This window comes from Lissotriton helveticus, chromosome 3_2 (genome assembly GCF_964261635.1).
Source record: "Lissotriton helveticus chromosome 3_2, aLisHel1.1, whole genome shotgun sequence".
Classification (NCBI taxonomy): Eukaryota; Metazoa; Chordata; class Amphibia; order Caudata; family Salamandridae; genus Lissotriton; species Lissotriton helveticus.
In genome coordinates, this window is record NC_136062.1 from 209,065,073 (window position 1) to 209,353,430 (window position 288,358).

A 288,358-nucleotide genomic window follows, 5' to 3' on the forward strand; every position below is an offset into this window, starting at 1 on the left:
TCAGCACCCGCAGTTATTTTCAGGGGGCCTCAAAATGGGTCTCTATCGAACTCTATTTTCGGACCTCGCAAAGGTAGTGAGTTTTCTTTTTTTTTTATTATTGAACTGCAGTGAGAGCATGCACATTGATGTGCATATGCTTATTTTGCTCACTACTGAGAAGTGAAGACATCATGCTAGTTGAGCCACGTTGTAGGAGAAAGAAAAATCCTTTAAAGAGTGTGTTTTCCGAAGGTAGGATAATTGGAGGGGATTTTCCTAAGCACACAATGCTAGTTATCTTGATAGCCCACACCCCTTTAAGAGGTTTGACCCGCACCTTTTAAAGCACCCTCAGTTTTCTTACTCCCACTTAAAGCCCTGACTACACCATAGTAACAAAGAAATGGTCAAAGCTTCCATTTAAATCTACGATAGCACCAAGTTTCATAATTTTCCCATCAATGCTGGCAGCCTTATACCACAGTGCAAGAGTGTGTATCAGCACGAAGATTTGTTACCCACAGAAATGTTCTGTGATTTGCGTAGCTGTCTGCTGGAACACTCATCACCAAAAGGTATTAAAACATGCAAATTTGTGAGTAAAACATATACCATACCATAAAGAGGTTTATAAATGGGCCCACTGTCACTACACCACCCTCATTGCCATCCTTGCTTAACCTTACGAAATAAAAGAAAAAGAGCCCCATCAAACCAGGTAGAGAAACTATAGCAATACAGGGACTTAATTTCAACAAGTGTCTGCCGTAACGCTCAGCAACAAAAGGTATTAACACATGCAATTTTCCGGATAAAACATATACCACGCCATAGAGCGCTTTATAAAAGGGGCCCAGTGGCACTACAACACCTTTACTAGCTACACATGTCCACGTTAAAAATGTCTGTGTTATAATCAGCAACATACCCACCTCCTCCACCCCTGCTTAACCTTACGAAATCAAACAACGAGCCCCAGCTATTCCGTTCGCGCCACTATAGCCATACATAGACTTAATTTCAACAGGTGTCTGCGGAACGCTCATCAGCAACAGGTATTAAAACCTGCAATTTTGCAAGGAAAACATACACCATACCATAAGGCGGATTATAAATAGTCCCATTACACCACCTCCACACCGGCCCTTGCTTAACTTTATGCAATAAAAGAAAGAGCCCCAGCAAACCTGGAAGCGCCACTATAGCCATACAGAGGCTTAATTTCAACGGATGTCTCCCAAAACGCTCATCAGCGAAACGTATTAAAACATGCAAATTTATGGGTAAAACATATACCATGACATATTGCACTTTATAAATGGTCCCAGTGGTACTACATCACCTTTAGTAGCTAGACATCTGCATGTTACTAAAGTCTGTGTTTTAATCACCAAGATACCCACCTCCCCCACCCCCACCCCCGCCCTTGCTTAACCGTACAAAATCAAGCAGAAACCCCCACCATTCCTAGTACCGCCACTATACCCATACACAAGGCTCATTTTATCAGGTGTCTGCCAGAACGCTTATCACCAAAATGTATTCCAGCATGTAAATTGGCGGGTAAAACATAAACCATCCCATGGCACTGCACCACCTTTGCTAGCTAGACATCTGTATGTTACTAAAGTCGTTTAAACACTCTGTAGAGTGTATAGCAGGGGATGGGGAGAGTAAACAAAGTTGTAATTCCCAAACTTTTGATATACCGTCCCTTTACTCTATGTAAATTAGGGACTTTAAATGGAATGAAAAAAGTGACGAGTGTCTCAAAAGGGATTGTGAAGCTGAGCACCGGTAAAACCCGGATCACTTAAACACCTACGTATATTCAGCACAGGGACACATCCTGATAATTAGTAGCACTTATAATCACATGTAGTTTACTAATGTAAAAAAAAGTCATACAGAAAATATACCGACCATTTTAATTTCTTTTTGACCTCTCATACATTTATAAAACATCTCTTCTACACAAAAACTCCCCAACCACTTCTATTTCATAAGAACAGACAATCATTAATACGTTTAATACCATATATTTAAGTATATCTACCTTTTTATTATTCACTAGTCAAAAGCTACTAAAACTATTAACTATACCCAAATGCAAACCAGAAACCATGTTCATATTATATCTCAACCTATGATCAAATGATTCAAACTATGCTTACATATAAAAGGAACGTATCACTTTTACTATCTCCATCTCCTCTCCATGTAATCTCCAAACACTGTAGACGGCCTCACAGTACAGCAACCTTTCCTCAACTTATATTCAAATGTACCTCTCAGTGTTAAAAAATGAGACCACAACCTGTCCACATAACATTTCTGGGTTTGGTTTTATCGCTTTTAACTTAATAACACATACATCTCCTACCACCCCTTCCTCACTATTTCCACCAAAAGTCTAATTTGCAAACATGGGACATTTTGTTTATCTCGCCTGAATACATTAGCAAACCCAAATTAACGCTGTACCTTATTTTCAAAACCATACAGTCTTTTAAAGATGACTAACTGCACTTCCTATTGTGAAAAATTTGTATACATATATAAAGTACTCATTTAACAACAGTTCAAACTTTATGTATATTCTATAACCAATATGAAACACCACATTTTAGTAACAGTATATTATTTTGAAATTAAAAAAAAATACTTTCAAAATTTAAAATATCACCTCAAATACTTAATCACTACGACAGAACACATAACACACCTTGTTCATTTCTACCTCACCTTTGTAGTTGGTATGCAGATTGCAAATGTCACACACGCAGGCAATTCTTTCTTTGTCACACAGCACATGTAATGCGCCGCTTTCACCAAGAATGGAACCAGTAATGGCACAATTTCTCTGTCGCTCCACATACAAATACATGTAAAGAACAAATCAGAATACTTAATTCCTTCAACGACATTCCAAAACTCATTTCCATTGGTTATTTTTTAATTTTCCATATGAAAAGCTACTTAATATTCCGTGCCACATACAGGTCAGAAGTTCAACCTATTTTATCACCACACTTTCTGGAACATTCTACGACACCTGCCGGTTAAAAGGGCATATTTTTTTAAATGTAACTTTTTTTTTTCAGCACATTCTCGAACATTTAATAGCACCTGCGGGTTAAAAGTTCACCATTGTTTTAAGTAACAAATGTACCTTCCAAATGCAAGTAGCACGTGTGGTTGAGCTGAGCACATTTTATCCTATCGTATGTACTCCACGTTTAGACTGCTGTTTATTAACCAAACACACACATGCTTTTTCATGCAACTAATATGCACCCTAGTTTTTAGTACCCAAAGCTTCTTATCTTCCATTCAATTATCGTTTTTTGTGGAAAAAATATATATATCCCCGTCTTTAAACATATCTCTTATTCTACGAAGGAACTGCATGAGCTACAGACATCTTTCCATACCTTCCAGCCATACCTTCAAAATGCTAGTGTAGATTGTAGGGCATAGCTATATTTTCTGGTGCAGGAGGTATGCAGAACAGAGATGTATTTACTTAGACCTAGGTTTTTCAAAATGTGGAAACTAAATTGTTTGCACAGAGAGGATTGAAGTGGCACCAATTATTGCCTTTGGTTTAAACCTCTTTGCATCTCCAACACCCTGACCTCATGATTGTGCAATGTGGTGGAAATGACCTAGGCACATTGACTGGGGTAGGTTTGGAAATGCTTATGAAGGACACCTTTGGACAATTGATGTTGCTTTTGCCACAAACTGTCATTGTCTATTCCAATATATGCCAAAGACAGAAGTGGAAATAGTCCAAACATGTTTGTCCTCAGAAAGTCAACAAAGCTGTGTCTGCATACGTCGGAGACCACAAAATAGGGTCCATCTACAACAAAAACATACGTTTTGATATGGCTGATATCTACAGAAGTGATGGAGTACAGTTCATAGATCAGGGAAATCAAGTTTTCCTGAATAACTTGAAGCTGTGTATCCACACTTATATGTAGCTCCAACAAATGAACACAAGGGCTCTTTTTTAGAACCATTTTATAACTGACCACTTAGGCCTGCTATTTTAGGGCCAGGTGAAGGCAACTCACAGACCCTCCCTAAAATGTATACTCCACAAAGCTGTGGCGCAGCGGCCAGACCATCTGACTTTGCAGCACAGAGTTCTCGCTTTGATGACCAGCTCTACTCACCCATAGGGGTGAGTAGTTTGCGCTTTACAAATACCGTATTGATTTACCTTTGAACTCCCTATTTAACACCACCTAAGCAAGTTGGACAGGTGTGGCACATTGCCCAGAGCGCATGACTTCACAGCATAGGACACACAGTGTGGACTCATGGTTTCATCCCCGAGTCCAGCAGCAGCTCAATTTAGCAGCATGACACTCTAGGCAATACCTCACTTATTTTCCGTACCCAGTACTTTCAGACCGGTAGGGGACAGGAGTTTAGCGGCTTTACCCCGAGTTCCTTAGCAGCTCGGCTTACGCCATCAGACCCATAGGAGAGAGTATTTTGCACTTTAGAAATATTGAATTGATTTGATACGCGTAAATTTACATTCGCACTCCCTGTATAACACCCCCTAAGCACCATACACAAGTTACAATGTTCAAAACAAAAGTTCCTCCGAGTAGCTATAAACACATGCTGACACTACTTCCACAGGTGTAGTGCAGCGGCAACGGCACATTACGTCACAGCATAAGACACACAATTTGGGCTCACGCTTTAATCACCGAGTCCTGCACCAGCTCATCTTAGCAGCATCAGACTCTAGACAATACCTCACTAAATTTCTGCAGCCCAGCACTTTCACACCGATAGGGGTGAATACTTTGCTTCACACCCCCTCTATAGCGCACCCTAAACACCCCACACAGATTACAGTGCTCCTACCCTCTTCTTTCCCACTTTTCTTGCCCTTCTTTCCCCTTACTTGTTTCAACGGAATCACAAAATGGCGGCCAAAACTTCCTAGATGAACCCGCTCGCAGTGCTCACAACCAATAAGCATTTACAACAAGGGGTGGTGAGGGACAGAGTCTCTGAATTAAGCAGAATACTCTCACCCAGTCAAAAGATCAGGGCTAGATCCAAAACCGTTTTTTAGCTCATTGCACCATCCCAGTTTCAGAACCTGGCTGTATGCAAATTAGTCTGTTCCTGTCCCAGTGCATGATGGGAACAGGGCAAACCAAACTACAAAAGCCAATTCTTACACTGGGAAGGAAACAAGCTTCCGGGGACCGGTTTCTGGCATTACAGCCATCTTCGGCCCGGCTTGTTTGAATCCTGATGGTGCAATGAGCAAGGGACTCATGTCTGAGTATACCCTTCCACGCTTAGGGTGGACAAAAATATTTACAACAAGGGGTGGTGAGGGACAGAGTCTCTGAATTAAGCAGAATACTCTCACCCAGTCAAAAGATCAGGGCTAGATCCAACACCGTTTTTTAGCTCATTGCACCATCCCAGTTTCAGAACCTGGCTGTATGCAAATTAGTCTGTTCCTGTCCCAGTGCATGATGGGAACAGGGCAAACCAAACTACAAAAGCCAATTCTTACACTGGGAAGGAAACAAGCTTCCGGGGACCGGTTTCTGGCATTACAGCCGTCTTCGGCCCGGCTTGCTTGAATCCTGATGGTGCAATGAGCAAGGGACTCATGTCTGAGTATACCCTTCCACGCTTAGGGTGGACAAAAATATTTACAACAAGGGGTGGTGAGGGACAGAGTCTCTGAATTAAGCAGAATACTCTCACCCAGTCAAAAGATCAGGGCTAGATCCAACACCGTTTTTTAGCTCATTGCACCATCCCAGTTTCAGAACCTGGCTGTATGCAAATTAGTCTGTTCCTGTCCAGGTGCATGATGGGAACAGGGCAAACCAAACTACAAGAGCCAATTCTTACACTGGGAAGGAAACAAGCTTCCGGGGACCGGTTTCTGGCATTACAGCCGTCTTCGGCCCGGCTTGCTTGAATCCTGATGGTGCAATGAGCAAGGGACTCATGTCTGAGTATACCCTTCCACGCTTAGGGTGGACAAAAATATTTACAACAAGGGGTGGTGAGGGACAGAGTCTCTGAATTAAGCAGAATACTCTCACCCAGTCAAAAGATCAGGGCTAGATCCATCACAGTTTTTTAGCTCATTGCACCATCCCAGTTTCAGGACCTGGCTGTATGCAAATTAGTCTGTTCCTGTGCCAGTGCATGATGGGAACAGGGCAAACCAAACTACAAAAGCCAATTCTTACATTGGGAAGGAAACAAGCTTCCGGGGACCGGTTTCTGGCATTACAGCCGTCTTCGGCCCGGCTTGCTAGAATCCTGATGGTGCAATGAGCAAGGGACTCATGTCTGAGTATACCCTTCCACGCTTAGGGTGGACAAAAATATTTACAACAAGGGGTGGTGAGGGACAGAGTCTCTGAATTAAGCAGAATACTCTCACCCAGTCAAAAGATCAGGGCTAGATCCAACACCGTTTTTTAGCTCATTGCACCATCCCAGTTTCAGAACCTGGCTGTATGCAAATTAGTCTGTTCCTGTCCCAGTACATGATGGGAACAGGGCAAACCCAACTACAAAAGACAATTCTTACACTGGGAAGGAAACAAGCTTCCGGGGACCGGTTTCTGTCATTACAGCCGTCTTCGGCCCGGCTTGCTTGAATCCTGATGGTGCAATGAGCAAGGGACTCATGTCTGAGTATACCCTTCCACGCTTAGGGTGGACAAAAATATTTACAACAAGGGGTGGTGAGGGACAGAGTCTCTGAATTAAGCAGAATACTCTCACCCAGTCAAAAGATCAGGGCTAGATCCAACACCGTTTTTTAGCTCATTGCACCATCCCAGTTTCAGAACCTGGCTGTATGCAAATTAGTCTGTTCCTGTCCCAGTGCATGATGGGAACAGGACAAACCAAACTACAAAAGCCAATTCTTACACTGGGAAGGAAACAAGCTTCCGTGGACCGGTTTCTGGCATTACAGCCGTCTTCGGCCCGGCTTGCTTGAATCCTGATGGTGCAATGAGCAAGGGACTCATGTCTGAGTATACCCTTCCACGCTTAGGGTGGACAAAAATATTTACAACAAGGGGTGGTGAGGGACAGAGTCTCTGAATTAAGCAGAATACTCTCACCCAGTCAAAAGATCAGGGCTAGATCCAACACCGTTTTTTAGCTCATTGCACCATCCCAGTTTCAGAACCTGGCTGTATGCAAATTAGTCTGTTCCTGTCCCAGTGCATGATGGGAACAGGGCAAACCAAACTACAAAAGCCAATTCTTACACTGGGAAGGAAACAAGCTTCCGGGGACCGGTTTCTGGCATTACAGCCATCTTCGGCCCGGCTTGCTTGAATCCTGATGGTGCAATGAGCAAGGGACTCATGTCTGAGTATACCCTTCCACGCTTAGGGTGGACAAAAATATTTACAACAAGGGGTGGTGAGGGACAGAGTCTCTGAATTAAGCAGAATACTCTCACCCAGTCAAAAGATCAGGGCTAGATCCAACACCATTTTTTAGCTCATTGCACCATCCCAGTTTCAGAACCTGGCTGTATGCAAATTAGTCTGTTCCTGTCCCAGTGCATGATGGGAACAGGGCAAACCAAACTACAAAAGCCAATTCTTACACTGGGAAGGAAACAAGCTTCCGGTGACCGGTTTCTGGCATTACAGCCGTCTTTGGCCCGGCTTGCTTGAATCCTGATGGTGCAATGAGCAAGGGACTCATGTCTGAGTATACCCTTCCACGCTTAGGGTGGACAAAAATATTTACAACAAGGGGTGGTGAGGGACAGAGTCTCTGAATTAAGCAGAATACTCTCACCCAGTCAAAAGATCAGGGCTAGATCCAACACCGTTTTTTAGCTCATTGCACCAGCCCAGTTTCAGAACCTGGCTGTATGCAAATTAGTCTGTTCCTGTCCCAGTGCATGATGGGAACAGGGCAAACCAAACTACAAAAGCCAATACAGCCAGGTTCTGAAACTGGGATGGTGCAATGAGCTAAAAAACGGTGTTGGATCTAGCCCTGATCTCTTGACTGGGTGAGAATACTCTGCTTAATTCAGAGACTCTGTCCATCACCACCCCTTGTTGTAAATAATTTTGTCCACCCTAAGCGTGGAAGGGTATACTCAGATGTGAGTCCCTTGCTCATTGCACCATGAGGATTCAAGCAAGCCGGGCCGAAGACGGCTGAAATGCCAGAAACCGGTCCCCGGAAGCTTGTTTCCTTCCCAGTGTAAGAATTGGCTTTTGTAGTCTGGTCTGCCCTGTACCCATGATGCACTGGGCCAGGGACAGACGAATTTGCATACAGCCAGGTTCTGAAACTGGGATGGTGCAATGAGCTAAAAAACGGTGTTGGATCTAGCCCTGATCTCTTGACTGGGTGAGAGTACTCTGCTTAATTCAGAAACTTTGTCCATCACCACCCCTTGTTGTAAATAATTTTGTCCACCCTAAGCGTGGAAGGGTATACTCAGATGTGAGTCCCTTGCTCATTGCACCATCAGGATTCAAGCAAGCCGGGCCGAAGACGGCTGAAATGCCAGAAACCGGTCCCCGGAAGCTTGTTTCCTTCCCAGTGTAAGAATTGGCTTTTGTAGTCTGGTCTGCCCTGTTCACATGATGCACTGGGCCAGGGACAGACTAATTTGCATACAGCCAGGTTCTGAAACTGGGATGGTGCAATGAGCTAAAAAACGGTGTTGGATCTAGCCCTGATCTCTTGACTGGGTGAGAGTACTCTGCTTAATTCAGAGACTCTGTCCATCACCACCCCTTGTTGTAAATAATTTTGTCCACCCCAAGCGTGGAAGGGTATACTCAGATGTGAGTCCCTTGCTCATTGCACCATCAGGATTCAAGCAAGCCGGGCCGAAGACGGCTGAAATGCCAGAAACCGGTCCCCGGAAGCTTGTTTCCTTCCCAGTGTAAGAATTGGCTTTTGTAGTCTGGTCTGCCCTGTTCCCATGATGCACTGGGCCAGGGACAGACTAATTTGCATACAGCCAGGTTCTGAAACTGGGATGGTGCAATGAGCTAAAAAACGGTGTTGGATCTAACCCTGATCTCTTGACTTTGTGAGAGTACTCTGCTTAATTCAGAGACTCTGTCCATCACCACCCCTTGTTGTAAATAATTTTGTCCACCCTAAGCGTGGAAGTGTATACTCAGATGTGAGTCCCTTGCTCATTGCACCATCAGGATTCAAGCAAGCCGGGCCGAAGACGACTGAAATGCCAGAAACCGGTCCCCGGAAGCTTGTTTCCTTCCCAGTGTAAGAATTGGCTTTTGTAGTCTGGTCTGCCCTGTTTCCATGATGCACTGGGCCAGGGACAGACTAATTTGCATACAGCCAGGTTCTGAAACTGGGATGGTGCAATGAGCTAAAAAACGGTGTTGGATCTAGCCCTGATCTCTTGACTGGGTGAGAGTACTCTGCCTAATTCAGAGACTCTGTCCATCACCACCCCTTGTTGTAAATAATTTTGTCCACCCTAAGCGTGGAAGGGTATACTCAGATGTGAGTCCCTTGCTCATTGCACCATCAGGATTCAAGCAAGCCGGGCCGAAGACGGCTGAAATGCCAGAAACCGGTCCCCGGAAGCTTGTTTCCTTCCCAGTGTAAGAATTGGCTTTTGTAGTCTGGTCTGCCCTGTTCCCATGATGCACTGGGCCAGGGACACACTAATTTGCATACAGCCAGGTTCTGAAACTGGGATGGTGCAATGAGCTAAAAAACGGTGTTGGATCTAGCCCTGATCTCTTGACTGGGTGAGAGTACTCTGCTTAATTCAGAGACTCTGTCCATCACCACCCCTTGTTGTAAATAATTTTGTGCACCCTAAGCGTGGAAGGGTATACTCAGATGTGAGTCCCTTGCTCATTGCACCATGAGGATTCAAGCAAGCCGGGCCGAAGACGGCTGAAATGCCAGAAACCGGTCCCCGGAAGCTTGTTTCCTTCCCAGTGTAAGAATTGGCTTTTGTAGTCTTGTCTGCCCTGTTCCCATGATGCACTGGGCCAGGGACAGACTAATTTGCATACAGCCAGGTTCTGAAACTGGGATGGTGCAATGAGCTAAAAAACGGTGTTGGATCTAGCCCTGATCTCTTGACTGGGTGAGAGTACTCTGCTTAATTCAGAGACTCTGTCCATTACCACCCCTTGTTGTACACAACCAATAAGCAGCAAGATTGTGCTTGTAACGCCTCAGCCAATCAAATGGCAGAATTCCCAAATATTGATATCTGTAAATTTCGATATTTCTCAAATACTACTGAACGGATTTACACCAAATAACAAAAGCGTTTTTTCTAGACCAAGATCCTTCTCCCTGCCAAATCTGGGGTAATTCCGTTCACCCGCTCGACTTGTGGCCTTGTCTAAAGTTTCCAATGGAATTTAACACGGAGAAAACACGTTTTGGGCACCCCCTCTTTTTACAGCCCCCCCTCGACGAATCAAGCCCAAACTTTCAACATAGGAGCTGATATGAACAAAGAATTAGTTTGAAAAATTTGATGAAGATTCATCAAACGACGCCATAGTAATCAGCAGAAAAAAAATGCTCTTCCTTTTGAAACTTGGTCCTAACCATAACTACCTACGGGCGACCGCCAGTAGGTAATATATATATATATATAAATAAAATAAAATAAAATAAAATATATATATATATATATATATATATATATATATATTTTATATATATATATTTTATTTTATTTTATTTATTCCCGCAGTGGTAGACCAGAAACGGCATTTACTCAGTGTACTACTTCCTAGTACCTAAACAGGATCCAAGGCCAATATTTGATCTCTGTTAGCTTTACAAATTCATATGAGCACAGCACTTCAAAATGACAACTCTGCAAGGCATAATCCCACTCCTGAGGAAAGGAGACTACATGGCCACCATGGTCTTTAAAGGATGCTTACCTGCACATGCCAATGAACCAGAGGAACAAAATATACATCCCTTTGGATCAGTCTCTAAACTGTCTTGATGGAGACCTTGTTCCTGGATTTGTACTTACATGTGCACAAACAGATGTTTACTAACTCCCTGCACTCTGTGGCATACCGCGAATCATTATCTCCTGCAGTTGCCAGTTCAGCTTATTAATGGACATTAAGTGCATTTACAGAAAACTAGATGCCTCAATAGATTCCACTAACTGTCAACAAGATTAAAAAATGCAATTGAGGACCAGCATTAAGACACGAGTGATATACATCCGAATTCAAGAAAGTCTACGCCCACAGGAATTATGCAGCAGTGGGCATAGACTTATAAATTATAAGCTAAGAAAAGGCAAATTGTGGGCTGTAATGCAGTACATTTTGAAGTAGTATTTACCTTTTTTTTTTTTTTTTTACAAATGAACACTGTACAAGCAAGGGTTTCACCTCATTAATAAAAGTTTAATACCTATATAGCTATCAGCAACTGAAATGTGATATTCCACCACGCAACAAAAGTCCTGCCCCTGCTTGGCAACATGTGGTAGCGTTTTTAGTTACCTATGAGCCATTTGAGATAGTAACTATTTTTGTAATTATGTATAAAACTCTACGCTACAGAATCACATCATTCCAGCGGCTCGGAGTAAGTTGGCCACCTTGTATGTGTGTACACGGTGTTTGTGTAGTGCAAATCGAGCTAAAAGGGAGTTGAGCAATGTACAGGGTCAAAGACGAGCTAAAAGTCAACACTTGACAGGAGAGAGGTAGATAGTTTGGATTATTAATACATTACGGTGTAGTGCACTTTAAAGAGGTATGTCTTGAATAAATTATTAATGCACTGAATCCAGTCAATCAACAGGTTTACATTGTGGTTCTCGTTAGTCTAAATTGATTAAATATTTAGATAGTCATCACAAATTAGCTTTGTAGGCTGGTTAGTTGGTTTTTAGGTCAGTCTGCCCTCTTTCTCCCGCCCATTGAATTGAAATGTGTGGACTTTAGACCATTGCTTAAGTCATCCTCTATCCAGATCAGTTTCCCAGCCATATCTTAGTTGCATTTTTTTACTTAAATAAGCTGAAACAGTAGACCTCTATAACTCTACAGAGCAATATATTATTTTTGCTGTACAATGTTTAGGCTCTACAAATGGAAACGTCTCTAGCCATAACCTTTGTCAACTTTCCCTTGCTTTAACTTTTTTTTATGCGTACTATATGAATAGCATTTAACGTAACTGTCTGCCACTCTTAGTTCTTGCTCATATTCACACACAAAGACTTTCGTTTTGAGCACCTGCTGTACCTTCCTTTTTTCTCTTTTTGAGTATTTAAAGGGAACATTAGGCGTTCTCTTTCCAGTAGTGAGCGTTGTAGAAGGGGAAGGAACTCTCCCAGCTCTATCTCTTTAAAGTAAAGATAATTGTAATCCTGTATATTTGGTCCCTAGTCTTGCTTTTCTCCACTGTCTTCCATGTGCCAAAATACTGTCCCAAACAATGATCCAACACTTATGTGCTACATTTTAGATGTGGCCAACTTTCTTCGCTCTGGCTCAGGTTGACCCAGGGAACACTTCTACTTGTTGGGCCTTTGACTTTTGTTAAACCCCAAACATACAACTTGTCAGCCATTTTGAAAGTATACAAAATACTATTCCAAGACGGCTGACTGCAGGTATTTGCTTTGCCAATACTTGTTACTTTAGCAAATCCAATGCTGACAACTAACCAGCACTGGCAAATTGAGACCAATTGCATTGCTGGGGCGCTGTTTTTGATGGGTCATTATGTTGTGTACTGTCTATATATGGCGGCAATACACCAGTTTTTGTGCCTGTTGGCCATTTTAATACCCGACGTTGAATAATGTGAGCTATGGAGTGCCGCTGCGGAATGCCCTGTTCAGAAGGTTAAAGTAATAAGTGAGTTGTGTCTCTAGATTTTGAGACTAAACTACAAGGTTATCTGGTTTTATAGCGTGCAAAGTTTGGTTCATTACATGCCTTGTTGTGTCCGTTACTCCTTCACAATTTGGTTAGAGGCCTAGTCTTCCATGTTTTAAGCCATCTCAGCCTGTGATTCTCCGTTATCATTCACACTGGCAGAATTGTATTGTGTATTTACAAATGTTTAATTTAGTCGTCTTGCTCTATTTCATATTTAGATCGCAGAAGTTAAAGTTAAGCTTAATGAAGCAAAACAGGAGTTGGAGGAATGCATTGCTTCGCAGGAATTTGGCCGTGCGTCTGAATTAAAGGAAAAAGTAGCAGATCTCGAAAAGATAAAAGCACAACTTTTGAAGGAAGAAGAAGAGCCTGAAATTAAAGAAGTACGCGTAGAAAAGGTTTGTGTGCTCTCACTACTCACCTCATTGCAATCACTTAAAATTAATGTTGACCCCTCAGGATCTTGCCTGGTATAGAAGAGGTTTGTCATTTAGCTTTATAATTACTATAGACTTGTGTTTACTTATTCAAGTCGCTTTTTAGACGTACTTTTTTTTTTTTTTTTTTTGTAAGATGTTTATTACACTTTTCGCATAATTAATATACAAATTTGCGCCTACAACCTTATTAGGCCGGCCACAGAATTGTGCAAGTCATGTAATACTTTGAATTTTGTACACAGCCCATCAGCCGACATCGTAAGGACCGGCGGCGTTTCGTGAGAAAGCAGTTGTAGCAGCTAACTGCACTGAATACATTTCAAAACATGTGCGTGTCCTTACATTTTAGTTTAGTAATTTCACCTTAAACCTGTAATAACAACCAACATGTAATACTTTAACTTCAAACACTGTGTCACAACATTCTTCCTCTCCTGTGGTGAATCTGTATCACTCATCAGTACGTATTTCTTCGCATGTCAGGTTTGTTCACTGTATGCGGTTCATTCTGGCGCATGCGTTAGTAGATAGTCACGCAAATACATACAGTAGTCCCTGGGGCGGGATCTAAGCGGCAGTTCCTCCTCATATGTGGCCAGTGTGTCACAACAATATGTCAAATCTTCCAGCCAACTTTTCATCTTAGGCCCTGTCCTACTATTCCAATGCAAGGAAACCCTCCTTTTTGCCATCAATAGCGCTACCACACAAAACCTGCGCCTCGTCGCACGTAAGTGCGGGACAATACCCAACAAGCATATCTTGGCCTCGCATTCTAGTGATACCCCTATCATGTCACTTAAGGCCTTAGTCACCTGTTCCCAGTAGTTTGCTACAGAGCCACATTCCCATGCTAGATGCATAAAGTCTGCATTGTCCTGCCCACATCGTACACATTTGGAATCGTCTCTCAACCCGTATCTGTGTAGCCTGTGAGGCGTGTAGTACATTTGGTGTATATATTTGTAATGGATGATCCGCAGGTTTCCATTCGCTGGTAGCATGCCTATTAGCAGACATGTGGTCTCCCAATCTTTGTCTGACAATGTACCTTCTAGGAGATCGTTCCATTTACCTCTCATCTTTTCCGTGTTTCCCCCAATGTCATTTTGTATGCTTGTGTAGAGTTTGGACACTATATGTGAGGCAGTAGGCGTAGTGAGCAGCAGTTGTAAGGGAGTCAGGGTCTGGGGTTCCTCCAGGAACGTGGGATAGTGCTCCTTGATCGCTCTCTGTAACCTATAGTAGTTAAAGTTAAACAATAGGGTTGGATTTCTAATGTAGTCCAGTCTATCTAGGGTTTGATAGGTCCCTTCTCTATACAGATCCCCCATCTTATCTATACCCGCTCTACGCAGTAAATCCATCCCAATCTGTTCCTGAGTAACTGATAGCGCCGGATGATGTGCCAGGGGTAAAGCAGGCGCATAAAGCGGGAGGCGTTTAGCCACCTTCCCCATCAGTGTCCATGCGTCTGTGGTGGTATTCACCGGGTTTATGTCACGTCCATGCAATCTGTCCCGTTTGTGTGTAAGTATGCTAGTTAGTGGTATTGGGTCTGCATCCCCCGCCTCCACCGCCACATGTGTCAGGAAAGGAATCTCATGATACCAGTAATGTGCAAATTGCGCTTGCGCGCATAAGTAATATAGATATAGATCTGGTACTTTGAAGCCCCCCTTAGCATACAGTAACGTCATTGTGTGCAGATCCAATCTCGCTTGTTTCCCTGTACAAACTAGCTTTAGTATCAGTTTTGTGATATTTCGGAACACCTCTGCAGGAGGCTTAATTGGGATGTTATTAAATAAATATAGTAACTTTGGGAGTATTACCATTTTCACAATTGCAACCCTGTCTGCCAGCGATAGTGGCAGCTTATTCCACCTGGTCACCTTGTCGTCTAATGTGGAAATCGCTCTCCCATAATTGGTCCTGATAACAATTTCGGGGTCCCTGTGAAACCATACTCCTAAGTATTTGGTCGGCTCTGCCTGCCATTCTAGTGGGTAATCCACGGCCGTTGGATCCGTGCCATCAGTTAGCGCCAGTATTAGGGACTTAGTCCAGTTGATCTGGAGTCCTGAATGTTGTCCGAATTTAATGTATTCGCGCAGTAGTGGGTTAAGGTGCTGTTCTGGGTTCTTAACGTAAAGCACCATGTCATCCGCGTATAGCGAGATGTGTAGTGGGCGTGACGGTAGTTGAATGGCCGAGTAGTGGTGGTGTTGTCGTATTTTGCATGCTAAGGGCTCTAGCATGAGAGCGAAAAGCATAGGGGAGAGTGGACACCCCTGCCTAGTGCCACGACATATAGCGATAGGTTCCGTGATGTGTTTGTTCACTCTAATGCGTGCTGTCAGATTTGTGTAAAGCATCGTGATCCATCCTATGAAAATCGGAAGAAATCCCATACGTATCAAAACTTCTTTTAAGAAAGGCCAGTCTATCGTGTCGAATGCTTTGGCCGCATCTAATAGTACAGCCACCGCTTTTACTTCGGGTGCCAGATAGTGTGCTCGCGCAAACAGGGTGCGCGTGTTGTGTGTTGTTGACCTGTCCGGTATGAAGCCAGATTGGTCGGGCCGTATTAAGAGCGGCATGAGTGGTTTAAGTCTGTCGGCTAGGAGGCTGGCTATAATTTCGGTATCTACGTTTATGAGGGATAACGGGCGGTAGGAGTCACAATGTTCTTCGTCTTTCCCCGGTTTTAGTAATGCAATCAGTAATGCCTCTCTCATTGACTCCGGGAGTGTCTGTGCTTCGTGGGCCTCCCCGAATAGTTTCACCAAGTATGGGGCTAGTAGGTCCACATACGTTTTATAGAACTCTGTCGTGAAGCCGTCTGGCCCTGGTGCTTTGCCATTCGGCAGACGTTTGATGGTGTCCACTACATCTTCGACCGTGATAGGGCGAGCCAGGTATTCTCTCTGGCCGTTGGACAACCATACCAATTCTATATCTGCCATGTAAGACAGTAATTCCTCTTGTGGTAATGGTGGGCGAGCTTCATACAGTTTACCATATGTGTCCATAAATTCTCCCATTATCCCTTGTATGTCATGTGTCATGTTTCCCGCTCGGGTCCTGATAGTAGCAATGTGTTGCGGTGCTCGTCCGGTACATATCTTCTCAGCTAGAGCTCTGCCCGGCCGACCCCCCTCCCCATATCGCCTAGCTGTTTTGCGTTTGTATATATATTTAGGCTCATCTGTAGCAAATTGTCGATGCTCTGCTAAGAGGACTTGTATTTCCGCCAGTACTGTCGTGTCCCTCGTCTGTGTATATCTTTGTTCTAGCTTGTGTATGGCGCTTTCACGCGAGTTCAATTGTTGTCTAATGTCTCTCAGGATGCCCGTGGTCGTGCTAATACACACCCCCCTCAATGTAGCTTTGAAAGCCTCCCACAGGAGGCATGAGTCTTCCGTCGATTGGCCGTTCAAGTCAAAATAGTCTAGGATTGCTTTATGTATGGTATCAGCATACACTTGGTCGCGTAAGGCTGCTGCATTGAATCTCCATGTAAACGGTGGAGGCGCATAGCGCGGTATTTCTACCACCAATAACACTGGGCTGTGATCAGAAAGCGTCCGTGGGAGATGTTTTTTGTGCAGTGCCCATAACGTTACCTCCTGCGTTACTAACCAGTAGTCTAATCTAGACCAGCTATTATGTGCTGCATTTATGTGTGTCGCCACCATTTCCCCAGGGTGCTGAACCCTCCATACGTCTACCATCTTTAAGTCTTCCATGGCCTCCTGCAGTGTCGCCCTTGCCTTTACATGCGGTTCTATTGTGTTCGGGGATCTGTCAAGCCCCTCCCTCAGTGCTACGTTGAAGTCGCCTCCCCACAGTATGTTTTCAACCTGGATATCTGCTAACTCATCCCATATTTTCTTGTAGAAACCTGGGTCGTCTATATTCGGCCCGTAGATGTTCACCAGTGCCACTGTGTGCTGTCTCACCGTGCCCACCACTATTACACTTCTCCCTTTAGCGTCTTTTTGTATGTTTGAGATCTTAAAGTTCACCCCCTTCTTTATTAATATGCTAACCCCTCAAGAGTATGACGAGTAATTAGAGTTGGTCACTGACTCCGCCCATTTGGTTCCCACTTTGGAATTGTCGCCTGCTGCTATGTGTGTTTCCTGTAGGAAGACCACATCAACATGTAACCTGTCGAAATATGCAAACATCCTTCGAATTTTTATAGGATCTCCCAATCCCCTTATATTCCACGTGATACATTGCAGCGTGGCGGAGTGTGTCATCTTACCAAAGGTAGTTTGCATCGGATCTTGTTAGCGCCCTCCACCCCACCTTTTAGGGCCATCTGGCAGACTGTCCCGCATTCAAGTGTACTTATTGTCCCAATGAGTTCATCATCTAGTACAGTGCATGTCGTACCTGTAGAGGTCGCAATGTTTCTCAGACACAGTGATTTTCTTTGAACAGTTCCCAATTTACCTCCCTCCTCCCCCCTCCCACTTCAGCACCCCAACATTGCCAAAGCCATCCCCATGAGTTAACAAAACTAGTAGCAAAACTGTAATTGGGGCGCACCCGCATGGGGGTGTCGCCAGGTGCACACATCTCCATCCACTTGGTGGATGTGGACGGGTGCGCATGACATTTCTATATTCCGCTGTATCCTTCCCACCTCTTTTTCCCCACCATAATCAGGCAAGCAACAAGGACACTATAACCGCCATGGGATTGAGTTCCATTCAATAGTAGGGTCTCTTAGGCCAGTCGTGGTATAATAGTTTATTCCTTTTTGTTCCCTCCCTGTGTAATTCGTAGTAATGCTCACCTTCATCGTCGCTCATGTGAGGGCCAGTGTTCACCAGCTCCCAAGTTCGGTAACATAGCTTGCCACCCATGGAATGGTTCCGCTCTCACCTGTTCTAGCAGCGGGTTCCCTTGCATAACCCATACCTGGCACGCAGTGTCCACAGGCGCAGTGCCCACTTCCATGTATGCGCGTGCTTCTGTGATGTCGCCTGTCCACGTGTCTACCGTCGCATCACAATGTCAGCTGTATCAAACTTTTGCACATGCCTGTAAAGGTCCAAGCCCCTCAGCGTTGGCCACGTCCCGTTTGGATTATTTGTAGGTCGAGGGGTGACTCGTTCCACACGTTTTCGTACCAAGTTCCGTGGCATAATCCCTCCCAGCGTCTCAGTCATTGTCGCTTGTTCGCGCTTCTCGTTCCTGTTCCCTGCGATGCTTTCCCAGCTTCTTGACGTATTCCTGCGCCGCCTGTACTGACGGTAGTATCACTGGCTTACCCGCGTTCGTGATCCTGAGCTTCGCGGGATATAGCATTGCATATTCAACTCCCAGTTCTCGCAGTTTCTTTTTAACCGGTGCAAATTCCTTTCGCGCCGTCTGTACCGCCATCGTGTGATCAGGGTAGAATTCCAGAGTATTGCCTTGATATGCGACAGTGCCCTTTTCTCTGGCCAGTCTGAGGATAGCATCCCTGTCCCTATAGTTGAGTAGGCGGGCTATTATCATTCGTGGCGCGGCACCTGGTTTTGGTATGGGTGCCAGGGAGCGATGTGCCCGCTCGACAAGAAACACTGAGGAGAGATTGTCCGCCCCAAATATTTCCGTCAACAGCCTCTCGATGTAGCTCTCCATTTTACCCGTGTTTGTTGATTCTGGCAGTCCCGATATGCGGACGTTTTTCCGTCTCGATCTCGCTTCCTGGTCCTCCACCCTAGCTCTTAGGACTTCTATCGTTTTTTCCATTCCGCCACAAGCCTTCGTTGTGATTCTGGATTCGTCCTCCACTTTGGAGATCCTTTGTTCCGCTTCCACAATCCGCTCGTCGTGTTTTTCTATTTTCGCTGCCATATGGTCCACACGCTGCACCACATTGTCTAGTTTGTTATTCATTTCCTGTAGACTTTGTTGTATTGCCCTCAGCACAGCCTCCATTCCGGACCCTTCCGTTGCGTCTTGCTCCCCTTCAGCATCCGAAGCTGTGGCGTTGTTTTTCGTTTGCTTTCGCGTTTCAAAGGGCAGCATAGTTTGCTGCTTGTCTGGTTTCCCCATGGCAGCAGTGCACTGGAAAGGGCTTCGCCGTGTCTTGTTCGGGCTTACCGTTGATGCGCCTTTCGGTATGGATAGGGTCCGTCTCTGGGGTGTTGTCGCCGAGCGCAGCGATATAGAATTATGCATCTGCCGCCCTTGATATCTGCATGGTCTCCTATAGTGCGTGGTACACCAGCGCTGAGGTTGATATTGGCTAGTAGGAGTTTTTACGTTGCTTCTTTGCGCTCTGCTGATCACAGCGCCGTAGTGTTCCCGGCGCCAATTGACTGCCGCCCAGCCTCGTGTACTCCTTGGTTATAATTTGTGTGTCGTAAACAACAATTGTACAGAGTTCCCCTGAAGAGGAGGGAGAAAGGGGGGGGAAAAAAGAAGAAAAGAAGTAGCCACTCTCAAGAGTGTGCAACAGGGAGTAGAGTAATCCCTTTTCGGAATTAGGATGCCTCACACAATTAGAGGATTAGACAACAATAGCCGTCCATCCGAGTAATTGTATCGTGTCATCATTGGCCTCCTGCTCCAAACGACAAGCTGGCGGTGCAATGCCTGCCGGGCAACACGTAGTGTTACTCTTTTAGTGGAGTTCTTTTATTCCTGGCCAGTGGGTGCATGCGTGTGAGGGACCTAAGAGGTGCGATTGTGAGCGTGAGTGAAATTTAAAAGTAAGTCAGTGGAGTCCATTAGAACATTTTAATGAGGTGGCTCACTGCTTAATTAAAATTGATAAAGGGAGGGGTAGCGGAGCACAACAATAAGGGTGGTGTGGCTTCGTTCGACCCTCGCCTATGGTGTGGTCAACATGTTTCACGCCAGTTATGGCGATTCTTCAGGACCTATGGTTGCTCATCAAATAATGTGAAGTCTCCCCCAAATCGAAGAAACCTCTATATACAACCTGTATATCACGGCAGCAAGCGCTGCTGCAGTGGTCCTTGCCCTAGAAAATGGGAAGAAACAAACAAAATCACAGCTGCTTATTTTCAGGCTCTGGTGTGTAGCTGCAGATTCCCAACATACTATTGTAGTTCACCCCAGTGAGATACGGGGAAGGGGAAGGCTATTTGTGAAAAGGGAAACTCGGGAATAGGTGAATCACGCAGAGCAAGTGCTACGGATAACGTGGTTAAATGTATACCAATTCTTACTAGTAATAATAATTATTATTATTATTATTAATATTATTATACTCAGGTTGTGGCATCCATTCGTGCTGGTACAACTTAGTGGTAGTATAAGGGGTGTCTTTTGAAAATTTCTGCAAGTACATAGTAAACAGAGTCCCACATGTGTTCAATCTCGCCAAGGTGGCGTGTTCGCCAAACTAAACAAAACAACACAGAACCGAACTAAACATGCTTGTGATGTCTTACCTAAACCCATGAAGGTAAGGCCCCACCGGCTGTCCCTGGGAAGGCCTGAGCGGCGGGGTGTCCCCTGCGTGGGGAGGTGAAGATAAAGAATTGTTTAATTTAATTTAATTTTCATTTCTAGCATGTTAATGCGTGTGGTCGCCAACTACGTTTTATTACAGTGTAGGGCCAAAGTTTATAGTGTTATTGCTGTTGGTAGTCAAGTGTGATTACAAGGGTCATAAACATCACACTTCTAACATAACTCCTATTGGTGGCAGAAGGCTGTAATTAACGCGGATCGGACAGAGGTAAAAAGGGTGTTGATTTACCCTTACAGTTGTTATTCATAGTAGCGCGTAAATGTAAAAGATTGCGCAGTAGTGAGAATCAACTGATTACTTGTATGGTGGTTTTCGGATGGTCATGACCGATAATAGAACCCCAGACGCGCTGTGATCTAGCGCAGCACCCTGTAATGCGTCTCGATCATGTTAGCCCAAGATCCATCTACCTTACCTTGATGCTCGAGGCGGAGGAGGGTCAGAACCTACCCATCCCACGGCGGCGTTAGCACAGAACAGCCGGTAGACCGCTGTGCGCTCCGTGTCCCATTTAGAGCCGGTAACCGCGAGGGTAGCGGGGGGCGTGGCCTAGGCGTTGCCAGGGAACGTAGCCATGCATCAAGTGGACAGAGAAGAGGGGGCAAGCAGAGAGGTACTGCCTCAGGGGAGCTGAGTTTGCGCGCCATCTTGGAGTGGTGTGACTAACCCAGCGCAAGGGGTTTATACGTTAATGGTCCTGGGGTTTGGCACAAGGGGAATCTATCTAAACCTGATGAAGACACAACCCCTAGTGACCGGATGGTCTGGAAAATCATTTTTGACAAAATTGATGACCAAAAAATTAATGACCAAAACTTAATGACCAAAAATTAATGCGGGGACAAGCGCTATTTGGGCATGTGTAATTCATGAATTGAATTGTAAGTTGGATTAGGATAACCAATAGGGTTTTATCTGGCAAGCGCATTCCAGGGGATAAAATCATTAAGCCCGTGTGCGTCAGTCTGAAGGCGATGCACCCAACGCTGCTCCATCTTATATAGTCCCTGTTGGGTAATTGCGGGGTGACATTCCAGGATAGTCCATTTGACATCCGCGGGCAGGTGGTTAGATTGGTTGCAATGTTCGTACAGCTTGATATGCGTCTTTTTGCAACGGATGTTGCTGTAATGTTCCATGATGCGCAGTTTAACAGTGCGCATCGTCATCCCAATGTAAATTAAGTTACAGGGGCAAATAAGCATATAGATACATTTCGTGCTGTTGCAATTCGTATGCTTATTGAGATGCCAGGTGAAGTCATTAGGCAGAGCCAGGGATTTACCCTGGATGGTCTGGGGGCAGATCACGCAGGAGCCGCATCGGTGGTGTCCCACAACAGGAGGTAAGTCCCATAGGGTTTTCAAGGGGCGTGTACTGGACTTCTTGGGACGGGTGTGGATGAGCGTGTCCCTGAGATTGGCCGTCCTCTTGAAGGCAAACCGGGGTCGGGGTAGGTCGAGGCCTGCTGTGTTCAGGATGCCCCAATGTGAGATCACAGTCTTCTTAATGAATGAAGAATTTCTGGTAAAAGACGTAACGCATGTGATTGCGTCGTCCTTTTCTTTGGTGTGGGTTTCAAGGAGTGAGTCTCTGTTATTGTTCAGGGCTCTTTTCATTGAGTTCTTTAAGAGGTGTGTGGGATAACCTCTGTCCAATAGTTTGCGTTGTAGATTGCTTGCCTCTTGCTTATAGTCTGAAACTGAGGTACAGTTCCTGCGTAGTCGTAGGAACTGCCCAAATGGCAGGTTGTCTTTTAAGGATCTGGTATGATGGCTCTTATAAAGGAGAAGGCTGTTACGGTCGGTCTCTTTTTTGAAAAGGGTGGTAGTTATTTCTGTGGGTTCCAACCTAATCGTTAGGTCCAAGAAGGGGACCGATTGTTCAGAGATTGTGCCTGAGAACTTCAGGAAGGGGTCCTGCAGGTTGATCCATGCACAGAAGTCCTCACAGGTTGCTCGATCTCCTTTCCAGAATATTAAAATGTCGTCGATGTAGCGACGCCACATAGTTAAATTTGTCCGGAATGGATTTTGTTTGGGTGGATAAATATGATTTTTCTCAAATGATGCCATATAAATACAGGCCAGACTGGGCGCAAAGGTAGAACCCATTGATGTCCCGCTCACCTGGTGGTAGAGCTGTGACTCATACCTAAAAAAGTTCTCTGTGAGGGCTATATGTGCTAGCTCCATTATGAAAGTGATCGGGGTGGGGGAAGACCATTCCTCCAGCCGTAACGTAGTCTCCACAGCCTCCAAAGTGGCCTGTTGGGGGATGTTGGTGAATAGTGCCTCCACATCCAGGGTTAGGAGCAGGTCCACGTCCTCCCTGCCGTCCACTTCGTCGATGAGGCGTAGGACATCCCTGGTGTCCTGAAGGTAAGATGGAATTTGCTTTACCACGGGCTGTAGAAAAGCGTCACAAAATTGTGACAAAGGCTCTAGAAGAGAACCTATCCCAGACACAATGGGTCTTCCTGGTACTGGGGTGGTGCCTTTGTGGATTTTGGGGAGGGTATAGAAATACGGCGTGATCGGTTCCGTGGTGGTAAGGAAATCCGCCTCTTTCTTTGAAATCCATTCGTTGGTTTCTCCCTCAATAATGAGGCTCATAATAGTCGTAGTTAGTCGTTTGGTAGGGTCCTCTGTGAGTGGTCGGTAGTGGTTAGTATTAGACAGTTGTCGTCTGCACTCACGGTCGTAATCCTGGTAGTCTTGGAGAACCGTAGCTCCCCCCTTGTCTGCCTGTTTGATGACAATCGACTGGTCCTGACCCAGAGTGATCGAAGCTTGTCGTTCTTTGGACGTAAGGTTTTGAAACTGTTTGGTAATCGGTTTATTTTCCAAACTGGTCAGCACCGCACGCTCAAAGGTTAGGATCTCGGGAGGGACCATCCCATCAGTAGGAGTAAAGGTAGAAGGTTTCCTTAGTCCGGTGTCGTCATTGCTGACTTCTGGTGCTTTATCAAAGAAAGCCCGGAGGCGTACTTTCCTAAAGAGTTGTTGGATCTCGATCATCTCCTGGAAGTTGTCCGGGGTAGGTGTCGGAACGAAACCGAGACCCTTCTCCAACACGCTAGTCTCTACAGGTGAAAGTACTTTGTTTGAAAGGTTGACAATTAGGGTCTTCTCCCTCTCGATGTGATGCTCCTGGTTTCCATCGAGGTTGACGGAGTCGCTTGGTCCTGCCACTGCACTCCTTTCTGCCCTCCTCGCTTGCGCCCTCTTCCTCTGCCCCAACCTCTGCCTTGAAAAGGTGGCGGATTAGGAGGGTAATATTGTGGGGGGCCTTGCTGGAAGAACGGATATTGCCATGGCGGTGTCATATGAGACGGGGGGGGAGGACCCATAAAGGTCGGACCCGGTTGGTATCCTTGCTGCCAGTTAGGGCGTTGGTGGAAACGACTGTTCCTGCCTTGTTGGCCACCACTGGAGTCACTGCTGGTCGAGCCTCGTCTGCTGGTGTTACTATCAGAATTCTCATCCGAGGAATAACTGGTTTTCTTTCCTTTGAAGCCATCCTTAAGGTAGGGGTAGACTTTTTCTTTTTCAAATTTGGAAATGTCTTTCTGTAGTTTGGTCGTTTTTTGGTTTAGCAGAAAGTCATGGTGGTCTGACATTTCCTGATTTATTTCGGCTAGCTTGGTTGTAAAGGCCGTCTTATTATTCTTGCCGATGGCACTTTTCATGGTAGCTTCTATAGCTGAGATTTTATCTGCTAGAGCGTTGGCAAGGCGTTTCGCAGTTTGCGAAATCAGGAATAGGAGGTCTTTGGTACATTTCCAGGATACCTGGCACCAATCAACTTTGAAGGGTTTGTCCTCCAAAAAGAGTCTAGGGATGATGTTCACAATTAAGCCTTGTGGGGCTATATTGCTCCTTAGATATTCCGTCATCATCCTGCCATGCAGTGTGATTCTGATGAGTTCTTTTTTCATCACTGTTAATGTAGACCAATCGTCGTTGGACGCACCAGAGGTTGGGGCGGTCGGCTCAGTAAGCAAAGGTGGAGCAGCTCTAAGGGCCTCAGCTATGGCATCTTCATCAAAACTGAGGCCGGGTACATCTTCCATGATGTAAAGGAAGGGAGCACCAGTGTGATGAATGCGCTTGCCAGAGAAACACGGGGACTCTGTTTCTATGGTACTCAGAATGGGAATGGTGGGGTGGGCCAGCCAGTGGCAAGAATTTCCACTGTTGGTAACCTGTAAGTCCCGTGGGCAGAGACCACGTAAAGAATAATATACAAAGAGGGGGACAATGGAGGACGATATTTACCGGGGTCCAATGTACGTGTCCAATGAGTAGTAAACAACAATTGTACAGAGTTCCCCTGAAGAGGAGGGAGAAAGGGGGGGGAAAAAAGAAGAAAAGAAGTAGCCACTCTCAAGAGTGTGCAACAGGGAGTAGAGTAATCCCTTTTCGGAATTAGGTAAATATCGTCCTCCATTGTCCCCCTCTTTGTATATTATAATTTGTGTGTCGCCAACTGCGTCAGGATGCGACAGCCTTCCGCTAGGCTCACTCAGGCTTTCTTCGCTGCAGTCGTGTTCATTGTAGTGGCAGCCAGTGGGTGATCATAGTCTTTTGCGTCACTCAGTATTGTGGGTCGGGCGCCATTATGTACATAGTGTTTCGCAATCGGCGCTTCTGGGCTGCGTTTCTGTTAAAAAATACCAACGTTCAGGGGTTTTGTGTGTTCTTGTGAGGGCCCTTCCCCTATGAACATTTCTGCCGCTCCATTTGCCCGCCCGTTGTCAGTTACCAAGCCGTTCCGCGGTCCCTCGCTGGCTCCCGACCGCCACTCAGTTCTTGCGTGTCACCGCAGCCGCCATCTTAGGCTCCGTGGAACGCATCCTTCTAATGTGCGTTCCCGACCTTCCCCCGAGCGTGTAAGCATTCTGCTGTGTGCGCTCGTTACCGCAGCAGGTTCAGGACGGGTTCAAAGCAGGTTGTGCCTACCGTCCGCTTGTGGTGGCCGGCTTATGACCAGGGGAGCCGGGCGTCGGGGGCAGCCATCTTGTCGCTCGCTGCACTTACATTCCGTCTTTTCTCCTGTTCGCCGATCCCGAGCTCCCTGGAGAGGTTTCCTCACTTTCGTCGCATGGGCAGCCTTGTCCGATATCTTTTAGTGCCGTTTCCGTTTTCTCTGCGGCTATTTCAGAGGTGTAGTTTTGCTGTCATCACACCCGTCCGGCGGAGCTGACTATTCAGCCAACCATCCCGCAGTGCGCCCTCTAGCGCCCCCCTATATATATATATATATATATATTCCAACACAAACAGCCTTTTATCGGCTGAAACAGGAGAGCACACAAGTATCCTTACGAAAGTTCTTTATTGTAGACCCCTCACGCCCCCGACAGATGCGTTTCGCCTTGCGGCTTCGTCAATATATGTTATGTTGTTATGTTATGTTATGTTATGTGCTTTTATTAGGCGCACAGCTGCTCCAGCGAAGGAGCGTCCTGGCGCCGCGACAAGGTAGCAGCACAACACAACGAAATAAAACACAGTGGAATGAGGCTAAGGGAACAGGAAAGTTTTCACCGCTCGATATATATATATATATATTACCTACTGGCGGTTGCCAGTAGGTAGTTATAGTTAGGACCTAGTTTCCATAGGAAATCCGTAACATTCTATTGGGAATAACTTTGGCCCTGGTGGACGAATGTTTGCGAATTTCTCAAAGAAGATGGCTCGGTCCGCTGCGCTCATTCTGTGAAAGTTTTGGGGGGACTGGTGAAGTGGGGGCTGAGATAAAAGGGGGGTCCCAAAACGTGTTTTTCCCATGTTATTTTCCATAGGACGTTTAGACACGGCTACAGCTCGAACGGCTGAATGGATTTATAAGAAATTTGGTAGAAAGGTAGAGTGTGGGTCGCAGATCACGCTTTTGTTTAAATAGTGTAAATCCGTTCAGTAGTTGCTGAGAAAATTGAAGTTGAAATCAGTTATATATCTGTAAGCGCGCACCTATGCGGGTGTGCGCGAGCGGCATTGTGATTTGCTGTTTAACGTCTGTCAACATTCGATTCGGAGGAAATCAGGAAGTGTTGTCCTCCATTTTGTTAATGCGAGTGAATATATTGTACAGAACAAAGGGTTAGTATATGGAAAGGGGAGAAGGTAGAGATTGTCTGGCTGAGTAGGTTTTCTAAGGGGGTGCAGTATGGACCCTGAACGCGAAAAGACCATTTTTTTTGGGAGAAAAAAGTTGCGGGGTGCACGCACTCGGTCGCGCACCCCTATTTACAAGACTGTGAAATACTATAGTGGTGAGAATAGAAAGGGAGCAGGGTGGAGAGTGTTTGATTTCGTAGGTTTCTTGAGGGGTTTATTAAGGATGACAAAAGTCTAAAAGTAGCTTTTTTTTGCAAATAAGTTACGTGGTGCGCGCACCCGGTCGCGCACGGCGATCAAAAAACATAAAGAAAGATGGAGATAAATTACAAGTTTGAGTGTTTAGATCTAAGGTGGCTCTTAAAAGAGCCCTTGTGTTAATTGAGTTTTTTCTGCACTTATAAGTAAGTTCCGATGCAGAGTCTCATGTTACAGAGGAAAATTCTATTTCCCTCATCCGTGAAATGAACACCATCTCTCCGATAGATGCCTTCCATGTTGAAACGCAGGTTGTTGTTGTATATAGAACCCATGTTATATTCTCTGAGGAAAGCAGAAACAGATTTATTTACATGTTTCCTTGCTTTCTCAATTTGTGGACAACGTTGATTGGACCAATTCCATTTTTGTCTTTGGCATATATTTGAAAACACCAAGACAGTTTGAGGAAAAAGTGACATCAATTGACGAAAGGTGTCTTTTAGAAGCATTTCCAGACCTACCCCTGTTAATGTGCCTAGATCATTCCCACCACAGTGCACAATTATCAGGTTAGGTTCAGGGAGATGCATAAAAGATTTCACCAATGGTATCAATTGGTGACATCTTAATCCTCTTTGGCCAATCCACGTAATTTGCACATTTGGTAAGTCAAGGTTAGAAATTCGTCGGTTTGCAGCATATTTTTCACTCCAGTGAATATAACTGTGTCCTACAAGCCAAACCTTCATTTTCAAGGCAAATGCAGTAGTACTCCGATGGGTTCTGGAAGTGGAATGGCAAGTAGATGGTGAAAGACACCATAAAAAAGTGTATGAGGTGTCGTGTTGATGAAAAACTGAAAATGATTGGTTGATTGTTATACTTCACGATTTAAGACTACATTGTATGTTACTGTTTTTTTAAAACGAAATGTTCTATTGGTTGTGGAAAAAAAGAAATGTAAAAAAACAGTGGATAGGCAGGTGTGTATGCATGGAATTGCGCCTTTTTGCTTTGATTTAGAACGTTGAGATATGAACTTTTGACCTGTGCCTTCAGCGAGGTGCAGAATGAGCTGTTACCATGGTAACAGGCAGAAAAGGCAGAGGGTGAAGGGTGACCGTTATGTGACTTTGAAAATATTGAAAGGATAACCAAATGAAATGTTAATTTGATTATGAAATTGTGCGGGAACAAATATGATTGGTTGGAGAGACATATATGAGTGTGTATTGACAGGAAATCTATGCCATTATTCTTTGGTTGCAGTGATAGAAGTATTATTGAGAGCTCCGTCAAACGGCTATCGTTTTGCTACTATCATTGTTCTACATCTGTTAAAGCATTGGTAAAGGTGAGTGTATAAATGTTTGTTTTATGATGTACCGTTAAATGTGGTTTGATCACTATATTAGATTATTTGACTTACAGTGTCTAAGCAAACACATTTTTGACTTTGTTACGGTTTTATATGTTTTCAACTACTGTTCCATTTTATTACATCACTGTTTTTAAACATTGTATCTATGTTATTATTAGTTTAAAATTACGATTAATAAATTTGATTATGGTTAGTGGACTTCAGTCATGTTCTTATGCTATCAACTACTGTTAGGTCTATGAATTAAATGTAAGTTAGAGACGGATCTGCAATGAATTTTGGGGGGGACGAAAAAAAATTATTTTTTGTAGGGGGACATGAACGTGTAATCAGTAGGTAGAGTAAAGCTGGAGGGGCTCTTAGAATGGGTAGAACAAGTGCAAGGCCTAATTAATATTGAAATGGTTCTTTATACAGATGTGAAACATTCAGGTCCGGCTCTGTGTGTATCTGGGATGCATGTTATCTTGGGCTTCCACAGCAGACGTGAGGGGGGGGAGGGGGCTGAATTTCTGTGAAGTTAATGGGGGTTGTGCGCCGTTTTTTCACTTTCTTTCAAGTGTGAATTATAGTTTTGAATGTATTTATGGTATACTGATTAAACGGAATATAAAATGTAATAAAATAGACAGAAATAAATTGAGATTTGGGAGCGTTTGCACATAATTTGTAAAGTTGGTTACAGATCAAAAAATAAGAAATTAGCAGAGACACTGATAATGCAGGTAGAGAGAAAAATAGTAGATTATATGTGATATCGTCGACAAAAAGTGGGAATGCTTTAGGTATTTTAAACTTTAAGTTTGAGGAAAAAATTACAGTGTGGTTTGCGGCTGAGGGATGCAGTGGTGGGGGTGGGGTGAGAAGGAGAGGTGTCCCAGTACAATCAAATGAAAAATTGTGACCATGAGGTTGTACACAGGTTCGTGGAGTATATGCCTTCATAAATTGATGTAGAAGACCAAATATATATAGAGGTTTGTGTGTTCCGCCGTGTGACTGTATTTTCATCTCACTCCTGCTTTCCGTATCAGTTGCTTTGTGTTATCTTAGTGTGTGTATGTGTGTGTGTGCGTTCAGTCTGGGCTGAGGAAGTTTGTTCTGCAGGCAGACACAGATAGTCACATCAAAGTACTTGGCAGGTTTTGAAAATATTATTTATATAATTGAGATGGCTTTTGGAAGCGTTAGTCAGTGTATGTCGAGTTTCAGAATTACCGCTCAATGGGCTCCAGAGAGCTGAGGATTTGTTGTGTTTCTCTTCTTAGGCCGTTTGGTTTCTCACTTTGTTCTCTGATGGCTGGCAAAGAAGTGTTTGTTATAGTGGAGATGAAAGGGTGATAAGTACTGAAATACGAGCTAGCGTGTGCTCTGTGGAAGCGGGGGAGCAGTGATTAACAGTCTGAGTGAACCACAACTGTGGCGGTGCTTGGTTACAGTAATAAATTATTTTTTTGCCAGAGGTACGATTGATGCTATGGTTCACAACCCGCAAAGAAAGGCTTGAGTGACCGTCGCAGGCCAGCGGGTTGAACTATGAATAATTCAGGTTGACAAAAGAAAACATGAATTGAGTACAGCTGAGATTACGTCAAACACATGTATATAGTTTTAGTATACATTATTTCAGTTGTGAATATTGGATAAAAGAGGGAACGTATATATTTCAAATTTTTATTCACTGAGGCAGTACTTTGAAGCGAAGTTTTTGATGTAATACAAGTAAACATATTATAAAGAAAGTAGTGGGCATAGTTACTAGTCCATACAACACAAATGATGGAAATGTAGTATGAAGCAAAATGAATAACGTTTAAAAAACATATTGTACAGCCCCTGCAATCAAATATATTAAATTATATTGCATGCAAGAAGGTGTCTTTTGATTTTAAGTTCAGTAATCATATATGAAAATGCTAGTGGTTAAACATCACCTCATTAACAATTAGTTTTCTGCATACGAAGCAGTAACAAGCTTGTTCTATGGTATTGTGAAAGGAAATGAAAAACGCGCCAAAAGCAAAAACTTGGCTGGAGGTGTATGTATGTTATCTGCCGGTACGTTTGAAAATTAGTACTCAGAACAACTACTGTATTGAGATAATTTTTTGAAAGGTTTCAGTACTCTATGTAACATACAGGTTGATAAGCATGGGTAACATCAGTGTAATCATATACTTTTCAGTTATGAATCAAAAATCTTTCAATAGGCATAAAACAAAAACAGCACATATGTGTGTAAGGCGAAAATTGGAGTAGAAAGAGAAAATGGTGATAAACGATCTAAAAAGTCATTGTAACTATACACATTTATCAGGGCACATTTAACCATATTTTACGCAGCCTTGCTTCGAGAATATTTCAAATCAGATAAGATAACATAAGGTAGTGATTTGTTGAAATTAGAGCATCATGAAATGTTTTGAAGAAAATCGAGTAGGTGTGGAAAAAAAAATTAACTCCACAAAAAATAAAAAAATCTCACCAGCAGGAAATTGCAATGTCCAATGTCAGTAAAGCCAATAGGTCTGTTTATATAAAATATAAAAATAAAAAAATAATAAGAAAAATTAGGAAGGGAAAAAACAGTCAAGATATCAATGGCTTGCATAACAGTTATCCTTCCATTGAATAGGCAAAGTAAGTGGCAACCGCTTCTAAAAGAAAGTCATTGTTATCATCCGAAAACAAGTCAGCCATCCAATTGAAAAGAGGAAATGAACATACATGGTCATTAATTACCGGAGCCTCTAGTAGCATCAGAGGAGAACTCGGTGAATTTTCAATGTAGCTGTGTGCCAAGAAATCGTGCGCCGCTGCGAAAATATTCCAATGACCCAGAATTCCATGTATCGCTGCAAAGGCCATAATCCCTCCGTCGGAACAAAGCTGTTCATGATCAAGTAACAGATTCATGAGATGATTGTAATTCACTTCAGGAGGTACGAAGTTGCAGAGACATAAGTCCAGGGCCCACATGAAATCAGAGCTCAGGCAATGAAATACAGGCTGCACACAGTTGAAATAGGAAAATCGAAACGATAATCCATATGATGCACTCAAAGTCGCGAGTGGCAGAATGCCATACTGGTCAAGCATCCTGTGGCGAAAAAGTTCTAAGTGTTCCAGCTCGTTTGCGAAGGCAGGACGGACAGCCATTTTGTAATAACGAAAATAGGAATACAAAAGTTGCAGCTGCTGGTAGTAGATGAGGAAGTTCAGAGACATAGATCTGAGAGTATGGAGTGAGAGGAGCAGAATGCCTTTAAATGATTTGGTGCAAAAAAATCACCAAACCATTGGTTAGTAGTTGCAAAAAAAATAGTGCAGCTGGGAAGTGGAGGAGCGTTAAAGATTATGAGAGTCACCTCAGAAAATTGTAAAGGAAGGTCACTATTTAATAAGGTATGCAGTTTTCTGCGAGTGTTAGCTAAGTGAATGAGATTTGTTTGTGAACAGATGCTTGGGTAGCTTCATTTAGGGACAATAAGGCTGTTGTTCAAGTCTTGGGATGGAACTGTGAGTTCAAGGCCGTATTTTGCGGTCAGATGGAAACATCAAGGTTCCCGTGCGTGGGTGGATGAAGTTTATTTTTACAGAGAGGAATATGCAGAGTGACTATTACAGACTAAAGCTTGTCGTTTAAAAAGTCATAATAATTGACATTGTTTGAAAATAAATAATTACTGCTGAGTGTTAAGGTAAAATTCGGCATTATAGGAGATACCGATGTACCTTTGAAAACACATGCAACATTATAGCGCTTCCTGTTAATTAAGTCATGCAATTGGTAGTGCCTGGATGTGAACGATTATGTGCAGCATTGATATTTTTGACACTGTGTACTTATGAGTAGTGGAGAAGTGACGCAATGAAATGATGTTAGGTGAATGTAGTGTGGTTACGGAACGGAAAACCTTTAAAGAGAGTTACATTTAGTATGGAATACTTTTTATTTTTTAACAAACTTAGGTATGAGAATATTGCTATAGTGTCAGCGGGACTGTAAGTTGAAGTTTGATAAACATTAGTGAGATAAGTAAATTAAGGTTTATTTAACATGTGCAGCTAATAATCTGTGAGAAAAGGCAATAGTCTACAGTCTTGTAAATAGGGGTGCGCGACCCAGTGCGCGCACCCCGTAACTTTTTACGGCGAAAAAACATGTTTCTTTCGCGTTCAGGGTCTATACTGGACCCCCTGAGAAAACCTACTCGGTTAGATAATCTGTACCTTCTCTCCTTTCAATGTTCTAACCCTTTGTTCAGTAGAATACATTCACTCGCAGTTACAAAATGGTGGGCAACACTTTCTGATTTCCTCCGATTCTAATGTTGACAGACGTTAAACAGCAAATCAGAATTCTGTAAACTATATTTTTGCAATTTTAAACAATAGGCAAAATAACTAAACTTAAAGTTCTGAAACTATCCTCAAGTGTCGTCTGCCTTTGCACCATTAAATTTTATTTTTAAACCACGTGAATCACAGTCTTGTAAATAGGGATGTGCGACCGAGTGCGCGCATCCCGTAACTTTTTCAGAAAAAAAAATGTTGTTTTCGCGTACAGGGTCTATACTGCACCCCCTGAGAAAACGTACTCGGTTAAATAATCTGTACCTTTTTCTCTTTCCATGTTCTCACCGTTTGTTCGGTAGAATATATGCACTCGCACTAACAAAATGGCGGACAACACTTCCTCATTTCCTCCGAATCGAATGTTGACAGACGTTGAGCAGCAAATTATAATTCCGCTAACTGTAAATTTTTGCAAATTTGGAAAAGAAGGCAAAATTATAAAACTTTAAGACCTAAAACTATCTTCATGTCTCCTCTCCTTTTGCACCATTACATTTTAATTATAAACCACGTTTCCTTTTCATTACACAGGATTGTTTCTCGGTTTTGCACATTCAATGCATAGACACTTTTTTTTCCTTTTTAGTCAGTTATGCAGGTGTGCATGAATGGCATTGTGATTTGCTGTTTAACGTCAGTAAAGATAGCAATTCGGGGGAATTCAGAAAGTGTTGACCGCCAAAAACACCCAGCACATAATCTATGTATTTAGGAAATAAATATAGAAAGTAAGATTGTGTAGCAGTGCATATCAAAAATATTGCATGTAGTATCCTCGTAATGTATGGTAGATTATATTGTAAATGATGATTGATTTTAAAAAAATGTGGGTGAAAAATTTGGTAAATAAATGTGGTTCACAAAGAAATCTCAAACTTAGGCTTTACGATATATATTGGATAGAAAATTAGGAAATGTATCTGTTAGGCATGATATTTGGTAGAATAGGTGTATGTTGTCTAATACATATGTCTGTATTATGTTAAGTAAAATTCAGTTGTTTATTTTTTTTAAAGAGTGTTTGGTGCTGAAAAGCAACAACCTGAGGTGAACGTGAGAGTATACAAACAGAAAATCCTTTTTTACAGGTGAGTTGATAATTTTTAAATGATAATTTAATTTTTGAGCAGATTACCATAATATGCATGTTTTTAAAGAACATTTACACTGCTTCTCTTTTGCAGGAGGATTTTAATTTCTATTATAAACATGTCTGTACATGCTTGTAGTAGATATGTATTTTGAAATATGGTTCCATTGTTTATTGCTACAACCTTTTTATGGGTGGGGTCCATGTGTTATTTTCTATGCAGTTTTGGTTCATCTATTCTTTGACTGTAAGAGTTTGCTGTTTACGTGGATTTATTCTTGCTAAGTCATCATTATGTCTCTAACTTATGCTGTATCATTTGTGTACAGTCATTTTTCTGAAATTATAGAGGTGTATTATGACATGGCTGTTGGCGTGATGGGCATTTCGGATGCATTTTTGTGACTGTACTATCTATTTGCACTGTATTACATGCATTTGCACAGGTGTATTATGATGAGGTCAGTCGGACGCCATGGAGGGACTTACGGTGGGGCAGGGAGGGAGGGAGGGGGAGGTGTAGGGTGGAGAGATCTAAAATGTGGCCTATAGATAAATTCAATAAAGTATACAATTCAATTAATAGAATCAATTTTTTAGTGTACACAGCATCGCATTTTGGAATGCAGTGCACACTGCAAAATTCATTTAAATAATTAAATGATGTACTTACTACAAATTATCTATATCCTGGTTTTTAGGTCCCTCCACCGTAGACCTCCCCCTCCTCGTCTGCCTGCCCCACCATAATTCCTTCCACGAGTTGCGGTTGAATATGGTTTCATATGGTTATGATGAAATGTTTTCCATTAGATGAAATTTACATGTTGAGTATGCTGTTAAAGGTAAAAGCAACTGCCTCTGTGGGAAGTAGCAATCTGTTCAGTGAATGTTTAATTGGTATATTGTGAGTCACTTCTTCAGTTTGCATATAGTTTGAATCACAGTTTGTAGTGGTGAAGTTAGAAAATAGATCTCTACAATTAAATTAGAAAGTGTATACATAGTTCTACAGCACAGAAATGCAGAAAACAAATTTCACTTTGAAATGTGTTTTTACAGTATAATTTCAATTAAAGAAATTAAAAGGGATAGTGTTAATGTGTAGGATCATAGTATCAGTTTCTTTCTAAAATAAAGAGGTAGGTCCTATATTAATCAATGTAGTTAATGTCTTAAAAAGTATGAAAATGTATGTAGTTCAAAGATTAGTTAAGGTAATTTTTGGTTAACTAATCATAAAAAAGATATAATTTAGTCTTTATATTTTTTTAAAAGGACACAGAAGATAGAAAATAAAAAATAAAATGGAAGATTACTCAGAAAATATGAATGTCCTGTTTGAAATGGCAACTGAACTGATTGAAGAATTAATAGAAGGAGTATTTGAAGAGGAAAATGCAACAGAAAATGAGGAGTTTTTGGACTGCACTTTTGATAGTGCATATTTAGAAATGGTGGAAGAAGAAGAGAATTTGGAAGAGGAAAACAATAATGAAGTATCTGATGAAATGATGCTACATGTGCTTCTGGAATATGAATTATTAAATAAATAAAATTAATTTTGTTTAAAAAAAAAAACCTTCAAGACATTATTGTTGTACTATTAATCGGTATTCTCTTTTTTGAGAATGACAGTAAAAGTTGTGATGAGGTGCATAAAAGATTAAAGTTATAGAAATAAAAAGCATTAGGAACAACTACAATGCTTGAAAGTTAGAATAGTACTTATATGCCTGAAATATTACATTCATTTAATACATGTGTAATGATAACACAGATATGGAGTGTCATAAATTTAGAAACAATATTCACTATAGGATCTTCTACTCTGACCAGAGACTGTTTCTTTGTCTTTATTCAAGTTATAAAATCAAGCAGTGGTTATAATTTGTATGTTATATGATAGTAGGGGTCTATAATATGTTTTTACTTTTTTTCAAACAGATTGTCATTTATATCACAAACATCAATCACTATGCCAACGAGAAATGAAAAAAGAAAGCTGTATAAAAAGACATACCATTTGAAGAGAAAAGAGGCACAAGATTTACCTAATCAACAAAGGACGGAGAAAAACAAGAGTGCTCCTGGTAAGAGCAGCAAGCATTTTTTTTTAAAATCGTGTCAAAGGAAAAGTCAATTGAATAATGTTGAAAAGGAAAAACAGTTTTCAGTATCTACAAGGAGAAATGGAAGAAAAAAGAAAACGGTGTCTGAAAACAGTGGTGAGGAAAGTATGTACAGTAAAAGACGTACGAATCAGTTTGCGGAAATAAGGAAACGTATGTTTCATAAGAGAGTTGTTATAAATTTATTACAAAAGGAAAAAGTTTCTAAAAGGAAATCTGCTTTTTATAAGAAAAAGAAATATATAGAGGAAGTTGTGGATGATGCGTTCGAGACCAAAAAAAAAATTGTTTATTTTAGTGCTTAAAAGAATAAATACACTAAATAAGGCAATCAGAGTTTTAAAAGCTAAGAGTAAATGGAAGAGACACATAAATAGAACTAATTTTTGTAAAAAAATGTTCTGGTAAATGGATGCATACTTCAAATTCTGAGCCATTTTTTAATGAAGAGAGTTACTTTCAAAGTAACGATTTGTTGCATGCAGTTGACACCAGTGGTCGAGCGTATGAAGTGAAGGATGGCTGTCCTATTGAGAAAGAGAAAATTGAGGTCAGAAATACAGAAGAGGAAATAGGTGGAGACGTTTTACAGGGACGTGTTCATGCTCCTGTTTATAGTTGGAATTGTAGCAGTATTTGCAGTGTACGACAGGATTCAATTGATTTCTTTCGCAATTTCTTACGTACGTACAGTAAGGAAAGTCTAAAAAAAAATTGTAATGTTGCAAGAATTAGATCGTTGCAGAGTGAGAGAAAAAACTGGTTTGCAAGGCCATTCTCTGGCTTGTCTGTCAAAAAAAATATGCCAGAGTGTTTTTCATCACTTTAGGATGTTAGCAGTGCATCATACCAAAATGAGAAAATTAGTCAGAAATATGTATTATGCAAAAAGTCCAGCACTTAAACTTAAAGAGTTAAATAGTGCTCTTTTGCATGGATGTGCATTAGATGTGAAAAATATTTGTGCAGAAATTGAGGTAAGTTATTTTGGTTGAAATGAAGAGAATATAGAAACTGATATAGTTATAGAAGGAAATGTGTTAGAAAATGTTGGACATTTTAATACTGAAGAATTTGAACAGGAAATAACAAAATTTAAGGTGATTGCAGGTGAAAAACCAAATTTAACTTGTGTGTGTTGTCGACGCATTCATTACAAAAGTCAAACTAGGTTAGTTGATTTATATTTAAAAAGTGAAGATGAAGATAATACTCAGTGGAGAGAGTTTGCAACTTATTTGCTGGTAGAAAAGTATTTTGATTTGGGTTTTGAGCAACGTATTTGTAAATATTGTTATAATAAATTAAATGAAAATAAAATGCCTGCTAGAGCTGTTCATAATAATCTTGAGTTGATAAATATTCCATCGGAACTGAAGGATTTAAATACTTATGAGACTATTTTGATTCAATGTGTACATCCTTTTCAGGCTATTGTTCGTATGGAGCCTAAGACTGGGAAATTAAATCCTACAGATTTACAAAGAGGATTAAAGGGTAGAGTTGTATATTTGCCACTTGATTTAAAAAAAAATATGGAGACAATTGGTATTGAAAATGTAGAAGAGGAACCTCTTGTTATTCTAGTTAATGGTATACCTACAAATAGTAAGAAAATCTGGCAAGATTTAGTGGATGTTAGGAAAGTGAAAAAGGCAACGTTGTATTTAGTCAAAAATAATGAATACTATAAAAATGTGTATGTAGAAGAAGAAGATGTAAGTGATGAAGAGGATAATGATTTGTCTATTGGACAAATTGAAAAAGTCGATATGTCCAGAACTGAAGAAATTTATGAACATTACAGTGTTCATCCACTGCATTCCAAAGAAGCAATAGGGAATGCTATTGAATTATTTCAGATGAAAAAAGCAGAAGGAAGTCCTATTAGTGTGTGGGAGGAAAGTTTGGAAGGTCATTGTTTCCCACAGTTATTCCCAACAGGTGAAGGTGCACGATATGATGATCGACCTATGCAGATTCCTGCATCTGAGTACCGGACTACAAGATTATATGCAGAAGATCCCAGATTTCGTCAATGTATTCCATATTTGTTTCATCTTCTGTTTGAGAGTGACTTATCTGGTCTTTCTTATGCAGTAAACCATATCTTAAAAAGTGGAGTGCATCTGCAAAATGTTTCAGCAAAGGATTTTATGGATAAAGTGCAACAGAAAGATAGTGTTTTGGATTCTCACCTAATTAATTTAATGGCATGTCAGCGTGGTACTAATGAATATTGGTACCATCGTCATGGAGATTTAAAATGCATGCTAAGAAACTTGGGAGCACCAACATGGTTTTTAACTCTAAGCTGTGCAGAGTATGCCTGGGAAGATTTACTTGAATATCTTCGAGAGGCGAATGTAAATATTGAAAATATAAACTACAAGACACCAGGAGAATTGTGTTCGTTGGATCCGGTTAATGTTTGCAGATATTTTAATCATAGATTTGAAGCAATGATGTCGTTTATTACAAACAAGAAGAATCCACCGCTTGGTGAAGTTTTGGATTTCTTCTGGAGAAAAGAGTACCAAGCAAAAGGTGCTCCTCATATTCATATGTTACTATGGATCAAGGATGCTCCCAAACTTGGAAAAGACTCTGATGACACTGTACTGTCTTTTATTGAACAATATGCCACTTGTGACATACCTAACAGTACAACTGATAAAGACTTAAGAGGAAAAGTGTTACGGTTTCAAAGACATCGTTGTGGAAAATATTGTCTGCGAAAATTCAAATCAAAGGATAAGTTCTATACAAAATGTCGTTTTGGATTTGCACGACCGGTGCTTTCAAAAGGAAGAGTCAACAATTTGATGTCATCTTTGCGACATAATATCACAAGAAGATCACCCAAAAATACATACAATTTAAGAAGAGGAGAAGAGTCCAAATATATAAATGACTACAACCCTGTCATTTTGACCATGTGGAATGCTAAAATGGATATACAATATGTTGCGGACAACTCTATTGCTGTGGCTCGATATGTAACGTCTTACATCACGAAATCTGACGGAACTGAAGGAGATGTGAGAAGATATTTCTCATGAAAAGAGCCTAAGCAAGAAATTGTATACATACAGTTTGAAGATGTTATCACATCGAGAAATTGGAGCATATGAATGTTGTGATCGATTATCATCAGCAAGTCTTTATGCGAAATCTCGAAGTATCCTGTGGGTGAGTTTAGGTCTAGCAGGAACACGAAACCGTGTTTTGAAAACTGTGCAAGAAATTGAATATTTAGCACAGAAAGAACCAGATAGTACAGACATTCTGAAAACAAATATGTTGGATACATACTATCCAAATAGAAGTACTCTGCTTGAAAATATTTGTCTGTATGAAGTACTTGAAAAATACACTTTTAAAAGGAATATTAGAGAGAATGTTGAGAAAGGTATATACGCTGTAATTGGACAGGAAGGATGTCTGGTGAAACAAACAAAAGGACATTTGATTAATCACCGAAAACTGAGTTGCGAAAATCCAGACAAAAGAGAATTTTACTATTTAGCACTTTTGCAACTCTTTAAACCATGGCGTACTGAAGAGGAACTACTTGGAGACTTTGTTAGTTATGAAGATTCCTTTAACGCATCTAAAAGTAGTATAGAATGTCCTGTTTTTAGTAATTATCTTAAAATGTTGAACGACGAAATAGAGCAAGAAGCAACAATTGCAGCAGAGATTGCTAGAGAAAGTTCACAAGACACTCAAAGTTCAGCATCGTTGAGTCAGGATCCACTGGGAGAACCAATTATCCGAAATGAAGCAGCCACTGCCATGGATGAGGTGGAAAGAGCAATGCAGCAAGCTCAAGAGGATATAATAAATTTAGAAGAATTGGAGAATGAATTTAATCTTGAGCAAAGACAGATATATGACGAAGTGACAGAGCATATTGAGCATGGTTTTCGTCATGACAAAAAAGAATGCGCATGTATGTCATTTGAACCTATTCGACTATATGTAAGTGGAGAAGCTGGAAATGGGAAAAGTTTTCTTATAAAAGGAATTAGTACATATCTACAGAAAAGAACTCAGTCACCATTGTCTTGTGTTGTAACAGCGCCAACTGGATTGGCAGCACATAATATTAAAGGTATTACTTTACATCGTTTACTGATGCTGCCAGTTGGACATGAAAATATATTACAATATCGCAAGCTATCTGGAGACGCTTGTTATGAAGTTTCTAGAGTTCTTAAAGAAATGAAACTTCTTATTATTGATGAAGTAAGCATGGTATCCAATTTAATGCTTGCTTTTGTACATTTAAGAATGCAGCAGATACTTAAAACTGACTATGATGTTTTATTTGGAGGGAAACATGTCATAGTTTTTGGAGATCTACTGCAACTAACTCCTGTGAAAGGACAATCTGTATTTGAAACTGTTACACATGAAGACACCAGAAAGTGCCTTGGCAGTATTGGAAATGTTAATATATGGTCACATTTCAAATATACTGAACTGATACAAAATATGCGACAGGCAAAGGATACTAAATATGGAAATATTCTTCCAGATATAAGGATTGGAAGACTAACTGAAGATGCAAAAGAAACTCTACAAACTCGATTACTTTGTAAGTTGTTTCCCAATGAAGATAATGTACCTGAGAAAATATATACTAAAGAGGTAAAAGATAAGTCAGTCATATGCTTGATGCCAACTCTAAAAGAATGCTCAGTTTTCAATGAGAAAATGTTGAAGTTGGAAAATGAAGAAATTAAGAAACTGGAAGCAAAAGATAAAATAGAGTATGAAGGAAGTACTATTGTTTTGTCTGATAAATTAAAGTTAAAATTGGATAGTCTACAGAAATCTATATCTAAAACTGCTGGTTTAGAGAAGAATCTGTATGTATGTTTAAATTGTCGGATTATTTTACGCAGAAATTTACTTGTAGAAAGAGGTCTGGTGAATGGAGCAATGGGTAATGTTGTTGGTTTTGTAAATTACCCAAATAGAGATGAGATTGAATTTTTACGAATAAAATTTGATGGAATTGAGGAAGTTCAACCAATCAGTCGCTGCTCAAGTAGTTTTTTACTTGTGAAAGACTTGTATGTCCGTCGGAAACAATTTCCAATTTGTTTGGCATATGCAGTGACTATTCACAAATCACAAGGTTTAAGTGTAGATTGTGCTTTGGTCAATATTGGAAATAGTGTATTCAAAGAGGGTATGGGATATGTTGCTTTATCACGAGTTAGAACTTTATCTGGCCTTTATCTAATTGATTTTGATGAGACAAAGATCAGTGCAGATTTAAAATGTGTGAAGGAGTATAATAGGTTAAGAAGAGAATATGCTCCAAGTTTACCTCAATATCCTTTAATTAAAAAGAGTATAGTTGGTCAGAAAAGGAGAAATGAGGAACAATGTACTGAAGTAGTAGAGAAACGAAGAAAAAAAGATGAGACTGTCATTGGTAGGAGTAAGAAAAAGGTTAGTACTACAGAGATTGTTGGATTTAAATTTGAAAATAGGTCTGGTGTCAACTGCTATGCAAATGTAGTGGTTAATGTGGTTTTTTTTCTAAAAAGTTTACAGCAACAGATTAGAGAAAATCAGGAGCAAACATTTTGTTGTTCTTTAAATTCTGTGTTTGAAAAATGTACCAGTGGTAATAGTGAAGTAGGAAGTGTTTCAGAAGTAAGGAATGTTTTAGACATATGTGCAGGACTAAATCAATTTTCTCAGAATATTCAGCAAGATTGTCAGGAATTTATTATGTATATGCTTACAGTTTTGGAAGAAGAAGGTGTAGGTATTGATAGTCCTTTTGGCCTTTCTTATAAATGGGAACATATTTGCGATAATTGCTCATTTACAAGTAGTACTGACATACACACAGAAAGATTTATATATTTAACATTACCTGATTGTAAAACAGTGTCCTTTAATAAACTAGTTAAAGATGCGTATCAGAACATGGTTTGTTCTCAATGTAATTCAGAAATGTTATCAACCTTATTTATCCATAGATATGGACAGTATGTAATTTTAATGCTTCAACGATGCAGAGCTGATGGAAGTAAATTGTCAACTTTAATTAAAAACTATGTGGCTTCTCAAATATCTATTTCTAGAAGAACATTTGTAACTGTAGCAATTATTTTTCATGAAGGGCCATCAATATCATCAGGACATTACATAGCTTATTTGAAGTGTCCAACTGGTTGGACGCTCTGCAATGATAGTCAATTAAGTTTTCAGAATCGTTTGCCTTCTGAGTTAAGAAATTCTTATCTGATATTTTTGCAACCAAAATTTCAGTGAAATTACTTGGTCTAGTCAGAGTAATACTGTAAAGATATGAAAATGTGTTGTTTAGAAATATCATGTGTTTAAGGGTGTTCAAATATAGAAATGAAACTTTTATGTGCCAAAGAGATAGCATAAGGTAAGGTTTCCTTAATGTTGATGGTACAGGACATGTTGGAATTAACTTATACTATTTGGCCACGCGGAAAACAATGAGATATGAAAATGTGGACTTAAGATAAATGTTTTTAGAGTATACTTACTTGGAAGCTTGTTGAGAGGTACTCAAAAGAAACGAATTAGATCATACTATTTGGCCATGCGGAAAAGTATGAGATATCTAAATCTGGATTTGAGATAAATGTTTCTAGAACATACTTACTCGCAAGTTTGTTGAGAGGTACTCAAAAAATAACGACTTTACTCATAGTATTTGGCCATGCTGAAAAAAATGAGATATCAAAATGTTGACTTGAGATAAATGTTTTAAGAACATAGTTGCATGGTTATTTGTGGAGAGGTATTTAAAAGTAACTGGTATACTTTAATTAGTTTGTAATTGTTGAGTATGTGCTGTGCTTACTCAAGAAATTACGATTTAGAGAAAAACATTTAAGACATGTTTTTTTCTAGGTATTTATGGTATGTATAGAGATCTTGTACGGGTTTTTTTAAATACAATCATTTTGATTGTGGTTTTTTTTTTCCGCTGTCACATGATGATTACTATTGAAATCACTGTTTATAGTGAAAATCAATTTATCTGAGGACAGCAAAAATAAACCAGTAAATATGTTGTCTAAGTTATTTTGTTACATAGGATTTAGAAATATGTATTATAACAGATTTCTTTATTGTCTTCCACAGATATTACATTTTTAAGGTAAGAACAACTAATCATATCTGAGAGTTTTGTGTACCTCTCTCTTATCCTTATTTTTTTCATCCTCTTCCTTTGTTAGTGGTGTTTACATTTGGTTATTCCCTTTAACTCATGCTTTTTATCTTACATCTTTTCTATTAGTATTCTATTCAGTCTTTCTTACTCTTCAGTTTGTTACTTATGTTGCTTTAAAGAGAGTCACCTTTATTGATCCTTTATCACCTTTGTTTCCTGAATTTTAACTTCTTTGTCTTACTGTACCTTACAATTTGTTCCCTTACTCTGCTTTCTTTAATTATACTCAATTTCTAAGCTAAAATCTATAGTTTAGTTCTCTCACCCTACTTCTTTTCTCTTTATCTGTCTCTCTTACACTCTATGTCTGTTTGTATTCCATTCATCTTCTGTTACTCAACCTTTTTCACTCTTTTTCTGTTAGTGTTTTTTCTTTATTTTATCTATGTCTTTGAGACATTTAGGTACTCTTAGTCTGTGTAGTTCACAGACTGTTTGTTTCGTGTATTATCAGTGATCATACTCTCATTTTGTCTCTCACTTTCCTTTCCTTTAGACAGTCATTCTTTGAGTGCTATTATTTCTTTCAAATTATTCTGTCTCGGTCTTTTTTGTCACTTTCTGTTTCATACACTTCTACTTTGTTTTGTTTTATAAAATAGCACTATAACCATATTTTTACTTTCCTTCCACAGATACCATGTTTTTTAAAGATTTTAAGTTTTTCTTTATTACTATTTCTTAGGTAAGTATAAATAATAAAAATACTTTTTCAACACTGTGTCATTTCTTTGAGTATCCTGGTCATACTAGTGTTGTGTTTTATGTGAGCACTTCCATGGAGGATTGGCTGCACGGTCACAAGGAGCCTCTTAAAAATGAATTTAAGAAATCAGCAACATTTCAGTGAGTTAGTTCACAAATGCGGATGTGTCAAAACATTACAGGTAAATGATATGTGTTAAAAAACTTTACAGCATATTATCAATGAGGTTTTATTCTGCAATTTTGAATTTAAAAGCCAAGATAGCAGAGATAAAATTATCTCCCTATTACCTAGCTGTCGCTAACACCAGTTAGCGACAGCTAGTAGGAGATAGCGACCATCTTGGGCCCCACTTTGCATGTCAGTGATATTTATCACTAATGAAATGCAAAGTGGGCGTGCCAAGATGTTAGCGACTGGAAACAGTCGCTATCATCGCTAACTCCTTTTACCAACTTTTGGAGATATTCGCGCTAAGCGCGAATATTTCCAAAAGCTAACACCTGCCCTGAGCAGTTCTTAGCCATGTTATCCAATGGGAGGTGGATAACATGGCTAAGAGCATTAGCTCGGTAATGCATGAATATCGCTGACCTTCCAGCGATATTCATGCATTGCGGCCGTTTTTTATCGCATTTGCTATAAACCTTGGTAATACCAATGTTTATCTGCGATAAAAATCGCCGCAGGTCTGCGGTAAAATTTTGTCTCTAACCACGCAATAGCGATAATTATCGCTTTTGTTTGGTAATATGCCTTAGTGTTTCCTAATATGGCATGCTGGTGGTTTTACTTTTTTTTATCTAAGGCAATGCCTTCTGTTCGTTGAGGCAGGAAGCTCCTTTGAGAATTCCAATGTGCGGGAGGGGTGCTTCTTGTGCAGTAAAATCCAAGGCCGTTCTAGCATGGGCTGTGAGCCTTATCACAGGGGAGGAGTGCACAGCTCTCTGAGATGGATACAGTTACACATAACAGGGTAGTGACGTCTGTGGAATTTACGGACGGTTGGTCACCCTAGTGTGCGCCGTGCCCTTGGCACCTCATTACGGCGGACTGTGGAGCCGCGGTGCACAGTTTGGGAATCAGTAGTTTTAGAAATAAAGTTTGATAATTTTAACACTCCTAAGCGTTAAAAATCGCCGTTGGTTGGCGAAAAATTATTGGAAGTAAGCCAACATAGTGATAATTATTGCTAGTTGTTTACGGTAAGTAGATTTCTAAACGCAAAAAACGGGACATTAAATAAAAATAGACTATGACTATGATTTTACTTCTAGTGATGATAGTGCATGTTAACATTACCGCGTGAAAACAAGCGTTGTTTTTATGCACTAATGTGTGCTTTGTAATTAGGAGAGGGGGTTGATTTAGTTTTATTTTCCACACCTCCATGTTAACGCTGCCAAATGCTTTATCAAAGCAGCCCGTGCAACTCGTACGATAAACAAGTTTATTTAAACTGTTTTCCTAACAATAGCCGTGTATGTGATAGTATTTTCGCCTTCAAAGAGATTTTGCTTGTAGTTTAACATACGCCTACTATGCATGTCAATAACTGTCTGTGCTGCACACATGCAAAGTGCTTTTACCGCAGGCGGTGTTATGACGTTCTAACAAAGGTGTTCAGGAACATTTACAAGGATACGGAAGACTTTATCGCTGCTTTGAACGGCAGGAAGTTCCCGATATAGGAGCGAAAACGGCGTCCATAATATGCTTCATAAATTGCAGTCGAACGTTATGTTAGATATAAAGGCTTATAACATACGTTTCAATTTGAATTTTTTAGAACATAGGGGCATATTATCAATTATTATTCGCCGCTTTTATGGACAGGAAATTGCCGATAAAGCGGCGATAATGGGTTTGATAATATGCCGTATGGAAATCTTATCGAAGCCCATGTGAGATGTGAAAACATCTAATATGGGCTTCGATAGGAATTCCATACAGCATATTATCAAGTCCATTATCGCCGTTTTATCGGTAGTTTCCTGCCGATAGAAGCGGCGATATTGTATCGTCCGTCCTTGATAATATGGCTCATATTATGAAGGCGATTATCGGCGCTTTTGTTACTGCGTTCTGCCGATAAAAGCGACGATAAATTATCACGTCTTCTTCATAATATGCCCCAAGTATTGCTGCATTCTTTAATTATTGTTCTGAAAATGCGGCGATACTTTAGCTTATGAATAGAGCTATTTTTGGTATAATGAGGTAGTTCTGAAAAGAACTGTTTTTTTATTTATTTATTTTTTCAAAAAGTTTTTTATTCTTTATAATTTGTAAAACTGGAACCACATTTTTGAACTGTAAAACAGGAACATAGGAAGTTGTTGAAAAATTAGGTGCATTCGAATCTTACATGGTCATTATATCTTCTTTCAACAAGAATGAAGCGCTGCTCCCCGTACACAATCAATCCTTTACACTTGTTGCATTTTATATGCACTTTCGACAAAAATGGTTTCAACTCCATGTCTGCAGTCGATGGAGATGTAGGTCGTCTGGTCGATGAAGTACAGGCCTCAGCTGGTGGTAGTTCTGTTGCCAGAGCTCTTGTCGCTGCCTGTGCATATTGCACAGGGTGGACTTGGCTCATATGTCTTTTCATGGTATGAATTGAAAAGGAATATTTTTTGGAAGGATTTCCTCTTGAAAGTACTGAGCTACAAATTGTGCAAGTTACTTTCGGAGCATTTACTTTTTTTTGGTCCGGAGGAAAGGTAAAGAATTGCCAAATGAAAGATTCCTTCTTTTTTTTTAAAGGAAGATGAACATTTTCTTCAGATTCCGAAGAACAATTGCGTGCGGCAGCCATTTTAGCGAAGTCTCAGGAAAGATGATAAAGGTTGTTTCTCTATTCAGCGCCAAATAGATAGTGAGGGAAGTTGGTGGTTTCTGGAAAATTGCAGAATAGAAACTACTATGAACCAATAGGAAGTGTTCTTTACAAGTCACATGATTTGACATGCGCGTATTAGGACGTATACGCGGTGACGTATTCCGGACACCTACGTCAATTAGAAGTATTGGTCTAATTTAATGAAGTTTTAAAATGTGAAAAGGAGGAAAGGTATACATTCTCAAATGTTAAATACCTTCATATGGGGTCACAAGAACAATGCCGATAAAGTTTCAAACCTTTTTTATTCTTTCAAAATACCGGGGTGCGCGCACTCGGTCACGCACCTCAGTACGTTTTTCAACATTTAGTGACAAGTCTGAAAACGGTAAAATGAAGGTAAGGTAAAGATTTTGTAAACCTTTTGAGACTTACAAGGAGTCCCCAAGCAATTCTGACAGTGAAGAAAAGTTTGTAATACTATGAAAAAATTTCTCAAAAATCTATGATAAAACTATAGAACACATTAAAAAAATATTTTATATTTCGCAATTAAAAAAACTAATGAAATATAATGAAAAAAAATAAGTTATAAACAGCTTATACTTAGGAAGTAGCCTTTAAAAAACCTATGAAATTCACTGAAAAAACCATAGGTTTTACACACGTTATAGTTAGGAAGTAGCAATTAAAAAACCTATGAAATTCACTGAAAAAACCATAAGTTTTACACACGTTATAGTTAGGAAGTAGCATTTAAAAAACCTATGAAATTCACTGAAAAAACCATAGGTTTCACATCAGTTATAGTTAGCTTAAATTTTACACGCATAAAACCATTGAAATTCCCACGTTATAGTTAGTTGGACTCACTATAACTTGCGCGTGCAATGCACTGCTGATGACGTCATATATTTCATCACTCATGACATGGTCAGTGACATCACTCATGACATCACTGATGACACCATCCAGTGAATGTGTGTCTTTCTGAAAAATAAATATTAGTGAGTAATGTTTAAATATTTAAATATATGTATTAATGTAACACTTTGTGTATAAGTGGCTGCATGGGTTGGTGTGTAGCTACATGTGTAGGTATATGGGTTATTAGATGTTTTTCTTAGTATCAGTATAAGTGTTTGTATGGTTTTGTTGGGGGTATTACTTAGCACATAGATGCATAAATGACTGACTTTCTGTTTGTATGTGTTTTGAATACTGCACATGTGCAGGACTGTATGGGTGGATGACTGTGTATATGTGTGTGTTAGTGAGTGAATGACTGTCTCACTAGTGTCTTTATCAGTAACTACATATGATTTAATCTAGTATATGTGAATATTGATGTATATAAGTGAGTATATGTGAGAGTGAGGGATTCTAAGAGTTCCTATTTAAATTACTATGTGTATCTATAAGTGATTGTTTAAGAGAGTAAGTATGTGTAAGTTTCCTTAGAAGTAAAGTGGTAGTGTGTATATAGCTATATATGCAAATGAATAGATGTTCAATAGTTTATTTGCGTGTGTGAGTAACTTTTGGATGCCTGTCAGTGTGTAACAGGATGTATAGGTGTATCACTACATATGATGAGTGAGTATATGTATGAGTGACTATATAGAACTGTTGGTGAATGAATGGATGTATATATAGATGGTGGAATTATTGAATTGGTTGTTGTAACTGGTATGGGTATCTCCATTTTGTTTGAAAATTTTAGTTTCTATTTTTGAATATGTGTTTCAAGGGTTACATTACAGTGAAAGGAGGTCTGTCACTCTGTCACAATGATGGTGTCATCAGTGATGTCATGAGTGATGTCACTGACCATGTCATGAGTGATGTAATATATGACGTCATCAGCAGTGCATTGCACGCGCAAGTTATAGTGAGTCCAACTAACTATAACGTGGGAATTTCAATGGTTTTATGCGTGTAAAATTTAGAGCTAACTATAACTGGTGTGAAACCTATGGTTTTTTTCAGTGAATATATATATATATATATTCACTCCAAAACTCCTCCTGAACGAAGAAGCAGAAGCCACACGGGGATACTTGTGGAAGCTGATTTATTCATGGAATGTGGCATGATGCATTTCGGCTTCAGTGGCCTTCGTCAGATGCATCCATATTGTGAAATGCTGGCCCCACCTCGTTTAAATCCGTCCTGCAGCCATCACATTGGTGGGAATTCGCCCAACCACAAAGCATGTGTCCGTGTACTCCTTGCTGGTCTCAAATACTACAAGTCCCAGAGTTCTCTTTTTTTGGTAAGTACTGCGTGGGGGATTAGTTTGATGAAAGGTGTCCTGTGGACTGGCTGGGAGCAGAACATCACGGGGTGAGGCGAGAAGTCAATCTCCTGATGGTCTGTGCAATCCACAAAGCTTCCTCAGGTCCCCAAACGTTCAAGCCCCCATGATTGCAGATGCGCTGGGCAGGGGCAAGAGTGACAATGCATCTCACCCTTCGTGCAGTCACGAACTGCGTGACAGCCGCCCTTGCTGTGTCTGAACCGGGAGGCAGGCCTGGGCCAAGCCAATACCTTGGGGAACAAGAAAATCTGCCGGAGCAGGAACCAGTAGCGTCCGGGCCAACTTGTTGAACGGGGCTTCTGTTGCGTGTCTCTGGCTGACACGGACAATATTCACTCCAAAACTCCTCCTGAACGAAGAAGCAGAAGCCTCACGGGGATACTTCTGGAAGCTGATTTATTCATGGAATGTGGCATGATGCATTTCGGCTTCAATGGCCTTCGGCAGATGCCTCCATATTTTGAAATACTGGCCCCACCTCATTTAAATTCGTCATGCAGCCATCCCATTGGTGGGAATTTGCTTTGGGGGCCAGTTGTTGGCCCCCAGGGTGAAGGGGGGTGAGGGGGTGCACATGGGGGGTACCTATGGTATCCCCCTGCGTTTCACACCGCGCAGTCCCTGTCATGTTGTGCTGTGAAATGCACAACATGAGTTTTTTAACATTGCCGCAGACGGTGCTTTCAGCACCGTCGGCCGCAATGTTAAAAATGCGGGATGCACCCACCACTGTGGCGGGTGCATCCTATTTCGGGGCACGGTACCTCCGCCCTTGTGGCGGACGGTCCCTGCCCCGGACAGGATGGCGGACGGACTTTGGCCGTCCGCCATCCTAATCGACCCCATTGTTTTTTATAATATTGAGTTTAGTATTATCGACAGTCATAATATCGTTATTAAAAATATCAATTTTCTTTTTAGTGTTTTAAGTGTTAGTATATGTGTTAAAAATATACATTGGAATTTTTTTAGAGTAACAAATTTTATTTTTAATTATTTATGCGTATTTTAGATCCGTAGCGGGTTGTGGTTTTATATGGGAATAGGGTGGGAAGTAATTTAATTATAATATATTAATTAAGACATTTTCGAAATAATTAATTATATGTTAATGAATTTGTGCGTAATTTTATTCCATAGTGGGTTGTGGGTGTATAGGGGAATAGGGTGGGAAGTAATTTAATTTAAATTTATTAATTACCAAATGAATTAATTGATGGTTTTATGTGTAATCATTTATATTGTTAATAGTGTTCATTAATTAATTGATATATTGGTAATTATGTTAATTGTGTTAGAAATGTTATTAATTAGTTATTAATTTGATATTAATTATTAATAATTCATTTGCTAATATGTTGATGGTGTACTTTTTTTAGGAGTGGGTTGAGGGTTGATAGGGGAGTAGGGTGAGAAGTAATTTAATTTTTGTTACTTTGTATATTTTTTATATAATATTTATTTAAAGTTATTTTATAGCGTTAATTGTGACAATTCATTGATATTTGATGGTATAATGTTATTGTTAATTATTATTAGTTAATTAATTAATTGCTAATTAATTATGTTAATATATTAGGATTTTGAAATATTGGTGGTGGAATGTATAACGTTACAATGCATACGTTTACAATGCATGCCTTTACAACGCAGTTTTTACATCACAACATCCTTTACAAAGCATACATTTACATTACATGCCATTACAATACAATTTTTTTTAATACATTTACAACGCATTCCATTATATTGCATTATACCTTTACAACGCATACCATTACAACGCATACCATTACATTGCATTTAAGGTAAGTGTTGGATAGTGTAGGGGAAAAATGACTATTCTAACTCCATGGGTTCGCACAGTAGGGTAAGTGTTGGATAGTGTAGGGGTAAACATTACTCTTCTAACTCCAGGCGGTGCAACAGTAGGGTAAGTGTTGGATAGTGTAGGGGTACTATGCGTTGTAATGGTATACATTGCAATGACATGCAATGTAATGCCTGCATTGTAGTGACATGCGTTGTAGTGTCATGCATTGTAGTGACATGCAATGTAATTGTGTGTTGTAGTGACGTGTTGTAAAGGATGTTGCGATGTAATGACTGATTTGTAAGTGTAGTGCGATGTAATGACTGTGTTGTATAGGTTGTTACCCCTTGGTGGTGATGTTTATAGGGGAATATGGTGGGAGGTAAAAATAAGAAAATTAATTCATTCATTGTTAATTAATGTTAATTATATTGCAGGAGTGGGAATACTAAATTAATCCCCTACGCTATCCAACACTTTTCCTACTGTTATACTTGGTGGAGTGAGAATAGTAAAGTATTTCCACCCGCTATCCAACACTTTCCCTACTATTGCACAGGCTGGAGTGGGAATAGTAATTTTTACCCACCTGCTATCCTACACTTTCCCTACTGTTGCACTAGGTGGAGTGGGAATAGTAATTTTTACCCTCCCACTATCAAACAGTTTCCCTACTGTTCCACTTGGTGGAGTGGTAATAGTAAATTATTCCCACCCGCTATCCAACACTTTCCCTACTGTAGCACTGGCAGGAGTGGGAATAGTAATTTTTACCTACCCGCTATCCAACACTTTCCCTACTGTTGCACCTGGTGGAGTGGGAATAGTAATTTTTACCCACTTGCTATCCAACACTTTCCCTACTGTAACACTTGGTGGAGTGGGAATTGGAAATTATTCCCACCCACTATCCAACACTTTTCCTACTGTTGCACTCGCTGGAGTGGGAATAATAATTTTTACCCACCCCCTATTCCAACACTCTCCCTACTTTTGCACTCGGTGAGTGGGAATAGTAATTTTTACCCTCCCGCTATCCAACACTTTCCCTACTGTTACACTTGTTGGAGTGGGAGTAGTAGTGTTATCCCCCACGGTATGCAATGTTTTCCATACTGTTAAAATCAATGTATTGTGAAATATATTTTTTTTAATTAAAATTTTAATTATTGCATTTTTTATATATAAAACTAATTTTTATATTTATATTACAGGTTCATTTAGATATATATCTACAATTATCATTTAAATTAGGTTTTTAACATTTTAAAATTAAATGTAATAATTATTTATTAATATTATTAAGTTAATATATATAATAACAATTGTGCATGTTTAATATTTTTTTACATTACATTCTTCCTTTAAATATATTAATAATTGAATTAATTTTATATTAATTTTAAGATATTGAAAAAAATTGATATTTTTAACAACAATATTTTGGTACCAATATTTTGGTACTTACCTGTATGGAGATAGGAAGTCAATATTTTGTCCATCGATATTTTGACCACTATATTCTGGTACCTCGATATTCTGACTGATGCTATTATGTCAGTGATCCACTGCCAATAATTTAAATCAGGAAGTGTTTGTAGCCATATTGAGTCCAACAAAAAAGGTAAAAAAAGAGAAGGGGACAGGGTAGGAATACCCTGACCACTTAGGCCTCTGATGGGGGGATCTAAGAGGGATCCCACCAGGGCAAAAAATGTTTTTTATAAACCTACGGTGGAAGCCACTCTGGAACCGCAGCTCATGCCAAAAAATACTTCTCCTATGTTTCCTTTCTGATAGGGTCTCAGGTAGGCCAAGTCCAAGGGGCATGCAGGGTTAAATGAAAATGAAGGAGGGAGGCTCACGGGGCCGGCCTCTTTGTGCCTCAGAGATACCACCACGCTAATAGAAAAGAAATGGGGGTCCTCGTTGACCCCCTTTTGCCCTAGGTAATACCATTTCCTGGGCCCAAATGCCTTTTTAAAATAGGAGGGGGGCCAGGCGCCCACCCTTCCGAGCCGTTCTCGGCCCCGGGGACGGTCAACTCCCTGATGCAGGCTCTAGTGAGTGAAAGCATGGGGGCAACATGGCCCCCCTCCTGGAGCCATAGATGGCCCTGGGGACCGCCACCTCTCAGGGCTGCCTCTTGGCATGTCCTTGCTGCCTATTCCTGGGCCATAGCTGTTTGCTCTGACTAGGCGGGAGCTTTTACCACTCCCCCCAAGCCACAGCAAATGCTCCACTTCCAGCAACCAAGTGCGGTGAAAATGCTCTAGCTTGCTGAATGCAGAGCATTCGTCTGTTTCTCTACCCTCTGAAGCGAGCAGGGAAACAGAGGAATTGCTTTCACACACAAGGGGCTAAATTTCCAGTAGCTACTGTGTGTGAAAGCAAAGCTGGGTCCCTCAGGATGCAGGGTTTCGCGCAGCGACCGTGGGAGCCTTGAAGCTTCCCCCGCCATCCCAGTGCTAACTGGATGTCCTGGGGGCAATGATTGAAGCAGGGACGGGCTCCATGGAATGGGGTCCCTGGTACCGAAATCAGCCCAGGGACCAGTGTTGTGCGGCCCCCTCCCCCATTTCTGAATGGCCCTGGAGGAGGGGGTCCCACTCCCCAAATAATGATTAAAAATGTAAAGGTCTACCCCTGGAGGATGGGGTGCCTAGGGCCAAAATTGGCCCTGGAAGGGAGGCCGCGAGGCCCCCCACTTCTGGTAAATATAAAAAATGTTAAAGGCTTGGCCCAAGGTAATGGACTGGATTGGCCTGTCATCTGCTGCTGGGAATAGTAATGGTGTTCTAAATGTTTACAAGCAAGCCATTTGTGAACGTTTCTACAAACATTAGCTGTATGCAGCATCTTCATTCCTTTTTCCCAGGATAATGGACAACTAACTAAAAGAACCACCTCCCCCAGTGCATTTCCTGCCCATTTTGGAGATGCGTTACTCATGCCTAGAAATGCGATTGCAACTGCACCAAACAAAGAAGCACTTACTTCTGCACAGTACAATTATCCAAGTGTGTTTTCCCTGCAGTCCCACAATTGTAAAGATATCTGGGGAAGATACTCAAGAAACAATTACATTGTTAAAGATACAGACACGCAAGGTCACTGGAGACATTTTCTCACCTTCCTTTGCGCAATTTTAGTGTAGGAGATGTACTGTACATTTACCCAACCAGGGAGAACTCACTGATTAGCCTGTGGAAAGTACTCCACTTGAGAAGAGGTATTGCCCAAAATGGTGAGCAGTTTTGGATAAATACGCAGGGCAGGATTGATTCTGCATGATGCTCATTCCACAGAAACAAAACCTCAATGGGAAGTACTTACAGATATAAACAAAGCAGGTTCCTGAGTTGAAGTGCCCCTTTTGCAAAGTACTAATCATCCTAACTTTGTGTGCAGGGCCAAGGCAAAGCAAGTGCATTTTCTCTGCATTTCAACCGTGAAAAGTTATCTGTAATAAGTGGTGGAGATGTTTGCATCCTTTCAATTTTCAATTGCAAAATCTCATGTTGTGACTGTGACACAGGGTTTCTTTTTTGTCATCTTCTGTGCTGCTGAGAGCAGAGTCCATGGTACTCCCTTTTAAATTTCTTAAGTAATGCCCAAAATCCATAGCAGCACTCACACACAGACTCACACCCCACTCACAGACATATAGACACTCACAAACCCACTCACAGACTCATACCACCACTCACAGACCCATTCACAGACACACACAACACAACCAATCACAGACTCACACAGGCACTTACACACCACTCATACACCCACTCACAGACTCATTTAATGCACTCATAGACCCACTCTCAGACCCTCTCAGACACTCATGCACCCGCTTACAGATCACTGATGACATCTCAAATGTTAGTAGCATTCAAAAATACCAATAAAAGGCCAAAGTGGCACCTAGATGCCTGCCAGTTACCTACTAGCTACGATGTAAGTTCCATTGCAGATATTATTACAATCTCACATGTTTGTGGCACATGGGCGGAGCTAAAGAGCCCAACTGTTTTCAATACCGCAATGCCCCGGTAAATTTATTCACACTATATGGTATAGCCCAGTGGTGCAAAAATACAGGCAACAGATCATAGCTACTTTGAGTGAAGTTATTGGTTGGAAACTGCAAATGGTCCCCAAATTGATCCTACTTGGGTTGATGGATGGGATGGGGTCTCGAGGTGCAATCAAATTTGGTATGGGTCTGCTAATTGCAAAGAGATTTGGCACGCTGCTTTCGTCAGGGCACCAGCCCTTTCTTGAATGAGTGGACTAGAGGCATAGATTTTTGTGCTAAATCTGAAGAAAGAGTCTACAAAGTAAAAGGTGCTCATAAAAAAACACCAAAAGATATGGGCCCAGTGATGGAAAAATTCACACAATGCACTCTTGAAACTCCTTCCTGCTCTATCTTGAGTTTTGTTTATTGCCTTCGCTAATTATTTAATTAAAGCCATGTGACGTCATAGGATGCTATGTGTTAGGGAGCTCTGCCTGTAGAAGTACCTGTTTCCTATCTGTTATGTTTCACGAACAAAATTAAATAAAATATTTTAAAAAACAAAAAGAGCAGTAAAATGTTTACAACTTTACTATTATAAATCATTTTTTTTAAACAATTTGAAGGAGAACCCTGTTTTCATCCATTGCCCCTCTTTTGTATTATTGTTTCTGAAGGGGCCAGGCCTCCCAAAAAATATACTTCGGCGATGGTCCTATTTGACAATCCTTCTATGCAGTCTATCGTACTCAGAAAGCGTCTCAGTATGACATTTTTTGGTAATTTCCATCCCAAAGTCTTAAAGGCAGGGAGATGAGTTTGGCATCTTATTTGATAGAAAACAAGAAAATGTCCCCCTCCTATGAGGGTCTAGTAAAAGAAGGTGCTGTCATCATCGACAAGGGTTGGGTCTTCAACAGTGCTGTCATCCAACTCCAAAAATATCAGATGCTTCCACTCCTGAGCCTCCTTCCTGAAAGTGCCTGGTGGAGCACTTTTTGCTAAATCACCCCCAGACGCATTTCCTACTTAAGTTTTCATAAGTAACTACAATCATCTGCAACTTCTGAGAGAAAGATTTGCATGGGGACCAAATGCATAAATCAAAGACAACTCTGGAACTTGCTCCCGGCTCACATTGGAGCTATTCCTAATCTTTTGGCGTTCCGTAAAACCATAAAAACCTGGTTGTTTCCATTATCCGATGTTTAATCATTAGGTAGGTCTATCAGGTTCTTGTCTTTGGTTTCTGGTTGCGCTGGGATGCCTCGTTGCTGAGGCACAACATCAACCTGAAGAAAAGAGTTAAACTAATTCTTCAGAACAATCCATTCATTTGAATAAATCCATTTATTTCAAATCAGGAGTCAAAAATCACATTTTTTTATTTTTGTCAACAAGTAACATTAAGTCCACAGGAAAGAGAAGGGGAAAGGGTGGAGGATCCCTTGCCTCAATGAGATTTGTATTTTCTAAAATGGCACACTCTTACAAACATTCATTCATTTTTACATGCATACTCATATATACAATCAAGAATGTGGTGTTTGGGAACGGAAAGAAAGAGAGGGGTGGGGAAAAAATCTGAACAAAATCAACAAACAATGACAAACAAGTCTGATTTTGAAAACTAATATAAAAAAGGGGGGGAAACATTTAGAATTCGATATGTAAATTTGATGTTAAAAATTGTATATATGAGTATGCATGTAAAAATGAATGAATGTTTGTAAGAGTGTGCCATTTTAGAAAATACAAATCTCATTGAGGCAAGGGATCCTCCACACTTAGTTTAACTCTTTTCTTCAGGTTGATGTTGTGCTAAACAATTTTGCAGTACTGGCAAACGGTTGTTGTTTTATAATTCTATGGCTTGGCCTTACTGCATATGAGCCAAACCCTTGATTGGTTTACGCTCGTTGCTGAGGAAGCCATGCGCATTACAAATCTTAAAATAATAAATAAATAAATAAAATTATGAGCATATAGCACACATGCAAGTTCACTCGTATGTGATTGAAATGTGCTTCTTAATATTACGCTCTATCTCAGATTTTGAAAATATTTAAGGAATCTAGCTCAACCTGTATTCCTTTCTCGGATGTATGTCATTACAACGCATGCTTTCACAACGCATGCCTTTACCACGCAAGTTTTACAACACACTATTCCAACTCCAGTCCCCGTGGATAGTAGGGAAGGTGTTGGATAGTAAATTAAACTATTCCCTATCCTATTCCCTATCCTAGAGCGCTCCCCAGCGCAAGCCGTTGTAATGACTTGCGTTGTAATAGTTGCGTGGTAATGGTATGTCGTTTAATAGTTGCGTTGTAATGGTTGTTCACCCTCCCATTTAACCATGCAAGCTCAGGCGATTTGGAATCAATTCTGCTCCAGAGCTTATTAAATAACCAAAGGCTCCTGACCAGCAGAGCTAGACCATTCCACTAAAAATAACAGCAGATGACTAATGCTCCCTTTTCTTGGCCACATACCCAACATATAACGTATTCTATCAAACCAACCACGTTTTCCAACTTTCACAGCCTACTGATGTCTAAATCCATTCTACAACTGGAAGTATAAAAATAAAAATCTTTTTTTCATGGGCAACAATCCATCTTTCTGATTCCCTACTTGGTGGCCAAAGGAACTAGGAGCTCTAACCTCACGGGTTTCCAAAGCTAAAAACATGAGTATTATTTTAGATGACAAACTCATTTGATAAAAATCAGCAACGCAGTGAATTCCTCATCTTTTTTGTTCTCAAAATTTTGAGGAAGATTTTTCTATTCATTCCGCAAGATATGCAAAAACTGGTGGTTACCGCACATGTGCTTTCTAAACTTGATTACTGTAATGCACTATATGTCAATCTACAATAGAGATGGTTAAACAAATTACAAGTCCTGCAGAATGCTGTGGCGTGCATGATACTCAGGATCCCTAAGCATCTTTCCTTCACTCAAGCCTTGGCTCAGCTCCATTGGCTATCTGTCAAGACCCCCACATGCACGCGGCAGTGCTTGTTTGAGAGGAACTTTCCAGAAACGCTGCATGAAGAAATACCTACATTGGAGATGGCTGAGTCCCGTTTGGAAGGCTGCTTTGTGCTCCATTTTAAGGACGATGCAAGCTCTGTGTGGCCATTGTAATAGGAGATTGTAGTGCATTTCCTGCCAGGGTCTTCAGTCTAGTTGATGTGGCTCAAGACCTTCCGGTGGGAACAATGCGCCTTCGCGAGCTAAGTGCAGCGCACTTAAACTGCTTTTTCTGTCAGGATCAGCTGCGTTATTAGAGAACTCCGTTACAGATTCCTTTGCGGCTTTTAGCCGATTTTCTTGTTTTTTTTTTTCCTTGAGTTTGTTGAGTGCAGAGCTTTCCGCGACGCACCTTGAGATTTCTGAGGATTTTTATGTAAATTGTGAACTTTGTTCTCTCCTCTAAGCATTCAATACTCGTCTCCCTCGTAGAGAGCAAAGTCAACATTAAAGTTTCCTGCTTCGTGGAATCCCGGGTTGAAGCAAGCATGAGCTTCAGTGAAGAGAAGCTGCTCGAATTCCAAGTAAGATGGAACAGACTGTATTACTGTGCGCGTTTGTCAGCTGCTATTGTGCCTAGTGTGAGCAAAGCTTTTAGAGACTGGTGGCGGTGCCTCTAAACTTTTAATAATCGAGAGGTACATTTTGACTTCATGTTTGAAATTGACTTCAGAGACAGTTCTCCAGCACAAGGGCTATTCAGTGGCTGCCAGGAAATAAACTATTTAACCAAGTAAAGACTATCAGTCTAAGCTCAATTACTGGAGACAGTTCTGTAGCGTGATTCCTTATTTTGCTACCTGTGTCATCACAATTCACCAATCCTGAGTCTCTGAAAATTCAGGATATAATGTGATAAAGCGCTTTGAACCAATTTCAGAACAGCATAGTGCTAAGTGTGAGTTACCAGTAGTTCTTGCAATCAATCAATCAATATTATACAACTCACTAAGAGAGGGGCTACTCCTCAGGTGATAAAAGGTAATAAGGAATAGAGAGTAGTATTTAATAGTCTCTAGAGGTAGTTAGGGACAACAGTAATTGTTTGTGTTCTCTTGCAGGCTCAAATGACGAAATACTGAAGGAGGGCCATACCTTGAGGCAGTCTCTCTTGTTTGTCTTCCCATCCCCTTTTCCTCCGGACTGGGGTCAGTAGCAGTAATTTCATAAGACTATTGCTGGCGACAGTTAGGAGGAATTGCGGAACTATCATCTGCTTCTGAGGAGATCGCACGTTCGGAGATCTGACACTACCTATTCGCAAGCAAGTTGATTACAATGCACTTTGCATCACTTTTAAAGCTTTGAATGGCCTTGGCCATGAATATCTGGAACGGAAATTAATTTGGTACTGCCCATCCAGAATCTTGCAGTCCTCCTCAGCCCTCAATATGCTGGTCCCCAATGCCAAGAGAACTCTTTAGAGTGGTAGGAGTTTCAGGAGTAGGGGTAGGAGGTCTGCCCTGTTCCCATGATGCACTGGGCCAGGGACAGACTAATTTGCATATAGCCAGGTTCTGAACTGGGATGGTGCAGTGAGCTAAAAAACGGTGATGGATCAAGCCCTGATCTGTTGACTGGGTAGGAGTGTTCTGATTCACTCAGATACTCTGTCCATCACCACCCCCTTTTTGTAATTATTTTGGCCACCATAGTGTGGAAGGGTATGCTCAGACATGAGTCCCTTGCTCATTGCACCATCAGGATTCAAGCAAGCCGGGCCGAAGAAGGCTGTAATGCCAGAAACCGGTCCCCGGAAGCTTGTTTCCTTTCCAGTGAAGAATTGGCTTGGTAGTTTGGTCTGCCCTGTTCCCATAATGCACTGGGCCAGGGACAGACTAATTTGCATGTAGCCAGGTTCTGAACTGGGATGGTGCAGTGAGCTAAAAAACGGTGATGGATCAAGCCCTGATCTTTTGACTGGGTACGAGTGTTCTGCTTAATTCAGATACTCTGTCCTTCACCACCCCCTTTTTGTAATTATTTTGGCCACCATGAGTGTGGAAGGGTATGCTCAGACATGAGTCCCTTGCTCATTGCACCATCAGGATTCAAGCAAGCCGGGCCGAAGACGGCTGTAATGCCAGAAACCGGTCCCCGGAAGCTTGTTTCCTTTCCAGTGAAGAATTGGCTTGGTAGTTTGGTCTGCCCTGTTCCCATGATGCACTGGGCCAGGGACAGACTAATTTGCATATAGCCAGGTTCTGAACTGGGATGGTGCAGTGAGCTAAAAAAACGGTGATGGATCAAGTCCTGATCTGTGGACTGGGTAGGAGTGTTCTGATTAACTCAGATACTCTGTCCATCACCACCCCCTTTTTGTAATTATTTTGGCCACCATGAGTGTGGAAGGGTATGCTCAGACATGAGTCCCTTGCTCATTGCACCATCAGGATTCAAGCAAGCCGGGCCGAAGACGGCTGTAATGCCAGAAACCGGTCCCCGGAAGCTTGTTTCCTTTCCAGTGAAGAATTGGCTTGGTAGTTTGGTTTGCCCTGTTCCCATGATGCACTGGGCCAGGGACAGACTAATTTGCATATAGCCAGGTTCTGAACTGGGATGGTGCAGTGAGCTAAAAAACGGTGATGGATCAAGCCCTGATCTGTTGACTGGGTAGGAGTGTTCTGATTAACTCAGATACTCTGTCCATCACCACCCCCTTTTTGCAATTACTTTGGCCACCATGAGTGTGGAAGGGTATGCTCAGACATGAGTCACTTGCTCATTGCACCATCAGGATTCAAGCAAACCGGGCCGAAGACGGCTGTAATGCCGGAAACCGGTCCCCGGAAGCTTGTTTCCTTTCCAGTGAAGAATTGGCTTGGTAGTTTGGTCTGCCCTGTTCCCATGATGCACTGGGCCAGGGACAGACTAAATTGCATATAGCCAGGTTCTGAACTGGGATGGTGCAGTGAGCTAAAAAACGGTGATGGATCAAGCCCTGATCTGTTGACTGGGTAGGAGTGTTCTGATTAACTCAGATACTCTGTCCATCACCACCCCCTGTTTGTAATTATCTTTTCCTTCCGCAGCACAAAGCGCCTAGATGGATCCGGGCAGTAGTGTGTAATATAAAAAAAAATGTCAATACATGTTTTCTGAACTGCGCTGACACTGTGGCATGCTTGTTGACTCTATAATGGGATTACTCCACTTGATCCCTTGTACTACTCCCTGTCTATGGATGTGATGTAACATGTTAATGTCAGTTACTTCACCGATCTCCATCTGCTGGGGTTTACGGGGAGGGTGGCGAGGTAGTGGGTGGTGGGGGGCCGGAACAGGTAAGCAAAGAAATAAATGAACAAGAAAATAGTGAAGTTCACAGGATATGTTCACAGCGGAGCAGGAAACGCAGGGACAGGTTTTGGAGGGGTGACAATGGGAAATGTAAGCTTAAGATAGTAGAAGAAAAGGTGCAAGGCCAACCAAGGTGGAATCAAAAATGCTGAATATATAAATGGTTACGTCTAATCTTAATGGACTACTTAATCAGCAGAAAAGCGCTGCTTTTTAAAATTGGATAACTTCCCTCTCTCCCGAAATGATATTTTGCCAAGAAACACATCTCAGGTCTGACACCCCTGATACCACTTCCCAAGAAATATGGGAAGGCGTATTTTTCATCCGCTAACTTAGTGATTAGAGGGGTAGGGATTTTATTGTCTAATACACTGGATTAGCAGGTTAAGGATGTCTGGCAAGATGGTAAAGGTAGATGGCTTTGGGTAAAAGTAAAGCTTGAGAAAATAATGCTGAATCTGGTTAATCATTATCCCCCTATAGAGTACGATACTGCAGCACTCAAGCAAATTTATCAGTTGGCTGTATGAATGGAAGGCATACTAATTTTGGGTGGTGATTTTAATTTTATTCCGAATCTGCCACTAGATACATCAAATAAGGCAAAACAACAGCTAAAGCCCAAAACCGCAAAATTAATAAGCAGTCTGTCAAAAGATTTCTCCTTACTAGATCCCTGGAGACCAGGGCATTCAGGCTTCTTGCAATTTACCCGCTACTCTGCAAGATTCAGATCGGCATCGCAATTGTATTTTTATTTTTGTGGATAAGTTGTTTGCCAACGGCCCAGCAGAAATACTGGCCAACTCATTTTCGGACCACTCTCTAGTTTCATTTACATCAAGGTTAGGAATCACTCCAAAAAGAAGCCAAGATGGCAGTTTGACGAATCTCTATTACAAGATACTACCTGGGTGACAAAAACCAGGGTGTTTATCAAGGAATTTTTCAGCTTAATGTAAATACTGCCCCAATGTTTATAGTTTGGGAGGCATTCAAAGCTACTTTTAGAGGCCAAATGATATCATATAAGTCGAGAATAAGTAATTTATGAAAACAAAAGATTCTGGAACATCCGACTGCTGTGGAGAGGGCTAGACAAAATGGCAACCCTAACAAATATAGCGGAGCCCATCATAAGAGCACAACAGCAAAAATTAGCTAAAGCTAAGAAGCAACTGAAGGATTTTTTTGGGTACAGGAAATTACAGGAAGCAAGGCCTACTAACAAAAGCTCTATGAGGAAAGCCAACAGATTTTCAGATTCCTGGCTTGGTCTACGAAAAGTCAGAAAGCAGCTCAATTAATCAGCCAGGTTAAAAATGAATCTACGGGCATGTTAGTACATGACAAACAGGCAATTTCTGAGGTGTTTTTTGCACATTTTAATAATATATATGCAGAAACACAGGCGGTAAATGAAGAAGAATTGACAGATTATTTTGAGTGACTGGAGCTACCACAGGTATCACAGCAGCTCTCTGAGACATTGAATGGCCCAATAGGAATCTCAGAAACTCTATGAGTATTAAAAAGTATGCCTCATGCTAATGCTAGTGGTGTAGACAGAATCCTGGCGGAAGTTTACAAGGTATTTCATGAATAACTACTTCCCTTTCTGGCAAAACTGTTCAATCAAATAAAGGAGGTTATAGACATTCCCAAAAGTTTTAAAGAATCTGTGCTAGGAGTCTTCCTTAAAAAGGTTAAAGATCCCTGGGACCCCAACTCTGATCACCCTATTAGTTTGTTAAATACGGACTGCAAATTGCTTATGAAAATCTGAGCAAGAAGGATAGCCCCATATGCCCAAAGGTTGTTCATACTGACCAAAATGGTTTTATTCCAGGACGGTTGATGGCATCTAACAGGTATTTTCTAATACAAGCCATTGATTATTTCTCCACTTATAAGATTAACCTCTTGGATGCTATGGGAATTCCCCTGCTGTGCTGGGATTTCGTGATCCTCATTGGTTTATGACGAGCTGGGCTCGTCATGAGCGTGCGAGGAGGCTACTGCATGACGAGCCCAGGTCGTCACGAGCGTGGAAGGGGTTAATGCAGTGATTATGATGATGGATGCCGAGAAGGCATTTGATTCAGTAGACTGGAGTGCTTTATTTTTTATTCTGGATAAGTTTGGTTTTCCGTTACAATTTCTACAGATGCTAATTCATTATATAGCTACGCGGAATCCAAAATTACCATCAATGGATCAGAAGCTGGTAAGGCAACTATTAAGAGCGGAACACAGCAAGCATGTCCGTTATCCCCCCTGCTGTTTTTTTTTGTTTATTGAACTCCTAGCTGTTAAAATTCAGAAGAGCCTAATAATTTTGCCTCCCATTGAGGGGATGGCAAAAATCAAGCTTTATGGGGACGATAATATTTTATATCCCAAGGCGGGGGTGTAATGTACAGAATGCACTTGATAAAATCCAGAAATTTATACAGGTTGGGAGATATAAAGTGTATCAAGAGAAAACTGAAATACTTGCATTTAACTCAATCCCTTCGGATATTCCGGCTTACATTCAGCTAAGGCCATCGCATCCAGTTAGATATTTGGGCATAAATGTTACAAACAATTTGGGGAAATTATTCTCCTTGAATTATAATAGCATGCTCATGAAAGTTAAAAAATTATTAGATAAATGGTCTCTACTTCACTTATCATTAAAAGGATGGATTTCTATGGTTAAAATGTTGGTGCTCCCTTTGTTCCTGTTTCTTATTAGCAACCTCCCCTTGAAAATCAGCTACATTACAATTGGATGTAGCATCGGGAGGATTAGCACTTCCACATTTTCTAACTTATTATCAGGCTTCTCTAGCTAACTTACTTTCACAATTGGGTGAGGACAATTCAGTTTTTGACAACTTCCTCCTAGTACATACACTGAAGGTAAGTGCAATAAGACTTCCCTTTTTTTTTATGTCTGGCCAAACTTCCTAAAATGACCAGATATAAGGTGATACTGGCATTAGCTTGGAGAACTCAGCTCTTTTTTAAATCACAAGATATTCCAGCATTTCATGCTTATACCCCTATTCAGGACTGTGCAGTAGGAGGTCTTATATTTCCTAGAGGGCTTTATCAAGCAAGGCAAGAACTAGGTTTCTGTCAGCTTGGGGATTTTTCTAATCATGAGACATTGATTACTTGGGAAACGGTACGATTACAAGTTAGCACATAAAGTACCACCATCCCTTTGAGTTTTCTTCAGCTAGTTAATTTTCTCAAAAATAATTATTCAATGATGGGTGAGGCTGCACATCAAATCGCAAGGCAGATGGCAAATAAAATGGTGGGGGTAGGATGCTGGTATCGGCTAATATACATCAAAAGGCTGATTAGGAAGAGAGTTTGACAAATGAGCTCAAGAAAAGTCACCTAGAGATGGGCTGTAAGTTTAATGTGAGAGAAAGGCAACAGCTTAGTGAGCTAGCGAAAAAGCATTCAAAGGCGCTAATTTTAAGAGAATTAATTTCTTATTTAGATGGTTGGCATATTACATACGCCAGAGATTGCATAAAATGTTTCGAACAAACCTGAACCAATGTTTTAGATGTAACCAATAGGGGAGGGAAGATGGGTGCACATATTTTATGAATGGTAATTACTTACAACAATTCTGGGAAGAGGTCTTTGCCAAGATCTTTCTATTTACGTCTTTGACAATCGATCCATCAGCTATGCTGGGTTTATTTGGTTCCTGGAGGAGGTGAAATGGTTACCAAAATATCAGCAGTATTTTATACTAATCTCCATAGCAGTTGCTAGGTCACTTGTCCTGCAAAATTGGAGAACCAATAAGCAATCCATGACAGAGCACTGACTTAATAAAATGCGCAGGACTTTTAGATTTGAGGAGGCCTATGCAAAACATGTAGGAGCGACTATAAGATTTATAGCTACCTGGCAGAATTTCTCTACCTATGGTGTTGCTGAGGAACGGAGACTATAAGAGTTGAGTGCTCTATAGTTTGTGACCTTCTCTGTCTGTTAGGACACCGACACAATGCACTTTCTATAGGTCTTGAGGTATATCTGCTGCTAGTCTTAAATGCACTTTAAATAGAATGTACGTCAGTTTGATGTAGATATTCTAGGTTGTAGTTGTCATTAACACTTAGGTACGGGCATATGTATTTGTGGGAAATCACTGGGAGTACGTTTGAGCATCGACCGCAGTTTAATGTAGGTTACTGAGAACTATGTTATATACTCTTTATAATATATTTTCTATGGAATGTTTTTATAGTTATCATTAATTCAGATTTATCAATTTATCTTCATGGAACTTGGTGGTGTTATTAATTGGACAACTTTTACTTCCGCCTCTTTTTATTTACTCTGCGATGTCATGTAGTATGTCTGTTTGCTCTCATCTGTTTGTTTTCTTGTTCTAATAACAAAATAAAAACAGTTACTTCACCGATGGTCTTTATGTGGGAAATTCACTGCCAATTCAATTCAATTCAAGAAAACTTTATTCGGATTGCAAGAAATCCATAAAAGTCACATATTACATAAAAACACATGTTTAAAAGTAATTCTCACAATTTCCATGAATAGTTAAAAACTGCAATTAGTTTTCAAGTATTAAAATAAACAATCGAAGTCAAATTATTAAAATGCATTCCAATGTGCATTCCAATTAGCTAAAGTGCTAGTGCAAGAGAGGCATTTTGGGCACGTAAACATTTCAAGGAGATTCCATAGATTTTCGTGCATGAAAGATAACTTTCAGAAATGAACTAGCGCGGAAAATCAGTTCATCATTTTCTAATTTTAAAAACATAAGATATGATTGAATTAGGGAAACTGGTCTTTGTTTTTTAAAATATGGGGCTAAAAACCATTTAATATATTTCATAAAAAATTTACAGTGAAAGAAGAAGTGCAAGTCATTTTGTCTACTGTGTCCGTCGCAGGGGCAAGGGCCAACCTCATGTCCAAAATTCATCGAGCTATGGCCCATGGGAAAGGAAAGTGAGTATTTTATGGATCCAGCTCTTAGGCGAAATAAAAGTGACCTTTCCCAGTTGGTCATAGGGAGTCTTAGGTATAGGGGTATTTGTTGTGGAGATAGGTCATTGTTTATGTTAGTCACATATGATTTGACAGTTTGTTTTTGTAATTCTATCTCCAACCTCTTCTCCCTAAAAAGGGCATAAAGTTCGATTTGTGTGTCCTTTTTGTCCGTGTTCTTAATCTGGGAAGGGTCATTAAAAAGATGAATTTTGCCAATGCTATCTAAGCTTTCCTTTGTTGCCCGAAGCCACGGGATGCTCATACCTTTGTCACAGTTTAAACAATCGGACACAATTTCCTGTGTTAAAGTAGCACGTTCATTGGCCCAGATGGACAACCAAAATATTGCAGGTCGCGTAGCGATGAAATCGGTTATGTAGGGCAGGTTGAGCTCAGCATGGCAGATATATCCAGAAGAGGATATTGGAGCTCCCAAAATTTTTCTACATAGCCGGTTTTCTTCTATCTGCAGGCTGGATTGGCTCGTTATCCCCCAAATTTCCGCGCCATAGGTTGCAACCGGGACACATTGCAATTTATAAATTTTCACAATTGCCTCAGTTGATTCTGACCTTTTTGGCCGCGGCAAGGCAAGGATTGAATTTATGGCCTTTGAGAACTTGCCTGTGGCGTGGGCAAGATGCCCACTCCACAGGCCGTTCGCAGCAAAGACCATGCCTAAGTAGGGGAATGATTTAGTGGAGTGTAACTTCTCTTGTCCAATCGAAATGGAGTTAAGTTGTCTGGCCCCCGGCCCACATGTCACAATAAATGATTTTTTAAAATTCACCTTCAGGTCCAGATTCCCCATAAAATATGCAAAACTCTTGACCAGGGCGCGGAGAGCATTCGGTGTTAAGCCCATAATCACCGCATCATCTGCGTAGAGGAGTGCGGGTAGCAGGTTCCCTTGGATTTTTGGGACATCCGTTGTTATTTTTTTCAAGGCATCACTTAGTCCGTTTATATAGATGATGAACAACAGGGGTGCTAAGACGCACCCCTGTCGGACGCCTCTTTCTACCTTGATTGCCCCCGAGATTTCACCTTCCATTCCAATTCGTACCTGGGCTTTAGTGTCCGTATGTAGGTAGGCTAGGAAGTGTACCAAAGGTTCATCAAGGCCATAGGAAAGGAGTGTCGCCCACAACTTCGACCTATTCACTAGGTCGAATGCGGACGACAAGTCCATAAAGGCTAGATAGATAGGAGAGGCCTTGGCTATAGTATATTTGCCTATTATAAGATTGAGATTCAGGCACTGTTCTGTTGTCCCAACCCTACTTCTGAAGCCCATCTGACATCTGTCCAGCACCCCTGTTTCTTCGGCCCAATCATTCACTCTGTTGTACAGCACCCGGCCCAAGATTTTCAGGGTGTTGTCTAAGAGTGAGATGGGCCTATAGTTTGCAGGGTCAGATCTTTCACCTTTTTTGTGAATAGGCACTATTATGCTTGTTGACCAGGTGGCAGGGATGACTCCCGTCGATACGCTGTTAAAAACATTCACCAGAATAGGCCCCCAGAATTCTGGTTTATGTTTAATTAAATCAATTGGGAAGCCATCTGGCCCTGGTGCCTTGTTCCCCAGGCTTTGGTTGATGGCCAGAATGACCTCCCCCAGGGTTATATCCAGTGTGCTCAGTTTGTCATAGTTGTGTTCTTCTATGGGAGGAGCAGAATTAGCATATATTTTAGAAAAATGTTGCTCCCAATTCTGACTTGAGATAGTGCAGCTGATTGGTGACAAATGTTTCCCCATGTCCCGCATCTACCTTACAGCGGGCCAAAAAGTTGCACTGTTTCCCACAGCAGCGGAGACTGAGAGTTCATTCCAGTGTTCCTCTATCATGGTGGCCTTCCTTATCCCTATGGCTATTTTATAGGCTTGCCTGGCGGACCGTACATCTACTTGGTTCCTTGGTTTGGAGTTTAATGCTTTGCGAAGAGCCTTATTTGCCGCTGAACAACTGCTGTCAAACCACCTAGGTTCGCCGTTATTATTCCTATGGGGGACTGTCAATAGAGTTTTAATGACATGGCACAGATTTGCAAAGTCTTTAATTATCCTATGGTGATTCCCATCAGACAATGAACAGGAGGCAGCTGTTAGTTGATGATTGTTCAAAATAATGTCCATAATTGCTCAGCAATTCACCCCTTTCCACTTTAGCCTGAGGGTATCTGTTGATATCATGATATCCCTTGCTCCCAAGGTGCGGGTGGGTGCTTGAATCGGGCCCATTCTTAAGCTGAGTTCTAATGCATTATGGTCTCCAAAAGCTGTTTTAACCACTCCTGCTTCGATGACTTTATCTAGTAGTTCCACAGATGTGAAGATGTAATCTACTGTGCTCGAGAAATCTCTCCCTCTAAAGGTTGGAATATAGGCGGCGTCGCTATTTTTAAATATATCCATTATATTTGATAGGGTGTGGGTATTAATATAGTTTTTCAATTCATTCCCACGTTTAGTAGCCCTATCTAGTTGATTTATGCCTGCTTTGGTTTTCGATAATTTTGCATTAAAGTCACCAGCTAGGATGATCCCATTGTTTGCACAATTGATAGCTGATTCGGTTATTTTTGTAATGTTATCAAATAACTCTATATAGTTCTTATTAGGGGTCGAGTGGAAATCGTTATTATAAAAGTTTATCAAATGTAGCGGTGATCTACATGTGAACTCGATGATTTGAATATTTGGGCTCTTAGTTGATATTGGCTTAATAGCCCCCCCTAGAGTTGTTCTGAACCCAATCAGCAAGCCTCCCATTGGGCGTCCAAAAACTGGCTTTTGGGCACAGATGCTATAACATTCAAAACCCTCTATGGCTATTTCAGAGGTGGCCCATGTCTCTTGCAACATTATAATGTCTTTGTTAGATATAAATTTTAGCCATTCCGGGTCCGACACCCGTTGTTGGAGTCCGGCTACATTCCAGCTGATAATTGTTAGCACACTATTGAGGTTTTTATGAATATGTGGATCTGGGGGGTTGGATGTTTTACATCCTATAGTGTTGTCCATTGCTTGGTCTTTCCTTACTAATGGCAGCCTATGATCGTTTTGGGCCAGTTGGGTGCTTGATTTCTCCTCATCGGGCATCTCTAGCGTTTTAACTAACTCATCGGGGCGGCCCAGTTTTGTTCCCTCCAGTTCAATGTTCAGCTGCCCGGGTGGTGAAGGGAGTCAATCAACCATCTCAAGGCTGCTGAATCTATTAAAAACTGGTATGCCCCAGTAGGCATCTCGATTTAGTGTATTCCTATGGGGATGCCTATGATTATCTAACCCCCACTCACCCCAGTTATCTTCTTTCCCCACCTGGCACCAATTTCTTTTGAAGGTATGATCGTACTGATTGGATCTCCTAGATGGATAGAAAAATGAGAGGTGCCTTGTTTCTATACCTTCACTATACCCCTCACTTCTCCATGAGCAGATGTGTTCTACCGCGCGTAGGTCGTCAAAGTTAACAATCACACAGTCACCATGTGTTTTCTGTGTTTCGTTGCCCACCCACGGTACTCGTCTGACTGTTAAGATGTTACTCCTGCAGTATGGGGGTAGGGGTCTGTTATTATTTAACCAGAAACTGACTTTATTTAAAAGAGACCAGGTAGGCTCTTCTATATTGTCCGGTATCTCGGGGACTCCCGTCAATACCACTACGTATGGACTAGATCCAGGGGGCAGGTTGGCATGAAATTTTCCATGATTTCCTTTATTCTTATCCCTATTATTACTGGTGGTATTCCCCTTTGATTGTGTTGGGTTAGGTTGTTTCCCCCGTGGGGTTGTGTTTAAGGTGGGTGGGTTGGATTTTTTCGGAGCTTCCTTCAGAGGTGGGGTTGACTTATGTGTGTTACTAAGGTCTGTAGCTGATTTCTTCACGACTTGCCCCGAGGGAGGTTGGACATGTAATTTTGCTGCCGCTGTGACTGGTGTATCTTTGATTAATGGACTTTTAACTAGGGCACTTAGTTCGTTAAGTTGTTTTTCCATATTTCCTAGCCTTTTTTCGATAGTAACAAGATGGGCAGAGATAATTTCCCCAACCTTTGTTATAAGTTTGTTTGTTGAGGAGCAGTCTTCACATGACCCCTCCTTAGGGGATGGGCCTCCTTTGTGACCTGACCCTACATTAGATTTTTTACTAGCCTTTTTTTGATTATTTTTCCCTTGTTTACTCTGGGGAAGAGGGCTTCCAATGAATGTATTTGAGGCTTGGGGCTGTTTCTGTTTCTGTATGGCTCCTTCCCTTAACCCTCGCAATGCTCTTGAAATAGGGGTCGAATCCACGAGAGTGTGTGTGGTGACCACATCTCGAGAAGGAGAGAAATTATTAGCCATCGGATCAAGATCTGTAGACAAGATTGGGTCTGTGACTTGGTCACATGTAGTGTCTGTTGGTAAGATAGGAGGTAGTTGGGATTCTACAATAGATATTATGCCCGAGCTCTCAAGAAAGTTCGTTACTGGAATAGAGTTAGTGACGAGGTCCAATTGTGTGTTGAAGTTATCAGTAACATCTGAATTAGGCGATTTCTCCTGACTCCGTAATGAGTCTGAGAGAAGTTGCGTAACTGATAGGTCCACGGTGTTTGGCATAGTGTGGATCTCTGCACTGGTACTGATTGCGAAGATGCCATCAGCAGGGTTATTTCTATTGGGTGTTTTTGCTGTGGCAAGGAGACCCAAGGAAGAACGTTTAGCTTGTGCCAGTTCCAGGGAGACTCTTCGCTCCAATAAAGAAATCCCTTGATCGATAGCTTCATTGGCCCTGGAGATGAAGTTGTCAATTGGCCCAGTGACTTTCCCAGTTCCTGCAGCAGTCTTGCTGCGACTGCCCCTTGTAGACATTGCAAGGAGAATAGCAATTTAATCACCAATTGGAGCACTACTTACGGGATGGTCGGAATTGGTAGAAGTAAGCGGGGTGGCCCGTCCAGTCCTCCGTCGTCCTCGGACGGCCTCAGACGGCCCGCCCTTTGCCCGGGCTTAGCCCCGGGCGTCCCGCACGCGTCCCGCGACGCTGAGGGCTTCCTGTATTATACTGCCCCTCCCGGCGCGTTTACCGCGTCGGGGAACGCGCCACCGCTGAGCCTGATGGGATTTGTAGTCCCTTGGCGGCGGCGCGGCTGGTGGCGGGAAGTTCGAGTCCTTTGGTCCGCTGGTGGTAAGTTCCCTGTGCGCTCTCCCAAGCTGGCGCTGTCAGGTAAGGGTGATGCTCGCTATCTGTGTCTCAAGGATTCAAGGATTGCCTCCCCCCGCTCCACCGAGGGCTTCCTGTATTATACTGCCCCTCCCGGCGCGTTTACCGCGTCGGGGAACGCGCCGCCGCTGAGCCTGATGGGATTTGTAGTCCCGTGGCGGCGGCGCGGCTGGTGGCGGGAAGTTCGAGTCCTTTGGTCCGCTGGTGGTAAGTTCCCTGTGCGCTCTCCCAAGCTGGCGCTGTCAGGTAAGGGTGATGCTCGCTATCTGTGTCTCAAGGATTCAAGGATTGCCTCCCCCCGCTCCACCGAGGGCTTCCTGTATTATACTGCCCCTCCCGGCGCGTTTACCGCGTCGGGGAACGCGCCGCCGCTGAGCCTGATGGGATTTGTAGTCCCGTGGCGGCGGCGCGGCTGGTGGCGGGAAGTTCGAGTCCTTTGGTCCGCTGGTGGTAAGTTCCCTGTGCGCTCTCCCAAGCTGGCGCTGTCAGGTAAGGGTGATGCTCGCTATCTGTGTCTCAAGGATTCAAGGATTGCCTCCCCCCGCTCCACCGAGGGCTTCCTGTATTATACTGCCCCTCCCGGCGCGTTTACCGCGTCGGGGAACGCGCCGCCGCTGAGCCTGATGGGATTTGTAGTCCCGTGGCGGCGGCGCGGCTGGTGGCGGGAAGTTCGAGTCCTTTGGTCCGCTGGTGGTAAGTTCCCTGTGCGCTCTCCCAAGCTGGCGCTGTCAGGTAAGGGTGATGCTCGCTATCTGTGTCTCAAGGATTCAAGGATTGCCTCCCCCCGCTCCACCGAGGGCTTCCTGTATTATACTGCCCCTCCCGGCGCGTTTACCGCGTCGGGGAACGCGCCGCCGCTGAGCCTGATGGGATTTGTAGTCCCGTGGCGGCGGCGCGGCTGGTGGCGGGAAGTTCGAGTCCTTTGGTCCGCTGGTGGTAAGTTCCCTGTGCGCTCTCCCAAGCTGGCGCTGTCAGGTAAGGGTGATGCTCGCTATCTGTGTCTCAAGGATTCAAGGATTGCCTCCCCCCGCTCCACCGAGGGCTTCCTGTATTATACTGCCCCTCCCGGCGCGTTTACCGCGTCGGGGAACGCGCCGCCGCTGAGCCTGATGGGATTTGTAGTCCCGTGGCGGCGGCGCGGCTGGTGGCGGGAAGTTCGAGTCCTTTGGTCCGCTGGTGGTAAGTTCCCTGTGCGCTCTCCCAAGCTGGCGCTGTCAGGTAAGGGTGATGCTCGCTATCTGTGTCTCAAGGATTCAAGGATTGTGTTAAATAATCACAGGAACTGGTGGGGAATTAGGTTGGTTTATTAAGCAGCACAGCAACATGAACAGCAGTCTCTTGGTCCACAGGAACAGTGCAACTGACCTGTAGGCAAGAACACAGTAGTGTTCTAAGAACACTTAAAGAAAAACATTCAGGATTTAAAGGTACAGGAAAATGCAATGAGGATAAAATGTAACACATCTCCCTTTTGTAAAAAAGAAAGATAAAAGGTTAAGAAGTATAATCATGAAATTTCACAGGAAGTGATCTAGGACGGTTAGATAGTTTTATCCTTGAAGCAATGGAACTGCTGGTAGGCTTGGGAACTGCGGAAATGGAAGTTTGTTGCACAGTGGGACACTTTGCAACCCGCTTAAGGTTCCATAACCTGCCATCCTGGGTAATGACACTATTACTAAAAACTTTTACTAGTTTCATTGGCTTGCCAAACTTATCAGAACATTTTGAAAGAATACCAGGTCTCTTGATCCTTACTATATCTCCCACAGAAAATTCAGGAGACTTAACGTTCCACTTTTTGTCATACCACAATTTACTTTTTGATTGTTTGTTCTCAACTTTCTGAGATGCTTGTTCAACCAAGTCTTGTGAAAAAGACTTGTTGAAACATTTATCCCTGAACCACCAAGGACAAATGGTAGAAGCAGGATCACGTCCTTTAAGCAAACGAAAAGGGCTGACTTCAGTGGTTGAATGAGGGGTAATTCTGTAACACCACAACTTTTCTCTTAAAGAAGTCTTCCAATCTGACCCAGACTTACAGACCTCAGATATAAAACCTTTTAAAACTCTATTAAAACGCTCCACCAAACCATTTTCATGTGGTTCATAAAAGGAAACAGTGTTGTGTTTGATGGAATGTAATTTGAGGAAAGTCTCCATTTCTAGAGAGGTAAGTTGCACGCCATTATCCGTGACCAACATGGATGGACAACCCTCTCTAGAAAAAACTTCTTTGAAAAATTCTATGACAACATTGGTGGAAGTAGAAGAAACAAATTTAACTTCTGGCCATTTTGAGTGGTAATCCATTAGCACAAGAGCATATCGGGAATCAGAGGGAAGACACATAAAAGGGCCAGAAATGTCAAAGGCAAGTTTTTTCCAAGGCAAAGTGGGCCAAGGGGTCGTCTTCAATGGGGGAACATTAACTTTCAACATTTTGTCATTTCCTACACATACAGAACACTCTCTGACCTTGTGTTCAACCAAACGATCCAACGATGGCCACCAGAAATAATTCCTAATCATTCTTTTCATGGCCGACATACCTGGATGTGTTTTATGTGCAAGATCTAGAATCAGGTTCTGTATATCAAAAGGTGGAACACATTTACCAGATTTAAAAACCAAATCATTTTCCAACTCAAGCTCAGTTGAAATATTATAAAATGGCATAAAATTTTCCTTTAACAATTTTTTATCAGGCCAACCTTCTAGAATGAATTTTTTAATATTTTGTAAAGTGAGATCTTGTTCATCGGCAGTTTTCCATAAGTCTTCAGAAATCTCATTGAAAGCGGTAGATAGAACATCCTGCAAACAAGTGACCACATCAGTGTCATTCAAACTCTTGCACTCAGAAACTGGTGATGGATGACGAGACAAGAAGTCTGCTACTACATTTCTTTTCCCCGGGACATATTCTGGAGTGAAAGAATATTCTTGGAGTCGTGAGGTAAGTCTGGAAATGCGGGCCGTGGCATTCCAACCTCCACCTGGGGACAAAATGTTAACTAATGGTTTGTGATCAGTTCTCAGCACAAACTTATTTCCCCAAATGAAATTCCTAAAGTGCTCAATAGCCCATACACAAGCTAAAAGTTCTTTTTCAATGACCGCATATCTACGTTCCGTATCATTGAGGGTACGGGACGCAAAACACACATTCCACTCATCTTTGCCAGCCTTTTGAGACAGAACAGACCCAAGACCGTACATACTGGCATCTACTGTGATGACACACAACTTATTTAAACAGAAAGGTCTAAGTGTTGGAGCATGCAAAATATCAGACTTGATGCGTTCAAAAGCTACCTGTTGTTCCTCTTCCCAAACATACGAATTACCATGTCTCAAAAGCTTCCTCAGAGGCTCCATTTTGGTGGCAAAATTATTTACAAATTTACTATAGTATTCACACATTCCTGCAAAGGATAACAACTGGTCTTTATTAGTTGGCGGTGGGGCATTACTAATACCATCAACATTTGATCTTTTCGGCACTACACCATCACCTGATAATGTGTGTCCTAAATATTCAACTGAAGATTGAAATAATTTGCACTTGTTAGCCTTTAAGGTTAAACCACTATTCCTTAGTTTTTCACACACAGATCGTAAATGACCAATATGGTCCTCCACAGAACCAGAAAAAATTAAGATGTCATCTTGAAAACATTTTACAAAATGATCCACATCCCTAAAAATGTTGTACATGACCCTTTGGAAAACTGAGGCAGCTGAGGCTAAGCCAAACGGCATTCTGTTATACTGAAAAAGACCATGAGGAGTAATAAAAGCTGTTAGACACTTGGATTCATCAGTAAGTGTGATCTGGTGATAGGCCGATCTTAGATCCAGGGTAGAGAACACCTTGGCACCTTCCAACATGGAAACCACCTCATTTATATTTGGAAGGGGATGACAGTCCACAATAATGGCCAAATTAAGTGCCCTGAGGTCCACACACATTCTCAAAGATTTGTCTGATTTCCTGACTAAAACAATCGGGGAAACCCATTCTGCAGAATCAATGGGTTCAATGATATTCTCAGCTACTAAATCATCTAACAATTTTCTCAGATCTTCCCTCACATTAATGGGTACCCCTCTCAGCTTTTGCCTAACCGGAACAACACCAGATTTCAGTTTTATTTTGTGAGAAAAATTTTTAAGCATACCTAATTTGTCAGAGAAAACATCCTTAAATTCACCTTTAATTATATCGGTCCCTCCATCAATTGAAATGGCTGAAATATTATTATCTTCAAAAATTTCACCTAAGATGACAGGATCTTTTGCGCGAGGATTTAAAATAATGCCAAATTTCCACAAATCTTTCCATCCAACGACATTCACGCCTTTGACTGCAATATACAATTTAATATCAACAGTCCTGGATTTGAAAGTAATTCTGACTTGAAAAAGACCTAACATTGCTACCATAGTACCATTGAAACTAATTGCCCTAATTTCAGAAGGAAGGATGTCTTTTAAATTCAGAACTTGTTTTAACCGTTCTTCAAAGTAATCCTTGGTAATAATGGTCCAAGGTGAACCGGAGTCAGCCATCAAGTTAAGGCTGACACTCAAAACAAACATCTCACAAATGGGTTTTTTAATAAGCTGATCATTGTCATTGATCAAAGAAATCTCTCCAGCCAAATAAACTACAAACCCTTTATTAGGTGAATCACAATGCTCTAAACTACTACAGGCACAACTGCAAGTTTTTGAAGGACCTTCTGTAACAACTGCAACTTTATCTTTGGGACCTTGCACAGACATCTTTGAATCTCTACAAACAGTGGAGAAATGTCCTAACCTTCCACACTTTCTGCACTCTTTGTTAATAGCAGGGCATCCAGCATATGAAGCAACATGCATTTTACTACCACATTTATAACAAATCATAGCTTTCCCATATCTCTTAAAATTACTTGTGTTGTTGAATCTATTGGTATTGGGAAATGCTTGTTGACTTTCATTGATTTGTCCTTCTTTATGTTTAACAAGACAAACTTCATCATGGGAATCAGGCTTATTGGTAACATGTTTTTGAACAGTGAGCATCCATTTCTCAGACTGTTCTAAAGACTTTGCAATAGCAATTGCTTCAGATAATTTTGGGTCACCTAATTCCCATAAGCGTTCTTGCGTTTTCTTGTTTTTCACATGGACTATAATTTGATCTCTCAACATCTCATCACAAATGGTACCAAAATTACAATGAATAGACAAAGATCTCAATGCAGTCATAAATTCATCAAATGATTCACATTCTTGTTGTGCCCGAGTGTAAAATTTATACCTATTTAGTGCTATATTTGAAACTGGTTTAAAACGTTTTTCAATTCTAAGAAGAGCCTCCTTATATACATTAGTACCTTCTCCTTCACCTAACTCAGGCGGAATAGGGGGTAAAGCTCTAAATACCATTTGCCCCTCAGAACCCAGACAGTGTAAGAGAATACTTTTCTTCCTTTCAGAACCCATGCGTTCTCCATCTATTGCCTTCATGTAGTTAAAGAATTCTTCTTTCCAACGAGTCCAAGGAATGGGTGGATCACCCTTATTCTGCAAAAAATTTTCAGGTGGGTCAAACTGCATGCTTTCTATTTCAGTGCTTTTTCTTTTTTAAAATAATGAAACTAAAATAATAATAACCAATTTGTCAGATAAACAATTAAAAACAACTGTAAATAGTTTCTGAACCAACACAATAGCAAGTAAGTAAAAACACAAGAGTAAATATTATGTATGGTTTCTTTAAGTTGCTGATGTGAGACTTGTCCCATGCGTTTTCTTTCAGAGTAAGAACCCAAAACAAAATTTTGATTAATGAAACCAAAATATGTAATACCAGAAAATTGAAGATATCCTTGTCTCTCTGTTGTTTCTTTCTGAAGATGTCCTCGTTTCTTGGATAAAGGCTTAAATTAAACGCGAGTGGAAAAAAAAAAACGGAGACAAACGGTGATCAGTTGCTATGGAAACGCGACCTGAATCAATCCCAATCCAAAATGGCCGCCGCGCTTAAGATTGATGCGTGATTACGTCACCACGCGCTGATCCGCCTTTGTGCCAATGTCTTTACGTCTTGTAGCGCGAGGACTCTTCAGCTGAACAGCTGGCTGGGATGACAAACTTCGTGCACCACAACGAGATAATGTAATCTCGAGCAGAATCTCGAGCGCCGATGAGCTCGTGTCATGCAATAGCTGATGCGGACTCGCGCTGATGCAGTCTCGCGTCTGTCACACGTACAAATACCGATCCACCATCCAGAGTCAGATAATTCAAAGGTAAACAATCAGAATTACCTTAAAATGTAGTTAAATCATCAAATTTGCGTTGGTAGGAGTTCTTGGAATCGGATTTTCTTCTTATTATGAATAAAATTCTTGTCAATCTTCCTAGATGCTTCTTGAAGGAAGGAAGTTCTTGATTGTAGGTTTTCTTTTTTTAAACAAAAAATTCGATGAACTCCACCTCTGTGCTGCTCTTCAACCAGTTTAAGGTCACCCTCGTCGCCAATTTTGTTAAATAATCACAGGAACTGGTGGGGAATTAGGTTGGTTTATTAAGCAGCACAGCAACATGAACAGCAGTCTCTTGGTCCACAGGAACAGTGCAACTGACCTGTAGGCAAGAACACAGTAGTGTTCTAAGAACACTTAAAGAAAAACATTCAGGATTTAAAGGTACAGGAAAATGCAATGAGGATAAAATGTAACAGATTGCCTCCCCCCGCTCCACCGAGGGCTTCCTGTATTATACTGCCCCTCCCGGCGCGTTTACCGCGTCGGGGAACGCGCCGCCGCTGAGCCTGATGGGATTTGTAGTCCCGTGGCGGCGGCGCGGCTGGTGGCGGGAAGTTCGAGTCCTTTGGTCCGCTGGTGGTAAGTTCCCTGTGCGCTCTCCCAAGCTGGCGCTGTCAGGTAAGGGTGATGCTCGCTATCTGTGTCTCAAGGATTCAAGGATTGCCTCCCCATACTCACTCTCAGCTCTATTCATATCTCAGAGAGCATGCACAGGGGGTCATTTAGACCATGGCAGTCAGCCCACCATCCCGGCAAGTCGGCAGAGGCTCTGGCCTCCACTCCGTGGTGGAGGCCCACCCACATATTTACAGATCTGCACCTGCCTAGAATCGTTCATTGTGATGAAAGTGCAAGGACCGCTGCACTCTATGCACTTTCATCACTATTGTATGCTGAGAGGGCGCCATGTTTATTTCACCAGCTCAGCATTCATTTTTGCTTCGGAAATAATCCTTCAAAGAGGGAATTTATTTCTGAAAGACAAAAAAAACAATGGCCATGATGCGCAAGAGTTGTCTCACTGTACATGGGGGTACCACTGATTGCTTTTCTTGCCCTGCTCTACCATGTATTTCATGAAAGATGTTTACAGGGAAAACCAGTAAGGAATTAAATATTGGGGTGTAACTGTCATTGCGATCTGGTGCCCCTCCCCCACGTGTAAATGGGGAAAGCAGCTTTCTGAGGGGTTCCTGTGAAAGTGAACCTGTTCTCTATTTTACTTTTGTCTATTTCTCTATCTCAACCTTTATCATGTGATTACATTTTTATTCGCAATTTGACAATTAATACATTCACCCCCCTCCCTCCCCCGAAGACCTGGTTCATAAAACAAATTGGTTAAACCACCTGAAATAGACACACAAACGAAGCAGATTTCCAAAGCAAATTTTGTTTCCTATTATAGGGCTTGATTTATCAGATAATGTGTGAGAAAATTCAAGTTATTCCAAAAAGGGGCTTCGAAAATATTTTTTGCCAGGGGCCCCTAAGATTATTCACACAATACTCGAAAGGAGAACTGTGTGGTTGTTGAATAGGTTATATGCCATTTTTCAGTGGATACGTCACATATGCCATCATCTAAATGACCGATTTGTATAACAGAAACTTTCAAAATGATCTACAACAAAGAGTGCAGGGGCAACTTTAGCGCTGGTGGCACCCGGTACGACCGGTTTTCTTTTTTGGCACCCTCGTTATGACCTTCTTCTCCATGAATTCCCCCACTACCAATCTCCAACAGTGCACCTTATCTGTCCATAGCCTCTCTCTGATGTACATTTAATTTTTTTATAGCGCTACTCATAGTTCACTCACACTCTGCATAGTACATGTTTTTTGCAACAAGCACATTAACCCTCAACGCATCTTTATGATGCGACAAACTGCCACTAGACTCAAATCCGATCTCTCGCCAATAGGAACATTAACCACCAAAGTTAGCTTGACATTTTTATTGTTGCCTGAAAACTGCTGGACGCACAAGGAAGTTCACATGCTTCTACACCAATAGTTATTTTTAAACTCCTCCCACAGGTCGCACAGCCCTAAAGCCGGCCCTAAAAGAGGGCATTCTTCGCCATCAGATACAAGGTCCCTCTTAAACAAGAGTTCAATCTCTCCAGAGAGCCAGAGTACTGGCGTCGCCTATTTGTGTTCCTCTCAGCAATATTCTGGACACGTTTTGTTTTCCTTTGATGGCTGAAAGAAGCAGCAGAGGAGTTTGCCTGTGGTGTATTCCAGCACTGGCCGTGTTTCTAGGCCAACACTCTGAGAACTAAGTGCAACGGATGTTGTGTTAATGGGAGGCATGTAAGAGCAAGGAGAGCCGAGCTAACAGCCCCACTCTCCATGTGATGCATGATGAACATCATGAATGTGGACAGGCTCATTTGTCCTTTGCTTCGACCAGCAGTACAGTGTCTCTTTAAACTGCGGCTGATCTTACATCAGCTCCACTCGTTTGACAGCCAGTCTCTTTTATAAAAAGAAAGCATGAGATTTACTTTTGATCGACTGGAAAACAATGTGCACAAACAGTTATTACATTTTTTGACAAAAAGTATAGGCAGGCCAAAGTACAGAAAAGTGCTACCTACCAGAGCATGAAGTATGGGTCACTAAACGATTGCTCCAGCCCAGCTGGTTTAGATGGGCGCGGCCCTCAGGCGAAAGGCCCCGTTTAGCCAGCAGGATGCCCCCACTCATGCATCTGATGGTTCCTGGTAAAGGTCAGACTGCTTGGAATGTCGTGTACTCCAAGACTATTGCTAAGACCCTTGCTTATTAGTTTTGTGCCTACCAACCAACCAGGACTGGCCACCCAACCTGCATGCGTTGATCCAAGAAAGTAGGAAACAAGTCACTTGAACGGTGATGTGGACTTGTAGCTGAAACTGCCACTTTGAACAAGGGCTTCAGTCCAACATTCTGTGATTCTGTGCAAATCACTTAAAAACCCTGGGGCATATTACCAAGCAATAGCGATAATTATCGCTATTGCTTGGTTAGAGACAAAATTTTACCGCTGAGCTGCGGCGATTTTTACCGCAGATAAACCTTGGTATTACCAAGGTTTATCACAAATGCGATAAAAAACGGCCGCAATGCATGAATATCGCTGAAAAGTCAGCGATATTCATGCATTACCGAGCTAATGCTCTTAGCCATGTTATCCACCTCCCATTGGATAACATGGCTAAGAACTGCTCAGGGCAGGTGTTAGCTTTTGGAGATATTCGCGCTTAGCGCGAATATCTCCAAAAGTTCGTAATAGGAGATAGCGATGTTAGCGACTGTTTCCAGTCGCTAACATCTTGGCACGCCCACTTTGCATGTCATTGGTGATAAATATCACTGACATGCAAAGTGGGACCCAAGATGGTCACTATCTCCTACTAGCTGTCGCTAACTGGTGTTAGCGACAGCTAGGTAATAGGGAGATAATTTTATCTCCGCTTTCTTTGCTTTTAAAGCCAAAAAAGCGGAGATAAACCCCCTTGATAATATGCCCCCCTGTGCCTAAAAAAAAAAAAAAATGTGCAACGTAGCCTGGCTCTGTTGTAAACCGCTGTAGTGCACTTGGACCAGGTTTTCTCTATAAAAGAACATTGCAAAAAATTCCTACAAAAAATAAGGGAAACTCTCATTTAGATGGACAATTAATGTCGCTTCATCACTTGAAGGTCTGGTGCATTCATGTCACACCCTCCTTACGTTTTTCGCGTTCATGTTCACCTACCTGCCTGTCGTTGCAAGTAAATGTTTGAATTAATACATAAGCATGCATTTAAAAGAACAATGCATGCTTTTGTAACTATTCAACAGTGCCTGGCAGGCAATAAAACACAAAGGAATGCATTGAACATTTTAGGAATCTTCCATCAATGGAACTCAACAAGTCAAGATCAGTGACGACACATAATGACAAATGCGTATTTGAATTTGAATTTGAATTTAAAAACATTTCTATAGCGCACTTTTACCACGCGGTTTCTTGGCGCTTTTTGGATTGCAGGGAGGCCAACAGGAGCAGAAGGGGTCTAGGCATTATAAGCTCGGGAGAATAGCAGAGTTTTTAAACCCTCCCGGAACTCAGTGTAGGAGGGTGTCCCACGGAGTTCCGTCGGGAGAGAGTTCCAGAACGCAGGAGCGAGAACTGCGAATTTTGTTCCGCCTGCCTTTTTCTTTCTGAAACGGGGGGTAGTTAGCAAGGCCTGATGAGAGGAGCGGAGCTCTCTGCCCGGCATGTAGGGCTTGATGGCGGAGCAGATGAACTCCGGAGCGGTGCCCATTTTGGCCTGAAAGGTGGTGCAGCCAAGCTTGAACAAGGCTCGTTCTTTCACCGGCAGCCAGTGCAGGGCCTGCAACAAAGGAGTAACGCGGTGGAATTTAGGCAGGCCATGAATCAGGCGGGCGGCCTGGTTCTGCACTAGCTGCAGACGGTGAATGGCATAGGCTGGGGCGCCGTTATAGATGATGTTGCCGTAATCAAGGCGCGAGAGCACCATAGCCATCACTATAATTTTGAGAGCGGGTAGGGAAAAGAAGCGAGAGATCTTCCTAATGGTTCTGAGGGAAAAAAAACTGGAGGAAACAACTGAATTAACCTGTGAATGGACGGAAAGTGAGGAATTCAGAAAAATGCCTAGGGTTTTGACCTTAGGGACGGGGATTGGAGGAACACCAAGTGAGGGAGGCCAGTGGGAGGGGGACCAGGGACTGCAACCACCTCCGGTCAGGACTAGTTCCGTCTTGTCCGGATTGAGTTTGAGGTGGTTGCAGTTCATCCAATCTTGGATGACCAGCATGACGGATTGGACGTTCAGCGATGAGGAGGGAGAATGGGAAAGGTTAAAAATTAGCTGGAGGTCATCGGCGTAATTAAACACCGTGACCTCAAGCTGCTGTAACAAAAAAATAAGGGGGTAGATGTATAAATTAAACAAAAGGGGAGAAAGTGAGGAACCTTGGGGGACTCCACATACGACCCTACGAGGGGCAGCCGTGAAACCAGCTAGGTGGACCGCCTGAGCCCTATCACTCAGGAAGGACTCAAGCCAGGCGAGGGCCAGGCCCTCTATGCCCGCCGCCCTGACACGGGTAAGGAGGATGGAGTGGTCCACCGTGTCAAAAGCGGCGGACAGATCTAAAAGGATGAGGGCCTGTGGAAGGTTGGTATCAATGCCCTCGCGTAGGCAGTCCATCACTGAGGTCACCACCTTCTCCGTAGAGTGGAGGGGGCGAAAACCCGCCTGCCGGGGGGAGAGGCAGTGGTTGGCTTCCACGTAGGTGCTCAGGGTGCTGGTAACATGGGTTTCTAGAACCTTGCCCAAGTAGGGCAGAAGGGAGATAGGACGGTAGTTAGAGGGGGATGAAGGGTCGGCACCGGGCTTTTTAAGGATGGGAATAACGGCCGCAAATTTGTGAGCAGTGGGGACCACTCCATTGCTGAGTGAATCATTCAGGAGAGTGAGGGGGGGGGGGGTAGGACAGTTTAGGAAGATTTCTCTCAAAATATGAGCTGGGGCAAAGTCTAGGGGGGAGCCTGACTTTATCTTGTGAAGTAAGGGAAGAAGCGTGACCTCAGTGAGGGGAGGAATGGAAGTGAGTTTGGAAATGACAGCAGGTGGGGAAGGATTAGTGAAGGTAGGGGAAGGGAGGGGGATATTAGCCTTAATCTTTGCGACCTTGTCAACGAAAAACTCGTTGAGTGAGTCGCAAAGCGATTGGGAAGGGGGAATCGAGGCCGTAACTCTATTAGATGAGGCGAGCTCGTGTACCGTGGCAAAGATCTCTTTGGTTTGAGATTCTGCTGCCAGTATCCTGTTAGAATAAAACAGGGTCTTGGCGTCAAGGATGCCTTGCTTGTATGCCTTGAGCACGGAGAGATAGGTGATTTTTTTGACGGGACAATAATCTCTTCTCCAAGCACGCTCTGCTCTGCGTGCGGCAAGTTTCTTCTCCTTAAGCTCAGAGGTGAACCAACGGTTAGCAGCATGGGCTCGCTTGACCGTGATCCGCCTCAGAGGAGCGAAGTCATCGCCTGCCTGGGTCAGCCAGCTGTCGATAGTGGCCATTTGGACCGGGGCGGCGAGGCCAGAAAGGTCGGGGCAAGAATTAAGTAGGGATGAGCAGAAAGATGGCAAGTCTGCCTTGCCCCATTTCCTAACCCAGGTGTTCTTGGGAAGGGGGGGTTTGGTCGCTGGAGCTAAAGTAAGGGAGAAGGAAATTAAAAAATGGTCCGACCAGGAACAGGGGGAGATGGTGGGGGGGGTAGTGGGGATGTTCAGGGTCCAAATCTGGTCGAGTAGATGGCCATGCACGTGGGTAGGGCTGTGAACATGGGGAATAAAATTAAGGCTGGTCATAAGATCAGTAAATTCTTTGGATAAAGGGCTTTCGGCCGGATCGTTGGGCCAGAAATTAAAGTCGCCCAACACCAAAACTGATGAGTTGTTAATGACCAGTGTTGAAAGAATCTCCTGGAGGCTGGAAACAAAAGTGGGAGTGGGTTGAGGGGGGCGATAGATAAGGACAGCAGTGAGGGGGGCCGAGTAAGAGCTGGAGCGGATTATCAAGCAGTCCACTTCAGAGATGGGGGAAAAAGGAAGAATCTGAAGGTGAGAGTCGGTATGAGCTATCAAGGCCACTCCACCGCCTCTTCGGCCCTCCGGTCGGTCCGCTCGAATGATGGAATATGAGGGAGGGAGTGCGGCTAAGACGTTAGGTGTGGAGTCGGCCTTAAGCCAGGTCTCTGTTAGAAACAAGAGATCCGGGTTATGAGTATCAAGATAGTCAAATAGCTCATACTGATGACTGACTGCTGATCTGGTGTTAAGGAGCGCAGCAGTAGTGTTAAAGATCGGCGTGTGGGGGACAAGAGGGGAGGGGAGAGTGGGGGCGATAACACGGGGGAGGAGGGAAGAGGCAAGTGTGGCAGCAGGTGGGGTGGCCGAGGGTCTCGAAAGGAGACTTAGGTTTTGCAACCGATTGCGCACATGCAAACTAATGGTACCTGGGATCCAATGGGATATGAGGGCGAGGGATGAGTATGACAGCGGCGGGGCATGAGGAGACGCCCCTAGCCCCGGCCTGCCGCGGACGGGCGCAGACGGGCTGGACTCTGGCGTGACTCCGGCGAGCCTACGGCGCGCCCGCTGCGCTCGTCCGCTGCGCTGACACATAGGTGACGTTTAAATGGAGGAGCAGCGTGGGGGGAGTGACGTGGGTGGGGTTGGACGAACCAGCCCGGTCCAAGATGGCGGCCACTAGCGCTGGGAGCCTCGGATGTTATGAGCTGCCAGCCAGCCCCGCTGAGCCCCTACAAGATTATGTAGGAAGTTAGGAGGTACCTGTGAATTTTCAGTGCAGGTTAGGCAAATAAAATCACAAAATCACAATTTAAAAATTAATGCGTGTCGCCGCTTTTCAGTCAGTGTGACAACGCGCTAAAACTATAATGCTCCGACGCAGCCCTCAGCTCCTGTAAGCAAGCCCACTTTATTTATTTATTTAATTGCTTATATCGCGCTAGAATCGACCCATGAGGTATCTCCGCGCTTTGCTCGCAAAAGTTTTAAAGTATATTGTCTCTGCGGAAAACCACAGGAAGGGTTATGCTATCTGAAACAGAAGAGTTTTTAAGGCCTTCCTAAAACATAGATGGTTATCGTTGTGTCTTAGGTCAGATGGAAGTTTATTCCACATGGTTGGGCCTATAAATGATAGGGCACGTCCACCTTGTCTGACTTTTTTTACAGTGGGGATTTCCAGTAGACATTGGTTGCTAGAACGTAATAAGCGTTCAGGTTTGTATATCTGAAATTTTTGTGCCAGATATCTGGGGCCTTGCCCATAAAGACATTTGTGCACTAGGCAGCAAATTTTAAATGTGACACGTTGTCGTATGGGCAACCAATGAAGGTGACTTAACAAAGGTTTGGACGGAGTCCTTGCGGGAGCATTTAGAATTAATCTGGCTGCCGTATTTTGGACCACCTGCAAACGATTTAACGCCTCCTCGTTTGCTGATATGAGGAGGCCGTTGCAGTAGTCTAGGCGACTTATCACCAGTGCCTGTACAAGGGTCTTCTTGTGATTGTCAGGCAGCATAGGGAAAATTCGCCTAAACTGGCCAATTGTTCTAAAACAGGCTCCTGTAACATAATTAGCATGTTCCTTTAAACTCAAGTTCTGATCTAGTTTTACCCCCAAGTTCTTAACAATTGGCTTTGGGCATGGGACGGGGCCAAGATCTAAAGGCCACCAGTCGGGAGACCAGAGCATGCTAGCTTTCCCAAATAGCATTACCTCGGTCTTCCCGACGTTACACTGGAGGCAGTTGGTAGCCATCCAGTGGGACACTGCTCTCATGCCCTCGGCAAATTTGTTCTTCACATCGGGCGTAAGAGAATTGAAAGGGAAGAGCAGCTGGGTGTCATCAGCGTATGACACTGGTGTGAACCCAAGCCTTCTCACAATCGCTGCAAGGGGGGCCACATACACATTACTGATCCAGCCATTTTAAAAAATAGTGGAGAATTCTGGAGGATTGTCAACCAACCTTTATTCACAGGGGAGGACAACTCCCCCTTAGAAACTAATATTCCTGATGAGGGTTGGATTAAGCACTTTAGAGACATCTATTCAGCTCACAATAACGCTGTTACCAGGGAACAGGAAGTTAATACTATTCCATTAGGGAACTATTTGCACTTTGAAGTCTGTGAAGTATTATCTGCAATAGACTGTACCTTAAAAAAAAAGGCACCAGGACCAGATGGTGTTCCTGCTGATGCCTTTAAATGCTTCCCTAACTTCTGGTCAAGATTGCTCTGCAGGGTCTTTAATGCCTTAAACCGTGATAACATTCCCAAGTCATGGAAAACATCAATAATTATTCCTGTTTTTAAAAAAGGAAATAGGCAGGATCCTGCATGTTACAGACCAATTTCACTGATTGATTCTTCAGTTAAAATTCTCGGGAGAGTCATATTAGTGAAATTGAATGAATGGGCCACCGAGAACAACATCTTGAGTAATGTGCAATATGGGTTCAGACCTAAAAGAAGTACCCTGGATCAGTGCCTTAATCTCCACCTCTTGATCGAGAAATACACCAGGGCCAAGGACGGGTCCATGTACCTTGGGTTCATGGACCTCTCCTCGGCGTTTGATATGGTCAATAGATCCAAGCTCTGGCTAAAGTTACTCGATATGGGTCTGGATAGATCCATAGTTAATTTACTAGCTGATTTACACACTGGCCTTACTGCTAAAATTAGAGTATCAACGAATGGAAGGTGTACAGATGTCTTTGCGTCTGAAAAAGGAGTAAGACAGGGATGCATTCTGGCACCATTGTTATTTTCGCTTTATGTGAACACGCTGGAGCCAGCCCTTAGGGGCGTCACTAGCGACATCCCACGAGCAGGAGAGCAGGGGATACCAGTCCTCCTTTATGCGGATGACGCTGTTCTTCTTGCGCGCACCGGGGTGGGGCTTCAACGACTCCTGGATGCCTTTGAATCTTTTATGGGCTCACTTGACCTGAAAATAAATGCAAAAAAATCACAGGTTATGCTTATGGGCAGGGCCTCTAGGAGACCCTTCCATAAAACTTTTCTTTGTGGGCAGGAAAAGCTCGCACGTGTCTCCTCCTTCCCCTACCTAGGGCTCACCTTTGATGACAAAGGTAGCTGGGGCCCTCATGTTACAAGTAGAGCATCCATGCTGGCCAGGACATCTGCTGCCCTCCATGGGTTTTCAAAAAAACTGGGGGGTAGGCCATTTGCAGCTATCAGCAAAATATACAAGGCTAAATGTATCTCAGTTGCATCATATGGTGGCTCAGTGTGGGGTAATAGGGGTATGGAACCCATACAGACAATGGAAAACAAATTTTTTAGATCTGTCTTGGGCGTCCCCCAGTCAACCCCGACCTATACAGTTCACATGGAATTGGGGGAAGGCTACATTTCAGACCTGATTAGAATAGCACCTTTAGTTGCTTGGCTGAGGATGTGGCTGAACACAGAAATTCCTCTTAATCACACCATAATGAGGGACTGCTTGAAACTAGATAATGTACATAGGATTAGGTGGTTGATGTACATTAAGGAAAATTTTCTGAAGCTGGGGAGGCCTGAACTTTATACTGCTACTGATTCTCTAACGTCAAAAGATATAGTTTACATTAAAGCTGGAATGAAGGAGCTCCTAACCTTGGAGAGGGAAGAAACTGAGTTGAAGAAACCCTGTGTCAGGGCCAGTATACTGTTGGCTATACCCAACGGTCCTGACAGTTATCTTAACGTGGTGACCCATCCCTACCACAGGTTCATTTTAACTCGTTTTCGATTTAATTTGATACATTTTAGCTTGGGGTTTTATCCCGTTTGGAGTAGCCCTGAAAAGGCACCACCATGTTCTTGCGACCATTTTTCCGAGCAAAGTACCATGCACTTTATAATGTTTTGTAGCCACTATAATGAAGCCCGGAAATTGTTTCTTGTACCTATACTCAAGGAAGCAGGATTTATTTTAGTTAGACCTGCTCTTATTTATTTACAAATGCTACAAACTCCCAGGATCATGTTTTATGTGGCTAGTTTCCTGGTGAGAGCTATTAGAAGCAGGAATATCAGACTTAAAAATGTGCCTACTTGCCTTTGTAGTATAGATCAACATTCTAGCTAGTATGTTGACCTTCTGGGTCAGCATTCTTAGAAGCAAAGTAACATGGTTAGTAGTTGCCTGTCCTAATTATTTTTCTAGGGACCCCCTTAGCATACTTTTTAACATTTCTTAGTTTTTATTGCACTTTAGCACTTTTGCACTTTAGCACTATGCACTTTGTACCAGCTAGGCTGATGTTAAAATGTAATATTGTGTATGTTGGTCTTATTAATTCGTTGCTGGTCTTTTTAAACCTGTTATTTTTAAACTGTTTCTTAAACGTTTTTAATGTATGTGTTGTTTCTGTCTCATATATTTGCCATTGTCTTTGTATGATATTAAGTTATCGCAATAAAGTATTTGACTGACTGACTGACTGACATTAAATAATGTGGGGCTTAGACATGAGCCCTGTGGCACCCCCTTAGTGAGTACCCTCGAGGTGGAACGATAGGGTCCCATGCTAACAGATTGTGAGCGGCCGGAGAGAAAGCTCTCCAACCAGGACAGTGCCAATCCTCCAATACCCACTCTCTGCAATCGACCGAGAAGAATCTCATGAGACACAGTATCAAAGGCTGCCGACAGGTCTAACAGCACCAGAATCATTGATCCTCCTCTATCCTGTGACATCTTGATGTTATCAGTCACGGAGAGGAGCGCTGATTCTGTGCTGTAGTTGGGCCTGAACCCAGATTGTGATGGGTCCAGGCCCCCTGTCGCCTCTATGAACCTGGAAACATGGATGTTTACATGCTTCTCGGCCAATTTACCTAAAAAAGGTAAGAGAGAGATGGGACGGAGGTTGGAGAGTTCTGTCCATGGTAAGGTCGTGTTCTTCCGTATTGGGTTCACAACTGCCTCCTTCCACTGCCGAGGGAGCTGGCCTTCTTTAAAAGAAAGGTTTAGAATCTTTTGAATTGTGGGGCAAAGAATTTTATTCAAGGTGACAGTTAGTTTAGCTGGTATCAAATCAAGAGGGGATCCTGTTTTCATATTGTTTATTAGTGTTTGGGTGTCACTATAACTAATGTCAGGGAAGGTGAGAAGAACACCTCTAGATGTGTCAGGATGATGATGATTTATACTGGAATGCTCCGGATCACTAGGGTATTGGGCAGTGATAATTTTTTTATAAATTATCTCAATTTTGTCCTCAAAAAATTGGGAGGTGTTATTGCACAAAAGTTGTGTGAATTCGTCTGGACTTTCACATACTGCCACCGGGCTGCTCACAATCGCTGGGGAAACGTCAGGGTCACTCCTAAATAGAGGAGCAGCGTGGGGGGAGTGGCGTGGGTGGGGTTGGACGAACCAACCCGGTCCAAGATGGCGACCACTAGCGCTGGGAGCCTCGGATGTTATGAGCTGCCAGCCAGCCCCGCTGAGCCCCTACAAGATTATGTAGGAAGTTAGGAGGTACCTGTGAATTTTCAGTGCAGGTTAGGCAAATAAAATCACAAAATCACAATTTAAAAATTAATGCGTGTCGCCGCTTTTCAGTCAGTGTGACAACGCGCTAAAACTATAATGCTCCGACGCAGCCCTCAGCTCCTGTAAGCAAGCCCACTGCCACCGGGCTGCTCACAATCGCTGGGGAAACGTCAGGGTCACTCCTAAATAGAGGAGCAGCGTGGGGGGAGTGGCGTGGGTGGGGTTGGACGAACCAGCCCGGTCCAAGATGGCGGCCACTAGCGCTGGGAGCCTCGGATGTTATGAGCTGCCAGCCAGCCCCGCTGAGCCCCTACAAGATTATGTAGGAAGTTAGGAGGTACCTGTGAATTTTCAGTGCAGGTTAGGCAAATAAAATCACAAAATCACAATTTAAAATTAATGCGTGTCGCCGCTTTTCAGTCAGTGTGACAACGCGCTAAAACTATAATGCTCCGACGCAGCCCTCAGCTCCTGTAAGCAAGCCCACTGCCACCGGGCTGCTCATATTTATATGATACATCAAGAAAAGGGTGCCATCGAACACGAGGGCAGCTTAACATATGCAGAGGTGGGTATCAGTTATGTTTTTATTAGTGCCTCGAAGAGGCCTCTGCACTCAGCCAGTGCAGTACAAAAGCAACTGTTACAAACAGAAATGTGAAAGTGAAGTTTGGAATGTATTTTAAGTTTTGTATATTACACATACATTATCCTTCTATTAAAGGGTATTTCCCCATTAACTGACTCAAAAAAAAAATATTGTAAAACCAAGTGAAGGTAAATTAGATTGTTGTATTGAAAAGAGGCTGTTTCTAATTTGAAGAAACACATTTTCTGCAATTAATGTAGTAAAGATGCTGTGTACAGTGAGAGGTGGCCGAGAATTGCAGCTTTTGAGTGTCCCTTACTGCTAGCTGCAGCCTTTGAATAGGCTACACACGCTACCCCACCTTTCCTACCTGCCAGTGCAATGCTAATTAGCAGTACTGATTACAGTTCAAGCTCTGGAGTGAGCATAAAGAGAGAACAAATGTTTGTAAGGACGCTTAAATTTGCAACAGAGCATAAAAATAACACCACTAAGAATAATAAGCATGTTCGTAATCATAAGGGTTTTGTTTTTTTCTGTTATCTAAATAAACAACACTTGTTTTTGTGACTCTCAGAAGGATCAAAGGCTGACGCTGCCTTATTACAGCTGAAACCAGCTAATTGCAAGTTATAAACAGATCTCAAAAGCAAGAGTTTAACTCAGCAAGCTGTTACTGTGTGAGTAAACTAATTCTCTACGGTGGGGGATTGGGGTAGAGAGAAAACAATTATAATTTTTACTGAAATGTAGCCTTTAATGCTGGCTTTTAAAATACATTTTAATGTTGAATTCCCAATATACTTTATTTCCTCGTTAAATGATTTAGTGATTTACGCTTGCAACTGAGAAGCAGAAATACCACTAATTTGGCAAAGTATATGAGTAAGACTTTACATGCAAGTTTCCCTAAATGCATTATGACATTTTCCCACTTGAGGACGACACTTTACGCAGGGATAAATGCACTTATAAATGACGAATGTAGCCAGGGGATCTTGTGACGTACTTGATGTTAATGGTTAGGATCTAATCAATAGCACATAAATTGTGTGTAGGGAGTGAATGAATATTGTGTACTAGGCATGAGCTGATTCTGTTGTGGATTTTTTGGTGAAAGGCCAGTCATTCAATGTGACTCGCAGATTGCAGTAAAGACCTTCCGGGGGCGTGTATGGTGCAGCTGAGAGCCTGTGGTCCTTCTAGGCCCACCTCCATAAACCCTGCTGGTGATGACACTGCCGCTCAGCAACCGGATCTGGTTCCCTTCCTGATGTATCCTGCCTCCTTGTCTCCAGCTAAGTTTACATTCTGGTGTCCTTCTATGTGACCTCAGAGCACAGCCCAGTTTCTTTCTCTTGACCTGACTTCAAGACTCCTTAGCATTTTAGTGACTTATTTAGAGTTTGCCAGATGGGGTACTCCAACAAAAAAAACTCATATATGATCCACCATATTACAAGTGCTTGTAGTACAGAGGATGGGTTTTTCTGTGAGGAACTCTCTGTGAAATTGATTGCCTTTTAACCTCTGGTGCTCCCATAACTCATTGTCACAGTGTCTGGATGTGGCATGCCATGTTCCACCTTCCTGGATGGGTCATCATGCAGCTCCTATTCGTCAACTACCTTGTTCTTTCTTGCCTTCCCTTGTTGCCAAATAATGCAACTCACAATATCCTAAAGTCTCAGAGACCGACACACATCTGTAAACCTCCCTGCAACAAGCCAAGGAATTTCCTGAACACTCTGAGCGATGACTGCCTACACACATGAGACTCAGGTGGTCCTTGGACATATATCAGGGACCTTTCCTCAGAGTGTTACCCTAAGTGAGATTCCCTTTGGTAGGTACTTTGCTTTTAATTTGTCAGAGCATTCTGCAGCTGGGACAAACACATAAACTAGCAGGGAGAAAGTCTTATGAACTGCTTAAAAGAATGAATACTTTCTGTCTATTGGGTGTTTAACCCTCCACACATTTAGGAGGCCTAGTGCATGTGCAACTTGTGCCAGAAGTGATCAGTTTTGGGTTTTGATCGTACCTAGTGAAGACCTGTTGAACGTCTTATCCATTACATCATTGAATTCCATACCTATTCTGTGGATGTTGGCTTTTGACTTTCAAAGCATGGGCTCCATTGCGCCCAGTACTGGTTGCCTGAGCTGGGTGGTGCATGCACCACCAGTATTGAGTTTTGAAGCGCCAGAACCCCGCAAATCTACCCAGAGGGCCCAATCAGGTTCTGTCAATCTAGAATTGAATTTATGTTGTAAGGATCGCAATCACCAGTATGAATCAAGGTCACATACTGAACTCGAATATGGCAAGCACAGCGTGTAGCCCACCAAGTGTTTTTCTTGCAGTAGTACCAGGTCTGACACCTGCTTTCTAATATATTATGTGATCACAGCCTTTTGAGGTTACTAATCAGGCCATTGACAGTCCATGACAGGATTGTGGAACTAAAAGCATGATGTTTGTGATGGCCATGGATAAGGTCTACTTGCATGTCATGCCAACCATAAGGTTCCCTCACTTGAGGAGATTGGTCAACACCGAGTTCAGTTGACCATGATCCCCCAATTCTACACTGTACCACAGGACAGCATTTGACTCTCTCTCCTTGCCTATCATGGCGAGTCCTATCCCGCTGCTCTACTCTCTACATCCTGGGGAGAACCAGGTGACTGTTCAATTGATGGTATAAGTGGAATCAAAACTCAAAACTTCCCATAGTGAGGGGCGTACAAGCACCCCCCCACACCCCACATCTCTAAAAAGGACGTATCGTTCACCCTGAAACTCAAAACATGTCTCAAAGCAGCTTGGCACCTCACCACCCTCCTCCTGCACCCCAACTACATATTTAAAGTGTTACACGATCACTGTGTGTCAAGCAGAGTCTGGATAGGACAGCATCACCGTGGAACTGATCCCAAGCCAACCCCAGCGCTCCTCCCCCACGGGCGGTACAACAGTTTCCACGTCTGTTGAGGTCTGTGAACTGATCAAGATGCCCAGAAATTCACTCTATTTATGTCTGTGGCGATGCCCCTGCTGTCTCAGAGGCACCCCACTGGAAAACAAAGCAGAATTTGTGGCATTTGCATACTTGTCTTTGTTGAGTGAAGATTCCTGGTCAGTCTCAGCACCCTATCTGTTGAGCCCCGATTTGGCCCGTCCTTAACATCTGTGGTATTGAGGCCTGGCCGGAGGGACCAGCCTCCAGTAGTCCACTTTTCGTGCTAGCTGGTCACTGCCAGTCACATTCAGTAGTGGTGTCTCTCCTCCCACCTCCAGGATTCCTCTGTGTTGTCAAAAAAGTGTGTTTCCACCTCGTTAGATTATCTTGACTCTTGCCAGGTAGGGGCACGTATATTTGATCTGCTCGAAATTTGGCTTTCACTTCTGCAAATATTCATCTCTTTTTCTGACCTCATTCCATGTAATCTGGGAAGATCATGACAATGACTGAGTCCAGCAACACTATTTGACTGCGTCCAGCAAAACTGTTTTCAGGGCTCGGGCTGTCTTAAGAAAAGGTGTCTCTATCTAAATTGATGTACCTGGATCTGTCCTCCGCATCTTCTGCTCTTCTTTCAATTTGCAGCGCAAACTCTTAAAGCAGTGTTGTGAAATCTGCTTTTAAAGAGCTCAGTTTGTCTCATGGCAAAGAATCCTGGGTCTCCACCTCCGTCTTGTGGTCTGCCACCTTTCATAGACCATGGTGCAGGAGGAGCACCTCCACACCCACTCCATCGAGTCTTCCTTCTAGGGCCTCTTGCGAGTCACGCATGGCCTCTTGTATGGTTGCTGAAGGTGTCAGGCCTCCCCGTGCGAGCAGGTCTTTGGAAGCTACTTCAGTCGAGGATACCACTGCACAAGCCCCAGGCCTGGTGAATTTGTGTATTGTCCGGTGCAGGACCTTGGCCTCCCATTCCCCATCATCATCTTAATTGACCTATGTGTTGGACCGATCACTGGGTGCTGTATCACACCACACTTCACAGCATCACGTGCGGCAACCCAAGCATGATCTAACAACACATGAATGTTTTGGGGTGCCAGGCCATCAGTATGGGGGATGAGGGAGTAGGGAAGGCTCTCACCTACCAACTTGCTTCAGTACATGGCGAAATATCAGGGTTTATTGCTCCATCACTTCAGGGCCTAATAATTTCCAGCAAGTCTGACATCCCCCTCCTAAAGTTACAGTGCCTCTTGTACACCCAACAGGCCTTACCAGTAAAACCCTCCAATGTTGTATGCGAGCCTTCACTCTCCTCAGGACCAACAAGTTGGGCACATCCGAAATGGCATCCCATGGCACAGATGTTGCAGGGAGTCATCACGACTTGCTTGCAAGGGACGGTGGGCAATCAGTGCATCTGAATCTCCCCTAGTTCCTAGGGGAGACGTCTCCCCAGGTCCACCTGGGTGAATTGTGGCACTTAGGTGGGCCTCAGTATCATCTCCTGTGTCCCTCCTGCCTCCTTGTTACCAATCACTCCAGTCTCCATGGGTCTCTCTATGCCCGGTCACTGCCATGTCTGCCACTGCCACCTCACCATACCATGTTTGTGGCCTGGCTCCAGCCATCTGGCACACAGTGCACTAGATGAGATTGCTTCTCCACTGTGTATGTGAGCCCTTTTGTCTGGTATTCCAGTGCCGCTATGCACCTGTGTCCACGACTTGACCTGCCTTTCCTCACCATGTCCAGGAGGGGCATGAGCCAAGGGAGAAAGATGATGAGCATTTCAGTACAAGTAGTCAATCTTATCTCATTATATTTTAGTTTCAGGAAGGTCAGCTTCATCCCAGGAACATATAATTTGTTACACAGATATATCTTTAAGGTATATTCTCTCACTGGAGTAAGCATCTATTCCAATGATGACTACACTTTAGAAGGCAAAAATGTTTACAAACACTGACTCCTGGAGAGAAGATTATAAAGATTAGCCTCACTCAAAAAAGACAGTCCATGTAGTGATGCAAAAGGCCGAGCAAGCCATTGACGTGGTTCGGATAAGACTGCGTACAAATAACTGTTTCCTAGACTTTCACCATTGGCACTGCCACAACACTTCCTGTTACAGAGCTGTCTGCAATTGAGGAGTCAGATTCCCCATGGACAAGCTTACATTCCAAACTTGCAATGTTGAATGTTTCGTTAGAAAAATATCATACCTGAAAATGTGAGCCTTTTGAGGTGATGAGAAGTTTCCCGACACGTATCGCGCTGCTCTAGGGCCCTTATGTATCTTCGGCAAAAGCATGGCAGACTTTAAAGTCGCTCTTCAAAGAGACCGGATTAGTTGTTCATTCAGGAGAAAGCAGCGGGAAACAACGAGCTTCTTAAGAATTGCTTGGGTAAGCAGTGCCGCTTGCTTCCCTCGGTTGTAACAATGCAAGCAGTTTAATGAACCTTTATTTCACCTCCTTGGTGAAAATGGGGAAGCCTTGTTAGAGATAGAAGTAACTTAAATGTATATTTTAAATTCAATGGGATTTCTAAAGCGCACTGCTCTCCCAGAAACTTAATAGTTCTTGATATGTTGATACATTTGTATAATTGTTTTCCTATCTTTAAAAACGAATTACTTACGAGTCATGTTTTTAGTACTTTTCAGAGACTCATAGTTCAAGTTCATGCATTTATAAAGCGCACTACTCACCCAGAGGGTCTCAAGGCGCTGGGGGGAGTGGTTTACTGTTTATCGAATAGCCATGTTTTCAGTTCTTTTCTGAAGGAGATGTGATTCTGAGTAAGGCGGAGGTGGGTGGGGAGTGAGTTCCAGGTCTTGGCAGCCAGGAAGGAGAAGGATCTGCCACCCATGGTGGTTTTTCGGATGCGCGGGACTGCGGCGAGGGCTTGATTGGATGATCTTAGTTGGCGGGTGGGATAGTAGAAGGATAGTCGTGTGTTGAGGCATTCGGGTCCTAGATTATAAAGGGCCTTGTGTGCGTGGGTAAGAAGGCGGAAAGTAATTCTTTTGTTGACGGGAAGCCAGTGGAGGTTTTTTAAGTGACCGGTGATGTGCTCTTGGCGCGGGATGTCTAATATGAGTCTCGCGGATGCGCTGGAGCTTTTTCTGCAATTTTGTTGTAATTCCGGCGTATAGTGTGTTGCCATAGTCCAGTCGACTCGTGACCAGTGCATGGGTGACAGTCTTTCTTGTTTCGAGGGGGATCCAGCGGAAGATCTTTTTGAGAATGCGAAGGACGTTGAAGCAGGAGGACGATACGGCGTTGACTTGTCTGGACATTGAGAGGGAGGAGTCTAGAATGAAGCCAAGGTTACGTGCATGATCTGTGGGTGTGGGCGCAGATCCCAAAGCGGAAGGCCACCAGGAGTCGTCCCAAGCTGAGGGGGAGGATCCTAGGATCATAGATATTCCATATTCTCAATTTGATGGAAAGTAGGTTCCATAGTTTAGGAACCAGATAAAAGAATGCCTATCCTCTAATTCTGATCTTATTTATGCAGGTACGTTTACAGCCTGTTTTTTGGATGTAGGCGTGGATCATGGCAGCATTTGCACCATCTGGTGCATACGGTCACACAGAGTACATCAATAGGTAACCTCGTATTAATAGTTAACCAATTAATATTATTGGGTTTGCTTAAAATATGTCCATAACAATTAAGACCAAGGATCACTTTAGCTGAGGTATTTTGGATCACTTAAATTGTTGTTAGATTTGGTAGACCCTAATAGAGAGAGTTCCTGCCATTGAGGTCTCGAAACAAATACAGAATTGACCATGATTTTCTGTAAAAACGGAAACCAGTAATGATAGATCTTTCTACAAACACATAGAATGAAGAATGTGGTTGCCACAACCTCCTTGATATGGTGAGTTAAAATATAAGTATTGACAGAACTGGTAACCCAAGTTGTATACTGTGTGAAACTAGTAAGGTCAGAACTGTGGGTACTAGATGCCTCCTGAGCCACCCATAAATGAGACACACAAGACCAGTCCCTGTCTGCAGAAGCCCGCTGAGGAATTGCATACAGGAGTAGGTTAAAATTCATATCAAATGCATATGTTGAAGTGCATTGAATATACTGCGCCACAGCTCTCTAAAGGAAGTATGACATTACAACGCATGCTTTTACTACGCATGCCTTTACAACGCTGTTTTTACAACGCATGCCTTTACAACGCATAGTGCTTTGGGGCGCTGGATAGTGAATAGTTTAATTTACTATTACAACTCCAGTCCCCGTGGATAGTAGGGAAGGTGTTGGATAGTAACTTAAACCTATTCCCTATCCTAGAGCGCCCCCCAGCGCAATGCGTTGTAATGGTTTGCGTTGTAAAAGTTGCGTTGTAAAGGCACTGCGTGGTAAAAGTTGCGTTGTAAAGGATGTTTCCCCTCTCGGAATCATGTGACATAAATAGAGATTTTTTTTTCTGTATGACATTGGCTATAAATTTATTTGATTACACCACACATATCATCATATGCTGCAAAAGGTACTGCTTCAAGTCCCTTTAACGCGCCATTAGCTTCTTTTCTATGTGGACATAGGTACTGTGTATGGATAGCAGTTTATTTACGTAGTACCTAATGCCTTACTAGAAAATATTCTAACCTATACATCAGCCCTGTATTTTGTGGAATGGATGAGATACCCAAGTTAGCAGTCCGTGCCAATCTCATGTTAAAAAAAAATAAAAAATAAAAATACTTAGAGAGGATTTCAGTTCAATGACCTGTTGAATTGTCATTCACATGTTGCTTCTGCTCACCATGGGACAATGGCTCAGCTCACCTCAGGCATTGGCTGTCTCCTACTGATCACATGTGGACATACATATACATATCTGGTATTTGTAAAGCGCAAACTAATCACCCCCTAGGGTTCTCAAGGTGCTGGTGACTGTTGGGTGATTAAGTGAGCTATTTCCCAGGGTCACATGATGCTGAGCTGATCTGCCTCTGGCGTTGGGGATCGAACCTCCGCCGCTCCGGAGCCAGCCACCCTGGCTGTTGCAGCAGCTGGAAAAGAAAACGAGGCTGGTGTGTTTGCCTTGCTGAAGAACTTCTTCGCGTGTCAAACGTATTAGTCTATTGCATATGTTTGCAATAAATAAATGACGCTGCCCAAGGCCAAAATGACAAGCTTTTCTTGGACCTCCCTCCCCCCTGGTTGGTTAGAAAAGAAACAATTGGAATACAAGGGGGCCCTCACACTACTGGGCAACGGACGGTGCCACTGTGCCTGTTGAACTACTTGTAGCTGTTTGAGTCTCTCTCTCTGCTTCCAGTCTGTTAACCCACATGAACATAAATGCCGCCACCCACCGACCCATGCCCACGAGAGGCATTCCATGCAGCGTGAGAATGTATTTCTGAAAGGAAACGAGGGCACAGCTTCTCTCGCACTGTCTGTCACTGGAAGCCACATATCATGTTGCACAAAAAATGTCAGCTTCGTTAACACTTATGTGGTCCCAAAAGTGAGACATATTGTTTTTCACTTGTGCAATATTGTTTTATTACTTACCGGTAATCTTCATTACCCGTTGTCCTCGTCCCATTCATTTACATATTGGGAGATAACCATCTCCCGACAGAAAAAAAGAGCAGAGGCATGCTGGGACCCTAACACTGCCCCTCCCACCGGGAGTACATAAGCAGCACTTACCCAGCATTCCATTTGAACAACCAAGCCCAGACAGGAAGGCCTGCCGCCCGGGAGGGAGGGAGGGGCGCATGAATGGGACGAGGACAACGGGACCTGAAGTAATGAAAATTACCAAAGTAATAGAACATTACCCCCAGGTCCCTTATGTCCTCGTCCCATTCATATACATATTGGAGAATACCAAAGCAGAAAATGGGCCTTCCACACCCACAAGCACACCCAGGAAACCACAACAAAAGCAGCAACTCAAGGGAGCACCGAGAAGGAGGAAAGGGAACCACAGGAAACAATCGGCCTGCAACCCAGAACAGGACAGCAGGGCCAAAACAAGGACTGGAGACAATCCAAAAAACAGAAGGCAAGAACCCCAACAAGGAGGCCGCCAACAAGAGAAACAGGAGACAGGGCAACTGGGACCAAGACCCAAAGGACACGGCCAAGCAATCCACAGGGCAAGGCTGCCCAGCCCAGAACCAACGGGAAGGCACACATGATACGCCAGCCACAAATACACAGAGCAAACCCGGACCGCCCCGAAGAAGAGGAGACCAAAAAACCCCACCGGAAAGGATACCACCAGCCCAAGAGGCAGGGCACCAAACTCAGAACAGCAGGGAAGAGGAGGCCAACCCAAAGACCACAGGCCAGAGACGCCCCCAGAAAGAACCAGCCGACAGACGACCAGCAAGGAGAGGCCAACGAGCCCGGACACCAACAATGAATGAGCCCAACAAGGGCGGGGACAGAACCATCAGCCACAATCCCCAGAAAAACCCCCAACCCCTAAAGGGAGTGAGAACAGGGCACGAAGAAGGCCAGGGCAACCGGGAACACCCAGGAGCCCCCAAACCAGGAAACAACCAGGCAGGAACCCACCGAACCACAGAGGGCAGACAAAAACAAGTGCAAACACGGCAGAGAACCGCACAGCAGCCCACACCCACGCCAAGCACGCAGCAAGGCCAGCCACAGCCAAAAAAAGAAACAACCCCAGGGTGCACAGCACCCAGACCAAAAAGGCTACAAGGCCCTACCCCAGCAACACCAGAGAGAAGCCAAGAAAACAGCACAAACCAGGGCAACCAACAAATGCCAAAAGGAGCCAGGACCAGGGGCACGCAACCCGACTACGCAGGAGGACCCGCAGGCACAACCAAACCTCGGAGGGAGCCAAGGCCAAAGCAAAGGGCAGGGAGGAACGGAGAACCCCCAACACACCACCACCAGACCACACAAAAAAGGCCTGAAAAAGAAACAGAGGAAACCGCCAAAGCAGAAGCCACAAAGAAGGCAGAAGGCCAAGCAGCAGGAAAACCCCAGACAACCCGCAGCCAGAAGGGAGGATCCCAAAGGGGAAAAAGCACCACAAAACCGCACCCAAACCAGAGAGGGGTTGGAGGGCACCCAAACAGACACACACCGGGAACAAAGCCCGGGGAAACAATGGAGAAGCGAGCACGGACACGAGAACCAGGAAAGAACTAGGAACGCTCCAGCAAAATACCCCCAGAGCAGGCCGAAAACGACAGCACAGCCACAAAGCCAAGGAGGCACAGCCCGAGGCCACCCGAACAAGCAGGAAGCCGGCAAACCAAGAGACACAGGACCCCACACAGGCCCCAACACAGGTGAAACAAGCCCAGGAAGAGAACCACCAGCAAGAGAAGGCCCCGAAGGACCCACTAGGATGCAGCCACAACCGCACAGAGCCCTGCCACAACACAAAAGAGAGCCCATGCAAGGTCGCAGAGCCCAAAAAGGTGACCAACAGCCACACAAAACCCCGCAGGAGTGGAAAGCCTCAGCAGACACCCAGCCAGGCACCCACCACGGGAACCAGAGGAGACCAGAACCAGCCCGGCAGCAAACGCACCTGAGCGCAGAAGGACCAAGAGTGAAAGACTGCCAGGCCCAAACAGCAGAGGCACGATTTCCAGGGACAAAAAGGCGAACCGCCACCGGAAACACAACCCGGGGGGAAGCCAAGGAAAAGAAGAGCCGGCACCCAACCACATCAGACAGAGAAGCCCCAACAGACACTCCCAGTCCCAACCAGGCACCAGGCGGGGCGGGCAGGCAACACCTGAAGCAAGCCAAAGGCAAGCACAGGGAAAGCCAGGGCAGGAGCAAAAAAAAACAGATGCAGCCAGACCCCAGAAGCAACCCAGGCACACAGAAGGCCCCGGGACAAACACCCGATGCCCCAGGCCGGAGCAAAGGACAACAGAACAGCCGCACACACGGCAGCACGAGCTGCCCAGGTGCAGGCAGAGGTGGCAGAGAGTCCCAGAGAGAACCAGGCACCAGGAAGCCACAGGTGGAACCAGGCGCAGCCCAAGGAATGGGAGGAACAAAGCCAGGAAACAGGAGCCCCCACACGCCAAACCCCAACCAACCACGCAGAAGGCAGGAAGCGAAGGCGAACACCCAGACCCCAAAGCAGAGCAGAGGCCACAATACAACAGCCAGCCCGCAGCGGAGGAAAGGCCACCTAAAAAGTGGCGGACAGACAGATGGTTCCAACACACCCAAGGCAAGGCCATGACACCTGCACCAGCGACACCCCAAAAAGGCGGGCAGCAAGAAAAGGGGGGAAAACCCAGGCAGGACCAACAGGAACCCAGAGGAACCAACATGACCCCCCCCTGCAGCCGCCCAAGGAGCAGGAACACCGGTCCACCACCTACCAGGGGCAAGGAGCCGCGGAGGAACCCAAAGGATAGGGGACCAAAGGCGCGCACCAACAGGCTGCCGCTGAGGAAGCAAAAGGCAACCCTGACACCAGAGCAGCAGAGGAGAAGGTGCAAGCAAGCAGGCAGGGTGACCCCAGCAACCCAGGGAACCCCAGGAGCAAGCCCAGACAGAGCCAGCAAAAAAAGGAACCAGCCACCACAGAGGCGACAGAAACCCAAGCCAACCCGAGGCAGGCCACCCAACAGAAAAACGAATGCCAACAGCCCAGAGAATCAGACTGAAGTTCCACTCAAAACTAGCCAACCCACCGGAGACAACCCAGACTGCCCATAACGCTAAGCCAAACCGGAGGCTAACAAACAACAAGGCCCCCACCACCAGCCGTAGCCAAACATTCCAACCGAGCAGAAGCACCGCAGCGCACAGGGGCCGGGCAGAAGCAAAACAGTCAGGGAAACTGTCGGCATTCCAAAAAATGGGAGAGCACAGGAGCCTGAACGAGAGGCGAACACATGACCAGAAGGGCAGCACATATCACAGCAGCGGAGTGTTGAACCCCAGAGCCATTCCACAGACATCGCTGATGGGTTGCGCCGGACACGAGCCCCCTCCAGCGGTCATCCGAGGCAGCCCAGGAGCAGGGGGCAGGCCGAGGCACAGAGCCGGGCTGGCGACAGACAAGGAAACCAGTAAGCAGAACCCACCAGGAGTGGGGGCCAACCCACGAAACAAGGCCCCCACTCCATCCGAACAACAGGAGAGCAAACCCACACCCAAGACAGGACAGAGGGCTCCCCGCCAAGGCTGGGGAGCTGCATCATACAGCAGCATATGCATAAAAACATACACGCACCCCTGAGGAAGAAGAGACACACCGCAAATCGGGACTCACCCGGGGGGGGCGCCAACAGCCACAAGCCTCCCCCCTTGCACCATCCAGGAGCCATGATGCTGCCTCCAGACGCAAAGGGCAGAAGAGCTCCAGCAGGGGAAACAGGAAACTGGATCGAATTCCACTTGGCCAAGCTCCAGGAAGACGAGCCTCCAGTAACCCGGAAGGAACGGGAGGCCGGCTCACCAGCTGCAAAGGGCCGCCAGCATGGGAACCAAAGAGCCAACCAGCAAGCCCAGCAGGCTGGGAGGCAAGGAACCAGATACCCCAACCGCACAGTCAGGCAGCCGGAATGGGTAAAACAGGAACAGAAGACACTCAAGCCCAGCAGGAGCAGCACCTCTACAAACAAGTCTATCCACAGACAGAAAAAAGAACAGACGGGATGCTGGGTAAGTGCTGCTTATGTACTCCAGGTGGGAGGGGCAGTGTTAGGGTCCCTGCATGCCTCTGCTCTTTTTTTCTGTCGGGAGATGGTTATCTCCCAATATGTAAATGAATGGGACGAGGACATAAGGGACCTGGGAGTAATGATGCTAGAATTGTTCGAAATTGGTTCACAAGGCTTTATCTCATCATGCGAGTTAAAAAAAATAAAGGCTTGAAATATTTACACAGCTTGTGGCCTGAAAATATATACATATAATATGGCAGAACCCCATTATTTTGACTACTGTTATTTGAAGTTCACTTGTGTTCGTACTTGGACTACCATTTTAAATAATATGCTTAGAAACTATGATGAAATATTTTTTGAGGAAAATAGGTTTAATGTTTTGATCATAGTTAGTTTAACCACTTCCATGCTGATGATGGCCCCCGGCCATCATGCATCACGGTGGGCGTATGCTGATGACGGCTGGGGGCCGTCATGAACCCGTCCACTCTTCAAAACAGCCGCACAGGCGCAGAATCGCCGCCGCGCCAAGGGGTTAAAGGTTATTCGAAAGAAATTGTATTTGTTTTTGAAGGATTTTCGATAATAAAGAAGGTTGTAGAAGATACGAGATGCAAATATTTAGATTGTGATGCGCATTTTGATACAGAACACACATTTATTATGTTTGAATAGTAATTATTTGTAGATATATTGCATAAATACATCCCATCAAAACAAAGTAATCTATGACACTAACTGCATAAACAAGATCTTAAGGAAATAGAAGTATGTATATAGCAAATTGAATAAACTAAATCAGTAACCTTCTGGCTTTCTGCGTCATACTGCTCTGTTTCTAATAGCGCTGGGAAACCCTTTTTGGGTAGCTGTCGCGCTCTACAAGCTTAATAAATAAATAAATACATAGAGGCACCATGTAGGCACTTTATCGATGAAGGCACTGGTACACTGGAGATATGAGGAGACGACAAAAGCACAGGATTGAGACTGTACCATATATGGGACACCATTGACAAAGTAAGTAAAAGTCCGACAGTCACTGCCAACATTTACATTAGCAGTTCTAAGTCTCAAAAGCAAAGGGCTTGATTAGAGCAATAGCTGTTGCTGTTGTCAGATCGATATCTCATGGCTTCAACATGGAGGCATTTATAGGCTCAGCAGAACACCATGAATAAGGATTGTGATTTGGAATATCAAAGGCAGAATATCGAACAGTCTCAGTATGGTGAACTTGATATCGAGGGACAAAATATCGAAGAAATAAGTGCACAGAGGGAGCTATGGATTTACTATTCTTAACTCCACATCTACATACACATATACACACACACACACATATATAATTGTAGGTACATATGAAGCTATGTATAGAATATCCATGCAAATTAACCCTTCGATAATGTATTCCTCGATATTTTGGTCACGATATTGTGACCCGTGTATATCTTGTCTTCGATAAACCAGACTCACACCTTTGAGAAGATGCCTGCATTATCATCTCTTGAAGGGACTCCAATCCTACATAACAGGAGTAGCTTGCCATACAGTCATGGAAGGCTGGCAGCATTCCTTAAGATCATTTTTAGGGGGCGGTGGTAAATATTGCATTATAATATTACGCAATATAAAGGTTGGGTTGGTGTCAACTAAAGAAGATGTGGGTGGGAGTGGCATTCTGCCTTTGATGTTATAAGAGAAAGTTTACCTAAGCAGATATTTTACTAGCGGATATTTTTTCTCCAGTTTGGGAGTGTGTTTTATTTCTGTAAGACTAAACTAGATGATTACACACCTAGATTTATTTAGAAAGAAGGGCCTTTCCATGAGCTATGACAACATCTAGCAATTCTCAATAGTGTCTTATTGGCTTTACTAGAATTAGTCCTGTGTGGTGCATGTAAAAGGTTCTCACTGTAGAAGAACATTCATCTGGAAAGCCATACTTAAACCTGCACGCGCCATTGCTCTGCACTATTGACCTTGAGCACAGGAGATGTGGCAGTGAAAGAAATAAATTGTCTCTTCTATGAGCTGTTTCAGAATAAGAATCAATACCACTATTTTTTTACTTATTAAACTGGAGCTAACTATTTATTCCTCACCTAAGATTAAATCGATTGAAGGCAATTTGACAGTAAAGTCTCATTGGTGCCTGAGCGAAAAGAAGAAATGTGGTGGTAAGTGGCTTTCAAAGGAGACAAGAAACAGAGACATTAAAGAGCAGGAACAGCAGTAGGAAGACGCTGGTGCACCACACACAGCCTGAGCTGAAGCTGTCTATGCTAAGCGGGAGCTTGGGTTGTCAGACAGTAGCTGTAATTATGTAGTGAAAACTTTTAGAGCACTCTCTGACATTAGAATGGCATGGACGAATTTCTTAGTCTCTACTCCCTTTTTGTGTGGATCAGTTGTGACACTTATTCCGTAAATAGGAGAACAGCCCTGACAAGGTACACGTCCATTCTAAACCCTGTTGTTCGTTGCACCAGTGGCGTAACAAAACCTTACGGGGCCCCCTGCAAATTTCACAGAGGGTCCCCCCACGCTCTGGACCCAGTCGGTAGCTTTAAGGACAGGGACCTCACTGCCCATGCACAGTCCAGGAGGGGGCACCCTGGAGCCCGGGGGCCCTCTGCACTATGGGTGCTGCAGGGGCTATTGTTACACCAATAGCTACACACCAAGGCTTTAAATGGCTTCTGGGAAAGGTGATGGTGTTACCATATATTACATGGAATAAAGTACCTGCTGCCGTAGATGATAATGATATTGTACGTCACCTTCTGCCTCGTTCCGCTATATCATGGGTACTGGCAAACTTTCTGTCGGGGCCAAAATTACAGTGTGTTTTGTGGCGGAGGGCCGGACCCATAGGGGTGGGGTCAGTGGGGGGTGGGCTAGAGTAAAAAAAATCAAACCTGTTTCAAAAGCAGATGTAACTACAAAGAGCACTATTTGATAATACATTTTTATTAGCAGACCATAGCAATCTTACGAGGCATTACATAGCTTCAAATACACTTTGACCCCAATTCCATCACAGTCTCTATCACTGTCAGTCAGTCTCTCTCCTGGTCGGTCAGTCTCTTTCCTGGTCAGTCAGTCTCTCTCCCGGTCAGTCAGTCTCTCCCTGTCAGTCTCTCTCTCTGTCAGTCTCTCTCTCAGTCAGTCTCTCTCTGTCAGTCTTAGTCTCTCTCTCTCAGTCAGTCAGTCATCCAGTCTCTCTCTCGGTCAGTCTCTTTCTGTCATTCTCTCTATCAGTCAGTCAGTCTCTCTCTCAGTCAGTCAGTCAGTCAGTCAGTCTCTCTCTCTCTCTCTCTCTCTCTCTCTCTCTCTCAGTCAGTCAGTCTCTCTGTCAGTTAGTCTCTCTCTGTCAGTCAGACAGTCTCTGTCTGTCTGTCAGTCTCTCTGAGTCAGTCAGTTTCTCTCTGTCAGTTAGTCTCTCTCCCGGTCAGTCAGTCTCTCTCAGTCAGTCTCTCTCTCTCTCTCTCTCTCTCTTTCTCTCTCTCTTTGTAAGTCTCTCTCTCAGTCAGTCAGTCTCTCTCTCTCTCTCTCTCTCTGTCAGTCTCTCTGTCAGTCAGTCTCTCTCTATCAGCCTTGGCCTCTCTCTCTCTCTCTGTCAGTCAGTCAGTCTCTCTCTCTGTCTCTCTCTTTCTGTCAGTGTCTCAGTCAGTCAGTCTCTCTCTCTCAGTCAGTCAGTCTCTCTCTCTCTCTCTCTCTGTCAGTCAGTCTCTCTGTCAGTTAGTTTCGCTCTGTCAGTCAGACAGTGTCTCTCTCTCTGTCCGTCTCTCTCTGTCCGTCTCTCAGTCAGTCTCTCTCTCTCAGTCAGTCTCTCTGTCAGTCAGTCTCTCTGTCAGTCAGTCTATCTCTCTCAGTCAGCCTCTCTGTCAGACAGTCAGTTTCTCTCAGTCTCTGTCTCTCTCTCTCTGCCAGTCTCCCTCTCTGTCTCTATCTACCTCTGTCAGTCAGTCTCTCTGTTAGTCAGTCACTCAGTCAGTCAGTCTCTCTGTCAGTCAGTCAGTCAGTCTCTCTCTCCCTGTCAGTCAGTCAGTCAGTCAGTATCTCAGTCAGCCAGTCACTCTCTCTACTCTCTATCCACTCTATCCCCACTCTCTCTCTCCACTCTCTCTCTCTCTTCACTGTCTCTCTCTCCACTCTCAATCTCTCTCTCGCTTTCGCCACTTTCTCTCTCTTTCTCTCGCTCTCTTTCTCACTGGGTGGCCATGGTTACATTACCTGCATGGTCCGTAGGCTGCCAAGGAAGGCCTGCCGGGCCGCTGGCCGCCCACAGGCTGTATCAAGAGTACCACAACGCTATATGGTCATGGAACTCCTGACAGGGGCTACTTTATCTCATAAAGTACAGCCACCAGTTTAACTATGGCCTAATGTATGCCCTCCTTCAATTTGCTTCCAAGAACACTACAGATAGTTCCACTAATGATATTCTAGACAATGCATACAATAAAAACACATAGAGAAAATAGTGCAGATTTCTGTAATAGTCCAAGCAGGCATGGGTAATTGCGGAATGGGGTAATACATTTAAAATACTTGTAATTGAATTACCTTTTCAATTTACCTGCTTGGATTGAAACATGTTACGCCCCCAGACAACCAGTGCTTAATTTGAGCAGGTGGTTTCCGGTGCTCAATACTGGATCTTAATTAGTTTTCGGTGCTCCGCACTGCCACTTAATTGTTAACACCACACTTAGGACAGCCTGCCACATGGTTGCATTGCACATCTAATTTAGAGATGAGCAAAATAACAGTTGTTTATAAATAAAATATACATAAAAAAGTACTGATATCTGCCGCCAAAGTCATTCTTTTAGCTTTGGGGACCTTGAATAATCTGAACTGTAGCACCTGCTGGAAAGAGAGATGGCTATTAGTTGTTTTGGTAGCGATGAGAGGAGCGATGGTTGGTGCAAGTTGCAGTGGCCTCCTGGTCAGAGCCTGGCACTTAATATTTTACAAATTAAGTACTGCACACAACAACTCCCCTTAGGTGCAGAGGACACCATACCTGTATTTAACTATGTAAAAAATGCTATACCCTGTCCCCTTATAGCAGACCATTACCAAAACAAGATCCCTGTGCAAGGCACAACTGTGCTTGTCATTGAGAAAAAAAGGCTGGTGTTGCAGGAGAGCCTTTTGGGGAGGGGTCCACTTCCTCAGCGCTCACCTACCATAATCACTCATATGCAATCACCGCTCCACATCCTTCACCACTGATTCAACATTCCAGCTATATTCTGTCCCTCCATTGCCCCTAAGTAGAGTCCTGGTTATGTTTCTGGGTTTGCACACATCCTCTTCCTATAGTTGCCACCTAACTGGTTTTACATGGGCATGAGCTGTATTTTAAAGTCCCAACCAGTACAACAATTAGAAAAATTAGATTAGTATTTTTTCCCCTTATTAGTTCATATTTAACCAGGCAATGTAAGAAGAAAACACTTGACTGGAGAAGACAGAAAGGCCATATTCAAATGAATAACAATGATTTCTTATAAAGTTCTATTTCAGAACCACATTGGGGCCTTTTTGCAGAATGTTAAATTGTGAACAGATGGCTATATTTGTCTGTTGGAATTAAAGGTAGTAACCTTACCTCTTACCCAATAAATTCTGTGCAGCCTCTTCCCCTCTCAGACAAGCAGTGCTCTGAGGAAGACGCTTTCTGTGAGGAGGAGTGGGAGGGGGAGGGGTGTATCTGCTCTTGTAAGGGCCCTAGCATTCTCAGAGTGAAAGAGAAACATTGTTATTTTGTTTCTGACTCTGCCCGTGTCAGCGCAGAGCAGCTCAAAGCAGGCTGCACAGGAGACACACACCCTGGGCAAACAAACTGAGGATGCTACCTTCATATATAGAATAGTAGGGGCCCCCCCGCACTGCAGGGGGCTGCTGGAAGGAATAATGGTAAAAAAAAAATAAGCACTGGGTTTAGACAGAAATTCCACGATCCAAGCTTTCTCCTCACTTCAGGTAAAGAAAACAAGTAGTGATCCATCTTTGTGCAGGATAATGAAACCAGATGGTCCGGCTACATATCTTACCATATCAAATGCCGCACAGATGTAACAAAATAGTCATTGCCAATTGGACTTTATTTGTTGTCTTGACAGCAACATCATCCCTGGTGGCTTCTAATGCCTCTTTAGCCCATTGTCTGAGCCTCACAATTGACTGCAAGACATAAAAGAGCTAGATAAGCTCCATAAATCTCTCTAATTGACTATTTGCTATCTTACTAAAACCTGAAATACCAATACGAAATTAACATTTCTGAGTTCCTTGGGATTTAGTGCAGTACTTCTAGAAAAGTACTCTTAATAGCTGCCTGTTTACACACCCACATAAAATAAAACTTTCAGGTAAGGATTTATTGATATTAGTGGTAATTATAAATGCAAATGGTAAATTGAAGTGAAAACTGAGGTATCTGCCAGCCAGGAGTTACGTGTTGTGTTTTCATGGAGGAGGCTGCAAATTCCAACCTATTCTCACAGCTTCACATCACTGATGATAGCACGTCAATTGAATCCAAAACATTCTCACATTATCAGCCTTAAACACTGAAGTCGAGTTCCACTCAATCCTACATTTATGCTCTGTGCTCTCAGATATGTATAAATAGACAGCCGTAATTTTGTTGCAGATACCTTGTTTTTTGGTACAACTGCACCTGCTGCCCGTTTGTTAGCAATGCACCTGTAGAGGAAGTGTAATTAATTTGGAGCATCACACCTCCACAGCAGTCGTAGGCAGTCATCAGCACTGGATCATGCAGATGCCCAACTCAATACCACAAAAGCATAGAGTGGCAGGGCCCCTTTCAATGCACAAAGTATATTCAGTGTAGTGTCCTTATTATCGATCTGACCTGGGCGCCACTTCCACCGCGCAGGAAGAGATGTGAAGTTGAGGAGAGGGGTGCACCACCCGGTACATGAACCGTTGCTGAACACAGCAACTCAGCTCCTTGAGATTCCCCTCACTATACATTCATCAGGCAGGCTGATTCTTCCTATCTGCATTGTCTTCATTTTACACTTGTTAGTTGTTAGAAATGTGGGTCTCTAGTTGGCAGGTGTTTACCCTGTCTAAGTAGAGACCCTTCTTTCTAGTTAGGATAAGGGAGTTACACTTCTATATTAACCGCTGCTCACACCCTTGGTGGCTTGGCACGAGCAGTCAGGCTTATCTCAGAGGCAATGTGTAAAGCATTTACACATATCACACAGAAATACAGTGTAAACACTATACAAAAGGACACCATACCAGTTTTAGAAAACTAGCCAATATTTATCTGTATAAAACAAGAACAAAATGATAACGTCCAACCTACAGTAATCAAAATGAGAATTTTGCAAAAACAGGCTTAAAATACAGTCCTTTGAAGGTGCTAGCTCAATCCGGAGCTAGCACGGCATTGTGAAGAACAGACCCAGCATTTCAGACTGACCGTGAGGTCGTGGGCCAACTACGGTGTCGGTAAGACCCTCAAACAGTACCTTAGTAATACAGGGCATTGGGTACATTGCGATGAACCCAGAAAAGGCGGCATCAACGGCGTCGGTAGGAGTCGGTCCCGGAGGTAGGTGTACATGTCGTCCTGGCCCTTGAAGTCACACGCATTGCAGATCATTCGCCATGACTTTGTAGCCAGGAGCTCTTGCATTGATGGCATTGAAGCTGTGATCCGAAGCAGAACGATGCGACATGCGGTACCCACAGGTCATGGTGTGGAAGCGGCTAGGTGGTGGCATTTAGTGGCATCAGAGAAACCAGTGTTACGATGTGAAGCAGGGCAATGTCATAGTGCAGGCAGTAGTGTCATTATTGCTGAAGTGCTGTCGTTGGTAGATCCAAGGTTGTGATGTGAAGCGGGGTGATGCTTCGTGCGGTACCCACAGGTCACGGTGCAAGCTGTGGCGTCAGTTGACGGGCTGTAGTCAATGGTGCTGACCTCAGTGGACCAGGAATGCAGTGGGGGATGGGGCAATGCTTCATGTACCTGAGGAGCGAGGTCCACAGGCCACGGTGCAGGCAGTGGATTAGTTGTCAGCATGGTGCATCATCATCGGTGATACCAGAATGGCAATTAGAAATGCGGTGCCCACAAGTCACGATGCAAGCAGCAACTCAGTGACGACATCAGGTGGCAATGTATGGGAGTCCAGCATTGTGGTACGAAGTGGGGCGATGCTCTCTGCAGTGCGGAGGTCACGGAGCCAGCAGCAGCATTGTTGACGGCATCGTAGTGGTTTTTCTACTGTTGCATCACAAAACACGCAGTTGCAAGTGCTGTTGGGAGATGAACCTGAAGTCTTTGATGTTACTGAGACTTCCAACCTCAGCCAAGCTCTATTGCAGGCCCTTGGAGAAATACAGGCAATCAGTTTCAGACAGGTCATTCTAGGCCTTTCACTGCCCAAGACAGAATCAGCAACTGCAGGCCAACCCAACAAAGCAACACACAGAAAAGGGGCAGTACTCCTCTTGACAGCTCTTCCTGCCCTTCCTCTTTGCAGTTCTCTTAGTCCAAAGAGTTCAGGAGATGTGGAGTCTGTGTCCCAATACTTATACTAGTTCTGGCCTTTGAAGTGGCAAACTTCAAAGAAAGTCCTTGTGAACACAATCCAGTTCTGTCCAGCTCTTTCCTCCTCTGCCCCAGACCCTCCCCAAGCGCAGCCCTATTAACGTGTGAGTGACAACCCCTTCCACTACTGTTAGCCCAGGAAGGCCCATCAGCTGGGTGATGGGTCATCAGGATATGCCAATGACACCTAAGCTCCCTTGGTGTGGTTGTCTAGAGTGTAAGCAGGAGGCCCCAGATTGCCAGCAATACAGATGTGGATTCAACAGGCCGGCACAGAATGGTTAAAAGTGGCATTTTCAAACAAGTAATTAAAAAACCATCTTCACTAAAAGATTTGTTTTTAAATTGTGAGTTTGAAGATCCCAAACTTCAACTTTCTATCATCTTCCTATGGGAGTCTGCCCTTAAAAGATGTTTCAAGGCAGACCCCATGTTAACCTATGGAAGAGATAGCCTTTCAATGGTGAAAACGAAATGCACAGTATTTCACTATTATGGCATGGTAAACACACCACTACATTTTCTACCTTATAAATACACATCACCCTGCCCATGGGGCTGCTTTGGGCCTACCTTAGGGTGACTTATATGTAATAAAAAAGAGGGGTTAGGCCTGGCAGGTAGTTGCACTTGTCAGGTCAAAATGGCAGTTGAGATCAGCTCGTGCAGACACTACAGTGGCGGGTCCGCAACACATTGGAAAGGCTACTTGTGTAGGTGCCACAATCAGTGCTTCAGGCACCCCAGTAGTATTTAATGTACAGGCCCTGGGCACATGCAGTGCACTTTACTAGGGACTTACCAGTAAATCAAACATGCCAATCATGGAGAACCAATCATAACACAAGTTACAGTAGGAGCACTTGCACTTTAGCACTGGATAGCAGTGAAAAAGTGCTTAGAGACACTAAACTAACAAAAACGGAGTCCAGCATACCATCAGAAACAGGAGGTCAGAAAGCCAAAAAGATAGGGGAAACATGCCAAAAGATGCCAGGTCTAACGTAAGCCAGCAAGAAAAGGTATTTATTCAGCGACATAGCCTACATCAGTGTTTGATCTGATGATCAGCCATTATCTCCACATTGATGGCGAGGAGGTTTGTGACTTGTTTCTGCTCTGATCTGCTTCCTATGTTTCTAGCCAAATTGCACCTACTCCTGTTCTTTCATGTCGTGAAACTCAGCTTCAGTACTGAGGCCAGTGTCCATGCTTTGACGTAGTCACTGTTTTAACTACCGTCCACGGCTGCTGCTGGCTGCTTGCACTTGGGTTCTCCCTTCACTTCAGCCTGCTTGATAATAACCTGGGCCCCCAGTGGTGTTATTGGGTGGACAACTTTGAGATTTACCCTTGTGGCGCACGGTATTGAAAACGACAAGTATTTATTGTGCTTTCCCGTGCACTCTGGCCAAACGCCATTGACATAATTTTTCAATTTTTATAAAAATGGAAATAGACTCTTCTGACAATCTGAAGAGAAGCACGAAGACTTATTTTCTCCTGAAGAAAAATGTGAACTATGAACATTATGTATTTCACTGCTCTATACAAAAAAGAAGGCAAAACCATTGACTCATTTATCACACTGTTGAGTATTCAGCTCTGTGACTTTGACAAATGGGAAGAGGCTCTTCTCTGTCGAATTACTGCAGGCTGCGAGCTCGCTATCTTCTGGCAAACATTACTACAAAAACGTTGCAAACTCGAAGGCATCTTAGAAATGGCCACAGCAAAATGCGCGAATGAATATCAAGCCGAAACTATGTACGGAAAGTAGTTTCAAATTGAAGTGGATAAGTATTTTACTTACATCAACCTTTCAACTTCCAAAACCTACTCAATCAAGACATTGTCAAGCCAAGACCAGCAGCCACATCATGGATATCTCCTATTGTTCCAATAGCAAAAACATCAGACTGGAGATAAAATGTGCATAGGTGTAAATATAGGTTCCAGGCAAATTTGGCCATAAATCATGAGAGCCACATGGTACTGCAAAACCAAGAAATGATCCATTGCGTGAATTGGGCCACATTCTTTTCAAATCTGGATCTGAACTTACGGAACCACCAACTGAAACTGGAAGAAAGATTACTAAATATCACCACATTCACCGCCCATTGTCGTCTGTTCTGATATACCTGCTTTACCTTTGGTGTTTTCACCTCTGCTGTGGTTTTTCAGGAAGAGGTTAGTCTAAGGTATCCCAACTCATTTAAACTAAATTGATACCATTTTAATCTTTTGCAATCCAAGAAGGTGACAACATAATCAAAAGATTTATTTATCAAGCTTTGTGAGAGGCAAGTTTAATGCCTGATAAAGACAAATGTCAATTTTGTGTCAGAGGACCTCCCTGAAATTCTGCGGTCATATCTTTTCATAAGCCAACATATAACTGGCCCAGAACAAATCCCTGCCCTCACATCTGCTCTTAAGCTTGGAACTGTATTATCCTTTGTTTCTTCCTCAAGTTGGCTAGCTTGTATACCCGATATATACCCAACTATTCCTAAGTCAGTGTACAGCTGAGAGATTTCACTAAATAGGAAGACTTTTCAAGTGTTCAAGAAAGTGCTTGAAATAATCGTATCTAAAATTGCAGAGGCAGAGAACGTGGCCAACTTTTGACCCATCTTTACACAGAGAGATTGCAGTGGATGTCTAGAGCCCCAAGTTGACTAATGACAGCACCACAAACCCAGAAACAGCCTACTTACAAAATTATAGTGACAGCAGTAGTGTGGGCATGTGAACACTTTCACCCCTTTATGTACATGATATGCTTTTCTCTTCTGTTGCATACTATCAGGCTTAACTCACCCTGTGTGGCAAAAGCCGAGCCAAGATGCCTATGAAGGCAGAAAGTTGAGATGTTTGTCTACAAATCTACAAATTCTAAATAATAATTTTTTAGAAAAGGAAAGCAAGTATTCAAGAAAATCATAACCAGAGATTGAATTATATTAATTTCATATATTATCCATAAGCAAAAAAATTATTTGTGCAACGTGACAAGTGTGAACATAGTGAATGAGGACATATGTTACAAGATAAAATTGCGGTGCTATGTCCTCATGGAGGCCCACCCAAATGGTTCCAGGTAACCATGTTATTTTGAGTTGAAACATCAACGCTCTCAACATTTACCACTACTGAGTTAGAGCCCACATGGGCATCGTAGAAGAATCACCTGTTGCCCTAGTTACATGGGAATTTAATACGATATCATTCTAGACACGCATCATGCAAGTGGCTGTAGCACTGCAATTTTTTCTTTTATCATATTTCCTCAGTCACTACATTCTCACTTTTCATGCTGCATGAGCATTCCTTACACTTTTTAGTTACTGGAGCAACTGCAAGTATATTATAGTACATATATATTCTAAGTGTACTTACGCCATAATATATGAAATTGATATAATTCAATCAGTGGTTGGGCTTTCTTGAATACTTGTTTTCCTTTTCGAAAAATAAATATTTTTGGTTTTCAAAGTATTATTTATGTTAAATTGTTCTACCACGATGGGACCATTTGTCTATTGTACCAAACGTCTCGGTCGAGAGATTCACTTGGTTACTCCGAATCCAGTGTGTTTTGGCTGGTTCCGCCAAATCACTTGGAATCATACTGGACCTAAACCTGAACATGAGCTCACACATAAAGAATACCACAAGAAGTGCCTTCTACAACCTAAAACTCCTTAACAAAATCAAGCTCTTCTTCCCTCCAAATGATTTCAAAACTGCGGGGCAAGCCTTGGTTCTGTCCAGACTAGACTATGGGAATACTACCCTCACAGGCACAGTGAAATCCCACTTGGCCCCCTTGAGAACCACTCTAAATGCAGCAGCAGGGATGGTCACCAGAGCCAAAAGGTACAATCACATTTCTCCCTCCAAGAATGATCTAAAGTGACTCCCGATTGATGTTTGCTGACACTTCAAAACTGCTTGTCTTACCCACAAAGTCTGTCCCACTGGTAAACCAGCATACTTGGCAGCCAAACTCACCAAGGCTGGCCAGTCAAGAACCCTGGGAAGCACCAACATCCTACTTCTCATACCCTCGAATAAACATAAACAAATAGCCCTGGCTCACTCCTTCTGGGCAATACCCCAAAAATCTGGAACTCCCTACCAGCAGATCTCAGAACCAACCCCTCCTTCAAGATCTTTAAGACAAACAAAGGATCTCCTCCTCAATCGCCACCTTAATCCTCCGGACAGTAAATCATAGCGCATTTTAGCAGCCTACAATCCAGTAACGCTCAACTCTGTTATTTACCTTTACTAATGGCTGTCTGTTTTTATTGCCTGTGTAAATGTTGTAATGCGCTCCGATACCCATGGGTCTTACCAGCGCTATATCAAACTCTCTAAATAAGTACTTGTGATACCAAGACATCAGTTGCTGAAGATACCGTCATTAAACCACTGAGCTAAATGAGATAGCTAAGTAAGATAGTGTGTGCTAAATAAGAACAACATCATCCCGGCATCATTGGTTGTCCAACTCTATGCGCAGTGGTTGATTTTCTTGAAACCCAAAGCTAGAGAGAAGGTAATGAACATGAGTGGACATATACCAGACTAATAAGCAAGAGTAAAGGTACCATATAAGAGCATTGCTCAAGGGTGCAAGCTGCAGTAGAGCACAACAAAGTCTCATAGAGAGACTGTTTTTAAGAATTACGTTGCTGCTATTGCATGAATTTGAGAATGTGTTGATTTTAAGAAAAAACTATTATTAAATTACTGCTGCAAAGGGGCTGGGGAACGTTTGCTCAGATCAGGAGGGGGAGAGACTAGCTCTACAATGTAAAGCACAGAGATTACCTTTGTTTCCTAGACACCATAAAGCTATGGAAGGTTGGCTCCCCAGGTGTCTGACAGCCATGTCCATTTATGGCAGAAGGGATGCGGGCATGCAGTGGCCGCATGCCAATGGCATGCCAAAGGTGCACCAAAGGCCAGCCTGTCTGCTCCCAATTGGGAACAGGGGCCAGAAACCTTGCCCAAATTCTACCATATGCCTACATGCACCTTCTTGGGAATTCTTATCTACAGGCCGCCAGACTCTTGTAGCACATTCATCCAGGCATTTCCAGATTCCTTAGCCAGCCTGATTGTGGGAAAAGGACTCATTACTACACTTGGGGACTCAAATATACATATAGATGAGACCAATAACCCCTCGACCAAGCGACTACTACAGGACCTAGAGGCTATGCAACTTGCTCAACTAGGAAGCACCACTACCCATTAGAAAGGTCGCATTGTTGATCCCATCTTTTCCAATGACCCAAAGATTCAGGTGAATACACCCATCCTTGTACCATGGTCAGATCACTACTTTATCCCTTTTTCTCTTATAAAACCACCAATGCGAGTACCTGCAAAGATCACCTTAAGACCAGTCAGGAGCTGGTCCAAGCTTACACCAGAAACTTGGGCCAAGATCTTGGAGGCGTCCACTCGACACCTAACAGAGAATCTAGATGACGCCTAACTACAATGGGGAGGCTCGATTCATCAGTCATTAGATAAATATATTCAGAAATCCAGGCCAAGGTCTCAACTAAATATCACAAGAGCCCCTTGGGTTAATAGCCACCTAGCCTCACTAATAAAAGATTGTAAGAAATTACAAAGGAACTAGATGACCTCTTATGACCCAGACTTAAATATCCAATATAAAATGAAGAACTCAATTAAATTAGACAAGCCCAGGCTAAACACTATGAGAAGAGGATCAACTAAGCTGCCAACTCGCATAGGGATTTATCTAAGATAGTAAAATCTCTGACAACGGTAGAGAAGGGCAACTCCCCGCACCAATCTAAGGACAGATGCAACGAGTTTGCAGCAGTCTTTAAAAAAAGTGAATGACATCTATGAATCAATTCAGTGTAAGAACCCCGGCATAGAACAGAACTTAGGAACAGACCACATAGTGATCCCAGCCCCACCTGCTCTGGAGCACCTTCTAGTCTTGAATGAGGAAAGCACTATGCTTCTTCTGGGTAAAATTAAATCAGGATCCCCCCACGACCAGTCACCCAACCACATCTTACTCAAGGGTTGGGAGTCTATTCTCCCCACCACTGTAGAGCTTCTCACACTCTCACTTGAGTCCAGGAGGTTCCAAAAAAGTGGAAGCATGCTTTTGTTAGGCCCCTACTGAAGTCTTAGGGAAACATGTCAATCATACAATATCCCAGTTTTTGGAACATTATAGCTATCTACATAAGACTCAGTTGGGTGTTCGACCACACCACTACACAGAGTCAGCTTTTCTGGGGGTCACTGAGAAGCTCAAAAGCACATTGGTTCAGGGGGGCTCAGTGGCAATCCTGCTACTGGACTTAAGTATGGCTTTCGATACCGTAGACCACTCAATTCTGGTGAAAAGGTTGAGGGAGGTCTTTATCCAGGAAAAAGCCCTTGAGTGGCTTACCTCCTTTCTGAGAGAAAGAGCATTTTAGATCATGGAATACACCAGTCTTTCTGACACAGGGATCCGCGCTTAGCCCTACATTATTCAACGTATACATGTGTCCATTGGCGCAAATCCTTGAGGGGTTTGGGCTGTCTATCACCTCCTTTGCGAATGGCAAGCAACTGGTAGCATAGTTGGTGGGTGGGTTGAACTCAAACCACCATCAATTAGTGCCCTGTCTGAAAAAGGTGGCTAATTGGATGGAAAAGTGTTGCCAGAAATTAAACTGCAACAAAACTGAACGGATGATCCTGGGGAACAATCATTGTCCCCGACCTATAATTAGCTGGCCAGATAATTGGGTAAACCCTCCCGCACCCAAATCTGCTATAAAGAGCTTGGGCATGTGGCTGGATAATACTTTAATGATGAAAGATTAAGCAAAAAATGTTGTGGCCACATGTTTTGGCCTACTTCAAATGATCTGGATGATCATACGACTTATCCCAGAATAGCTAGGAAGAACCGTGATCCAAGCCCTTGCGGTCTCCCGCCTGGACTATGGCAACTCCCTGAATCTGGGATCACAATGATATATTAGTGTGGATCGTGGGTGGCTGCGGACCGGAATAACAGGCGTGGAGGCCGTATATAGTTGGCTATGGTAGCTGTTTTATTAACGTTCGGTCTGACAAGTGTACACGGGCGTAGACACAGTGTTCAAGGTTGTGGCTGCTGGTGACTCCCCAGGGTATTCCGGCCAGTGGATCGTCCAGAGGTCTTCACGTCTTCCGGGCGTTGGGAGGACCTCGGAGGGAAACAGAGAAGCCGGGGTTAGTCCGTTCAATATGGACGTCTCGAGCACCGGTACCAACACCAGGTCGTGAGGGGGAAAAGATGACCGTGAGGAGGGGGCGGACAGGGATGCAAACGGGAGGGGGTCAAGCGAGGTGTGGGAAGGGCAGAAGAAAGGTGCGCACGTGATGGGGGGGGTGTAGGAAGTATGATACAGGTCTTATCAGTGCCGTGCCTCTCTGGTCGCGTACCTGTAGAGGGAACAAACGAAAAGGACTCCTGGCCGTCAGAGACACAGGAGGATTAGAGGCCGAGGTACCCTCCCTCGGGGGTCGCTCAGTGGAGGTATGTGGCGTTTCCCCTCCACAATTAGTAACAAATTGCAAGTTGCACAGAATGCGGCGGCCAGGCTACTTCTCAAATTCCCAATACATGAATCAGTAAAGCCCTCCTTGAAACAGCTTCACTGGCTGCGCATCAAAGCCAGATTAACTTCAAAACTCTCTGCCTGGCTCATAAAGCAGTAAATGTAAGGGGCCCAGATTAAAATCAGAGAACTCATCTCCCCATACACACCGAAGAGACGTCTCAGGTCAACACAAGACCACCTTATAGTGCTGCTAAGAATCATGAGATCAAGATGGGGTGGCAGATAATTTGCTTACTTGGTCCCGAAGTTGGGGAACTCCATGCCCAGGGAGCTGAGATTACTGGAGGAGGAACCAAGCTTCAGGGAAAAAGCTAAAGGCATGGCTGTTTCCGCAATAATTACCCAACTTGTAACGACACCAGAAACTCCCTTATCTAGTACTGGGAAGGCCTAGGGCAGCCATGTGCTTTACAAAAACCCCAAACATAAACATAAACATAGACGAGCATTGAGCAAATCAATAAGGTGCCAGCCAGGCCAGTGGGAACTGGAAGAAGTGCAGCCTTATTACCTGTAGGGCTTCCCACAGCCATTAGTTTGTTCATTGACATTCCTCTACAAGTTTGTCATTTTTCCTTTCCCCAGACCCCAATTTCCCTTTCTCCTCATTAAGTACTTGCTGTCTGAAGGATTAATTCCTTACAAGACAATGTCTGCTCTTGTTTGGTGTTCTGCTTGTGTATCATCTGCTGGTGTTCCCAGTTCTTGGCAGGGTTCCCAAACCTTCTTGGGATCACATCTGTCCCTTTACAAGAGCATCAGGTGAGTAAACAAAGGGGGAGTCACATAAGTCTTCCTCAAAGTATGTCAACAATATAATTAATATGTATTCATTTATATTTCTAGGGAGTTCACGTACATAAGAAGCCTGAGCCCAATATAAGCGCTAGGATTAATGACAAGATCTTAATTAATCAAGTTGGTGGGGCCATATTCAGTTGTTTGTCTCTCTCTCTCGCTCTCTCCCTACCCATATTTTCCCTTTGAGAGAGTAGGATTGCCCTCAATTATGTATCCTCTCTCCATTCAAATAGGAGAATGATGTTTTATTGTTGGGAGTCTTTTGTCACAGCATTGTCATTAGAGCCATCTTTGTGAGAAACGTACACTTTGAATGAATGAAGAAATATTTGCAGAGAGCGCAACTGCTGCTACATCGACACCTCCTGGCACTAGGTCAGTAATGAAAGTAAAAACAGAAATACACTTGGTGGAACAGAAATGTCTTCAGCTGGCCTTAAACAGACTTTCACTTGGAATGGATTGAAGGTATAATGGTAAAGCCTTCTAAAAAAGAAAAATATCTACCACCAGATCTAGTTTGATATCACTATGAGTTTGTACTGAGAGAGACCTGCTTAATAATCCAAGGCTCACTTTGAAACAAAGTTGCAGAACTGGCGCGGGAAAATGATAGAGGTACTGTGGCCACCAAATGACCACTGCTTAAAAGGGTACGGTTTACATTCCTTAAAGAGCGGGTTCAAAATATTATGTCTGTCAAGGGTAAGGGAAAGACAGTACTAACGTAACCACTGCAGATGTCTGCATTAAAAATATTAACTGAAAAGGAGTCACAATTGCTCTTGTTTTGCCCAGTGAATCATTGTCCAAAGCACCACCACAGAAGTTGTCATGCCCAATTTCCACATTTGGCATCCCATCCAGGCTAAAGTTCGATAATGGACCTTCCTTTTTAGGTCGAGCCTGGCGTACACAGCGCGAAGCACTGTCGCCAGCGAGGCTTATTGTTATCGACTTGCCTCAGAAGTGGGACGGGAGATGGGCGCGGGCAGAGCTTTTGGCGATTTGAGCAGGTGTATGCGTACGTACAGCCACGCGCTGTGCACATCTCCTGTCCCGCTTCTGAGGCAAGTCACCCTCCTGCAATAGCGCGCGCACGCACACACACACACACACACACACACGTAGCAGCCGCCCCCTGCCAGTGCACGCAATTTTTGAACGTGCGCATAGACACATGTAGCAGCCGCCCCCAGCCAGTGCACGCCTACTCAATCACTAAAAAAAAACCACACGCACCAGCCCCCACGGTACAACTAAGCCCCACTCACTGGGCTCTTTTGTCGCTGCTACAGGCTCCGTCACGCTCAGGACTCCCCTGGTGTCATCTCCTCTGCATCACCTGGCACACGCGGGGCTTCCTTCACTCATGGGAGCCCCGCACTTGCATCGGCGGCCTCAGCCGTCACTTCTGCTCCTCCTTACGTCTGCAGCCACCGTGGGGCCTCTCCCTCAGGCATGGGAGCCCTGCGTGACCACTGCTCCTCTCGGCCAGGCACTCCGTAGGTGCTGGCTTCCTGCAGAAGGCGGAAGTCCCGCCCCACGACAGGCTTGACGCTCCCTAACTTCCAGTTTTCGAGCCGGCGGCGGTGATACCTTAACTGCTCTTGTGCTTTGGGTTACGTTGGTCCGGTTTCTCTTCGCAGCCGGTTAAGTTTCTCTTTCTCACTGGGTTCAGGCAGAGCCGCAGAGCAGCTGGCAGTGGGTCTGGAAGGGGAAGTATTCAGATTTTGGAAAAAGTTTCATCTTACAATGGGGACGCTCTGGCCTTCCTGCGTCTCACTTTTTATCTGTTTAGTGGTCTCGAGTCAGACATACCAATTTAAAGTGAATGTATTTATCATAGGTGATCATCTTTATATTAAAGATGCAAATGTGGATTTACAAATCCCATACATTCGATACGACTTCAGTACATACACAAACTACGCAGGAGCGAGTTTTCGCTGACCTGCACGTGGACAGCTGCAACCCAACATTCTTATCTCAGCCACTGATCACCAAAATTAACGAACCCACAACACTTGTTTCATTCGTCTCTATTCAGAGGCCTGGGAAACCTCTCATGTGGAGAAGGCGAAGTGCTTCAGATAAATGTCACTGGACGCCCTCAACCCACAGGGACACCCCTCAGGCATCCCGCACCCAGGGCATTTGAAAAATGCAAATCATCAAAGTATTCAAGTCATGGCACGAGTATGTAAAGCGCATCATCTTCTGGGTGGTGGTGGATCTGGGCTTCATACAGTCAACGGTATTTATTATGCATGTGTTCGTAACCTCTGACCCTGCCCTCTACGCGGGGGCAGCCCACACTCTGCTGCCGCTAGCAGCACTCTCATGTCATACCAGAGGCTGCCTTCATCTTCATCAGCTCACCAGAGGTTAGTGCTCGCGCTGCCTAAACGCCATTTTGGATGTTTTCAGAGATGTGTGTGTTCGCCTGGGCACGTACGGGGGTCACCGAGTTCCGCCTCAGCTGAGCCGAGGCAGCATCCGCGCCGCAAGTTGTGCTTTCAGAAACGGCACGGAAGAGGGGGGTGCGGGATAGGGACTCTGCGCTCCCACAGAGCAATCAACACGCATGCGAAGAGCAGGCTGTAACCCCCAAGGCCTGCAGACACAAGGGATGGGCTTGGATGGAAACTATGCACTGGTGGGTGCAGTTTTCGTGGCTGTCACTACATCATCTGTCAGTCTCCCACCGAGAGGGGCTGCAAGAAACATAAGCCCTCCCCCTCAAACTATGTACCAGAGGGGATCAGAGTAGCTCCAAAGCACTGTGAATTTGCACACAACGAATTTAAGTGAAACTCATTAACACAACTTCATAGCCTCTACGTTTCCCAGGTCCATGCATGATGTGCTTCTCCAGTCCAGTTACTTCTTTGAGTCCAAGGATTATATTTCTGTTTTATATTAAAAAACACTACAAGGGCAAGAATTCAAAGGGAAAATCCAGGATTGTAGCAACACATCACAGATGGACCGGAGAATCTTAGCAGAGCTGCAGTCCTGCCAACATGCAGAACACCACTATGTGTCACAAGGCAACTTTCTTCACACGGTCTCCTGGAGAAAAAACAATATTATATGATACAACAAGTGAGCTGAAAACCATTTCAAAGAGTGCTTCTGCAGCCTTATGTGGATGCTCTCTGCACGTCCATCAGGGGTTTTGCAAACTTACTAGGACAATGGTCACCGACCCAGAAACTTTTGTTTCTGTTATGAGGGAGCCTCTGTCACTACTCGGCACAAAGCCCAGCCCCGTATCCATGGCCACACCCACGCTTCTTCTCTTAAAGAATGACATTTTAAAGCCTCACCTACCATACTGCTGTCTGGTTGCGCATGTCCTATTGTCAATTTACAGTGGGCATATAGCCCACCCACTGCTTTGCATTGGTTGGCTTTAATGTCACTCATTTGCTTGTTTTTTTTATTTTACTGCTTGTTTATCCGGTTCTTGGCCCTCCCCTAGATGGTATCCTCCTTATCATCCTTTCCGGCTAACTTGTATCTTCAAACTGATCGCATTTAGGGACCTACTTTTTTGTTTTTCTTTCAACATGTGCTTTCATTTCCCATTCATTTCCCTGGTACGCTGCTCCCCCTCAAGTATCTCCACCATACCCCCTTCCACAGCTTCCCTGCCCCCCACACTGGGTTGCATCCCAACCCTCCAATATAATACCATGGCCTTGGGTCCTTTTAAGCATCTCAAACTGAATTTAGACTCCGTCGATTACAATGATAAGCAGAAGCAGTACCTGCATGACATAAGCTCCACAGGTAGGCAATATGGACCAAAAGTTTGAGGATGGTCACACAAAAGAGATGTGGGGAGAGGAGGTAGGCCAACGGCTAGTTTTGTGATTGAAAGAGGACCGCGCTTGTTTTTAGCAAGTGTAGTGTGGTAACTTCTCTAGAATTCTCTATCCACGCACACACTGATTATGTATTCACAGTTGTGTTGGGGCCTTGCTCACTCCATAAGCTGCCATGTTTGCTCTAGCAGTGGAGGAGTGTGGCTCACTGATTAGAGCGGCAGACCCTGATGCAGAGGTCTGGCCCGGGACCAGGGTTCAATTCCCGACGCGGCAGGGTCCTGAGCCCTAAAATGTCCACGGACTCGATAATTCTCGCCTCGGTGCCTATTCTAATCATGGGGTCCAACGCTGCAACTCTGGGCAATAGTTGCTTGATCTCCACTACGGCGGCCCACCCGCTGCGGGATGCCTGGCTTTCACCCTGGGGATACCCAGTAGGTGTTATCTCACAGGGAAAAACCAGGACGGGTTCCCAAGGCAAGCGCCTTGATGCCTTCGGGTGATACGTGCGCTATATAAGTCGCAATACATACATACATGCATAGCAGGTCACTGGAGATGTGCATGTATGGGGCTGGTTTCTGACAGAGAGTGCGAGAGAGAGGAGGAGGCAGAGGAGGGGCTCTAGCCAAGTTTTGCAAGCGTAGCTTTCAGCAGCAGTGGCGCATTGAGCTCGCTTCTGCCCTGGCTAGGGTGACCAGAATTTTAAAGCAAAAAACCGGGACATTAAAAAAAATTAGAAGAGGACTATAATGTTACGTTAAGCGAGCGCACAGAATGACAGCGCTCCTCAGCAGAGAATTACAAAACAGGCAGTAAGAACATATATAAGATGCTATTTTCAAACCCAGTAGCTTGCCTGTGAATTAATTTGCTTTCTTGGACCAACGGCTAACTATCCCCGCTTTGTAAAACATAAAAAACACCTCACCCCAGTTTTTTGTCGAGCCTCTCCAAAAACCGGGACATGAGCTAAACTTCTCGAAATCTGTCCGGACAGCTGGTGAAAAACAGCGACCAACCTGGCAAATCCGGTACGCCTGGTCAACCTACCCCTGGTAGCGACAAACTGTGGCGGCTACAATCGTGATGCAGTTCTGCAACATGTCACGACAGCAGAAACCTGTGGATAGAAGAGCATAACATCTTGGGACACAGGGAGAAGATGTCTTTCAAGCTAAGACAGGGTGAAAACATGTCTGGGACCTGTAAGCACAAGTATTTGCAATGCAATAGATCTCTCACTTACGCGAGTTTGAGCTCCTAGCATTGTAAATGACAATGCTATTTATTTATGTTTTACAAACAAAAACATAAATAAAAGGCATTGGGCCAGATGTAGGTAAATACCATTTACCGATTCTAAAATACGGAATTTTACCGATTCGGTATTTTAGAATGGGTAAATGGTATGTAGATATTAACTGGCAGATGCATCAAAGTTATGTTTTGCGAGTCCTTAATAGCGAATTTTAAGGAATCGCTATTAAAGACTCGCAAAACAGGATGCATGTAGGAATCGCAATGTTATTAGCGATTCCTACAGATTCCTTATTTGCGATTCGGCCTAAAGGCCCATAGGAATGAATGGGAAAACCATTCCTTATTAGCAATTAGCTATTACCGAATCGCTAATGTTCCGCTATTTCAAGGGTGCCAGGGTGTCCAAAGGACACCCTGTTGCACCCCTGAAATGGACCTGTGCACAAATGTTACACACACACATAACTTAAGGGCATGTGTGTGCGCAACATGTAACTTTGAAAAATGCTCAAAAGTGCATTTTTCAAAGTTTTAGCAAATTACCACGAAGTTCAACTTCATGGTAATTTGCTCCCCCTATTAGCGAATTCGCTATTTTTTTGGGTTTCATGCATTGCATTTAAGGAATCTCATTTTGGGATTCCTTCAATGCAAGAGCAATTTAAGGAATCGCTATTTAGAGATTCCTTAAATTGCGATTTCTGCAGTTGGGATGATGCATCCCAAATGCAAAAATACCGGGAGCAAACGGGCAGATTCTGAGAATCTGGCCGTCTGCTCCCGGTATTTTCTTTGATGCATCTGCCTGTAATTCGGTAATTTTTACCGAATCTGTAAAATTCGGTAAATACCGATTCGGTATTTACAGAATCGGTATTCCCCATTCATTCCTATGGACCTCCAGGCCCATAGGAATGAATGGGGAATACCGATCTGGTAAATACCTAATCGGTAAGGGGGGAAGACCTACAAGGGTGGCAGGGTGTCACATTGACACCCTGTTGCATCCCTGAATAGTGCATGGGTGCACATGTGGCACACATACATGCCCTAAGGGCATGTATGTCTGCCACATGGCACTGTTAAAAAAGCACAAAATTGCTTTTTTAACGGTTTTCATTATTTACCACCAACTTGTAGTTGGTGGTAAATAACGAATCCTTACAGGTGAAAAGCACTGACTTGAGTGCTTCCTACATTTCAGATTCTGTAATTTACCGAATCGGTATTTAAGAATTCAGTAATTTCCCGAATTCTTAAATACCGATTTGGTAAATTACAGAATCTGAAATCTAGCCACCTACATCTAAAAAGCCTAATACTGGTCGGTAACGGCCGAAATTCTGTAATTTCGGCCGTTACCGACCGGTATTAGGCTTCCTACAACTGGCCCATTGTCATTTACAATGGCAATAGCTCAAACTCGCGTAATTGCGAGACCTATTGCATTGCAAATGCTTGTTTGGGAAGGAGTTGAAGGGTTTTACAGCATATCTATGTGTCAGCCATTGGAAAGTAACCCTACTGTGGACTCAGACCAGCAGCATGATGGAACACTTAAAGGATACATAGAAGAGACGTCGCCAAAACAATACTCATTTTTAGAGGAAAGACCAGAACCAAAATATCGGACCTCATAGAGAAACCTGATCCAAGATTACAAAGAAAAATAAAGCCTTATGACACAGATAGGAAAAGAAAAATAAGATCAAATGCTAAACAGTGGTAACAAACCCGATCTTCATGTCTGTGCATTCGTCAAGAATAGAGGCAGTAGCAAAAAAGACCTGATCTTTGACCGCTAACCTATGATCTGATCACAGATATTAAAGATTCTTCTATCACAGCATGGTCAGATGATCACATTTTCACCCGCAACTCCTCGTATTTTCACATTCAGTCAACAAATCCCAGCAGAGGAACTCTCAGATTCAGGAATGAGCACAGATGAATAATATGCAGCTGACAAGGACAATCTCAGGGACACTCAAACTAGCCCAACTGTTGAGATGCAGAACTGTGACAATACAGCACATTACATTGAATGCTTATACCTGCTAAGCTGCAGAATACTCTCCCCTTTCTTCTTCTCCTTTCTCTTTGACCCCCACCTGTCCATTTTCCTCACAAACATCTGCCCCCTTTATTGTATCTGCTCACCCTGGATGGCTCCTGAGCCCCCCATCACATTTACCACCATGGACTAAAGTGAGTTAATATATTTGTAAATGGGGAGTGTAATGTCCTTGCCTTCACCTAAACCTGGTGTCACTTCTAGTCCTCAGTAAGTAATTTCCTCTGCGTGCAGAAAGGGGCATCTGAGAGGGAATAGTATTGAGTGACAGAGAGATGTGTAAGTGAAGAGTCTCTCTTCTGCTGGGGTTCTACTCAAAGTTTAATTCACCGAACAGGCTACTACTGCCTATCCGGAGATTGTTCTTGATATCATTGTTAGCCAACAAATAAAATGTATTCGTTCGAGACGTATTCTACATGGCGAGTGACTTGAAATCAATTTTCTTTCAAAGAACATTAACAGAAGTACAAGCTTTCTCAACACACAGCATGATCAACAGAAGAGCATGTTTACTCCGCGACCTCTCTAAACAGAAGTAGTGAAAGTTTCTTCAATGCAAAAGAACTAGAGCTTTTTGATAAGCGTCCTTATACAGAGCATCAGCAGCAGTGAGGCGCACGTATTACAAAAGCATCATATGCATCGATGAGCGGATAATTCTCCCCACTCCCACACATGCATGCACACACAGTAAGCTAGCATTTTATATCTCTTTCTCTCTTACAAACACACAGACACACACAGAGAGTCTAATAAAATCAGTTTAATAATCTAAACTGTGTGCAGCAACCCGCTCCAATTAATACGTGGATGCATGTCTAATACAGGATATTTTGTGCACGGTCCTTGATCCTGGACTTGGGGCCATATGTATCAAGCTAATTAGCATTTGCAAAGGCCGAAATTCTGCGAATTTCGGCCTTTGCGAATGCTAATTAGATAAATGGTATGTATCAAACATGTTTGATGCAAAATAAGGAATTGCAAAATTTGCTATTCCTTATTTTGCGATGCGATTCCTTAAATGCAATGTATCAAACAAAACATATTCAAAAATTGCCATTAAGGATTCGCAAATTACCACCCACTTCTAGTTGGTGGTAAGTTGCGAATTCTTTTCAAAAAGATTTTTACAAAAAAACAAAGGTGCCATATGACGCCCATACATGCCCTTAGGGCATGTATGTGCGCCATATGCCCCCAAGTGTCTTTTTCAGGGGTGCAGCAGGGTGTTCTTGAGACACCCCTGCACCCTTGAAAAAATTCCTAATTTGCGATTAGCAAATTGCTAATCGCAAATTGCACTTTCATTCCTATGGGCCTCCTGGCCCATGGAAATGAATGGGTAATTTGCGATTAGCAATTTGCTAATCGCAAATTAGGAATGCTAAGGAATCGCTATTGAAAAGCGATTTTGTACATACATACCGTTTTGCGAATTCCAAATAGCGATTCCTTAAAATTCACTATTTGGAATTCGCTAAACGGAAGTATGATACATATGACCCTTGGTGATGGACTTGTACACCACCAGTTGCCCACAAGTGGTGATAGAGAAATTTTGCACTTTTCTTTGTAAGTAATTCTCAGAAAATAGTAAAGGGTTTTAAACTTTCCCAATGGAACATTTTCAGCAAAGACTATATGGCACCACTGGGGAATGAGTAAGTGAATAAATGAATGAAAACATTTGTACATCATCGTGAAATGACTTGGGGCCATATGTATCATACTTCCGTTTTGCGAATTCCAAATAGCGAATTTTAAGGAATCGCTATTTGGAATTCGCAAAACGGTATGTATGTACAAAATTGCTATTTAATAGCGATTCCTTACCATTCCTAATTTGCGATTAGCAAATTGCTAATCGCAAATTACCCATTCATTTCTATGGGCCAGGAGGCCCATAGGAATGAAGGGGCAATTTGCGATTAGCAATTAGCTAATCGCAAATTAGGAATTTTTTCAAGGGTGCAGGGGTGTCTCAAGAACACCCTGCTGCACCCCTGAAAAAGACATTTGGGGGCATATGGCGCACATACATGCCCTAAGGGCATGTATGGTCGTCATATGGCACCTTTTGTTTTTTGGAAAAAAAGATTTTTGAAAAGAATTCGCAAATTACCACCAACTAGAAGTTGGTGGTAATTTGTGAATCCTTAATGGCATTTTTTGAATATTTTTTGTTTGATACATTGCATTTAAGGAATCGCAAAATTTGTAATTCCTTAAGTGCAATCGCAAAATAAGGAATTGCAAATTTTGCTATTCCTTATTTTGCATCAAACATGTTTGATACATACCATTTGTCTAATTAGCATTCGCAAAGGCCGAAATTCGCAGAATTTCGGCCTTTGCGAATGCTAATTAGCTTGATACATATGGCCCTTAAAATCAACTCTGTTCTTTAATAAGTCGTTTGCCTTCCATGCTCCTTATCTGAGTCACTGACATCTAACTGGTTCCTAGGATGCTCTTTAGGTGACCCTGACTGAGAAGCCCTGCTGAAACTTCCAGATTCTGGTTGCCTACCTACAGTATGCACCAGACTGTCCGCGACCAAATAATTCTTGAGAACATGCATAGTAAAGACATGAATGGTGAGCAGGGCTCTCTGAGGGAATACATGTGTTCCTTGCCCGTCGTATCACACAGGCTGCAATCTAGCACTGAGGGATGGGTGATTGGATGATCCATCAGCAATAATCTGTTACGGTTCGGACTGAGGGGCGACTGAGGGACGACTATGATTAATCTAAATTCTCAAGAAAAAAATATGTAAAGATTTTCAAAAGAAAAAAAATGCAAAATCCGCAGAGTAAACCTAATAATTATATGGCAATGATCATCAAAATTGTTTCTCAATAACAGTAAACAAATCAATCAAAGCACATCAACCTACACTGTCTGTATTCACTTTCAAATTTCTTCCCGTTTAGAAATTAGATAAACCAAATATGCAGAGTGAAGAGAGTTTGACAAATGTGTTCACATTTCTCCTTTGACCCTCCTTGTCCAACCTTAAAGTTTTTGTACTGTTCACCCATATCTCTCTGTCCTGCTATCCTCCACACTCTCCAGTGTCTTTGCCTAGCCCCCTTCTGCGTGTTTGGGCCCCTAAAGGCACATATTTCTTGCCACAGTAATTTAAAATGGGCGCAGAACTGCGAGTCTCGGTTTTTTCATCCCTGCAAAGCTGCTGTGCATCTGGCGGTGTTTTCGTTCATTTCAGTTATTTTTAAAGCAGTAGAACATTAGTGATATGTTGCAAAGAGGATTTCTTCTTACTTTCGAATTTTTAAAGGTCTGACTTGACAGTGTGGCTAGACTAGAGAAGAGCTTTGGATTCACCGACACGTTGGGAGTCAGGAGTACATGTTGTAATTGGGCAGAGGTTGTGTGCGTCCACAAAAAAGTGCTTGCTCGCCATACAGCTGCGGTTACTTTATTTATCCAGCAACATGAGCTTGAACTTGCAGGGCAACACACATGATATTGAAATGCTATCAAAATGCTATAGTTAACAAAATAATTTATGTTGTTTATTACAGGAAGGAGCACAGATGGAAGGAGGACAGTCATTGACCTACCTGGATTTTTAGGAGTAGCTTGACAGTGCAACTGTCCCCTGACCTTTTAACAAATACATAATCATTCCAATGCTATTTGCTTGCAATGCTTCACATTGTGATACAACATTCTTGTAAATCCAGAACTATTGACATTGCCAATGCTTGTTTTACATGTGTTTGAATCATCAAGTGGGAACAACATTTGAAATTTGGAAAAACTGGGATGGTGGTGGGACACAGTTTTTTTTGTTTTGTGTTTGTGGTCTTACATTTCAGTTAGCTTGACCATGTATTCCCATATGCTACATATGGATAGGGGCGTGTGTGCTATGCTCCTCAGTGTGGCATGGACACATTTTAATGATCATGGCTTCAATCACGATCCTGATGATGCAGAACTAGGATTAGAAGTAAGCAATTATTCCTTCACCACCACAGGATCTTCTGTTGATGCTTTTAGAGAATCCTTTGTATGTGGGTTGCCTGGGTGGACACTTTATGCCTGTGGTTAACATTTGAAATTGAGCACCCTGGTGTCATCAAGTCTACAAAAAACTCCAGCATTTTGGTTCCATGTTAGTTTCCCGTTCTGCTCTGTCACAAGATCTTCATGCCCTTTGCCACTTTCTGTATAGAGGTGTCATGCTTATTGTCCCATATCATTTCTGTATCTGAAATGAGTTTAGTACTTCTCCTAAACAGGCATTGTTTTCTCACAATCTAGAATGTGTTGTCTTTGCTCATTGTTATTGATAATTGGGATTTCTGAAGCGCATAATCACCGACAGGTATCTAAGCGCTATGAGAGAGATCCTAACCTCGGGACATCTGCAGGAGTGTGCATCGAAAACTTGGCTTAGGTTGTGCCCCAGGCTTCAATTAAAAGGAGTGTTATTACTTTCTTCCTGAATGGGAGGAGGTAGCATGTTCCAAAGTTGAGGAATCATTGTGTAACAGGCTCTTCCCCCTTTAGAGGAAGTATTAAAGCGGAGGGACCACCCTGGCACATAGTTTACCAGCCGGTCCTTAATGTATGCTGGGGCCTGACCGAGGATGGCTTTGTGGGCTATGCATAGACTCTTGAACCTGGTTATCTGCTTGACCGGAAGCCAGTGAAGCTGCTGCAGTAGGAGGGCGACGTGAGCCTGCCTTGGGAACCTGAACATCAGTCTGGCAGCATCATTGATGATTACCTGGCGTTTCATTAGCAGCTTCTCCGGGAGACCAATAGACAGGGAATTTCCATAGTCACAGAAGATACCTGGTGAGACACGGAGAGCTTGGCATCAATTTTTATGCCTAGGCTTTTTACGACTTGGGCTGGCCTGGGAGTAGTGCCAAACTCTTGTGGCCAGAAGAGGTCATTCCAAGGGTTGATATCAGTGGTAATGGCCAGTACCTCGGTTTTATCGGGGTTGATTTTGAGGGAGTTTGCTGTCATCCAGTTGATTGTGTACTTCAGAATATTCTGCATCCGTGTGTGGGCCATGGGAGAGTTGTCAATCTGGATGCTTAATGTAAAAAACAAAAATCCAAAACAGACAATGTATAATAAATCAAATCTATCCATACATAAGACAATACTCCAACAAGTAAGCATCTAAAACTAGACTCAATTTGCAATTTCAAACTACTAACAAAAACAACGCAGGGCACTAAAGATAAAGATATATTGAACACCTCAGAAGCAATAGGTTGTGGGACTGATCAAACCAGTCCCTTTGAAAACCCGTATTTTTTCATCGATGATCTTCAAGAGATTCCTCCCTACTTTCATCCAGGTTAGCTGGTCCTGGAAACTACCTCCTAGCTCTGGCCCTCCCTAACCAGTGCTCGGTGGTGCTGCAGCCTTATACTTAGGACCCTTCCTAAGCTCATCACTATGCTTTATGAGGTGCCCTTTTGATGCCTCTATAGTAAAACAAAACCTTCCTCTTATATTTAAAAAAAGTAAATCCTCTCACCCTCAAAACATAATGATTACTACAACTGCACTTAGACATTAACATTCTTTTTCTAGACTTCATATACCAACTTTCAGCATGCTCAGTGCACATTTACTTACATAGATTCATCAGACCAACACAAAAGATTCACTAGAGTATGAGAATCAAACTCTGCTCGTATCGCCCAAAACATTCAAATGGGAATTGTGAAGGAGTAACTATGAGTTATCTTTACACAGTTGACAAACTGGTCAGAAAATGTGAAATCATAAGTGTGACATAACTTACCAATCAAAGGGGGGCAGAGCTTGCCTGACTCCAAGATGTTCGCAGCTCGAGAGAACCGTCCTAACTATCCTAAAGGTATTGTTTACATCCCGGGAACTATAGCGACCAAAGTCGGCAGAGAAGGTGCCACTAGAGGACAGCACCGGTGACAATAAAAGTGTGGTCTACCAAAACGGAAGCGAGCCGAGCAGAGCTGTGGCGATCGCTTTACTGTACCGCGATCCACACATGTCTGCAGCGGATCACACACATGCCCACAACCAGATACTGCAGCGACTGCAGAGGACGACTCAGCAGCGCGGTGCAGCAAAAACCGTGTTAACCACCTATTGAGTGCTTGAGACCACTAGAGCAGGTGATTCAGATCAATGCATTATGGAGCAGAGACTGTACAGAGCCACAACAAGATACCAGCCTAAGCAGCGATCAGTGACTGAGGTGCTGCAAGACCACGTTGGCTGCCTGGCGAGCGCTTGAGACCTACAGAGGCAGGCAACTGGGAATGAGGCAGCGCAGAGCGGAGTCTGCACTGCACCACAGCAAGGAACTAGCACATATTGCAGTCAGTGGCAAGTGGGTGCCAAGTGTGGCACAACCCCCCGGCATTGCGTGGCAGTGAACTGGCATGACGCAGGGAAAACGCCAGTGCCCTTATAACGCATGGAGGCTAGCCTGTGGCCTGACGATGAATGGGCTATGAACACAACCTTGCCTTCCAGCCCTAAAAGACAGTACTTGGTAACGCATAGACGGGAACGATCACAAGGAGTCGACTACCAGACATAAGTGTCTTGCTAGACGCTGGTGATAACAGCCTGTTAACACTCGTGTCACCTAGATCTCATAAAGGATAATTAACAGTCACTCAACTGTGTCAAGCCTTTTTAACATTAAGAATGTCGACAAGTCTCAGCCCAAACTACAATTTGAACAATGTAATCATCTAGAGTCAGGGAGGAGGAACCTGACCCCATGTCATCTGTGCAGGGGACTATGGCCACTGAAACAGGAGGCGACATACCAATCTTTATTTCGACCAATTGGTCATAAAAGATGCACATAGGTTAAAAATCACATACAATCTGTCATATTTGATAGAACATCAGTGCAAGATTTAAAAATCCACATCAAACATTATTACATTGTTAAAAATGAGCAATTCTGCAAACTACCCAGCATTTTTTAAAAGACGATTACGCGTATACCATACATTTGTTAAAAATTTGGCAAGCGCAAAAACAATTGGGCCGGAAACATCACATTTTAAAATCCTGTACATAGGGATATATTCCCTACCACCCAAGTTCTTAATCAGAGGCAGCAGCCAGTACTTTCTGGCTGCCTTATATGCTGGGCAAAAAAAGATCACATGCAAGTCATTTTCCTCTTTGTCAACACAAAGAGGGCAATGCTTGGTGGAAGGGACTTGCGACCAGGTGCTAGAAAAGGAACGCAAAGGCAGTGTACCGTATCTCCACTGGAGAAATAACTTTCTAGTGAGTACGGGATATATGGGATCAAAAGCCTTTTCGAATGCGTAGAGGTCCTTATTTTGCAGGAATTTGGAAGAAAGGGATCCCTCTGTCTGGGTAGCTAAGGCCCTTACCCTTTTGTGTTCATGATACAGATTCGCCAGAAATCTCTTAGAGATTCTAGGTGCTGTATCTGCTGGTTTAGTCCACAGTTCGGGGAGCCCCAGATCTGTGCAGGTGGACTGGATATTTTGGACCCAGGGGATACTGAGCGCCTTAGGGTGTTGTAATAGTTCGACCAGTTCCGCCCTATAGTCGGTGAGATCGTCGCTGCTCCAAAGCCTGCGCCAGAAGGCAATGGGTCTTAGACTTATCTCATCGGCGAGAGGCCGTAGCCCAAGATCAAGCCTCAAAGGGAGAAGTGGGGTGCTAGGGGGAAGTGCGGTAATTTGTCTTATGAATCTGTTTTCCGTGGATGACAGATTCCGACATGGAGTGTGGCCCCACAGTTCAGCCCCATACAGGATCGCCCCCCTGGCCTGTGCCTTATATATCTGAATTAGGGCCCCCAATGGGCGATAGGTCGAGCCAGTCATCATCCGGGAGATCCCCCCGGCAATTTGTACTAGTTTAAGGTTAGCCCTAGTTTGGTGGGTCCCCCAGGTCATATTTTCGTTGAGTGTCACGCCGAGATATTCAAACGTGGCTACTCTTTCCAGCCGTGCTGCTCCCAGCAGGGGATTCGGGCGCTGTTTGGGGCTTGGATTCAATACCATATATTTGGTTTTTGTGGCATTGATTTCCAGTCCTCTGTCCTGACAGAAGGCCACAAAGGCATCCAGTATCCTTTGGATGCCCATGGGAGTTTTAGATACCAACAGCGTGTCGTCCGCAAACATTATTGCGGGCACACTGTTGCCATTTAGCTTGGGGGCATCTGTGTAGTCGGTGGCGTTCAGATGAGCGATTACCCCGTTGACAAAGAGGCAAAACAGGGTCGGCGCCAGCACACAGCCCTGTCTTACCCCTCTGCCCACGGGGAATCTATCAGTCAGCTCCCCCGACCTCCCACACCTCACCTGGGCATAGTTGTTATGGTGCAGCCTCTGCAAGGTCAATAAAATATCTGGTGGGACGCCCATCCCTGCCAGAGTGGCCCAGAGTTTTCCCCTGGGCACGAGGTCGAAGGCGGCACGTAGGTCCACGAAAATCGTGTACAAACTGCCGCCCTCGAACCTCACTGTCTTCCAATAGACCAAGTTCAATCTAAAGACCTGGTCCACAGTCGATACTAAGCATGAGCGCAAAATCCGCTCCGATCGCGGATTTTGCGGATTTTCTGTGAATCCGCGATCCGCGAACTCTCGCGGATTTACCGAAAATCCGCAATCCGCGATCGGAGCGGATTTTGCGGTCAAAAGTTCAGGCGAGCCTAATTAACGATGGCGCCGGCAAGCTGCCAGCGCCATCCTGCAATAGTTACTTAATTAGCTTCAACAGGAAGCTCTAATAGATAAGATACAGCAGGGGCTCGAGCGCCTGCTTTATTTTAACAGTTGGAGCTTCCTGTTGAAGCTAATTAAGTAACTATTGCAGGATGGCGCTGGCAGCTTGCCGGCGCCATCGTAAATTATTTCAACGGTGGTGTCTTTACTCTTCTTGAATAAATATGAAGGGCAGGGTTCATTCGGGCACGACGGTCCTGGCACAAAAAAATAAACCTCAACAGGAAACACTTGCAGATATCAATAAAGCATGTGCCCTAGTTGAAGCTTAAATTCAGTGACTCATTCATCAGCCCAAAAATTAATCTGCTGCTCTGATCGGTCTCTGCCCTTTTATACACACAAGATCATGCTCGCATGGACGCCCCGTCCGTTTGGCCCCGCCCACACACTCGAGGTGTGCACCGTCTTCCCGCCATTTACCCACTATGATGGACATTTCACTCAAGGGACCCCTGCGCACTTCGGCGCGATTGCATAGTAACACACACTTGGTCGCTGGAACTAGTTGAAGCGCAAATGCAGTGACTCATTCATCAGCCCAAAAAAAATCGTGAGCGTTGGGAGGCTGTGCCTTCTTCCCAAATATACCATCGATAATCCGCTGTGATGCTGCTCTGATCGGTCTCTGACCTTTTAGACACACAAGAGGCATGTGCGCTCGCGTGGAAGCCCCGTCCGTTTGGCCCCGCCCACACACTCGATGAAGCCCCGCCCCCAAATCCGCAAATCCGCTAAATCCGCGGATTTTGCGGATCCACGATCCGTGGATCCGCTTAATCCGCGAATCGTGGATCCGCAAAATCCGCCCATGCTTAGTCGATACCCCTTTCCTAAAGCCTGCCTGGTATGGACTGAGGGCGCCTACCTCCTCAATCCATTCCTGAAGCCTATTCAGGAGAACCCTGCCGAATAGCTTCTGCGCTACATCTATCAGGCTAATCGGTCTGTAGTTGGCTGGGAGGAGGGGGATCCCTTTTTGTATATCGGGACCACCTCTGCCCCCAGCCAAGTACTAGGGATTTCCATCCCACCGAGGATACCATTAAAAAGAGCAACGAGGTAGGGCGCCCAGACGGTAGGCTCCTGCTTGTACAGGTCTCCCGGTAGCCCATCCAGCCCAGGGGCCTTCCCCGAAGCCAGGCCTGAAATAGCCGCAGTGACCTCGCTCAGTGTTATTTGATCCACCTGAGAGCCCCGCCTCTCCAGTTCAACTGTCACAGGAAGTTCTCCGGACTCAGCGCTATATAAGGACTGGAAGTGGGCCTGCCACACTCCAGGAGCTATGTTAGGCTCCACTGCCGAATGTAAACTCCCTGATCCCCCGTTCACCATTCTCCAGAACAGGCGTTGGTCTTGCACTGCTAAGGCCTTAGTGAGCTCTTCCCACTGGTTCTCCTCCCGTTCTATTTTAGCCTGGGCGAGAAGTTTCTTGTAGGTTTGCCTACATTGCTTAAGGCGTTCCCCTCCCTTGCCCTCCTTTATTACTCCAAGGAGTTCTGTTTTGGCCCGCCTACAGGCCACATTGTACCATTGAGTTTTGCCTTGGCACCTCTCTCTTGGCTTTCGTGCCTTACATGTGAAGTGGGGTGCTGCAACTTTTATAAGTTCCTTGTGGGCATCAAATAATTTACTCCTTATGTCTATTTTGCTTGCCACACTATCAAGTTCCCCCACAATTTTCAGGATGGGGGTAATCTCTGCATAGAGCAGTGGGAGTTTATCCTTTTTTGTGACCAGATGCTCCCACCTAATTCTTCTCCTACTGTTATCTATGAGGAGCGTGGGGTAGTTCCCTTCTTCCTGGGTCACTAAGCCCTGAGGTGCTGGATGAACAAGGTCTAACTCAAGGGCATTGTGGTCACTATCCAGCCTATCTGTTACCCTAAAATCCTGTATAGTTGACCACCTTGCCAATTGGACCAGAACATAGTCCAAGTGTGACTCTCTTCCCCGGCGGTTATAGGTATTTTTACCTGGTATGTCCGAGTTAACTCTCCCATTACACGCTCTAAGTCCATACCTTAAGGTGAGGGCAGTGATTTGCAACGCCAATGGGGTCCAAGCTTTCGGAGATGGGACGTCAACCCCTGGTACTGCCCACCTAGCTTCTTCATCTGATAAAAACCCTTCCTGGAGGCCGGGGAGTGGCTCAAAGTGAGAATTAAAGTCCCCACCCACCACATAGTATGAATCAGTCGACAGTTCAGATAAAAAGTTCGAAAGTTCATTAAAAGTCGGTGATTCTTTTGCCTTTCCCGTCGGCCTGGAGTAGATGTTAACCAGCAAGAGGTTGGCTTTATTTGGCCATGTTAGTGAGACCGCCAGGATGTCATCAGAGTTGCATGGGAGCCGTGATGCCACACAGCCCAGGTGAGCAGCAACCCATATCGCAAGGCCCCCTGAAGGGCGGCCTTTGCCCTCCCACCTAGCTGGAATAAAGAATGATGTGTAGCCTCGGTGTCCATGGTCCTCTCTGGCCCAGGTTTCCTGGAACATGCATATATCGCCAGTTTCTATATACTTTTCCCAGGTCGGCTCTTCCAATTTGTTTACTAGTCCCGCGATGTTCCAGGAGATTATCCTCAGGTGTTCAGAAGTGGGAGATGTCAAGACACAAGGGTTGGAAGAGGTAGGTCCTGGGTCCTCTTGTATTGCCGGGCCTGGAGCGGGGGCGGCATCAGTTACATGTGGCACCATAGATCCCCTCTCCCCCTCACCCACAGGGAGGGGAACCAAAGATGTCCCCTCTGCAGCAACTACTCCATCAGTTGCTGGATAAGAGAATTCGGTTCTGCCATGATCTATGGCGAGTAGATCATTCAGTGGGCCCAAACTTGGGCCGGAGGACAGAATGAAATTCTCCAACGGCCCACGGGAACCCAAAACCCCTGGTGCTATCCTGCAAGCAGTAAGTCAGTCGACCCCATCCAAGCCGTCCAGGCAGTTGAAGCGATTGAAATCCCAGAAAGGTGTATCCGGTGGTTGCAAATACGGGCGTTGTGCAGGGCCTTTGTGCTTGCGTCTCTGTTCCACCCTTGTCCAGTCATCATATATTGGGGCCTGGCGTTTAGGGATCGGGGGGAAGAAAAAGGATACTGCGAGGGTCTGTATGGTGGAATCCAGGGATCGGTTCGTTCCTCTGCAAATGTGTCGAACCGTGCCTGGATCCTTGAAAGTTACCAAGATACAATCCCCCACTATAGTTTTCCTGGTCTTCCCTACCCATGGAACCCTTCTCACCATGATGATTTCATTATTATACTGGGGAGGCAAGGGTCGGTTCCAGTTGAGCCATTTGATTACCTTTTTCTTAGGAGACTGGTAATCCTCATTTTCCCCTGATCTTAAGTGAGGGGCACCCGCTAGAACCGCCGTTAATCTATTGGCCTCAGGTGGAAGGTCTGGCCTCCGTGGTCTGGGAGTTGGACAAACGGGCGTGAGTGGGGGAACATAGACCTGTCCTTGATGCGTTCCAGAGGACTCTATTTGTAAGCTATGTGGGATTAAATCCACAGGATGAGTGGGTCTGGAGCTTTGGTTGTTGTGCTGTGCCTGGAATTGAATGGCCATAAGGGGTTGCAGTGGGGGAGCAGATGGCGTGCCTCTTAGTGGAGCTCTATTAGCATTATTTGCGACATCTTCTTTAGGAGGTTCCTCAGCCGCGGGAGGGTTTTCCACTGACTTTGTCTGCTTGCTTACTAGAGTGCTCAGGGTGGTGAGAGAAGTTTCTAGTAAGGTGAGCCTAATCTCGACTTTTTTTAAGCTATCGGTGATCGGCTGCAGAAGGGAACGGAGTAGAAATTCAATGTTCCCTTTAGCATAGAGTGGATTGTTTGGATTTGGCGTAGTACCCTCTTGTTCTTTGGTAATGGCAGCGGTACCAGTATTTGAGGGTTTAGAAAGAGGCACTATCTCCGTTTGCTTCCCCTGAAGAACACTATTTTGCAAATTCTTGCCAAAATCCAGGTGGGATATTTTAGGTTTCCCCCGCCCCCCCGTTGTTTTCCGAGCACGTTTACTTGGTGGGGGCCTATGTAACTCCACCACTACATTTATTTTGGGCTTGCTCTTATTGGCCAATTGGATAGGTGGAATTTGGGTTAACAGGTTGACAGGAGAATTCGAAGTCCCTAGGGGGACTGGCTCTATGTTTTGTACAAGCGCTATCCCTGGAGTGGGGGGGATTTCCCTTAGTAGGACAGGGAAGTCCTCTAATGTCGAATTATTTATACTGCTAGATAGCACGCCTCCCTCTTGAGTGTTGGGGAAGGGGCTGATGTCGATCAAGGACCTGTTTTTCATGGATTCAATGGAGCGCCTGCGCTCCGCCCTGCGTTTCTCAAGTGAACCATCCATAAACACCTCACCTTTATTGGGTTTGAAATAATTGTCCAAAGTCCCGGAGCTGGCGGCTCCATCCCTTGAGGGGGTTTCCCGGCGTGTAGGCGAGGACATTACCTTGGTTATGTCACGGGGAGAAATCAAGAGAGAGGGCCCAGCCCGGCCTCCTTCGGCCACTGACGGCCTAGGACGGTCCCGCCCTTGTCCCGGGCTTCTCCCGGCGCCCTCCCGCGCGCTCCCGCGCAGCTGGGCAGTTGGCTCAGTAAGTACTGAGAGCAGGCCAGCTGGAAACGGCCAGGGCAACCCGGGACTCCTGGGATACTGAGTCCGGGTTGCTGCTCGCAGCCCTGTCACACACTCACCGCCCAGCAGCAGAGGAAAAAGCACAGCCTCGGAATGCCCCTTCCAGCGACGTGGGACCCGCGAAGCGGGTTCCACTAGGTGTGATTGAAGGTCCGTGGGCAGGCAGCAAAGTGGCGTCAGCAGCGAGGAAAACAGCGTCCGTGTGAGTCCCAAGGCAGAGGGAAATCACTGCCGCTTTTGAAGCAGGTGGGGCTGGGCGGGGCGGTCAGGGAGAGCAGGCCAGCTGGAAACGGCCAGGGCAACCCGGGACTCCTGGGATACTGAGTCCGGGTTGCTGCTCGCAGCCCTGTCACACACTCACCGCCCAGCAGCAGAGGAAAAAGCACAGCCTCGGAATGCCCCTTCCAGCGACGTGGGACCCGCGAAGCGGGTTCCACTAGGTGTGATTGAAGGTCCGTGGGCAGGCAGCAAAGTGGCGTCAGCAGCGAGGAAAACAGCGTCCGTGTGAGTCCCAAGGCAGAGGGAAATCACTGCCGCTTTTGAAGCAGGTGGGGCTGGGCGGGGCGGTCAGGGAGAGCAGGCCAGCTGGAAACGGCCAGGGCAACCCGGGACTCCTGGGATACTGAGTCCGGGTTGCTGCTCGCAGCCCTGTCACACACTCACCGCCCAGCAGCAGAGGAAAAAGCACAGCCTCGGAATGCCCCTTCCAGCGACGTGGGACCCGCGAAGCGGGTTCCACTAGGTGTGATTGAAGGTCCGTGGGCAGGCAGCAAAGTGGCGTCAGCAGCGAGGAAAACAGCGTCCGTGTGAGTCCCAAGGGAGAGGGAAATCACTGCCGCTTTTGAAGCAGGTGGGGCTGGGCGGGGCGGTCAGGGAGAGCAGGCCAGCTGGAAACGGCCAGGGCAACCCGGGACTCCTGGGATACTGAGTCCGGGTTGCTGCTCGCAGCCCTGTCACACACTCACCGTCCAGCAGCAGAGGAAAAAGCACAGCCTCGGAATGCCCCTTCCAGCGACGTGGGACCCGCGAAGCGGGTTCCACTAGGTGTGATTGAAGGTCCGTGGGCAGGCAGCAAAGTGGCGTCAGCAGCGAGGAAAACAGCGTCCGTGTGAGTCCCAAGGCAGAGGGAAATCACTGCCGCTTTTGAAGCAGGTGGGGCTGGGCGGGGCGGTCAGGGAGAGCAGGCCAGCTGGAAACGGCCAGGGCAACCCGGGACTCCTGGGATACTGAGTCCGGGTTGCTGCTCGCAGCCCTGTCACACACTCACCGCCCAGCAGCAGAGGAAAAAGCACAGCCTCGGAATGCCCCTTCCAGCGACGTGGGACCCGCGAAGCGGGTTCCACTAGGTGTGATTGAAGGTCCGTGGGCAGGCAGCAAAGTGGCGTCAGCAGCGAGGAAAACAGCGTCCGTGTGAGTCCCAAGGCAGAGGGAAATCACTGCCGCTTTTGAAGCAGGTGGGGCTGGGCGGGGCGGTCAGGGAGAGCAGGCCAGCTGGAAACGGCCAGGGCAACCCGGGACTCCTGGGATACTGAGTCCGGGTTGCTGCTCGCAGCCCTGTCACACACTCACCGCCCAGCAGCAGAGGAAAAAGCACAGCCTCGGAATGCCCCTTCCAGCGACGTGGGACCCGCGAAGCGGGTTCCACTAGGTGTGATTGAAGGTCCGTGGGCAGGCAGCAAAGTGGCGTCAGCAGCGAGGAAAACAGCGTCCGTGTGAGTCCCAAGGCAGAGGGAAATCACTGCCGCTTTTGAAGCAGGTGGGGCTGGGCGGGGCGGTCAGGGAGAGCAGGCCAGCTGGAAACGGCCAGGGCAACCCGGGACTCCTGGGATACTGAGTCCGGGTTGCTGCTCGCAGCCCTGTCACACACTCACCGCCCAGCAGCAGAGGAAAAAGCACAGCCTCGGAATGCCCCTTCCAGCGACGTGGGACCCGCGAAGCGGGTTCCACTAGGTGTGATTGAAGGTCCATGGGCAGGCAGCAAAGTGGCGTCAGCAGCGAGGAAAACAGCGTCCGTGTGAGTCCCAAGGCAGAGGGAAATCACTGCCGCTTTTGAAGCAGGTGGGGCTGGGCGGGGCGGTCAGGGAGAGCAGGCCAGCTGGAAACGGCCAGGGCAACCCGGGACTCCTGGGATACTGAGTCCGGGTTGCTGCTCGCAGCCCTGTCACACACTCACCGCCCAGCAGCAGAGGAAAAAGCACAGCCTCGGAATGCCCCTTCCAGCGACGTGGGACCCGCGAAGCGGGTTCCACTAGGTGTGATTGAAGGTCCGTGGGCAGGCAGCAAAGTGGCGTCAGCAGCGAGGAAAACAGCGTCCGTGTGAGTCCCCATCCCATCAGTCGACATACACCGCATCCTGTCTGCAATGCAAGAAAGCCTTGTCACCATTGAGAGTAAGATAGATTCACTTTCATATAGAATGGATCGCATGTCTGAGCAAATTGACAAACACGCTGAGAGACTAGATATAATGGAGAGCAGGATGTCAGAGACAGAAGATGCACAAATTGAGTCTGTGGCTGCTCAGAAGCACATAGGTAAGCTTGTGACATCGTTGCGTGACAAGGCAGAAGACCTGGAAATGCACTCTAGGCACAATAAGGTGCGCATATTAGGCCTACCTGAGACCATAGTGACTGGGAATATGAAACTATTCACAGAACAGCTACTGGTGACTTTGGTAGGCATTAAACATTCTCTTCAGTGTTCATCGTTGAGCATGCTCTCTGCTCGCTGGTCCCAAAACCACCCCCGGGGATGCGCCCGACCTCTAGAAGCATGATTACTAAACTGCAGGAATAGGGATACAGCGCTGAAATGAGCCAGAGAGTTGCGAGCTCTCAAATATGAGGGATCAGAATTAGCACTCTTCCCTGTTTTCACCCCACAAGTTTAGGAGGCACGCAGAAAATTTGCGCCTATGAAACGCAAACTAAGAGAGCTCAAACTAGAATATGCAATGCTATATCAGGCGAGACTGAAAGTGATTTTTGATGGCATGGCCAAGATATATAATGATTCCAAACTATTCCAACAAGAACTTAAAAGACACAGCAAAGACAAAGCGTGTCATCTCTGCCATGGTCCTGTGGAAGAGGGGCACAGCGATCTAGAGCAATAGGCCTGATAACAAATGGGACATGCACAAGAATCACCATGTGAGATGATAGGACACAAAATGGACATAACGAACAGAGTGGACGCTCACTCCACCAGTGTTCGTCACTAGACTATTGCCGTAAACTGAAGCGTAATGATCGCGGAAGAGCAAGATTTGATAGCTAACGAAGTACACACTTCTTTACAAGGGATTTAACACAGACAAGAACTGCAATCTTCCCTAGTTGGCTGCAACACCAACTACCCGTGCACGACGAGATACTTGGTCACGCATTGCATATATTAGGCACAACTACAAATATGTATGTTATGAACATGAAGCAGGCCACTAACACTAAAGTCCAGTTAAACTTTATGTCTTGGAATGTGAGGGGCTTCAATGAACACAGTAAAATCTGCCAGGTTGGGGCCTATTTGCAAAGACAGCACATGTGGCCATACTTCAAGAGACCCACCTAGCCCCACATACTAGCCTGGTGACACAGAAAAGAATGAAAGGTATGTGTATGGCGCCAGGGTTTACCTCACATGATAGAGGTGTGTTGATCTGGGTACGCATGAAGTCAGGCTTGCAGGTGCAGGTGCGCCATGTGGATGTAGACCCAGGGGGTAGTTACGTGTTAGCCAAATGTCACAAAGACAGTTTTAATGTGCTATTGGTCGGTATATAGGGGTCCAATCATGACGACCCGTAATTTTACCACTCATTACATGGCATGAGACACTTGTATATGCCACAAATTTCGGGGGGGGGGGGGACTTTAATTGTATACAGAATCCAGACTTAGATCAAAAGGTCCCCCCAGATGACTGTCCATGGTTAGCGCCGCAGCTGGCATGGCAGAAGCGGAGGGACTCACTGATGTCTGATGACACCGTTCACCCCTGGGCAGGGAATACGCACATTATTCTGCTGTGTATGATACACATATTATAATAGAATATTGGTTTGCATCACAAGAGCTGCACCCCTTCATATGCGAATATGTACACTGTCCACACACGTACTCCGACTGCTCACCTGTCATGCTGAGTGTGCTGAGTAGTAATATGCATCGTAGAGAGACCCACTGGCGATTCCCACAAGACTCATTACTGGACCAATTAGAAATCGCAGTTTTATACCTCAGCCTGGCCAATTTCACTTCTAGATTACACCTTGGATTAGTTGATAGGGCTCTGCGCAATTGTCTGTTTGCCTCAGAGCACTCATGATCAAACCATCTAGGGTCTTGTTTCACAAGAGAGATGAGTTTGACAAGAGGGTTTTAATTGCTAGGCAGAGTTTAATAAAATCATGGACAGCCTCACGGTATGGATCTTGGGCTGATAAACATGAATTTATGAGATGCATATTGGCCTTCACCCCTGACTGAAACAAATCATTATTATCAATACCCCTCCATATCAGTCTTTAATTGTCAGTGGAGGCGGTTAAATTTCTGGCCCGCATTCAGAAGTAATCATTGGCCGGGGGGCTAATCTCAACCCTGTTTTGATTGGGTTATGGTCCCCTTGACTCATAGCGATAACTTCTACTTCCATTTTGTGATCTACGAGGAGGGGGGAAATAAAGACAAAATCTATAGTGGAGGAACACCCCCTTTCTCTGAATGTTGGCACAGGATATTTATTTGCATGTGATGCGCCCACACTGTTCATGGCATTGGTAAGGTTATGCATACTCAGGAACATAGACAAATCTGCGCCCCTGCGACAGCTAGGACTGGAATTATGAGACCCTGTGCTATGTGGTGTATCTGTTAATTTCGCATTAAAATCACCACCCAAAAGGATAACAATAGTTTTAGCTGATTCCTGCTGGCAATCTAGATTAGAAATAAAATCAAAGAGCTTAACAAAATTCCCATTAGGGATGGAGTAGAAATCATTATTATAAAAATTAATCAAATAAATAGAGACTCTCCTTTTATACAGTAAAACGTGGAATTAACAGCTGTTGGTTGGTAGAACCTTGTTGCTGCCACCAGCAGCAATGTTAATCCCAATAAATAAACCCCCGAGGGGCGACCACATTTAGGAGTAGGGACTACTATGTTATAGCAATGAAACCCATTAATATGTAATTCTTGGGTAGCCCAAGTCTCTTGGAACATAACTATGTCCTGTTCCTTTATTAAACTGAGCCACTCTGGATCACCAAGCCTCGACTAAAAGCATGCTACATTCCGGCTCAAAATACTCATATCTTTATCAACTTTGGCCTTAAATATGGCTTGCTGGTCACCTAACGTATCAGTGAGAGGAGGAATACAAAAACCTGAGAATTTTCCGAGTGGTATGGTCGATATTCCAGTAGGGATAGTTGTCAATCCTGTGTGTCCAGATCTAATAAGACCTGAAATATATAGGTTACAGACATAGTTGTAAACTGAAAAATTGCTTCTAATGTTAAATACCATTGGCTTGAAGAAACAGCATTTGCACAGATGTAAATGTATAATATGCACTACTTGACTGACTGTCATGAGAAACTTACCAATCAATAAGGCAGTCACAGACCCACTGGTAACATGTAAAGAGTGGGTGCTACAAAGACCAATGATGCAAAATACAAGGTCTATTTCACAACAAGTACTCCCCTGGATGCCTAACCGCTGTCAAGTGGTTAAGTTTTCTGGAATAGTCTCTGAACTACAAGCAGGTGGGACGCCCTATGTGAAGCTATGAATGTAACACCACTACTGAGTGGGAAAGGAGGCACGTCCTTTTGTTTTATATTCCCTCACACACCCTAGTGGTGTCATGCTTCATCATCGGGACACCCTGACGCTTGACAGCGGTTAGGCATCCAGTGGAGTACTTGTTGTGAAATAGTGTTATTACACGGGAGGGTGTACTCCCCTCTTGAGTTCCTCTCTGCCCCCTACCAAGCGAAAAACTTTGTTTCCCGCCTGGTTTGTGAATAACGCAAAATAAACGGTACCAGTGTCATAGCCCCAGTTCAATCTGTCCAATATATAAACAAAGCTAATCAATAATTACATGTACTCACCTGCACTACATGTACTACATGTACTCTGTAATGTGAATGGCCGAAGAGAGGCAAACAAACGTCAACTTTATCTTTAAACGATGCCTCCTTTAATAGTATAGGTTGTGTTTATAAACAACAAGGAACCCCAATATCGTCAGCACAGGACCTCGGGGAGCAATGATTGTGAGAACAACAGTGGTCCCATGCAACATTAAATAAGTCTCTTGATAAATACAGACACAATGGAACCTGTATTAGAGTGACTTGTCCAGCCGGACAGTGGTCGCAATCCTTTAATAAATCCAACAGAATAAACGGAGAATATCCTTCAACACTCTCTCGTCGTGGGGTACAAGCCTGTACCACATTCAAACACAAACAACACTTTAGTACAATCAAAGTGCACAGAAAGGGCTTTTAGGCAAAAAAGCAAGGATTGTTCTTTGAATCAAAATATGAACAAATGTTTTCAAACTGCGCCATTACGACGACAGGGTACACAATATATACACACAGTATATGGCACACAATTAAGTAGACGGCGTTTCGATCCCACTTTTTGAATCAAAGGGATCATCATCAGGACAATTTAATAAATGCCTAATAATTGCAAGCCTCTAGAACCAACGATACTTGGTATAAGGTCAGGTTAAATGGGGGCGCCGCGATGGGGACCAATCAATAGAGATGGAACGGTACCGGTTTAGTCGGTATCAGACCATTCTCGGCAATGCGAGAATGGTCTGATACCGACTAAACCGGTACCGTTCCATCTCTATTGATTGGTCCCCATCGCGGCGCCCCCATTTAACCTGACCTTATACCAAGTATCGTTGGTTCTAGAGGCTTGCAATTATTAGGCATTTATTAAATTGTCCTGATGATGATCCCTTTGATTCAAAAATTACATGTACGTGACATGCACCACAAAAAGAGTTCTCTTTCCTTTGCTTCTACAGCTTGAGTCAGTAGTAACGAGATTGTGCAATTATAAAGCCTGCAATAAAAACTGTGAATTTGCCTAATTCAAACTAACATGGAAATAAAAGAATCTGTGCTTATAGAATCCTGATTCATAAAATCAGGTTCTGCTATTTTTTACTAACAGTGATGTATGTATGTATGTATGTATGTATTTTGCATTTATAAAGCGCTATGTAATCCTACGGGCATCCTGGCGCTGAGACACAGTAGACTAAGAGTAGAAATGCAGCTGCAGGAAGTAACTGGCCGGCTGTTAAACTCTGGGAAAGAGCCAGGTCTTGACTTTCTTATGAAACAGCAGCAGATCCTGTATTTGCCTCAACTCCGGGAAAAGGCTATTCCATAAGCGAGCAGCTGCTACGCCAAAAGCTCGTCCCCCCATTGTAGATCTCTTAATCCTTGGAACAGTTGCCAGATTAGCTGCTGAAGAACGCAGACTACGTGCAGGTACATACCATCCAAACCTAGCCTGAAGCGCTTTGGGTCCAAGTCCGTGAAGTACTCTAAAGGCAATGCAGTGGTAGTACCTTACGTAGTCCTCTGATGAGCATGTAACAATATCTAACTACTTTATTTACATGTGATTCCAAGTTAAGCTTCTCATTGAAGCTAACCCCCAGATTGCGAACCGTGCTCACAGGAACCGGAGGTGTATCTGTAGGAATGGGCCAGAAGTCAGAGGGCAAAACTGATGGCACTCCACCCGCCCCACAGTGCAAGATCTCCGTCTTGTCACTATTGAATTGCAGAGCGTTGTTTCTCAGCCAAAACACCATTTCACACATACACTTATGGAATGTTTCTTGGGAGTCTGCATGGTCGCCATCCAAGGACACAATCAGTTGAGTGTCGTCAGCGTAATTAACTACACTTATATTATTGGCTTTAATAACATCCAGTGATGGCCGCATGTAAACATTGAATAAAATGACTAACGACTTTGTAATTTCTACCATGTGTGCAGAAGTTTTTTAAAAAAAAGCTTTGTATAGCGCTTGTTAGATCCGGAGGTATCAGAGCACTTTACATGGGTATCAAACAATAAATTGCAGGTTACAGCTTTACAAAGGTTACACAGTTATTAGAGCATGGCCATTTTAGTTACAAGTAAGGTTGAGACAAACAAAAAGGAACATATAGGTAGGGGAAAAAGCTGGCAAGGGGAGATATTCCGGGGAGTGGGAGGGTAAGAGAAGGGTAAAGTAGACAGAGAGTGGAGGAGGGAAAGAGGAGGGGAGGGTTAGGGATATGGCATGGCAAGAGGAGGGGGAGGGTGACAGGGACACAAACTTTGTGTCCCTTGGAGAACGCCTTGGAGAATGCCTGGGAGTCGCCTTTGCAAGTTTGGTGTACATCCACAAAGTCACAACTTTAGGGGTATTCAGAAATATTTATATTGCCTTCCTCACAGATATATATATGTCTATATTTACATCCAAACCAGATCCTTCAAGATTTTGAGATTTGATAAAAATATTATAAAGCAGAAAAATTGGAACTTTGTAAAAAGACAGTGTTGTCTATGAAACTTACAAAGATGTTTTTCAAGAATATGGATCTATGTTTTTTGGCTTTCTCCTTCTGTAAAATAGAAGAAGGTTGGCAGGAAAGAGGGGATATTTACTTATTATCCTCCCTATGATGACACCACGTAGTCAACTCAAGAGTCTCTCCTACTGCCCACTTCCCGAATCCCGCTTAAGGCTGCCTTCTATCACCATCCTAAACCCACACCAGAAAAACCCTGCCTGGGAATATAATTGTTGGAGACTGGTATTCACTTAGCAGATGCATAAGCGTCTCAGCTTCCTTTGGTTTCTACTTTACACTATTCTGCAACCTTCTCTACCATGGCATTCTCATCTGCCCATGCTGGCTTTGTCTATACCCGAACACATCTTGGACCTACTGAATGGCTGCTCACATGCTGAATACATCAGTCCTGCTGCAAATTGGCCCCCACATACCTTAGGATCACTATTGATTTTGGTTATGGAATCTCTGATGTGGGTCTTTTGTCCATTTGAAATTGTGTGGTTTATGTGCAGCAAGCACCAGAACCCATAAATCTGTCATGCCATTTTTATTTTTTTATTTATTTATGTCATTTATAAAGCGCCTGAATCACCCTAGATGGGGTATCTTCGCGACAACTGATAGTATGGGGAGCGAAGTTAGAAAAGTAGCGTTTTGAGCTTCTTTCTGAAACCTAAATAATTAGTGGTGAGACGAATCTCAAGAGGTAATTTATTCCACAGTTTGGGGGCCAGGTAGGAAAAAGATTTTCCTCCCAACCTGGCTTGCCTTATGTGAGGGATTGTAAGCAGGCCTTTCCCTTCAGAACGAAGAGAGCGCGGTGGTATGTATTTCACTATCTTATCCGTTAGATAGACAGGACCCATCTGGTTTATGCCTTTAAAAGCAATACAACAGATCTTAAAATGTATTATTTTGCAGACAGGCAGCCAGTGGAATTTATGCAGCAGGGGAAGTGAGGGGGCCCGAAAAGGAGTGCTAGTTACCAGGCGAGCAGCTGTATTCTGGACCACCTGAAGTCCTTGCAAGGCTGATTCCTTAGTGGAAACCAGCCAAGCATTGCTGAAATCCAAACGGCTAAGTATCAAAGCATGAACCAGGGTTTTACGTGTAGATGCGGGTAAGAAGTGAAAAACCTTATGAAGGAGACTAAGGGCGTGAAAGCAAGCTCTTTTTGTTGCAGCTATGTGTTCATCCATGTTTAGATCTTTGTCCATTAGCACCCCTAGGTTTTTAACAACTGTCTTTGTCAGAGGTGCAGACCCTAAATCATCTGGTCACCAACTAGGGGACCAGCTGGTTATCGCATCCTTAAAGAGTATTACTTCTGTCTTTCCAGCATTCAACTGCAAGAAGTTACTGCTCATTCAAGATGTTATGGCTCTCATACCTTCCTTAAAAAGGCTTTGGATGTCAGGAGTATCATTCTTGTAAGATAGAATAAGTTGTCTATCATCCGCATAGGAGATCGGGATACACTCGATGTTCCTGAGCAATTCTGAAAGGGGGGCGATATACACATTAAACAAGGATGGGCTCAGACAGGACCCCTGTGGTACCACTTTGGTAACTGGGGTAGTCTTGGAAAAAAAGGTCCAAGATTCAATGTTTGGGCCCTGTCTTTAAGGAAGTCCTGGAGCCAGTCTAGAGCAGAATTCTGGATGCCTATAGAGCACAGTCTATCCAGCAGGATTTGATGTGAGATGATGTTGAATGCGGCGGACAGGTCAAGCAGTATAAGAATCACTGCTTGACCATCGTCCGCCAGCATACGAATATCGTCTGTTACATTCACCAAGGCTAGTTCAGTATTATGTCTGGGACAAAATCCTGACTGAGATTGGTCCAGGCAGTTGGAGGCTTCTATAAAGGCAGAAAGGTGGGTATTAATATGCCTTTCCAGTAGTTTGCTATACAGGGGAAGCAAAGAGAGGGGGCGGTAGTTGGACACATCATTTGGAGACAATTTGAGATTTTTTCTAATGGGCATGATCTGCACATCCTTCCATTCTTTAGGGAGACAACCCTGTTTGATGGAGCAGTTAAAGATACAGCAAAGAGGCCTAGCTAATTCGACTGCACATTTTTTAGCTACTTTAGTGGGCAATAAATCTTTGGGAGAGCCCGATTTGGCAGAATTAATTAAGGATTCAGTATCCTGAATGGTAAGCAAAGGAAATTCTTTTAGAGTAGGCTTATTTCGCAAATCCGAAACAAAGTCAGTTAACAGATTGTGATTAGTGTTTGTGAAAGAGGATATTACCTTATCGTAAATGTTCTCTATTTTTTGTGAGAAATTAGTAGCTATATTGTCACAGAGTAATTGAGAAGGTTTCTCTTCTGGATTGCAGACTTTAGGAATAATGAGAGAGTTAAGGATATGGAAAAGCGTTTTGGAGGTGTTGCCTGAATGCTCAAGTTGGATAGCTATATGATTGTTCTGTGCGCCTTTTAAGTTTTTGTGGTAAATATCTAGGGCCACTTTATACTGTTCCTTAGCTATATTCAGGGATCTTTATTTCTGCGCCATTGTCATTCTAATCTTTTACATTTACTTTTTTCTGTACGCAGATTCGCTGTGTACCAAGGTGTCTGGGTACGAGTGGGGGCCACACAAGATTTTTTTTCCGGAATTAGGGCATCTAAAGTCAGATGCGGATGAGTATTCAGGAGTGTATGCAACACGAAATTGATTGGAAGAAAGTTTGTGCCACTGTCTATAAGTGCGAGTTATTGCGGCCTTTTTAGCTACATGATCACGGAGGCCAGCCAGGTCAAACAATATACACGGGTGGTCTGACCATGTTCAGGGACTAGTGGATTTATAAAATATATCAGATGAATTAGAGAGGATTTTATCTAAAATATGACCAGCAATGTGTGTCGGAGCATCGTTTCTTTTTGTGAGGCCGAGGGCAGACATTTCCCTCCGGAAAATGGTTTCCTCCGGGTCATCAAAGTTATCACTATGAACATTAAAGTCGCGTAAGAGTAAAAACGTATTTGTTGATATCACATGAGGAGCAATCAAGTCCTGAAGAAGTGAAATAGAATTGGCAAGAGGTCCGGGGGGGGCAATAGACAAGAGCTCCCTTCCAACTTAATTGTGAGTGAAGATCGAATCTGAATATAAGAATTTCTATACTGTTGCTGCAATATTGGTCTAGTAATATGGCTGTTATCGGATCTTTATATATAATTGCAACCCCACCACCAATTTTATGTGACCTATCTAGTTTAAGATGCGATATCCGTCCGGTACAGCAATTGCAATGTCCGGAGCTGAGGATGGTTTTATCCAGGTTTCCGTTAGAAACTCAATGTCTGAGGAAGATGAAGAGAATAGATCCCATATATTGGTGGAATGTTTGGGGAGGGAATGAACATTAGCCAAAAAACAATACCATTTGGCTATAGATGTACTATTAGTATCAACAATATGGGAGGAGATGTTAGCCAGTGATGATGGCAAACTATGATAACCACAGAAAAGGCAAGATAACAGGCCTTCAACGGAGGGGGGAAATTGGTGAATGCAAGAATAAATCCCTTTACCTGCAGCGGGAGAGGAAATACAATCTCTAATAGATACCAGCTCCTGCCTAGAGTAGGTAGTGATCACGCGGGGATATACTGTCTGGTCTATGAGGGAACCCGCAGGGGACCTGGCTCCAGGCGACGGACTGACATGGACGGGCACAGACGGGCTTGCCTTTGGCGCGCCGCAGGCGTGCCTGCTGCGCGTCGCCCCCAGCATCCGTTTTTAAAGGGAGTTGGTTAGAGCGCTAGAACGCTCACCTCTTCCTACCGGAAGTGTAGTAAATTCAGCTGGAAAGAAGTAGAGCAAAAAGAAAGACTCCCTCCACAACAATCGAGCAGTGCTCATGGTGGACCAGGCAGTTTGAGGCACTAAAACAGAAAAGAGTAAGTGAGAGTTTTAAAAACAATACCACTTGTTAGCCGCTCTAACTAACAAAATGCACAAGTGCGCAAAACGAACGATTAAAAACGTTGCACTACATACGAGTGTCAGCGCGTCCAGCGCGCGTCGCCCCCAGCATACGTTTTAAAAGGGAGAAGGTTAGAGTGCTAGAACGCTCACCTCTTCCTACCGGAAGTGTAGTAAATTCAGCTGGAAAGAAGTAGAGCAGAAAGAAAGACTCCCTCCACAACAATCGAGCAATGCTCGTGGTGGACCGGGGAGTTTGAGGCACTAAAACAGAAAAGAGTAAGTGAGAGTTTTAAAAACAATACCACTTGTTAGTCGCTCTAACTAACAAAATGCACAAGTACGCAAAACGAACGATTAAAAACATTGCACTACATACGAGTGTCAGCGCGTCCAGCGCGCGTCGCCCCCAACATCCGTTTTTAACCCCTTGTATGATCATGACGAGCTGAGCGATTCAGATGCTCCGTCCATCACCACCCTGTTTTGTACCACTTTGGCCGCCAGAAGTGTGGCAGGGTATGCTCAGACGTGAGTCCCTTGCTCACTTTGCCACTGGATTCAAGCTAGCCGGGCTGAAGACGGCTGTAATGCCAGAAACCGGTCCTCGGAAGCTTGTTTCCGGTTCAGGGAAGGGATGGCTTGGCAGTTCGGACTGGACTGTTCCCATGAGGCACATGGTCAGACTGATTTGTACATGGCCATGTCTGAACTGGGGTGGCAGAGTGGGCTAAAGAACGGTGATGGATTAAACCCAGATCTTTTGACTGGGTGTGAGTGTTTGATTGGTTCAGATGCTCCGTCCATCACCACCCCCTTTTGTACCTCTTTGGCCGCCATAAGTGTGGCAGGGTATGCTCAGACGTGAGTCCCTTGCTCACTTTGCCACTGGATTCAAGCAAGCCGGGCTGAAGACGGCTGTAATGCCAGAACCCGGTCCTCGGAAGCTTATTTCCGGTCCAGGGAAGGCATGGCTTGGCTTGGCAGTTCAGGCTGGACTGTTCCCATGAGGCACAGGGTCAGACTGATTTGCATATGGCCATGTCGGAACTGGGGTGGCAGAGTGGGCTAAAGAACGGTGATGGATTAAACCCAGATCTTTTACCTAGGTGTGAGTGTTTGATTGGTTCAGATGCTCCGTCCATCACCACCCCCTTTTGTACCGCTTTGGCCGCCATAAGTGTGGCAGGGTATGCTCAGACGTGAGTACCTTGCTCACTTTGCCACTGGATTCAAGCAAGCCGGGCTGAAGACGGCTGTAATGCCAGAAACCGGTCCTCGGAAGCTTGTTTCCGGTCCAGGGAAGGCATGGCTTGGCAGTTCGGGCTGGACTGTCCCCATGAGGCACAGGGTCAGACTGATTTGCATATGGCCATGTCTGATCTGGGGTGGCAGAGTGGGCTAAAGAACGGGGATGGATTAAACCCAGATCTTTTGACTGGGTGTGAGTGTTTGATTGGTTCATATGCTCCGTCCATCACCACCCCCTTTTGTACCTACGTGCAATTGTTTAAGGAATTTTTTAAAGTGAACACTTTTGCATGTGGCACAATCCTCTCTAACCGCAAAGGTTTTCCAAAGGAGCTTGTTTGCAAGAAACTTCAGAGGGGTCAGTGCAGTTCCTTACGTTGTGGCGAACTACTAGCTGTGAAATTTGTGGACAGGAGGGATGTGTACATGCTGAGTACCATCCATGATGAGAGTACTTCACCTCTGCCAGTTTGGGGTCAGGTTGCTGAAGTGCACAAACCTGTGTGCATTCTGGACTACAATAAGTACATGGGTGGTGTTGACAGAGTAGATCAGCGGTTGGAACCTTACATTGCTATTCGGAAGGCTTATGTTTGGTATAAGAAGTTGGCCATTTATTTTTTCAACTTAGCAACTTTCAATGCTTTTATTGAGTTCAAGGCGTGTTCTCCTGGGTCAAAGTTGACCTTTCTTCAGTTTCAGCACTCTGTGATATCTAGCCTTGTTGTTGTGGAGCAAGTAAGTGTTCCTAGATTTGGAGTGGTGGAGGATGTGGCTCGATTGAAAGTTCGCCACTTTCCAGATTACATTCCTCCCACATCTACAAAAGACTTTCCCACTAGGAGATGTAGAGTCTGTTGGCGAAGAGGTTTGCGGAAGGAGTCTCGTCTGTACTGCCCTGGGTGTCCTTCTAACACTGGGCTGTGTGTGCCTGCTTGTTATGAGCTTACCACACACAAAATAATTTTTGGGAGTATCCATGAGTGGTAAAATGTACTGCCTGGTCTGTGATTTTTAAATAATTTGTATTCTTTTTTAAGGTTGGCAGTTGTGCGATGTTTTTAGTTACAGATTTTGTGTTACTAGATTTTTATCTATTTGCAATTATTTTGTTTAAAAAAATTCTAAATGTGAAGGGGGTGTGCGTATGCTGGCGGTGTGGGCGGAGTGGTGCTTGGCTGGCGGTGTGCGTGGCGTGGCGCTTGACTGTCGGTGTGCGTGGAGTGGTACTTGGCTGGAGGTGTGCGTGGAGCAGTGCTTGGCTGGCTGTGTGCATGGAGTGACGCTTGGCTGGCAGTGTGCGTGGAGTGGTGCTTGCCTGGCGGTGTGTGTGTATTGGTGCTTGGCTGGCGGTGTGTGTTGAGTGGTGCTTTGCTGGTGGTGTGCGTGGAGTGGCGCTTGGCTGATGGTGTGTGTGGAGTGGCGTTTGGCTGGTGGTGTGCGTGTAGTGGCGCTTGGCTGGTGGTGTGCGTGGAGTGGTACTTGGCTGGCGGTGTGCGTGGAGTGGTGCTTAGCTGGCGGTGTGCGTGGAGTGGTGCTTGGCTGGTGGTGTGCGTGGAGTGGCGCTTGGCTGGTGGTGTGTGTGGAGTTGCGCTTGGCTGGTGGTGTTCGTGGAGTGGTACTTGGCTGTCTGTGCATGGAGTGGTGCTTGGCTGGCGGTGTGCATGGAGTGGTGCTTGGCTGGTGATGTGCGTGGAGTGGTGCTTGGCTGGTGGTGTGCGTGGAGTGGTATTTGGCTGGCTGTGTGTGTGGACTGGAGCTTGGCTGTCGGTGTGCGTGGAGTGGTGCTTGGCTGGTGGTGTGCGTGGAGTGGGACTTTGCTGTCTGTGTGCGGAGTGGTGCTTGGCTGGCGGTATGTGTGGAGTGGCGCATGGCTGGTGGTGTGCGTGGGGTGGTACTTGGCTGTCGGTGTGTGCGGAGTGGTGTTTGGCTGGCGGTGTGCATGGTCTGGTGCTTGGCTGGTGGTGTGGGTGGAGTGGGACTTTGCTGTCTGTGTGCGGAGTGGTGCTTGGCTAGTGGTGTGTGTGGAGTGGCGCTTGGCTGGCGGTGTGCATGGAGTGGTGCTTGGCTGGTGGTGTGCGTGGGGTGGTACTTGGCTGTCGGTGTGTGCGGAGTGGTGTTTGGCTGGCGGTGTGCATGGTCTGGTGCTTGGATGGTGGTGTGGGTGGACTGGCGCTCGGCTGGCGGTGTGTGAGTAGTTACTTTCTGCTGGTCACTACACACACTGCTAGTTGAGTGATACTCCACGCAGTCCATCATTTTGTGTAGTTGTAGTGTCAGGAATGTGGGCGTGTGAAAGTGATGGGCCCTTGAATGGCGCTGTCTGCTGGTGTGAGTGTTGTAATGTGATGGGTCCGCGGCTGGCGGTGTGAATGTTTTGTATGTGTCACACGTACGAACGGTGTATGAATGGCCTGTAAAGAGGTTGGTGCCTTGACGTGGCTTTACAAAAAAACACAGTTGATGTACAGAATGTAGAACAATGTCATACATTCACCCCAGTACAAGGATCTGGGCCTAAATCCATTGTTTTTTTGCACTCCACACCACCCTGGGTTAGACTCACGAGCTGTGAGTCAGTGGTTCAGTTTCTCATACTTTCAATTATTCGCAGTGCATTTCATTTTTGTGAAATTACTTGCGAATACAATTGTATGTACTGAATCATCACTCACCCTCGTGCCAAATCCAACCAGTATGTGTGTGTGCTTGCGGATTAGATGGCTGTGCAGTAATATTTGTCTTTTTTCTCTTTCTGAAGTAGGGTGTACCTTGTCCCTTTTTGTGAATGTTGTAATGTGTTGCTTTTCTTTCCGGATGGTGTCAATGGTCAGGTGTGTATCAGGTTTGAAAGGTGCGTGAATGGCCTTTAAAACGGTTGGTGCCTTAACGTGGCTTTACAGCTCACGAGTTGCGAGTCACTGGTTTGGTTTTTATGCATTGATTTATTGACAGAGCATTTAATTTTGTTGAATATCTTGTTAATAAAATGTTATGTACTGAACCATCACTCGCCTTCGTGCCAAATCCAACCTGTATGTGTGTATCTTTGAGGAATAGATAGCCGTGCTGGAATGTTTGACTTTTGAGTAACTCTGTTAAGGTGTACATTACAGCTATAAATAACTTACTAAATGTAGATATTATTGTTAAACCATGGGAGTATATGGTCATGTCTTTCTTGTGAATTCTATTGGGTTTTTTTTATCCACAATGTTCTGCAAACTTGAAAATGTCTGTCACAATTTCCATGCAATATTGTCCCAAGAATCTCACGCTCTCAAATTGAAAACTTAATTCAGTCAATACAATTTGGTTTTGCAAGGGGGTTCCCATGAGTTTTTGGCCCGGGGCTCGGCGGTCATCTTTGGAATCTTCCAAACCCAAATAGTTCTGAAAACTAGACACCCGGGGGAGTCCAGGGAGGTATGGCATGCGTGGGTCCCCGAACGTTTTCCTACCCAGTATTCCCTGCAAACCTTAAAATTAGGTTAGAAAAACCAGTTTTCCATACATGTTTGAGTGGAATCTCCATGCCGGCACATATGTCCTACCACCTAGCGTTCCCCTTGTTCTCCCGAGTAAAACGATACCTCACTTGTGTGGGTGGGCCAAAGGCCTGTGACTAGGATGACCCCAAAACTGTAGAATTCTCTGTGCTTCATTTGTCAATCCTGGATGCTACAATTTCTTAAAAATACATTTTTGGCCTGTTCTGCTTTGGCCCACCCACACAAGTGAGGTATCATCTTACTCGGGAGAACAAGGGAAACGCTGGGTGGTAGGACATTTGTGCCGGCACGCAGATCCCACGCAAAAAAGTTTGGAAAAGTGATTTTTTTACCTAAATTTAAGGTTTGCAAAGAATTCTGGGTAGGAAAACATTCGGGGACCCACGCATGCCATACCTCCCTGGACTCCCCCGGGTGTCTAGTTTTCAGAACTGTTTGGGTTTGGTAGTTTCACAAGTTTGCCGCCAAGCCCCGGGCCAAAAACTCAGGTCCCCCCCCAAAAAGAAGGTAGTTTTGCTATAGGTTATTTTAAATTCTCCACCGTACGATTTGGGCCTTTTCCTGTTGCAGCCACTATGCCTACCCATGCAAGTGAGGTACCATCTTTTTCGAGAGCCCTGGGGGAAAGTGGGGTGGCTGGAAATTTGTTGATCCACGCAGATTCGAGAACTTTCCACCACAGAAATGTGAGGAAAACGCGTTTTTTTGTCACTTTTTTAGCTTTGCGAAGGATTCTGGGTAACAGAACCTGGTGGGAGGCAGTTGAGTCACCGCATCCTGAATTTCCATGGGTGTCTAGTTTTCAAAAATGTATAGGTTTGCTATGTTTCCCTAGGTGCCGGCAGAGCTAGGGTTCAATAACTACAGGTAGGCACTTTGCCAAAAAAGGGCCCGTTTTCACTGCGAAATTGCGGTGCAAACACGTTGCGTTTTGCGCTGTTTCCTGTCGCAGGCACTATGCAGACCCAGGCAAGTGAGGTACCATTTTTTTTGGGAGACCTGGGGGAACACAGGGTGGGTGGAAATTTGTTTATCCACGCAGATTCCAGTTCTTTCCACAACAGAAATGTGAGGAAAATGCGGTTTTTTCTCAATTGTTTAGGTTTGCAAAGGATTCTAGGTAACAGAACCTGGTGGGAGGTAGTTGAGTCACCCCATCCTGAATTCCCCTGGGTGTCTAGTTTTCGAACATGTATAGGTTTGCTAGGTTTCCCTAGGTGCCGGCAGAGCTAGGGTTCAAAAACTACAGGTAGGCACTTTGCCAAAAAAGGGCCCGTTTTCACTGCGAAATTGCGGTGCAAACACGTTGCGTTTTGCGCTATTTCCTGTCGCAGGCACTAGGCAGACCCAGGCAAGTGAGGTACCATTTATTTTGGGAGACCTGGGGGAACATGGGGAGGGTGAAAATGTGTTGATCCACGCTGATTCCAGAACTTTCCACCACAGAAATGTGAGGAAAATGCGTTTCTTTTGTCAATTTTTTAGCTTTGCAAGGGATTCTGGGTAACAGAACCTGGTGGGTGGCGGTTGAGTCACCCCATACTGAATTTCCCTGGGTGTCTAGTTTTAAAAAATGTGTAGGTTTGCTAGGTTTCCCTAGGTGCCGGCCGAGCTAGGGTTCAAAAACTAAAGGTAGGCACTTTGCCAAAAAAGGGCCCGTTTTCACTGCGAAATTGCGGTGCGAACATGTTGCGTTTTGGCTGTTTCCTGTTGCAGGCACTAGGAAGACCCAGGCAAGTGAGGTACCATTTTTTTCGGGAGACCTGGGGGAATACAGGGTGGGTGGAAATTTGTTGATCCACGCAGATTCCAGAACTTTCCACCACAGAAATGTGAGGAAAATGCGTTTCTTTTGTCAATTTTTTAGCTTTGCAAGGGATTCTGGGTAACAGAACCTGGTGGGTGGCAGTTGAGTCACCCCATCCTGAATTCCCCTGGGTGTCTAGTTTTAAAAAATGTGTAGGTTTGCTAGGTTTCCCTAGGTGCCGGCCGAGCTAGGGTTCAAAAACGAAAGGTAGGCACTTTGCCTAAAAAGGGCCCGTTTTCACTGCGAAATTGCGGTGCAAACATGTTGCGTTTGGTGCTGTTTCCTGTCGCAGGCACTATGCAGACCCAGGCAAGTGAGGTACCATTTTTTTCGGGAGACCTGGGGGAACACGGGGTGGGTGGAAATTTGTTGATCCACGCAGATTCCAGAACTTTCCACCACAGAAATGTGATGAAAATGCGTTTTGTTGTCAATTTTTTTGCTTGGTAAGGGATTCTGGGTAACAGAACATGGTGGGAGGCAGTTGAGTCACCCCATCCTGAATTCCCCTCGGTGTCTAGTTTTCAGAAATATATAGGTTTGCTAGATTTCCCTAGGTGCCGGCAGAGCTAGGCTTCAAAAACAAAAGGTAAGCACTTTGCCAAAAAAGGGCCTGTCTTCACTGCGAAATTGCGGTGTGAACACGTTGTGTTTTGCGCTGTTTCCTGTCGCAGGCACTAGGCAGACCTAGGCAAGTGAGGTACCATTTTTTTCGGGAGAGCTTTGGGAACACGGGGTGCGTGGAAATTTGTTGATCCATGCAGATTCCAGAACTTTCCACCACAGAAATGTGAGGAAAATGCGTTTTGTTTGTCAATTTATTAGCTTTGCACAGGATTCTGGGTAACAGAACCTGGTGGGAGGCAGTTGAGTCACCCCATCCTGAACTCCCCTGCGTGTCTACTTTCCCAATGAAAGACATTGTGTAAAAAAATTTTTTTTGTAAAAATGACCAATAATTCTCATGCTAGTATGAGTATTCCCAATTTTGAAAATGTACAAATATATACTGTTTCTAAACTCTATAATTTGTACCCAATTCAGAAATACTTAGGTGTCTTTCATACCGATTTTTCCATGTATACATTTTCCAAGTGCTCTACACAGTAAATAATAAAATACCATTGAACGTTGCTGCTCAGTTTTTGGCTCTGGGTTTGTCGGGTTCTTGGTGAAACTACAAGTCCTATATATCCCCACAACCAGGAAGGTCAAACGGATGTAACGGTATATTGCTTTCAAAGAGCTGTCAAAAGTACAAGAAGTTATAGGTTAAAACGTTGAGACAAAAGGCTGGTTTTTTTCAACTAATTTTCAATTATTCCAATATTTAAATGTTAGTTTCTATAAAGAAACCTTCATGGATTTAGACAAATGACCCTTTTCTGAATTCCGAATTCTGTCTACTTTTCGAAAATGTATAGCTTTCCAGGATCCATTTTTGCTTTCAAACTCATTTCTACCATTAACTGGAAGTAGGTTGAAAGCTCTAAAAATAGCAAAAATAGGCTATGTCCCAGAAAAATGCCCAAAACTGTGTGAAAAATGTTGGTTCTCTGACAAAAGACTGTCATTCCCTAAAAGCTGACAAAATGAAGATTTCAGCCCCACAAACCCTTTTCTGATAATACTTGCAGAGAAAAACCCAGAGGCTTTCATTTGCAGCCCGTTTTTCCCATTTTTCTGAAAAAAACTTAAATTTCACTGTATTTTGCTTAATTTGTGGGACCCCTCCAAGGGAATCCCCAAACCCTGGGCACCTTTAGAATCCACATGATATTGGAAGAAAAGGGCGCAAATTTGGCGTGGATACCTTATGTGGTCAAAAAGTTACAGGGGCCTAAGCGCGCACTACCCCAAATCGCCAAAAAAAGGCTTAGCACAGGAGGGGAAAAGGCCTAGCAGCGAAGGGGTTAAAGGGAGGAGGTTAGAATGTTAGAACACTCACCTCTTCCTACCGGAAGTGTAGTCATTTCAGCTGGAAAGAAGTAGAGCAAAAAGAAAGACTCCCTCCACAACAATCGAGCAATGCTCGTGGTGGACCGGGGAGTTTGAGGCACTGAAACAGAAAAGAGTAAGTGAGAGTTTTAAAAACAATACCACTTGTTAGCCGCTCTAACTAACAAAATGCACAAGTGTGCAAAACGAACGATTAAAAACGTTGCACTACATACTAGTGTCAGTGCGTCCATGTCATTAACTGTCAGTCAGTCAATTGTGCTTGTAGAGTCCACTTAAGTTCCTCCCATGCTGATTCGCCAGCAAACAGTATGACTGTGTAGATACAGTTATAAAACACTCTCTATCAGAAAATGTCTCTTTACAATACTTTTTAGAGAAAGATAGTAAAAAAGTTGAAGAAACTGTTTTTTTAAAATAACATACTTTTTAAGACAAAGATAGGTATAACATCTTTTAGGTGGCATAAATCTCTACTCATCACAAATGAAAAAATAGTAGCTAAAGCATACAATTATATTATGTTTTTAGCATGTGACAATTTTTTTATTTTAATCCTCATATGACCTCCGTAGCTATAGCAACCTTTCTACCTGATCCAACCCAGCTGCTTATAACTATAACTTGGGGGTTTCAATCTCAGCTAATGTTCTTACGAGAGCCACCGCAGTACACATTATGAGCTGACCAAGAGGTATAATCATTGGACTCTTTCAAGTAACTTAATCAGGATCTAAATGGTCTAACAAATTCCAAAATAGCCCTAGTTCTCTTCACTCTCTATATACATTGACTTTCTGATCTAGGTCTCTGTAATATCTTACTGAGTTCGACCAAGCTCTCCATGTTGGGAGTACCACCTGACGCCGTAACTGTATGAGAAATTCCGCTGCATCGCCATTCGACGCCGACGTTAGCGGTACCACATCCTGCGCAGCTCGATGACGATGCTCAGCGCGGCTTGACAACAATGCATTACAGTCACTTCTACAGAGTTTGACCACCACACAGGACTCCCTTTCCACTGCTCAACAACAACACAGTAGAATCTCGACATGGGCCAAAGCTCCATCCGAGGTATTTCTTCAACAGGACCTTTCTGGGTTCTGTAGCTGGCCTGCCGTCAATCGCACGCCAATGAACATTGGATTTGCCTGGTCCTTAGCGACGTCTAAAAACGTTTGGACCGCCTATGACTTCTAACCCTTATTTTTGACTTAATCTTTAAAAATTCATATCTCGACTATGATAAATATTTTCTTTTTTTATAACTTGTGTGGATACTTTTTGTGGTGTGTGCATTGTATTACTGTGTGTCATCTGCACAAATACTTTACACATTGCCTTTGTAGAAAAGCCTGACCGTTCTGTGCCAAGTTAAGCTACCAGAGGATGACCACAGGTTATCCTATTGTGTATCTAGCTTACAGTGACAAGAGTAAATGGTTCCTGCCTGGCCTGGCTGCATATCACAGCCAACCAGGATTCCCATTTCTTACATTGGCGATCAGTGGTGAGGACAGGACTTGTGTTTGTACAATATCATATAGTAACTCATTGTTCACTACAACTCTACACTGAGACCAATTCAAGTCTTTATCAGTTCTTCCTCATCAGTCCTTTTGACTAAGTCCCATATTTCTCGATAACTTCTGTCATCCTACCTAGCAGGATGGAATTTGAGCTGGCCAAACTGGAAGCATATAGAGCGGCTGAACTCAAGAGGTTCTGCCAGGAGAAAGGGGTGTTCCACAGCTGAAGTGCCAAGAAGGCAGAGCTTCTGAAAGCCTTGAGAGCATGGACAGAGGCTCACCATGAAGGAAAAGTGGATAAGGAGCAACCTGTGTCTGAGGAAGGATCAAAGCTAAACCTGACAGAGGGTGTTGACATGCAGCTTAGAGAGTGGGGGGAGCAATTTCCTCCCAGGACGAGTAGTCCATTCTAGAGCAGGCAGCAGTATGACTTCAGGTAGCCCATCCTCAGAGGAGCTGGCAGACAGAAGGTAAAAGAGGAAACTCAGACTAGAGCTTGACAGCATTGACAGGGAGCACTTTGGAGAAAGAGCAGGCTCTAGAGGAGAGGAGGCTGGTATTGGAAGAAAGAAAGTTAGCCCCTATGAGAGCTTGATATCAGAGCCCTCCAAGTGGGAGCCAAGAACAACAATAATGGTGGCAGCATATCTGCAATGCCTTTACACGAGTCCAGAGTTCATAGCTCAAAAAAGATGGTGCTCAGTTACAATAAGAAGGATAACATAGATAAATGGTTGGCAGCCTATTAAGTGTCTTTAAGAGTGCACAGGGTCCCAGAGGAGATCTGGGGGCGTAGTCTTGGGCGCAACATGCCCACGTTGAGAGGGACACACATCTTACACTAGAGGATTTATCACCGTTTCCTTAGGGGACATTAGCGCAATCTGCCAATCCTCATCGTCTATTGGCCCTACGTCCACCTGCTATTGGTTTTGGAATGTCTGAAAGAAATTAGGTAAGTTCTTACAGAGCTTGCGGTATGTGCAGGAGACAGCCTTTGTTAGAAGCGGTTCAGAAAGCAGGGGTCTTCCAGAGGAGAAGAATCTGGTATGGAGGATTTGTCAGGGATATTAGTGAGAAGTGCATGTCTAATCTGCAAATATCGAAATACTTCACCTGACTCAAGGTTGTGTTTGAGTTGCAGCTCTTTAAAGGTGAGGAGTTTGCCCCTGTATATCAGGCCGCCAATGTTAGTTATACTGATAGTGTCCCATTTATCAAAACCTGTGTGGTGGTAGAGTAGTCCTAGCTTGTGAGTGGACCAAAGCGGTGTGGATTTTGTTAGTTTATCTGCCCATCCTAGACGTTTGGTGGCTTGGTGCTAAATAACCACAGTTTGCGACATAGGTCCAAGGTAACGGCCCTTTCGCACCTTGCTATAGGTGGTGCCTAAGTAACCCTCCCGCCCAGTTTGGTAGCTCTCCAGATGAAAGGCCGGGTTCGACGGGGAAGCATGAATACAGTGGTTTGTGGCCACCAATTGTGTGACCCAATAGTATAGGTGTAGGTCAGGAAGAGCAATCCCCCCACCGTACCACCCCTTTGTCAATTTACGGAGGGCAATGCGAGACGCCCTGCCATCCCATATAAAAGTACGGATCTCTCCCTCGATAGCAATAAAATAGGTGTCGGCAATTGGGAATTGCCACTTTTAAAGCACATATAAAAATCTAGGGAGTGCAAGCATTTTAAATAGGTCTGCTGGTCCCAAAAGGGACAAGGGCAGTGATCTCCAGTGTTTGACGTTATCTTTTAGCCATCAAAGGGGGCCCTAAAGATTCCGGTCCTAAAATGTTTTGGGGTCAGGTGTAATATAAATTCCTAAATATTTTAAACCTTCTGTGGGTACTTCAATTTCATAACTCCACGGTAATCTAGGTGTGGGGCCCTATAAGACATATAATACCGACTTTGACCAGTTAATGGTTTACTCCGCATATTTACCAAAATTAGTAATGACGTTGAGTAAGCTATTAAGTGAGGCCCGTGGGGACGCCAAATAAATAAAAATGTCATCAGCGTATATCAAAATGTTATCCTCATTGACCTCGCTCCATCGCAGTCCACGGATTGAAACATCACATCTAATACAATGTGCTAGTGGTTCTAGAGTCAATGCGAACAGAAGTGGGACAGGGTACCTCCCTGTCTGGTCCCCCTCTGTACTGCAAATGTACGCGAGGTATGATTTATTACTCTAACTTGGGCCAGCAATGAAGTGTATAACAATTCCACTCACTGTTGAAACCAAATCTCACCAGAACTTCAAAGAGATAAGGCCACTCTATAGAGTCAATGGCATGGCGGCATCTAATGACAATATAGCAGCGTCTTCCTGTAGATATGGTTGTCTACCCAGGATGTTGCAGACTCGACGAATATTTAGAGCGGTGTTGCGGCCCGGTATGAACCCTCATTGGTTGTCATGGCCTTGGGAGGGGAGGACTCCGATCAGACGTTTGGCTAGTACCTTGGCCTCTGAGCTTATTAAGGAGATGGGCCTGTATGAGCTGCAATTGGTCGCCGGTTTTCCGGGTTTGTGTATGATGGCTATAGATGCTAGCCTTTGATCAAAGGGAAGAACACCTTATTCTAAGCTCTCGTCATACATGCTTTTAAGGTGTGAGGCTATCTTAAGGGCCATGCTCTTAAGGAATTAGATGGGAGTCCCGTTGGGCCCCCGTGCTTTCCCTGAGTTAATAGCAAATATAGCTTTGCAGATTTCTTCCGCTGTTATATCGGCGTCCAGGGATTCTCTATAACTATCTGAGATTGTGGGTAAGGGCATTTCCTCCAAAAGCTGACAAGAGTCATTAGAGAATGTGGTAGTCTTGGAGGTGTATATCGCCTCTAGGTGGTCTGCAAATGCTTCCATTACCTTCCGAGGATCGGTTACCTGCTTACTATCCTCGAGTATGAGTTTGGGAACCCATAGAGCCGCCTGATCTCGTCGCTCCAGCCACGCCAGCCTTTTCCCAGCTCGTTGACCTAGTTCGTACACTCTGTGGCATGTGCGAAGGAGTCTAGCCTGAGTTTTTTTCCAGAGCAAGGGCATTATATTCTAGTTGTTTATTTAGGAGGTTATGGGCTGTGGTCTCTGTGGGGTAGGTATTATGTAAGTATGGGCGTAAAATTCATTCCGCTTGCGGAATTTGCAAAATTTTGGCAATTTCACGATACGCAAATCGTGCGAAATTTCCCAAAAAGCCGCAATTAGCGAGTTGGTGGATTTTATTTTCTTGTTCGTGCTTCAATAATACAATGTCGCGCGCGGCATTGACTTACTATGATTCTGTGTTCGCTGATGAGTTTTCCTCCCTGTTCGCGTGTGCTGCGAGAGTTTGGTAGCTGGCCGAGCGACGCCGCGAACACGTCATTGCGACCCGAAACAGGAAATTGCAAACGCGAACACATCATTGCGACCCAAAACAGGAAAAAGGCATTGCGAGCAGGCTGGTTAAGTGGAAACATGTTCACGACCGTTGCGACCACATGCGCAAGTTCTCGTTCCCAAATTAGTAAAAAAAAATCTCGTGAACTCGCCAAAAAAAATTCGCAAGCTCGTGGAATTTGGCGGATTTTTGCGAATCACGATTATGAATTGGCATGAATTTGCGCGAATTCGCGTATCGTGAATTCCTAAATTTTGCCCCTGCTAAGTATTATGTACAGTTTCCAGTTGGAGCAGGTCACTTTCTAATTGAGTCAGTTGTGCATTTTGGTTCCTAATGTAGCCGATCTTTAATGCTAGTGCACGCCCTTTAATCACTGTCTTATAAGCCTCCCAGATGGTGATGGCCGAGTCTACCAAGCCAACGTTTTCACTAAAATAGTAGTCTGTGTGTTCGGCGCGGTCTTCTTTAATATCCGGGATCGTGAAAAGCCATGGGTTTATGATAATAGGGCCTCGGGTATAGTCAGTGTTGTTGTAATGTGACGTTAATAATGATTAGAGATTTGTCCGATATACCTCTTGGGAGGCCATGAGGGTGTTTACTTAAAACAGGCCTAAATTCGACAGGGACCTGAAAAAATAGCCAATGCAGGACATGCTTTTGGTGAGCGTTTGAGTAGTGTGTGAAATACGCTGTGGTAGGCTTCAATGTTCGCCAGATATCAGTGAGACCCATTGCTTGGGCGAAGTCAGCCAATTGTGTGGTCCGTCGGGAGATGATCTCTGAGAGTATCTGTCTAGCCTCTCGCCCGATGCCATATTAAAGTCTCCTCCTAATATAAGAGTACCTGGGGGAAGATCTATGGGGATGTTGTCCAGTTCTTGCAGTGCTACCTTGCCCAGGGAGTGTGGAAGATATACTGAGGTGACATTGAGTGGTCTACCCTCCCACGCCACCTCGAGCACAGCAAATTGACCCTGTGGGTCGTTCCAATGCGAGTGGGTGTAAGGGAGAGATTTTTGCATATGAGTATACCCGTGCCCCTGGAGCCTGATGTGAATCCTGCATGGACCAAAAGTGTGTATCCCCATCTGTTAAGAGCCTTGCAACTATTACCTACCAGGTGCGCATCTTACAAAAGCACCAGATCTGGAAGCTGCCTTTTAAAATATTGTAGGACAATCCTCTTTTGATCTTACTCCCCAACCCATTAACGTTCCACGTCATTATGGATAGCTTCATAACTCTCGTATCTGTCATGTCAGGCAGTGGTGAAGAGCAGAGGGGGTATGCAGTGCGAGCGAAAGCGCCGCAAATGGCGTCTCCCAACTAAAAGAGCAGTTTGGCATAACAGTACTGGCAATATCCCTCCCGTCCGAACCTCTGGAGCCTATGAACAGTGTCTGCATCTCAAAACATGTACATGATGAAGGTAGATTCCCCTGAATGCTCTGTGTTAAAATAACTACAACATTGAACAACCCAACTGTCCCCCTGACCCCCTGCCAGTGGAATTGCAACTTTCCACTCCGCAACAAGGCCGAGTGCCTGTCGCCCCCGTTGTGTGTAGGGTGCCTGGCTAACCACCTCCACCTCTCGCCTATGCAACTAAGTGTGTTTCAAAGTATACGTAAGTATGTATTTTATAGTCCGATCCTCAGTCCGGCGAACTTTGTAAAGGAGGCAATTTACTGAAATGCATGCACTATCAAGGGAGCAATGCCATAGCGTTCTATTCAGCAGGTTCCAGGTAGATATGTGGTGCAGGCCGCAACCCCCAAGATAAAAAGTACGGATGTCTCTCTGTGGAGCCGGAAAAGACAGATAAGGTGCAGCGGTCCAGGTCAAGGCCCTTCCGGGTCTACTTCTAGGCAATGCTCTGGTGGCACTAGAGGAGCATGTTGGTTGGCGTGATGTCCCTTTTTTTTGCCAGTATCCACCGGCCTTCCCACTGGCTGCCATCCGTCAAGCCATTCCCAGGTGTCCTTCAGAGACAGAAAGAACCATGATTTCCCTTCGGATTCCACTCAAAGTTTGGTTGGAAACAGCATGGAGTATTTGATACCTTTTTCTTGTAGGGCCTTCTTTACCACTGTGAAGATGTGTCTCTGTGCTTGAACTTTGACTATGAAATCCGGAAAGAAGGTGATGTTTGCGTTATCAATTTTTTGGGGACGTCCGCCCCGAGCTGATTGTAGAATGACGTCTCTATCCCTAAAATTGAAGGCACGTGCAATTATAGGTATGGGGGTGCCCCAGGCTTATGGTGATCTGTGGGAACGCTGTTGGATCGTTCAGTTGAGAAGTAACGAGATAGTCTTTTGGGTTCGAGTTTGTTGAGCACAAGGTCTTCCACAAAGATCCACGGTCGGTCCTTCTGATCTTTCCGGAACTCCCAGAATACAGATGTTATTCCGTCTTGCCCTTCCTTCATAATCATCCAGGAGTTCCTCCATCTTTTTTTGCTGGTCTTGCAGCTGGGCCACGTGCTGTTGCAGAGTAGAGGTGTCGGAGACCAGAGCTTTCATAGTAATTTCTACGTCTTTGACTCTAGAGTCCATTTTCTTTAGGTCTGCCCGTATGAGAGTGACTTCTATATTCACGGAGTCGATGCGGGTCTCCAGCGACGACCGCACTCCTGCTATAGCCTCCATGACGTCTTCAAGAGTGAGGGTGCAATGTTTTTGAGTCTTCTCCCGTCGCCATGTCCGCATCTTCACCCTGTTTAGTCCAGGCGAATTTTGCCAACTATATTTGCATCTGGGATTTAAGACCTTTGCTGGTGGCCATCTTTGAGATGTAGGAGACAAGAGAGCCCATGGACAATGGAGGAGTTCTGGTGGAGATTTGATGGACACACCCGTAGTAGCCGCCGCCAACTCAGAGGAGTAGGGTGATCCTCTGCTGGCCTGTTGGTGTTCTAGATGTGACTTGTAGGACAAAGTGGAGTGTGGTCGTCCTCTAATGGCCGGATGGGCCCAACTCAATAGTAGGGTTTCTTTGTGCCCTATCTGTGGTGGAGCATTTCCTCCGTATCATGTAATGTGCTGGACATGTCACTGGTCAGTCTGGTAGAAGGTGGGCCTCCTCTCCCCCCCTCCGTGTGAAGAAATTCCAAGTATGGTGATGTGGGCCCACCCACAGTGGCGCAGGTTCATGGAAACAATGGAGAATGTAAAATAGGTTCAGGTATATAAGCAGTCCGGCGGGCAAGGCCAGTAGCTCGCTGGTATATGCGATCCTTGAGGTGGCCCTAATCCAGGGGAAATACACCCAATCTGTGTTGCAGGCGTCAGTCGACTCAAAGTATGGGCCTCAGTTTCCCAGCACAGTTCGCCCCTTTGCATTCTGGTAAATGTGATACAAAATTGGTGCTTACTTGAAATTTAGCTGTAGTTTTTTACCAAAGTTGGTGCTGACATTGCTGTATATCTCTAGACACGTGTTTCTGGGATAAGCCCTTCTTCAGTAGAGAGCAGCAGTAGAAAGCAAAAGAAAAGTCATCTGAGGTTGCTGGAAATCCTGCTAAATTCCTCTCAGGTCACAGTACAATCACAGGCACACAGGTGCATCTCCAAAGCTCGTCTGCTTGCTGGCGCAAAGGAGCCTTTTGAACAGTAAGTGGTTTGGGAGCACACTGCCTCTCATCCCAGCACAGTTCTCCCCTTTGCATTCTGGTAAATGCTGTACAGAATTAGTGCTTGCTTGAGATTTAGCTGTAGTTTTTCACCAAAGGTGGTGCAGACATTGCTGTATATCTCTAGACACATGCTTATGGGTTCAGCCCTTCTTCAGTAGAGAGCAGAAGTAGTTGAAAGCAAAAGAAAAGTCATCTGGGGTTGCTCTAAATGCTGCCAAATTCCTCTCAGGTCACAGTATCACTCACAGGCACAGAGGTGCATCTCCAAAGCTAGTCAGCTTGCTGGCTCAAAGGAACCTTTTGAATAGAAAGGGGTTTGGGAGCTCACTGCCGCTCATCCCAGCACAGTTCACCCCTTTGCAATCTGGTAAATGCAGTACAAAATTATTGCTTACTTTAACTTTAGCTGTCGTTTGTCACCAAAGTTGGTGCAGACTTTGCTATATATTTCTAGACATGTGTTTCTGGGTTCAACCCTTCTTCAGTAGAAAGCAGCAGTAGTAGAAAGCAAAAGAAAAGTCATCTTGGGTTGCTGAAAATGCTGCCAAATTCCTTCCAGGTCAGAGTACCACTCACAGGCACACAGGTGCATCTAAAAAGCTCGTCAACTTGCTGGCTCAAAGGAGCCTTTTGAACAGAAAGGGGATTGGGAGCACACTGCCTCTTATCCCAGCACAGTTCGCCCCATTGCATTCCCGTAAATGCCGTACAAAATTAGTGCTAACTTTAACCTTAGGTGTAGTTTTTCACCAAAGTTGGTGCAGACATTGCTGTATAACTCTAGACATGTGTTTCTGGGTTCAGCTCTTCTTCAGTAGACGGCAGCAGTAGTGGAAAGCAAAAAACAAGTAATCTGGGGGTTGCTGGAAATGCTGCCAAATTCCTCTAAGGTCACAGGACCACTCAGAGGCACACAGGTGCATCTCCAAAGCTCGTCAGCTTGCTGGCTCAAAGGAGCCTTTTGAACAGAAAGGGGGTTGGGAGCACACTGCCTCTCATCCCAGCACAGTTCGCCCCTTTGCATTCTGGTAAATGCAGTACACAATTAGTGCTTACTTGAAATTTAGCTGTAGTTTTTACCCAAAGTTGGTTCAGACATTGCTGTGTATCTCAAGACACGTGTTTCTGGGTTCAGACCTTCTTCAGTAGAGAGCAGCAGTAGTAGAAAGCAAAAGAAAAGTTGTCTGGGGTTGCTGGAAATGCTTCCAAATTCCTCTCAGGTCACAGTACCACTTACAGGCACACAGGTACATCTCCAAAGCACGTCAGCTTGCTGGCTCAAAGGAGCCTTTTGAACAGAAAGGGGGTTGGGAGCACACTGCTTCTCATCCCAGCACGTTTCTCCCCTTTGCATTCTGGTAAATGCAGTACAAAATTGGTGCTTACTTGTAATTTAGCTGTAGTTTCCACCAAAGTTGGTGCAGCCATTGCTGTATATCTCTATACACGTGTTTCTGGGTTCAGCCCTTCTTCAGGAGTGAGCAGTTGACCTCGAAGATGGAAAACCAGGTTCGAATCTCTGCAACGACGCTAGACATTCTGTGTTTCTGGGCAAATCACTTAATCGCCCGTTGCCTAAGAAAAAGGAATGTGTCCTTCTGTAACGAAACTGGCGCTCATGTAAAGCACTCTGATACCCAATTTCACAGTTCTAGTCTGCGCTATATAAAACTCTTAAAATCCTTTTTTATTATGTGGAAGGAGTACTCGCCAAGGAGGAGTTATGCTGGGCACAGAGGGGGTGCCCAACTCTTGTGGGCATGAGGCAACAGACTGAAAGCCCGAACAGCAGGTGATGCCTAGGGTAGCCACTATATTTACTGGGAGGACAACCTCCTTTACAGGGCCCTGGCGGTCCTCAATGCTACGGGGCCTTCCTACTGGTGCTGGCTCAGGCGATTCCCATGGCAGGACACCTAGACCAAGAGAAGACCCTTGCAAGGCTAATCCCCCACTTTTATTAACCTAAGACCAAGAATTAGACGGATGCATTCTTTAGGATGTATGTGATCTGCCAGGCTAGTAGGAAGACAGGACAGAGGCTAAAAGCCCCATTTAACCCACAGCCTGCCGTAAGCACCCCTTTTGAGAGGGTGGGCATTGATATTGCAGGGCCTTTTGATCCCCAGACTGCATCAGACAACAGATTTATCCTGGTTCTAGTGGATCATGCTGCTCGGTACCCAGAGGCAATACCTCTGAGAAGTGCCACTGCACATGCAGTGGCAAAGGCCCTGATGGGGATTTTTACAGAAGTGGGTTTCACAAAGGAAGTTGCATCTGACAGGGGCACAAACTTCATGTCTGCTTATATGCAGTCAGTGTGGAAAGTATGTGGGTTAATATACAGGTTCTCCACCCCTTATCATCCACAAACCAATGGGCTTTTTAAGAGGTTCAACAAGACCCTGAAAGGCTAGATTAGAGGGCTGCCTAATGTCCTGAGGAAAAAGTGGGCTATCCTCTTACCATGCCTGTTGTTTGCTTACCGTGAGGTGCCATTGAGAATATTGGGTGTCAGTCTATTTGAGCTGTTGTATGGGTGTCAAATCCAATACTACGACGCCTCTTACCTTGTTCTTTTACTGACTTTCTGTAGATGACGTAGCCGATTTCGCAGGGATGCAAGGGACCGACTTCCCTAATAACTAACCTTAGACTTGTAATTTAGAACACTACAAGAGTAAAATTAGAAAATGGGGAGGAGGGCCGGTACTGGACAAAAGTAATTCTTGCTGTCGACCTGCGAAACAACAAGTACCAAAGGATTACTCTATGACCTATTTCTCTAGATTCTTTTCCAAAAGAAAATACTATTACTTCTACTCTGTCTTTCTGTGTGTGTTCAAATATGCTGCTACCTGCGAGCAGCTGTTGCTAGATTTTCGTCCAGTATGTCTTGTCTTGATCGTCAGTTTTGTCAGGTGATTTCTGTTTTTTGTTCTCTTGTCCTCGTGTTGCCAAAGGAGGTACTGAATAAAATAAAAGAACAATTACTATTTTTCCCACGTTATATGAATTGCACTTTTACTACCCTTCCTGTGTTTTACCAACACAATAGTATTAGGACTTGAAATCACTTACTTATTTTGTTTGTTCTGGACTTTAGTTGTTGGGGTCTAGTAGTCTGTAAGAGACTAAATAAAAAAATATACACAAAGGAAAAACAACACCCCTTTTACATTCTCTCTATGTTGCAGAAAACCTTTCTGACCTTTTAACAAGTTTAAATTTCTGATAATAAATATAAAAATGTCTTTTGTTGTCTTCCTTGAAATAGAAGTTCCAAATATTGTTCCAGTTGCCTTTCTTGCAAAGGGCGCCTTGAATCTTAAAAGAAGTAATCACTTATCTCTTCTTTTGTCTTTGCAGGTTCCGTTGCTGAGAAGAAAACAAAGCATTCCTGGCCGTTTTCACCGAAGAAGAAACCGAATAGGAAAACGGAAGTCCAGATTCCTTCAATCAGGTAAGTCTGACATCATCCAGAGCGATGGTTTCCAAGCGCGACCTTTCTCGAACCACAAGGAAGGCAAAGCGTCTTCCAGAAGGCTGGGTGCAGTTTAAATATTCGACCGCACCCAGCCACACCCAAATCATGCGTACACACGGCTACGTCGGCCGATGCTAACGAGAATGTTCCTTTTCTCTTGAATGTCTCAGAGCGCTCAGAGCAGAGGCAAGCGCCGAGAGACAAAAGCGGTTTACAAAACTAAAAGCGTTACATTTGTCATTGCAATTGGATTAGAATCACAAAACCAAAGGCACAATATCCATCTTTGCAATTTGGGTTTAAATACTCGACCGCACCCAGCCGCACCCAAATCATGCGTACGCACAGTTACGTCGGCCGATGCTAACGAGAATGTTCCTTTTCTCTTGAATGTCTCAGAGCGCTCAGAGCAGAGGCAAGCGCCGAGAGACAAAAGCGGTTACAAAACTAATAGTATTACATTTGTCATTGCAATTGGATTAGAATCACAAAACCAAAGGCACAATATCCATCTTTGCAATTTGGGGGCCAACTATAAAAGCATGATTTTAAACACATTACTCTGCTGAAAATTCCGAAGTTAAGTTACATAAAAACACACACTGATAACCATGGAGTGCTGGTGCACGGTAAAGGGTGGGTTTTTTATGGTTTAAGAAACGAAGCGCCATTCTGTATTTGGCGTTTTTATAGGGTTTAATGGAAGTAATTTTAAGAGCTCAAATGGGTGTCATGACAGTACTCCCTCTCAAGATCCCCCCTAAAACTGTTGTAATTGGTCTTGGTTTAGTGGAAGAACGCATATGAAATGCTTTTAAGATCCTAGGAGCATTCTTTAGGTGAGCAATTGGTTCTCACGACCTCTCTTCGGGGCCGTAACCCTTCCACTCCACTAAGTAAAAGAGTTTTCCTTCGAATCTCTTGGAATCTAAAATTGTTTTAACTTCGTATTCAGGATGTCCCTCGATTAAGATGGTAGGAGGAGGCCAAATTATTCGGGTTTGAGAACTATAAGGTTTGATTAAAGATACGTGAAACACTGGATGGATCCGATACTTTTGAGAGAGAAGTAATTTGACATAAACTGGGTTGATAATTTTTTCTATGGAAAAGGGACCTATAAATCTAGGATTTCATTTTGTATTCCCTTTTATTTTCAGATTTTTTGTACTCAACCAAACTTTATCTCCCGGATTATAATGGGGCTGTTCTTTCCTATGTTTATCTGCTGACTCCTTTTGATTCTCTTTTGCTTCAGCTAAATTGAAACAAGCATCTTCATGAATAGAAGATAGATTGGAAACATAATCATAGATTGAAGGGATTGAATCGTACTTTTTGATATCGTTTGGGAAGCTTTTGGGATGGAAACCATAATTGCTAAAGAATGGGGACATCTTTGTAGAAGTGTGTTCTACATTATTATATGCAAATTCTAAAGAACTTAAGAGGTCTGACCATTCTTCATTAACACTAGTCAACATACAGCGAAGTAACTGTTCTATAGTCTGATTGGTGCGTTCCGTCAAACCATCTGTTTGAGGATGATAACTCGATGATAATCGGACATCCATGTTCAAAAGTGAACTCAAGTTATTCCAGACACGAGAAATAAATTGAGACCCCCTGTCAGAAATAACCACTGATGGTATGCCATGCAATCTTATGACATGTATCATTAAAAGCTGTGCTAGTTCCATAGTGGTTGGCAATTTCTTTAGAGGAATGAAATGGGCCATACGTGAAAACTGGTCCACTATTGTTAAAATGGTAGTGAATCCTTTTTTTGTTGAAGGAAGTTCCACAATGAAATCTAAAGATATAGAATGCCAAGGTTGTGGAGGAAGAGGTGTTAATAAGCCACTTAGAGGCTGATTAGAGGCTTTATTTTGGATACAAACACTACAAGTTTCAACAAATAGTCTTACATCCTTAAACATTGATGGCCACCAAAAGTGTTGCTTAATTAGTTCGTAGGTTTTCATAATACCTAGATGAGCTGAGAAAGGGGTATCATGGTGAAGATGGATTATTGACTCTTGAATTGCTTTTGTAGGGACCATAACTACATCATGTACAAAGAAGAGTTTATCTTTTTCTTGAAGGAATGGATAATCTTTTTTCCAATCTTCAAAACTTCTTTTTTCTAGTTCTTTTTTTATGTCTTCAGTAATATCACTAACAGACAAACTAGCCTGAAAGCAGGTGGTTGGTATTACCAGATGAACAACTACATTTTGCTCTACATAACTTTCTCCAATTCGGGACAAAGCATCTGCTTTTAGATTTTCCTTTCCAGGACGATATGTAATGACAAAGTTATAATCATTAAAGAACATTGACCATCTCAATTGTCTGGCTGATAAGGCTTTTACTTTTTTCAAGGCTTGTAAATTCCTATGATCAGTGTAAATAGTAATTGGGTGACGAGCCCCTGACAAGTAGTGACGCCATTCCTCAAAAACTGTTTTTTTAGCCAATAATTATTTATCTGCAATATCGTAATTTAGTTCTGCTGGACATAACTTTCTGGAGTAAAAGGCTATTGGGTGCATTTGGCCTGTTTCAGTGTTACGTTGTGAAAGAATTCCACCCAAGGCAAACTGAGAAGCATCTGCTTCAACTATGAACGGCTGTTGTGGATCAGGATGACTTAATATGGGGGCTGAAGTAAATTTTGACTTCAATTCTTGGAAAGCCTTGTCAGCGGAGTCAGACCATTCAAATTTTACCCCTTTTCAAAGTAATTTGGTAATGGGAGTTATCGTCTGAGAAAAATCCTGGATAAATCTACGATAAAAATTTGCAAAGCCTAAAAAGCTTTGAACTTGCTTTACGGTAGATGGGCTCGGCCATGAGCTAACTGCTTCCACCTTTTTGGATCCATTATCAATTCCAGAAGGGCTAATGATGTATCCAAGAAAGTCTATTTTTGAGACGTGAAATAGACTCTTTTCTAATTTCACGTATAGGGAATTGAAAAGCAGTTTCTGAAGGATGGCTTGAACTTGTTGTACATGCTCTTCCAGAATTTGAATAAATGAGAATATCGTCTATATAGATCACGCAACAAACATCTATGAACTCATGCAACACTTCATTTATAAAAAATTGGAAAGCTGCTGGAGCATTGCAGAGTCCGAAAGGCATAACCTGATACTCAAAAAGACCAAATTTAGTACGGAAAGCAGTTTTCCACTCATCGCCTTTTCGGACTCTCACAAGATGATAAGCTCCGCGCAGATCCAATTTTGTATAAACGGAGGCCTTTTTTACCTGGTCTAATAGAGTTGGAAAAAGAGGCAGGGGATATCTGTTTTTAATTGTCACATTATTCAAAGCTCTATAATCTATGCACGTACGCAATTCCCCTCCTTTTTTCGGAATGAAAAAGAGAGAAGATGACACTGGCGACTTTGAATGTCTGATGAAGCCATTAGCGAGATATTCGTCAAGGTATTCTCTAAGATGTTCGTTCTCTTTTTCTGTTAGCACATATATCCTACTACAGGGAAAGGTTGCTCCAGGAGTAAGATCTATCCTGCAATCAAAATCCCTATGGGGAGGAAGAGTATTAGGCTTTTTTTTGTCAAAAACGTCCTTAAAGTCCGAATATACAGATGGATCTCCCTCTAGGAGAAGTACACTTGAAGAATCAGCTGTAAATTCAAATCCTTGAATAACATCCTCAGTCTTTTCTAACTGAAAACAATGATTTAAATACTGAAGTGATTTAAAAGTTAAGGTTCTTGATACCCAATCTATTTTAGGATTGTGTAAGATTAGCCAAGGGATTCCTAAGATTAGTTTAAACTGTGGTGCATCAATTATATCAAAAAGGATTCTTTCCCTATGAATAGGAGAACTGTCCATTTGTAAAACCTCAGTTTGTTTGTTAACAAGTCCTGAAGTCAGCTCCTGACCATCTACTGCCCTTACTGTTTTGGGGTTGTTTTTACTAATTGAATTAAAACCTAAGTGTTCTAAAAATTGAGTATCAATGAAATTTGCAGTTGCTCCAGAATTGTTTATTGCTTCTACATTCCAGGAACTTGTAGGATTAGACAAACTTTTTAATTCTACTATTATACAGAAATGTCGACACCCTTGAGGTGGGACAGTAGAGGCCAAATTCGAACAGACACTCGACAAACTGACCCCATCTTTTATCGAGTGTTCTAGTTTTCCGACCCTTCTAGAGTTGAAGCTACTTTTGAAGATTTTGGTTTATTTTTATTGGGTCTAGTAGGACATTCTTTAACAAAATGACCTGTCTTCCCACAATAAATACATTGATTCAATTTCCGTCTTTTGTCTTTTTCATCTTTTGTTAAAGGTCCCCTAATAGATCCAATCTGCATTGGTTCTACAGGATCTAATTTAGGATCTACTTCTCGTGAAGTAGTAACCTTATCCTTTAGGAACATTACTTTGTGATCAGGTCTTCCTTTCTCTCCCTTTCTCTCACTCAACCCGTGATTTAATTTTACTACTAAATCAATGAATTCATTGATGTCATCGGGAGGTTCTAGTATTTGGGTTACCATGTCTTTTAACTCTTCCCTTAAGCCTCGGTAGAATAAAGAAACTCTTTTGTCTTAAGGCCAGTCGGCTTCAAGGACCAAGCGATTTAAGACTGAAATATAATGAAGTAAATCAGATGAACCCTGCTTTAAGGTAAGAAGCTCATTGTCAGCAGACTGCACAAAGACATGCTTTGCAAAAATCTTTTTCAAAGCACGCTCAAAATCTCTAAAATTGTATAAAATTGGGTCATCCTTTTCTACTAAAGGGACTGACCAAAGAGCTGCATCTCCCCCTAAATAGGATACTATGAAAGCCACTTTGGAAGAATCATCTGGAAAAGCTGTGGTAAATGGCACTGATTCAAAAATATGGAGAATTTGTTGCAATCTCCATAAAACCTTTCGGGTTGAGCTAAAGGAGTGGGTACCGGCATGACTAACTGAATTTGTGGTTGAGCACCTGGAGTAGAGGAGGTCCCTTGAAAAGTGGCTGGTTTAAGAATTGGTTTTTGTTGCACCATATTTTGAAGAGTAAACATGTCTCTACATAAGGCTGCATTTTCTGCTTTTAAGTTGTTCAAAATAGCTGCGATATCCTGTAAAGAAACTTGGTCCATTGCGTCCGGGCGAAATAGTGTTTTTTATGGGCTTTGCCTTCTGTCAAATCCAGTACTACGTCGTCTCTTACCTTGTTCTTTTACTGACGTTCTGTAGATGAGAAGCCGATTTCGCAGGGACGCAAGGGACCGACTTCCCTTATAACTAACCTTAGACTTGTAAATTTAGAACACTACAAGAGTAAAATTAGAAAATGGGTAGGAGGGCCGGTACTGGACGTAAGTAATTCTTGCTGTCGACCTGCGAAACAACAAGTACCAAAGGATTACTCTATGACCTATTGCTCTAGATTCTTTTCCAAAAGAAAACACTATTACTTCCACTCTGTCTTTCTCTGTGTGTTCAAATATGTTCCTACCTGCGAGCAGCTGTTGCTAGATTTTCGTCCAGTATGTCTTGTCTTGATGGTCAGTTTTGTCAGGTGATTTCTGTTTTTTGTTCTCCTGTCCTCGTGTTGCCAAAAGGAGGTACTGAATAAAATAAAATAACAATTACTATCTTTCCCACGTTATACAAATTGCACTTTTACTATCCTTCCTGTGTTTTACCAACAGAATAATTTTAGGCCTTGAAATCACTTACTTATTTTGTTTGTTCTGGACTTTAGTTGTTGGGGTCTAGTATTCTGTAAGAGACTAAATAAAAAAATATACACAAAAGAAAAGCAACACCCATTTTAACAAGTTTAAATTTCTGATAATAAATATAAAAATTTATTTTGTTGTCTTCCTTGAAATAGAAGTTCCAAAAATTGTTCCAGTTGCCTTTCTTGCGAAGGGCGCCTTGAATCTTAAAAGAAATAATCACTAATATCTTCTTTTGTCTTTGCAGGTTCCGTTGCTGGGAAGAAAACGAAACATTCCTGGCCGTTTCCACCGAAGAAGAAACCGAATAGGAAAACGGAAGTCCAGATTCCTTCAATCAGGTAAGTCTGACATCATCCAGAGCGAGGGTTTCCAAGCGCAACCTTTCCTCGAACCAAGTGGAAGGCAAAGTGTCTTACAGAAGGCTGGGTGCGGTTTAAATACTCGACTGCACCCAGCCGCACCCAAATCATGTGTGCGCACGGCTACGTCGGCCGATGCTAACGAGAATGTTCCTTTTCGCTTGAATGTCTCAGAGCGCTCAGAGCAGAGGCAAGCGCCGAGAGACAAAAGCGGTTTACAAAACTAAAAGTATTACATTTGTCATTGCAATTAGATTAGAATCACAAAACCAAAGGCACAATATCCATCTTTGCAATTTGGGGGCCAACTATAAAATCATGATTTTAAACACATTACTCTGCTGAAAATTCCGAAGTTAAGTTACATTAAAAACACACTGATAACCATGGAGTGCTGGTGCACGGGAAACGGGTGGGTTTTTAATGGTTTAAGAAACAAAGCGCCATTCTGTATTTGGCGTTTTTATAGGGGTTAATGGAAGTACTTCTAAGAGCTCAAATGGGTGTCATGACAATGGGCACCCAGTAAGGGGACCTCTGAGTCTGGTGAAAGAAGGGTGGGACCCATATACCAGGACGGTACCCCTGAATGTAGTGAGCTACATACTGGCCTACAGAAGCCAGATGGCTAACATATGAAAGCAGGCTTCCAGTAACCTTGAAGCCAGCCATGAAGTCATGAAGGAGTGGTATGATAAAAAGTCTACCACTGAAATTTCAACCTGGTTAAAAAGCATGTGTGATAGAGCCGGTAGACCCCAGGGCCCTCCAGCATCACTGGAATGGGCCATATGAAAAGACTGATAGAAAATTTGAGACCACATACCTGGTGGATCTCAGGACCACTAGGCAACCCCACACGGTGCTGCATGTAAATTGCCCCAAACCACACTTTGAAAGGTCTAAGATCACCATGCTGTTGGTGACTGATGGAGAAGAGGAAGAGAAGAGTGAACCTCTCCCTGACCTTTTGGCCTCCAAGAAGAATGAATGGGTCTGTGGAATTAATACTCCTTTCTCTCACTCTAACTCCTGAAAAACAGAAAGCATGCCACAAAGTGTTGGGGCAATTCTCTTCTCTGTTCTCCCTTATCCCGGGGACTACCCACCTGTGTACCTATGATGTGGACACAGGTGATGACCGCTCGGTTAAGAATAAATCGTACTGTTTTTTCAGATAAGATGAGGTCCAGTGTTAAGGCTGAATTGTTCAAAATGCTGGAGTTGAGGTTGATAGAAATCTCTCATAGACCCTGGTCCAGTCCTGTAGTTCTGATACTAAAAGATGCCCCTGTGGGTACCACACCTGAAATTAGGTTCTTTGTGGATTACAGAGGGAAAAAGTATGCAACTAAAGCTGGTGCTTATCCCATCTCCATGGCTAATGAGCACATTGGCAGGTTAGGGTTTGCCCAGTACTTAAGTACCTTTCATCTTACATCAGATCACCCTAATAGCGGAAGTAAAGGAGAGCTCAGCTCTCTCCACTCCAGAGGGCCACTCTCTGTTAAAGGTGATGCTCTTTGGATTTAAGAACACCTCTACCACCTTTCAGAGGCTGGTGAACCAGGTCCCTGCTGATATGGTGGCCTTCTCTACTTCTTATCTGGATAACATAGCTCTCATCATTAGCAGCTGTAAGGACCACTTTTTTCACCTCCAGGAAGTGCTTCAGGCTCTGCAGCAGGCAGGCCTGACTATCAAGGCATTTAGTGCCAGATAGGGCAGGGGTCTGTGGTGTACCTTAGACACCAGGTGGGTAGGGGAAGGTGCAACCTCTTCATGCCATGATTAAAACCATCATAGCCTGGCTGCCTCCCAAAAGCCACAATAAGGTCAGAGTATTCTTGGACCTCATTAGGTACTGTTGGAGGTTTGTCAAGGGATATGCCACCATAAGCAGCCCAGAAAAGGGATTTGGACAGGAGCATGCTAAACAGCATTTGACTTCCTGAAGCAAGCCATGTACACAGCTCTTGTGCTCAAGGCCCCTGATGTCTCCTAGGAGTTTATCGTTTAGAAAGTTGCCTCAGATCATGGCATAGTGGCAGTACTATCTCAACTTAATGAGGCAGGCTTAGACCAACCTGTAGCATTTCTCTCCAAGAGGTTATTCCGCCTGAAACAGAGGTGGAGTGTCAATGAGATAGAAGCTTTTGCAGTGCTCTGGGCACTGAATAAGTTTAGGCCATACCTGATTCAGACAGACCACAGGTCCTCAGGTGGTTCATGCAAATAAGGGATCCAAATCCAAAATTGTTGAGGGGTTCTATTTCTTTGCAGGTTATGGTCTTGAGGATAGAGCATAGACCAGGTGTAGACCACGCCAATACTGACGGCCTGTCTAGGTTTTTCCACCTTAGTGATGGGAACTCTCTAAAGGCTGTGTAGCTCCTGTCACATTTCGCTGGGGGTACACACGTGTTAGACTTGTCATCCTTAGGGGGGCATCTTTCCTCCAACATTTTGATGCTTGCCTCCCATTCTTTGCGGATTCTTTTATTGGCATTAAGACTCTGAGCACTTTACTACTGTTGACCAGTGCTACACTGCATGTCCTTCTCGCCTAAACATGATGATATTGCAGTATACCTGATTGGCATATTTCTGGTACTAGAAAGTCCCTTCAAAGGTGGTTTACCAGATACCCAGGGCATATACTTCAAATGATACCAGTGGGCTGTAGCACTGATTGTGTCACCCACAGAAGTAGCCTTTCAAACCTGTCTCAGTCCTGCCACTGCAGTGCCTGTGTGCGCAGTTTACTGTCACTTAGACTCGCATTTCAAACTACTTTTCAAAACTCTGGTAAGGTAGGTCAAAATACCTGCCAAACTTAAGGGGGTAGGAAGAACCTTTGTTATATGAAAGGATACATTCTCCCTCGTAGAAACTGTACAACAAACAGAAAAGCATCCCTCTAAAATAAGAGTCACTCTTCAGCGTGGGCTATTTTGTGTCACACCTGTACACCACTCCCTAAATAAATGTGAAAAAGGGAAAACCTTTGCTGTTTATAAATAACTCTCACCCACTCAAGTAGTGGCATGGTTTTCTCATCAGGTTCACCCTGACCCCTAAAACTCAGGGTGGGCTCGACCATATTCCATGGAGCGCTTTTAATTATGTTATCTAGGGAGCATGGCTTTAAGATAAAAAATCCACATCCACTCCCAAGGTTTCCCTTTATTAGTGGGGTGGATGGGAAAGATTACAACAAAAGTTTGAACGGGATAGTAGGAGGTAATGGTTGTATGGCCCTTTAGCGATCACAGGTTTCAGCCCTACGCTAATGGCTTGTTTAGGTCCTAGGCTTTTGACAGAGTCAGCTCATTTTTCTATCACTCCCCAGTGACCTCTTTTTACAAGAGAGTTTTTTTGTGCCATGCAAACTAACTCAAGGCATGCACAGGCAGAGTTATACTTGCCAATCTGGTTTATAACTGTAAGAAAAAGAATACATAGCATAAAACGAACATGCCACAGTATGTGGCTAGACAAGCATGACGTGCACACCTCCACAAAGTGTGTTACTTTCACATGCTTCAAATTGTGACCCAGTTACATCACTCATTGGTGCTGCACTCACTCAAATAAAGCATCTTATACTGGCCAGTGACACTTCATATTAGCGTGCAACACCCATCTGATACATGCCCTGTTTCACAACATACATTCTTTAGTAGTGGAACCAACCTCGAGCTAAATCAAAACTCTGACTTTAGCTTTGGTGCAAAACAATACATTGTAACCATCATGTTCAGACCCAAAAGGTCATGGGATGTATACACAGGTAGTGCCCTACTATAATAGTTATTATCATACCTAGGGGCCGATTACAGTAAGGACCATAAAGGTTCTGACCTTCAGTCAGAGCCTTTAGGGGAGCATCATAATGGGCCATTCAGAATTCCTTTAATGGAGACTGTTGGAAAGGAATCTGACCAGTCATTCTGGCTGGCTTCCAACAGACTCAGAGAGCCTGTCCGCCAGTCAAAATGCGGCCTGTAATCTCAAGGGTTTCTCTTTCCGCCCTTGAGATTACGATGCACGGTTTACGACATGGTTTCCATGCCGGTCTGTCTGACATGGAAAGCATGTCAGAAAGCATGTTATGGGACCCCCAGCAGGGCCTCCTTGGTTGCACGGCCTCTGAGGGCCCTGTTGATCCCAGCACCTTGTGGCAGGCACCTTGAGGTGCCTGCCACCGCGTGCATTGTTGAACCGTACCTGCCCATATCACTATGGGAGCATACATTACATTACGGCCAGTTTATGGATGTAATGCATGCTCCCATTGTGAGATATAGGAATGCGACCGAACAATGTTCGGTCGCATCCTAATGGGGCAGTCGTGACCGACAACCAGGAGTTGGTTGGTCCCCTGACCGAGTCAATGTTGGGTGGAAGTGATTCCGCCCGACATTGTAATGAGCCCCTTAGTCTGCATTCATCCTATAAATAGGTATGTCTAACCCCTCGGGTGCGATGGTGGTTGGCCCTGTAGTCAAATCCTAAAAGTACCATTTTATCATAGTGTCAATATTTAAGCACGCAATCTGAATTCAGAATAGATAAAAGTTACTTGCCCCAGTATTGGAACTTTCATAGATTCCCATGCTTTGTATCATTCCGCCGTCGTCGGAATGGGAGCCTCGGTAAATAAAAAATACCATAGCAGTAAGTACAAAAGAGAAAACTAGGCTTAGGACTCATCTCATTTTGTAGCTTATCCACCTCTTTTTGTAAAAGAGATCAAAATTCTGCAACAACCAATCAGAACAGCCTCACCCCATAGAACCCTCCTGAGAGAGCCTCAAAGCCTCAGATTTTCTACTGCAGGTTGTGCTAGGTAGTCTCCACTGAGCTCTGCTCAGTTTTCTCTTCAGATTGTATTCTTTTTCCATTTCTTCAACTTTGATATGTCTGACAAGGAGAAGAAGGCGTTATTTAGAGCTTGTGCTACCTGTTCTAAGAAGAGGCTGTTTGTGGAGGACAAGCATGAGGACTGTATCTACTGCTTGTACCCGGACCACAAGGCCACAGATTGTAAAATCTGCAGAACATTCTCTACAAAGACCTTGAGAGACAGGGAAGGCCGTTTGTTGACTTGGCTGCAGAAAATGAAGTCACGTAAGGAGGTTATGTCATCTGACAGTGAGGATTCTTCCTCAGCTGCGTCCTCCAGAAGATCTAAGAAGAGGGATAGGTCACCCCCTTCAACTTCTATTGAGCCCCCTGTGAAAGCCTTACAAAAGACCTCTTATAGGTCTGAAAAGGCTAGTCCCATAAAATCACCTCACCGAGGTGTAAAGCAGAGGCTGGGACAGACTGGGGAGATACAGACAGCTAAGAAGGTAAAGAAAGGTGTTTCTGTTACTTCTCCACCATCTGAAAAGAAGAAGGGAGGCAAGAAACCTTCTACTGTCCCTCAGGAAGGAAGATCGGACAAGAAACCACGTTCGTCGACGACAAAAACAGCTGGTAAGTCGACGACAACTTCCAAAAAAGACTTGGGTTCAGGTACAGCTTCGTCGACGGGACCGTCGACGGCAGCTTCGTCGACGGCGGTGCCGTTGATGTCTTCGTCGACGTTTAATGTACCTGTTTCCTGCTCGTCGACGATGGTGTCTACATTTTCGACGTCGACGATAATGACGACGAAGGTAGTGTCGACGGCGACGACGACGACGAGGACAACGTCGACGACGGCGACGACGGCAGCCATGATGATGATGACGACGAGCTCATCGACGACACCGTCAACGATCAATCCTCCATCGACGATCAATCTTCCATCGACGACGATTTCGCTGACGTTTCCGTCGACGACGTTGTCGACGATTCAGACGGTCCGCATATCTATAAAAAGGCAGCAAATTACCCCAGAGTTGACATCCCCTCGGCGTGTAACACCTTTGCCTCCCACTTTGCTTCTGGATGAGGAGTCTGATGACTATGAGGATGGTCCTTATGGAGATGCTTAGAGCCCATCCCAATTACAAGTGAAGTTCCAAGATTCGGATTCTGAAGAGTGCTATGCTGAAGAGCACCAGTTTGTTCAGCAAGAAAGGCCTTCACAAAAGTCACGTCAGGATATGGTGGCAATGCCATCCTCTCTTATAACGGACTTGCAATTGATGCTACAGGATTTCAAGAGGAGGTTTCCGTCGCAGACGGCAGAACAGCAACAGCGTCCTCCTTCTCCATCCATCCCTACTACTCCTGCAGTTGTAGTGACGCCTTTGGTTTCTCGAGTTTCGGAACCAAAACCCAGAGAGAGCTCTCAGGAGGTTGTGCCTATTCAGGATGATGATGTCTCATCGGATGGAGATCCTCAGGTTGATCCTCCTCATAACCCGGATAGAGGTTGGGACGATGATATCATTCAGGATCCAGATTCACCAGTGCCGAATACTGCTACCTCCCCTCCTGCTGACATTGGAGGTTTCCATAATCTTATGGAAAGGGCGTCCAAAAGATTTGGCCTACCTATAACGACAGTACAATCAGACTGTTTCCTTTACGACTTCAAGGAACCTTTCAGAAAATCCGTTTGTTCAATTCCAATTATCAAACATGTATGGTCGGAAGGTACTAAAGTGATGCAGAATCCGGCAACAGTCATTCCTGTTCTTCCCCGGCTGGAGAAGAAATATAAAGCTCCAGAAGGTAGTCCTGCTTGCCTGACTGGTCAGCCGAAGCCGGACTCAGTTATTTCCCAGGCGGTGCAAAGCAAGTCCAAAAATCCATCGACACCACTTACAACACCGCCAGACAAGGAAGGGAGACGTCTGGACAATGTGGGAAAAAGATTCTCTTCTATGGCCAGCCTCTTGGTCCGAGCTGCTAATGCTCTTGCTATCCTGGGCAGATATGATCGCCAGATGTGGTGCGATTTATCCCTGTTTGTGGACCAACTTCCAGATGGATCGAAAGATGAGGCCAGGAAGACACTGGTGGAAGGGAAGCGTTCCTCTTCAGAGGTGATAGATTGTGCTATGGACATAGCAACTCCAGCTTTCCGTGCACTAGTGGGTTCAGCAGTTTTAAGGGGTCAAGGCTGGTTACGGGCAACTTGGTTTTGCCAGGAAGTTCAAAATAAGATCTTGGACTTACCTTACGATGGAGAGATGCTTTTTGGAAAGCATGTAGATGATACCCTTCAAGGCATCAAGAAGGACACGGACACGGCAAGGTCCGTGGGGTCATTGAATTACTGCAAAGTTCCTTTCAGAGGTGCGAGGGGGAGAGGTTTTTCTTCCTACAGAGGTGGCAATCAACAGCGCTACTCTTCATACTTGCAATCCTCGCAATCTTACAAGCCACAATACACACAGCGCCAAGGCCAGTCGGCGCCTTTCTCTCACCAGCCACCAAGAGGGCATCAAGGGAGAGACAATTCTAAGCGGCAAAAGCGGCTTCATGGCTCTTTCTACTGTTCCTCCGATAACATCAGTGGGGGGCAGGATTTCTCATTGTCTACACAGCTGGAAGGTTATTACATCAGACCAGTGGGTTCTGAATATCATTCAGAGTGGCCACACTTTGGAGTTTCAAGAGCTTCCTCCAACCAGAGCTCTGGGTGCCAACGAATCGAAACATCTAGGACTTTTACGTCTCGAAGCCCACCAACTTTTCATCAAGGGGGCAATAGAACCTGTCCCTCACTCCCAAAGGGGGAAAGGGTTTTATTCCAGGTTCTTCCTGGTTCGCAAAACAAAGGAAAAGTGGCGTCCAATATTAGATCTAAGGGAGCTCAACACCTATCTCATAAAGCTATCCTTCAGGATGGCCACCCTTCAGGATATTCTACGGCTACTGAATCCAGGAGACTACATGGCGATTCTGGATTTAGAGGATGCATACTTCCATGCGCCGATCCACTCAGCTCACAGGCAATACCTACGCTTCACAGTAGGCAAGAACCACTTTCAGTTCAAAGTGCTTCCTTTTGGTCTCAGGTCCGCACCAAGGATATTTACAAAAGTACTGGCTCCGGTGGCGGCGTTTCTCCGAAAACAATCTCTAGAGGTCTTTCCCTACCTAGACGATTGGCTGATAAACGCTCCATCTGTCCAGGCAGCTTCCAAGGCGGTCACAAGCTGCATTCAACTTTTCAACCAATTGGGCCTTCAACTCAACAAGGAGAAATCGATCCTTCTTCCATCCAGGTCAGCAAAGTTTCTAGGCTCTATCCTGGACACAAATCGCTGCAAGGCCTTTCCATCGAAGGAAAGTCAGAACAAACTTGTTCTGTCAGCTCGTCTCTTGCAAAAGAGGAAATCAATGTCGGTCCATCTCTACAAGTCCCTGCTTGGATCAATATCATCCGGCATACCATTGATTCTGCACTGCAGGCTTCGAATGCGTCCACTACAAGAGCAACTGGACAGGCAATTGTGCCAAGCAGAAGGCTGGTTTTACGACAGAATCATGGTGACACCAGCAATGAAAAAAGCAAGCAGCTCGTGGTTGGTAAAAGACAACATCTCAAGAGTCTAACCTTCACGCTTCCTCCATCTCCCATGGTTCTAACCACGGACGCCTCACTGGAAGGCTGGGGAGCCGTGCTACAAGAGTTGAAGGTGAGCGGTCATTGGGATCCAGACCAACGCAAGGTTCACATCAATCTATTGGAACTCAAAGCTATTCTCTTGGCCCTAAAGGCTTTTCTTCCCAGAATTCAGAATCACACTGTGCTGGTTCGCACGGACAACACAACGGCAATGCACTATATAAACAAATAGGGCAGGATAAGATCCCGGGCTCTGTCAAAAGAAGCTCAGAAAATTTGGAACTGGGCGATTCTCCACAACATTGCTCTTACGGCAGAGCACCTCGCAGATTCGCTCAATTCAACAGCGGATGCGTTGAGTCGCCAAAGATCGACCAGTCACGAGTGGGAGTTAGACCAGACCATTCTCAAGGAGGTCTTTTCAGTTTGGGGAACAGGCGCGGTGCGTCCATTGGGGTGTGGGGGCATAGCCCCCCCCGCCCACAGCCGCCCACAGCTCCTTCGACGTTTCTGAACTTAAGTTTAAAAACGCCAAGGCGGGAGAACTGACTATCATGTCAGTCAGCAAGCATGACGTCAGATCGCCCACCCCCTTCAGAGTCTGAAGGTGGTGGGACGGTCTGGCGTCATGTTGACTGACATGATTGTCAGTCAGACGTCACAAGGGGCATGCAGCAGCACAATTGCGCTTGAGTGGGGACGGAGGGTGAATTTTTGCACTGTGGCCACTCATGCGCACTTGTGTTTTGACTTTTTTGCGCATGCCCATTAGGAGACCGAAGGGCTCCTAATGGGCGTGCTGGGGCAAAGAGTAACCTGTGCCCCAAACCAGTCCTGGCGCTGCAGCAGCACCAGGATTGGCTGAGAGTGGCTGCCAGTCACGACTAGTGCCATTTGAATCGTGACGTGAAGGCGGCGGCGCCGAGCGGACTACGGAGCAGAGGTGGCGCGGACCCAGAGTGGACTGGTGGTGAAGTAATTTTAGTTTTATTACAATTAATTCCCCCCCTGCGCAACATCCCCACCCACTGCGACATCCCCCACTCCCCCGTGAGCCACGACTGCACAGGAATAATGAAAAAATTGATGTGGAACCATTGCTGAGCAAATGCTGATATGTATTTTCCTTCATAGTGCACTCTGGCGGGTTCTAAGCGCTGCACATTAGTTGGACCAAACAGATAACGAGTTGGGGCTATACAAAACTGGCAAATAAATAGACAGTACTCGCTGCAACCCACAATGCACATAAGATTAAAACAAATCTTTATTAGCTGACCATAAACAGACACGTATATGGATTCACAACGACAAAATGTTAAGGCTGTAACTTTTAGTAATGCGTGTTAATACACATTCCATATGAGTACATTTTCTGGTATGTGACTTTCCGTGATAATGTATTCATCTTCGAACAGTTTTTCACCTTACGATTCGACATGTGTTTGGTATCGGAAGTTTTCGATATTTATGTAATAAAATACGCAATAGATGTGATACTAAAACATCGCACAACGAAATATGCTATACTCCCTGTCGGTGGTTCAGAACAAGTACAGTGCTTTATTCTAGGAATAATTCAGAATAGCAACTTTAGTCCAGATATCGATGGTGATGTGTATATGTTGGAGAGGGGGGTTTACAATATAGGCTAAGGAATACTTCACATTTTTTCCACAGCTAATGCTATAAAAACATTTCCACAGCTGGAAACTAATCTCAGTCCCCTATCGCTGCTGCCTTATTTGGCCAAAGTGGCTGAGAAAGCCGTTAATCTTCAACTTATGGCCTATGTGGAGGAAGCCAATCTCCTCCACCCAATGCAGTTTGGGTTTAGATCGCTCCACTCAACGGAAACAGCATTGCTTATGGCCATTGAGACCATCAGACAAGGAGTAGATGAGGGACAGACTATGGCTCTCATCCTCCTGGACCTGAGTGCCGCCTTTGACACTGTAGCACATTTCACCTTGCTACAGTGTCTGAATAAGGGCGGGGTCTCAGCCGCAGCGTTAAAGTGGCTTCAGTCCTTTCTGACGAACCGCAGGTTCCAGGTCAGACAGGGAGATCACTTTTCCAGCGCAAGAGATTTGGATCAGGGTGTGCCCCAGGGCTCTACCCTGAGCCCCACCCTATTCAATCTCTACGTCTCGCCTGTGGCGAGTATAGTCGAGGGATATGGAATGCAAATTGTGTCATATGCCGATGACACACAACTGGCCATCTCGCTATCACGGGCTCCGGATCTGAATGCGCCCAATTTCAGAGCTTGCATGCAGGAGCTTACCTCCTGGATGGATAACAACTGCCTGAAGTTGAATGGTAGCAAGACTTGAAGTACTGGGTTTTTCGGAACCCAGCGGTGCCAGGGACACACCCTAAGACTTCGGGTCCTTCCTGTTTCAGAGTACAGAAACTCAGAGTCTTCTAGGTGAAGTCAAAGAACGAGTTTATTGGCTGCAACCAAGTAACAGGCGTCCTAGAAGTACAACACGGTGTATATTCTCAGGAGACTGCTCAATCTTACAAAGCCAGCCTTCTCTTTTTATACAAAATATTATGCTTCAGGCAAACATTCCTAATTTTACAGTTGACCATTTACATATTTTCACTACAAAGAAAAAGCAGAGTCATGATGACAATCCCACATTTCAGTTTGTTCAGCCCACAATCAATTACCCGGCAAGGCCCAACATTTTCATCAGATATCGACGGACCCCCAATAAATTCGGGCACCTCTTCCTCGTAAAGCAGGTCATAAAGTAGGAAACAGGGACAGGTGTGTGTAAGATTAGGCGTGGTGTGTGTGTGATCAAAGGTTTATGGCATGTTGCGCCTTGATACTATCTCAATCGGCCACTGGGAGAGGAACTGACTGAACAGGTTTGGCCTTGGGCAGTGGAGTCAGCTTGCCCAGGTCGTGCAGGAGCCAGCAAAGGTGTACGTGTCCTTCAGATTCGTTTTTGGCCTTAGTCACCGGCCTATGTGAGGGCAATCACAAAATGGCTGCCGTTCACAAAATGGAACCCGAGGGTTCAGGACGGAATCTCTGTTTTCAGGGTGATCTCGTGACTCGAATATGACGAAAACACTTGTGCATAGTATACTCATCATTCTCGGTCTGCTGATATCAAAATCGTCATGATACGACGATGTTTATAACACAGGTCCAGAATTTTCAGTACCACAGGCCCTCCTTTTGCCCTTACATAGGCAATTAACCTATACTCACGCTAATCTGAGTCCAGGTCTATATTCGTAAAGTCATTGAGATGTTGCTGTAGCATCATCCTATTACTTAGCTCGTCCCTCGATACAGGTTTCCTTACACACGATGTAGCACAGAGGCTACATATAGCAGGAGCACACTGTACGCACAGACAGAACAGGAAAAGAATGGCTAAGATCATCCCAATGACCATCAGAATTTTCCATCCCCAGGCGGATGACAATTCCCAGAACCACCCCATCAACGACCAATCTCCTTTATCCACATGAATAGATTCAGAGATCTTATGTAGTTTGGAGATGGCCTGGTACACTGTTGGAGCGTTATCTGGAATGAAAACACAGCAACTCGATTGGATCAATTTACATACCCCACCTCGGTCTGCAAGTTACTAAGGGCACCGGCAGTTTCATCTACGGTGGATTCAACCACCCTCTTCAATTGCCTTATGTTCCTGCTGTTAACCATGGGTCCCCAAAACGGCAGAAAACTCTTCATGAAGTCTCCAAATTCTTGTCCTGCAGTGTCTTCTTTACTGAAGACACCTCTAACTATCCTGGTCCTATGGTAATCTGCCGCAGCTGTATAGGTGGGAGGCAACAGGAAAGAAACAAAGCATGTGCCCGAAAAGTCAGGGGGCAACCATGTATAGGCTCTATCATGGCAGATGAAATAGGTACCCTTAGCTGCTAAGAACGAAGGGGAAGTCTGAGACGCAAAAACATATGTCTCAGTGCAGATGCTCTTCCCTAACTGAGCTCTGGGATTCTTGCCAGTACCTTGCAGACATAGGTCACCCTGATGGGGTACAATCCAAATCGGGGAGGATCTTTTACCTCGTTGTTTTTCACTCAGAGTAACTCCATATCCGGTCACGTTCCATCCAATATATGCTAGTGTCTCATCTCTCGGGATAGTTTCATAGGAAGTATCTTCCCTAATCATGTCTACTATACCCTTGACTAGAGCACTATTCTTAGGATTATCTTTCACAGAACGTAGAGGGTAGACTTCATGTGCGTAAATGAACATTGTCCTGTATGCCCACACGGAACCATTATGGCTAAAAGGCAGGACCAGATAGGGGATACCTTTGTCCGTTGTATGAGGCATAAGACCACACACCCAACAGTTAGTCGTGTTCATTACTAATTGGTGTTGGTGCAAAAGCTGAACAAAGGAGTTATTAATAAACTCTAATCTCCTAACAGACTCATGTTCAGAAAAAGGGTGGAAAGAATGCGAGGAAACAGTAGGAGGAGGTATGGGCTGTGTAGTGGGTGCAAATATCACTCGAAAAGAGTATAAAACATATCCTATTAAAAACATCATTACACTGAACAACAAAAAAATGCACAATATCAAAAAGCGTTTCTTGGTCATCATTCTGCAAATTTTAGCCTTAAAGTTCATCTGTTTCATCTGTTTGGCAGGTCTCTCCATCTCGAAAAACACCATCCTCTCTATTTGCTGCTCACGGTGGTAGGGTGTTCTATGCTAAGGAATGCTTCTGTCAGTCCAGGGCAACTCCCTTAGACCAACCAGAACCGTCGACCTAACGTCTTCGGCTGCACCCCAAAGACTTGGGCAACCGCGACCCTACAGCTGAACCCGGATGGGGGTTTGAAAAACAAAAATAAAAAGTTTCTCAGATGGGAAGTTGGCAAAGAAAAAGCGTCTTTTCCCAGGTAATGTCTGATCTTGGAACAGGAGTTCAGGCTCTGTAGTGTCCAATCGGATTGACGGTGGCACAGCTTCCTGCAAAAGATTGTCACTCTCTCGTTCAGAAATTGTTCCTTTTACACGTGCATCGCTGAATGGCAGAAAACGAGGCACAGTTTCAGTCTCAGAGTCCGCGATACCCTCCTGGACCCACCGGTCGTACGGCAGAGGCAAAGGGACCCTCTAGCAGTGTACGCCGTGGATCCAGTTCTTTTTCCCTTCCACTCGAATGGCTGATCTCATTGAGAGAAGGACTAGGTGGGGGGCCGGTCCAGCGGGGCTGATCATTCTTTGTCCGCTGGAAATTCTTGCACAGCACCCAGGATCCAGGATCGATCGGATGTCCTGGAGCTTCAGAGACCTGAGGCAGAGTATCGTGAACCTGTTGGTGTAAAAGACGCAATTTAGCCGTCAATTCGTACAAATAATCAAGCAGTACAGGGTGTTCGATCTCACTGAATTTTGTCGGCCTTGGCACTCCCCATATGTTGGCCGGACGGCCGAACACGATTTCATACGGACTAAGTCCCATTCGCGAATGCACAGTCATTCTTGTTGATAGGAGTGCTAAAGGCAGGGCGTCAGGCCATTTAAGACCAGAGCTTACTTGAATTTTGGCCAATTTTACTTTTAACGTGCCATTGTAGCATTCTACTAGTCCAGCTGATTGGGGGTGATTTGCAGCGTGAAACTTTTGTTGGATGCCTAGCCCTTCACATACTTTCTTCATCACTTGACCCACAAATTCACTCCCATTGTCACTCCAGACCATTCTCGGCATTCCAAACCTAGGGAAAAATTCTTTGACAAGGGCTTTAGCTGTGGATAAGGCAGTGTTGTCCTTCAGGGGGTATGCTTCTACCCATCTCGAAAAGGCACAAACAACAACGAGTACGTATTTTAAATTGTTGCACCTTTCCATGTGGATGAAATCTAGCTGCAAAACCTCGAACGGATACGTTGGAGGCGCAAAATGACCAGCTGGAGTTGGGGTTCCCCTACCAGGATTGTATTTCAGACACACCATGCAATTCTTAACCACATTCTCCGCACATTTAGGAATTCCAGAATTTTGCCATACCGGTGCCAACAACTTACAAATCCCTTCCACACTGATGTGAGCCATTCCATGGGCCATTGTAACCACTGCAAGCACATACGCATCGGGTAACAACCATCTCTGATGCTCTGACAATTCAACCCAACAACCATTCGCATCCAATTTACCCTTACTCTCTCTCCACACACTCAACTCTTTCTCTGTAGCTTCAGCTTGAATAGACTTCACACTCTCTATCGTGTCTTCACACATTCCAACGTCACCAACACATCTTGCAGGGCCTGCAACATACATTCGACTCATCACATCCCTCGCTGTTTCTTTTGCGACTTCATCAGCAAATGCATTTCCACGACCAACATCATCAGTCACCTTCTTGTGTGCACTGCATTTCACAATCGCAACTTGCAATGGCAAGGTAAGTGACTCAAGGAGCTCATTCACCAACTGACCATGCTGTATCTTAGCTCCATGTGAAGTTAGAAACCCACGTTCTTTCCACAATCGTCCAAAGCTGTGAGCCACACCAAATGCATACTGGCTGTCTGTATAAATGGTCAATTTCATTCCTTTCGACAACACACACGCTCTCGTAAGTGCAATCAACTCTACTGCTTGAGCTGAATTATGTGGGATACGTGCAGTTTCAACAATCGTACGTAAAGTCGTAACAGCATATGCCGCAGACGTATCACCATTCGGAAGCTTGAAACATGAACCATCCACCCATAAGGTACCATCACACTTCACAAGAGCAGTGTCCTGAAGATCTACTCTCCCTTTCGTTTCTTCTTCTGTTCTGAGAAAACAATCATGCTGTTCAGAAGCATCTGTCTCTGTTACAATTGGCAACAACGTAGCTGGATTCAACGTGTTGCATCTCTTTATGTGCACATGACTCGCTAACAGTGTTAACTCATAACCTGACAATCGAGCACTAGTTAAGTGCTGTGTCTTGGTCCGGTTTAACAACGTGTCCACTGCATGTGGAACCATCACAACCAACGTATTATTCATCACTAAACCAGCAGACTGCCGAATAGAAACAGCTGCTGCCGCTGTGGCTCTCAAGCAGCTTGGCAATGCTTTAGCTACCGGATCCAAAGTTGACGAAAAATACGCACATGGACGCTGTTTGTCTCCGAACAACTGTGTCAACACTGACAATGCACAACCTTCTTTCTCATGGACATACAATGTAAAAGGCTTACTGTAGTCGGGGGTACCCAACACAGGAGCCGAACATAATGCATTGCGCAATTCGGAAAAACTTTTCTGACACTCTTCAGTCCATGGAATGGGAATCGGTGTATCTTTACAAGTTAATGCCACCAAAGGTTTGGCCAACAAAGAAAAATTTGGTATCCATTGTCTGCAATATGATGTAATGCCCAAGAAAGCACGCATTTCTCTCTGTGTCTTTGGCACATTCAATTTCGCTATTGCTTGAATTCTTTCTGGGGTCAGTTTCCTTCCCTCCTTCGATAAGAGATGACCTAAGTAGGTCACTTCTTGTCGACAATATTGCAACTTTGAAAGAGACACTTTGTGATGCAAATCAGACAAATGACGCAACAATGACAACGTGGCTTCTTTACAGATTTTCTCAGTATCTGCAGCAACAAGCAAATCATCAACGTACTGAATAAGTGTAGCGCCATCAGGTAAAACAATCGTATCAAGCTGTGTTTTTAAAGCTTGACTATATATTGATGGACTTTCACAGTAGCCCTGGGGAGCGCGTTTGAAGCGGAAGCTTCGACCTCCTAAACTGAAGCCGGAAATATCCATACTCTCTTTGGCAATCGCGATGCTGAAGAAAGCATTCTTCAAGTCAATCACCGAGAACCAGGTCGCGGAAGCTGGAATCATAGTCAATAGAGCAGTTATATCAGGAACAACTGGAAATTGTGGTACAACGATCTTGTTCATCTCTCTAAGATCAATCACAAATCTGTAAACAGGTGGCTGAGAAGGATCAGTACGCTTCAGAACAGGCAGAACAGGACTATTGCAAACATTGCCTATTGTCTCTTCAATCACATCTTTTTCAATCAGATCGTAAATGATCGCTAGCAACGCTTTTTCACCTTCACTAAAGATTTTATATTGGGGAATGCGTGGCATTTTAACATTGGCTTTCAATGTCACAACATATGATGGTATTTCCAAAAGACCCACATCATTAGGACCAGTAGCCCAAAGAATATCAGAAAAGAAGTTAATTCTGTCGGTAGTTTATCCTTCGATAAATACATTGGGGAGACCACTTTCTTACCCAGTGTAAGTTGTACTCCCGAAGGAGAACAATACAAAGTCGCATACAATCTTTTTAACAGATCCAATCCCAACAAGTTTTCACCACAACCTGTCGTCAGAATAAAGGGTGCTTCGAATTCACAAGGTCCAACAGAAAGGGACATAGGACTAGAAATCGGGTTCCTAACCGGGGCGCCAGAAAAACCTACTGAAACATTCATTTCGCCAGACAAAGGTGCGCCAGGGAGTTTTGAGTGCATAATAGAACTCTTTGTAGCACCAGTATCCAACAGAAAAGGCTCTGACACACCTGATGTGATGTAATCACCTCAACATAAGGTCCACTCTGATCTACTGTAACTGAAACAACTCCCTCTCTTTGGCTATGGCGGTCCTAGCAATCATTACCTTCCATATTCTCATCTTCCGCATAGTAGTCATCAGCATAGTACTGAGCCGTCCTACCAGACGCGTTATTCTGCTGATCAAAACTATTCATTGAGTTCTGTGGCGGAAAAGAACGCCCGTTCTGTAGGAAATTTCCACGTCCTCTACCTCTAGGCGCTTGTGGAGTACCTCGACCTCCTGCGCTAGAAACACCATTCATACGCTGTAATAAAGCAGGGCAGCTACTTTTATAATGGCCCTCTTCTTTACAATATGCACACTGATTAGGGCCTACAGGAAAACGTTGTTGAGGATATTCGGTCCTTTGCGTGTTTCTCTGAAACTGCTGAGGCTGCTGATAGTTACTCTGACCACCACGAGGCGGGTACGCCTGTTGTAAAAGAACCTTTGTTTTTAACTCTTTCGTTTTCTTGTCTGCTCTATCTTTCTCATCTTTATCTCGATTTTCGTAATACTGTGCAGTAGCCAATATCTGTGCTGAAGAGGAAACGGCCCAAGAACTTTCTGAATCTTTTAATTTCTTACACAATTCCGGTAACAAATTGTGCACAAACTTTTCAACGAACAACCGTTGACCACCTTCTGTACTCATATCTTGACCACTGTGGTCGACAAACGTTTCTTCAAACCTGGTGAAGAAATCAGACACTGTCTCATCTTTCTTCTGCTTACATGCAGAAAACTTGTCCCAATTCACACGCATCGCAGGCATTAAAGTCTTCATGTAATTTATAATCCTACCAGGAAGGTCTGCTACTAATGGCTCGAGTTTAGCACCACCAACTTGTCGGACATCTGCAGCACTAATATTAGCCCATGTGTCACCTAACTCCTGATCATGATCTGTATGACGAATCTTTCCCCATAAAGGCTGTAGAACAACATTTCCAAACAACATGTCTATGTCGGCTAAATTCATAATGCAAGAACCTGCGGTCTGTGACAATTCCTTGTAATACCCTGCAGGATTTTTACGAGAATCAGGCAATGTCTGTTTAAGAGCCAAGACTTCAGCTCGCTTCCATGGAACATGTACCCAAACACGCTGAAAATGAGCTGGTACGGCATCAATGTTATGTGCGGCATCAACCTGAACTGCTTCCTTCCATACAGGAGGAACCTCTCTCATTGGGTACTGTCGCGCTTTTCTTCTAACAGAGGAATCAGGCTGCTGGGAAATAGCTTCGCTCCTAAACGATAACAATGTCGCAACCGCTTTCTCAACATCAGAACCCACAATCGTACCCTTCGCAAACTCGAACCGTACACGGCACAACTCGGGCGGATTGGATTCCAAATCATTGTCCTCCAATTCTTCACAAAGAAAAACACACATTTTCTCAAAAACGTATCTCTGCTTCGGTGTTTCCCATTGTCGGAAGACATCCATAACAGATTCTAACTCATATCTTGTCGGATCGGTAACCCATTTACGCGCCATACGGTCAAACATTTCTCTTTCTCGAGAATCAGGCAGTTGACTACACAACTGTTTACGTTCCGAATCAGGGGTCACGCCAGATGACCCAAAGAGAGGAAATATAAGACTAGCAACGGTGTCAGTCATTCTCTGTCGAACAGAAGGAGAAGTCGACGAAAGAACAGGAGTAAAAGCAGAGTGAGGCCAAGCAGATGTGATAGAGATCGTGGGTCACCCGACCAACAATTTCACCATATAGGTTTCGGGCCCATAGATTTCAAATCACCATATACATTAATCAGGTGACCTCATAAACCTACCATCAGCAACGCTGATTCCTTCCTATTGTATTCTAATGTACCCGACTTACCATCCACCGTTACGGGTACCTATAACCATGATAGATCAGGGAGCTAGCTGTGAAGAAAGGTAGACAAAATACAAAACCCAACTTTAAATATCTTTGATATTCATAAAATGACCACGGACAACTGAGAAGTTTTGAAGGTTTTATCTAGAAATCAGTTTCTGAGAGCATTAGGCTTACAGTTAAAAGGCAATCGATAATCAAGATAACAAAAAGAACATAGCCATAGAGGAACAGTATCAGGGCAACCATTTATACATCTATAAAAAGGTTATAACAATGCAGTCTACTAAAATAGATTTGGAACTTGAACAACGAACTAGTCTCTACAGGTTGGGAAAAATACTGTAAGGTCTGGATTGGAAATCCTATACATCTATAGGAGGGGGAAAAGTGGAACACACTATAGTTCTAGTATCTTAACGCAAAATTAGATTCAGGAGAAATTTATATACCACAGTTATATTTCAAAAACGATATGGAGAGAAAATGTTTTCTAAAAGGTAGGGAAACATAGGAACATGCTAAGAAAATATATACTTAATGACTTTCATAATAGGTTGCGGAAAGCATGGAAATTAACATATGCAAAGGAATGTCTTTATTTAAGCAAAGATGGAAAAATAGAAGATGCAGTGAAGAGTTTTTTTCGCACTATATTTACCTAGAAAGGTGTGCAGACCAACCCTGGCCACGGATCAGTCAAGGACAGGAAATACCCCAAGGAAGGACAGTCATCTATGGGACAGCAAGTGCAGATTGGACACCCCAGGACAGGACATGAAAACCAGATTAGGATCAGGACAGGACCACCAGGACACAACCAGCACCCGCAGTTTGGAAGCAACGCCTGCGCTCCACCCTCTCTGCAGCTATCAGTCAGAACCCCGATTGGGTTAACGAACTCCCCAGCAAAGTGCTCCGCCAGCACTTAAGGTTTAGTAAAACCTTTAAAGTCTAAGGTCAAATTCGGACAGAGTGCTCCGCAGCGCTCTGGATTCAGTCACCTATTGAGTGCGTTGGGTCAGTGACAGGTCAGCTATTCAGACAAGTCGGACAATTTCTCTAGCTGAACCTAGGCTAGTTATACTGTTTTGGGGTCAATGTACCACCCCCCAATGTTGCAAAGTGTCAGAATCCACAATTTCGATTGGTCCCAGAGTAGGCTAGGCTAACACACCAATCAGAACAGACTACTGTAAGCCTAAATTTACATTCTAGGGATCCGCCTAGCAAGATTGGGGTTCCCACGAAAAGTTTCACAGAATACAATAGAGAAATACAATTGTTACAAATGAAGAACAAATTCTGCTCCATCCTCCTAGGTCAGAGGTGGCTTTCGCAGGAGCATCTTGACTGTGGCTGCCAGCTGGCTGAGTTCCACTGCTCAAGGACATTTCTCCCTGGCTGCGTGTCATGCGCAGAAGGGACCGTCAAATGGTTCTCGTCACAGTCAGACCCCCCATTTATCGTGGTACATGAAAAGTAAGCGAAAACAAATTAAAAAATAGAAATAAATGAATATACCACATATCATAATTGTGTACTTATGGCTTATCACTATAAAAATATACTATGCGGTTTTATATTAGTGCAATACACAATAACACGAGAGCATCTGCACGAGCTTCACCACGTTAATACATAAGCAGCCATCTTGTGGCTATTACGCATGCGCACCCTTTCCCTCCAGAATTACAACTACGTCACGTCACGTGAGTGTGACTAACGCATGCGCAGAAACAAAATTCCAAAGCAGCGGCCATTTTTAGAAACGAGAGTTATTAGTTTTAGTAAGACACATAGGCAAGCATCACTAAGATACACGCACATTCAAAAATAAAGGAAAATTAGTACAACATACAAGTTTGTTACCAGGTTATAACAGATTCGAGGTTCATGACTCAAGCAAGTCGTGTAATATGCAAAATCTTGCTCTATCAATCCCCTCTTTGATGATATTTACTATCATCACAAACAAAAAAAATGGAACCAGATGCCAACTTTTCTCACACCTTATGCATCTCAATCTCTTCCAACAAGCGATTCAATTTCTCTTTCACATCTTTGCTAGGGTGAGAATTTTTCACCTTCTTGTAAATCTGATTATTCACTTCTTCCAATTCAAACTCATCCACAATCCGTTTCACACCTCTTCTATTCACAGTGTATTTCTTTGTGTGTTTGCGACATTTGCAACAGACAAATATGAGGAAAAGGATGAAACCTATCACTCCAATTGGCATCAGTACCTTGAACAATAAACTTCTACCTAAATTAGCAAACCAATGACCTACATTGGAGAGACCATCGACAAGTCTCTTCCAGGCACTGTCAACCTCCAGTGGTTTGAGTTCCTTTTCCAAATTAGTAATGTTTTTCACATATCTTTTGATCTGTACACTTTTGTCCGGTATGTAAGTGCAACAATGTTGCGCCTTCAGCATCCGGCAGACTCCGCCCTCTTTTGCTAATAAGGTGTCCAGCGCAAGTCTGTTCTGCAAAACCATTGATCTGATCGCAACCATTTCGATATTGACCAGCAGAAATCCATGAGCTGTGTCAGTAGACAACACATCCACTATGGTGGATAATTTGCAAATTCTGTGTGTGTTCAGAACCACTCCCACTCCAGGTATCAGTGCACTAAAAATACTACCCATTATTTCACCCACGCTTTCTCTTTTACTACGCACTAAGCCATTAGTGTTTTCATTGCTTCCAGCAATTTCCTTCACATGGTATATTTTCGGGAAAACAATGCCAAAGTAGCAGCTTCCATACCAGTGATCCGGCAATTTGAAATAAGCCTTGTTTCCACATATATAATAGATTCCGGGAAACACAGGTTCTGACCCATTTTTGAAACCCCAACCTCCAATTACCTTATAATTGTGTTCACATTGACTGGAACCAATGAAAATATTATTATAATAACTAGTCTTCTCGCGGTTAAGACAGAGTTTCCCTTTCCTTTCGAAATCCAGCAACAAAGCAGGACCACTCCCACCATTTGAGGTGCCTTCCATGTTTTCAGCCCATTTAGGAGTTTTCTGTCTTTTGTCATTAGCCTTTCTTTGGAAACTCTCCCTTCTTTTCTCTGCCATGTTTAGAAATATTTTTTCTTGTTCATGTAATGAACAGGTCAAGTTATCTCTGTGTGCTTCATTTAAGTCTATAGTACCTATAGTCAGGAAATATTCACCCATATAACGTGTAACGTCACTTTTAGTATGTACAGGATTCAAATTTCCACGTATGGGAAGTTCAGAAAATATCACGTCAGAGTTAGAGTAATAGTACTGTAACGGTCCTCTTTTGTAAAATAAACTAGCTAAAATGCTACAGGAAATTCCATAGGTCAAAGGTAGGTGATGGTAAGTCACGCCTTCAGCTACAGAAGTAGGTAGCTTCATGCAGACATAGCAGTCTTCTATTTCCATAGTTTCTACATAGTGCACTAAAAGATTTGCGAAAACATTTAACTGTGTCTGGTTTTTAACTCCATGATAATGTAGTCCTTCCTCATCTGATGCTTCTAAGTCTCGTTTGGTTTGTCTAAGTGCTTTTTCACGTCTTTCTACACTTCGTGTTGTCAATTCTTCAGTGTCAGTAGTCACAGTCTGAGTATGGTCAATATTAGTATTTTTGCTTACCATATAAGGAATGAAAACTGTTAGTCCTATCCAAATTATCATCACTATAACTATGCTACATATACATACTCTGCAGCATGTTTTGCAACAACTGCGTCTAGGCCTTCCATTCACGTCTGAATCAGACATTTTGCTCAGAAGAAGTTTTTCAACCCCTCTTTGTAACTTTGCACAGGTAGCTTACTCGCGCAACTTCAGGTTAATTCGTCTTCTTCTTCTGTAGACTGATCAGCAATCGATTCTCCGTCACTTTCGTCAGTTACATCAAGATCCTCAAAATCCTCCAAAATTAAGAATGTCCATTCAGGATCTTGGTATTTTTCGTTCAGTCTTTTTATTCGATCACTCCTTCTTTTGGAGCTTTCTCCAGCTCATTCTGAAATTCGAGGACTTTTCCTTCTTTCTGCAAGTTTTTCTTCTACTGTTTTTATTCTCAGTCTCAGTCTTTTAATGTATCTTGGTTCGATATGTTTCTTTTTCTTGAGTCTTTTAGTTGGCACTGTGATCTGGCTGTCTTCTAACGCTCTTTTATTATCGTTTGTCTGTGGCACTTCTGCTTCTTTCTCTTCCCTTCCTGTCTGACTAGTCCCAGGTCTTTTATCTATTTCTTCTGCCTGGTTACTAAGCTGGCCTGGTTCAGGTGAATTTTGGGTTTGGCTTTCGAGTGTCTGTTTCTGTGTCCTGAACACGTTTTTCTAATTCTATCTGATCCTGTTCAAGCACTTCGATCTCTTGATTTTCTTCTGCTCGAACGTTTACACTAGTTCTAGTCTGACCCTTTTCAATTTCAGGAGTTAGTGGAGGTGTGTCAATCACCTGTTCTGTCCCTGTCTGACCTTCCTCTTCGTCCTCAGACTTGACGTGAATCTCAATGATCTGAGGGTCTTCGCCTGTGCCTATCTCGTCCTCTCTATTCCACTCTCTATCTTCTTGGGTTCTCTCCCTTGTTCTGATTGGGTCTTCGGTCAAGTCGATTAAGGGTATCCAATCTTCTTGACTGGTGCTCGGTTGTTCATCATTAGCTACGTCAGGACCAACGTCTGCAGACCCCTCAGCTGGACAACCTTCAGATCCAGGTTCCTCGTCTGGAATCACTTTCTGTGTATGGCTGGCATGGATCCACTTGGGAACGCCTGCACACTTCACTGCTGTCGTGGTCACCAGTATTATCTGGCGCTTTTCTCCCCACCTCGGTGCAAGGCAACTCGAACGAGTATGCTTCTTGATTCTAACCCAGTCACCAGGAACCAACTTGTAAACTGGAGTTGTCGGGTTGGCGACGGCGTCTTCCCCAATCTGGCGAGAGATAGAACGCACTTGGTCACCCAGTTGCTTGCAGTACTCAAGTACCAAATCATCAGTAATGCTTAACAGTTTGTATCCTGGTACCCATGCTTGTCTCATCACTCTTCCCATCAGGATCTCATGGGGGCTCAGGCCTGTTTTTCGGTCTGGAATACTTCTGAGTCCCATCAGTACAAGAGGCAAGGCAGTTATCCAGTCCATGCTAGTAGAGTCACACATTTTTGCTAATCTCGATTTTATAGTGCCATTTATTTGCTCTGCTACTCCAGAAGCCAGTGCAGCTTTTGTGTGATTCCAAATGCTTTACAGAGCTGATCGATTACCTCATTCTGAAAATGTCCGCCTCTATCTGATTCAATAGTGACTGGAACCCCGAACCTAGGTATTAATTCTCGTAGTAACATTTTGGCTACGGTTATGGCATCATTCTGTTTGGCAGGGTAAGCTTCCACCCATTTTGAAAACAGGCAGACAACGACAAGGACATATCTTTTTCCCTCACAACGAGGCATGGTGATGAAGTCAATCTGTATTCTCACAAAGGGACCTCCTGATTTTCCAATTTTCCCCAGTTCAACTACTGTTCTTTTACCAGGGTTGAACTGCTGACATGTTAAGCACCTCTGGCAGAGTGATTCTGCTACCTTCCTGAACTTCGGATTATACCAGGTCTGCTGAAACACCAGAACCATGGCATCCCTACCAGTGTGTGAATTTCCGTGTATCAATCTTGCCATAGAAGCGAGCAGGTGTCTAGGTAACACAGGCATACCATTTGGGCCCACAATGACACCATCCTCACTTCTCTGTCGACAACCAAGTTTTCTCCACCTTTCCTTCTCTTTCGATGGCACTCCATGCTGCCACTCTCTCACCTCATCCCAGGTAGGCACTTCTTCAAACACCATAAGTTGGCAGCTGTTTCCGATCCCTCCCAGTTTGATATTTATCGACATGCGATCCTTAGCACACTGTTTTGCTACTTGATCAGCAAAATCATTTCCCAAAGATACAGGGTCAAGGCCTTTTTTATGGGCAACACATTTGACCACTGCTTATTCTTTTGGCAATTGGATTGCTTCCAGTAAATTTTGTACAACCCTTCCATTTCGAATGGGGGTACCTGATGAAGTCAGGAATTCTCTTTGTAGCCATAATTGGCCAAAGTCATGCACAACCCCATAACAGTACTGACTGTCAGTATACACTGTTATTCTTATTTTTTTTCCCAATTTGCAAGCTCTTATCAATGCTATCAATTCGGCTACTTGTGCAGACTTTATTCCAAATAAACATGACGCTTCTTTAATGCTGTCTAAGCTGACTACAGCATAAGCAGCGCTTAGTCCTACAAGTTCATGTCTCATACATGAGCCATCCACAAAGAACTCCTCATCATGTACAGGCAAAGGTGTTTCCTTAACGTCTGGGCGGGGTTTAGTACTGAATTCTGTCAGGTCAATGCAGTCATGCTCGATCTCTCCTTTATCTTCTACACTCATGGAATCAGGGAGTAGGGTGGCAGGATTCAGGATATTACACCGAGTAATAACTACATTTGCAGCACCCACGAGAATCCTCTCGTATTTAGTCAGCCGACTAGGGGTGAGATACTGAGTCTTTGTTCGGGTCAGTAAAATTACAACTGCATGTGGAACATACACAGTTACAGGATGTCCCATCACAATGGATTCACTCTATTCCAAACTTGTGCAAGTTGCAGCTACTGCTTTCAGGCACCCAGGTAATCCAGCAGCCACTGGATCCAACGTGGCAGAAAAATATGCCACTGGGCGTCTAATCAAGCCATGCTCCTGGGTTAAGACTGACAATGCACAATTGTCTCGTGTGTCACAGAACAGGACAAACTCCTTAGAATAGTCAGGCATGCCTAAAGCAGGGGCTGTACACAGACAATCTCGTAATTTAGTAAATGCTGTTAAGCTTTCATCATCCCATTCAACTGGGTCTTTTGCTCCTTTCTTTGTCATTTTTATCAAAGGCTGTGCTAGGACTGCGAATCCCACAATCCATTGCCTGCAGTAACCTACAACTCCAAGGAACATTCTGACTTCTTTCTGAGTGCGGGGTAACTGCATCTTTTGAATTATTCTGACTCTCTCTGAAGTAACTTTTCTGATGCCTTTTTCTATCTGGTGCCCCAGATATTTCACTGACTTTGAACAGAACTGCAATTTTTCAGGGGCCACTTTATGTCCCTTTTCACCTAGGTTATTCAGCAAGGCAATGGTGTCAATCACACAGTCTCTATGACTTTTAGACGCCACCAACAGGTCGTCTATATATTGCACCAAAACAGACTTTCCAGGTAAGACTAAGGATTCAAGACACTTTTTCAGGATCTGATTAAAGATAGAGGGGCTTTCTGTGTACCCCTGGGGGACACGATTCCAAACATACACGTGACTATTGAAAGCAAATGAGAAAAGAAATTTGCTGTCTGGATGCAATGGGATCGAAAAGAATGCATGACATAGGTCTATCACAGTGAACCACTCAGCATCCCAAGGAATCTGATACAGGATCACTGCAGGGTTCGGGACAATAGGACAGCAAGGAACAACGATCTTGTTTACCTTTCTCAGGTCCTGCACTACTCTGTACTTGCCACTAGGTTTCTTGATTCCAATTATGGGTGAGTTACACAGGCTGCTCATCACTTCTTGTATGATGTTTGCTTCTAGCAATTTCTGTATTTCATTGGCAACTCCTGCTCTTACTTCGGCACTCATTCTGTAAGGCTTACTATTGGGGTAAACTGCATTTTCTTTCATGGCTATTTGTATGGGATCTACATTTGCCATTAATCCTACATCCTTTCCAGTAAAGTCCCATACTTCTGGTTTCACTGTCTTTTGAAGTTCTTCGGGTAAGTCTTGTACAGTCATTCGTTTAATTTCTGAGTCAGGTCTGATTAACATTAACTTGTAGATGCCATCTTCGTCTGGGGTCTGAATTTCGACGCCCTTTGGTGTGCAAAAGATAGTATAGTTCATTTTGCACAACAAATCACGTCCCAGTAAGTTTACTGGACTGGTGTCACAAACGACAAATCTATGCATTTCTTTAAAGTTCCCTATTGTGATCTCCATGGGCTCAGTAACTGGGGTACTAATCAATTGATTAGATACACCTACTACCTGGATTGCTTCTCCCGAGAGGGGTAGGTTTGGAACGTCCGCTGTTCTCACAGTAGAACGGGTAGCACCAGTGTCCAATAGAAAGGTGACATCATTTCCATCAACCTTTCCTTCAATGTGTGGCCCTGACTGGTCTACCGGCAAGGAGGCGCCAAGTACACACTCCTCGTCCTCCCCTCTCAGGCCCCGTCAGTATTGGTCGTCACAGAGAAAAGTGTCATTTAATAAATACTGCGAAGTTGCTGCATTTCTGTTCTCATTGCCTCCCCAGATTTCTATGTCGTCACCCTGCGGTGATTTTCCCTTAATATTCGGTTTTGGCGCTCGGGCACTTGGATTGTTTTTACCTGCTGCTGGGTCTTTCTTGGCTTTTCATTCTGCGTCTGTGGAATTAAATCAGGGGTTTGGGTATTATCATGCTGCAAATATGGACACTCGTCTCGCCAATGTCCAATTTCCCCGCACTGGTGGCAGGGAAATTTCTTTTTAGCTTCTTCTCTGCTCATTTTTACCTTGGGCTTTCCCCTACCCCCAGGGCCTTGATTTTGGGTACCCTTACTTAATTTACTTAATTGCTTTTCCTGCTGTTCTGCGAGCTTTACTTGTGCCCACATCACCTTTTCCTTCAACGCCTTCCGCTTTTCTGCCATCTCGTCCTCACAGTACTTTGCGTACCGTAGGACCTCATCCATTTTCTTAGACTGCCAACAGATTTTATTATCTTTGATCCACTGACAAATTTCGGGTCTTAAACCGTTTACAAACCTGTAAATGAAGTGGGTCATATCCTTCATCTCGATGTTATCTATGCCGCTGTATGTTTTAAACACCTGTAAGAGTCTTTCATAAAAGGAGTGTACAGTCTCGTCCCTTTCCTGCGTGGTTCTATCTATCTTGGTCCAATCAGTTTCCTTTGCAGGCACCTTTTGCTTTAGGTGCAGAATCACCTGATCATATTTTTTCATTACTTCGTCAGAGGGTGCTCCTGTGTTAGAATCCCTCGGATATTCCTCACTAGGCCAACCTGTGGCAATCTTACACTCGGTCCATAGATCTACAGGAACCACGATATCAAAGAACCCATCCAAATCTTTCCACAGGCATTTCTGTACCTTTACAAACCTTTCCACCTGCCTGTACCAGTCCACAGGCTTCTCTCGTAATTTTGGGAAATCATTTGTAAAGGACACCATATCCTGTCTGGACCATGGAACATGCACGTATTTTCCACCTGGTAATTCACGCATAGGACATAACTGTTCTGGTTTATCAGCATCTTTTAGAACGAACTGAGGAGTCACTTGTTTAGATCTAGCCTCCTCTTTCTTTTTGGCCCACCTGGCTTTCCACTTGTCCACATCTCCCCATTTCTGTAATACTGTCAATAACTCCTTGACCTGTGCCTTCTTTCCTGAGATGTTCAGGTTCTCTAGATCCTTGTCTGAGAAATCTGCTCTGTACGGTTTTTGCAAAGGTTTTGATTTTGAGATATCTATTCCCATACTAGCTGCAGTGTCAGTTAGTTTTTCATGGAGTAATCTGGCATTCCGAGTAAGGCTCTTGCAGATAAACAACAGCTCTTCTTCCAAGTAGGTATTTAATCTGTCTAATCCTACATTTCCTGCCATAAGTTCTTCTATTTCTACTCTCAGTTTGTAGATATCTAGAGGTTTCGACTGAAGAGTTTGTTTTTCTAATTCTCGACTCCATCTCTCAATTTCTTCAGGAGTTACTACCGTGACGCTCTTAGTACCTGAAGCTGATTCCATTTGAATCTCCCTCGTATTGAAAGGATTATGTCTTTTCTGCATCCTTTTTCCTGTTTCCCTAAGGGGCAGATCCATTAGCGAGACTTCAGTCTCACACTCACTTGTTAAGTCATCTACAATTAAGGGCTCTGATCTCGGTTGGGCTACAACTGGGGTAATAACTGGAGTTCTTGGACTTCCCTGTCGGTCCCCATACAATGGAACTACTGGTCCAATAGTAACCGGGATTGTTAATGACTCAGGACTTGCATTTAACTGGGAAATCTTCTGAATTATTTCAGCTCTCTGCTTAGCTAGTTCCTCTCGTTCTCTGTCCTCCAATATCCTTTCGACTGAATTGTCATGTAATACTTGTGGGGTTAAAGTTGGAGCACAACTCGGGGCAGTGGGATGTGCCTCTCTGGGTCCTTCACCATAACTAGGTCTTGGGTGCAAAGTACCTGTGCCTAGGGATCTTAGTTCCTCCTCACATAGAGGGTTTAGGAACGGCATTCCTGTACTGGATGGTCTTGTCTCACCTTCGTAGGGAGATCTGGGAAAACAGTCTCTTTCGCGCGTGTATCTCGTTTCCCCCCCAGCGGGTATTCTAGGATAACTATCTCGTACATCCATGGGTCCTAGACTCTCAGTATAGGGAGGTATATGACAACTCCCTCCTACACTTGCGGATCTAGCCTCATCTTGGGGCGGAGGTCTTCGAGAATTATCCCCTGCACTAGAAGGTCGGTGTCCTTCATTATAGGGAGGCGGACTTCTTAAAAACATGTCATCTAACAACTCATCATCCGACTCTCCAATAGGCACCCAGTGTTTGCATTTTTCTGTTCTCTTCTCTCCTGCAGGAGGACCACCCGCTGGCATCATAGGAAACAGTCCTTCCACAATCATATTCTGTCTCCACTGTTTCATCTTTTTGTCACGGGTCTCTTGTTTCAGTTTTGGATAAAATTTAGTCAACCCTTTATCCACCCGGGGCTTATTCCTTTCAAAAGCTTCGATTTCCCATTCCTCTAGTGCTTCGTATTGTGTTAGTCTAGGTCTGGGATGTAAATCATTCATTCGGGTTCTCAAATTAAATAAAATTCTGCCATTGAATGTACCGTCTATCGGAAAAGCCAATACTCCGTCATCTTTCGTGTACTCCACCCAATTTTCCAACCATACACATGAATGGTACCCTTTATCAAACATCATGAAAGATGCGGGAGTATTCGGTGGCGGAATGACAACACCTTCTCTGGTTCTAATCGGTTTGTCCTTTTTGAAATAATTCTTCACTTTGTTTACAAGAGATAATTTTCTCTTGTTTCCGTACATAATGTCAGTTTTATGACCTTTCCACTGATCGTTCTCAAACCCTAAATGTCGCGGATCAGGTCTAGTATGCGGTCTGTACGAATGCCACATACGATTTCTGCGAGTGACTCTGTTTACAAAATCACCCCCAATCCAAGTGCGTCTCTTATTTTCGTGCGACCAATGAAATGCACGAAATCAAATAATTTCGACCAATGGGTGGGCGGCCTTTTTCGCGAGACAGTTCTCACGCTTCAGCACTCACCCCTCCTTTACAATTCCAGCTCCGCTACACACCCGCTGCGTCTACCAATCCCAGCGCGGCACGGAGTGACGTCAGAGAAGCCTCGCAACTGACTCCCTCCTTCACAAGGTAACGGAAACTTTATTTCTTTCTAAAGTGCTAGTGCTTGGTTATTTAACAATGAATACACATTCGCCACTGTACTCAAGTGTCTAGACAGGAAAGATTTGTTTCTCTGCAAGTAAACTCCTTCCGTCTACTTTTCACACACTACGGATAGATCTCTTCTGCCTACCCTTCACTCAAGCATTAGGGAACCTGCTACTTCCTTAGACTCATCCACTTTTCTGGGATATATTCTAAGTCCAACGTTTCACCAGCGAACCCCTTTGCTATCACTCAAGCTCTGACGAACCTGCTACTCCTTCCCCTGTGACTCTTACTAGGTTATATCACGAGAGAAGTTTTGCCAATGATCTCGTAGCAATCATTTATTCAACCATATATTCAGAAAAAAACCCTAGTTAGTGCTTCCAGTTCTACCTAACCTGCACTAACTTTCCTGGAGTAAGTGACCTCAAAGCAAGTGGATTCTCTTCACCACTCGCTATTCAATTTCCCCGGGGATTCCCAACAAACATGTAACAGTTTACTTAACGAGTGGGTTAATACACATATCAGTACAATAATAAGAAAAACAATTTAAAACATTTCATAATTTTTCAAAGCAAACATTTCACGTGGGTGATCAATCCACGGAAACGTTTATTTTTAGCAGCAATATAATGTTTATCATAAAAACTTAGCAGCTTCCAACCTATCTAGCTTAACTAGTCCTACCTAACTTTAATTAGTCCCTAACCATTACCTCTGCTACCAGAAAATTACTGATAGAGATCGTGGGTCACCCGACCATCAATTTCACCATATAGGTTTCGGGCCCATAGATTTCAAATCACCATATACATTAATCAGGTGACCTCATAAACCTACCATCAGCAACCCTGATTCCTTCCTATTGTATTCTAATGTACCCGACTTACCATCCACCGTTACGGGTACCTATAACCATGATAGATCAGGGAGCTAGCTGTGAAGAAAGGTAGACAAAATACAAAACCCAACTTTAAATATCTTTGATATTCATAAAATGACCACGGACAACTGAGAAGTTTTGAAGGATTTATCTAGAAATCAGTTTCTGAGAGCAATAGGCTTACAGTTAAAAGGCAATCGATAATCAAGATAACAAAAAGAACATAGCCATAGAGGAACAGTGTCAGGGCAACCATTTATAAGTCTATAAAAAGGTTATAACAATGCAGTCTACTAAAATAGATTTGGAACTTGAACCACAAACTAGTCTCTACAGGTTGGGAAAAATACTGTAAGGTCTGGATTGGAAATCCTATACATCTATAGGAGGGGGAAAAGTGGAACACACTATAGTTCTAGTATCTTAACGCAAAATTAGATTCAGGAGAAATTTATATACCACAGTTATATTTCAAAAACGATATGGAGAGAAAATGTTTTCTAAAAGGTAGGGAAACATAGGAACATGCTAAGAAAATATTTACTTAATGACTTTCATAATAGGTTGCGGAAAGCATGGAAATTAACATATGCAAAGGAATGTCTTTATTTAAGCAAAGACGGAAAAATAGAAGATGCAGTGAAGAGTTTTTTTCGCACTATATTTACCTAGAAAGGTGTGCAGACCAACCCTGGCCACGGATCAGTCAAGGACAGGAAATACCCCAAGGAAGGACAGTCATCTATGGGACAGCAAGTGCAGATTGGACACCCCAGGACAGGACAGGAAAACCAGATTAGGATCAGGACAGGACCACCAGGACACGACCAGCACCCGCAGTTTGGAAGCAACGCCTGCGCTCCACCCTCTCTTCAGCTATCAGTCAGAACCCCGATTGGGTTAACGAACTCCCCAGCAAAGTGCTCCGCCAGCACTTAAGGTTTAGTAAAACCTTTAAAGTCTAAGGTCAAATTCGGACAGAGTGCTCCGCAGCGCTCTGGATTCAGTCACCTATTGAGTGCGTTGGGTCAGTGACAGGTCAGCTATTCAGACAAGTCGGACAATTTCTCTAGCTGAACCTAGGCTAGTTATACTGTTTTGGGGTCAATGTACCACCCCCCAATGTTGCAAAGTGTCAGAATCCACAATTTCGATTGGTCCCAGAGTAGGCTAGGCTAACACACCAATCAGAACAGACTACTGTAAGCCTACATTTACATTCTAGGGATCCGCCTAGCAAGATTGGGGTTCCCACGAAAAGTTTCACAGAATACAATAGAGAAATACAATTGTTACAAATGAAGAACAAATTCTGCTCCATCCTCCTAGGTCAGAGGTGGCTTTCGCAGGAGCATCTTGACTGTGGCTGCCAGCTGGCTGAGTTCCACTGCTCAAGGACATTTCTCCCTGGCTGCGTGTCATGCGCAGAAGGGACCGTCAAATGGTTTTCGTCACAGTCAGACCCCCCATTTATCGTGGTACATGAAAAGTAAGCGAAAACAAATTAAAAAATAGAAATAAATGAATATACCACATATCATAATTGTGTACTTATGGCTTATCACTATAAAAATATACTATGCGGTTTTATATTAGTGCAATACACAATAACACGAGAGCATCTGCACGAGCTTCACCACGTTAATACATAAGCAGCCATCTTGTGGCTATTACGCATGCGCACCCTTTCCCTCCAGAATTACAACTACGTCACATCACGTGAGTGTGACTAACGCATGCGCAGAAACAAAATTCCAAAGCAGCGGCCATTTTTAGAAACGAGAGTTATTAGTTTTAGTAAGACACATAGGCAAGCATCACTAAGATACACGCACATTCAAAAATAAAGGAAAATTAGTACAACATACAAGTTTGTTACCAGGTTATAACAGATTCGAGGTTCATGACTCAAGCAAGTCGCGTAATATGCGAAATCTTGCTCTATCAGATGTAGATGCAGACGCAGAGGCAGTAACAGGAGGTACATCAGGAGAGGCAGTCGAGGCAGTAGGTAAAGTCGTAAGAAGTGCAGGTAGAGCAGGTAGCAAAGTCGGCAGCCCTTGAGGAGGCTGCGCCGTAGCAGTAGGAGCCAGCTGAAAAGGTGCTGGAGGTTGTGGAAGAATCTGAGGCACAACAACCGGAGGTTGCACAACTAAAGGTTGCGGAGGTGCGGTAGCACTCTGCGCATAGGGGGTGGCGAACTCAATAAGTGAGACATTAGGGTGTCTTTTTCAAGATCTTTTGCTGCATCTTGCTGAAGAGGCGGCAAAACCGGATAACATTTATCGACTACCATTTTACGTTGCCTGTGCAACTGCTCACTCATCTGTTCTTCTTCGTTATCTTTATACTGCATAGCAGCTTGCATTATCGAAATACCCTTTTCTCTTTTATTCTTCTTTGCTAATTTAATTTCTTTCTGTTTGGCTTCCTTACGCCATAGGCGGAAAGAGTCAAACATCGCCGGCCGGGCTTTCTTCTTAAAAAGTCTAACCTCTAGATTATCTAAAATTTCTGTGTCAAAGCTACCGTATTGGGGCCATTTTAGAACACCATCTTTTCTGGTGTATCGGATCCATACTTCATTATATGTGATTGGGCCTACGCCATGCTTCACATACAGTTCATATGTTGGAGTTCCAATCGGAGGAACCGGACACGAGTCCTCCAATCGCGAATCCCTATTACAACCATGACAAAACAAGTTTCCAAGTCTGCTAAGACCAGGAATCTCCGCTCACTAGTCTAGCTTCAAACTTCAAAGGATTATCGATTACGATAGTCTCGTGAATACACGAGTCCCTCGGCTTTGGTACTTGCAAGTTCCAAATCAAAGATTCCAAGGTGATACCCAAACTAAGAACCAACTAAGGACTGGGAGACGCTCCACTTATACTTAACTGAGGTATCGATGACGTCACCAGAAGACTCGTCTATCGTTTCGCTCTACCAATCATCAAGGGTCCAAAACAGGGCGATAGTCAGGGTAGCAGTCCTTCGTAGCCATCGGAAAGCGGGGAACCTCGCAGCAAAGACTTTCGGACCACGACGACATGCAGGGGTCGATGAAGTGGCGGCCTTCCTCCAGAATTTTCACACGAAGCTCCTCACGAACCTCTGGCTTGGACCGGTACCGCTGAAATCGCCCCACGTTGGGCGCCAACTGAAGTATTGGGTTTTTCGGAACCCAGCGGTGCCAGGGACACACCCTAAGACTTCGGGTCCTTCCTGTTTCAGACTACAGAAACTCAGAGTCTTCTAGGTGAAGTCAAAGATCGAGTTTATTGGCTGCAACCAAGTAACAGGCGTCCTAGAAGTACAACACGGTGTATATTCTCAGGAGACTGCTCAATCTTACAAAGCCATCCTTCTCTTTTTATACAAAATATTATGCTTCAGGCAAACATTCCTAATTTTACAGTTGACCATTCACATATTTTCACTACAAAGAAAAAGCAGAGTCATGATGACAATCCCACATTTCAGTTTGTTCAGCCCACAATCAATTACCCGGCAAGGCCCAACATTTTCATCAGATATCGACGGACCCCTAATAAATTCGGGCACCTCCTCCTCGTAAAGCAGGTCATAAAGTAGGAAACAGGGACAGGTGTGTGTAAGATTAGGCGTGGTGTGTGTGTGATCAAAGGTTTATGGCATGTTGCGCCTTGATACTATCTCAATCGGCCACTGGGAGAGGAACTGACTGAACAGGTTTGGCCTTGGGCAGTGGAGTCAGCTTGCCCAGGTCGTGCAGGAGTCAGCAAAGGTGTACGTGTCCTTCAGATTCGTTTTTGGCCTTAGTCACCGGCCTATGTGAGGGCAATCACAAAATGGCTGCCGTTCACAAAATGGAACCCGAGGGTTCAAGACGGAATCTCTGTTTTCAGGGTGATCTCGTGACTCGAATATGACGAAAACACTTGTGCATAGTATACTCGTCATTCTCGGTCTGCTGATATCAAAATCGTCATGATACGACGATGTTTATAACACAGGTCCAGAATTTTCAGTACCACAGACTGAGGTGCTCGTGGTGGGGGGGGCTTCGGTGTGGTCATCGGCATGGTGGCCACCTTGCCTAGGACCAGTCCCTAAACCATGCCAACAGGCTAAGAACCTGGGTGTATGGTTTGATTCGGACCTCACATTTGCTCCTCAGATCAGTCGTGTGGTGGGGGCCTGCTTTGGTATCCTGAAAGGTCTTCTTAAAATCATTGACCTTCTCCTCTCTGGAGCTAGAAGGACGCTGGTGCACGCCCTTGTTACCTCACGACTAGACTATGGCAACCTACTGTATTTAGGTGCCACGGTTAAGAGCCTTGACAGTTTGCAGGTGCTGCAAAACGCAGTTGCTCGGCTGGTCCTGAGGCTTCCAAGAAGAGCTGCGTCGAAATCTTCTCTGGAGGCTCTTCATTGGCTACCAGTTAGGAAGAGGATTGTGTACAAGGCTCTATGCATATGTCATCGGATCATTCAGGGTAGAGGGCCTAGACCTTTGCAAGCCTTAATTACGACCTATAGGCCTGCCCGCTCCCTCAGGTCCACAGATACTGGCTTGCTGGTGATCCCCAAAATTAAAAAGGCCCGTATGGGCGGTAGATCGTTCCGGCTCCTGGCAGCTAAGAGCTGGAACAAACTTCCTGATGAGCTGCGTCTGGAACCTCTGAAGGATAGGTTCAGAAGCAAGCTTAAAACCTTCCTGTTCCTGCAATAATATGTAGGGGTGTTCCAGCACAGGAAGTGGTGGGGTGCCTGCAATACAGTGGGGGTTAGGGGCTTCTCACTCATCATAGCGCGGGGACACGCCGGTGTGCGTAACCAGGCGCTTTATAAGACTCATTATCTATTATTATTAATATTTTCGTTCATTCATTGATTCGGATTTCCTACAGACCTCACATTTTGTATTTTACCAAATGTACTTCCCCCTTCTGGAAATTTATAAATAAAAGATTCGTAGCTTTTATTTTCATGCTCATCAGCGCCGTGGCCCCTTCGGGGTATTTCTATGTTGCGCTGTTGGCACAGGTGTGAGGACAATTCGCCCCGTCCCCGACAGCCCTAAAGTCCAGATGGCGTTTTTTTCTCACCAGTAAGAGTCAATGTGGGCTTGTGCAGAGATCCTAATCTGTAGTGCTTCGCGCAGCGCGCTGCCCATTTTAAGCACTCGAAATAGAAGGCGCTACTATTACCTAAGTTAGTGATATTTAACCTACGAGCTCAGAAGGGTGCACGGCCGAGTCTGCCTTGCAAGTGTGGGCACTGTGACCTTTAGATCACTGTGGGTGTCAGCAGCAAGCATTCATCGTTAACTCGCCATGTCACCTTGCCAGAATGTAGCTGTTGAATAGAAGTCAGAGTCAAGGTAAGGTACGATGTAGAAGTTTATTAAATCAGCCCCACACCTTCGGGCGGTGCGTCGGTCAGTTAGTTAGAATCATTATGACAGTTGAGGGCAGGGGAGGGCGGAACCAGGACAGTGCGGGATGGGGGGAACCAATCAGGAGGGCGGGGGACAATGGATGCTCTCGCGCAGGAGAGCTGGTAGGCACCACTTGCCAAAGGTTGCAGGGGGGGGAAACAGAACTAGGTTACAACACATCTTCCTCTCTTGAGGGTTTTGACAGGTAGGCCCACTGTGTGGCATAAGGAACTTAGGTGATAAGTGAACTAGTTAACATTAGTCACAAACCAGTCTTAATAACATTAACATTAGTCACAAACCAGTCTTAATAACATTGACATTAGTCACAAACCGGTCTTTATAACAATTAGAATTGTGGGTGGTTCTCCCTGATGTTCTCTTGGCTGCAGGGGCATGAGGAACACTCACTGTGTCATAATGGGGTTCCATGTACATATAAGAGAGTATCACATTCAGGAGAGCCTAAATATCTACTAGTTATCATCAGCACAGGACTCTCGGTGACATTGTAACTTAAGAGGTTAATACGTTCTGCAGAAGTCAAAGCAGTGACCGGTCCAACCTCCCACTAGGATGAACGACACTCATTAGTGGATGTTGCTGAGACCTTGGATTACCAGAACACATCATCTCCTGTGACGACAACAAGCGCCCCTTGAGCACCCTGGAGATCGTCACGTGGTAGGAATAGCATTGACATGTGGCCTACTTCAGTATCCACTGCATTGCGTCTCTACACTGCGACCTGCCACCTTTCCGATGTCATCATCTGTATTTGTATTTGACCAACTTCTTGCTTCATTTCCTTGGTTTGGGACATTATCAAAGCCACTATCCCTTTTCACCTCAGGCCATTCAGCTACATTGGTACTAGCCTCAACTGGACTGTATGACTCATGTTTCTTTAGGTTCTCATCGAGCGCATCCATCCTCCCTGATGCAACTTTATTTGTAGGATATGGACAGAGATTTGGAGCTTCCCTGCTCTTATCCGACAGCATACCAGAATTCAACCATTCTGAATAATTTGCTTTGTGTCTAGTCTTCAAGTATTCGAAATTCATACAATCCCCATACACATCTCCTGTGTTTGATATGAGTCCTGCGAATGCAGCACTTTGCCGCACAGCCTGGAAATTGAAAGGGTTACTCTCGTGTTTTCTTTCTGATCGTTCATTTGTGGATTGTGTAACATTTTGTTTTCCTAAATTCTCGCAATTACCATTTTTCCCAGAATTCTCATCAGTTTCTTTTTTCTTCCTCCTAGCAGTTTCCTCCTTGTCAACTAGGCTGATAGATGGTGGCGTTCTTTCATTCTCCATTTCGCACTTTGTCACTTGTATGCTTTTGCCAAGCGCCTGATCATCTAGGTGTTCATTCCAATATTGATCAAGAGACATTCTCAATTTCCTCTGATCATTCCACCCGAGCATGGAGAGTTGGTTATCAGCAATGTATATGACACTCCTAGTGCTACATGCATTGTAACATAAATCCATCACTTTGTACCCTATCAATATAATGTCTTCACCCGTGAACGATTTCAGGGATACATTGGCCACCTTCAAATCGAACCCATGTATTTTTGCAAATTTCTCACTCCACATGCTCGCGCTGATAACTGTGTAGAGTGACCCTGAATCTGCGATGATTTTAATTTTTATTCCTCCTACTTTGATGTACATATCTTTTGCATCCATATATATTTATTCCAATACTTCCACCTTTATATGTCCCAGTATCTCCGTTTCTTCCGTCCAATGTTCCTAACCAAGGGTTTCAAGAACTAGGACGCAAGTATTTTTTTACTGCTCTGTTTGTTTTAGGATGCACCTAGACATAGATGATGTAGTTTCTCTTATCAAATTTCGAATACACACACACAAGCAGATCTTGGTATTAACTTGTTTAAAGGATACAGATTTCTCATCACAGACAATTCTTGAAGTGTTGCTGGTAAATTCCACAAGGGGTACTAACCATTAATTTGCAGTACCACTTGATGTCGATATTGCTCGGAATTATTGTGTACATGAAGTTTATGCAATTATTATGAAATAGAATATTGCAGTGTGTGAGGAGGAAATTGCGGCAGTTCATGAAGTGTCACCAGGTGGAGTAGATTACCTTTCGCGTTTACCCTCTATTCACATTGGGGGAGGGTTAGGTCTAGGAAGGGGGGTAACACGATCCATGTAATTGCAGCAGAAACGTGTGTTATTTCGGTTGGTGTTACCCCTCTAGAACTTTCACGTTATGCTTGTAGTATTAGTAGCTATTTGTATTTAATTGGTGCACAGTTCGCAATCACAACGTTGGCAGGATTGAACACTGACTCATGGGAGGCGTGAGTGGGACGCCCTTGTTTACTTATTGCTCGAAATGGCCTCCAGCGCTGCGTTCCAGTGACGTCACACGCAGTTGAGCATGCGCAGATTGGCCTGAGGAAGAAGCGCGAAAACAGCTGACTGGAATTTGCCTCAGGGAATATGCGCATGAAGCGAAGGTTCGGCCGACAGAGAAAACTTCATCGATGACTGTGGTCCAACTTAGGCATCCACAACTCGAGACACTCAAATCTCGGCACCAGAAGTTGACACCAGCAGGTTCTTACACCGCAGAGGATCAGCACACACCTCCGGCCTCAGTGAGTGATGTCTTCATCATTATTCCACCACAGAATGTCCATTTTAATTCATAAGCGGGAAGGCTTCACAAGGTATAACCCTTTTTTCAATAGGACAGTTACAACTTACGGATTTGCGCCGCACCTCACTTTCACCGAAATGCACTTCACTTTAACGTAAGACGCTGCTCATTTGACAAGCGCTGCACTGATTTTCAGTCTTGTGGAGAACTTTGCACACTAGCTCCTTTCAACGCTTATCAACTGGCAATTCTCTATCTTTGACACAGCGTTGTCTCGTTTGGCTTGGGTTTGCGCTGTATGTAAAGAAGATCTCACTACACACGCTAACGCGCAGCTTAAATCACCACCACCCGGCTGCCCAGGCTCACCTCCAAGACTTGTTCAGGATCCAGTGTTCAACCGCTTCGGGTCTAGCGTTTTTTCCTTTGCTTTACTAGCTCCACCAAAGCGCCCAGAGTTTCATTAGTAATCACCGGTTACATTTACTTTTTAGAAAATCCACGGTTCATTTATCACTGTCACTATTCAATTAACTTGCCGAGATTGATGGAGGCTGCTCAGTTTCCTCACTGTACTTCACGGCTCACCACTCACTGGTAGCATAAATCTGCTATGAGTCCATGGATGAATTCACATTCGACCCACTCAAAAGTCGATGCCTAATTACACGTTCGACTCACTCAAAAGTCGACCTGCCGACTAGTAAATATCAAGCCAGTTCTTCCCTGAACCAGCTGCAGCACCGAGCCCTTAGAAGAGGTTGCTTGCGCAGAGTCCTTATCTCGAGACTTATTCCGTCAGTTTCACAAGAACGCTCGAGTTTCAAATGGTTTCAATCTGCTAAGCGTCGCATTCGACTTACTCACAAGTCGATGGTCTGTTTCACGCACGACTCACTCAAAAGTCGGCAGTGGGTTCGCGGTGAGGGGCTGGGGTCCTCGTCGCCACTGTTGAATAGAAGTCAGAGTCAAGGTAAGGTACGATGTAGAAGTTTATTAAATCAGCCCCACACCTTCGGGCGGTGCGTCGGTCAGTTAGTTAGAATCATTATGACAGTTGAGGGCAGGGGAGGGCGGAACCAGGACAGTGCGGGATGGGGGGAACCAATCAGGAGGGCGGGGGACAATGGATGCTCTCGCGCAGGAGAGCTGGTAGGCACCACTTGCCAAAGGTTGCAGGGGGGGGAAACAGAACTAGGTTACAACAGTAGCATACGCCTATTTTGCCTGTAATTCATTTAATCTGTCCCTCAGACATTTCTAACAATCACAGACAGAGCAATGAACAGCGATTACAAAAATGTTAAATATGCAAAGCAAACTGACATTGCACTTTTTCTTTGGAACTCATGAAATAACACAAGCTTTGTCTGACAGATACTACTGATACGTTTTACGTTTAAAAGGAGAGAGTGTATCTTTTGTCCACATCACATTTAGTAAAAGTTTAAAAATAGGCTGTATATTCACTTACTCTAGACCTACTGACTTTGTCAATGGTGAGGCCTAAATACATATCCTGTCACAGGATTCCTGTGTGTACTTATAGATCTCGTAGCTGAGTATGAGGAAGGAGGGCAAAGGGCAGGGTGCAGAAGGGAGAGGCGTCAGCACAGAGAGGTGCAGATTCATTGGAAGAGATGCGGTAGGGAGATATGTGTACAGGGAGAGAGGCAGACGGAGAGATGCAGACATGGAGAGATGTGTACAGTGAGAGACGCAGACTGGAAGAGAGGCTGCAGTGAGACATGTCATGTGTACGAGGAGCAATACTGGCTGGGAGAGATGCAGACTAGAAGAGAGGCAGTAAGGAGAGATTTAGGTAAAAGTTTAATAACTTTTCATGCTCTGCTCCTGCAAATTGATTTTTGTAACACGAAGTCGGCGTTTTGAGTGTGGGCTAGGCATGAGTCAGGGTCTCTGCTCTCCAGCTCTCTTAATCTTAAATTCCACCTGCTCCGTACAGCACATGTGAACAGTCAGCCGGTTATTTTGGGGCACCATTAGCCCACTCTTTTTTCAAAATTTTCTCAGGGGGGTAACCCCCCGAACTCCTTGTAGGTGGTTCAGGCTCGCCTCAGTGAAGTACGACAATTGTTTTACGCCTCACCACTTTCAAAGGTCACCATCCGCCCCTGTTGGGGAACCCCGATCATAGACCTGTTTGCAACCCCGGAGAACACCAAATGCCAGTTCTACGCAAGCAGGGATCACCAACGGGGATCCTTGGGGAATGCACTTTTGATAGCTTGGTGCGGCGCATTTGTCTACGCCTTTCCTCCAATTCCACTAATCCCGAGGCTGATCAGGAAACTCAAGGCGGAACCTTGCACAATGATTTTAATTGCACCAGCGTGGCCCCGACAGTTCTGGTACACGGAACTCCTCCTGCTGTCTCAGGATCAACCGATTCTGTCTCTTTTGACAATGTCTCAGGGTCAAGTGCTCAATCCAGACCCGAGCTCACTCCAATTGACAGCGTGGCACCTGAGTACAGAGAATTCCAGGCGTTGAACCTCACAGAAGAGTGTAAGGGTATACTGTCGCATGCCCAGGCTCCGAGTACAAACAAAACTTATCGGGCGAAATGGAAGAGGTTCTGTCTCTGGTGTCAGAGGCAGGATATTCATCCATACACTTCAGCTTCGCATCAGCTTTTGCCATGTATTCTTTCTGTGGCTAAGTCAGGTTTGGCTCATTCTTTTGTCAAAGTACATCTAGCAGCCATTTCTAGATTCAGGTGGACGTCTTCAGGTCCTTCACTTTGGTCCGTGAGGATTATTAAACAATTCCTGAAGAGCCTGTTCAGAGCTTTCCCTCCATTCCGGCCTCCACCACCTGTCTGGCAGCTTAATTTAGTTTTGGCTCATCTGATGAGCAGTGGCGTCACTAGGGTTGGTGACACCCAGTGCGGTAACTCATGGCGTCACCCCCTCACGACTTACCCCATGGACCTCCTTCGAGTCCACCAGTGTGAGAGAGTTTGGAGCTTTATTGCTCTCATAAATCAGAGGGCAGGCTCCCGCGCTGAGCACCTTCCAATAAACGGCTGATGGAAGGGACGCTCCCACATAATTATTAATAGCTTTTCATATCGTGGCCTAATCGGCGGTGACACTTCTTTCTGTTCCCAGCAAAGGGCCGCCTCTGCGCAGGTCTGTGCCACCCGGAGTCCCGCGAGGCCTCCAGTCACCAGGAAATTCTGGCGCTGACTTTGTGTTAATTGCTGGGCAAAATCTATTATCTGGCGAGAGCATGATGAGAGGATTAAGAGGGGCCTCTGTGAGGAATGACGCGAGTGCAGCCCAACAAGTTCAAGTATCTGTGCAAACCCCCCTCACACAAAGCTGCATCTGTGCAAACCTCCCTCACAGCATATGCACTGGCTGAAAAATGGTGCACAGAATAATACGCCAATAACACTGTATATCACATTTTCACTTATTCAGAGCTCTAAATCATGATGAAGCACACAAATTAACATTGCATACACCACATCACAACATAAGTGCACCTCACAAGGCCTCACGTGCATTCTTTAAGGGAAGTTCCTTCAATGGCCGTATATTTCAATTGTGTGTATGCATCTATGCATGTCATCTTGACATGCATAGATGCATACACACAATTGAAATATACGGCCATTGAAGGAACTTCCCTTAAATTATATTTGTTTCTGTTCCCCTCTGTTCCTTGGCCATAATTTGTACTTTTGAGGGGGTCCCATCCTACATGTTGCTCACGTGCATTCTTTAGCATAGTTATGGGCAATATGAAGTTGTGACATTTTTTCACTTATAGTAGGTGATCAAAGAGAGTGTCATTCTAGGTCAGTGATACGAGGAGACATTGGTGAGGTTAAATTGGTTCCTGTATTTCGTTTTGAAGTTAGTAATGTTTTGTTGACCATGTTCTTAATACATGGGATACTCCTTAGATCAAGAGAGACACTTTAGTTCAGCATTGCCAGAGTGGGGAAATGGGTCAAATTATATAAAGTCTCCTGGTGATGTTCAGGGAGTGGGTGCTTCAGGGCCCTAATGGGCCATGGTCAAGACGAATAGCGGCAAATGTGACAAACAGCTTAAGCTTTGGTCAAAGCTTGGTAGCTGAGAGGCTAATTGCCAGACAAAGGCCACCTAATTCACACAAAAAGAAGCTGTCCGTCGGATGCATTCAGCCTGCATACAGATACCCCAGCTACTCCTTAACACCCCCCACTTTCCAGTGTGCTATCTGAAAGGTTCAGAGACCCCTAACAGGCCTTTACCAACTTAGATGGCTGCCAGAGACCATCATTCCACCCTCAGAAGCCCTAGCTTTTAATCTAACAACCTCAGCATTGCCTTCCACACCATTCACCATCAGAGACCCCAGCGTAAAAAGAGTTAGCCACAAAATCAAAATACTCCCCACCCCGGATGTGAAGTATGTAATGGCACTAAGGCTGTACCACCGGGCCCAAGACAGTACATTTCCAGGCAGATCTTAAGAGTAACTCACGGATAAACTGTAACATTAAAGCATTGCTTGCTGTGGCTAATCCTTCCCAGTTACAGAAACTTACCACCGGTCGAACCAACGACACAGCTCCTCAGACTCGAATCCGACCCCAGCCCCGGCTTCGCGCAGCTTCTCTGACCTCATTTCCTGTTGTGAGGTCACCTCCGACACACCACCACAGCGCCACAGAGTCTGTCAGCTGCCTGGCAGTGGTAACTTTAACGCGGCAACGACGACTCTGCTGGGAGGCAGTCCCAGCACCCGGTTCTCTCCAGGCAGGGCTGCGCAATGCGGAAGATTTCAAAATTGTCATATTGTATAGGTACAAGCCCTCATTTGCCCCCAGCCTGAAACCAGTCTCTGACCACCACAATGTTGATAAAATGTGTGAAACTAACTCTCCACTTAATGGGGCCTAGTCTGCGGATAGTGCTTAAAGTGCCCCGGAAGAGATATAATGGTGGCTTGTTGGTAATTCATAGAATGAAAGAGCTCTCAAACCAGTTTATTGTTCAGTTCTCTGGAGCGCCGCTGTTAAACAACAGGGGGTGACACCACTACAGCTAAACCTATGGCAGCGGGTGGAGCCAGGGCATCCCACAGAGAAGTGCACATTACCACAAAGACCTGATTATCCACCCTTTCAAGAGGGTAAACGGTTTTAAGGGACGATTATCCTCGCAACGCCCTTAGTTTACTCCCAGACTAGCATCAACAGGGGCGCGAGGTAAAATGGGTGGACTCTCTTTACTTGTCAAGTCTGGATTAAAATTCCAAGATATAATAAATTAATTTAAATACAAGCTTTGACACCAACAGCAAGCACAGAAAAAGTCAACAGGTATGATGGCTTTGATGTAGTGCATGTACGCAGAAGGCAAATACATTATCCCACAGGGCATGCAGACAGACCAACACCCCCGCAAGCACACATTTTCCGAAAGTCCAATACACATGCCTGTAACCATGCACACTGACCAACAGTCATAAATGCCATGCAGCAGGCTCACAAAAGTGATGTGTAATCAGCAGAGCTTTAATTGGACCGGGTCCTTCTGCCAAGTGCCGACGGCGACGCTGAGCACCCGCACTTCTAAAAAGCAGGTGCAGAGACGGGCCCCTCTTGTAGCAGAGAGCTGCGCACAGCACTATAACTCAGAGCTACAGCAGCACATCGATCTTGTTAGTCTGACAAGTGAAGCTGCGGCCCAGTCCGCATGGGCACACACACACAGCCGGGTGTCAGAGGCGCAGTCACTGAGCGCTGTCAGGCAGAGTGCCCGGTCAGACAGTGGTAATACTTGGCATGCCTGTCACGGTGTCAACCCATGTGATGGTGTCACCCGGTGCGTTCCGCACCCCCCGCACCCCGCTAGTGAAGCTGAGGAGAGCTACGTTTGAGCACATTCACAGAGCAGATCTAAAATTTGTATCGTGGAAACTGGCTCTTCTATCAGCCTTAACATCAGCCGGGAGGATTAATGATCTCCAAGCGCTCATGATTGAGGAACCCTTTCTTCAGTTTAAAAAGGATGTTCTGATTCTGAGGACAAATCCAAAATTTATCCTGAAGGTCCCATCCGAATTCCATCTGAATGAGCCGGTGATTTTGAAATCTTTTTTCCCACGACCTACTACACCAGCGGACAGGTCTTTACATACTTTGGATGTTCAGAGGTGTCTGAAATTTTATCTGGAATGAACAAAACCATTCAGGAAGTCTTCTCAACTTTTGGTCTCTTATAGTGCTCCGCGGAAGGGATTTCCGCTTTCAAAGCACAGTATTTCACGTTGGATCTCTAATACAATTCAATGTTGTCATCAAGAAGCGGGCAAACCGCTTGAAAGACGAGTTCATGCTCATTCAACGAGATCTGTTGCTTTATCAGTGGCTCTATTCTCAGGAGTCCCTATCAAGGACATCTGTAGACCAGCTTTGTGGAGCTGTACCCACACCTTCACGAAGCACTACTGCTTGGACTCTTCCATGAAGGATGATGCAGCGGTGGGTCAAGCAGTCCTGAGAAATCTTTTTCAATGAGAGGTGAGCTTTCCCTACAATCCCTCCTTCCTGTATTGTACATTTTGTATTGAATATTGTATTCTTCTCTGTGGTAAAAATTGTTATGATTTGTTTCCTATGAGGATAACTAGGTTGACATGTAAGGATATTCATGTAATGTGCTTTTATGTTTTACTGCTAGCTACTCTGATACAAAGCATGGGAATCTATGAAAGTTCCAATACTGGGGCAAGAAAACAAGTTACTTACCTGTAACTTTGGTTCCCCAGTATTGGTAACTTTTATAGATTCCCATGCGCCCACCCACCTCCCCTGGGAAAGCTCGGCCTTTTTCTTTACTGAGATAGTTGCTGTTACACAACGGCTATGAAAATCTAAGGCTCTCTCAGGAGGGTTCTATGGGGTGAGGCTGTTCTGATTGGTTCTTGCAGCATTTTGGTCTCTTTTACAAAAAGAGGTGGATAAGCTACAAAATGAAATGAGGCCTAAGCCTTGCTTTCTCTTTTGTACTTACTGCTATGGTATTTTTTATTTACCGAGGCTCCCATTCCGACGACGGGGGAATGATACAAAGCATGGGAATCTATGAAAGTTACCAATACCGGGGAACCAAAGTTACAGGTAAGTAACTTGTTTTCTTTTTAAAGGTAGTACTTATGTCCCTACCCTTGATACCACCTATTTGACTCCGCTCTCCCCTGCTTGTGGTTCTAAACTGCCAAAAGGTCAGGTTATATGTTATTGAGGGAACAGGCCAGCTGGATCTATTATCATCCAAACCGGGCCAATCAGAAAGTTATTGCACTCTCAAACGGCCCAGCACAGGTATCACCGATGTGAGATCATCTGATTCAGCTGTGAGTGCCACAATGAATGCAGAATGATGTACGAGGGTGAGTTTTTGCAGACATTGGAGAACCACAAGCCAGGGAGAGTGGAGCAGAATCGGTGGTATGATGGGTAGGAACCCTTGGCCAAGTAAGCACTATAGAGGCCACTAGCTTAGAGCTGAAACATGTTAGTGAACTAAAGGGTCATAGGATCATTATATCCTACTATCCTGTTCGTACTTTTGATTAAACCTTTCCCATCTACCCCGCTAATAAAGGGAAATCTTCGGAGTGGCCGAGAATTGTTAGCTGAATGTTGTGCCACCTAGATAATATTATTAAACATGCTCCCTGGAAAATGGTCGAGCCCATGCTGTCTTTTAGGGGTGAAGCCGACGATGAGGCATGCCACTATTAGAGTGGGTGAGGGTTGTTTAAAAAAACTATTAGTGTCTCTATTTTTAGAAGGGTAATATGTTGTTTGTTGAAAAATTTAAAACTACTTACCAAGCCTTAAATTCCCCTTTTATTACATATACTACATCCCTAAGATAGGGGCCTTAGTAACCCTAATGGCATGATGTTGTATAAGTAAAAGGTAAAACATTTACTTTTATATTTTGCATATCCTGACAAACAGCCTATTTTGTTTTTCACTAATGTAAGGCAACCCCTCTCATAGGCCAGCTTTGGGAATTCTTAATATACTTTTAAGCTATAATTCCTAATCAGAGAAAAGTAGCTTTTTCATCTTTGATATGTTTGAAATGGTAATGATAAATCCTCCTTACAGGTGAAGTTGGATTTAACATTACTGTTTTAGAAATGCCCCTTTTAGAAAGAGGGCATTCCTCTATACTAATTGCTCGTTGTGCCTGTCAGCCGGTCTCCAATACATGTCAGGGCTAGAGATAACTACAATTTGAGCATTTCCTATAAATAGCCACAAATGCATGAAGGGCTGTGTGTGATAGATAACTCATCTGCATTCATCTGCATTCTGATAGCCTTCCTGGGGAGGAAGGGGGAGAGATGGCTCACACTTACTTCTGATAGGCAGTTACCTGTCCTCACACAAATCACTGATTTGCCCCTAAGTGTTAGCCTGGCAGACAACACTTGGTTGAAAGGGATCTTTGTGCACTTCAGAGAGTTCTTTTGAAGTCACCCCTACATCATAGGAACTTTTGTGTATAAGTACTGTTTCTCTGACTCCCTAAAATCAGACACTTCTGGATCTTGAACAGATTCTTTGTTGGAAGGATTGCTGTGCTGCTTAAAGGACTGCTTTTATGTATTTGCCCTGCCACTCCTAATCTTTGATGGGAGGACTCCTTGTTCCCTCCAAGTTGTCTCCAATGGCTTGCTGGCTCACCAACTGTTCTGATCAAGATTCAGGCTCACAGAAAACTTCCTATAATTCTGCTGCTTGACTCTGACTTCTGTGTGTCCTACTTAAGCTCTAGGCCTCAGAAGTTGATTCTGCAGCTGTTTTAATCAAACTCCGACACATTGCATTGACTGTGTGAGAAATTCCACTGCATCACTCTTCGATGCTGAGGCTTCCAAATGACTGCGGTTCCACAGCCTACATGGCTCGACAATGATGCTCAGTGTGGCTCCACGACGGAGTTCGACGATGATGCTGGCCCCTCTTTGCATAGCTCAACGATGACGCAGTAGACTCTTGATGTGGACCAGAGCTCCATCTGAAGTATTTCTTCAACGGAACCTCCCTGGATCCCATAGCCGGCCTGCCTTGATCACAGTCAGCCTGAACTTTGGATCTGCAATGGCTCCTTGTGACGTCAAGTAACCTTTTGACCACTGGTGACTTCTAAGCACTGTTTTTGATTGATTATTTAAAAACTCATATCTTGACTTCTTCTGATTTGGAGTTTTTAAATTTTGGTCTCAGTATGCTCAGATAAAGATTCTCGATCTTTCTAAACCTGTGTGGAGTCTTTTTGTGGTGTATGCATCGTGTTACTATGTGTTGTATAAATACTTTACACATTGCCTTTGTAGATAAGCCTGACTGCTGTGTGCCAAGCTACCAGAGGGTGAGTACAAGTTATTTTATTGTACATCTAGCTTACCCTGCCAAGAGTAGTGCTTCCTGCCTGGCATATGAATACATCAGCCAACCAGGAATCCCATTTATAACACTCTGGAATATTATACAAATTCCTTGGGGTCTCACAAAGATCAGATCTCTGAGTGACTTTAACTTTTATAAAGACCACAGTATTTCTTTAGGATTATCAAGAGCAGTACGTTGTGAATAAGGATCGTGAAGGTAAGCTAGAGAAAGAGTTGTATTCAGAGAGCATTGCAAGAGTATTGGCTGGCATTTTGTCCACTGCATAATAATTAATCGATCCCAACCGCCCCATATACAACGTTTGTGTCAGGACATCCCGGACAAACCATAGACAAGAAAAAGAAAAGAGGGGTAACGGAAATAGTGAAAACGTTAAATGCAACACATTTACGACCTCAGAACAGAATAAACACAATTGATGAAGAGAGTAATATTGACAGTGATTCTTGGAAAATTTTCTAGGAATAAAATCCTGGCCCTAGCATAATTTGCAGCTTGTTCAACAACAATTCTATCTTCAAAAGGAGCATCCATGCATTTCAAAGCAACTGGGATGTGTGCTAGTGAGCCTTGATCACTGTGAGCATTAGAAGACCAAGAACTATCAGGAGTCATCTCCCTGCCTAATATGTCAATGAAATAGTTTCTACAATTATAATCATTATCAATATTGAGGCTTTTTTCAAATTCCTGCAAAACAAAACCTTTATCATAGAAATTCTCCGGCTCACTACTTTGCTTTCTTACCTAATCCTTGTTAACTCTGACAACATATCTTTTTCTCAAATACTTACACCTACCCATTTTAATGAGTCTGGGCAACTGAATTCTGACCCAATAGACAACAGTTATGGCCTTGGAGGTAAACTCTATGGATGGAGTTATAACATTGCTTGCTCTTTAGGTGTTTGGGATATACTTTAGCCATAGTATCTTCTGAGCCACAACAGAGTTTCCCACTTCCATGAAGAAACTTGGACTTGAGCTACCAGATATATGTGTTGGATAGCTGAAGTATTCATCTTACCAGTAGGAAAGTGGAAACAGCTGTAATAGAAGTGGGAGTTATCCTTTATGACCACAACCTCTCAGCATACTGAATTATTCACTGAATTTCAATTTCCTTCAATTATTTAATAAATTGCTCCCCTTGACCATTTCATTGTGGATCATAAAGTATTGTACTGATATGTTCAGTGTTATGTCAGAAATTGGACATCTCCTGCAAAATAAGTTGTACCCCGTGGCCTTGGTTTGGGGCTACCTTTCTACTGAAAACTTCCCTATGGAAATCAAGTAACTCATCTGTGGTGACTTTTTCAACAAACATGACCACTGGCTGTTTGAAATGATAGTCTATCATGACAAGGGCAAATTGTATAAGTCTAGGTCAGTATACCCATAAGGGGCAGCCTTATCAAAACCCAATGTTTGCCATGCCAACTCAGACACAGTACAGCACAGGTTGCATAAGTGGTTTGAGGGGTTTACACACATAACATTGTCTGACTAAATGATCAGCTTCTCTGTCCATCCCTGTAAAAGAGAAATGACTTCTCAGTGGGTTATTCACAGAGCACATTTCCATATATCCGTAAAGAAGACCTTCCCTTATTCCCCCAAGGGGAACACACTCATAATGATGGAAGATGTGGTTTCCCACTATTCCTAGCTCAAAAGCAGCCTGGAAGAAAGAATATAACAATTTCTTCTTGCTTTTTTTAAGGCTAATCTTTATTAGTGTATTCATGTTTATAAAACGGAGCATCTCATTTTTGGCATCCTCAGCTATTCACCTCACATAAGGGTCCTGCATCCAGGGACATACATTACTTCAAAATAGTTATTTTGTAACTTGCAATATAGTCTAGGAATATGTGCTGTAGAGGTCAGTTTGACACTAAAACAAATGATGGACACAATGCAGAACAATGTCATACATTCACCCCAGTACAGAGACCTGGGCCTAAATCCATTGTTTTTTTGCTCGCCATGCCATTCCAGTTTGGACCCAGATATATGCAAATCAGTCTTGACGCACAAAAGAGGAACAATGCAGCTGAATGAGAAAAGATGTGCAGACTGTGCATTGAAAAAGACAAGTAAATAAGGGGGAAATAAAACCACATCCTGTTCTGTCACACGGTGAACCGCGAGCAGAGGAGCAGAGGAGTAAGCAGAGGAGCGGAGCGGAGGAGCCGCGAGCCTGTAAGGCGGAGATCCGAGCTGCAGGAGCCTCAAAACGGTGGTGAGCGGCGGTGAAGAGCCATGGTTGGAGAGACTTGCGAGACCCGCGAGACCCGCGATTTGCGAGCCACGAGCGGGGGGGGGAGTTGAGGAGAAGCTGCCAGAGCCGCAAAGATGTGAGTGGCGGTGAGCGAGAAGCCGCAAATAAAGAGTGGCCTCACAAAAAGCGTCTCCCTCACCCTCTGCAGTAGTTCTCTCCTATTTCTCTCCTTTTGGGAACGGAGCACTTCTCCTCATTTTGCCGCGGCAGTAGGACCCGCAACATTCCCACTCCGGCAGAGATTGTATAGAGACCGTGGGGACACAGCGCTGATTGGGACCTGATTGAGACCTCAGGAGCCGCGAATACCTCGTGGTCCCCTGCACCAGGAGTTGCCGGTTCTGGGTTGCAATGCGAGGAGACATGAGGGGAGACGTGCGGGGAGACGCGGTTGAGTCCTGTGAGCCCTGAGCCGTGAGACGTGCGACTGCGGGGACCTGCGGGGGGCTTGACTCGACCCAGACCTGGGGAGCTGCTTCCAGCACAAACGGAGCCATGCCATGCCACGTCGAGCAGCTGAGGTGAGGAGAGGAGGCTGAGCGGTTGCTTTGTGAGCTGCGAGCCGCTGTGAATTGAGCTGTATGGTGGATCCGGAGGGGCCACTTTCTAGTGTGTGCAGCCGTGCGTGCAGCCGAGTGGAGTGGAGCAGCTGTTGGCTGAGCGGCACCGCAACTGAGCTGAGCAGCGCTGCATGTTGGAGCCTACCGGGATCTGAGTGGCCTGTGAAAAGAAAGAGTGGGGGAGAGGGCTGTACCCGTCATTGTTGGTGCCTCGCCTCATTGCTGGTGTCATTGTTCTCACGGATATCAGCAGCGATAAGCGCTACTACCTGGATTAATTGGCCCCACTGTTTGAGCCATTGAGTTGACGCTTTAAGAGCCCCCCACCATCTGTGTATTCTTCCTGGTGGAGGGCCACCTTATTGTTGGTGTTGCTATTGTCAGTAGCGGTAAGGGATACTAATAGGCCATTTGAGCCCACCGTTGGTGCCATTGAGCTGACGATTTGATGATTTGAAACTCCCTTCTCTGCGGTTGGCTGTCGCCACTGGTCCTATTTGTCCCCATTTGGCCCATTTGGCTCCATTTGGCCCCTCTTTAGTAGAGGTGAGCGATTCCGCTCTGGCGTTGTGGGGGTCTATTGGCTGGTCTGTGGAAGATCTATAATTTTGAGTTTGACTGAAGGTTTGGGGGGCGGACCCTAACAACGGATGATAGCCTTATTCTGAGGCAAGGCGCTGTCAGCTTTCTCTTTTAACTGATATTTTGCCAACTCCAGCTGGTGGACAATAAGATCAGGCCGACAGCGTGAGCATTGCCAAAACTAAAACAATGTCAAAAGAACGAGGAAACTATGGATGTTGTGTCCCAATCTAAGCCAGGCCAAAAAAATGAGGAAAGAAGTGGCATTAGTGTTTCTATACAGGAGCATATGAATGAGCCAGCTAAATTGGATGTTCCCCCTACAAACTCCGGTCAGGCCTGTAAAAAATTAGTGCATGTTACTCAGCCATCCATTAAGAGGTTTTTTTCAAGTATCATCAAAAACAGACTCAAACAACAACAAAGAAATAAAAATAATGAGATTGCTAATGTCTGTGTACCATCCTTATTATCATCATCACCATTATGTGGAAAATGGGTTCACCCTTGTGTAATAATATAGTCCAAGATGTCTTCAGAAATAGAAGATCTGAATGATGAAGTTGATTCTGATGATATGATTGAACATTTTGAAAAGGTTGAACTGCCGTTAATGTCTACATTTTTATTATCATCTTCTGGTCAGTTACAGACAAAAGCTCAAATTCATTTACATGACTCTGTTGCATATCCTACAGAGTTAATTATGGTTGATGATTCTCATGATACCAGACAGGAGGGGATCTGTAAACCGACAGCTGGTAGCCGAAAAGAGACTGGATTGGTAATTGACATGTCCTCATGTTTGGATCAGAATGTAAGTGAGGAGGTCTTTGTGTCAGACTACATTGCTGAAGAGTCAGATCACACGAGGGGGTCCTTAACACCAAACCAGCTACAGTTGAATTAGTATCCAGCCCAAGTGGTCAATCTAACAAATTTGGTAATGTAAGACCTTTTAATTTGGATCAGTCGAGCATAATCCTGGAGAATAGTTTTACCATTAATAAATCACTATTGGTTCCAGGTTCGGTTAGTGGTGAAAACGTTCCCATCTTAAACGAGCAAAGTAAACCACTAATATAGTTTTAAATAATCAGTTTAACTCAGTTGATTTATCTTTATTAACCAAATTTGATGGGGTTTTCAGGCCAGATCTGGTGATATAGATAATAAAGTTTCTAGACCTGAGCATGTAATATGGGATTGCCTACTCCATACTATGGATTCAATCACTAATGCTCTTAACTTTCATTTATACAAATTAGATATTCAGGTAGACATTTTAAACGCATTGGCATCACATGTAGTAGGAATCGATGCAAACCTTCTTCAATTAACCAAACTGATTACTAAGGTTCAAGCAGATAAAGAGAGTCAGTTAATAACTTGTACCCGTGCACAACTGATAAATAAAATCTCAGATTTACCGTCAATTGTTAGCTCTATGGTACAGGAAGTAAAACTGTTGTCAAGTAGAAAAGTTAAAGGTAATGAAGAAATTATTAATCAACTGGGTATAAAAAATAATTCAAATGGACCTGTTCAATTTGGATCGTTTACTGAAGATAAATCCACTATATTACAAGAAGACAAGAATAGTAGAAATAGTAAAAATATTGATATGAATGACCAACTTGTAAATGATGCCATTAATCTGAAAACACCGAAGGTGTCTCATGTTAGCTTTAAAAGTATTAAAAACAAGGACCATTTGACAGTTGATGAAACAAAAAGCAATTGTCCAGAGTCAATCCAAGCATCAAGTGTTATTAAAAACTCTGAGGTGAAAATTATTTGCCCTGAAGCATTCCAAGCATTAGGTGTCACTACAAACCCCGAGATTCAGCCCAAATGGGCAAGAAAAAGGTTAAGGAAAACCAATAGTAAAATATCACAGGATAAAAAACTCCCCAGTGAGGTATTAAGTAAAAATCTTATAAAGCCTAAAGAACCTGAAATGAAAGCCTTATTCCCGATTTTTACACCAACGGAGGAACCTGTAGTTAACTTAAAGGATAAACAAAACAGTCAATCTATTAATATTTCTATACAGTATGTGGCCCAAAGTCCCTCTTCCAGTAAAGTCAGGGGTTGTTGTGCCTGATCAGTCTTGTAATGAATCGGCTGATCAACATGGAGAACAAAACATCCTTAATCAGAAAATTTTAAATCCTATTAATCATCAATGTTACAATAACGATCATACAGGTCAACCCTGTTTTCAGGACCAAAAGCCACTGGAGCCACATGTATTAAGTCATTTAACAGCTCCAGTTTTGGCTCCTAATATTGGGAAGAGGGTATTAGTAGACTCTAGAGATAAGAATGATATAGAGGCTTCTGATCTTCTGCATGAAATGAGGAAAGTAGTCTTCTGTCCTCAGTATACTACGAGAGACACTTGTGATTTTCTGAACCGTGGAAATATTTTGAAATTATTAAATGTAATTACAGAGCTAAAGGATGTAATATCAGACGATTTGGAATCTGTAGAGTTTAGGAAAGATTGTAATAACCCTTATAGTGAAATAACTATTACAACCTGGCAAAGTGATGAAATTGTTAGTAAAATAGTCTGGAGAAATCAAGGGTCTGACTATCCAACTCTGTTGATCCCTAATAAGTCACCGTGCAGCCCGGTTCTAAAGAAGGTTGAACAATAAATAGTCACTGCATCACATGTTAGAGTGCTGAAAGGTGCTTCAGGACCATCAACAGAGTTAAATTTGTCATGCGATATTAAGATCAGGAGTTGTCAGCCAGGTTTACGAACATGCGAAGAGTTAAAGAAAGTCTCCAAACCGGTTGAGGATTCGAGTTGGCTTCCGTCAATATTAACAAATGTAAACTCTGTGAAGAGAGACTGATGCCGGCGTTCTCTTTAAAAAGTACTAAACCCTTTCAAACTTTGTTCTTGGAACACAAATGGTCTTAAATCACTTTTTGAGGATTCGAATGTTAAAAGTTTCTTAAAAACTTTCGATATATTAATGCTGCAAGAAACTTGGAATATGTTTAGTGAACCCCATATTGGTTATTTTGAATATTTGAATGTGGCAACCCGTGATGCCTCTATTAGCCGTCCTAGTGGTGGCCTCTCTATATATGTTTCTTTGAATCTCGATGTTAAGCATTTTGAGATTGATCTCCAAGTAAAATGGATACAGCATGTTAAATTGATTGCCAAACAATCGATTATTTTTTGTAATGTTTATTTGAGTTCGAAAAAAAAGTTTCGATCCAGGCAACTTACACATCTATGGTAAATGGTGAAAGTTTTATATTATGATCACCTGGATTCAATGATCATCATCTCTGGGGATTTTAATATGCATCTTTTTTCGTATAAAAAGCAGACCACACCCTCAAAAATGTTATCTCAATGGACTAATTGTGAATTTATAAAATATAACCTAAAGATTATGCATGATGATGATAACATACCGACGTTTAATAAAATGGGCAACCCTTTCATAATTGATTATTCCATAATCTCAGAGAAACTTTTTAATTTAGTTCAAAGTTATTAGGTAGTTCCAAAGATTGAGAGCGATCATAATCCACAAGTCATCTTTTTCGCTTTTTCTTTTGATTATCTGACAGGATCTAGAATAATCAAAACTGCTTCTACCCCTTTTAACCTTAAAAGGTTAATATGGAATGACAAAACTGAGAAAGATATTTTTAGAAATTCTTTCCCGTTTAATTTTAGATGTTCAAGATGCTAATGTTGAAGGGAAATCTATGGTTGCTCTTTGGCCTTGTTTATGTTCCGCGCTTTGGGTTAATTTCTCTAATTTGAAACCCGCTGGGGCTATAACTTTAAATCCTAAGAATCCTGGGTGGTTTTCACACCGCTTTCTATACCTTAAAGGAAGTCTTAATAAAACAATAAGATCACTGTATAGGAAAGCAAATGGAATATCATATTTTGTGATATTCCAAAGAATTTGAGAATTGATAAAGGGATACAGGAACAAAATTTGGAAGGCTAAACAAGCATATTATGAAGAAACTTGGTCTAAATTACATTGTGCTTGTAAATTTAAAGATTTGCGGCTATTTTGGAGCATTATCAACAACATTGAAAATGGTAATCATATAAGTAATAGTGCCAATATTGATGATTCAAGTTGGGTGAACTTTTTTGACAATCTGTAAATTTTTCCTCTAGGCCCACAGTGCAATGATGGTGAAAGTAATCCTACTCATCATTGCCAACAAGAGATATTAGAAAATGGTGGGTCAGACATAAGTGTTTATGATCCATTAAGTTCCCTTGATATTGAGCCATGTCAATTGACAAAGTCAAAAAAGTAATAAATAAGATTAGATCAAATGGAGCGCCTGGAATGGAATTCCAAATGCCATTTTTAAAGCAAGCATAAAAGATTGGCCAGAGGTATTAACTATCCTGTGCAATGAAGTGCTTAAAACAGGCCTGATTCTGGAATCATGGCAGGGAAGTATTATCCAATCAATTTATAAAAGTGGTCCCCAGTAAGCATGGGTGTAAAATCCGTTAAGCTCGCGGATTTTGCGGATTTTCGGCAAATTCGCAGTCCGCGAACTTGCCGAAAATTCGTAAATCCGTGCGAAGCGGATTTTTTGCTTGGTCGCACTTGCCAACTAGAATACTATACAATTTCGCGGGAGTAAACACTTGCGAACACGTAGATGCGGCGGGCAGCAACAATCTCGCAATAGCGAGATTGCAAAATTTGCAATTTCGCACAAGAAATCCACCAGCAGGCAGCATAAACCTTGAAAATTATGATATTTATCAGAATAACCCCTCACGTTGACATTTGCCTGCACTTTTTTTTTGCAAGGAGTCCCTTTTGGGGGGGCGGGGGGGAGGAAGTGCCCCACAGTCTCCAACTTCCTGTTCCTGTCCAACAGGCTCCTCCCAATGCTTTCTTCATGTGCTGGTCACTTTGATTTGGATCTTGACCTGGAAGGATTACTTTTTGTGGATGCTGCTGGATATTTGAATTTTTGCAAAACTGAAAGCACTCAGCAGGTGCAAAAGTTCAATCTTATCATTAGTAACCATTCCCTGTAGTGCCTGGAAGGATTACTTTTTGTGGATGCTGCTGGATATTTGGATTTTTGCAAAACTGAAAGCACTCAGCAGGTGCAAAAGTTCAATCTTATCATTAGTAACCATTCCCTGTAGTGCTTCCTGAGGGGCCCCTTCAGAGTTCAGTTGCCTACTTGCAACTATTCTATGACCCTGCTCTGACCCTCACAGCAGGCTCAGAGAATAGCTACAAGTATACAACAAAGGTCCTGTTAAAAAAATTACACTGCAACAGAAAGCAATTACAGATAAGGAAGCAGGTGCCAGCCTGGAAGTTCAAATTCAGTGACACATTAATCAGCCCCTAATTCATTCATGTCAGTTGAGGCAGGGCAGGTGTGCTTTTCCCCCCATAATCTACAGTGATGAACTAGAGGGTGGCATGGGTGAGCCAGAGGGTGGCATGGGTGAGCCAGAGGGTGGCAGTGGTGAAACAGAGGGTGCTGTGATGAACCAGACGTAGAAACAACATGTTCGCGACCGTTGCTACCCAACAAGTAAGTTCGCGTTTGCGAACTGGTAAAAAACCCTTGCGAAATGGCAGAAACACTTGCGAACACAAAAAAAAGGAATCCGCAAAATTCGTGAGAGTTCGCGGATTTTGCGGATTGCGAATCCGTAAATACGCAATTTCGCGGAATGCCAATTCGCAAAATCCGCCCATGCTTAGTCCCCAGGACAACCCCGCAAATTATCGCTTAATAGCATTAACAGATGTAGATACAAACATATTTGCCAGCTGTCTGTTGGAAGAATTGGAATCATGGGCAATAAGAGAGGATCTGATTCCAAATTTACAAACTGGTTTTAGAAAAGGAGAATCAACTTATACTAACTTGATTTTATTAACATTATTAGGCGAAAGAGCCAAATATAGGAATCAAAAATTTGATATTTGTTTCATTGACTTAAAAGCCGCCTTTGATTCTGTGCCCCGTATTGTCCTTTGGTTGAAGTTAATCAATTGGGGTATATCTGACACACTTTTAAAAATGATCAAATTACTATACTCCGATACCTGGGTACAGATCAAAGTAGGCGACGGTAGACATACGACTCGCTGCCTAGAAACCAATATCGGCTTGAAACAAGGATGTGTCTTGGCTCCTTGCCTTTTTAACCTTTTTATGTCTGATCTCCCAGCCCATTTTAATTATGTTAATGCCCACTCCCCTTCTGTGTTGGGTAAAGAGATTACATATTTACAATATGCCGATGATACAATTTTACTAAGCCAAACTGTCATAGGACTAAAAAGATTAATAGATTCTTTTAACCTATATGTCACACAAAATGGTCTAAAAATAAATACAAAAAAAGAAAATAATGACTGTGGGAAAAGGCAAACTGGGAGTAAAAGAATGGAATATTAATGGTTTGGTTATTGAATGCGTAAAATCGTATAAATATTTGGGAATCACATTTGATGATAGTTTGTCATTTAGGCAGCATTTTAATAACCTAGAAGCTAAAGGCACATCGCTCGCATTTGCTTTTAGAAAATTGAGAGATAAGCTATTATGCCAAAATTATGATCACTTGCTGAAGGTTATGAAAGCAAAGTTAATTCCGTCTTTGGACTATGGTTCCATTATCTTCCGGGTCAAAGATGCGAAAACGCTTGATGATATTGAATTGAGGACATATAAATCAGTTTTTAGGATTCCCAGATATATTAGTTGTGCCAATATAAGACTTGAATTTGGTCTAAAGAAACAGTTTTTGGCCCGACAATCCACATTTTTAAAGTCCTTATTGACACCATCTCGAGCTGAAGAGGGCTCGTTAGCAAATTTGTGTTGACTTGAGATTTCAAAAAGGGAATATGCGAGTAGTTGACAAACTTATTTAAACGTGTGTTTACGTAACTTTGAATGCCCAAATTTAGTAGATGAAGTGAGGAGTAAAATGGTTTATAAAAAATCAATTAACCAATCAGCCGCTTTATTTTCTACTATAACGGATAAAGATGAATTAAGGGAAAAAACATCTATGGTCAATAGTTACCTCTTTCGGCAAATTGTCTCATCAACCTTATTTGTTATTTTATTTAAAACTTTTGATTAAGAATAAATTCATGTTATTAAGGTTTGGGAGATATCCAACTAAAACAGAATCCCAAAATGGGAGAAAAAGTGTCTGTCCATTATTTGCAGGCTATGTGGGCTGTGTGATGAAACTTTACAGCACATAGTTACCTTATGCCCAAAATTGTTAAAAGAGCGGAAGTCCGTCTTAAAGCCTATTTTTAACGAATTGGGAGTAAGAACCTGTAGGACTGCAATTATTGTATGTCTAAGAGGTGTTACCATTTGTACTATTTACCAATTTGTTAAGTTTATTTTTATAGCTGAAAAGAAATTCTGTAAAGTTGATATTGGAAGTGATGAAATCTCCGTTATGAAAGTGAACTAAAAATTGATAATGATATAATGATTTTAAATGTTTTTTAGGGAGTGTGTGGGCTATTTTAAGTTTGTTTAAAATGTATTCTGTATTTAATGTCACTCCATAATAGTTGATTGCATTACATGTATGCTTTTTATTTTGAAAGTTTCCCTGATAACTCTTGCTGCTAGCATAAGGCCCTTTAATTCCTGCTGCTATTTGATGGAGTGTATTCTATGTATCGAATTGTTTTAAATGGCATGCGCATTTCTCGTGAGAGATGCGCATGCCCGGGCGGCCGCGCATGCGCATTAGTGTCCGAGATGGCGGCGTGGTTACCAGAGAGAGCCCCGAAGACGCAGCCGACAAGGTAAGTGGTGTTTATTCTTTTTAAAAACATTATTTAAGTATTTAGGGAGGGCGGGAGGGAGGCGGGTGGCGGGCAACTTCGCTACGCCCATGCAGTGGGCATAGTGTTGCCTGCTACGCCTACTTCGCAAATGGCGAAGTAGGCAACACTACGCCCACTTTGTGGGCGTAGCGAAGTACTACGCCCAGGGTTACTTTATACAAGTACCGCCTAAAGATATCCAAATACCAACTTACAGCCAGAGCACAAGATATATGGTAAAACAAATACCTAGGCTGGTATACCAAGAAACAGTACTATCTATTTACTCAGGCAGATATAACAGAGACACTAACTCTCCCAACAGATTGATGCTACTGTAGTGTAGCTCCTATTTTCCCAATAGGCTCTGCGCATTGGAATAGTACCTACAGCAGTAAAGGCCTAGACCAGACGTTAACTAGGTCTACTACTGTCGATACTAGACTTAATTTTTGGGTTTGCCAGCTAAGCTCAGAGTTCGCTAGAAACTTTCTCGAATGTTCAAGGAAGGAATTAACTCCCCTGATTAGACAAGAAGGGATTTAGTTTCTGACAACCATAGAACATGACAACTTTGCTCTCCCCTAATCAAGAGTCAATCTCATGAGTCGTGTGAGCACAAGGCAATTATTTTACTCAGTCAGTACGTGCATTCTTAGTCTCATCAGAATGTAGAGAAAAGGAAGAGACGGGCGTGTTCAATAAAAGATGTTATTTATTGATCAGTCTCTTTTTCTCGTACAAGAGAAATGGATCGATATTATTGCAATACTTATAGTTAAGTAAAGTGCATACATTAGAAGCAATAGTATAAAATAATACTGTAAAAACATTGATATGGTTTCTGAGCCATATGATGTTTAAAATGATTAAAATATATTTACATACACATATACATTTGACTAAACGTACTCAACTGGTGTTTCTAAATACGCCTACCCCGTGTACCTGACCTAAGTCTAATGCGTGGGCGGGAATAGAAAGTTACAGTTTAAGTTAAGTTTGTTTTTGCCAAGTGAATAACTAAAGAATTCTCTAGGAGGGGTTATTCAGTTCTGTACCTGGAATTTAGGATGAATGAGGAATGGTATCTCTTTCTCTGCTCTCGATATTCCAGGCTGCCTGCGAGGGCTGCCCAGAAGCGCCGGTGCTGGGTCTCTCGGCTTGAGATAGCAGCGCGTCTCTCAGCGCGTCAGGAAGGCGGGGCTGCTGCCTGCGGGGTCTGCTTCTGCTCTCGGCTTCGGCAAGTATGGCTGCTCCGTCTTGTCACCACGCGTGTGTTTGCATAGGGCAAGGTCGGCAATATTTATACCTTAAAGGTGCCGAGATTGACGTAAGGATGGACATAGGTACGTCAATAAAGATGTCATACGACTTGCTCGTTAGCACATTCTTTTGCAAAAGTTCTCTGTGAAATCAAAACAATGGCCGCACGGATTTTCCAGGTTGTCATAGGTTTGATTTGTTATGAGAACGTCGTATGCCTTCTCAGGGGCTGGAGGAATGTCGCTTGTCTAATTAGATCTCAAGCGTTATGACCTAATCAGATAACACGTTCCTGTGCCGTAGTGTGACTGCGTCAGATAACGGTATCTGCATCATGGGGGATTTCTTGCCTCATGGGCTGACTGTTAGTTAACTAGCTAGGTAGTTTAACCAGAATAGGGTCAGGAATAGGGGGATCGATTCAGAACCTATAGAAATACACGACACCCACTCCACGCTAACTATGGTCATATCTACTAATCTATGCATAGTATAACATAGTACAACATACTATAGAGTATAGTGTATACCTTACCACCCCAAAATACATAAATGCATTTCGAAATTTTCAAATATACTGAAAAATTGCAGTCATATATATTGTACGCACTTAAGCTATGAATTAAATGCAAAAGTAAACACGCATTGTAATGCATTATTGCTTTTTGGTATATGAGAAATACACATGAAATGGCTCTTAATATAGCTATACAGAAAGGAAGGTCGAGACCATTTCATCACATAATAAAATATTTGTGAACATACCAGCGGGCAGCTAAAGTCTATATAAAGTATCTAAAATAGAAATCTTAGTTCTCTAGGAATAGTTTCTTACTTTAAGCAGAAGATCAGTGTCCCGGGGAAAAAATATATAGAAAAATATTTTAAGGGCTTGCTGAAAAAAGTTGCTGTCCGTGAACTGGATTGTAATTGTTCATGTGACTTTATTTTTAAAGGTTGAAGGCCGAATTCAGGGAACGCCGTGTGCGAGTTTACTCAAAAGTCTCTATTTCTGTTCCGGAGAGAACATCATATCATTCAGGCTTTCGAAAAAACTGTCAACAGCTTCATGGGAAAGTTCCACTAAGTCGGAAATAGGTGTAACCATGCATTCATGCGCATGATTGTCTGCATTGACATTCTGATTTGCCTTGCTGACAGAAGGTCGTACCTGTTCGATGTTGCTTTCATCTTGAACTTTACTACTCTTCAATCGCAGTGGTGAAGATTCCAGGAATGCCGTCATCAGAATTGGCAGCCTTTGAGGGCAGCACAAAGCGTGAACCTTGGTAGGAACCAACAGTGTATCTGCATCCACCGGCGCATCCGATTGTAGCGTCAGACAGGTGTCTAACACGCATTCTTCTCCGCATAGCAGACACCTTAGTACAGGTAAAACACACCTTTGCCACATTGGTCGAAATGATAGAAACCAAGTCATGTTTAGGTCTCTAAGCCGGGAGAGTCCCAGGATTTTTGATATCCGGTCCCGGTATCCAATGGCTAGGATCGTATCTTCCATTGTCGCGAGAGTTTGATCTGTGACATGGGTTGCCATAACGAAAAATAAGGACTAGGAATAGGATTCCTGCAATTAGTCCCAGGATCAGGGGAAGTCCGCCAAAAATCGAATGGACGAAATCTGGAAAAATACCCAGTATGGCTTTGAATGGTGTTAATGCCATCGAAAATACTGTCTTAAATACCTTTGAAACCCCAGTGGTATCAGAAATATTTAAGATTTCGCTCAGGATTTCCGCGAAATGTACGGGGGAATTAGTTGATAATAATGTATGTATCTCTGCAGTCGTCCTTGCGACTTGTAGATCATACGTTTCTTTAGATGACGTGAGCCTTGTAGGCGTCTGAAGAAGCACTGTTTTCATTCTGCTTAAAGTGTCTATTCGAATAGAAGTAATTTTCAAACCGGGCCATGCCCTTGCCTCCCTGTCTGGTAAGGAGCTGGGGAACAAAGAACGTCCACAGCACTTGACCTTCGCCGTCGTGGTGACGAGATAAGGAGTCCCGGGCATAAGACTACAACATCTGCGGTCTACAATAAGAATGTAACTCCCATTATAGAGTCTTTGAAAGAATGGTTCTATTTCAGTTGCAGGTGCGCCTTGCTGGTGACATGAAAGGTTGTATGAATTCCCTTCACAGGCTCCGTGCAAACTAATACCGTTACACAGAAGCGTGCCGCTTAGTGACATAGCACAATTGTTGCCACTAAGAAACACTTTCTGTCCTTTGTTACTGACACATGCATGTGAATAGGGCAGGTTCCAAGTTGTTTTAAGGTACCCCTTTCCCAATTTCTCGTACATGCCAGCCTGTATATATTTTTGGCAGTATTGAAACCTGAAGGTTGAGATTGGAATATTTATGATTCCGTGGATTATCCATTCACTGACAGGTCGTTCTGACATTGTCATTGGTAATCTTTCTAGTTTTTCAATGCTCAAGATTGTATAATCAGCACCCTTCTGCGCCATACCGATTTGTCTATCAGTAAGGTTAAAGATTTGGAATAGTGACGTTGTGTTGATTAAACGCCAAGGCACATAGCCTGAACGCAGATTTTGTAACGTCCAGCCAAGCTGTACAATAGAGCGCAATTGTGACTGACCATGTTGTAATAACAGTAAGTCTTGCGATAATATATCGATTGCTGAAGACACAATGCTGTCCAATGAAAATATTCTGGAGGACAGAGTCATTAACCCATTGTCCACTACAGAAAGTGATTTTTCCAAATTAATACGATCAATTTCACGTATTCTCTCTGCTGTTTCAATTTGAGTAACCTTCCAGGCCTCATTGTATGCTGCATATACAGAGGCTGCTATGAAACGCTTTTGACGCTGTTTGCGTGGTCCCAGTATGAAATCACGCAAGTCAGCACCATCAGTAAGTAAAGTTAGGTGTTGCTTAATTTCAGGCAGTGTGGAAGTTTGTAGCCATTGAAGGCATAATTTGCCCACACTGTAGGTTGTTATTATCCCTGGGTGATGTCTTTGAGGATATCTAGGGTCTGGCCTGGTCATTTTGAAACCCTGTGTTTTATTCAGGAATCTATCTTGACAGTTATTTGTATCTGTGGGCCAGATCAACCATTGTTTCCAATCAGGATGTGTTCTGTTTTGGTTAAGTATATGGCTTATGTCTATTTCTTCATCTGTATCAGAGTTATTGCTAAACATTGTTGGCTTTGGAATAGACAGGTTATTTAAATCTTTGATTTTGGCTAAGCCAAGACAGGTGGTTTGTTGAACAGTGTCATTTAAAAATATCATTTGTTCTGGGATCATGCAGGCTCTAAACAAAGCTTCTATACCCTGTACTTGCCATTCTTTTGTACCCCAAACACTTTTCAAATCAACATTTTTGTCCCAATAATCAAATCCAAGTGTATTCATTTTTTCAAAGAATGAATCTGAATATATCAATTTTGTGTTGGTTATCATGGTTTTCATCCCTGTCTTGTTTGACAATTTGTAATAAAATGTTTCAGCATTAGTTATGTTAAAACCTGAAAAATATGAATATTTGTCATAAACGGTTCTAGAGCTCCCTTTTGGAGGTGTAGCACAATGTTCCCATTGATTATAATTTAAAACATTTCTAGGTTGTGCAGATTTATGCAAGAAATGGTTACCATAATGGTTGTAGCAATACATACTATCATAATTTGTAGAACCTTGCAAATAATCATGTTTTGTAAATTTAGCAGACATTACTAAGTCAGACATCATATTGTTTATACTTTCAAAGTCCCAATCATCAGCAAATGAGTTTGGTTTTGCAAAGTCACTCAAGGAGATCTTGATTTGGTGTGGATATTTCAGGATCTCGACCGGACCATAAATTTCATAGTCAGTGTTGTCCCAGGCTACCCCACCAGGTATTGGAATTGCTGTGAAGTTGGCTGAAGAAAGTTCTGAAGAAAGTTCTCGTTTCTCGACGTGTGAAGATGTGTGTGGTTTGAGGACCAAGTTGATGTTCTGACTTGCTGTGTCCATTTTAGCATATTTTCCCTCAATGAAGCGTCCCAAGGTAAATACCATGATGAGCCAAAGTATGAGGATAAATGCACCAAAACCCACCCAAAATTCAATCCATGGAGTAACCAGATATGTTTCTTTCAGTTGTTTCAAAAGTTCCTTAGCTTTGTCTTTAAAGGATTTTGATGATGGCTGTGTCTTTTGTTCGCTGAAACCTTCAGAGGAATCATCGAAGTTGATGAAGTAACCAGATGCAGTTCTGTCAATTGTTCCAATTGGTTCAGGATTTTTGTTTCTTGCATTTTCACTTGGAACTTCATTGTAGATTGGTGTGTCTCTGCTAAATGTCTTTATTTGGGTTTTCAGAGGTCTGAGTTCTATTGCATTGTTGCATAGTCCTTGTTGTTCTTCTTTAGGCGTTTCGAATGTGATGAGCCTCTTTGTTAGGACCTCTGTACTGGTAGCAAACCTTGGTGTTCTGCTACTTATTGGGAGTCCACTTGGCCTGCTGTTTGTTATCGGCCACATGTTGTGGTTTTACCAGGTCGATGGATACAACTCGGTTCTCCTTTTTTCCAGCAAGTGGCGGTAGTACAACTGATCTTGTCCCGTTGACAGACAAGACAGGAACTGCTTTTCTGTAAGAAGGCCCAAATTCCTTCTTAACCGCGATCTTCTCCCTGACTAGATCCCCGACTTTTGGAATCCAGACAGGTCTTGCTGGGACAGGTGGTGATTCTTCAGTGGTTGTTGGCTGTTGTTTCAACTGTATGTTGCTCAGGTCTTTTCTTGTTTTGTTTAAGTCCTGCAAAATAGCCAAACGGTCTTTGACATCAAAGGTTTTTTCTATTACCACTGAAGTCTGACTATCAAGGTCAGAGATCAACATCCTAGTTCCGAATAATAATTCGTACGGACTGAATCCCTTCAGAGAATTTCTTGGCAAGTTATTTAGACTACGTTGGACACTTATTAGATGTTTGACCCACCCAGCTCCCGAACCTAATGTCCTTTCCATTATAGATTGCTTTCTGCCTTGGTTTTTTCTTTACACCATCCCATACCCTCAGGAAGGAAGTGAGAAGATTCCCGCTGGGCTGTGCTCATTTGGCCATTCTTTCCCCCCCCAGGCTGGATTGCCTGAGTGAAAAAAAAAAATGGTCGAACGTAGCATGCTCTTAGCGTATATGCCATTTAGACTCGCAAATCTTGTATAACAGTCCGGACGTCAGCCGAGTGCTGTGGATCTACATTATAAGTGGAACTAGCCTGTGTATGTTAATCGCAAGCCATTCTTTTTGTTGGTAATATTATCTGCCTTGATACGACGAGGTATTAAACTGCTTCTCTCCCCACTGCGATCTCTGTTGCAGTTTGGGCAGTTTTTTACAAACATGGTGTAGTGCAGGCTCATGCCTGGCCACCAGTACCGTGATTGTAATTCTTCCAGAGAATCTTTTAATTTAAGGTGTCTGAGACCCTCGCCCATGTGTGCGTCTGCGATTAACAAGTGTCTCCTGTCCATGTTTGGAATCACTCTATCCCCCACTCCAGGGATTCGAGCAAAAGGGACGGAGTTTGCATCGATTATGTATGTATAATTGAGTGGATAGTTGATCGGTAACGCTGAGCAGTCGCCTTTTAATGACGTTTTCACCGCCAGCAATGTTTCACCGTCAATGTATTTTAATGTACGCTTTTTTCGATCTACGGGAGCCGGTTTACTGGCTGCCGCTGCGGCTGTTTCAGCCAATAAATTCCCTACAACGTGAACGCCATCACGTTGATGACTCAGTGAGTGTGTCACGTGAGTCTTTGGTAGTTCTTTTTTCAAAAGAGCTACTTGTTCCCAGAGCAGTCTCTGTTTTATTGGTGCATCTGTGTCATCTTTGTAACCGTTCTGAATCCATGTCTGCAAATCCTTGTTATATGCTTTGACGCAGAAATATGAATCTGACACTATAAGTGTCGGGAATTCGCGATCCGCATTATCTAGCGCCATTTTCAAAGCTATTATTTCAGTTTGTAGTTCTGAATTAGTTTCTACTGAGTGTGATTTTGTTAATAGAGGTCTTAGTTTACCTCCGCGCCACACTTCTTTTGTGATCTCACATGTGGGATTGTATGCATGTTCTCCCCAAACGGAGGGTTGAGCATGTCCGTCTGTATAGATTCAACAGGCGTAATGTCGTAGAGGCAGAATGTCGATTGGCAGAGGATACGTCTTTTCATATTTTAGATTTTTTAATTCTTCTAGTTCTGGATCAAAGTAGTAGTATACTTTGTCCGTTGTGATTGAATTCACCCATTGTATCCATTCTGGATCCAATGTTGTTGATGGTAAATTACACGGTGTTGTTAATGCCTCAAAGGCTGATTCAGCTGTTCTGACTGTGATATGTCTACCGTCAGCTATGTCTTTTTCTCTAGCTATTGCGGTTTGAACTGCTTGAACAATTTTTCCTTTGTTGCTGAATCTCTGTTCAGCTTTTGTGTACAAGTGTGATTTGAATGCAATTGGTACCTTTTCTCCCTCATTAGAGGTCAGGTATGTGAATCCGCATCTCCCTGGGATGACTCGGATCACAAGGTTGCGTGTATTATCACGGGTTTCTAATTTTGTCTTAATTAGCATGTCTGTTTGTAAGGATCTCAAAATTTCTGTGTGTGTTTGAGTCCAACTGGATCTTTTAAAGTCTGGTTTAATTAGATCGTAAAGGGGTTTTACCCTTTCTGCGTAATTTGCAATGTATGTTCTTCCGAAATTTAGGAAGCCTAAAATTGACTGTAGGTTTTTTAGTGTTTTAGGAGCTTGGATAACGGCACATTTCTCTAGGAAATTGTCTGCCAGGCTTTTACCTTCACTTGATAGCTCATATCCTAAGAATAGGACCGTCAGATGGGCAATTCTGGACTTTTTGAAGTTGAATTTGTAACCCTCTGCAGCGAAACCAAGTATTATGGTGTTCACTCTTTTCAAGTGAGTCTCCAAGTCATCATCTGTTAAGTAAATGTCATCGACATAAGATAATGCTTCATCATCATATAGTTGTAGTAATTCTGTTACTCTCGCTGAGAATACCCCCGGGCTGTTCTTGTACCCCTGGGCTAACCGACAGAATTGTTTTTGAGTGCCATTTACTGAGAAAGCTGTTAAATATCTGCTCTCTGGTGCTATGTTTTGACAAAAGAATCCATTGGAGATGTCCAAGGTTGTTTTGTATTTTTTGCGCACTATGTTATTCATTAGTGCAGCACTGTGTGAGTTTTGCACTGCAAAGGTTTTGCAACATGTGTTAAGGTGTCGGTAATCCAAAACTAGACGGTACGAATTGTCTGGTTTGGAGACCGGAAACAAAGGATTGTTCATTTGTGAGGTGCAAGTTTCAATCACCCCCTGGTATTCTAGCTGATCTAGTATTTCATTTACTTGTTTTTTAGCTTCTTGCTTAATTGGGTACTGCCTTTGTGCAGTTGGTTGTGATTTTAACTGGATTTTGTGAGGAGGAGAATCCTCATCCCATCCTACATGATTTTTATATAAAGCAGGTGCTAAGGCCACTGCCCACTTTCTAGCAAGTGTATATTTTTTATGAATCGGCATTTGATTCGAGAAGGCAGGCATAATTACTTCTTCGCCATGAGGGCACTCCCTGACAAACTCTGGTGGCCAGTCTTTTTCAGCTAGAAGGATGTCATAACCCTTGGAGAGGTTATCCCAAAATAGTCCCCTTATTTTCCTAGTCTTATCTCCCTCTATACGTAATGTTATCTCGTATATTTTGTGGGGCTTGCTAACTCTGGTATCTGCAGTTTCCACTTGAAGGTATTCATTCGTGTCCACTGTCTCCAGATGATTCATAAGGACTTTGCGAGCTATGCTCACCTCTGCTGCGCTGTCTAGCATTGTCTGAGCCCACTCTCCGTTTTTCAGTTGTGTCCTCAGTATTCTCGGCATTGTTAACTACCTTGATACTGGCTACCTTCTTTTTTGGAAATTGTGATTTCTTTTTCAGTTGAGCAGGTTCCTTGTCTTTGGACTTGGCGTGCTCTTCTGATCGTCCTCTTCTTTCCGATTTCTGCGAGGAATTCTGAAAAGATTGAGAGGGACGTGTATCAATGTCTTGATATCTATCAGGTTTTTTAATATTATCCCTATTTCTAAGGTTATATCTATTCCCAGAGGGTTCACTCTGGGGTGACCTTTGTCTCGGGTTTGGAGATTTCTCTCTTCGCCTAGGAGACCTTCCTCTGGACTGGAATTTCTTTTCTTTAGGATTGGATTGTTTGTTCCCATCCCAGTTCTTTTTTGGTGAATTATTATTATTATTAAAAAACATTTTTTCTGGACTTGTAGTCAGTTGCGGTTTTACTGGTATTCCACCTAGACTATCTCTGCCTAGTTCCTCATAGGATTTTTCTATGATTCTGGCAATTTCAGCTGGTTGGTCTGCTATATCTGTCTCTTTTAACCTCTGGCGGATCGCCACGTTTGCTGCTTCACCTTTTATGTTGGCTAATAATATAGCCGAGACCTGCTTGAAGTCTTTCAGTAATTTCATACCAAGAGTTAAAGCAGGTTCTGGACCGTATTCATCTTGAATTTGTTTTAGCACATCTGGTATCACCGAAATGGATGGAACACCGTGCGTTTTTGTACAGATGGAAGCAAAGACTGTACCCCAAGTGTCACAGTCCTCAATGTGTGGTGCGATTCCCATTGGGAGACATATAGTCAGAATCCTGTGTTTTTCTAATGGGGTGGTGTCAGGAAACACCGCCTCTATTTGGGTAATTTTCTGTGCCAACCAGAATGGTATTTGTTCCCGTTTAGCTGGAACTTTACCTAGGCAGGATTGGATGTTCTGTGGTGTAATTTTATTTGTGTTCCCCTGGTGAGGGGTCAGCTGTGGTAGTTTAATCGCTGGCTGAATTGTTGAAGTCCGCATTACATACTGAACTAATTGTCTATGAATTTTTAGTAGTTGTTTTAGCTGTATTAACAGCTCTGCTGCAGGCATTCTTTCGATGTCTGGATGTGGTGTGTATCCGGCTAGGACCGGCCACGTTGCTCCTGGTCTTCCTAAAGGACCGAGCCTTGTAATGTGATTGTTATGTTTTAGGGCGCCATCAAATAAGAGCAAATGCTCTTGGAATTTGAGTGGTACTTCCACCTCCTCGAAAGGAGTGTACGTTTCAGGAGGTTCCTCTACTTTGTAATAGTGGAAGTACTTTGTTACAGCATTTGCTGCTGGAAAATGTATCCATGTATAGTATACCTCTGTCTGCCGATATTCGTGTGCCTCAATTACGAATATGACTGTGCCACCTCTAGGTGTCAGTCCATTTTCTATAAGTTTTAAGGTTATAGATCTCCTTTTGGCAACCTGGATGAGTATTATATCCGGGTCTGCTGTTTGCATGGTAGCATCAGCATCTGCTATTTCAGTAGCTAATCTAATTGCCTCTCTTTCATCATCACTCTCTGCCATTTTACAGACAGGATGGTATTATGTTTGTTTGCAGATCAGGTTTCTTATGGAAACAGAGATTAGATGCACAATATTCTGGAACTGTTTTATCCTTCAACGTTGACTAGACCAAGAACCATACATAGGAGTTCCCTCCTGCGAGGTTTTGGAGGATATAATAACCTTTCACCCACTCCAGACGTCTTTGGAGTATTTGGGAAAAGGGGTCTGAGTGAGAAAGCACGACTGAGTTACTCTAAATGTCTTACGTTAGTTTTATCGCCCTTTCCAAACACGTTGGGCGCCATGTAGTGTAGCTCCTATTTTCCCAATAGGCTCTGCGCATTGGAATAGTACCTACAGCAGTAAAGGCCTAGACCAGACGTTAACTAGGTCTACTACTGTCGATACTAGACTTAATTTTTGGGTTTGCCAGCTAAGCTCAGAGTTCGCTAGAAACTTTCTCGAATGTTCAAGGAAGGAATTACCTCCCCTAATTAGACAAGAAGGGATTTAGTTTCTGACAACCATAGAACATGACAACTTTGCTCTCCCCTAATCAAGAGTCAATCTCATGAGTCGTGTGAGCACAAGGCAATTATTTTACTCAGTCAGTACGTGCATTCTTAGTCTCATCAGAATGTAGAGAAAAGGAAGAGACGGGCGTGTTCAATAAAAGATGTTAATTATTGATCAGTCTCTTTTTCTCGTACAAGAGAAATGGATCGATATTATTGCAATACTTATAGTTAAGTAAAGTGCATACATTAGAAGCAATAGTATAAAATAATACTGTAAAAACATTGATATGGTTTCTGAGCCATATGATGTTTAAAATGATTAAAATATATTTACATACACATATACATTTGACTAAACGTACTCAACTGGTGTTTCTAAATACGCCTACCCCGTGTACCTGACCTAAGTCTAATGCGTGGGCGGGAATAGAAAGTTACAGTTTAAGTTAAGTTTGTTTTTGCCAAGTGAATAACTAAAGAATTCTCTAGGAGGGGTTATTCAGTTCTGTACCTGGAATTTAGGATGAATGAGGAATGGTATCTCTTTCTCTGCTCTCGATATTCCAGGCTGCCTGCGAGGGCTGCCCAGAAGCGCCGGTGCTGGGTCTCTCGGCTTGAGATAGCAGCGCGTCTCTCAGCGCGTCAGGAAGGCGGGGCTGCTGCCTGCGTGGTCTGCTTCTGCTCTCGGCTTCGGCAAGTATGGCTGCTCCGTCTTGTCACCACGCGTGTGTTTGCATAGGGCAAGGTCGGCAATATTTATACCTTAAAGGTGCCGAGATTGACGTAAGGATGGACATAGGTACGTCAATAAAGATGTCATACGACTTGCTCGTTAGCACATTCTTTTGCAAAAGTTCTCTGTGAAATCAAAACAATGGCCGCACGGATTTTCCAGGTTGTCATAGGTTTGATTTGTTATGAGAACGTCGTATGCCTTATCAGGGGCTGGAGGAATGTCGCTTGTCTAATTAGATCTCAAGCGTTATGACCTAATCAGATAACACGTTCCTGTGCCGTAGTGTGACTGCGTCAGATAACGGTATCTGCATCATGGGGGATTTCTTGCCTCATGGGCTGACTGTTAGTTAACTAGCTAGGTAGTTTAACCAGAATAGGGTCAGGAATAGGGGGATCGATTCAGAACCTATAGAAATACACGACACTACTATCGCTTAAAAGATGGGAGGTCAACCCCCGAGACTCTAACGCCGACAGACGAAGTGGAATAGGTTTACGGCTGCAGCGATTCTTAAGTTTCCACTCCTAATTGATGAGTCTTGCTTCGTAAACCCACTACTGTAGAAAAGGACACAAACGCTGAGATACTGATTATACAATCTAATTTTCCCTACCAGAATGATAGTGGAAGAACCAAATTTAAATCGGTGGCTCCTCTGGACAGGGTAACAATTGAATAATTTTTAAACAAGGTAAAGTCGTTTTTACTTTTGTAACACGCTTCCATATATAAGGAGGGTTGTCTAAACACAATTAATTAGTCTTAATATGTCATCCCTTTAGACAGTGCACATGCACACGTACTCAGAACGATTAATGCTTGGGACGTCATGACATTCGTGTTTCTACATCAGGATCCCAAATCATTTATAACTCTGAGGGAATCCAGAGTGTGAATAGCTGAAGTATGGTACTTCAATGTGTACTAGTGCTTTACTCTCGATAAAAGTACCCAGACTAACTACCTGTCAATTCTGGGGTTCAGCAACCAATCTATAATCTATTTTCTTAGGCATAGCGTGTACAGGGAGATTAAGAGTGAACAAATGCAGTGTTGAGTTTGAATAAGGGTCTTTTTTAAGCATAGTGTACATCACAAAATAAAGTAATTAATAGTAACTAAGACAGAACTATGTTTTTTGTTGTATAACTATGATTATTGCTCGGTAACTCTGTGTCCTTTTATGTAGAATCTGTCCTGATGAAGGTGTACATATCCCCAAAAACCGAAACGCTACGTCGACACTTGTTCTCTGGAACAATTTTACTCGTTTTTGTGTAATCTTTTTAATTTTTTGTGTATTATCTATTGACCATTGCCTATGTAATTCATGATTTTAATGTACAAATATGATGCCAATTGTTTATACAACTGTATGAATTGAAATAAAACATGTGTATGCTTTGTTTTACAACAAACTTGTGAATATAGTTCTTGTCCTATTTTATAAATTTTTCTGGCTAAATTTTTCTGTTTTAATATTATCAACATTGTTAACACTAGCATTGTTCACCTCCCGTGTATGTGGTTGCGTGACAGGAAGGGTGCCATTATAGAACTTGTATTTTTTTTTCTTTTTTTTGTTGTCCTCATATATGCCACCAGATGGTATGACTCTAGATGGAAACTCTCAAATCTGCCAACACAAAACCTAACTGTGCGCCCTGGAGTTTTATGCTTAGCAGTTAAAAGGTCTCCCAGAGGTAGGCTTTCTACTCGTCCAACTCCCCTGTTCGATGTCGGTGTACCCTGTCCCGAGAAGGACCAGACCACAAAGCCCTGGCATAATCATTGGACTTTTATTCTCTAACTGTCCGACCATTTTATCAATGGAGCCCAGATCTTTGCCGCACCCTCTCCCCTGCACAGCAGATCTATTTTGCTTATAGCCATGATGTTTTTTAGGCAGTCTGCAAACCTTGGAGGAGTTGGGGATTTCCATTCTCTGCAGACCTCCCTCGTAGCAATGACAATCACATAAAATATGAACTGAGTGATACTGTCTCTGATGTCGTATTCCTCTGTTAAACCCAAAAGAATCAGTCTAGGACTGCAAGTGACTGGTCTAGACAGTACCTCCTCTAAAAAAAGTGCAGACCAATATCCAATAGTTTTTGATTTCCGGACATTCTGCGAAAATGTGTAGGTCATCTGCCGCTAAAAGCTTACATCTAGGACAAAAGTGTGATTCTCCAGATATTTTTGTCAATTTTGAGGGAGTCCAGTAAACCCTGTGTGCCGTGTAAAGATGATTCCTTCTGAGGTTTGCAGGTTTTATTGTTTTTTGAGATATTGTAAATGAATCTATCCAAACCTCCAGTTGCTTTTCCGTGCCATCTACCAATATATCCCCCCAAAGTTTCTTCCTCCTGTCTGTCTTTTGCCCCTATTAACAAATTATACCATGAAGAAACCACTCCCTTCCAACCTTCTTGTCTATTGGCTAATTCTAGGAATTCACATCTAGGAATTCACATCCCTCTACTTCTGACACCCAATTTTGACTTCCCCACCAAGATGATAGTTGATAATATTTAAACCTTGAGGGATCTTACTGTCATATTAGATATGGATGCCCAGTCTAGGAGATCTAGATTAGCCTGTAAGTCTCCCCATCGTACAAAGCCTGCCTCTCTCAAGGGGGAAGAAAGACGATCTAATAGACATTCTGGTGTTCCGGGGGAGTCCCAGATTGGAGCCAGGGAGTTGTAGTAGGGAATTTCCCAGATTTTACAAACTGCTTGCCACAGTTTAAGGGCTGTAAGTAGGATTTTTAAGCGGACTCTTTTGTAAAATTTTTGGGCGCCGAATTTCAACAAAAAGAATTCGAGACCCTTAGGAAGGTCGGATAGCATTGCTTGAAACAAACGACTGTGTGATGATGAATCTAACTTATTAGATAGGAGTCTAACATTTTTTAACTGAAACGCATAACAGTAGAGAAGCAGATCTGGGAGGGCCAGGCCACCTATTTTTAACCCCCTTCTCAACTTCCTCCAAGCAATTCTTGGTGACTTGGTGGCCCAAATAAATGAGCCTATCTTGCCCTGGAGTCTGGAAATATCTTTGTTTTGAAATGTCAGTGGAATACTATTAAATAGGAAAGTCACTTTAGGCAGTATTACCATTTTAATTAAATTAACTCTACCATATATACTAAGAGGTAGACCAGTCCATCTTTGTAGGAGTTTAGTTATATCTTTTACCACAATTTGCCAACTTATTTTGGGTATATCCAACAGTTTTTGCGTAATATAGATACCTAAGTACCTGATCTTTGTTTTCACGCCTGGTATAGGGACAGGACTATTCCAACTCATTATGTCTGTTTTGCTCTTGTTAATGCTGTATCCTGAGACTGCTCCAAATTCCTCTGCTAGTTTAAATAGCTTCGGAATGGCCTCTAATGGATTGATGGTGTATAACAACAAGTCATCAGCATACAGTGCGGTCTTTAACTCCAGCCCGCCCATTTTGAAAGGAATGATTTTTGGATCAGAATTTTAACTTTGTAACGAAAGGCTCGATGTATAAATCAAAAAGGAGAGGAGATAGGGGACAACCCTGTCTTGTCCCTCTTGATATCGCAAACCAGTCCGTCAGGCAACCATTAATTAAGACTTTTGCCCGTGGGTTCCCATATAATCCTTTAACAGCCTGAATAAAGGGTAGTGGGAAGCCAAACCTGGTCAGGGTGTCCCAAAGGAACACCCAGTTGACTTGATCAAAGGCCTTCGCGGCATCTATTGCCACGATGGCCAGTGGCAGTCCCTTTTCTTCCGCAAAATCAATTGCTCCGATGACCTGAAAGGTCAACTCATTTAATTGTCGACCTGGGATAAACCCCCTTTGGTCAGGATGGATGATAGTTTTATTGACTTTGGATAGCCTCTCAGCCAGAATCCCCAAAAATATTTTGAGGTCGGAATTCAGAAGAGAAATAGGTCTATAAGACTCTATTTTCATTGGGTCTTTATTAGGTTTAGCTATTAGAGTAATAGTGGCCTCAAACCATGAGGGTGGGATACCCCCTCCTTGCTGGTATATATTGTTAAAGAGAGACAACAGGTATGGAAGAATCTCTTCCTCGTTATCATTATAGATCTCCGTTGGTAGGCCGTCTGGACCTGGGGCTTTATTCCTGCTCATCTTTTTTAGCTGTACCCTGATTTCCCCTTCAGTGATCGCCCCTGACAGGATCTTTTTATCTGCCTCGCTCAATTGAGGTAGTACCCTTTGGCTCCACCACTTCTCCAAATCTTCTGTTCCAATCTTTATGTTTTCCTGGTATAACTCTTCCATGAAACCCCTAGCTTCATCCCTAATCTCTTCGTCCGTAGTCAGCTGTTCTCCCGAAGTTCTTTGGGACAGGGTGTTAATGTTATTCCTGGTCCTATCTGATCTCGCCTTCCATGCTAGAAGTGCCCCACACTTCTCTCCATATTCAAAGTTTTTTAGTTTGCTGGTCTCCCATCTGTCGTGGATCAGTTTATCTGCTTTAGCTTTGAGACTCAGCTGCAGCTCCAAAAGCTCCTTTTCCAGTTCTGGGATCTTCTCTCTTTCCTCTAGAGCAGCCCGCTGAAGTTCCTGCTCTTTCTTCTTAATAAAGTCCAAATCTTTAGTTTCTCTATCTTTTATCTCTTTTCTTTTTTGTCTCATCTGATGTCCCAGTAAACCTCTAAGAAAGGCCTTGAATGACTCCCAGACAGTTTGTTCTGTAGCAGAACACCCACGTTGAATAAAAAGTACTCTGTTATGCTACTCTTAATTTTAACTCCAATGTTATCATCTAGTAGTATAGTTCTATCTAGGGTCCATCTACGTTCAGTAGCAATATTTTTAAAATTAATACTTAGTTGTACCACTGAATGATCTAAAAGGCCCGCTGGAATGTGAATAACTGAAGTCAAAACTGACTCAAAGGAGTGGTCTACCAGGAATAAATCAATTCTTGAGAATTGTTTGTACTTTTTGCTGTAAAAAGAATATTCTCTTAGGTTACCATTCTTAGTTCTCCAGGCATCCATCAAGTTAAATTCTTTCATTATGTTCTTAAGAACTAAAAGAGACCTTTTGGGCGGGACATATCTTGCTCTGGAGGTACGGTCCAACTGAGTATCTAGAATGAAATTAAAGTCCCCCCCAAGAATGAGAGGTGCTTTGCTCAAGATTAAAACCCTCTCAAGATTACGAAGAAAGGTTTCATTGTCCTCATTTGGGCCGTAATATACTGCATATGTGTACGGTGAACTAGCGATCAGGAGTTCCACTACCAGCCACCTCGCTGACTGGTCAGTATCCCAACTCTGTACTTTAATTCCCTTGTTTGCCCTGATAATTATTGCAACCCCCCTGGATATTCCTTTTTGCCTGGAACATAAGACGTCCTGTACCCAACGCCTTTTCTCGAAGACCTTCTTACACTCTTTTGCCTCAAGATGAGTCTCCTGCAATAAGTATATGCTAGCCTCTAGGTTCTTTAAGAAATCGCAAACCCTCTGTTGTTTCCTGAAACTTCCTATTCCATTGAGATTCCAGGAAATTATCCTACTACTTGTATATGGGTTTACCGCCATAACCATATATTACCCTCCCAGCTACTCTCCAGGAGAAAAGCATTATCTAAGTGTCTATATGTGTATGTATATGTTTGTATTTGTTTGTGTATATGTATATTTGTATCTCTGTGGTCAAATGAGGACTTTTTATTCTTTTTACCCCTTCTCTCCCCCCCCTTCTCTCCCTCCCCTGAGGAACCCTCCCTTCATCTTGGGCGTTGTCTCGCCCCTGTGAAGCTCTCCGTCTTTCAGCACCCTGTCTATCCTATCCCTTGCCCCTATCATCTATTATCGGTGTGAATTGGTGTATTTGAGAGGTTTTTTTTTTGTTTTGTTTTTTTAAGTGTGATGTACAAACCCGCCCTTTTTATATATATATATATATATTTTTTTTTATTTTTTACTCAAAGGAAATTGAACAGTGTCTCAAATTACTATGTTCATTTTTTTTTTTCATATAAGCAATAGATGCAGGTGGAAGTTAGGTTTAAGTATGCTCAGTATTAAGATGCTAGATATTTCCAACTAACCTACTCCCTCATGTTCCGTAACAGTTCGTCAACTTCTTCTGGCTGATTACAGGTGTACATTTTATTATTCCACATAACTTTAAGCATGGCTGGAAACTTCATCTGTACTCTCGCTCCCAATGATCTAAGTTCAGGCATTCTTGAACCCAGTTCCCATTGTCTCTGAGCCGTTCTTCCTCCTATGTCAGACCTAATTTGGTATGGGTTGGCCCGATAGTGGAGAGAGGCGCTTGCTAAGGCTCTACTAAGTATCAACTCCTTAACGTTGTAGGTCTGGAAATAGACCAGAATTTTCCTGGGTCCCTTGCGATCTGGGTGTAGTCTGAAAGGGTCTCTATGTACTCTCTGAATTTCCGCTTCTAGATCTATATCTAAGCGATCTTTCAAAACACCCTCTCTAAGGAGTCTGCAGACAAAGGCTTTATTATCTCCTACCTCTTCCCGCTCTGGTATCTTCAAAATGCGAAGATTATTCCGTCTTCAGTGAGTCTCCAACCGTTCCATGTCCATCATTAGAGCCTTATTTTGTTTTTTTAAGGTGCAGAGGTCCTCACTGTTCTCTGCCGTAGTAACTGAGAGGGTAGAAACCTTTTTTTCCAGTGTAACCGTCCGGGCCTCTATCCCTTCCAGTTTGGTTTCCAAAAGATTAAACCTATCGTGCAATCTTTTTTGGTTTGCCTCGGAAATTTCTAATTTTTCCAGCAGATCACCCTTCAATGAGTGAAATAGGAGCCCAAACTTATCAAGCTCCTGGGGGGAGTGGAAAACTGAGCAGTATCCTTTTCTGACCTAGCATGGGTTTTAGGAGTTAAGGTAATTGCGGTGTTAGTGGTATCCGTGTGGTTACACACTGCGACCTCTGATGTCTGCGTAGTCATAGAGTCTCGATGGAATAGATGGTTTTCAGCCAGACTATTACTGCCACTTATCAGAATGTCTTTGTCCAGGTTAACTGGGCTCTCTGGATCCTCTGACACCTCTTCGGCTTGTATTTCCGCAATAGGGGAGTACCGGTTATCCAAGGCCAGAACAGATAAAGAAGGGGTCTGAGTAATCTGGGTGGACTGCCGGTCCTCTTCTACATTAGCCCCTTCTTTTAAAGAATTCATTTTCTCAATCACTTTAAAATAACTTTTAAGAGAGGGAGTATTTTTTGTGTTGAGATCTGCTGAGGGAGTTTACTGCTGATACTCTTTTTAGTGCTCCACTTCCTCTTACTTTTGTGTGGTGTAAGTGGTGAGGGTCTCACCTTCTCGCCCAATTCAGCTAAATCCAAGACCCCCTGCTGCTTTAATTCTTGTTTTGATCTCAGCTGGTATCTGTTTTTTACCACCTCTCCTCTACTTTTAGCTTGCTTAGTACTGAGCTGATCTTTCTCTCCAGGCTCCGAAATCCCTGTTGCCGAATTTACCCCTGCTGGCGTTAGGATATCAGAGCTAACTTGACTCTGACAAGAAAAAACTGGTGCTCCTGTAGGCAAGGCTGCCTCCATACGTACACTTCCTTTTACTGGGGTTACTGGGGTTACTGGGGTTAAGTATCTAGAAGCGGAAAAATGCCCGCAGCACACAGGACCATTGTAATGGTGTAGAAACGCACCTTTTGTGTACTGCCACGCTTCCCACTTCCAATTAACCCCCCCCGAGCTCCAAACCACAGTCCCTGATTTTAAACGTATCTTCTTTGTCTGCTTCGATGAAGCACCCGTAACCAACTCCTCGGCTGCTGCTCCTGAGGCCGTTCCCAAATCGTCGTTTCTCCTAACCTGCAGCAGCCCCTCCTCGTCCTCCCGGCGTGCATTCAGATTGACCATTTCCCTGGGTCCTAGCGCCGATCTTCGTTCGCCGCCGCCACTACTCTGCTCGTTTTTTTCTTTTAACGAAGAGGAGAAAAGAAAAACTTGTTTTTACCGCGTAGCTATCTTGTGGTCTCCTTACCACCCATTCTCACCGTGAATTTCCGTGTGGGGACATCCAAGTTGTTTTCCTGGTGCGCTCGGACGGAGAGCTCCGCGACAGCCGTTAGCCTGCCGCCGCCATGTTCCTCGCCATTATAGAACTTGTGACCTCTTGCCCCAATTTGGTTGGACCATATAGGTTGTCTGGCTGTTTGTGTTAGGGACACTATCTTCTTACGTTATATATCTCCCCTGGTCCCTGACCTTTATAGCAAGGGGGACTCCTATATATTTATTTATATATCAGATAGTATTTTATGCACACTTTTTTAAGTTAAAAGTTTACCTGTCGATTCTAAACCGCTAGCACAAGGCCATTAAATTTTTGTAGGTGTGTCGTATATTGTGTTCCCTTACCAATTTTAAAAGATGATGTGTATTTTCTGCTGCTAGCACAAATCACTTTAATTTATGATGGAGTTTACCCCCTGTATCACACTGCTTTAAATGTAATTTCATAATGGCAGATGGCACTTTATGTACATTTTACCTGACGACTCTAAGCTGTTAGCACAAGGCACTTTAATTATTGTGGGTGTGTTGTATATTATGTATCCATACCAATTTAAAAAAGTCTATCTGTAATTTTTGCTGCTAGCACAAGGCACTTTAGTTTTTGTTGCTGTAAGCACAATGCACTTTGACTTTTGCTGCTAATTGTTTATTAGCAAATTGTTTAATTGTAGTTGAACAAATCATGTTAGGGCTTAGCTGTGGATCTCATCTTAGATATAAAAATTCACTGTATTTGTATATTTTTGATCACATTTTGCTCTGGATATGTACTTTTTTGTTTGTAATGATTTTAATTAATCAACAAATAAACTTTTTACTCATTTACTTACAGTCTTGACCCTGCACCCAATGGGAACAGTCCAGACCGAACTGCTAGGCCAGGTCCACCCTGGACTGTAAACAAGCATCCTAGGACCAGTTTCGGGCTTTCAGCCCTCATCAGCTAGGATAGCTTGACTCCAGTGGCATGGAGAGAACGCAGGGCCGGACTTGCTACCGGGCAGTTGTGTGTGCTGCCGAGCTGGGGGCTGTTTTCGTTTATAGGGACCTGCGTGTGAAAAACGAAATTCGTTTTGCTTTTTTTATTTCAATGCGCACGCAGGTCCCCATCAACGAAATAAGCCCCCACCACAGAGAAATAAGCCCCCAGCTCGGCATCACACACAACTGCCCGGTAGTCGGTCCGGCCCTGAGAGAATGGACCCATGTCTGGGCATACCCGTCCCACTCGGGGTGACAAATGCAAAAACAACAATTGATGAATAGAATGCAGAGAAATGTCATTCATCCCAGTACAGAGATCTGGGCCTAAATCAATAGTTTTTTGCTGCCCATGCCATTCCAGTTTGGACCCAGCCATATGCAAATCAGTATTGACCCTACGCCCAAAGTACGAGCTGCCAGGCCAGGTCCTCCCTGGACTGGAAAAAAGCATCCTGAACTGGGGTGGTAGAGTGAGCTAAGAACGATGATGGATTCAACCCAGATCTGTGACAGGGGGTGAGTGTCTGAAAAGTTTCAGGGCTTCGTCTTTCATCTCCTTGTGTTTGTGAGGTCAGTTCGACCCCAGGAGCTAAAATCTATACTAATGCTTTATGAACTATTTTCAAGATGAACATAGTCTCTCAAGTGTTCTTGATGTGTATGTCAGAACCCACTCACTCTTACCTGACCTTTAAGATAATACAGCTACCAACCCATACACACTTGTTCTTAAAGAAGCTCTCAAAGTTCTTATTCAGGAATATTGCAAAGCAATCAGGAAAATGGATTGCAATTCACCAATAGTAAAACATATCAGAGAATGACATCCGGACAATTGTGATTTCAGGTTTCATGGCATAAAAACATTGGTAAGAAGTTCTAGAGATGGGGACCAAGAATCATATCTTAGGCAACTGATGAATGATGGAGCTGCTTGTTACGAGCTGTGGATAGGGGGCTTAATAATTAAAAAAATTATCATCGGTGCAGTGATAGTAGTTGTTTGACTGATAGGCTTGTGTTCACTATTGGGATAAATATATTTGTATTCTCAAGTAGATATGACATGGTTGAAAACGAAATAAGAATTTCTGTGGTACAACCTATATACTAAATAATAAGATATTTTCTATTGTTAGAAGAACTACAGTAGGATGGTTACACTCACTAAGAGAAGAAGGCAGCCCTTGATACCAATATAAATCAGACACATTCATGTTTTTGACTATGTTGAGAAGGGTATTGTACCGGAACATCTGATGGTGTATATTAATGTTGTGCAGAAAGAGATCGTTGATTTAAAAAACGTAGGGGCATGTTAGCAAGGGCTTTATCACCGCTTTAGCAGCACTTTTTGCCGCTAAAGCGGTGATTTTTTTATCACCCTATCAGCAAGCTGTCCCTAACAGGTGTTAGCTACAGCTTTCAGGCGATAGCGGCCGGTTTTCCTATCGCCTTGCATGACAGCGATGATTATCGCTAATGACATGCAAGGTAGTTGTTCCCAACTAGAAGCGACTGACGACAGTCGCTAACACAACTTCCCCCTATTAGCAACAAAGGCGAAGTGATAAAAAAAGTCACGCTAAGCGCGATTATCGCTAGTATTTAACACCTGCTGAAAACCTGACTTACGTGTATCCTCAATGGGAGGTGGATTTTCAGGCTAAGTCCACCATGGCGTTATTGCCTGAATATCGCTGGATTTCCAGCAATATTCAGGCATTTTGCTCCTATCGCTGGATATTTTATCACAGTGGAGATAAACATTGCTAATATCATGTTATCTCCACGAAAATATCCAGCTATAGGCGGCGATAAAAATAAACGCAAGTTCTTGCTAATATCCTCCTTAATGAGATAAATATTTTGATATAGTATAATGGTTTAAAAAGGAGCACTTTTTGATTAAATATGGTATTTTTATGACTATAATTTTATAGTGGCACAACTGACTTGTATGGGAATCAAAATTGTTGTTGACCAAGAGATTGAATTTTCTATGTGTTTCAAGTCTCTTGATGATTTGATTAACACAAATTTCCTATATGTACACTACTGAGAGGAATCCTATGCAATACAAATTAATTATTTTTGTTCTATAATCAATAGACCATGTAACAAGAAGACGTTGTGCTAGTGGAATGAATGGAGGTTTATGGTATGAATTGCCATATTAAGAGGGTGACCAATTGTCCAAATACTATTACCAGTAATTTGTGCTTTTGAGTTTTGGCTCATGTGATCTATGTCTTCTGACTATTTGAGACCATTGTGTGCTAAGTGGCGGTTGGTTGACCAGTCTTAGGGGAGACGCTACATGGTATCTAATTGATGATGATCATTCCAGGTAAAGGGAAACCCTTATAACTTTTAAAGGAAGGGACAGTCACAATTGGTATAGCGATTGCTTATGCCATGTAACATGATGATTGTTTGCAGTACAGTTAAGAGTGAGCATTTATAAATGATTTAGTGATTCTAGATGTTATTTACAGGACTAAGCAGTTTTTATTTTGAGTGAAGGAAGAATGGATGTTACAATGGCTGATTTTTCCCTGTCCAAGAAGGCAATGACATTCAAGGTACGCTTCTGTGTTTTTTATGGTCTAGGGGGTTAATTAATAATGCAACATTTCATGGTATCTACCCAGAAGGCAGCTCCTTTCCTATAGTGCCGGTCTACTGACGGTCCCTAGATTTAAACGGTCCAGGTTAGGAGGAAGGGCATTTAGTGTGGCTGATGCCCGTTTGTGGAATGAACTTCCTCAGAGTCTTAGGCAGTCCAGCTCCCTGCTAGAGTTTCGCAGGAATCTAAAAACTTGGCTATTTCCCAAGGTTTCCTGTCTTTTTTTCCTGTTCTCTCTGTTTTGACCTGTTTTCCACTCTGGTTTACTAGACTGAAGCGCCAGGATTCCCGTGGGGTGACAGAACACGCTATATAAGTTTCAAAATCAATCAATCAACATATGATGATCATTCCAGGTAAAAAGGGAACCTGGGTAGCTTTCATATGAAATGACATGTAACGCATATATGAGTGTACATTCACTAATTATTTATTGATACTGGACTATCGATATGGAACATAGCGATTTTTATCTTGAGTGAGGGAATAATGGATCGTAGAAGAACTGATTTGCCCTGGCCAAGATGGTGATGATAGCAGGGGGCACATCTGGGCTCATTTTGATCAAGGGTTTTTTGAGTCTAGCTTTCTGAAATACCTGGTGACGGCCAGTTCAGGATTGGGAGGTATTTTGGTACTGTATGACTGATGAGATATACCTTGTAATTCAGAGACTTCCAATAATTAGCAAAGTTTTAGTGAATAAAGTATAAAGAAAGATTGAGTTGGACTAATTATATCTATATATATCTTTAGGGACGTAAGTATGAATAACTGTTGGAACAGGAGGATTTGTTTTGTGACTTTGTGAGTTAATCAGTATTTTTGAAAACACAGAGATAATTATGTGACCTTTTATTTTGTATAAATCAGTCTTTACAAGATGGTGTTGCCTCGATCGGCCATGACAATAGTTTGAAGGGATATATAATAGCAAATGGTGATATATATTATTAAAAAAGTGTATTAAAAAAATCCTTTAATGGCCAACTGCCTGAATTGTGATCCACAGATTACATGAAAAGGCGCTTTCAGAATAAATTATAACAGCAATTATTGTCTTTCCAGCAGGCAGCACATGATTGAGAAATATTGGTAACATATTGAGGACTTGGAACTGATTGAATAAGAGGCATGGATACTAACTGCTTGGCCATTATTGAAATTATGTAAATTTTTCTATATCACTAACCATGTAGTGTGAAGGAAAAATGTGCGAGTTAATATTGATGTACCAGTATTTATTAGGCTAGTTTATTGTATGGATATAAAAATATACTGCTGCCCTCTGAATATATATTATTTGATTGACAAGATAGCTCTAAGGTTGTTTGCTCTCAATATTAATTTACATGTAAAACATAAACAGCTAAAATGAATTTGAAAAGTGCTCTGTTGGTCCTATGAGAGTACGATAATGAAATGGTAAGAAATTTGCAGCGTGTTTTTGTTCACAATTTAAATTCATATGTAGCATACTAATAAATGTGATGATATTGAAATTGGTCAGAAAGTATGGGAAAATCATTATAAATTCAAAGAAAACGGGTTTCAGTGGAATAAAATAGGTAATATTTGGGCACATGCATCATTGTAGGATTTTGCACTTCCTAAATTGCGAAAATTAAGGAATCGCAATTTAGGAATTGCAAAATCCTATGCATCAAGAAATCCTAAACGTTTTTAGGATTTCTTAATTTTCGGAAATTGCGATTCCTTAATTGCGAATCGCAATTAAGGAATGGCATTACATTGATTCCTATGGACCTAGAGGCCCATAGGAATCAATGCCGTTTTGCATTTTTATTTTTTGCACTCGCAATTTATTGATGCATTGCAAGGGTGCAGAGGGGGGTCCAAAGGACCCCCCTGCACCCCTGAAATGTATTTTAAAGTGCATGTTTCACACACACATGTCCTAAGGACATGTGTGTCTGTAACATAAAAGTTTAAAAAATGCATTTTTTTGCTTTTTTAAAGATTTTCGCAAATTAACACGAGGGTCAACCTCGTGTTAATTTGCACTTCCTATTTCAAAATTCGCAATTTAAAAAAAAAATGATGCATTGCATTTAAGGAATCGCACAAATGCGATTCCTTAAATGCATTTGCATTTTTAGGAAATGCAAAAAATAGCGAATTTTGAAAACTGTTTCATGCATCCCAAAAACGTATTTAGGGAGCGCAAACGGCCGAATTTACCGATTCGCACCGTTTGCACTTCCTAAATAGGTTGATGCATGTGCCCGTAAGTTTGGGCTCATTGTTTGCATGAATAATTATATATATGTTTTTAACTTGATTTATTTGTATTTTTTAATTGTCATTTTGGTGTAGACTGATATGTCTATGTATGTTAAGAAGCCACAATATTGAACCATAAAAAAAAACGTTTTTCCCTCACGAAGGTTGGAGCCATTTCCTTTGGATGATCGTGGGAGACTTGAGATTAATATTTTTCACCACAGTCCAAAATTGAGAGGACAAGACTATGAAATGGGTTACAATTAATTGATTTGTGTGCTTCTCAATCTCTATTTTAACGTAGGCACTTGAATCAACTGTTATGATTCATTGTTTTTCCATGTGGTAGGGCTGTTGATTAGAGTCCTTAATAATTTGATTTGTTATGTTTTCAAATGCATTCTGTTGTTCTTTAAGTAATTGAATGGCTCCCTGACGGTAACGTAGTTCATCACAAATGTTCCATAGTAATCGCAGAGTCTATTAAATGACATGAGTTTCTCCTTATTGTATGATATAGGGAAATTTTTAATACTGTTCACCAAGGATTCCTTAGGAACAACAGCCTTCGCCGAGATAGAATGGCCCAATAGTCTACTTACAAAGCCTGCATTTCTCAGCACATGATTCTAACCCTTTGTCAGATAGTCTAATTCGTACTTCTTGCAGGACATCATAATGTTTTCTTATATCATTGGAAAACATTAAAATGTTGTCCTAAAACTATCCAAGATACAAAAACAGTGGTTCACTCACAATTTATTTTAGAGAACAAATAACAGTTTCAGTGGATGTAGGAATCATTCGGAACAGTGGCAGTTATCACACATGGAGCTTAAACAAGCCTTGTCAAAGTCAGTATAGTAAGTGCATTCTTTAAGCTACAGTGGCTGAATGCATTTGTTCATACATTGATAACAATTATATTTTCAAAAAGAGGTGATAAAAAACTGCAGCAAACGTGATATAGTGACAAATGTGTATGCAGTGTAAAAAGTAAAAAAACTCTAGACTCAAATGAATCCAAGGGCAAGTGTGATCATATGAGACGGATTGTGTTAAAGTCTGTGTAATAACCTTTTTTTCAAGTTCACATTCATGGCAAAGTCAATCCATCCATCAGGGGCCACAGACTTCACATTAGAATCTAATAACTGCTAAACCTTGTGTGTATGCAAGGAAATGAGCCATCATATTGAAGGGGGAGCTGGAATTAGCTGTAACTTCAACTTCTACCCCCAATATTGACAGTATAAACATTGGAGGACAAATATCTTCACCATCAATTGTTTGACACTTTGGATAATAAGAACCATGTTCTTGGATTCTTCATGGTCATATTATCACTTTTCAAAGTTTGGGTGATGCGTTTTCATCACTTGTGCTACAATGGACTTGTTTTTCTTTTTTTTTTGTCATGGCAGGGCTTTGCAGGGCTTTGCAAAATGTCCTGTACATTTGCATGGGTTGTACTCTCTGTTCATTCTGAGACATACTTCGAATGATGCAGTTCCTTATCCCTGACACATTATTTTGTTTTCTTTGCTATGATTTCTCATCATATCACTCTTACTTTGCTTGGAAGTCCCATAGCAAATGGCATTTTCTCTACATGTTTTGCTCATCCTCATTGACTTTGTAATCATTACCTTAGCTAAGCATTGCTCAATGGCCTTGGTAGTCATTACTACTTTTTGCAAACCCAAAGCCTCTCTTGAATTATTTTACTGTTAGTATTCAGCATAAGCTGATCTCTTATCATCTCATTAGCAGTTGTGCCAAAGTTACAAGTGATTGTAAAGCTTCTCAGTGCTGTCAGAAATTTGTCAAACCATTCTCACCTGGTATAAAAATGGTTCTTCCCTAATGTTATGCTTATGATAGCCTAGAAATAATTGTCTAATCTTGATAATCTGCTACACCCTCTGGTGCCATTGCTTTAAATTAAGGTCAGAAAATTCCTTGACCTTCTATTTCCAAGGAGAGGAGGATTATTTACTCCTCTACTGGCATTCAGTCTGCAACAATTGCCACTACGTATGTGTAAAGCCCTTCTTTCTGCCTTTTTCACAGAATTGGTGGTTCAGCTGTATTCTAAAAAAATATTTGGGGTGGCTCAAACTCTATGATACGATGTCGGGCAGAACGCCACCGTCATGGTGGCGGTGGTGATCCGCCCGACGTTTATATCCGCCCACCACCCATTTCCCCCCCGCCATATTACTATGGCGGGGGGGCAGTGGCGGACAGAAACACCGTCCGCCGCCTTTCTGCCCCGGTCGCCTTGCGGCCGGGGCGGAAAAGGTTTAATATGGTGGCGGTGTCTATTAGACACAGCCTGCCATATTACAATGGGCTCAGTTAGAATCCTTTCCGTGAGGCATGCGGTCTTCACTCTGGGGGCCCACAGGGGGCCCCAGAGTGAAGGAGAGGTGTGGGGTGCACACAGGGGGGTAACTGTGGTACCCCCCAGCATTTGCATACACGAAGCGGCAGGCACCGCGCGGTGCCTGCCGCTTGCATGCATTTTTAGTATTGTGGCGGGCGGTGCACCGCCCGCCTAATCCCCACCACGGGACACCCTCCCTTATGGCGGGTGGTCCAAATTCCCATCCTAATGACCCCCCATGTTTCCAAATTGTACAGTATAAAGAAAGGGTGGTAAGGAGCACAGTTCACAATAAATAAAGGTTAGAATATCTATCAACAGTGAAAGCGAGGAAAAAATATCTTACGTTTATATGAGCTGCAGGTTATAATGATGGCTGGAGAGAATTTGTGAACTTTTTCTAATTCCTTGTTAGAAAATGTAATACTGCTAGTTAATAGTGATATGTCATGTATTACAGTGAGATAATTGTCAAAGTAATTTGGGAAAAAGTTATCTTGCAGTATTTGAGGATGTTAGATATAGTTTGTTGATAATATTGTATGGTTTCACAATTGTTTTTAATAAACATCTGACAAGCACAGGAAACATTTACCCAAAACCTTTCCTCAGGAAGTTCTAATATGTCCCCTATACAGATGGAATAAATAAGTAACATGAACATCTGCGGAGCACAAAATAGTGCAGACTGCATGAAGTCAAGGCAGGGGTGCTGCTTATTGGGAAGCATTTCTTCACAAGATGTGCACAGCTAGGTAGTAGCTGCACTACACTTCAGGAGCAATCATACAGTAGGTGCAGTGTGGAAGTGACTCACCGTCAGGCACCAAGTCTTGTGTTTCACTTAGGAACTGCATTTATTGTTTCCCCGCAACACTTAAAGGGCAGCACATGGCCATCTCATCTGCAGTTCCAAGACTGGATGTTTTAAATAAGGCACATGAAGATAAACAGGAGGCAGTGTTGCATAAACTGAGTCTCTGGTTCAGCTCTACAAAGTTTGTTTTCACACCCACGGATGACACTTAGTCGAATGCACCAGCGCTGAATGTGAAATACAGGTCATTGTAGGTCCGGAGACCTCCACCTGATATTCAAGGCGGTGTCAATGCTTTTGGGTACTAACAGGGAACAGTGGTAGTCCATAGAATCATTCATTAATGATCTGTGCACTCAAGATCACTAAAACCAGAATATGTATTTCAACTTATTTAGTTTAAAAAAATTATTTTAAAATGCCGGGATATAGTGCAGATATGGTTGGTAACATCACTGAAGATAACAAAAAGCAGTTAAGCTTTTCGATAACAATAAAAATAGGGAACAATCATAAAATCACAATTTATATCCCTTACACACTCATTGTGCTACCTGTAAGTGCTATGCTAGTTTTAGCGAATGAACAAATAATAAGCCTGAGTTTCTTTGTGGTCTGTTATTATTGCTTCTCAGCTATTTCAAGCAGAAGGCCAAGAGCTAGGCAATTCTGCCTATGAGAGACCACAATCCTGGCACACGTTTGTGAAGGAAGAATGGAATGCTTCTAAAGTCTCAGGAAGTCTTGCTTGAGGCTTCTTCAGTTGAGTTGGAATTTGTTGCCATGCTCTTCTGGATCTTCAATCTATGTCTGTGACCTGGGTGAAGCTTCTCTCCTAACTAAGTGGTCAAGTAAAAGTCCTTATATACTGAATCTTATCAGAGACTGGAATTTCTGATATAAGTTAAGGAATATCTGACATTGATTATGTGTGTCCCAGAAATTTCCTTGTGGACATATAAGGTGACAGGATATTAATTTAGACTAAACTATTTTGTCTAAGGATGTTTTTTGTAGAAGGCACCTGGCCCAGACTAATGTCGCACTGGGGGCTTTGTTGTGTTTTTGATGAAATAGCAATTTGTCACAAGTTCAATAACACATGTCTTCAAACTGAAATGAAAAAGGGGTCTCTGCACTGGAAGACCTGATCCTTACAACCTCCCCCCTTGATAAGAAAGATACATTAAAAACACTCATTGTCATGTGCAAGATCATATTTGAGGAATATAAACAAGTTATGTGGAGTGAAAAATAATAGGGAACTAGACACATTTTTTAATTGTCAGATTATAATGGCTTGGTGCAAAAAGAGAGAGAATAGTATAAATCAGGCAAAAAGTGTAAGAAATCTAATTTACAACTCTTCATGTAACAAACAAAAACACAGAAAACAGGTACAGTTACTTTTGTGCATAGGGATGCAATCTGTTCACCTTTGTTTCCTTTCGTTGATGATGTGGACGAGAGTTCTCCACTAAATTCAAAGGTTGAACATTGTTTAGTCTTCAGTGATGGTAGGGAAAAACAACACAGTGTAGCAAATAGAACTGCATCTGTTGGATTTAATAGCACAGCTCTCAATTTCACCACAGCAGAAAAAGCACATCATTTCTGATGTTGCTGGAGCAGATGAAGCACATCATTGTTGTCGATGGAATCCAATGAAGAAGAGATGTCTTGTGGGCTTACTATGGCCAGAGCAGGTTTTGGCACTGCTGGTGGATTTGTATTTGGTAATTGTTTTGATGACCCATCAACTTCTGTATGTTTCAGGATCGGCTACTGCAGTGCAGTGCAAAAGGCTAGTACAACCTATTTGTTTGAAAACGTTCCTTCATTTGTAGATTAACAATGTCAAGTGCTCACAGGTTTGTTGCTCCACAACTAGAATGCCACGTTTATGGCAATGCTTCTCTGTAGATAACTGTACTCCACATTGCACGTTTAAAAAATAGACCTTGTTGTGAAACAGGGCACTTAAACCCGGAAGGAATCCAGTCCTTGAAAGTCTTTTACTCTCAGGTAAAAAATAAGCTTTTGCGTGGAAAATACTATTTTCTTGTCACTTGAGGTTAAAATATGTCTTTTAGAATGTGGGTCTTAACAAACTTTTTTAAATTTGTCAGAGTATAATCTATCAAACCTATCTTTGTCCCAAGGCTCACTTTCAAAACGCTCATTTTCACCAGGAAAAATGATTTAATATTACAACGTTTTCATTTGTTTTTGCACAATTCACATGTAGGTATAATAGGACATGAATCATTGCCTAGAACCATATGTATTCACCCTGAAGCCATAAGTCTTTACATTAAATTCACATACCATCAAATCGAAAATCATTCTAAATACAGGCAAATTGAAATCTGAATAATTTCAGTTAAATTACTATCAGTAATGTTTTCTTTCAAATGCTTGTAGCTTTGGACCGTAAGAGTTTCAACAAAATGTTCAGTGCAGTTGAGTCGTGAGTGTTTTTTTAGTTTATTCAGATTACTCTAACATTTCTCTGTTTTAGGCATGTAGCAAAAAGCAGATGGGCTTGACTCATCAGCAACAAAACTTTCTCTGAAAGTTTTATCTTTATTTGCGCATAAGGCCTTGAAGTGTTCCTATTGTGTATAATGTGTATATACGTACATTTCTCAGGATTTTGTAAATGTCATAATAAGGACAACTATGAAAGCAGAACATGTCTTTTTAATTATAAAACATGAACCGTCATTATCAAAGGTAACATAAACAAATCAATCAATGATTTCTTGTACAGTAGCAAAGTCCAATGGACCTGAAAAGGAATCAGGAGTAATCATATAAATCATTAAACATTTTGAACACATATGCCATTTGCAATGTCTTAGTGCATCCCATATCTTAATAAGGATCTCTTTCCCAGATTTTGCCCTTGGCCACAAGAAAAGCTGTAATGTTGGCAGCACAGAGATCTTGTTGAGCTCTGGGGGATGAGTGATGCAGCTGAAGCTCTCAAACCATGAGTTGTAGAAAAGTTCTTTCGGGGACACAATGGTCCTTCAGTAGCAGTAGAACAACAGCCAGCAATGTCAGCCACACAATGAAAAAGAAACACAGTTGTAGTAATCCAAACATCAAGCATAGGACCACAATGGTATCAGGTACCTGTCACAAAACCAAAGATATGAAAGACGAAATCAATGGCGTAGAGTGACTGTGAATTGTGATGAAAAGTCTTCTGTTTAGAATTCAGATTTATTTTCATAAAGCATTGTTGCTTAAAAAGGCCTCATCAATGTCAATGTGGACTAAAGCTGAGGTTCATGGTAGACCCGAGCAGTAGTTGAGCGCATAGAAATGCTGAAAATTGCAGCAGCAGGTTCCTTTGTGGAATCTGGAACTTGGTATAAAGCTGGAGACACAGAAGGCTCTGCAGGGCCTAGATTGGGACTCAGGATGCTAGCATCACTCTACTCTCCTTCAGGTTGTTCCTCCAGCTTAGTGAGAGATTGAGAGATTGTACTTCGGTGTCAAAAGAGAGTTTGTGGAACAGAATCAGGCACATGATGCTTTTAATGTGAGTGAAGGACACCTTCTAGCCGTTCTTTGAATCAGGCAGTTGAAGCATGATCTCAGTTCATGGGGTTTGTACCCTTAGAACTGGAACAGGTGGTCTTTAAGATAACTCAAATACATTTTTATCAGCAATCTTTTTCTCAAACTTTAATCAGACACCCATCAGCAGCTTTGGAAACCATAACTTCACTTGTGGCAGAGTTGCAACGAGTCACATTGTATTTTTAAGTTCCGACTTCTTGAATGCTTTGCAGCAGTTTTTGTTCAGTTTCTAGGCCAGACAATTTTGCCTCTGTCACCTTGCCAGCATGCTCCAGAACAGGTATATACTCCAGAGGGCATTTCAACCTCCTATTACTCCTCTGGGCAAAGTAAGGCTTTCTTGAACATCCTACTGAATCCTACACTTGCACTAGTGTGATAACTGAAGGATCAGCTTTAAAATGAAAGTATCAGGGATTGGGTATTGCTATGCAGGGGAGACGCCTAAACAAATTTAGGGGCCGATTATGATGGCGGACGGACCTGAGTCCGTCCGCCACCATAGAGAAGGAGGGACCGTCCGCAGGGGCAGCGGCAGTCCCTCCGTGCAAATTAGGATGTGACCGCCACCGTGCCGGTCACATCCTGTATTTTTATCATTGCGGCGGGTGCTGCTTGAAGCAGCACCCGCCGCAATGATAAAAAAGTAAGTTGTGCATTTGCATGCACAAAGCGGCAGGCACCTCGCGGTGCCTGCCGCTTTGTGCAGGCAAATGCAGGGGGGTACCATAGGTACTCCCCGTTCCCCCCCCACCCCCCCTTCACCCCTGGGGGCCCGCAACGGGCCCCCAAACACAAATCCGTATGCCTTTACACGGCAGAAATGCCGCCGTGTAAAGGCATCTTTCCGCAGTCATCCTAATATGGCTGGTGGTGTCTGATAGACACCGCCAGCCATGTTAATGCTCTTCCGCCGCGGGCGGAATCCGCCCGCGGCGGAAAAGCGGCGGACAGATAGTAAGACCCACCAGCCATCCTAATATGGCGGTGGGTCTTGCAAGGCTCCCCGGCGGATTTCCCGCATCCTCCGGGCCGGCGGTGGCTTCCGCCGGCCCGGTGGATGCGGGAAATCCGCTATCGTAATCGGCCCCTAAGTTTGTGTGTATTGCTTTTAAGCTGCTAGCACCAAAAATGTCATGCACTACAACGCTAGCCAGCCACCGGCTGTGCCATTCACAGAGAACAGCTCTGTAGTATTTGTACGGGTGAAATATTTTAGAAGTTGTTCATGATGTGTAATGATTGATTAATATTAGCATTGTAAAGGGATTGCAAAAAAAAAATAACTGCCTGCACTACATGAGATGAGATGCAAACTTTGTATCAAACAGCGTTTAACAGAAGAACCTTGCAACACAGAATTCTCTATGGGGGATTGAAGCTTGCCTTTAGCTGAGAAAATATGATTAGTCCGTTCATGGAATTTCTGAACAACCTTCCTATGAATTAAGTGCTTGTAGTCTAAAAATACTGAGGGAAAAAATATATTCCACTACTTGGTTTCAAACATGTAAATTTCTAGTTCACGTAAGATTTCGGTGTGCATTTTCATCCAATTTATTTCAGAAAATGTGAGAAAAATAAATCATTACCAAAAAAGGCTTCACTTACTCAACCTAGTATAGCAAGTAAACTCTCAAAAGATTGAAATCCCCAGCAGGGATTATATATATTTTTTTTATCGTAGATTATGAAATGATCACGTAATCCAGTGCTGGATAAATTGCAAATAAGCTAAATTGCACTAAAATACAAACTTTTACATTTTATAAGAGTTACTTTTGTAGCTGTGTTTGGTCAGTAATGTTCTATTCTAGTCAGCCCTTTAGAAAAATCAAGTATAATTTGTCAGGACTATTACTAGCCCATAACTGATTTTAAGTAGGAATCCAAAAATACTGAAACCTATTTGAAAAAGAAAAGCAGTTAGATACCGATACTGATTTTTAGGTGCTATGTTTGAGCTGAAACCCCCATTGGAACTGTTCAGGATTATTATAAATGTGCATTTTCTATTAGGTTAATTTCTGATCATGTGTTGTGATTGGACATGCGTGTGTCTATATGCATGTCTAAATGTATATAGTGCAATCCTTTTATATAGAGTCTGTCAGGTTTATCAAACCAGAAAAAAGAGGAGTATTTATTTCAAAAAGTGTAAGATACTTTAATGCCTTGATATTGTAGCTAGTTTAAAATAGCTTTTATGTCATGTTTATCTTCTGTCTTCAGGAGATATTAAGCCTGCACTTAGGACTCACTCCTTATGGGAATGACATTTGGAACTGTATTTTTTTCATCCTACCCCGTTTTATTTATGGGCAGGGCTGGAGCCTACTTTGAAAGCCCACTTACTTGAATATTTTTTCGCTGAGCTCTTCAGGTACAAAATGGCAATATCATTACCTCTGAGGTGCATCTTAAGTTTAAAGACTGGAGGCTAGTCAACTACTGCTGCAAATGATTATGTAGAATATTGATTCCCCAAACATTAGATAAATACAGCCAGAATGTTGTTTTGATTTTGTGTGGTTTTACCACTGAAACCAGTATATCGTTTAGTTACATTTACCACCAGCTGTATTTTAAAGTTTTTAGTGAACTGTTGTCACTTCTGATGCACTAGCCCAGAGTGCTATAAAAGTAATTTGTATGTCCCACTGTCTAAATTGGCTATATACTAATATTACCTACTTCAGTAAGTGTGTTACTTATGAAAGTGTAAAAATGTGTATGTCAGCACAGGGTCGAAATTAGGACTAAGCGGAACTCGCAGAATTTTAATCCGTGGAAGTTCGTAGAGTTACAAAAATATTTTGAAACACGTGGAAATATGCACGTAACGCTGCTTACATTGTTATTTAGTGCTGGATGCTCATTCTGCACTGAAAAATCAGCACGAACCGCAACACAAGGTGTGCCACAGGGCACAGCTTCTTGAGTTATTTTGCTGCTGCTTGAGTAGATTACCTACTCAAGCAGCAGCTTTCTGACCTGCGAACAGTTGCGACTACCGCGTTGAAGAAATCTCGACAGGCACCCTCCTAGTGGCAGAAAATCATGCTAGGAGATGTCAAATCTTGCTCTTGCATGCTAACTTACTGTTTTTGAGTCAAGTGCAAGGAAAAAGGTGGTTGGTGGAATTTGTCCGGAACTCCACATTTCAAGCGTTGACACAGAAGGTACAAATTTCACAGGTTTAGCAGAATATATCACCTACCCATAATCTAAAACCAGCCAACACCGGACAGGTGACTGTTCATTGTTTAGAAAACCCATATTAAAATTCTATGATGTATGGGGTAATTAATCACTGTTAGATCTGGGGGTCTTTAGTTGGCAGAGGTAGGTATCACCGTCCAAATAGGGACACTTGCTTCTAGTCAGGGTAAGGGGGATAAATTCATTAGATAACCCCTGCTCACCCCCTTGGTAGCTAGGCACGAGCAGACAGGCTTATCAAAGGCAATGTTTAAAGTATTTGTACCAACACTCACAGTAACACAGTGAAAATACCACAAATGGACTCCACACCAGTTTAGAAAAATAAAGTATCTTTATCTAAACTATACAAGACCAAAACGACAAAAATCCAACATACGCAGTTCAAGAATATGATTTTAAAAGAGTTCTAGGGTTTGCGTCAAAATAATCCCCAGTTGCATCACGTTTAGCCCAAAGTACCTGTAGATGCGACAAAACTTCCAACTGGATGCTGTAGCGTTGAAAACTAAGCGATACTTCACTCCCGAGACCCTAGGGAGGCAATGCGACAGCCTCACTTAACGCAGCGGGCGTGTTGCAACGAATCCGGTCTGTATCGGGAGGGATGCGATACCTTGTATGGATTCCGGTGCGCAGTTTCGGTAGGAAGCGTCTCGCACAGGCATGTTGCAACGATCTTCGGGACGGCGATGATCTCAGGTGCGGCAGCGATGCACAGCATCGAACTTCTCCTCTGGAGGCCCCTCGATGCGATGGCTCTGCGACGATGTTCGCAGCGACGTTTTGCGGTCCGCAAGCAAGAGGTGCGACGATCTCACCCAGCGGTGACAGGCGCTGCGACAATCTCGATCTTCGCGGCAGCAGATATTTCCCCGCACTGTCAACGATGCACTCCGCAAGCGAGCGATACGTGAAAATTTCAGACTTTCTTCTTTTCTGCTTGTCCAGCTCCTCAAACAGCAGGCACAACTTCCAGAGGCCCCACAATTGGATCAAGCACTCTAGGAAGGGCAGAACTCATATAGCAGAGTTCAGGGGGAAGCTGGGGGTGAGGTCCTTTTGTTCCTGGGACTTCTTAACAGGAGGCCAGCTCTTCTCAGGTTCTTGGAGATCTCTTCAAGCAAGGGGACAAAGCAACAGCAAAGTCCTTCCCCTCTCCTTGGCTGCAAAGCAACTGCTGGTCAGCCTACACACACACAGCAGGGCTGTCCTTCCTCTTCAAGTCTTCCAGATTTCTCCTTGGCAGAGGTTCCTTCTTGATTCCAGAATGATCTAATTTTCTGTAGTCTGGGTAGCCATTTTTTACCAGTCTTTTGTTTATTCTCTGAAGGCAGAGAGGCTTGGCTTAGTCAGAACCAGTTCTGTCAGTCCTGTAGCACTTTGTTTTCCTGACTTCTTCTTTCCTTTCAGAGAGAGGGGCAGGGTCATCAGCCGCCCAGCAGGAGGTGGAGCCAGCATTATGGAAGCCAGGCGCAGCCCTATTCAGGCTCAGGTGCTATCCCCTCCTACCACTCAAGATGCAGATGCAGCTATTCAGCCTAGGGCTGACTCATCCAGCCTCCTGGGGGCTCCCCAGCCCCTGTCACTCACAAACCAGACAGTCAATTCACAAACAAGACAAGGCACACAGAAAGGTCAGACAAGAGATTAGTCACTTTCTAAAAGTGCTGTTCTCAAACAGAGGATTTAAAAAACATCCTTCCTAAAAGATGTTTTATTAAATTCTGAGTTCAGGGATACCAGACTTTAATCTTCTATCTTGCTCCTATGGGAAGATATGCAGGTTAACATTATACACAGCATTCCCCATTATAGCCTATGGGCAAGATAGCTTTTCAATAGTAAAAAACAAAAATGGCTGTAATTCACTACCAGAGCATGTCACCTACACTAGTACATGCTCTACCTTTCACATACACTGCACCCTGCCCAGGGGGTACCTATGGCCTTCCATAGGGGTGTCCAATGTGTACAGAAAAGGAAGGGTTAGGCCTGGCCAGTTAGCAACTGCAAACATGCACTGTGGTGGCAGGCCTAAGACACCATTTTAGAGCTACATGGAGGCCAGAGGTGCCCAGAATGAATCAGCCATGAGTGTAAAAAGCAGGTCAAAGCAAAACACTGAAGGACAAAAGGTGATGTCTGCATGCAAAAATAAGTTATGTTTTAGATGTGGATTTTATTTCCACATGAAGAGATGTAAGGGCTGTAAGAAGGAAAGCCATTTTGTGATGGTGTATAAAGCAAAGGGAAAAACAAGTGCATCACGGAGCGAAGATAAATTGGGCACTGAAAGGTTCCAGAAGCAAAGTTCAAAAATGCACCCACAAGGCCCAGAGGAGATGTCAAGTATGACAAATCAAAACTGAATGAAGTTGTTTGTCATCTAATTCATCATCAAACAGTCCTCCATATCAGTATAAAGTGAAGAAGATGGTTGTGCCATGTCAGTTTACTTCAGGAAAAATGTGCACATGTTGGACTAGCTGCATGTGAGGAGATATGTCAGTCAAAGAAAGTCGACATGCCAAAGCACCAAAGTCATTCAAATATTGTCCAAAAATTAAATTGGAAATAAATGGTTGTTCAATACCTTTCATCAAAGACAGGGTTGTGTCAATAAACATTATGCCTGTGGAGAAATATATTGAATTGCATCCTTTACCACAACATATGCCATCGAAAACTAAAGTGCATTCAAAGGCTGCATTGATACCCTTAAAAAGTCAAGGTACATTTCTAAAGAGGATGAAACACAAACAAATTAGGGTGTAAGTACCCACAACTGTGTTTTGAAGGGACTGTGTCAAGTGTCTGTCTTTTCAGCTTCGCACAGCTGCTTATAGGGCACTGATTTCCATAAACTACAACATGAATGCTCCCAATGAAATAATAATTCAATTAGCTTTTTTGTTTCATGGTTTAGGAAAGCTTAAGACTGTGAAAGTAAAGTTACATATTCATGAGGACATCTGTCCTGTTGCTTAAAGACATAGGTGAATTGCTTTTCATTTACAAGATACTGTTGAAAAAGAACTTGAATTGTTACTTAAGCATAATATCATTGAGAGTTCCACTGATCAAAACAAATGGGTTTCTCCCATCGTGGTAGTGCCCAAAAAGGACATTGAAGGAGCTGTACGCATATGTGCTGACGTACGTCAGACAAACTAAGCAATTTAACGAGAACGACACCCAGGTTCATACATTGCTGATATCATAACACCATTAAATGGTGCAAAGGTTTTCTCTTGCCTTGATTTGAGTGAAGATGATCATCAGTTGGAATTCGAAGAAAACTCCAGGTACATTACAACTTGTTCTACACATGTTGGTTTATTTCGGTACAAAAGGCTAAGGGCCATATAATCAAGCAAGGGCGATACATTATCGCCGCTTTTATCGGCAGGAAACTGCCGCTAAAGTGGCAATAATGGGCTTGATAATATGACCTTGTGAATTCGCATAGAAGCCCAGGTTCTGGTGTTAACCTGGGCTCCTATGGGAATTCACAAGGGCATATTATCAAGCCCTTTATCGCCGCTTTAGCGGCAGTTTCCTGCCGATAAAAGTGGCGATAATGTATCGTCGTAGCTTGATAATATGGCCCTAAGTTTTGGTGTGTCATCAGCTGCAGAACTTTTTCAAGACATCATTCAACGTATCATACAGCCTGTCATGAATGCGTTCAATTATAGTGATGACAGAATGGTTTTTGGAGCTACCCAAAAACAGAATGATATGGCTTTCACACAATAATGTTGTTTGCTGCCTGATGCAGGTTTGACTTTAAATGCTGATAATTGTGAGCTCCATAAAACAGATAAATGTGAGCTCCATAAAACAAAGTTGAACATATTTGGCCATATCTTTTCTGATGCAGGTATGACACCTGATCCCGCTAAAGTACAAGTGCTTTCAAATGCTGATCCCCCACAAGATGTTTCAATGATGCGTTCATTTCTTGGCATGGCCAGCTACTGTTCTAGATATATACGAGACTTTGCGACTGTAAGTGCTCCATTAAGAGAGTTGACAAAAATAATGTTTAATTTCAATGGCCAAATTAATGAGAGAACAGATTTAAGAAAATCAAGCAAATCATTGAGAATGCTACCGAAATGGCTTATTTCAATCCAACATTTCATACAGGTGGTGTTGTTGATTTCAGCCCAGTTGGGTTAGGTGCTATTCTTGCACAGCACAGTGGACACCCAAATGCTCATTGGCATTTTGTGGCATATGCAAATAGGACTTTGTCCCAACCACAACGTGTTTACTCACAACCTGAAAAAGAAAGTTTGGCTGCGGTATGAATGCCTGAAAACTTCCATGAATTCCTGTACAGAAAGCCTTTTACACTGGTAACTGATCATCAAGCTTTACTAATAATATTTAGCAATGCAAAGGCCAAGGTGTCTTCTAGTATTGAATATTGGGGATTATGGCTACAAGAGTACAATTATAACATTATGCATTGTAAAGGGAAGGCTCATAACTCTGCTGACTACTTTTCCAGAGTGCCCATTCAAGGTCATCACACTCCATCCAAGTCCGCTGAAGCTTGTATCAACTTCATCATGAAATCAAACACACCAGCTGCCATTTCGTTAGCCCAGATTAACACTGCTATGGACCACGATAGCGACATGCTGAAGTTTAAATATATAGTTATATATCAGTCGTCGGACCAGCACATTCAACCTCTCACCAGTGAGGGTGAATATCAATAACACAGAAATGTAAAAGATGAACTGTTACTAACTCTAGAGGGGGTCATGTTGTGTGGGTCAAGAATATTGATTGTGGAGGGACTGGGACAGATAATGATTGAAGTGGCCATAGGGGAATAGTTGCCACAAAATGAGCTCTCCGAGACTGAGTCAGGTTTCCCTATCTCGACGAGCAAGTTGAGAAGGAATTAATGGCTTGTCATCTATGCAACTGCCTATCTTCAAAAGTTACTGAACACACCCTAAACATGTCAGAACTCCAGAAGCATGCCTGGAAGAGAATAGCCAGTTACTTTTTTGGTCTGCTCGACAATGGACATCCCCTGATGGTAATTGTGGACGAATACTCACAATTCCATTAATTGAGGATCTCTCATCCATCATTCAAGAACAAGTCATTGAAAGACTGGATGGCATCTTTGCGACATGGGGTGTTCAAGCCATCCTACAATCTGACAATGGCCCACCTTTTAATTGTCGTGTGTTCAAAGACTTCTTAGAACATCTGAGTATAGAGCATCAAAAGAGCATTCCTGTGTGGCCTTAGGGTAACTGACTGGTTGCAAGACTTATTTGTACGCTAAAGAAAGATGTGCAGCACGCTACACTTGAGAAGCTCAACTTACAAACTGTGTTAAACTCTCCATTGAGAGCTTACCATTCAACACCTTACACAACCACTGGTGAAAGTCCGGCAACAATTATGTCCAAGATACCCCTTTGAACCAATTAAAGAGAAAGACATGAGAATGCAACTCGTGCAAGGGACTTGGTGTAGAAACAAAAGATGAGAACGTATGCTGACCGAAGACGACATGCAAAAAACATTGTCTTCCAGAGAGGAGACAGAGTGCTTGCATGTCAGATGCGGAAAAGAAAATCTGATGCTCCCTTTAATGCAGAACTCTTTTTTTATATATATCTTTATTAACATTTGCATAAACAAGAACATACAATACAATTGTTTAGTCATCTGATGAATCTATCTGTCCACGGGGGACTAGTAAGTCGGGACCTATGATGGGACATGCCCAGGTCATGTGTACAAATTCCGCATCCTCTGCTCCACATCTAGGACACCCCGCTGAGCGGTCCGGAAAAATCCTGTTCAGTCTTTTGGGTGTGAGATATATTTGGTGAACAAAATTATATTGTGTCTATTTAAATCTTGTGTTCGAGCTCAACTTTTTTACCCCTTAATTAATTTTAGTCTATTCCTTAGATGTTATGGGTTCTTCCGGTACCTCGACCCATTCCTCCTTTATATGACGATAGCGGCGATCAGGCTGCTCGAAGTGCACATAGCGCTTAGCCTCCTCAGTGTTTTTGTTTCTCCTTATGATTATTGTCTATGTGTGATTTTAAGACACTTGATGATTTGATGCTATTTTAATACTTGCCGAAAACGTAACTCATTTGCTTGCTCTTCCTGCTCCTGACCCCGTTCCGCCGAGCGGAGGGTCTCCTCGTGAGCAACACGCCCCACACCACTTCCTGCCTGCCACACTCTCCACGCAGGTTAGCGTGCCAGTTGTTCCCTCCCCTAGGTGTATTTAAGATGGGGACATGGCGGAAGCGCAGCGGATGAGCGCAGCGGGCGCGCTGCCTTCGCGCCGAAGTTGCGCCTAAGTTAAGCCCGTCTGCGCCCGTCCACGGATGGTTGCGGCCAGCGACCAGCCACTATGCCCAACTGATTACCTACTCTTCCGCAGATCTCCCCGCACTTCAACACTCTAGGCCCCTAAATTCCCGTGCTGTAGGTGCTGCTCAGGATTGTGGTATTTTGATCTCCCAGGGTCCCCCGTTAGGCACACCTGCTGTGAGTATTCTGACACATTGTAGCAAATCCTCTACACTTTTACCCGGCGTAGGGTCCCCTGGCCTACATCCCTTGGTGGTAGTCTACCTTAACACTCGCTCGCTGGTCAAACACCAGCTTGAGATATTTCAGCTGCTGGATGACAATGAAGTGGACATCCTTCTTCTCTCTGAGTCTTGGCTAACAGAAGACTCTGTCCCAGATATCCTTGCTGCTATCCCCACCGGCTACTATATTTTGTAATCAAATAGGGCCGCCGGGAGACCAGGAGGGGGGGGTCGCAGCTATCATTCGCTCCCAGCATAAGTTTATTACTCTTGAAACTTCCACTCTCTCTAAAACTGATAGTCTTATTTTTAAATTTACCTCTCCTAGGTTTTCCTTTATTTGTGTCCTTGTCTATAGACCCCCTGATTATATGCCTCTTTTTCCCCAACAGTTTGGTGACTTAGTCTCCCAGCTAATTATCAATCATGCCAAAATTCTAATTATTGGTGATTTTAATTATTGGCCATCAGATCCTCGGGAAAGTAACCTCTCGGAGGAATTTACTGATCTTCTGCTGGGCCTGAATTGCAGTCAGCATATAACAGTAGCTACCCACAGCAAAGGCCATATCTTAGACCAAGTCTGGACGACCAATCTGGACATTTTCCCTCCTTCAGTTTATCCTTGCTCTTGGTCTGATCATTTCTTTATTTCCTTTTCCCTCAATTTCGCTCTGCCTATTCACCCTATTCCTATTACCAATTTTACCGCCCGTAGCTGGAAACGAGCCAACCTCGCAGAATTTCATTCCATTCTAGCGGCCACAGCCCCTAGAGGCCAGGCCTCGGTGGCTGGCCAGGCCTGTCATCTCGAGCAGTGGCTGGTGTCTGCTAGCAATAAAGTGGCCCCACTAAATATTATAAAAACTAAACGTCCTCATGACGCTCAACGGTGGTTCACAGACCAACTGAAACTGGATAAACTGGCCCTCCGCCAAGCTGAGCGCCGTTGGAGGCGTAACTACGACCCAGAATCCAAAACCGTGTATGTAGACCTGCTGAAAAATCCATTCTATTGGCCAAAACTACTTACTTTTCCCAGAACATAATGGACTCAGCCTCTAAGGCTAAGGACATTTTTTCTATCGTCGAGGAGCTCGCCTCGCCGGGCCGTGTCACTGTCCAACTACACAAGCTCTCTGTGATTCCCTTAATTCTTATTTTATTGATAAAATTGTCACCATAAAGAATAACATTCCCCCTCCCTTTTCCTCCACTCCTCCATCTCTACCCCCTATGAACTCCTGTCGTCTGGACGTCTTTCCTCCTATCTCCCCAACTGAGTTTATTTCTCTGTTACATATGGTGAGTTCGGGCTCTCCTAATGACTGCTGCCCCCTCAAATCCTCAAAGAAGCTTTCTTGGCCTGCCCGGATCCCCCGTTAGCACTGCTTAACAACTCTCTTGCTACAGGCACGGTACCAGATTCCTTCAAACAGGCTGTTGTAGTTCCCATATTAAAAAAGCCTGGTGCCGACCCTTCGGTCTTGAGTAATTTTCGGCCGATCTCCCTTCTCCCTTATCTTGGGAAAATCCTGGAGACCTACGTTACTCGTTGTCTCAGTGCGTTCATTGAGGGATCTTCCTTTTTGGATAACCAGCAAGCTGGCTTCAGGCCAGCTCATTCGACTGAAGCTGTTATTTTGGCCGTGATGGACATACTGAGGAAAGGCGCCGAAAAGAATATCGCCCAGGCACTTGTATTGCTGGACTTGTCGGTTGCCTTTGACACGGTCGATCATGTCATCTTGATCGACCGTGTCAACAACGCGGGTATTCAGGGCATGGCTTTAACGTGGATCAGATCTTTTCTGTACCAGCAATCTCAGGCAGTTCATCTGTCAACTTACTCCGCCCCTTATTCCCCCCTTTCCTGTGGAGTCCCACAGGGCTCTGCCCTGTCGCCACTTTTATTTAACCTTTATATGCAACCCCTTATAGCTTCCCTCCATCACACCCCGGTTACCATTTTCAATTACACCGATGATTTACAGTTTATTTTCTCTGTTGATTCCACCCCTTCCTCCTGTGCCAACTTCCAATCCACCATGCTTGCCATCTCTGAGTGGATGCACTACAGCCAGCTGAAGCTCAATCCCAACAAGACGGAGTTAGTACTGATGGGTGGGTTGGCTAACACTTGGAACTCTAGCTTTTGGCCCTCTTCCCTTGGGTCTCCGCCCAGCCCTGTCAAAAAGGAGCCTAGGCGTAATCATATGTAGTGACCTGTCCATGAGGCCTCAAATCAATGCAGTTACATCAACCTGTTTTTATCTGCGCAGGATTCGCAAAATGTGTAGGTTTCTTACCACCGAGGCACTCATTCTCGTCATTATGGCTCTTGTCATCTCCCGTATTGACTACGCTACCACTCTCTATGTTGGGATACCTGCTTACCATCTTCACCGGCTCCAGCTGGTGCAACACCAGGCAGCGAGACTGGTCTTTCACCAGCCTAAACATAACATGTCTCGCCCCTGCTGAAGAGACTGCATTGGCTCCCAGTGGCTTATCGCTGCATGTTTAAACTTGGCTGTTTGGTCTTCAAGGCCCTTTCCGAGCAAGCTCCTGTATTCATTATGTCTAGCCTCCAGCGCTATGCTCCCTCTGGAGATTTTCGGTCCACTTCACACAACTGTGTTGACTGTCCCAAGGTATAAACGTAAAAAGCATGGTGGCCTGTGCTTCTCTTTTTTGGCCCCCACCCTATGGAATTCCCTCCCGACCCCCTCAGACTTTGCTCCAGCTATGTTTGCTTCCGTAAATTGCTCAAAACTCACTTCTTTCAATTAGCCTATGAGTAACCTCGGTGCACTGTTTTCCCGTTTTTGTCTTGAGCGCCATGAAACCGTCTGGTGAACGAGCGCGGTATAAATGTTTTTAACATAACATAACATATAGGGAGTGTTGGACTACTTTATCTTGTCAGATTGCTCTATATAGGTGTGATATAATCCTCTATCCATGGGCCATCTGCAGCATAACCAGTAATACATTTGCTACGGGGGGGGGGTTCCTCCGGAAATGAAGGCCATATCTCCCTGGTCACCTGAGCTATTTTCTCATATTGTAGAAATCGCCCATTACCTAGATTGAAAATGTCTACCGCCTGTTCCTGTGAAATATATTGGTTTTTATTATACAGGTCTCCCATCATTAGGCATCCTCCGTCTTGCCATCTCCGCACAGACATAGAGGTTGAAATTCTGGCGAGTGGTTGGTTATATCTGGGGCATCCGGCACTCGTTGTAACACCCTCCTGACTACAATTTCCCAGATTTCTGTGACATGACGTATAATGGAGAGGCATGTCTGGGGTACTTTCCTCCCCATCATCAATAGTTCCTGGATGACCGGTCCCCAAATGTTCCCTCAAGCAACCTCTTCTCCCAGTTCTCTTCTGTGTCAAACCAATGCACAGCATGTTGCAGTTGTGCTGTCATGTAATACAATTCTAGGCATGGAACCTCTAACCCTCCGGCTTGCCATGTTCTCTGTAAAGTCACCAAAATAACCCACTTGCGTTTAGCACCCGACATCAGTTCTATCAGCAAGCTGTCCAGGATTATAAAAAAGTGTCTGGTATTCTATTCAGGGAATGTTGCAGCACATAAAGACAGCGCGGGAGAATGATCATTTTGATTAACGTATACGCCACATAAGCAATAGAGGCAATCCCTGCCAGACTCACACTGAACTTCGTAGGCCCTCGATTACTTTTCCTATATTCAATGTTAGATATTGTTCAGCTGGTCTGGCCAGCCAAATCCCCAGGTATCTGGTCCCCTCTCCAGCCCACTTAAATCTCTCGTCCGGGAGCTCCCCGCCTGTTTGTAAGGCCAACCAACCCATCGGTATCAATTTCGATTTCCCAGAGTTTATATGTAATCCGGAGAGTCTACTGAAGTGTTGTAGGACAGCCGATAATATTGAAATCACCTCAGCTGGCTGTCGGAGATATACAAATGTATCATCTGCATACATAGACACCACATGGTTGATAGTGCCCAGTGGGATCTCAAACTGAACCAACTCCTTCCTCAGAGCCGCTGCTAATGGCTCATTGCGTTGCAAACAGTAGCGGCAATAATGGGTAGCCCTGCCTGGTACAACGTTGTAGTGTAAAACCCACCGAAAAAAAGCCACCCCATGCGTATCCAATCATATGGGGCAGAACAAAGTATCTGTATCCATTTGAGAAAATGTAACCCCATCCCCATTGTGTGCAGAATGTATTCCCAGCCTACAGAATCAAATGCCTGTTCAATATCTAGTAACGCCAGGGCGTAGTCCTCCTCGTCTAGGGAGGGCAAATGCCATATATGGGCTAACCTTCTTAAATTGAGTGTAGTACTACGCTTAGGACTGAAGCCTGCTTGGTCATGATGAATTAAGTGGTGCATGTGTGGTTGCAGTCTGGCTGCCAATATCCCACTACGGATTTTCATATCTATATTCAGGAGGGAAATTGGTCTATATGTAGTATACTTGTAAATGTAGTATACTTGTAAAGCGCACAGCTGCCCCAGCAACGGGGCGTCCCGGCGCTGTATAACTCTGGGGAACCCGTCCTGGCTTTCCCTGTGGGATGGTCCCTTGCTGGAAATCCCCAAGGTGGAGCCAGGCATCCCCGGAATTGGTGGGGCCGTTGTGGAGATTAGGCAAGCTAATGCCCAGAGTTGCCGAGTGGAACCCCTAATTAGAGTAAGCACCGAAGCGAGAATTATCGAGTCCGCTGACCAAGGTCCACGACCCTGCCGCGTCGGGAATTGAACCCAGGTCCCAGGCTGACTTCTGCTCTCAGGCCTGCCGCCTCTAACCAGTGAGCCACACTACTCCACTATAAACTTATAACTTGGTAATTAAACTTGGTAATTGGGGATCTCTCTTTGGTTTAGATACAATGACTACCAACGCTTCCCTCATGGATGTTGGTAGCATTTTTTCTGGAAAGCTTCATGGTATAACTCTAGGAGATGGTCCACCATGGTATGTGCATATTTTTATACAATTCTGATGGTAGTCCGTCACTCCCAGGAATCTTAGAATGTTTCAGGGCTTTTATAGCTCCTGACATCTCCTCCTTGGAGATCAGCTCGTTCAGCAAATACCTAGCCTCATCCTCGAGGCGGGCAACTCCTTCAATCATTTCCGTGTCTGGAGG